This window comes from Canis aureus, chromosome 2, assembly GCF_053574225.1.
Source record: "Canis aureus isolate CA01 chromosome 2, VMU_Caureus_v.1.0, whole genome shotgun sequence".
NCBI lineage: Eukaryota > Metazoa > Chordata > Mammalia > Carnivora > Canidae > Canis > Canis aureus.
Window position 1 is genome coordinate 52,679,358 of NC_135612.1, and position 287,688 is coordinate 52,967,045.

At 47.6% G+C, this 287,688-nt stretch overlaps 3 protein-coding genes, 2 long non-coding RNA genes and 1 other non-coding gene across 15 annotated transcripts; 1 reads left to right on the plus strand and 5 right to left on the minus strand.

The window, feature by feature from the left end:
* Nucleotides 1-2,643: 2,643 nt before the first annotated feature.
* LOC144297644 (uncharacterized) lies at nt 2,644-127,345 on the minus strand. Its single transcript, XR_013364599.1, has 7 exons — nt 127,139-127,345; nt 27,681-27,786; nt 23,790-24,001; nt 23,386-23,494; nt 10,431-10,647; nt 9,030-9,158; nt 2,644-8,098 (listed from the first exon to the last, which is right to left on the minus strand). It is a non-coding gene; the product is annotated as an uncharacterized LOC144297644 (long non-coding RNA).
* On the plus strand, nt 127,131-189,377 carry ACAN (aggrecan). 2 transcript variants are annotated; one of them, XM_077871858.1, is made up of 18 exons: nt 127,131-127,475; nt 152,267-152,343; nt 154,791-155,174; nt 156,071-156,245; nt 157,877-158,004; nt 159,563-159,856; nt 161,147-161,578; nt 164,320-164,494; nt 165,027-165,154; nt 166,171-166,464; nt 168,253-168,465; nt 171,129-175,073; nt 182,247-182,360; nt 185,434-185,592; nt 185,963-186,045; nt 186,714-186,858; nt 187,683-187,865; nt 188,481-189,377. In XM_077871858.1, exons 2-18 carry the CDS (start codon nt 152,274-152,276, stop codon nt 188,555-188,557), a joined length of 6,999 nt encoding a protein of 2,332 aa, XP_077727984.1. In that variant the 5' UTR covers nt 127,131-127,475; nt 152,267-152,273; the 3' UTR covers nt 188,558-189,377. The 2 variants fall into 2 exon arrangements, with proteins under 2 accessions (XP_077727984.1, XP_077727985.1); XM_077871859.1 differs by lacking the exon at nt 182,247-182,360.
* A 1,682-nt stretch (nt 189,378-191,059) lies between these two features.
* On the minus strand, nt 191,060-208,342 carry HAPLN3 (hyaluronan and proteoglycan link protein 3). 6 transcript variants are annotated; one of them, XM_077871881.1, is made up of 7 exons: nt 202,441-202,546; nt 202,120-202,177; nt 201,873-201,994; nt 198,986-199,168; nt 195,168-195,536; nt 193,002-193,304; nt 191,060-192,162 (listed from the first exon to the last, which is right to left on the minus strand). In XM_077871881.1, the coding sequence occupies exons 4-7, from the start codon at nt 199,107-199,109 to the stop codon at nt 191,870-191,872; spliced, it is 1,089 nt and encodes a 362-aa protein (XP_077728007.1). In that variant the 5' UTR covers nt 199,110-199,168; nt 201,873-201,994; nt 202,120-202,177; nt 202,441-202,546; the 3' UTR covers nt 191,060-191,869. The 6 variants fall into 6 exon arrangements, with proteins under 6 accessions (XP_077728007.1, XP_077727990.1, XP_077728013.1 ...); XM_077871864.1 differs by lacking the exons at nt 201,873-201,994; nt 202,120-202,177; nt 202,441-202,546 and adding exons at nt 202,575-202,689; nt 208,169-208,342; XM_077871887.1 differs by lacking the exons at nt 202,120-202,177; nt 202,441-202,546 and adding an exon at nt 208,169-208,272.
* Nucleotides 208,343-211,342: 3,000 nt separating this feature from the next.
* MFGE8 (milk fat globule EGF and factor V/VIII domain containing) lies at nt 211,343-224,189 on the minus strand. 2 transcript variants are annotated; one of them, XM_077871893.1, is made up of 9 exons: nt 224,066-224,189; nt 221,411-221,536; nt 220,932-221,063; nt 218,741-218,922; nt 218,167-218,322; nt 217,332-217,476; nt 213,409-213,593; nt 212,253-212,408; nt 211,343-212,121 (listed from the first exon to the last, which is right to left on the minus strand). In XM_077871893.1, the coding sequence occupies exons 1-9, from the start codon at nt 224,136-224,138 to the stop codon at nt 211,984-211,986; spliced, it is 1,293 nt and encodes a 430-aa protein (XP_077728019.1). In that variant the 5' UTR covers nt 224,139-224,189; the 3' UTR covers nt 211,343-211,983. The 2 variants fall into 2 exon arrangements, with proteins under 2 accessions (XP_077728019.1, XP_077728021.1); XM_077871895.1 differs by lacking the exon at nt 220,932-221,063.
* A 17,007-nt stretch (nt 224,190-241,196) lies between these two features.
* On the minus strand, nt 241,197-278,805 carry LOC144297708 (uncharacterized). 3 transcript variants are annotated; one of them, XR_013364625.1, is made up of 6 exons: nt 278,510-278,805; nt 271,645-271,715; nt 263,992-264,098; nt 261,516-261,620; nt 251,376-251,537; nt 241,197-241,968 (listed from the first exon to the last, which is right to left on the minus strand). It is a non-coding gene; the product is annotated as an uncharacterized LOC144297708 (long non-coding RNA). The 3 variants fall into 3 exon arrangements; XR_013364624.1 differs by lacking the exon at nt 251,376-251,537 and having other exon boundaries at nt 241,199-241,968; XR_013364626.1 differs by lacking the exons at nt 241,197-241,968; nt 251,376-251,537 and adding an exon at nt 252,269-252,411.
* On the minus strand, nt 270,993-271,065 carry TRNAK-CUU (transfer RNA lysine (anticodon CUU)). The gene has a single exon. It is a non-coding gene; the product is annotated as a tRNA-Lys (tRNA).
* Nucleotides 278,806-287,688: the final 8,883 nt, after the last annotated feature.

Below are 287,688 nucleotides of genomic sequence, written 5' to 3' on the forward strand. Positions count from 1 at the left end.
CACAGTTCATTCCTACAGTGATAGAAATATTCTATATCTGCACTATTCAATGCAGTTGCCATTAGCAACATGTGGCTTTTGAGCACTTGAAATGTGGCTAGTGTGCCTGAGTGATTGAGTTTTTAAACTCTATTTAGGTTTGGGGCACTTGGGTGGCTCAGTTGGTTAAATGTCTGCCTTTGGCTCAAGTCATGATCTCTGAGTCCTGGGATGGAGCCCCATGACCATCTCCCTGCTCAATGGGGAGTCTACTGTTCCCTCTCCCTCTGCCCTTCCCCCTACTCATTCTGTCTCTCTCCTTCTCTTTCAAATAAATAAATAAATAAATAAATCTTTAAAATAAAATTCTATTTAGGTTTAATTTGTTTAAAATGAAAAAACCACATGTAGTTACTGGCTACTGGCCACTCTAGTAAACAACACAGATTAAAAAAAAAATACTGAAAGAATTAGGAGGAGAAACTAATCAAACAATGATACTAGTTGGAAATAATGAATGTACTCCTCTCAGAAATGCGCTGATGAAGCAACAGGGAGCGACAGGCCATCAAAAGAACCTTCATCATTTTTGTCTTTATTTCCTGTTTTGAGCCCCCGCAGACATTGGACTGTTTACACTGTTTGATAACAAATAGACGTAGCCTACTATGTACATAACTGATGTCATCCACTGTCATCATGATTCATGTTTTATCATGTTTTTGGCATTAAAAGTTATTTGTCTCCTTTGGAATGCAGGGTCAATATTTGGATGATCCATTGGATTGAAGGCAAGATGTGGTAAAGGGCCCTCTTCACACTCATCATCTATGTTCCCTTGCCCCTGGGCTCCTCTCCGGCTACTGTCGCACCTCCCCTCTCGCCCTCCACGCCCCCCTCCCAGCCAGTACTTGCCCCAGGAAAGATGTATTTACAGTCTGCTCCTTCCCTCTCTCCAGTGCACTGGCTTCTGTCCCAAGGATTTTGCTGGAAGAACCCTAGCCAATGCACTCAATGACCTTCAAATTGTCCAACGCAATAGATTGATTATCCTCTGTGACTCCCGGCCACTCCCTCCAGGAATTGTGTTTTTGTTTTTTTGTTTTTTGTTTTTTGTTTTTTGACATGAACCCCTCCTGATTCTTTCCAGGCTGCTACATACTTCTCTTCAGGTTCTTTTTCTGCCCACCCTTTCAATGGCAGTGTTTCCTTCAGCTCTTCTTCCTCAGCCATGCCTACTTCTCACTTTGCCTAAACTCCCTGGGTGATTTTACTTACATCCATAACTTCAATCGTCCCTTTAGGTGATGACTCACTAGCCTCTTTCTTAAATTTTGAACCTGACCAACTGGATTCTCCACCTCCCATTCAAACCCAGCATGTCCCCAAATTCTGCAGAGCATCATCATTCCCTTTTACCTTTCTTGTTTATTTCTATCTTGCTTTCATGATTCCATCCATCCATCCATCCATCCATCCATGCAGTCATGTAAGCCAGAGATCAGGGCTTTCCTCAGCCCCTCCTTCTCTCTTCCACTTCTATGTCCAAACATTCTCCAAATCCTACAGATTCCATTCTCCAAATATCTCTTGCATTCAGTAGCATCTTCATTGCCTTACCTCATGAGCACACCATCACTCTCCTGGGCTACGTAAATTTTTTCCCATTGGGCCCTTATCAGTCTCACTTAGCTTTACTCTTTACTTCAATCTGTCTTCCTAAAAGTCAAAAAGGTGTCATCCTCCCATTCAAAGTATCTTTCATAGTCAAGTCTGGTGGGTATTCATTGGATAGTATTCTTTTCTCCTGCTTTTGGAAATGACACTTCAATATTTCCTTGAGATCTACTCTTCTCTAGAGTATGCAGACCTGGTGGGATTACAGATCAAGAGTTCCTAAGCCTACCCAAGCTAGACTAATTGGTCTTTGTATCCAAGAGCTTTTTTTTTTTTTTTTAATTTTTATTTCTTTTTGGAGGGGTGGAGGCAGAGGGAGAGGGGGAGAGAATCTTCAGCGGATTCCCCACTGAGTATGGAACCCAACGTGGGGCTTGATCTCAGGACTCTGAAATCATGACCTGAGCCAAAATCAAGAGTTGGACACAACCAACTGAGCCACTGAAGCAGCACATCCAAAAGCTTTGAATCTCGTATGGCTTGATTCAAGTCTGCAGGAATATTTCTCACTGATTTCAGAAGCAGCAACAGCAGTAGCACCCTGACAAACCAGGAGCTCTCACTATCTAAACTCTTGGCATTTCCTAGTTCCTTGTTCTTTTCCAGACCTAATTCACGAAACTTTTTCATTTCTCTTTTCTTTTTTCTTTTCTTTTTTTTTTTAACTTACAGGTCTGGGAGTTACTAGAATATTCTTCAAAAAAGTCCCTTTTCTGATAAAATTAGCCCAAATCTATTTCTGTTGCTTGTAACTGGGGAAGACTGCTCCAAAGTCCAGACTCATTAATAAGGCAGTGAGGGGCCTCCACCTTCCCTTGTGTCCTCTTCTGTCATGGTTCCCCTGAACCATTCACTCCAGCCTGCAGAGTAACACGCTGTACCCCAAACACACCACACCTAGAAAATCCCTTCCCTTCCTCTCTCTTTGAGTCTCAACTTGTGCCACTTCCTCTGTGAAGCCCCCCTGCTGCCCCCAAGCCCTCACCTTCCATGGCCCCTGGTCCCCCCCCCTCACATTTTAATGAAACTGCCCCTTACATCTCTAACCCTCAAAGTGGGACCAAGCACAGCCTTGCACATGGTAGTACTGTGCTCAGTCAATGCTGCCCCTCAGCCTGGCTACTCACCCCCAAAATGGGGATCATGATGTCAAAGATCTTGATTACAATCTACACAAAACATCCCTCAAGCATGGGTGCTAGAAAGATGCTGGGTACCTTGGAGAATCACCAGGAAGGGACCAGATCCAGCTTGGGCTCCAACTGCCTGTCAGGGATGGGAAGCCAGGGCACAGCCAGGGGAAGGCTGGTCCAGGCACCGTGACACTGGCAGGGCACACTGGATGCTATGCTACTGTAGGTCCCAGCAGGGTGAATTCCAATCAAATCTTGTATCTTTGTGCCACCTGCTCCTTAGGTGTGTGTCCAGTCCCACCAGTGGGGGCTTTTCCAGCTTCTTATTGAGAGTGATGCCCTGTCTTTCACCAAGACTCACGAAATGGGGACATCCTCAAATATGGGGGGCAGTCCAGGTGCTCAGTGCTTTCCCTCAGTGAAGATGCACAATGCCATAGGGCTGTAAAGAAGATTAAATGAGATAATGCATGACCCAGTGATTCTCAAATATTTCCCCTAAAGGTAGAAGCAATGGAAGGTATCCCGGCCAGGCAGTCCAGCCTGGAGCCTCGGGTTGCACGCTTGGGTTATATTCTATTCAACAAGCACTTGCAGTGGGCTAGGCTCTCTTCTTAACATTGGAAAACATCAATAAACAGAAGAGACCAAACCTGTGCTTGGTGGATCTATATTTTACTATTTGTCTTTGAAGCCTCACTTGTTATTGGAAGTGAGTGCAGACTTTTGCATCATGTTTTGTAGTAGGACTCATAATGCACCTGTAACACAGAGGGCTTATTTCAATACAGAAGTCATGGCTTCCTACTAATGGGTTGGTGGCTGCCCTGCTATTGACTTGAAGATACAGAAAACTGTGTCATTAGGTGCCTGTGCTTGGGCAAGTTCTGGTTGACACCAAGGACAAAGCTTAAACCAAGTTTCTGGGAGGAGGGAAGGAAAGCTTGGGGTCCCAGGACCCGTGGGAGTAGGGCAGAGGGTGAGAGAGATGATAGAGGGATCCAGGGGCCTTGCCAGCCTCTGCCAGGGTCCAGAAACAATCCAGAAGCCCCTCTGTCTGCACAGGGCATCAGAAAAAAAGTTCACTATTTCTTTTAAGGGGTTCACATAAAAAGCAGTCCCAGGCTGACAATGACAGTGCTCTCGTGGACCAGTGGTTTGGGGCGGTTGGGCGGCTGGCCCTTGGATCAGCATGCACTTGGACCACCATGGTCATCAGGCAGCCCAGGGGATGGTGTGTGGCTGGCAGCAGTGGGCACCCAGGAGCCCAAGGGGCGGGCAGGCTACAGCCAGGACCAGGGGAGTGACCTCCCTTGGCAGTGATGCCAAGAGGGTAGCGGTGGCCCTAAGGTTTGTCAGGGCCAGATGTAGGGTGGGAAGGAGGCCCAAAGGGACCCGCCCACCCCATGAGCAGCCTGGTTGCCCTGATGGGTGGTTTTGGAGGGCTTTGTGGCCTAAGGAAACTCACTGTCCTTCCCAGGAAAACCACTGGAGGGATTTATGAAAAACAGATGGTGGTTGGAATGAGGTGAGGGGATGGGGATGAACTGAGCTCTCCCTCCCCTCCCACCCCTGGCCAGGAGCAGACCCAGGAAAGACCAACTGGGGTGAACCCTCACCAGCCCAGCCTGGCTCCAGAGGAGACCCTCAGATTAGAACTCACATATTTGGTCAGCTAAAACAGGGTCCATGTGGACTTGACCAGAGGGTAACATGTACAGTGCTCACTGCATGCCAGGCACTACTCGGGATTCCCTGGTCCTCCCTGCAGTCCTATGGACTGTGGATGCATTGTCCCCATGTTCACAGGCACAGAGAGATTAAGTAACTGGCCCGAGATCACAGAGCTAGTAAGTGGGCAGAGCTGGGATTTGAACCCATGCTGTTGAGTTCAGGATCTTAAACCCCGCCTGGCACTGACTTTGCACTTTATACTCCAGAGAGAGAGGGCGCCGAGTATTTTTTTCAGCACCAACAACTGACTGGGTGATTGAGTATCCCATTCATTTGACCTTCAGGGATATAACTATTGTCATCCCCATTTTATAGATGACGAAGCTGAGGCTTAGAACATCATGGGACTTCCTCGAGGCCATACCGGTACTCCATGACAAATTATGGATCTGAATACAAGTCTGTCTCATTGCAAAGCTCAGCGCATAATAACCCCTCAATAAACCCCGAGCCCGTCCCCCTCTTCCCTGAGTCTGGGAGTCTGTGTTGGACTATGTCTGTCCCCGGCTGGCTGCCATATGCCTTACCCCGGGGTGCTGCACAGCGTCCCCACCTCAGCCAGACCACTTCCTGTTGGTCAGCCAGCCAGAAAAAGCCAGAATGAACGCAGCCCTGAGACGGGGGCTGAAGGGAGCCTCCGCCGCCCCTCGGCCCACCCGCCCCTACCAGGGACCTTCGGACAGGAGCCAGCAGCGCAGACAAGGGCCGCATGCATCAGCCCGGCGGCCCCGGGGCGGGCAGCCAGGTGCCCACAGCCGCAGGAGAGAAGGGCCCCTCTCTCTCCACTCAAAGGTGGATTGAGGAAGGCTGGCTCCGTGATTTTTCCAAGAAGCTTGTCCAGAGCCAGAGAATGGGAACATCTGTGCCCTGAGCTCTGTTCTGGATGCGGCTCAGGCCACAGTCTGGGGCTGGCGTCAGCGGAGACAGCGCTGCGTGGAGGAGGCTCTGGCTTGCTGGCGGCGGGTGGGGCCGGCCTGGCTGGCCAGCTGATGAGGGCGGCGCTGGCCTCCACCCCAGGAGACAGGGAGCCCGGGCCAGGCTGGGGAGCAGGGATGGGGTGGGAGCCTCGGCGGCAAGGGCCTTCTCCATGGGCTGTTGGTGCAAAAGGGCTGGGGAGGCTGCGGCATTCCAGCAGGTGGACCCGGGGCCACGGCTCCTCCTCCCCGGGGCCTCTAGACCCAAGGTGCCTCCCTTCCCCTTTGGCCTTTCGAGACAGACATTTATGGGCACCTCTTAGCTCTTCCCTCTGCCCGCTCAGCAAGGCTGCAAGGGAGTGTAGAGATTATCTCGAAAACATAATGTATTTACAGGGTTCAAAGTCAAGCTGCTATAAAGAGCTATCCAGAGCTTCCCGACTTCCAGTGAAGTTACATCCTGCTAAACCCATCGTAAATTGAAAATATCATACAATGAAAATGCATTTAATACAGCTAACCTACTGAACATCATAGCTTAGCCTTGCCTATCTCACACATGCTCAGAACACTTACGTGATTAGCCTACAGGCAGGCAAAGCCCGTTTTATAACAGTGTTGAATATCTCCTGCAATTTATTGCAGAGTGTCCTGAGAGGGAAAACCAGCATGCCTGCGTGATGGACACAGAATGGCTCTCAGTGTATCAGGCTGCTGGTCAGCCGTGTGGTTGTGTGGCTGGCTGGGAGCTGCAGCTCGCTGTTGCTGCCCGCCATCAGGAGAGAGGATTGTATCCATACTTATGAACAGTACTTCCACAGGGCACCTGGGTGGCTTGGTTGGTAAATTGGCTCAGGTCATGATCCCAGGGTCCGGGACCGAGCCCCATGTCAGGCTCCCTGCTCAGCGGCAAGCCTGCTTCTCCCTCTCCCTCTGCCTCCCACTCGTACTTGCTCTGTCTCTCTAGTGCTCTATATCTCTCAAATAATTAAATAAATAACATCTTTAAAAAAAAACATACTACACATCATCTGTATCTTCCTGTTTTTATCTAATGTATCCCGGAGATCTTGCCTCATCATTATTTTTTACAGTATCCTCATTTTTTCCAGCTGCATGCTAGTCCATCTTGCAGCTATTCTATCAACCAGCATCCTAAAGATCAGCACAGGGGTTTTTCCCAGTCTTTCCAACCTCATTTTCAAATGAGATCTTGGGTGGAAGCTTGATTCATGCCAGGCTGCTCTGGTTAGAGAAGTGGTAGGTGAGGGTAACACCCTCATAGCAACTTCCACCACCCCTGCCAGGCCTTAGGAGAACCTCGCCAGGACCTCAGCCCTCCAGGGAACACTGTAGGAACCACTGCTCCAGAATCCCAACCTGCTTATTTTCTAAATGGGAAACAGGCTCCCCGCAAGGACCAGACTGATCCATGGTCACAAGTTGCCCTATGGCAGACCTAGAAGAAGAAACCAGGTCTCTTGGGTACTAACCTCCACACTAGTCCTGTTTCATCCCCAGCAGTACCCAACCAGGGCTCTGGGGCCACATGACTGGAGTGAGAGGCAGATGTTTCTGTGGTCTGGCTGTGGACCCCAGGCCTACCTCTCTTCTACTCTGGGTTTCCATCGTCTTTCCTATTGCCCGGGGTCAGCCCCTCGCACCCCCAGCAGAAGGGTTCTCTAAGCATAAAGGAAAGATGAGCTACCCAAACAGGATGAGGGCATTGGGCTGCTGAGCCAGACCCATAAGTGGAAAGTCAGGAGTGAGCAGGAGCAAGGAAGTCTGGGAGGCCTCTGACTTCCGAGGCACCTGTAAGCAATTTGTGTTTTTGAAAATGATCACTCAAGAGTGTGACTACTGGTAAGTGACTGAGAAAAACATATTTGGTGAAAGGGAAATATGTTTACCACGAAGCAAAGGTGAAGGGGAGGGAGGGTTTGTCGAACCAGGAAGGATTTAACTAATAAATAGGATCATAGCAGGCCAGGAGGAAAATAGGCAGGGAGGGTGAGCAGAAGGGGAGGGAGGCCAGATCACATCTGCAAGGCTGAATCTCCAAGATGGGCACAGCCTAGGGACATGGGGCAGAGGAAGGGTTAGGAGGGGACCAGGGACCTCTGGCATCACCTACCCTCATCCTGGAGCCGAGGAAATGGACTCACCCAGCAGCAAGGTGACCTCCTCTGGGTCACGTGGCAGGTCTGTGGCAGAACCGGAGAGGATGTGGCCTAGGACTAGCCCCGAGGATGTTGTTGCCACACATGTCACAAGCAGGGTGTGGTAGTGAAAACAGAGGTGGCCTGGGAACCAGGAAGCCTGGGTCCAATCTTTGACTCTGCTGCGCAGTGGGTGACCCTGCCACCTCCCCAGTTGTATCTTCTCTAGGACCAGAAGGTTGGACTGAAGGGTGGTGGCTTCTAAACTTTCTTTTGAGCTCCAAAGTGAAGGGGCTGGACCTTGCCTTGGAGTTGTGACAAATGGCCCATGTGAATCCCCATCAGCCAGGGAGGGAGCGAGAGCCATGTTCACGAAGCATGAGCACTTGGACAGGGAGCACCTCACATGAGCCCGTTCCTCTCCAGTTCGCTTGGTAAACCCAGGGGATGGCCTGAGATGGAATTTCTCATCGTCCTGGGAAGCCAGATCCAAGGTTGCATTCTGTTTGATTTAGGAAAATGTAAAAATGTGAGATTCCTTGCACCCAGAATTGTGGAACGCAGGGTGTCACAAAAAAACAGTCAAATCTTGCTTAAGATTCACCCATCATGGGGCACCTCCCGTAAGCCCTCCCAGTCCGCCCAGCCTGCTCCCATGGGAAGAATGCATGCCTCGTCCCAGTACAGAGATGAGTGGCAGCCAGATGGGTCTGTCCCTGGCCCCTCCCCATGGCTCTCCCTCTGCCTCTAGTGACACGAAGGATGCTGTGCTCTGAGGCTTTGTGGCTGAGCGTTAGAGAGGAAGAGGCTTGTGGTTCTTTCCTGGCTACCAATTACTGTATAAGGCTTTTGGTCTTATTGCATATGTGCGTGCACACACACACACACATTGCATGCATGCAGGCACACACCTTTATTTAATTTATTTAGTTTTTTAGAGAGGGAGAGGTGGGAAGGGACAGAGGGAGAGAGAGGATCTCAAGCAGATTCCACACTGAGCAGAGAGCCCCACACAGGGCTCGATCTTACAACCCTGAGATCATGACTTGAGCTGAGCCGAAATCGAGAGGTGAATGACCAACTGACTGAGCTACCCAGGCACCCCGAGGCATATACCTTTGAGGAGAGGCTGCAGGTGCTGGCAGGGCCCTTTCAGAGCCAAGGGACAGGATGTTGGGTGTGGGTGGGTGGGGCAGGTGTGATTGGCAAAGCAGAGGGAGGGGCTCAGAGAGATGCTGGTGTCGGTGAGGACAGAAATGCCAGACATCTGCTTGGCAGCTTCTGAGCTCAAGGCAAATTTGGGGCAATCAGGATCCGTTGATTTTTGAATCAATGGCTCAGACACTTGGCTAATGGCACAGCCGTTCCAGAATTATTCTCCCCACTCATTGCCCTTGGCCTTGTCAAGAGATTTGTTTTATCCCAAGCCTTACAGCTGGGTTCGGTGCGGCCTCAAAGCTGTGAACGTGTTTTATCTCTTTATGCCGTGTGCCACTGTCCACGGAGACACAGGGTGGTATGGTCCTTATCCACAACCCCAAACCTCTGAAAGGCTCTGAAAACTGAAAAAGAATTTTTATTATTTTTTAAAAGATTTTATTTATTTACTCATGAAACACAGAGAAAGAGAGGAAGAGACACAGGCAGAGGGAGAAGCAGGCTCCCTGAGGGAAGTTCACTGTGGGACTTGATCCCAGGACCCTGGGATCACACCCTGAGCCAAAGGCAGACGCTCAACCACTGAGCCACCCAGGCACCCCTGAAAAAGAACTTTTAAAACATTTATTTGGTAACAAAATTTGACCTGAACAGACATGGGGCAAGGTATAGTCTTTATTTACTGCACTTAGTGTGATTGTTCAAGAGTTCAGCTAAAGAAATATTAATGTGTTTGATTACAAGATGCTTTCAGACCCCATCAGGGTGTTAACATAATATGGAGTACATGTTCCATATTACCCGTGTGAAGCTGAAAAACTCTGATTTCTGAAACACATCAAGGGTTTCAGAAAAGGGATTGTGGATTGTACTGCTAACCCCATTTTACAGATGAGAAACCTAAGGCTCAAGAAATTTAAGTGCCTTTCCGGAGAGCACATGGCTAGGAAATGGCAACACCAGATAAAAATATCAAGGCTGTGGTCCTCAACCCAGCACTCTAGCATTTTAGCAGGGCCCTGAGGGTGGGAGCTGGAGGCTGTGGGGACCCAGGACACCTGCAGAGCCCACTGCCTTCAGCCCATGGCCTCCTTTCATAGGAATCTGAAGAGACCTGTGTCTGGGTTTTCATCCCTACTGCTGAACACCAGAAAAAGCTGCCATGTGAGGTGATACAGCCCCACCTGGAGGAGGGCAGGCTCAAAAGTGAGCCGGGACCTGCCTTGAGCTAAAAGCAACACGGTGGTGACAAGATGCCATGTGAAGTAGTAACTGTTTGGAATTTCCCACCGCCCCAATTTTGCCTTCACATTTGGCTTTTCTCCTCTGGGAAGGGAGACACAAACCCAGCATCACCCCAGAGTGGAGTGTCATGGAGGAAGCACAGAATAAAAGACCATAATGCTTGATGTTAAGTTTCAGGGCTGTCCTCCAGGTGCTAGTCTGGAAAGGTCTAGGAGTGGTGCTTACTGGGTGAGGATTTTTCTGGCCCAGGAGACTGATTAGTAGCTTCCAATCCAGGGAGCAGGAGGGGGTTGGAAGTGAACAATGGAGTGGTGCCCAGATGCAGATGTGGGAGGCCTTCAGGCATCCCAGGGGAGGGGGAATGCAGGGAGGGACCGTAGTCCCCCCCCCCCCCACCCACACACTTTAAGGGCAGGATCTGAGGAGGATACCTGTAGCTGGGCCTCTTGGAAGTGGCAGCCCCGAGGATGCAGCCAGGACTGGTCAGGGAGGGGGCAGTGAGGTGAAGATGGCTGGAATCCTGGGGTCCGAGTGGCCTGAGGCAGCCCAGCAGATGTCTTATAATGCAGGAGAGATGGTGCAGGAAGGGATGCATATCATCCTTAAGATGCAAGGACATAGCCAGCTTCCCTGGTGCTGTGAGTGGGCCTGGAACACAACCAAGAGAGGGAGAACCACAGGCCTACTGGGTTTCCAAGTCATGCCAGGGAACACCGTGGCAAGAGTGGCAGGGACCAACCCTTTTGAGAGCATGGCATTGCTCAGGCCTCTTGCCCAAGAGAGTTACCTGCCTGGGGGAGCAGTTATGCCTCGCACAGGGACCTCCCCCAAGGGGTGGGGTGGGGGACATGGGTACCTCCCCCAGCCCTGCTCCCTCCTCAGGAAGAGCTGCCCTGTTCCAAAGGAACTATTTGCTGAGAGGCGCCAGCAGGGCTTAAGAGCCAGCAGCCAGCCTCTAGCCATGAGGGGCTTTGTCATTTTTGCTAATAATAAACCCTGGGGAAAAGCTGTGGCTGGAAAGAGAAACAGAGCAAACCCTGAGAATCTGCCTGGGCTCCCCAGTATTCCTTCAGCCCCCAGGTGCTAGGGGAGCCCTGGACCCACCTGGCCTTCCAGGGGGCTCTGGCAGGGGCTGGGGTGCAGGGCATATCTGGGAAGGAGGTGTTGGGGGGTCACCCTGGGTGGCTCCCAGGCTGTTCCCTACCGACCTCCCTGAACTCACCCTGTGACTTTCCGCTGAGGCTTAAAGACAACTCTGGATCCATTAAATAATGCCTGAGAGGGAGGGCTTGGGGAAGGGGGTTAACAGCTGTGTGAGCCTGGGCAAGGCGTGGCCCCTTCTGGGCTTTAAGTCTCCCAACCATAAAGTGAGAGGTTCGCCTGACTTTCCAGAGCAGCCCCTTGTCCATGCTTGTTAGGAGTCGGTGAATGGTGCCCCCATCAGAACACATGCTGGATTTGGCTAAGCCCTGCCTGCCCAGCTGCCATGCATGCCTGTTGGACCTGGAAGAAGTAAGCCTGGGACACAGTGGTGGGGGCAGGAAGCAGAGGGAAGATGTGCAAGGAGAGCAGAGAGGGACAGGTGAGGTGGGACACTCAGAGACACTTACTAGCTGGATGATCAGGGCAAGTTACTCAACAGAGCCTCAGTCTCCCCATCTGTGCAATGGGCTTAATACCTGCTTGGGGTCAATTCCATCAATAAAAGCATGTGAAGGGCTCAACATGGCATGCTCAGTACATGTCCCTCCCTCTCTCCCTCATTTCTCAAAGATGAATCAGAAGGCGCTGGCCCCACTCTGGTCATAGGTGTGCAGGCTCCATCGCTCCAGGTCGGGAGTTGCAAACCTGTGTGTGCTGGAGGTCACCCCAGATGCGTCTGGTTTTCCTTCAGTGTTTTCCAGAAGAGATGATGTAGAACTGGCATTATTTCTTCCTTAAGCATTTGGTAGCTGCTCAGTGTTTCAATGTCCCACGCAAATCCAGATTTCCAGCTTTCTTTGCAGCATGGGGAGATCAGAACAAACGGGGTGGGGGTGGGGGGCTGCATTCCCTTAGGACGGTGGCTGGCTGCAGCTGAGCAGCTACTCTGCGCCTTTACCTTCTGTTGCTTGTAATTCTTCAACTTGGTTTGTTCTTATATATTTTCCTTCTTTACATATATAATCTGACATAAAACAGGAATATGATCGTATCACATATGCTCGGTTTCCCCTCCGGCTGGCTCGGCTTCCTGCCTGCTCTCAGGAGCACCCGCCCCCCTCCACGTAGGTAACACCCACGCCCCCCACCTACTACACAGCCTTTGGCCTACTCCTCCAGCTCTGAAGTCATATTTTGACATAGGTGTCCGCATAAACACACACGTCTGTCGGGGGTACATGTGGATTCCCCCCTGTTTCATAAATATGAGGTTATATTACGGAGGTGTTTCTGCATCTAGCTTTCCAATGCCCCCCCACGGGTACAGCTTGACCCCCCCAAAATTGGCCTCCACCCCTCAGACTCCTTTACTAGTTTCATTCTCTCTGTGGCTCCTGTAGGCATCTCCACCAGCTACCCTACCTGCATGAGTGGGACTCACGGACCGGGGACCACGGGTTATGGTGAGGGGCTGGTGGATTCAGGTGATCACTGTACGCTACAGCAGGGGTCTGCAAACTTTTCTATAAACTAAAAAATGTGGGGCACCTGGGTGGTTCAGTGGTTGAACATCTGCCTTTGGCTCAGGTCATGATCCCGGGGTCCTAGGATCGAATCCCGCATCAGGCTCCCCACCGGGAGCTTGCTTCTCCCTCTGCCTATGTCTCTGTCCCTCTCTCTGTGTGTCTCTCATGAATAAATAAATATATAATCTTAAAAAAAAAAAACAACTTTAAAAATGTGATAAAGACTAGACTTTTCATTTCTGGGTATTCATCTCGGCTTCTTAAGAGCAATTGCCACAAATTACCATAACCTTGGTGGCTTAAAGCAACCAGAAGGTATTCTCTTGCCATTCTGGAGGCTGCATGTCTGAATCAAGGAGGCAGCAGGGCTGGGCTATCTGCAGGCTGTAGGGGTGGGGGTGCGTGGTCCTTCCTTGCCTCTTTCAGCTCCTGGCAGCCCTTGGCTTGTGGCTGCTTCGCCCCAATCTCTGCCTCTAGCTGTGCGTCCAGATTTCTCCTTCCTGCCCCTGTTGGACTTAGAGCTCACCTTCAATCGAGAGTGAATTCCATCTGGAGATCCTTCTTTCCAAATCAGGTCACTTTCTGAGGTTGAGAGTAGGTATGAGTTTGCGAGGGGGATGCTCTTCAACCCACAATGGTTCTCTTTCAAATCTTACTTTTTTTTTCTTTTCTTACAGTGTCTTTATCCAGTGTGTTCATCTACTAAGTCTCTTTGTTTACTGTCTCTTGCAGGTCGGTGTCTGTTCATTGGCATTCTTGTGATCCCAGGCCCCTGATCTTTACTCACAGTGAACAGGTGAATCATATCTTATCAACTCTTAACATTCTTTAAACATCGTCTTGGCAGGACGGCCTCTTCCTAGTGAGGATCCCTTGCTGCCTTGGGAGCATTCACCCAGAATAACTATCCACTCGCCAGGGCCAGGCCCTCTAGCCAATCAGCTGAGAGGCATAATTATGATAATTTCTTAGGCTGGGAGCTGCTGCACCTCAAGATCACATATCTTTGGACCTAAATCCACGAGAAGGGCAGACTCGACATTTTATTTTTTTATTTATTTTTTATTTTTTTTTATTTATGATAGTCACACACACACAGAGAGAGAGAGAGAGAGAGAGAGGCAGAGACACAGGCAGAGGGAGAAGCAGGCTCCATGCACCAGGAGCCCGACGTGGGATTCGATCCCAGGTCTCCAGGATCGTGCCCTGGGCCAAAGACAGGCACTAAACCGCTGCGCCACCCAGGGATCCCCAGACTCGACATTTTAATTTCTCCTGTGGAGACTTTAAAAAATTCAAAATTCAGGCACCTGGGTGGCTCAGTGGTTGAGCATCTGTCTTTGGCTCAGATCATGATCCCAGGGTCCTGGGATCGAGTCCTGCATCGAGCTCCCTGTGGTGAGCCTGCTTCTCCCTCTGCCTGTGTCTCTGCTTCTCTCTCTGTGTCTCTCCTGAATGAATAAATTAAAAAATCTTAAAAAATCCGAAACCCGGGGATCCCTGGGTGGCGCAGCGGTTTAGCGCCTGCCTTTGGCCCAGGGCGCGATCCTGGAGACCAGGGATCGAATCCCATGTCAGGCTCCCGGTGCATGGAGCCTGCTTCTCCCTCTGCCTGTGTCTCTGCTTCTCTTTCTCTCTCTCTCTGTGTGCGACTATCATAAATAAAATTTAAAAAAAAAATCCAAAACCCCTGTGGAGGCAGATATGCGGCTTTGTGCTTTCCTCTTGCTGGTGCATGATTTTCCTTTGTCAGCCCCTGCTCTGAGGCTGCAGACCATGCAGTCCTGGCTTTATGGAAGTGTCTTGGCTCCAACTCCTTCCCCTTTGCCATCCCAAAGCCTCATTTCCCTGACCCTACTGGACGTAAAGACTGGCTTCCAGAGTGCCGTGCTCTATTCTCCCTTCTACTTCCCCATACCAGCACCCAACCTCACCCAAGCAGCAGAAGTATTAACTCTGCCACATAAGATCCAGGAGATCCTGGAGCAAAGAATTTAATCCTGAAACTCCTCTCCCTCTTCTTTGCCTTGTTCACTCTTTCCCTTTAAGACTTATCTCCCTGTCGCCTCCTCCAGGAAGCCTTCCTGGAGTCTACCAACTCCATCTGCCCTTGCTCCCAGACTGACAGTTTTGAGCTTTTGCCCTACTATGAAGCGACACAGTGTGGGCAGGACACTGTAAGCTCCTGGGTCCTACCTGAACCCAGGTGGGTGGCAGGGGAGGCATAGCCAGAGCAGCGGATGGGTGTGATGCAGCAGCATCAGGTGTGGATGGGCCTGAGTCCCAGGGAAGAAGTTGGATTTTAGCTGTCCGTGATGATGGCTCGGTGATGTTTTGTAAGGAGGGGCTGCTCAATCAGATGCCGACTTTGGAACTGTCCCTCTGGCTGCTAGGAATAAAACAGAGTGGAGGCCAGCCAAGAAGCTGTGTGGCCAGTTTGGAGGCACCCAAATTCCACAGTCCAGGTGAGTGATGATGGCCCTGGAGCAAAGGCTGATCAGGGGCGGAGGGTGGGGACAGATTTATGAAATATTTAGGGAGCAAACATTCAACAAGTCTTGATGATGTGGAGAGCCCAGGAGCACCAGACATCTGATGCTCCCAAGGGCAGCCATGGCTTCACTCCTCTATCCTGTTGCCTTAACCACCTCGGAGCCCCTCCTGGGTGCTCCCGCCCACCCCATCCTCTGAGCACTGATACATTGGGAGCTTTGGGTAGGGAAGTCTGGAAGGGTTTCAGGGGGGCAGCAGGGGGTGGGGTTCCTGCCTTCTGCAGTTTCCCTAAGGAGCCTCCCAAATAAATGTATTCATCCTTCCCCTACCTGCTCTTGGACACTTGGCTTGTGTGCTTCAAGGATGGTTTGAATTTTTTCAAAAACTTAAAATTCTCGGCCAGGAGAGCCAATTCCAGTGAATGACCACACAGTAAAACGTGACAAGGGCCCCTTTCACAGGCCCCGACTGCGCAGAGCTGGCCAGGCGGCCAGAGGCAGCTCTTGATGAATCAGCTTATGTTAGAAGGTCAGTGACTCAAAGCCCCTGAGAGTCAGTCTGAACAGTGACCTGCTCATTTATGACGGTACGTTGAAGGAGAGTCTGTGTTGTACTGGATGACAAGATCCCCATGATTATTGATTGATCAATTGATTTTTTTTTTTAGTATTATAATCTTGTGCTTTGTTGTAATTTGGGCCCCCATAAAATCTTATTTTTACATTATTATAATTGTAATATGTGATTTTGTCTTTTTAAAGGTTTATAATCACTTTGCCATGTTACCACGGTAGGGTTCATAATTACCTTCTTATTTTATGTTTTTAAAATCACATTAGTGAGGATGCCTGGCTGGCTCAGTGGTTGAGTGTCTGCCTTTGGCTCAGGTCCTGATTCCAGGGGTCCTGGGATCGAGTCCCCCATCGGGCTCCCTGCAGGAAGCCTGCTTCTCCCTCTGCCTATGTCTCTGCCTCTTTCTCTCCTGTGTCTCTCATGAAAAAATAAATAAAACCTTTTAAAAAAATAAAATGAAATGAAATAACATTACTGACATGTAATTGACATGTAAAAAGCTGTAAATGTTGAATGTATACAACTCAAACTGGGAATAAATAAACACCATGAAACCATCACCACCAAGGCCATATACATTTATACTACCTCAAAATTTTCCTTCCACCCTTTTATTATTATTATTATTACTTTTAATGTTTTATTCATTTATTCCTGAGAGAGAGAGAGAGAGACAGGCAGAGGGAGAAGCAGCCTCTATGCAGGGAGCCTGATGTGGGACTCAAACCTGGATCTCCAGGATCAGGCTCTGGGCTGAAGACAGCACTAAACCGCTGAGCCACCCGGGCTGCCCTATAATTATTTCTATTGTGCCTGTGTGTGTGTGTATGGGTGTGGCAAGAATACTCTCCCCAACTCCATGACTACTGGTTTCAAGTTGTTCATTCAACCAAAATTTATGGTGTCCACACTATGCCAGGGACTGTTGGAAGCCCAGAAACCCAGCATTGAATGCAGAGGCCAGACCCTTGGTCTCACAGAGCTCCCTTCGAGTCAGAGAGTCAGACAACAAACCCATAAACTTGTTAAATACTTTAAAGAGAACTTTTAGCAGTGATGTGCAAGATGAAGAAGACAAAATAGGGTCATAGAATGGAGCATGATGGGCAGACGCTACTATTAGAACATCCTTCTATGCAAGTGACATGTCATTTGAGAACTGGAGGGCAAGAAAGAGGTGGCCCTGTCCCAGATAGAGCGAAGAGCTGTGCAAAGACTATCAAGAGATTGTGTGCATCAGAGTTGTAAGATCTAGGGGGTTAAGAGTGCCCGTGGAACAGCGAGCCCTTGAGATGGAAAGTTACAGGAAATGCGCAAGCTGACATGTGCTGGATGCCTCACCAGCGAAGGTAGTGAACGTTCGATCACCCTATGAGCCAGCAGCAACTCCTGTCTTTGCTATTCTCTCAACACAAGTGAAAGCATACTCTACAAGATGTGTGCAAGAATGTTCATAGCAGCTTTTTCATAATGATCAGAAGTTGGAAATCAACAGGAAAAACAGCAAAACCTGTGGTGACATAGTCAGACATAGCATGTGACTCAGCAGTACAAGGGAATGAAGCACACACACACACACACAACATGAATGCATCTCAAAAACTATGCTGAGTGAAAGAAGCCCGGCACAGAAGAGTATATACTGTAGGATTTTGGCATAGGCTAATCTACGGCGGGAAGAAAAATCAGAACAGTGGTCCCCTCTTGGGTGGGGTCATGGACTAAGAAAAGGCATGAGGAAACTTTCTGGGGTGATGAAATCGCTCTAAATTTTCAGATGTTTGCAACACACAGGTTTTCACATTTCCCAAAACTCACTGACTGGCACTCTCAAGGCGTGTGCATAGCACTACATAAAAATTTTAGCTTGAGGGGCACCTGGGTGGCTCAGTGGTTAAGCGTCTGCCTTTGGCTAGGTCATGATCCTAGGGTCCTGGGTTTGGGTCCTGCATTGGGCTCCCCTCAAGGAGCCTGCTTCTCCCTCTGCCTATGTTTCTGCCTCTCTCTCTGTGTCTCTCATGAATAAATAAAATCTTTAAAACAATTTAGCTCAAAGAATAAAAAATAACCATGAATAAATATCAAACCCTGGAATGCTGAAATATTTAGGAATGCTGAAGTGTTTAGGGCTGAAGTGGTGTATACTGATGTTTCAAGTAGATTTAAAAAAAGACACATGATGGAGGGATTATGTATGTTAATTGAAGAATCTAGGCAGTGGGCAGATGGGTATTCACTGTATCACTCTTTTGTATCACACTGTATCACACATTTTGAACAAAAATCTTATATATTTAGGTTGAATTGATGACAATGCTAGTCACAGGAGACGACGTGCCTCTAAACTGTTTCACAGTTTAGATTTCTGTACAAGAAATCAGTCTCATAGGAGTGTAGGGATGGACAGAGATTTTTAAAAAGTTTTGCCAAGCTCAGGATATTTATTTTTTTAACCTTTACCCAAGGCAAGCTAAATGATGAGGCTTTAAAACATTCATCTCCAGTACTTCTTCAGTAGCCAGTTTCGAAAACTACCCTGAAAAATTATACTTAAATTTAAATAATCTTTCAGTGGAAAATGGATTCTGGAACCATGAATTTATTATGCATGGATTTTTTTGATGGAAAATAAAATCCAGTCAAATTCAAAATTCCATTCCATTCCAATTTATTCAAAATTCAAAGAGTTTCATCATTCTGTAAACTGACAACTTTTTACAAATATGCAGCATAAAGTTACACATATGCTACCTTGTTGATAAGTGTTTTAAATTATGTAAGGCATTTTCTTAAGATTTTATTTTCAAGTCATTTCTATATCCAAGGTGAAGCGCACACGTAGAACCCTGAGATCAAGCGTTGCGTACTCCACTGACAGAGCCAGCCAGGCACCCCAAATTATGGACCACATTACAACAATCTGTAGAAATTCTATTTTTTTTCCCAAATTTCTAATTCTTTGTTTTTGTCCTTTGATCTTATCTGATATTGGAAAGCATGGTGATACGGAAACAACCTTAGTGTCCATTGATAGATGAATGGACAAAGAAATGTATACATACACATATACATACAGACACGCACAGGGATACCATTCAGCCCCCCAAAAGAAGGAGACCCTGCCATTTGCAACCACATGGATGAACTTAGCAGACATAATGCTAAATGAAATAAGCCAGACACAGAAATTTAAAGAAAACCCTGCATGATCTCGCTTATATGTGAAATTAAAAAAAATTAAATTCATAGAAGCAGAAAGTAGAACAAAGAGTGGTTACCAGGGGCAGGCTATGGGAGTAGTCAGGAGATGTTGGTCAAAGGGTTCAACATTGTAGTTACATAGGATGAGTAAGTCCAGAGGTTAATGTTTAGAATGGTGACCATAGTTAAGACTGAATTGCATCCTGGAAATTTGTTAAGAGAGAAGATTACAGATATTCTCATCACACACGCTAACTGGGAGGGGATGATATGATAAATAACTTGATCCTAGTAATCACGTCACTGTGTATCTATATAGCAAACAATCATATTTACCCCTTAAATATATACCATTTTTATTTTTTATTTTTTATTTTATTTTATTTTTTTTCATTTTTATTTTTTAAAAAGGCAGCCAGTACTAAGGCTGGAAACATGAGTCAGTGCCCAGTTACAGGGGATCTTAACTGTCACGTAGAGAAGCTTGGATTTTTCGCCTTTTTTGAAAATGTTTGAGATTTTTGAGAAGGGTGATGACATGATTTAAAAAATGAAGTTTCTGGAAGATTCATCTGACATATGTGCATAGAATGGCTAATTTAGTAAGAATGATATAACACGAAAAAAATTTTAATAAAAAGCATGGCACAGTCCTTTCCTGGCGGGGAAGTATTCAGGTCATCAAAAATAACTGAGGATATTGGATAAATACACAAATCTGGTTGTCCAATCGACATATTTAAAAAGTTTGCTGCAGAAATTCCAAGAGTTTATTCCGTAGAATGAATTTTTCCACAGGACCTTCCCTTTAATAACCATTTTACTTTGTATGGGACAATAGTTGTTTACAGCCAGCTCCCGTACTAACACACATGATAAAGACAATCATTTTCAGCTTAACATCTTAGCTTTCTGTAACTCACACTTTTTCTTTCCTCACTAAGCCTGTTAATTTCGCTATTTTCTTCTTTTTCTTTCTTTCTTTTTTTTTTTTTGGCAAGACATTCTCGATGAAGGGAAGCAGTGCATTGATTCACATTCTGGCCCAATCTCCTTAATCTGGGTAATTACTTTTCCTATCACAGCTGTGCCACCGAACACGCTCCTGCACAAAACTAAACTCCAAGCCACATTTGCTGACTCTGATCATTCTCTTGGGTCTTTCAACAATGTCAAGTTACTATAAAAGTTTCCAAATGCCTACTCTCACTCTCTGTACTAACCTCCCTGTGGACCAGTAACAGTCTGCCACCAACACAAACCCACCAACTCCACTTTGACCAACACTGTACGGGGCCCTCTCTGAGAAATGATGGGTGACCCAGGATAGGGTGTAAAGTAGAGAAAGCTGCAAGGTCCCTCAACCCGGGGATGCTCTGATTCTGTAGTCCAGGAAGGAGACAATCTGGACAAAATAAATGCTCCGACAGGCTACCAAATGTTTCTGAACACATTTCTCTAGATGCTAAGGGAGGTCATTGCTTCAGATAGCCAAACCCAGAGGGAATCTTAAATCCATGCTCCCTGATTTCCTCTGTTTGGTTCAGCAATAATGGGAAACCCTGCTCCTTTGGGAGTTATGAGAAGGCCCCTTGGAAGCTCCTAATCTTTTGTTCTCAAAATCTCTTTGAGAATATGACTTTGGACCCTCATTCCAGAAATATACATGTACATATGCCCAAAATATTGCATGGAGTTGCAGGGCCTTTAAAGACAACCTATAGTCCATCCCAGGACCTTCAAAGGAACCTAGGAAGCTTGCCTTGGAGGAATAAGTCAGCTGGTCCCTGGACTACTTTCTTCTCAGGTGGGAGTAAAGCCAGTCTTGGGTTTATGCTCAGGGCTCCCCCTTGTGGTGCTCTCCAAGTGCCAAAGGTCTTCAAGTGAGCAAGGAGAGTCCTCGGAGGCATGGCAAGGAGTCTAGATCCTACCAGCGATGTCTCACATTTATCACCGTGGTCCTGCCTTCCTTATGTGACTCAGGGATTTTTGAGAACCCCATTATATGACCCTACAGAAGGTAACTATTGAAATCTTTGAGGAAGGTGGATTGCTGTCTTATTTTTTATTATTTGGATTAAAACACTTTCCACAGAGTTGACTGTTGTCTGTCATGCAGATCCTGAGGAAATGAGGAGCTCTCTTCTGAACTAGGGCTCCCCCCTCCCCGGGGCCACTTGCCACAATAGGTAGGAGAAGCAAAGGGCAGGGAGAACAGAGCAGTGTTGGGGGAGGTGGGGAAAGAGAGAAAGAGAGAGAGCTATCAAGATGCAGAATCTGGCAGGGACAGGCCATTTGCAGCCTGGGTACTACATTAAGTATTTGGGACTTGGTGGGAAGCCATGGTTGAATTGTCATCAGGACAGCAACATTCACTTAACGGAGTAGCCTCTGGGATTGTCCTTCAGTATAAGAAAATGGTAGATACCCAATGAGGGCTGTTCCAAGAAGTGAGAGAGGGACCCTGAACTCAAACACTAAAACCACTTCTACTGCAACCAGGTCTTGAATCTATCTGTTGTGAGTGGGTACACCCTGAGAAACAAGAGTTACACACTTCAACTTTACAATGACATCTCTTAAGGGAGATGACAGTGTTCTGAAACAGATTTAGCCTCTGTGTGAGTGTGTGTGTGTGTGTGTGTGTGTGTGTGTTTCTGTTCTAGCAAAAGAGGAAGTTACATTGGCCACCCTTGGAAGATCACCTAGGAAGCAATGTGTAGAGGGGGCATGTAGGGTTCCCTGAAAACACTCAGGTTACTCAGGGGGTATGACAGTGGTTCAAGAGCCCTACTCTCCTGGAAAGGTGGTGTTTCAAAAGTCAGAAAGGAAAGATTGCTGAGCTTGGTGTGGGAGTCCCCAGGGAAGGGAAGAGTCAATTCCCAGAGCTCACAGGCAGCCCACCTCGAGTAGGGCTGCTTGTATTTACTCTGCCCAAATGGATGTCATGAACCCTGGCTGATGGGTCACAACCTTCAGTATTTGAGGATATGGGCTGAGTCCTGCCCCCATCATTTTTTTGGCAAGATTAAATGACTTGCTCAAAAGGACACAGTCACTTAATGGCAGAGTTGAGACCCGATCTTGGGCCTCCAGGATCCAGCCCTACTGCTCCTCTGAGAGCTCCAGAAAAGACTCCCTTCTCTCCTAGGGAGCTGATGTCCTTACCTATGTGGGGAAGAGGCACCTGAACAAATCATGACCGATAAAGCAATCACATCCCAACCATACACACAAAGACACAAGGGACAAAGCGGATGCTCAGGGATCCCGCAAGCACCGAGCCTCCAGCTCAACCCAGGGCAGCATGATGCAAGATGAGGGTGCCCCCAAGTGATAAGGACATCTGTAGCCTCCTTCTATGCACTGAGATCTCACTGGGTAATAATATAGGTTAGGCATCTGCAGGGTAGGGAACTCACACCTCAGAGAAGGCCCGCATATCTGACTGGCTACAAGCCTGTGGACATGCGCTCCCACAGTGAAATGCCATCTTTACCACCTCACCTTGTAGCCCAAGGTTTCATCACTTCGCCTGGCCACCAAGGACCCCCGAATATCACATGCCCTTAGGATATCCCCCACAGGCATGACAGAGCCAGCCTGGCCTCCAGGACAAAGTGTGGTGTCAAAGACTCCTGCCAGGCCATTACTCAAACAAACCACCAATCTGAGGGCCGGAATAACAGCAATTATTTAAGTATTCTTGGAAACCCTGAAATTTTCTTTCTTTAGTCTGTACTAATTTTTTCCTCTGGCTTCAGAACAGACTTGCAATTGTCAGCATTAACGGCTCAACCTCCCTCCTCTACCCTCCCTTCCCCCAAAACACCACACACACACACACACACACACACACGGATGAGAAACCCATGCAGGCAGGGTCTCCTGTGGGTTTATAGACAGAGTATGATTCCAGGCAATTTGAACCCTTCCTCTGTGACACCTCGTCAGGGTAATAGAACCTAGTTTCCTTGAAAGACCTAGCAGGTGGATGAGCCCTGGTTGGTGAAGGGGATGATAGTGTTGAGGATGTGGCTGGTAAAAAGGCTCCTCTTCAAACATCACAAACCCCTGGAGAAGAGGCCCAGCAAATTAAGCTACATACAGTTCCTTTGCCCACAAAGGATCCAAACAGGGAGCCCCATGATCTCTGCAACCAAGAGGCGGCGCCTTTGTGTCTGTTACCCACCTCGCTGACCTGTCTCTCCCAGTAGTGGCCCCTGGTGACCAGCAGCTACCACCTAGAACCAGCTCCAGAAGCAGTACCCCGTGTCTCCCTCCATCACTAACCAAACAAGTGAGGGCTCTGTTGGTGGCTGTCATCCCGTCATCACCCGGATTTTACCTGGGGTCTCCAGTGACATCACTTCCTCAACCCTCAACTCACCCATTTTCCAGTAATTGTGCCCAGAGCACCAGAGCTAATTGAAACAAGACGTGGACTTACATGTTAAAGTAGCCTTCAGTTGGGAGGCTAGGGCTGCTTCTGGAAAATGTTAACGCTTTCCTGTTGGACGCCAAGCCCTCTTGGAACTAAGCTTCAAACGAAACCTCATCTGTAAAATGAGGGGGTTGGATGAGCCCAGAGAGCCATTCTGACTCTGAGAGTTTGTGCTACTATGAAAAGAAAACCCAACAGAGCCCTGGGTGGGGGAGCCAAGGGAGACTTCTGGTTGGCGTGGTATTGTCACAAATAAAGTGGTTGTGAATCAGTTTTTATTTTCAGCCTTGCAGCTGATAGATTCATTTCTTTTTTATGGGCCACATTCTGCATAATTCCAAGAAAATCACTCCATCACAGGCTCCACTGACATCACCAACCACCAGATAGGAGGCCCCTGGTGTACAAACCTTGGGCTGAGTGGCTGAGTTCGAAGGCTTGGCTCCAGGTGAAAAGAGGCTGTCCTGGTTGCCCCAGGGAGTTGCCATGGAGACCACGTTTCTCCCTCTCCAACCACCATCAGGAGGTCTGAGCTTCAGAGGGTTTCCCATCTACCTATCCCCAGATGTGAATTTAATGAGTCCAATCTCGGGTCAGGCAAATCCATCATCCTTGAAGAGATCTAGAAGACAGACAAAAGCTCTGTTTTCTGGACAGCTGGGCCAATTGAATTTGGTCATCTAATTTTGGCTTGGAGGTTTACTGCTTATTTGTTTAATTATTTAATGATTTTTTTAAATGGAATTCCTCCATTTGGGTACAGGCTTCCCAAGACCTCCTAGCTCTTTATTCGGAAAAGAAAAAGATCTTTTTATCTTTTTTTCTTTTTTTTTTTTTTTAAGATGAAGAGGAGAGAGGTTTATAGTCATTTCAGCTGGAAGGCCAAAACCGCCGAATAGAGAAATGTGTTTAGAGGACACCAGCCAGGAATGAGATGAACCACGGCTAAGACCAGAGGACTGTTTCTAAATTGACAAAGCAAGGAGCTTTCTTTTTCCTCTAGTGCAAAATTCTCTAGAATCCTGGAATCTTTACATTGAAAGGGACCTCAGAAGTCACCTAGTGCAACCACCCAGCCTATGACAATCTCCTGTCCTTCATCCTTGGCAATTGTCACCCATTCTCTACTTCACTGGGTGGTCAAATCTATGTTCTTATACGTCGGATCAGAAAAATCTTCTGGAGTTCTTAAGTGGAACTGAAATTGGCCTCCCTGTTACTTTACATTTGCCAGGGGCAGGTCTGTTCTCAGGAGGCCCTTGGAGGGATAAAAACTACCCTAGTTCAAGTTGGCTTGGACAACACACTTTGTAACAACCCTTCAGATATTCTCAGTAGTTGCCATGTCTCCATCTTCTCTGGCTTATTCCTCTGGTTCTGTTAATCACTCCTCACTTCATGGTCATTTCCAGACCCTTCACCATCCTGGCCACTTGCCTCTGGACATTTTCCAAGTCATCAGGATCCCTTTTATACTGTGCCTGGGGCCTGGACATGATGCTTCCTGATTTTGGGTTGATGAGCTGATGGATGGAGGGACAAGCCCAAACTTGAAGTTAAAAAGCCACATGCAGATGTCACACCAGAAATTGGCCATCGGACACATCCTGTCCTGTCATCAGGATAATCCTTGATCAGCTGGCAACATGATGGCATTAGAACCACATGCTACATATCTTTGAATGTGTTCCTAGAGGATCAAAGTATAGTTGGAAGTGATTTACTTTTTCAGTCAATGAAGGCTTCATGTTTATCTGCTAAGATCTTATTACTGGTCATAGAAGTTAGGCTTTGGAGCTGTGATGATACATGGCACAGTCTCTACCCTCAAGGAGATTAAATTAAATAATCTACAAAAGCCAAATTGCCTCAGATGAGCCAGGTCGAAGAAACTTTGGAAGAACACTGCTTATGACAAAATATATATATTTAGTCATAAATGACTGGAGATGGAAGGGACCTCAGGAAGCTTGAATTCATACCCCCTGGTTTATAGATATGCAAACTAAGCTCCAGAACTTGTTCATCCACCTAGCCATCCAATCAACAAATGTATTTACTGAGCAGTCACCATAGGCAAGGTAATACATTTATGGGGGGGGGGGTCCAATATGAACAGCAACAGCAGATAAGGAGTGGTAAGTAACTTCATTGGTGCATGGATAAAGGAATCCAGCTGAATGATCTGGCCAAGGAAATCCACTTGGTTGGTATCAGAGGCTGGATCAGAAACCAGATCTTCTGACATCTGGCACTGGGCTTTTCCCAATGCACTATAGTATCACTCATAAATGACTAGATGGGAGACAATAGAGCATATGGTCTATTTTGGGGAACTCTGTCCTGATGGAGTCCTATTCGGACATTGCAGGCAGTATGTCTGTACTTTGTGAATGTGCTGGCTGTACTGAAATAAGGTTTCACCTCTGCAAAGCACGATGCAAAAGCCAGAGGCATTCCTGTCTGTCTTCCAGGAGCAGAGACAACCCCTCCTTAGCCCTTGCCAACAGTCTACTAAAATTGTCTCCCAGGATCCAGCAAAGAGAAAATCCAACTTGCTTTCCCTCTCTTTGAGCTCCATGAGATTGGACATTATTTGTTTTCCTAATATGTCCTCCTCCCTTGGTTCCCACAGTGTATCTCTCTCCACTGCCCCTTTGCTGACTATTTCCATAACCCCAACCAGAATCCATTCTCTTAGTCCATCTGGCTCAAAACATTGAGATAAAATTTCACTTTCCTCTCTTGTTATAGAAATTAGTCATCTACAAAAGATTAGGGATTCCTCCCTTAGACTGCTTTGATTTTATCCATCCATCTACCCATGAATCCATCCTTTATCCTTCAAGAACACTCCAGCTTACTCTGGGATGACTAGGTCATGTTCCAGGGAAGCCAGAGCCTTATTCCCCAAACCCAGGGTAATTGTCATATCTGAGCTAAGGCTGCTCACATATGCATCCACCAGGCATTTAGCCATGCCCAGCCCAGGTGATCCTGGCCTCTCACAGAACCCACAGCCCCTCACCTTCCTTTCACCCTTGAGTACAAGATCAAGGCCAAGAGTGTGTGCCCAGTTACTCCACACATGGAGATGCCTCCCCACCAGGAGGCCTTACTGGACAGCAAATGGCCCTCTTCCTTCTTTTGGGGGGGGGCCTCTGTCTCTCCTGAGACTGGGCCATAATCCCAAAACAGACCCTATTTTAGGATAGGCAGCTGGGTGCTCAGGGCTCCCCAGGGCTGAGCAGAGCCTTTCCTTACAGCCAGCTTCCAATGCCTTCCCTCCTTAGCCTCCTCTCTACACTACCCATCTCTCTTTCAAATGCCGGCATCACGCCCTCCTCTATGGCAATTTCTTTTTTTTTTTCAATAATAAATTTAGTTTTTATTGGTGTTCAATTTGCCAACATACAGAATAACACCCAGTGCTCATCCCGTCAACTGCCCCCCTCAGTGCCCGTCACCCTATGGCTCTTTTCAAAGAGGAAAAAGGATGAGAGGGGTTGTATATTAGTCAAACATCTTTAACCTTCCCAGGAGCATGGATGCAAATGGCCAGGAGAAAATTCCTTTCAGGCTGCATTGGGGCACACGGAGTTGCCAGCATCCCAGTGTGACCTTCCAGATGCCCATGTAAAGATTTCCCATCGGATCCCATTTATACCTGCATCCGGTTTCCAAGGCTTACAGAAAATCGGAGCTGAGAGGGCCCCCTGAGACCAACCAATGGAATCCTGTGCAGATGGGAGAACCAAAGCTTGGTGAATTCCTTTGGTCACTCAGTGAGGCAGAGACAGCTGAAACTAGAGGCAGGAGGCCAGCCCATTGAGCAGGAAGGAGACAATGAGCTACCTTCTCACTGACGTAAGACCCCATGGCAGCCTGATTTTGGGTTGATGAGCTGATGGATGGAGGGACAAGCCCAAGGGGTTCTGGGTTCTGCCCCTCATACAGGGGTCACATACAGGTCACACCTGTTCTGTTAGTGGAGCCAGGCAGACCATGTGAGGACAGAACAGTAGAGACCTGAGTGGGGTTTCCTGAGCAGAGGTGGGGATCATGTCCCGTGAGAGGCAGCCCATGCTTGACCTGGGAGACTGGCATAAGGGGAGAGACTAGGAACAGCCCAGCAAAGACTTGAACTTCACGTTCCCTACCAATGGCCTGATCCCCTGGGGAACCAGCCAACTTTGAGGAAGGACCCTCTTCCTGGCCTCTCTGGCTATTGGCAGGATACCTGGCCCCACCACCCACTGTTCCCATGGTTGCCCAGAGACTTAGGCACCCTGCCCACTCACCTCACCGCTCGTGTCCAGACATGCTCAAGACGCAGGGTCCCTTTGCCAAGGGCCCTCAGCCCAAGAGACTCCAGGTCCATTTCCAGGTACTGAGGCTCCCATTGTACTAAAAAACAGAAAAATGCCAGAACAGGGTTGCAAAAATTAAGATGTGTTTAAAACATTTCCTGTGAACAAATTAACACTACACACACACACACACACACTCAACATTCACACCCACACCCACACCAAGCATAACATAACACAGTTGTGCTATTCACAAAATAATCATAGAAATGATATGCACATAAATTCAGAGCGTGGATTTGGAGTTGTATAGCGAAGGTTGCCTTTAGCAAATCTCTGTGACCTGGTGTGAAACTTCCCTTCAAAGTAACATCTCAAGCAGAAATGAGAGGTCCTTCCAGGAAGTGAGTCAGGGATCAAGCAGCAGTCTTGCATCCCTGCTCCACCTCGGAGGAGGACAGCTCCTGAATTTGAAGAGGTTGGAGACTCAGGGACTGGGCCTCAGACGGCTGCCTGAGCGCCCCCACCCCGCCCCCTCCCGCCCCACACCTAGCCCCAAGCCCCTCCTTCAGAGAGAAAGAGGGAAACCAAGCTGCCCCCCAGGGACAGCTCAGGAGTCTGGGGCTGCTGGTGGGCTGCCAGCCCCCACTGAATGGGGCCTTTTGACATCACACCACCCAGGAGGGGGACGTAATCCCTCCCCAGCCACACAGAGCCCTCTCAATCCTGGTGGCACAGTGCACTGTTCACACAGCTCAGGAAACAAAATAAATATATCCTCCCTCAAAGACCCCACAATGGGGCTTTTTCATGGCAGGGAATCAAGAACAGCCGCCGCCCTCCACATGGCTGAGGGGCTGCTCATCCCTGCAGCCTTTGCCGGACACTTCCTGGGACTCGGGATCCACCTGCCCTGGTCATGGCCTGATGCGGACAGTGGCCCTGTGGGTAGGTCTTGAGCAGAGCCTGTAAGTGTGTGGGGAAAGGAAGAAAGCAAGGGAGGAACCCAACACTGATGGATTTCCTATTGTGCTTGGAGCAGACAGAGGCCTAGTGAGGACACTCTTGATGGATTAAAGCATCTGCAGATTAGATTGCTCAGGATGTCAGGTTACTGCTGAGACTCTGGGTCACCCACTCAAAGCTCCAGGCCAGGTGAATACTTGGGGGGAGTCTTCGTTACACCTGAGCCTCCATGTCTTTTGGGACGCTTACTTTCCAGGGGATGGCAACCAGCCCTGAAAAGACTTCCCCTGTAATTTGAACTATTCCCTGGTCACAGCCAAATCCAATCAACATGCCCACCTCCACCTCTCCCACACACTCACCCATCAGGGCCTGCACATGCCCACCTCCACCTCTCCCACACACTCACCCATCAGGGCCTGCTTCCTGGAACTCCCTCTTCCTCTCCGTTTTCCTCTCTCTAAGATCATGGGGAGCCATAATAATACAGATAATAGCAAGTGTTTACTCTGACCCACACACCTCTGAACTCAAGCATCACCTCTTACAGGAAGCCCTCCCTGACTTCACCTAGCTTTGTGACTCTCTGTCCAAGTGGGTGGGAGGGCCTAGAGACCTTATCCCCCATCTCTGAGTGCCCAGAGCCTTTTTTAGAGATGACCGTAGGGCTTGGATGAATGCCTTCACCAAACACAAGTGCTTACAGAGAACCTTGAACTAGCTCAAGCCCTGAGCCACAGAGGTCATCCTGGTAGTGTAGGAATCAGCATCCCAGTTGCAGGGCCTGAGCATGCCATTTAACCAGCTAAGCTTTATTATGTGCTGTCTTCGTTTTTGGTTTTTGTTAGCTTTAATTTCAAGGGCAACAAGGTGGGTTAATCACCACATCCTTTGGTTCCAGGTATATTATCAGTATCAGTTAATGCAAAACCCTCTTCTTATTTTCTTTTATTTTTGTAGCATTAAACAATTGACATTAAACAAACTGAACATATTTAAAGTGTGCAATCTGATGAGTTTCAGCATATGTATACACCTGAGAAATCAGCACCATGATCAAGATAAGGCACAAATCTTCCACCCCCAAAAGTTTCCTCAAACCCTTTGGTAATCCCTCTGCCCACTTCTCCTCTCTCCCTACCCCCCACTCTGGAGGCAACCACTCATCTGCTTTCTCTCACTCTAGACTAGTTCACATTTTCTAGGAGTTTATGTGAGTGGCATGATACAGTCTGGATTCTGTCATTGAGTATAATTATTTTTGGAGTCATTCATATTGTTGTGCGTATCAGTGGTTTTTTTTTTTTTTTTTTTCCTCTTTAATTGTAGCATTCCATTGTATGGTTGAGGTAAAATCTGTTCATCCATTTATCTGTTGATGGACACCTGGGTTGTTTCTAGTTTGGAGCTATCACAAATAAAGCTTCTATGATCATGCATATAGAAATCTCAGTGTAGGGACACCTGGGTGGCTCAGTGGTTGAGCATCTGCCTTTGGCTCAGGTGGTGATCCCAGGGTCCTGGGATCAAGTCCCATATCAGGTTCCCCGCAGGCAGCCTGCTTCTCCCTCTGCCTCTGTCTCTGACTCTCTGTGTCTCTCATGAATAAATAAATAAAATCTTAAAAAAAAAAGAAGTCTCAGTGTAGACATATGCTTTCATTTCTCTCTTGAAGTAGAATGACCGGGTTCTATTTTATTTTCTATTTCTCTTTCTTCCCCAATATTTATTTTCAATCTCCCTTAAGCATCTACTCTGATGTTTACCATATGCCCTTAAATATGCACATATTTTCATAAAATGTGCAGGGCGATTGTGTGTGTGTGTGCGTGGGGGGAGGGTGTTATTTTATATATGTGGTACCATGCTGGAAATCTAGTTCTGTTTCAATCTAGAATTGTTTCAATTCATTCTATTTTTTTGAGATCCATGTATGCACATTCAGCAATTACAAATTTGTTGCTTCTAACTACTGTTTAACATTCCATAGTGTGTCCCACCACCTGACTTATCCCTTCCTTTGAGGAATACCAAGGTTGAGTACAACGCAGCATTCCCATTTAAAATGTCCCAGTGAACATGTTATCCTTCTGGCCCCCTTGCCAACCTGTTCAAGCACTGAGAGTTGGATCTCTGGGTTCCAAGGTGTGCGCTTACTTGATATCACCAAGGGCTGCTGGCTTGCTTGCTTTCGCACTGCCTAAGCCAACTAATCATATCCCCTCCAGCAGCGCAGCTCCCCACATCTTGGCCAACACTTGGTACTGTCCACTTTGCTAATATTTGTCATTCTCACGGTTGTGGAGTGATCAGATGTTTCAATCTATATTTATCTAACTACTAGTGAGATTGGGCATCTTTTCAAATACTTGTTAGCTCTTAGGACTTCTCTTTCTGTGAATTACCAATGTATAGTCTTTGCTGATAAAATGTTTGTATTTCCTAGCTTTTCCTGTTGATTGGCAGGAGCTCTTTGTTTTATTTAAATTGAGACATAACTTACATGATGTGAAGTACATAGATCTGCAGTGTGGAGCGTGGTTAGTTTTTATGCATGCTTATGCTAGTGCAACCACTGCTTAGATGGAGATTTAGAGCATTTCCAGCTCCCACAAAGGCTCTGTGTGTCCCCATAGTCCATAACCTCTTAAAGTAACCACTACCCTGATCTTTGTCATTTTAGGTCAGTTTTCCTGTCCTAAAACCTCATATGGATGGAGTCATACAGTATGTTCCCCTTTGTGTCTGGCTTTTTTTTCATTCAATATTATCTGTGAGATCCATTTATGTTGTGTCTGCTGCACTAATGCATGCTTTTTCATTGCTGCATAATATTCCACCACATGCCTATACCATGATTGATTTCCTTGTTGATGGACATTTGGTTGTTTCCAATTTGGGGCTAGTATACATGAATAAAGCTTCTATGACTATGAACATTACTGAAAAATGTTTTTTGGTGAATAGAAGCACTCAGTCCAGTTGGGAGTGGAGCTGTTGCATCACCAGGATTTTGCAGGCTTAGCTTTAGTGGGAACTGCCAAACATTTTTCTAAAGTGTTTGCACCGTGTTGTACCAGGAGTGTATGAAAATTCCAGTTGCTCCTTGTCCTGCCAATACTTGACATTTTCAGTTTTTTAAATTATATCCACGCTGGTCGGTTTTGAAAGCAATCTCTATAACCTAAGAGATTGACCTTTTGGGGGTTTTATATATTGTAAATGGAAATTTCACTCATCTATTATCTTTGTCCACCTTCTATGGTACCTGTCTCCTCATATGTAAATGAGGATAATATTATCTACTTTCAAAGACCTGGCAAACAATAAGTACTGAATTCATGCTTCTATATCTGTCTCCACCACTATGCTATTATACCTTTCTGTCTTCCATGTCAGAGGGACTGAATTTTAATTTGTGTTAGGGCCTTACTTGGAGCCAGTAAGGAGCAGTTTTTCAATAAAGTTTTCTGTGTGTGGTGTTTTTAGGTGTGGTAAACTTGTGCACTGTTTTATTTTTTATTTAAGTTCAATTTGCCAATATATAGATAACACCCAATGCCGTACCCTTGTCACTCAGTTACCCCATCCCCCAACCCACCTCCCCTTCTGCAACCCTTTGTTTCACAGAGTTAGGAGGTTCTCATGGCTTATCTTCCTCTCTAATTTTTTTTTAAACTTTTATTTATTTATGATAGTCACAGAGAGAGAGAGAGAGAGAGAGAGGCAGAGACACAGGCAGAGGGAGAAGCAGGCTCCATGCACCGGAAGCCCGACGTGGGATTCGATCCCGGGTCTCCAGGATCGTGCCCTGGGCCAAAGGCAGGCGCCAAACCGCTGCGCCACCCAGGGATCCCTCTTCCTCTCTAATTTTTCCCCACTCAGTGTCCCCCCCCCTTCCGTTATGGACCTCTGCACAATTTCTTATATTCCACAAATGAGTGAAACCATATGATAATTGTCTTTCTCTGACTTATTTCACTCTGCATAATACCCTTAAGTTCGATCCACATCGATGTAAGTGATGGGTATTTATACTTTCTGATAGCTGAGTAATATTTCATTGTATATATAGACCACATCTTCTTTATCCATTCATCTGTCGATGGACACCCACAGTTTGGCTATTGTGGACATTGCTGCTATGAACATTGGGGTGCAGGCGTCCATCGTTTCACTACATCAGTATCTTTCCGGTAAATACCCAATAGTGCAATTGCTGGGTTGTAGGGTAGCTCTATTTTTAACTTCTTGAGGAACTCCACACTGTTTTTCAGAGGGGCTGCACCAGCTGGCATTCCCACCAACCGTGCAAGAGGGTTCCCCTTTTTCCACATCCTCTCCAACATTTGTTGTTTCCTGTCTTGTTCATTTTAGCCATTCTCACCACTTAGAGTGGTATCTCATTGTGGTTTTGATCAATAAAGCTTTTTGATTGAATAAATGATGGAGCCTCCCCGAAACAATCTCCAGATTGCAATTGAAGGATCCGAGTGAGGGAATGGGGGGCTGTGGCAATGAACCTGGGAATGTGGGGAACCCATTCTCTACACAGGAAGCCAACAGCTGTCCGGTGGACAGGTGGGGGAGGCCTCTCCTCCAGGCCTCTAGCCCTGGACTCCAAGACCAAGGACCCAGGTGGGTGGGAGCAGCAGCACTGAGAGGTGGTCTTGAGCACTGGTCTGCCCTGGCGTCAGCCCCAGTGCTGTACCCTTTTTTCCAACCACTCTGCAGGGAGGAGGACCGGAAGGAAGAAAGGGTGGGGGGAGGACGAAGAGGTGGGGGAGGAGGAAGGGAAAGGAGGGGGGCGGGGGAGAGGAGGGGCAGAAGAGGGGAGAGGGGAAGGAAGAGGGGGAGAAGGTGAGACGAGGATGGAGGAGGCGAGATGGGGGGAGGAGCGGGAGGAAAGAGGAGGAGGTGGGGCGAGGAGGAGGAAGGAGAGGGAAGGGGGAAGGAGAAGGAGCAAGGGAAAGAAGGGGGCGGAGGGGAGGGGGCGGAGGGGTGCCCGAGGCTAGCCCCGCCCCCGCCCCGCCGGGTTCCCACTGTCCCGGGCGGGCGCCGCGGGCAGCAGAGTGGAGGCGCCCCCCGGCCCGGCCCCCTCCGCCCGCAGCCCGGCTGGGCAGCCTCGGGGCGCCCGCCGCCTGGGGCCTCCGCCTCCCCCCGCAAACAGCCCTTCTCAGCCGGCGGGGCCGCCCGTGCCGCCCCGGGGGGGAAGCCGCTGGCCCCCGGTCACACGGTGCCTGGGACCCGCGCGAGCCCTGGGCTCCGACTCGGGGGCGCGTCCCCTCCTCGCCGCGCGTCCTGCGCCCCGGCCGGTCCCCGCGCGCTGCCCCCGAATCCCGAGGGAGCCGCAGGCTCTCCGCGCTCCGGGCGTTGGCGCTCACAGCCCGAGACTCGCGCCCTGTCCCAGCCCCAGGCCGGCAGGAGGCCCGAGGGGCCTGTGCCCTCGGCGCCCCTCTGGTTCTGCCAACACCGCCTTCTCCGTCGGGCGGCCAGCGCGATCTGTAGGAGGGAGATGGGAGGGAGTCCAGCAGCTGGGACTAGGCGCGAAAGCCAGCCACCTGGCGACCCCCCGCTTTCACCCGCCTGCCCATAGCCAGTCTCATCCCCCAACCTGCCAAAGTCCCTTCTACCCCAGGGACTTTGCACGGATTATTCCAAACACTCCTTCCGGGGAAGGGGGGATTTTTAAACGAGGGGGGGCGGGCTGTGGCTTGAGCTGGATTTCAATTTCATCATTTTCCTGTGCAACCCGATGTGTATTATGTTATGGATTTGAAAACATGGCTTTGGGAAGGGTTCCGTAGGCTTTGCTAAACTGCCCAGTGCCCATGGAGAGTTTAGAAACTCCTAGACCAGGATCCCTGGGTGGCGCAGCGGTTTAGCGCCTGCCTTTGGCCCAGGGCGCGATCCTGGAGACCCGGGATCGAATCCCACGTCAGGCTCCTGGTGCATGGAGCCTGCTTCTCTCTCTCTCTCTCTCTCTCTCTGTGTGTGTGTGTGACTATCATAAATAAATAAAAATTTTTTAAAAATCTTAAAAAAAAAAAAAAGACCTAGACCTTTGCATGACTAGCTCTTCCTTGTCATTCAGGTCCTAGCGTAATGTCACCTCTGGGGGTGGGGGGCTTTCTTGGCTAGGTCAGCTAACTGCTTCGTCCCCTTCTCATGCAGTCATTGCCTAGCACGGTGGCTCTCAAAGTGTGGTCCCTGGACCAGCAGCATTACCATCACCTGGGAACTTGTTCAAAATGCATGTTCTTAGGATCCACTCCAGACCTACTGAATCAGAAACTCTGGAGGTAGGGCCCAACACTCCGGTTTAACAATCCCTCCAGGTGATGCTGGTGTTAGATTCTTAAGTAGGAAGAAACACTGGGTCAGCCTCTTATCCCGGTGCTATCATAGCTATCACCTGTCAGCTGAGGAAAGCTGGAACCCCAGGGGGCCTAGAGAGGGGAAGGGCTGTGGGGGGCAAAGGTGGAAGGGGGGCAAGCTGAGTCATAAGGTGGAGGGAGCTACATTACACCTACAGCCCACAGAGGACTGGGTCTCGAGGAAGGGTCCGGTTTGATGCCAGAGCGGGAGTGGGGCTGGAGGAGCCCAGTTCCCTGGCCCTGAGTCAGCACTGAGCTGCCGAGGAGAAGTGGTCCACCTCTCTGCATTTCCCATGTGACAGGAGAGGCGTTTGCATTCCCCTGGGCACTCATACCTCTGGCCTGGTCTGAGCATTAACCAGTGTCCCTGAGGTCCCATTTGGCACCGGCCACAGTCGCTCTCAACTCATACCAGCCTGGTCTCCTGGCCTCTGCCTCATTGCCCACAGGAAGTTTCAGGGCAATCCCAGGGCCCTCCCGTCCTGAGCTGTTTCCTGTGCATTTTCCAGGAGCACCAGATGTTCCTGCAACCTGAGCCTGAGCCCATTCTCCAGACTAGAGCTCAGTTCTTGTCGCCAGTCCCTGGGAGCTGCCTGACACAGCCCATAGAATGGTGAGGTGCAGCCTGCAGCCTCTGACTTTGGTGCAGTTGTAAAGGGGAACTTATGGCCTGGTTCCTGTGGGTCACTGGTCTCTGGCTTCTGTGCAGTTCCCAGGTCCCCAGGGGGGAAAAACGAGACACTTTTAATTGACTTCCCCAATCTGATGATAGAGTATTGAGTATCAATGGACCGCAGGCAAGCTATTTTCATCCATGATTTCAGACGGGAGCAGAAGCCCAGCTGCCACTACAGTCCTGCCACGCCACCTCAGGGGATGAGCTCACCCCGTGTCTGCTAGCACAGCAGCATTTGCTGCGGCCAGGCAGTCTGATTCAGGATCTCCCAGGGAAAGTTCTAGGAAGGGGGGCGGGGTGGCATAAGCAGTTACAGCAGTGTGCCTGAACCAGAGCCGGCCAGAGACAACCTGGAGTCAGCAGACCTGGCCCCCTTCTAGCTTAGCCTCTTCCTAGCTGGGTAACGCTGAGCAGGTGACTGGACCAGTCCATGCCTCAGTTCTCTTGCCTTCAAGAGAAGGCAGGAGCACATGACAACACTGGCTCTCGAATTCTACAATGAGGCACTTTTCTCCCCCTGTCTTCTCTTAGAGTCCCAAGCCTGAACTTTGTGTACTGTGGTCAAGATAAGAATCGCCAGACTGATGACCTTCATGGGTCCTGGGTTTGGTTCCCAGGACTTCCCCACGTGCATGCCCTTCCTGACCTTGGCCAACCGTCCTGGGCACAGGAGCAGAGACATCATCTCCAGACTGTTGAGGGCACCTCGTAGGCATGTGTACACTCTGGGTCTAGTGTGATGCTTGCTGGATGTATCTCTGTGATGCTGCGGGCACTTCTGTCCTTAGGACCATTCCCCTAGCCCTTTCACTCAGCATCGTTCTATCTGACCTACATGCTATCCCTTCCCTAGTAATCGGTGAGTTCAACGGCAAGGAGGGGATCCCATCACCTTTGTGTCTACAGGACTCAGTGGGAGCTCAATGAACTGTCATGGAACAAATGAATGAGTAAGTGAATGAATGGACGGGTGGATGGATGTATGGATGAATGAAAGCAAGCCACGTGAGGCATGCTTGCTTGCTACCCTATGTGTATGTGTGCATCGTTGCTAGGTGGGGAAGAGAACAAGATTAGTCACAGCCAACCAGGAGGGGGGGCTTGATGGCTCTGCCTGGAAACCTTCCCACTCAGTCACGGTCTGCAGACTCAGGAACAGGGAGAAGCTTTTCTCCATGAGAAAAACCATAGAATCATGGAATGTTGGCTCCGAGCACAAACCACAGGTCACTTAATCCTCACCCCTCCAATGGGGAGACGAAGGCCCAGACAGGTTCGGTTCCTGCCACTACACTGAGCTCATCATGGAAACTGTTGTTTTTCCATGAAAAAGGAGCCTGGGGGTAGGAGAGAAGGGGCAGAGGGAGGAGTCAGTTATTAAACAGACCAATTGTTAACCACAGAGAAAGGCTGTGCCTTCCCAGGGGCCTGCCCAGCCCAGGGCAGGGGGCTCACAGAGTAAAGGGGGCTTGCCAAGCTCCAGGGGTGCCAGCTCGCCTGGGCTGGGCCAGCAGGCATTATGTAATCAAGCCAGAACCTCTGAGAAACACCTAAGCTGGCCTGGTGTTCATCCTGGACCGTGGTTTACAGCTATTTCCTATAGAGGGAGATTTTGCTGAGCACAGGGTTTTCTGCATTTTCCATCCGTTTGCTATTAAAGAGAAGCAAGAGACAAAAAATATGAAATCTTTCCCTGAGGTTGCCAGCAATCTCCCAGTTCCTGAAGAAGGAAGAGCTTCAGCTCTGTCCTGAGGTCCTTGGATGCCTGGTGCATCCGAGACAGCAGGAGCTGATCCCAAGGTGAAATGTGCTCAAACCCGCAGCTCCCCTGGGGCCTGGCAGGGAGTGGGTGCTGAGCCCACATACTGAGGCTGGCTGCCATCTGAGCTCATACTGCTCCAGGAGGAGAGGTACGGAGATGACCCCAGGCAGACCAGCTCAGAACCATCAAGAGCCCTGGATGGAGGAGCTCTAGTTAGAAGGCTCAAAGTCAGCTTAGCGGCCCTACCAAAATTTCATTCACACCAAAAAATTCATCATTAAAATTCTCATCGCAGTCTTAATGCCATGTCTCCCCAAAGCCCCACTTGGGGAAGAAGGACAGATGCCTTTAATACATTCTTGGGGGGAGAGCACCTTGGGAAGCCCAAGAAGCCATGGTAGGGGTGGAAGATGTGTCAAGAGAAGTCTGGAGCACACCACCTTCGTAGGAGGGCAAGCCTAGGAGATATCAGCTTTCAGGTTCCACAAGATTGGTGTAAGGGGCATGCCTGGACCCCCACCCAGGATGGGAGTGGAAAGACCTCATGGGAATGTTCTTGCATTCCAGCTGCAGGGTGAACCTAAGTTGAGGCGGTGGAGCTATGTCTAGGATGTCCCCATATCTGCCCTTCCCAAGTCCACCTCCAGGCCCGAGGGCCACTCCCCTGCACAGGAGGGAGGCAATAGAGAAAGCCTGATGACCCAGAGTCAACCACCTGCCATCAGGGTCAGCGAAGCCCCTGCAGTCTGTGTGACGCGGGAAGTAGCTGACTTCTCTCTCCGCCTCTGTTACTTCATCTGTGAAATGGAAATAACAGCAGCATTTCCCTGCAAGGTGGGGGTGGGGGTGGGGTGGGAAGGGTGGGCATTGGATGTGAGGGTTGAGATAAAGCAGCAGAGCTTTGGGAGCATGTTCGGTGCTTGATAAATGTTAGCTGTCAGGAAACTAACCAATGCTGGAGGAGCTGCATGAGGACAGCTCTGGGGCATCTCCAGGAAGTGTGTGGGGCCCAGCAGTGGGGCAAGACAGAGCACTACAGGACTGGGAGAGAGACGAGCCCTGCCCCCAGGGGTTCACAGTAAAGCAGGGGTTTAATGGGAGGACAGCTGCTCTGAGGGTGGAGCAGGAGGTGGAGCACAGGGGATGCTCCCTGGAATGGACTCTGGTTACCCCCGTGGGGATCAGGCTCTGCGCTCACAGGAGCTGCGTCATGACAGGTGGCATCATCCTATCATCCCAGGCCAAGCACTCCCATGGGACCCTCATGGAGGTGACCCAAATGGATGAACCTCAAACCTTGGGGAACCTGGGTGATGGAAGAAGCTGGCCCAAATGTCCCCTCCTTCTTCTGGGTGGATTCTCTGAAGCTTTGTGGGAGTTCCCCAATACCTGGCCCACAACGTACCTCATCCTTGGCTTCTATGCACCATGCCTCACAGTCTGCTGGGTGCTGTGTTCTGGTATCCCCACTGGACTGAGCTCCCTGAGGGCAGCGACAGCGTCATCCCCATGCTGGCTCAGCCTCTTAGAGCACCAGTATGGCAGGGGCACACAGACACACAGACACACAGACACACACACACACACACACACACACAAGATTTTTTTGAGAAAAAGTTGGAGTTTTGATATTTCTAAGAGAAGCATCAAAGTCCCCAACACCAGAAAAATCAGAATTTTGCTGGACTCCCTTACACTTCCATTGTTTCAGTGGGACTTTCATTTTGATTTACATAGGGGGGCATATTCTTTTGGGTCCACTACAACTTTCAAAGTCTTTTTCACCCAGCAGCTCTGCTTACGAACTGTTTGCTTCTCTGTTTTGGTTTCTCGATGCAGCACCTGGAAAGTTTGGCATTAGCTGTTTGCTAAGCGAACAATGAGCCCCATTGCAGACTTCTTTCAGAGTTTTGTCCTTTAAAAATACATACCTATATACATATGTATGTATATTTATATACAGTAACATAATGGCTAAATGCATCCTTTCTTTTTTTTCTTTTTCTTTTTCTAAAGATTTTATTTATTTATTCATGAGAGACACATAGAGAGAGGCAGTGACATAGGCCGAGGGAGAGGCAGGTTCCCTGCAGGGAGCCTGATGTGGACTCAATCCCAGAACCCTGGGATCATAAACTGAGCCAAAGGCAGATAGATACTCAACCACTGAGCCATCCAGGCGCCCCTAAATGCATCATTTCTTAAGAGAAAAGCCATGATTAAGAAGAGCCTTTTGGAGATGTGGATTTGAGTCCTGGCTCACCACTCAACCAAATGAGTGCTTAAACAAATCACAGTATTTAGTATACTTAATACAGTGCAACTCCTAGGAGCCCTTTGCTTCTTCATCCAGTGATTCATTCATTCATTCATTCATTCATTCATTCATTCATTCATTTATGAGCTCAGTATTTATTGAGTGCTTACTGTGTGCAAGCACCTGGCGGTGCTTCCATTCACTAAAGATGGAGCAGAGACAATAAACAATAGATACAATCAATAAGCAAAGTATATGGTAAGTTATAGAAGGAGAAGTGCCATAGAGACAAAAAGTGACAAAGGATATAGGGAATGGAGTGCTGAGGGCAGGGGCAGGGGCAAGGGTAAGTTGCCGTATTAGGTGTTTTTGCGTGTAAAACGTTTGACATGATGGTTAAGAGCATGGATTCTGGAGCCAGACCTGGGTTTAAATCCTAGCATGTGGTAGCTGTGTGATAGGGAGTCAGTCACTTAACCTCTATGGGCCTCAGTTTCCTCATCTATAAAATGGGGATGATAATAATAGTAGCTATCTCCTAGGGGATTATTACAAGAACTGAGTTAATATATGTAAAGTGTTTGTAAAAACTGTATATGCATCGGATATAAGCCACAGGAAGCATTGGCTACATTTCAGTGTGACAAAAACCCAGAATCCTAGGACTCACCTGATTTCCCTGGTCCCCCCTTGGTTGTGGGCATGGAAGAGGGTAGGCAGGGTGCTCACCAGCTCCTTCAGCTCAGGAGCCAGCTGGAATCCTCTTCCTCTCTTTGGCCATATAAAGTGGGACAAGCTGATCTGGGCTTGAATCCTGTCTCCACTGATGACTGGCTGGGTGACCCTGGGCAAGTCGCATGACCTCTGAAGCCTGGGTTCTTCCTCTCTAATGTAGAAATAGTAATCATCGATCGTTTGCCAAGACCCAGGCTCTGTTCTAAGTTTTTGGCAAACATGACCTCATTTTGACTTTGCCACAACCCTCTGAAGTGGTTCTTTTGTTATCCTCTCATACAGGCAAAGAAACTGAGGCACAGACACATAAGCAGCTTGTCTGGTGCAGCCAGGACTCCAATGCCTATCTGCAGAGCTCCCCTCATCTCTCATTATACTGCCACCCAGGATGGGTGCACAACACACACATGCCGGGCTCAGAGCCTGACACCTGGCACTGGCTCTGTCATCACCAGTGAGTTCCCCTTGAGTGGCCAGATGGAAGGCAGGCCTTTGGGGCCCAGGGGTCATTTTGCTCTCATCTGTGCTTTCAGAAGTCCTTTCTGCCAGGCAGAGAGCAATCATCATGTGCTCTAAATTTGAAGGTGGCCTGGATTTCACAACCTGCACCTGCCCCACAACCTACCTCCCTACCAAAAAATCCTGGTCTCAAAAAAAAAAAAAAAAGAAAAAAGAAAAAAAATTCTGGTCTCTGCTACTTGGTGACATCAAAACAATTAAATTTTAAACATTCCCATTTGGCCCAGACTCTGACCTCTCAGAGAGACTGGGCTGAACCATGTTTCGGAAAGAAACAACAACAGCAAAAGAGCTAATAGACTAGGTTGGTTGTTTGTTTTAATGAAAAGACCCAGAGAGACTAAAATGTCTGGGGATGGGTGTGTGTGTGTGAGGGGGTTATTTTGGGGCAACAGGGAAGTGGAGTCATTCTTCAGAGAGAATCCCAGAGGGCCATGTGGACAATCAGAAATAAACCTACCTGTGCTTATTCCAGTGTGTGGAACTTTAAATAGAGCCCCCTGGGGGCATTTCTGTCAATGTGGGAGGAGGTGTCCCTGCTGCAGGCTGTTTATGGGACTAGGGGGGTTCCAGCCCTCAATGGGCTGCTTTGTCGTGTGTCAGACCCAGCCAGACAATGAGTGGTTGCAATACTCCTGCTCCTTCTGCCACTTCCCTTAAACAAACTCCAGACGCAAAGGTCAGCCTGGGAGTGAGGCTTGTGTCAGAGTAGATGAGCCCGGTCTGTGGCACCAGGGACCTTGGTGCCCCAGCAAGGCTCCCCAGCAAGGACTGTCCTCTAGGGCCTCTGAAGGATTCCAGGCAGCTGTTGAGGGGTGGGTGGGGGAGGAAAAGTCTGGACTCCTTGGTGCCCAAGTTCCCTGCCCTTGAGAGGCTCATCTTGTTCGTTGCCTCCTAACACACGGCCCTTTCTGCTGCGGGGAGATGGTACATGGTGCCCACGCAGAAGGAGATGTCTGTCTCCATCTATTCAGTACTCATAGTGTGTTGGCCATTGCCTCCATAACCGCGGTCACAGCGCTCCATCTATGGGACGTGCACAGTGCACCTGGCCCTGTGCTACGCACTCCACATGTGTTCTTGCTTTAATCCCCACAACAACTGCGAGTGGGACAGCCTCTCTTTATTACCCCCATTTCACAGATGAGCAAACTGAGACTTTGGGAGGCCAAGTTTCTGCCCTTAGCCAAGAACAGGCAGGGACTGGGACCCAGGTGAGCTCGATTCCAAAGCACATGTTCTTCCCCACTAAACTCTCCCACCTCAATGATGCAGAAAGCACCACCCCTGTCCTCCGGGAGCCCAGCCAGGGCTGGGAAAGAGCAGCCAGAAAACAGATCATTACAGAAAAGCCTTAGGGAACACCAGCTTAGGCGGGAAGGGGCAGCTGGTCTAGCTCTCACAGGGCAAGGAGGTTAAACTTAGAAGAGATTATCTTTGAGATCAGTCTTTTAAGAAAAGATAAAAGCCAGATAGGAGAGGACGGTTGATAGAAGGAACAGTGAGGCAAGGCTTGACTCTAGAGCTTGTGGACCTTCTTGGGGTCTTGCCATTGGTTTCATCAACTACTGACCTTGGTAATTTCACAGCCATACATATCTACTGAGACCCCATGTTCGGGATACGTTCTGTGTCAGTACACCCTCAAGGGTGTCAAAGCTCATTTGGTCCCCACCATGATGAGGCCTAGACAAGTTCAGGTTTGCAGATGGAGAACCTGAGGCTCGGTGATATGAAGACCCTTGCCAGGGTGCATGTCACAGACATGGTTTCTAGGATTCAAAGACTTTTAAGGATGGGCCCTTCAAGAGTATTTGTTTTGGCGAGCTATCCAGTTGGCGACTCCCCTCCAGAAGTCCCTTCAAAGTCTCCTATTGCCCTAGCTTTTGCCTGAGCACATTTAATTGGAGATAACTCATGATCTTCTAGAACACATCACTTGTCCTCAGAGAGATTTCACAGTTACTAACAAGTTCTTCCTTATTTTGAGTGTCACTCTTTCTCTATCACCCCTGTGCCCTCTGGGGGCCGTATAGAGCAGCATGACTCTCTTCAGAGGCCAGCCCTCCAAAAATTTGGAAAAGACCCTAGGGTCTTAGCCAGGTGGCCTCAGACATACAGGGAGGCTGCCTATGGTGGCTCCTGTCCCACTGCCCTGTGGTTCTGCCCTGGCATGAGGCCAGTGCCATTTGCAGACCCCAGAGCCTCTGCCTAGTGACCAGCCCCAGGGGCTTTTGTCCCACCAGGTCCTCAAACTTGCTTCAGCCCCATGAGATCCCCCCACCTTGTGCCAACTTTTTGTCCACAGTAGGTTCTGTTCTCCTCTCTTTCCCAGTGTGTAGAGAGCATGATTAGTGAGAAGGCAGCAAAATGCCCTACTGTTCATGGCCTGCGATGCGCTGGCCTGAATCTCTCCCAGGACGTGTGGCCCCCTGACTCACCCGGGGTCCGCCCTGGGTAAATGTCCCGTGCTGGGCTGTCCTTTCAGAGCGTACATTTCCATGAGGCCCAGATTCAGTTCCCAGAACAGCCATAAAGGAAGGACCCACACATTCCCTCAGCCTTCCACCCCCCCACCCCCGCCACCCTCCCCTGGGGCTCAGCCAGTGTTGACAGAAGGGCCACATGACATGAGAGTGAGGAAGGCAGGGATCTGGAAGGAACAGGACAGGGAGAAGGAGGAGGAGGGCAGGAGCTCGTGGCCGCATGTCACCTGCAACAAAGCCTGGCATTGTCCACGTGCCCCTTCCCCGGCTGCCCCTCATGGGACTGTGGGTTTCAAAGCCAGGCCCGAGATGTTGGGTTGAACCCTCCTCACCTCCCCTGTGGTCCTCAGTAAGGGTCTGTCCCCAGGGAAGCTGCTCCCACTTGGGTTCAGGGGGCAGCACGTAAAGGATGCCTGGCCCTGACACTTACCTTCCTCCTTCCCTTACCTAGCCCCTCAGACAGAGCGTGGCGGTGGAGGGAGGCCTCTGCATCTGGAATCTTCCAGCACTCCTGTTCCTTTGGCTGGGTATATTTGTCTTGGCTGCCTTCACCTGAGCTTTTTACAACAGATTTTCTTTCCTTTGCTCCCCACCACCCCCCTGTCCGCCTCCCTCAACTCCCCCGGCAGCTGGCCTCAGCAGCATAGCACACAGAGCAAGGCTTGTTTTTGAGGAGCCACAGAACCCTGCTCTGCGCAGCAGCCCACCCGTGTCTGAGCCCCCAGCTGCCAGTTCCCTCGAGGGCTGCGGAGAGCAGCCCTGGACAGAGTGGCGGAGGCAGGGCCAGGACTGAGCGCCAAGAAGGGGGGGCGCAGAGAGGCCCGAGTCAGCAGGCGCAGGAGCTCACGGACCAATGCACAGCTGGCACAAAGCCCCCTTACACAGAGACTTGATGGAGAAAATCAGGGGCCGGATGGAGATAAGTCAAGTCCCAAAACCAGGTGGAGAGAAGAAGGTAGCACCGAGCCAGGCTAGAGGGGACCCTAGGAAGAGGGGTCCCTTAGTATCTGTCAGCGTCGGGCCCCGGCACCCTGCTCCTCATCTGTAACGTGGAAATGATAATATTTTACTTGCTCCAAGGTAAGGAACTGGACTTCTTGAGGTACTTTCCAGTTTGAAAACCTATGACTTAATAGTTTTGTGTTTTTTCTTTTAATGCCAATAAAAGGTTATTTGTGTGCAAACAGAACATTGACATAACAAGATGTGCCTGGGGTGGAGGAGGGAAGTAGCTTTCTGCCTGGTGACTTCCAGATCAGTGGTAAGGATTAAATCCCATTCTAAATCACAGCCAGTCTTCCTTGGGGGATGGTTTCTGAATAGAAAGGCCTTTATGGTTTCCTCTACACCACCCCTCCTGGGGCCGACGTTCCCCTGAAGCCCCCAGCCTTGGCTGGGCATCCTCTGCTAAGGCCCCTCGGCCCCTGACCTTGCCCACGGCCAGCTGGCCCATGGCGCAGGCCTGGTGCCCAGGGCAGTGCTCCTCTGCTCCAAGGGCAATTGGGGGCACACACTAGAGGCATATGCCTCCATGAGTGCCCGTGCCTGGTTCAGGAAGTCTGGTGCCGCTGAAAGGTCCTGCCCACTCTGTGTCCCACACCATGGAGGGATGGATGGAAGGCTTCCATCCTCAAGGCCCATCTCCCCACTGCACCATGGGGTGCTCTCCTGGGCAAGGAGAGCCTTCCCTTCCAAGTGTGCTTGTCCCATCCTGCCTCCCAGCTGGGCCACCGTTTATCTCTCATTGCATTTCTGTGGGTTCAGATCCTTTTCTGTGTGGGTCCCTGGTGCTTGCTGTGGCCTCTGGCTGAAAGTGCTGACATCACAGTGGTTGTCCTCATGGTCCCACAGCTGCTGGCCCTGACGTATCCCAAAGAGTCCCGGCTCCTTGCCTCTCCAATCTCCATTTTGCATTTCCTTCCTTCCTTCCTTCCTTCCTTCCTTCCTTCCTTCCTTCCTCCCTCCCTCCCTCCCTCCCTCCCTCCCACTCTTTTCTTTCTTTCTTTCTTTCTTTCTTTCTTTCTTTCTTTCTTTCTCTCTTTCTTTCTTTCTTCTTTCTTTTTAAAGATTTTATTTATTTATTCATGGAGACACAGATACATAGGCAGAGGGAGAAGCAGACTTCCTACAGGGAGCCCAATGCAGGACTTGATCCCTGGATCCCGGGATCACAATCTGAGCCAAAGGCAGACGCTCAACCACTGAGCCACTCAGGCACCCCTCCATCTTGCATTTTCATCCCACACTACACCTCTCTTGTCTTGGTCAATTCTAATAGACTTTGTCTATTCCTTGAGATCACTTACTTGATCCATAGAGAATTCTTGTCATTCACAATAGTTATGTCCTATAAATTTGCCATGAACATCGAATTAGCCAACAGCCTACTGTCATTCTTCGGAGTGAACAAGGTTGGTTCCTGTGAGCCTCTGGTCACATTTTCATCAACCCATCAATCCACAACTTTCCCTTACACGTGTTTCCATTTAAAGATGTCTTTGTGGGTCCATTAACATTAAACTATGACTCCTGCCTGAACAAAGCTTATCTAACCCGTATTTCCTTCATAAGGCATGTCACACCAGCCAGCACTGCAGAACTTCACCTGAGGGCCACTTTAAACAGAAGAATCACCCATGAAAAGCATAAACATGTAAACAAACGTGGCACTGAATAGACAACAAGAAGGACACTTGCAAACTGTGTGAGAGCAGAAATAAGCAGGCAGAGTGTCGCCTTGTTCAACCTCAGTGGGAACACGCACAGGTGGCAATACAAAGTTGTCACTGATCTGTGGGTGTCCATAAGTGACTATGCCCACAGTGTTGGTTTTGGATTGCAGATAAATGTTAGCAAGTAGGCAAATTCACAAAAATGTAATCTACGAATAACGAGGATTGTGTGTGTGCCTCTTGCTCTCCCCACCCTTCCTCCTTTCCTTCACCAAATACTTCTGGATCCTCTCTGCCATGTCCCACCTTTGTCCACTCTGTCCCCACATAGGCACTTCCTTACCTGTTCACACAGCAAACATTTATTGAACAACAAGTATGTACCAGGCACTGTGCTAAGGACTTTGTTTGGGGCTCCAGAAAATGGATCGGAGTCTAGGTCAAGGGTGACACACTTTTTCTGTACAGGGCCAAAAAGTAAGTATTTCAGGTTTTGCAGGGCATATGGTCTCTGTCACAACTACCCAACTCTGCCACTGTAATTCTGAGAGCTGCCACAGACGACACATAGATGAACGAGCACCTACAAACAGGTGCTAGGCTGTGGTCTGTCCACGGACTCCTGGTCTACCAGCATCCTGTCTCCTTATCACATTTCTCTCTCTCCCTGGGCTCATCGCTCTCTGCCTCCTGAGCAACATCCATTTTTACCTAGCTATGGTGGAAATCCCCCCTAAAACTGCATGGGACCCAAGGGCAGGAATCACAACTATCTTGCTCTCTGACATGTCAGGTCTAGTACAACAGGGATGTGCTGTAATGACAAATAAATACATAAATCAATGAATGTCCCATCTTTATGACTGCACAGGACCCAACTTTTGACTCCAAAACTCTTTAAACATATGTCAAACCAACTCCATGATCATATTTAAAAACAAAGACCCCTGAGACTCTGTCTGAAAGCAGCTTCGAAAATTACAGACACTTCTCCAGGGATGAGGTATCTGCTGGCCTCCTATCCCCACATTTTCCTTAGGGAAAGGTCCAGAGGGGCATACAGTTTAGATTATGATAGTGAGCTCCTCCTCCTTCTTTCTTCCTCCTTCCTCCTCCTTATTCCTTTCCTTTCTCTACCTTTTTCTCCTTCTCTTTCTCTCCCCAGGGAAAGCAGGGTAGCCAGTGGCTGCTGAGGATTGCCTTTGTTCCAGGGTTTCTGGGACCTGAGTAACAGAAGTCTTTGATTCTGAGTTGTTAAGTCAGCTCTTCCTCGCCCATGCAGATGGTCCAGGGGGCATAACAGTCCCCTGCACTTGGCTGGAGACCCCCTGGAACTGCATCTCTTGGGGTCTTCACAAACCTGCAGGCAGCTGTGTTCAGATCCAGGGTAAGGCAAGCACTCCCAACAGAGTCCCACCAAACACAAAGAAATGACTTCCCAGGGAAGGGGATATTAGACAGTGGGCCAAGTGAATGGAGAAGAAAATAAATTCCCAGCCTCCTTGAAACCCATGGCACAGATTTGCCTCTGGTTAAAGGCAGCCCCAGTCCTGAAACCCCATGGCTCTGACCCCATGAATGCACATGTACACATACACACACATACAAACACAGCCTCGTGGTCCACAGGATGGGAAAGGAATCTCAGATTGGTTTAGCATGTCTTTTCAATGTGTCACTTCTATCTATAAAGTCTCCACCCCATAGAGAAAATTGAGAAAATCCAGGACGTGAATCCTGGGCCTTGAGGGTTGACAGGAACTGTGGGTTGGTGTGAAAGTGAGTCATCTTTCACACTTGCTCACAAGCCTTCTACAGGTCTGTACAAAATGCAGCCTCATACCACTCTTCTGGGCTCCATAAGAGGAACCTAGAGGGGATTGGCCCCATACCACACAGAAGACAGAAGCCCTAAAAGATAGAGAAGATGGGAAAGGAGCATAGCTCTGGGTGACGACCCTCCACATCTGCACTCATGGAAGGGAGCTCCCATATGAATGTGGCCTCAGGGACCAGAGAAGACAGGGATCCAAACTCTTCATCTGTACCACGGGCTAATGCTAGCACCTCCCACCCCAGGCTTGTTGGGAGGGTTAATTAGAGAAAGTTCAGGACAATGTTTGACATGTAATAAGTCTGCAAAACCTTAGCAACCATGATGACAAAGATGATGAGGATGATGACTGAATTCTTTCAGCTCATGGCAGTGAAGGCATACATTAATCCAAGCTTCCATTTCCACAGCCCCTCCTCCAAGATTGCTGCTAGAGACAAAGACTTAGGACTCTGGGACTTGACACATTCTGGAACTCCCCAGCAAAGAGTTAATGCCCTGATATGGTCCTGCTCAGAGTAGGAATAGGAAAAGCCCAGCTATGATACAAACAGGTAACATGACTCTGATGCCACACATCCTCTCTTGACCTCTGCAGCCAGTGTGACTGTGCAGAGCATATAAAGAGTGCCTCCCACCCAGCCCACCCAGTCAACACCTTCCCATTCTTCTGGGAATGTGGTAACCCACTTTTCTGACTTTATCACCATACATTAATTATGCCTCATAAATGGAACCAAACTGTATGTATTCTTTTATTTCTGTCTTCCTTTCCTCAGTGTGTTTTTGAGATTCATTCATGTTGTTGTGCATATCCACAGTTCATTCTTCTGATTGGCTGAGAAGTATTCCATTGTATAAATGTATCATAAATTGCTTATGTCTTCATGGACATTTGGGTTGTTTTCCATTTGGGGCTGTTATGAATGAAGCTGCTCTGATTTACAACAAAACTCCATTTGATATTCTATGGGAGAAACCATCTTGAAATGGTACTGGAGCAACTGGATATCTGTTTGGGAGAAAACTAACATTTACCTCTAATTTACACGTCACACAAAAATGGATGCAAGGTGGATCACAGACCTGAAGTAGGAAAATAAAACATTCTTCTACAAGAAAACAAGAGAATATCTTCATGACTTTGGGAAGGGCAAGCATGTTTTAAATGGGACATAAAAGACATTAACCATTAAAGAAAAAAATAAAAAGAAAGTGAACTTCATTAAAACTAATAACCTTTACATCAAAGACATCATTAAGAATCTGAATAGGCAAGCCAAAGACTGGGAGATATTTGCAATACACATGTCTGACAAAGTAGTCCTATTCAGAATGTGTGTTTTTAAAACTCTGCAAGTCAGATATAAGGAAAGAAATAACTTGGTTATAAAATAGGTAAAATATTTTAACAGAGACATTAAAAAACATATCCAAAGTTGCAGGTAAGCCTAGGAAAAAATACCCAACATCATGATTCACCAGAGAAATGGAATTTAAAACCATAAGGCCTCAACCTAATGGCATACCTGTCAGAACGACTGAAATTAAAGAGACTGACACCACCAAGTGTTGGGGAGGAGGTGGAGCAGGTGCGAGGGCAAGTTGGTTCGGCCAGGTTGGGAAAGCATTTGGTAGAATCTACTAAAGGTAAATAGCACCCTCTGACCCAGTGATTCCACCTGTAGGCCGGTAACCAACAGAAAGTATGAATAGTCAGCAAAAAGACACAAACAAGAATGTCTACAGCGGCTTTACTCATAATGCCAAGTCTACTTCAATACAGATAAAATAGAAATGTTATTTTCTAGGATGACTTTAGTCTTATGTTTGAGAGGACACAGGACCAGAAAGAACTAGACTTTCTGGTGGCACAGCTCAGGAAGGAGACTGATAACCAAAGGAGAAGGGAAGCAGGTGGTCCTTGGAAAGCCATGATGAATCTGGGATTGGCGGGGGGTGGTGGTCATGATCTCAGCTAGCTAAGTGAGCCCTGTCAAGCTATATTTGAGCCTGTGAGCAGCCATCCACCATGCTCTGAAGTTGCCCCTCATGTGCTTAAACAGAGTGTATGTTCCCTGTTGGAAAGGATGGGGAGAGAGAAGCCAGGGAAAGTGAAATCTCTGAGGGGGAACTTCTCTGTTTTCATGTCATGAGTAGGCACCCACTGCCAGTGAAACTTGTGAACACTGGGATCCAGGTCACCCACACCAAGCCACAGCAGAGCTAGTTCCAGAGTGCTGGCCCTTCAGCCACACTGCTGCCCATCCATGCCTCACAGCTCTTCTCCTCCCACAGACATTGCCAGGCAAGGGTTGTGCCGATAGAGATCCAGGAAGCCCCTGGATCAGGGGCCCTATATCCACCCACAGTGGCTTGCATGCCCCACATGACATCTTCCCTAAGAGCTGAAATCACCTCTTCCAAACCCAGAACGGAAGAGATGTTTGACAAGGCGATATGCAAGCATTTCCTGGAGCAAGCACTATGGCTTCAGAACCCACAGGGAAAGGACACATATGGGGCTCAGTCCTAAGTAGGGACCTGGATCTTACACAGGAAATATTTGAGTAAACCTCCCACCTCAACACACACACTTGATTAAACTTTACCTCCTGTTGATAGGGGAGAACCAGAGAAATGTGCCATTTTTAGTAAGAGGAACAGTTGGAAAATATTGTTAGGAAAAAATAGAAATAAATAGAAATTTCTCCTGCTTTAAAAGCAAATAGTCCACAGGAAGCCACAAGACTATTTTAAAATCTCATATTGAAAGTCCAGGAAAGATGTGAGCTGGGCTCCAAAGAAGTAGCTGCTAAAAAGTGAACCTGTTTCTCTGGGCTGGTGAAGCTTCAGATCATTTGCAGAGGAAAGGTGTCATTTCCAAAGTGGGAAGCAAGTCTTAGGAAACACAGGAACCCAGAAGCCCCTGCAGAGAGGCAGCTGGTGCTGTCTAGCCCAGACGCTAAGCTGGCCCCTGCCCCTGCACACCTGCACCGCTCCCTGATTCATTCAAGGCTCTCCTCTGTCCTCTGTGCATTCAAAATTCCTCTCATAAGAAGATGTGGTATATATATTCCATGGGATATTACTCAGCCATCAGAAAGGACAAATATTCACCATTTACACTGACATGGATAGAACTGGAGGGTTTTATGCTGAGTGAAGTTAAGTCAGTTGGAGAAAGACAATCATATAGTTTCACTCATATGTGGAATATAAGAAATAGTGAAAGGGACCACAGGGAAGGGGTGGGGGATACTGAGTGGGGAAAAATTAGAGAGAAAGATAAACTATGAGAGACTCTTGACTCTGGGAAACAAAGGGTTTCGAAAGGAGAAGTAGTGGAGGGATGGGGCTAATTGGGTCATGGGCATTAAGGAGGGCATGCAATGGGATGAGCACTGGATGTTATACTATATGTTGGCAAATTGAATTTAAATAAAAAAATAAAATTTAATTTAAAAATATTTTTAAAAATAAAATAAAACACAAAAAATAAAATAAATTCCTCTAATAGAAGTACTGAATTCTCTCATCCATAAGCCCTTCTTTTATGGGCTTTTTTTTTATCTAAAAAGATTTTATTTATTTATTTGAGAGAGAGGGAGAGAGAGCATGAGCAGGGAGAAGGGGCAGATGGAGAGGGAGAAGCAGACTCCCCACTGAGCAGGGAGCCTGATGCAGGACTCCATCCCAGGACCCCGGGATCATGACCTGAGCTGAAGGCAGACACTTAACCAACAGAGTCAGCCAGGTACCCAATGGGCTGCCTTGATAAGGTTTATAGATGGTTCAAGGAACTTCTTACTTGAGACATCTCAAACCAATAATACAAATTCAAGTTAGAGGTGAAGCCAGGATCTCCCCATCCCCAACCCATGGAGAGAGAACAAAGCTGATGCAGGACCTAAACTCACAGTTACAGTGGAGTGTGTTAAATGCTCTGAGTGGGGGAGAGCAGGGGACTTTGGGTGCCTGGAGGAGGACAGCTAGCCCCTCCTAGGGTAGCAGGGAAGCCTTCCAGTGACTCAGTATCTGAGCTGGGTTTTGAGCCAGAAGAGAAGGGAAGGACATTCCAGGAGGAGAAGCCACAGGTGCAAAAGCAGAGCTGTGAGTGCTTAGCAGGTGGCAGGAAACCTGAGGGAGGGAAGCGGGATGGGGAGAGAGAAGATCTAGTTTGGAAGGAGACTTAGGCCATGCTTCTCTTTTTGATTTACCCGGAAGGCACAAACATGAGAATCAGATGAGTAACCGGCAACATGGGTTTCATGCTGCGGAGCTGCCTCTGACTCACCGCCCGTGTCCCAGGGATAAAGGCATTACTACACAAAAGGAGGTCCAGAAAACAGTGATTACACCTATCAGAGCACACAGAAGACCTAGACCAGAAATAGATGTAAATATTTGTCTTGTTCAATCTCTAGAGAATTGAGAAGAGACAAAGTGTTCACATCATGAAGCACACGGAGAAGGCTTAGCACTTCCAAATGGAGGTAGTGGGGAGTACCCCCAACAAGCTCAGAAAGAGGTGTTTGTGAGGGAATGACAGGAAGCAGTACTTTATCCAGGAAGCTGTATACATCTGGAATTAATCTTGGGACGCCAGAGTGGCTCAGCGGTTGAGAGTCTGCCTTGGGTTCAGGGTGTGATCCTGGGATCTGGGATCAAGTCCCACATCAGGCTCCTTACAGGGAGCCTGCTTCGCCCTCTGCCTGTGTCTCTGCCTCTGTCTCTGTGTCTCTCATAAATAAATAAATAAAATCTTTAAGAAAAAACATCTGGAATTAATACACCCTAGAGATGGTAGGGAGGCAAAGAGAAATGAGTTCAAGGGGGGTTTTGATAATTTCAGGGGTGGGAGGGCACAGTGATTATTAAGGGAAGCCAGGGATGTTTGGGACTTAGGCCTAACCACTTGAGGCTGGAGTCTTGGAGCACCAGCATATTTTCCCAGCAAGCTTTGCAGACAGGGGAGACCAAGGGCTGGGCCAGACTGACCACTCATCCAACCCAGCTGGCACTGCTGCTGCTTCCTGCACCACTGGCTGCAAGCCCGGGTGACCCTGGTTCTGATAATGATGGGGAAGCAGGACTCAGAGCAGGAGTTGCTGAGCCTGGGAACCCACCCTAGAGAACAGTCCCTGCTCTCTCTTCCAGCCGCACACACATGTGCCAACCTCTAGTTCCTGAGAAGGACTATGGATGCCCCTTCCATGGGCTTTGAGCAGTATCTGAGCTTACAGGTCTCTTTAGCTCAACAGGAAAATGCTCATTTTTACACTGATATCACTAATGGGCAAGAGTCAGATATGAGGTTTCTATGTTCAGTGTCAGGGGTAGGGGCATGGAGGGAATTAAGATAAAATCTGACAATTATGGAGGAGGAGGAATGAAGAGTAGAGGACAGAAAAGTGGTGACAGGTAGTAGTGGTCATAATGGTGAAGCTGGCAGCTGAGACTGAACCGTGGAAGGTAAGGTGGATCCCACAGTGGTGGGTGATGGAGGAGAAGTCAGTGGAGATAGAACTGGAGGTGAGGATAATTATGGCAGAAGAGATACTGGAAGTAACAGAGCATTGGTGGTGGAGGTGATGGCAAAAGTAGCAGTGGAAGTAGCAGACCAGGGATGGCAGAGGTGATGCGGGAGATGAAGCCAGTGAACATAAAGGTGGAGACAGAGGTGAAGTGCGCAATCACTCCAGCAAGGTGGCAAATAAAGAAGTTGGAGCTGGAGCAGTCAGGGAGGGAATCCTGGAGTGGTTGGGTCTTGAACCAGCATTTACAGACACCTAGAATTTAGATAAAGAAGATAGAGCAGGACATCTCAAGCCAGGGGAAGGTGAGTGAGAATAAGTGGGGACAGAATAAGTAGGCTGTATCTGTGGGGCAGGGAAGAGAGCACCCTGGTAGAGGGGATGATGAATGCCATGGGGGAATGGAGTGCCACAAGGAGAATAAACCCAGACTGAGGGGTTCAGATTCTGGGTGGCGAATGGAGAACCCTGGAAGCCCGGGCTATTAGGAAAAAAGGTGTGCTGTGGGTGGTCTGGAAATGGTAAGCCGTCTGCTGGGAGGTGTGGCATCAGGCATGGAGATGCCGAACCCGAACCCTTGGGAACTCAGTGATGAGAGCCAGGTTCCCAGCAGGGAAGGGGCTGGCTCTGGCTGGAGGATCATTTAACCTTAAGTCTTGGCTTATTTGCTCCTTCTTTCCCAAAGGAGGTCCAGATTCCAACCACCCCCATACCTTAACTCTAATTCAGTGACACCCAAAAAATCAGGATGCATTTTGTCAGATCTGACCCTTTGCCGGGCTTGATTGCAGTGGCGTGCTGTAGTCAACTCAAAAGGGCCTGTGAGCGCTGATTGTGGGAATGTCTTCTCAACTTCAAATTCAGTGACACACTGGTAGTTTGGTATCAGCTGTGGTGAGAGTTTTTATACCATAGAGACTGGCAAATGCTGTAAGTTGAAGCCAACTTACAGCCAACTTCCTGTTCTTGGAGATCCAATTGTTAAACATTTAACACCACACCACCGACTGCTCTCCGAGAACCCCAATAGGAGTCTTGCAGTAATTTCGAACCCCCAATAGGCAGGGAAACTCATCAGGTAGGTTTGTTTATTTCCCCAGAACTTTTTATTATGAGAAAATTCAAATGTACAGAAAAGCTGAAGGAACATACAGTAACCATGTATATAGTTTACAAATACATATTCACATTTTCTTCAATTGTACCAAGAATGTCTTTTTCTGTCTTCTCTCCCAAACAAAGATCAAAGTAAAGCTCCCCATTGCATTTTGTTGTTTTGCTCCTTGCTCTGTTTCTTTTCTTTAGTCTCCTTTAATCTAGAGCAAGAGTCTGGATCTTTCTGCAAAGCGCCAGATAATAAAAATGTTATGTTTTGCAAACCAAGAAAAAAAAAAAGGCAATGAGCTAGATTTATTACATGAGCTGTAGGTTGCCACCTTCCGAGTTAGAGCCCTCTGTCCTCATTTTCTATCTGGTGACCATGGATGTGTGACCTGTGCATTGTCTGAAGACTTGGGTGCTCACAAGGACCCAGTGCTTGGTTTGATGTCCAGTTATAGCTCTCCTGAAATTTTATCTTCAACTTGGAAGTGGAGTCTGATGAACAGACAGTGGATTATGTGCATGAGGGGAGGAGAAACACACAATGTGGGTGTGTGCTGCCAATCCCTGCCACCCATCTATGTATAGTGTCCCTGGTGTCCCACGAGCACACAGTTCCACTGGACTCATGATGTATGTTACATCTACAACAGAGTAAGCGGGACACCTTTGTTCAAACCAGAGTCTTTCTACTCAAACCAGAACTGGATTCAAATGCAGACAGGAGGCAGGAGGGTTCTAAGAAACACACGTGACCACAAGATTCTGTCACACCCTTCCCTATGCACCTTACTTCCCTGTGACCAGCTTCCCTGTAACTTACTCTGCAAAAGAGGACATTCAAGGAAAGGGAAAGACAGAGCAATCTTTTCCCTCCAGTACTTCCTTATCTATAAATACATGAAATGAAGAGAGGGTTGGCAGAGTGTATTGAGAAATGACATAAAAACAGCTGTGTTAGTTTTGTGCAACATTTCCACTGTTCTGGTAAGAACCAAATACATATGCCTGTACAAAGTATGAAACGCGAAATATGTAATTTTCTTGATTCCACATGTAAGCCTAATGCTTTTACATTTGTGTTTTAAAAGTGGCATTGTGCAATATAGAGATTACATATATTACATGCTAATAACACAAAATTCTAATTTCCTTTACCTAAAATGGCATTAAGGGCGCCTGGGTGGCTCAGTAGGTTAACGTCTGCCTTTGGCTCAGGTCATGATCCCAGGGTCCTTGGATCAAGCCTCATGTTGGGCTCCCTGCTCAGTGGGGGGTCTGCTTTTCTTTCCCCTCTGCCGCTCCCCCTGCTTGTGCTCTCTCTTTCACGTTCACTCTCTCTTTCTCACATAAATAAATAGTCATTTAAAAAATGGCATTAAATAACACATTAAAAATATCATGTCCAATCAAGAGAGAGAGAAACCACGGGAAAAAAGGAATACCTTTAATAGCACTATTTTCTTGCTTTTTGAACATAGGACTACACATTTGCCCTTTGCACTGGGCTCTGCAAATTATGTAGCCAGACCTATGACACTGGCTTTTTGAAGAGTCTCTGTAGAAGGTCCCACATTACCTAATTGCATCCATATGGTATTATTTCATTTGTTCCTCAAACTTTGTATTTCCTTTTTAAAAAATTTTAAAAGAATATTTATCCATTTGAGCGACAGCCAGAGGAAGAGCACGGGCAGGGGGAGGGGCAGAGGAAGAGGGAGAAGCAGGCTTCCTGGTGAGCGCAGAGCCCGGTGAGGGTCTTGATCCCAGGACCCTAGGATCATGACCTGAGCTGAAGGCAGCAGCTTCACCAACTGTGCCACCCCTCAAGCTTCATATTTCTTATAAACTAGACGTTAAGTTTGGATGCTTGGGTAGATTTGGGTCAAACAAATTTTGGTAAGAATATTTCATAAGTGACTTAGCGTACTTAACACTTAGCGTACTCATCCCAGAAGGCATATACTATCATGTTGCCTCTCTCTGAGTGATGCTTGTATTTTTTTTTTTAAGATTTTACTTATTTATGAGAGACAGAGAGAGAGAGAAGCAGAGACATAGGCAGAGGGAGAAGCAGGCTCCCTACAAGAAGCAAAATGTAGTCCTCGATCCCGGATCCTGGAATCACGCTCTAAGCCGAAGGCAAACGCTCAACCGCTGAGCCACCCAGGTGTCCTTGAGTGATGCTATTAAATCTTCTGGTGATGATGATCTCCAGGAATTTCTATTGTAAAAGCACATTTTTCTCTTTGAAGTAAGTAATTCTGTGGAGTGTTACTAGACACTGGGGAGTTCTGCAGTGACCTTTCATCTAATGATGTTGGTATCCATTGATGATCTTTGCCTTAATTAATTCTTATGCTGAGCTTGTAAAACTTATCTTTCTACTTCTATCACTCTTTACGTGTGCCAATAGACCTTAATCATTTAAAAAGAGAGAGTTTTCCCTAACCCTAACCCTCTGTATTTAATTTGGGGGGACATCCCTAAGGATTCTTTTTTATATTCATATTATTAATTAATTATCATCATTGTTCTTTGTGATTTGGCTCAAATTGAGCCACATTTGTTCAGAGGATGCCCCTTTTATTTGGCGGCTCTGTTCTTTTGACATGACTCCCATTCATCTTTGAGCACCTCCTTGCTTTCTGCAGACAATGTTCCAAGCTCCTCTTATGCTTTGCCTGCATAGTGTTTAGAAACCAAGATCTGGGCACTAGGTGTGCTCATTGTCACTGGAGTGTCCCTGCTTTATGTGCTTTTCTTTCTTTTTTAAGTAAACTCTGTCCCCAACATGGAGCTCAAATTCATGATCCAAGATCATGCTTGGGGTGCCTGGTGGCTTAGTTGGTCAAGCATCGACTATTGATCTCAGCTCAGGTCTTGATCTCAACATTGTGAATTCAAGCCCCAGAATTATTTTTTTATTTGTATTTCTTTTGCAGATCTTGGTTCCTAACAAAATTAATCTATTTTCTTATTTGTTTTATTCTACAAAAATAAAATAGTTTCAAAATTACAGTACTGATATTACTTATAACAATAAACTTACTAAGTGAAATTTAAATTTTCTTCTAAAATTTCTTTTTTGCCTTAGAATAAATTCCACTCTGGTCAGGAGTGGTTATCTGAACAAATCACGAGAGATTCCTGACTATGGGAAACAAAGGATTGTGAAAGGGGAGGTGGGTGAGAGGATGGGGTAAGTGGGTGACAGGCACTAAGGAGGGCACTTGATGGGATGAGCACTGGGTGTTATACTATATGTTGGCAAATTGAATTTAAATAAAATATTATAAATAAATAAATAAATAAATAAATAAATAAATAAATAAATAAATAAAAGTTGTCTGAAGTAGTTATTCCCTCCTGAAGGTAATATTATCAATTTAACATGGAGTTAGGTTCATTTGCTTCTATTTCTATTCGGTTTTAGTGTTTGCTTTTTTTCTTTCTATTTAATTTTACTTTCAAATATATAAAACGTTTACATAGTTCAAAAGTTAAAATGATATAAAGGACTTACTCAGAAAAGTCTACCTATCGTCTTTGCCTCCTCCAGCTCATGCTATAGCCTAAGTCAACACCTAATTACTATTTTCATTTCTTTCTTACACAAAAGGTAACACTATGTACTCTTAGGCATCTTGCGTTTTTACATTTAACAGTATATCCTAGAAATCACTATACATGTGTTCACAGGGACTTTCATTCTGTTTTAGGCCTGCCTGGTACTCATGATTGGGACCTACCAGGGTTTATTTAACCAAACAGTCCCCTACTGGTGGGCATTGGGGTTCGCCCAATCTTTTGATTTTATAAATAATGCCACAGTGAATAGCCATGTTTTGGTTTGTCAAGTTGTACCTTCAGGGTAGATCCCTGGAATAAAATGGTTGGGTCAGAGGGTACTCGCCTACGCCACTGGCTTGGATGTCAAGTTCCCCACCATTTTGCACTCACACAGCATAGCCTCAGCCTGGATTGTCACACTTTGGGATTTTTGGCAATGTGATAAGTGAGAAACGAAGGTTCCATGAAGTGTTCATATGCATTTCTCTAATTGTAAGACTGAACACAGTTTTCTACACTGGAGCCATTTGCCTTTCTTTTTGCTGTGAACTGTCTGCCCACGTCATTCACCCATTTTTCTATTACATTTTTGCTCCTTCCTTCTCAATTTCAAAGACTGATTTATATATCAATGCTTTACCTGTGATATAGATTGCAAATACCCACTGCCCTCCCCCTTGAAGCATGTCATTTGTCTTTTGACTTTGGGGTGGCTTTTTTAAAAGATTTTATTTATTCATGAGAGACACAGAGAGAGGCAGAGACACAGGCAGAGGGAGAAGCAGGCTCCCTGCGGGGAGTCCCATGCAGGACTCAACCCCAGGACCCCGGGATCACACCCTGAGCCAAAGGCAGACACTCAACCACTGAGCCACCCAGGTGCCCCTGACTTTGTTTATCGTGTGTTCAGAGAGGTTTTGTTCCTTGAGGAAGGAGGAAAACAAGAAGCAAAATCTACCAGTGCTTCCTCAGCTATGTCCTCGGGATCTCAGGCCACTTTTGCCCCTTCCAGGCCAAGAAAACTGCCCGGAATCAGATGTGTAAATATCCAGGACCTGGTGAGACAGGGAGCCATGGAGCCCAGTGTGAGCATGGTGATGACTACCACACCTCTTCCCCTCCAAAGGCTCAGGGGAGTCAGCAAGCAGGGGGAGAAGCAGCCCACAGGGAGAGGCCAAGGGTCAGATCCTTCCACAGGCTGGGTTTGTACAGAGAATGTGAAATTCCTCCTGAACTCGGCAGGACGTGGCATTTGGACTCCGGTGAGCAAAGCATTCCACACTCCACCCATAATGAGGCATGAAGGAGGCCAGTCATGAGAGGGGAGGGGCAGGACCCTGAGTCAGTCCTTCTGAGTGGGACCCTTGCTGACTCACCCAGGCTGTGAGCCCTTCCCGCACCTGGAAGGAGAGACAAACACCAGCGATCCCAATTCTAGGACTGGGGGATGTTAGCGTTCCCAACTGCCTCCCTTTGGCTGTGTGGAATATGAGGACTAAGATCATATGTGATAATAGTAAGTATTAATATCCCTTGGCACTCAACACAGTTCAGTTTGAGCTTGATGAAATTTCCACTTCAATGGGCAGACTGGTTGAGTCTTGGCAGTTCCGTGCAGCCAGATCTGAAATGGACCAGGGAGGTTCTAAGTGCTTTCTATGCATCGTCTCATTTGAACTTCACAAGCTCTACAAGGTAGGTTCTCATTGAGGCATCGGGGCCCAGGAAAGTAAAATCCACCCTCATCACGTATTCCTTCTCTCTTCCTGTCTGGCTTCAAGATTTCTCCCAGACCAGGGCTTGCTCTCTGCCAAGGGCAACCCTCAGCCAGCAGGGATAGGAACCGGTGGATTCGTGCTCCAACCTCCTGCCCTGGGCACAAGTCAGAGGCACAATCCACATAGTTTCTCAGACGGCCCCCCCATGAGATGGAGCTTCATTTGCCCTTTCTGTCATCTGCATTAATGTGCTCTGTATGGGCTTTCCCCTTCCCCCTGTCTCACTTTGTTCACTCTTTCAATAGGATGACCTATCAAATAAACAATCTGCTCCCAAGGACTTGTCTCGTGGTGTGTGTGTGGGGGGGGGGAGGGTAGGGGGAGATACTTGGTTTCCAGTTCTGACTCTACTCATTAGTTACATGGCATTCATTCTGGGCCTCAGTTTCCCTGCTGGAAAATAAGGCTACCATCTCTGCACAACATATGGTGAAGAACTGCTGGTCTGAGGCCATGATTTCACTGAGGCAATGCCTGTGAACATGTCCTGCCCAGAAAAGGGGTCAACATGAGGGATGTGTCATATCACCATCAATTATGCAATTATGTAGAGTGAAGACAGCAAGGTGATTCTATGGAAGCCAGGGAGTCAATGTATCCCAGAACAGCAGCAAAGAATAAAATAATGGTCCTCTCTCCTTCCCCTTTGGTCCTTTCTCTAGGACAAAACGTGGTCAGTTCCTCTGGTTCTTTTGCCAGCTTCTAATCTGGCCACTGTCTTCTGCATTTTCTAACAGGCCCATGATGGCTATGAGAGTTTTAATCCCATCAGCCTACATGTTGAGTATTCTCTTTCTTGTCTTTAGCAAGAGAAAGGATGATTGGCATTCATGGAGTGGCTAATCTGCTAAATGCTTTCTATAAATGATCCTTTTGAGTCCTCATAAGAACACTGCCAAACTGGTATCAGTAGCTCCACTTTATATATGAGGAAGCCAATGCCCAGGGGTTGATGTCTAACGTGGAGGAACTAGAGTGCGAACCCAAGGATGTCTGCCTCCCAGAGCCTCTGTGTCTCCAAGATTCTATACTTTCCCTGTCAGGAGGCCAAGCTCTGCATCCATTGTTACGGCTCATGTATCTTCCTTAAGAGCTGTCTTCAGTGCCAAAAAAACCAGTCTCATTGAAATTTGGTTGTATATTATTGGTTAGCCATATGCCTTCTCCCCTTCTCTCTGAAAACAGCACAGTGTGGAAGTTAAACAGGTAGACTCAGGTATCAGACCAAATGGGTTTGAAACTTCTTTCCTGCTGGGTGATGTTGGATAAGTTACTTATACTCTCTATACCTCCGTTTTCTCATATGTAAACTGTGGACAAGGGAATCCTATTCTAGCTCCTGGAAGGGGCTGTGAGGACACAATAAGGTAATCTATGCACGTAAAGTGCTTAACACCATGCCTAGTGCATAAAGGGTGTTCAGTGAACACTGGCAATTACTATCCTTCCCAGGAAAGCCCTGGACTGCTCCCCATCCCTTCCACATATGGTTAAGGCTCCCTCCTCTTTGCTCCCTCAGCACCCCAGGATGCCTATCATTATCATTTAGGATTCTGGGCATTGGCATTGTCTGCCACTTTACGCCAGACAATGTGTCTAAGTGTGCTCTCTGAGGGCTGGGGTCTCTGAGGGCAAAGTGTCTAAGTTATGCTCTCTGAGGGCTGGGGTCATTCCCAGACTGGGTGGGATTGGGGGGGGGGGGTGGCTCTTAGCAGGATAACCAGCCAACCTGCTAATCACGCCTCTTGCAAACCATAAACACTTCGAGGATATTCTCCTCCCCAAGCAACAAGAACAATGCCTGGCTCATAGCAGGCAACGGATGAAAGAGCTCCAAACGACTATGAGCTATTTTTAATTTTAAAACATCAGCCATCTCCCCTGAGAAAATTGAAGACAGTTTGGAGAAGGGGCTGGGATCAGTTCCTCAAATAGTCCAGCTTCCCTGGACATGTGAGTATCCTACCTTCCCCAAGGAGCAAACTCATTTGCATGGATAAATTCTGATCTGTGGTTTTTCCAATCAGTGCTTGTCTGTTTCCCTCCCAGGGCTATGCACACAGTAGGAGCTCAATAAATAGGTGTTTATTTATTGAAGTACTCCAGAGCCCCTGAATTTGCAAACAGAAACCAGAATTGGCGTCTCCTCCCTTCCAGACCAGGCCTTGGTCCATCTGAGCATACAGATGACCATTCACCGGCCTGCTCCCTCTGGGAATACTGTCCTGGCTCCAAGCGGAGCTGCTAAAAGGGGGCCTTTCTCTCATCTCAGAAAGGCCTCAGATACTTCACGGTGAGGATTTTTTCTCAACTGCCTCACTTGACCTTTGGGGCCTAACGGGCAGTGGGCAAAGCCCAGGGAAGGCCTGTAACAAATGGCCTTCCACCAGCCCACGGCTTACTCTCTTACTCTTGGACTTCCCATTCGGCACTCTCTGGGTTTTCTGTGACCTTGGAAAGCACAGAAGACCACAACATTCCCCCCCACCTTTCCCTCTGGGTCAGGTGCCAGTTGGCACCAAAAGTTAGGAGGCTCCTTTCTGTGGTCACAGAACCTGGACCACTGTGTTCCCCCTTTCCTTGTCTTCCTTTGCCATGGTAGGGGACCATGGTGTTCAGTGATCTTAAATTGTAACAAAAGTACTGACTAACCAGTGTGAGGATTCCAGGTGGCCTAGGCAATTACAGCCACTTCCCCTTGCACATTGGCATGCTTGAGAAGGGCAGGTGCTCCTGGGCACTGGCCCAGAAACTTGTGCCCCAGTTGAGTTGGCTTCAGAGTGGCTAGTGGAGAAGGTGGCGCACAACGGAACCAGGTGGGAGGATGTGGGGTGTGAGAATGTATTGAAGGAAGAAAGAAAGTTCTAACAGGAGACACTCTAAGGTTTTCTGAGAGATATAAGTCATTGGTATCATCTCTTGCTTTTGGTAACTTACCCCAAACTTCTAGCATTTTTGTAAGGTCATTTACTAGAGATCATACATGACACAGCATCATGATTCCCAACACAGGTCTGTGTACAAAAGGTTTAGGTTCTTGGGACTGGGAGGCCTGGGTTCCAATTCCCATTTACTGGGTGACTTTGGGCAAGACAGAAACTATTCTAAGCATCAGTTTCCTCATCTGTCAAAAGATAGCTTGCTACCTTGTAGGATCGGAATATGGGAAGCATGGAACCTAACACATCAAGAGTGCTGAGCATGTATCAGGTACCATGATTATCAAGTGCAAAGACAGAGGGGTACACAGGCAGCAAGAGGTTGTCCTACTTGGCTGGAGCTAGGGGCAGGTGTGAAATGGCACAAAAGACAGATTGGAGGTCATGCCACAGCTATGGCCTGTGGGAAGTTTATACTTAAATCAGTGGTCATAGGGAGCCATTGAAGGTTTGTGAGCAGGAGAAAGAGGAGAACAGCGCTGGTGCCAGGGAATAAGGTGAGAATGGAGAGTTTAGAGACAGAGGAGGACTCAGCCTGTGGTCTTGTCACCAATGCCCTATGTTCAGATCAGGCCAACACCACTCTCCACCCTCAGCCTACACAGTGAGAAGGGACAGTCTTGCCACTGAGGATCATGGCTTTCTTCTCCTGTCCCTGAATGTGAACGTGAAATCTTGCTCGAATTTGCTGAGTGAAAATAACAGAACTCAGTGAGAAATAGCAGCTCTGCACTCCTTTTTAACCAGGCCCTCATTTATTTAATGCTCGTCCAGGGCTAGTTTTCACACATGTTTCTTCTCACTTCCCTGGGATTTCTTTTTTTTTTTTTTTTCCTTTTTCTTTCCCCTCTGCAGTTCTCTCTGCCAGTCTCCAATAAGGGGATTCTTAGCAAAGAATGGCCCAGGCCTGGCAGTCTGTCTCACACACCCATCATGTTGAATCTGTAGGTAGGGAGAGCTGGGGCCAGCTGAGCGTGATCTGCCAAAGTCAGTGTAATCACAGTAAAGGAGCTCAGGCTTTGGAATCAGGCCATGGGACCCCTGAAGGTAGACACTGGGTCTGCCTTGTTCTCTGATGCATTCCCAGCACTTGGAACAGTGCCTGGCACACAGCAGGTGCTCAATAAATGGATGCTAAGTTAGAGCAGTGAGTGGAGGGACGAATGCCCATCATCATGACCTGTGCAAGTGTAAGGAACGTTATGCAGGGTCCGGGGAGCTCCAGCTCAGAGGTGCCTTGGGGCCATCTGCCAGAGGTTGGAAGAGGGCAGCCACTCCTCACCGTGCACGGTGGGAGGTGGGTAAAGGGCATGTATTGAAGGGCAGGTGGGGGCAGCCCCAGTGGCTCGGGGGTTTAGCGCCATCTTTGGCCCAGGGCCTGGTCCTGGAGACCTGGGATCGAGTTCCAGGTCGGGCTCCCTGCATGGAGCCTGCTTCTCCCTCTGCCTGCTTCTCCCTCTGCCTGTGTCTCTCTCATGAATAAATAAATAAAATCTTTAAAAATAAATAAATAAATAAATAAATAAATAAATAAATAAATAAATAAATAAATTTAAAAATGAAGGGCAGGTGGGCAGGGGTGTGCTAGCAGGTCCACCTCCAAAGGAGGAGTTCGGCGAGGAATGCTCCCAGTGAACTACTATGTCAAAACAGCTGGGCGCAGGGTACCTGGGTGGCTCGGTGGTTGAGCGCCTGCCTTGGACTCAGGTCATGATCCCGGGGTCGTGGGACTGAGTCCCACGTGGGGTTCCCTGCAGGGAGCCTGCTTCTCCCTCTGTGTCTCTCAAGAATAAATAAATAAAATCTAAAAAAAAAGAAAAGAAAAGAAAAAACCAGCTCAGCGCCCACGTCCTCCTCTGCCCCACCCCCACCCAGCACCTCCATCCAGCCGCCACCCCGGGGGCGCGGGGAGGGTGACCGCGCACCTTCACCCCCTCGGCCTCCCTAGGAGGGATGCCCATGACCCGCAGGTTGAGAAGCCCACCGGCTGGGGGCCAAGCACCCGGGGGGGGGGGGATCCTAGGCCCAGCAGGCGGTCAGGGCGGCGCAGAGCCCCGGGCAGGGCCCCAGGAGCCCTGGCAGAGCGCCCCGCCCCCCCTTTCCGGGCCGGCGTCCGCGGCAGGCGGCACGTCCCCGGCCCGGGCTCAGTCGGGACGCCTGGCCGCGCGCGGGCCGGGGGACCCCGGGAGGTCTGGGCCCAGGGCGCGCATCCGAGGCCGCCGAACAAGGGCGCGCTTTGTGCCGCGGCGGCGGGCAGGACGGCGAGTCCCCGCGCCCCTCCCGCCCCTGCCCGGCCGCTGCCCGCGGATTCCTGCGGCCGCTGGGACCTGGCAGAGCGGCTGGCTTAGCCCCGGGCCCTGGCGCTCCCCTCGTCTCCGCGAGAGGAGCCCCGCAGCGGGCAGAGGCGCCCCGGCCCCCGAGGGAGGCAGAAGGTCCACCAAGTCAAGGCGGCGACCTCCGCACAGGCTTGCTCCCCGCGCGAGCCGGCGCCAGGGCCAACCGGGCCCACCTGGCGCCTCCTCCCCACCTGAAGGGGCCCATCCGACTGCCCCCGCGGGGTTTCAGGGTGCCAGGGGGTCGGTCCTCCCTCTCCCGGCCCCAGCGCCCAGCCTCCCGTGGTCCCCAGGAGTAAGGGGGCTTGCACACCTGAGACACCTGAGTATCTTGCCTGGTCCTGCTGCCGTGGGGACTCTATGCTGAGCCCACCAATTGCCCGGCCAAAGCAGGTGGCAGCCTGAGGAAGGTCCCTCAGGTTCCCACCCAAGCCACACCCACCAGCACCCGATCCCCTGCCTCTTCCCCCCCTCCCCACTCCGCCTGGGGTCAGTGTGACCTTGAGAAGGACACTGTTGGAATGTTCTCTAGGCGTTCTTACACTGCTGAAAAATGTCCACACAAAGGAGTGTGGCATTTCAAGAGGCAACTTGGCAATACGTGGCAAGGCCTTTAAAATGGTTCTTCCTTCTGATCAGTAGCTTCAAGCAATCTATCCTAAGAGAGGAATTATAAATATGCACAGAGATGTTCACTGTGGCATTACCTATAATGACACAGCAACTAGGAGTTAATTTATGGCCAACAATAAACTATAACACAGATATTACAAAGCATGGACATGAGAAAATTTGTCATGATACATATATTTGGTGGGGGGGAAATGTAAGTCATAGAGTCTTACGTTTTCAGTTGTAATTGCTCTGGTAGGTCCAAGGAAGCCAGTGTTGTGAGTATGCAGAAACAGAATACTAAAATAAAAAGAAGTCAGGATTTCCAAATATACATCCATGCCTAGCAATATATAGCACAGAGTTTTCTGGATGACCAAATGAAATAGTACTAGCTAGCATTCACTAAGTGTTGATGATGTAGAGAGAAATTTTAAAGAACTAGATGATGACAACGGAAAAGCAGAAAAGTGGTTAAAGATGCATAGGAAATGCAGGATAAATAGAAAACATACAGTAGGATGACAAAAATAAGAACTGTCAGTAATTATTACAGACAGCAAAAGTCTAAACTCCACATTTAAAAAATTGCCGATTTGGTTAAAAAATATGCACAAATCAAAAGTTACAAGAAGACATTTATAAATCCACAATCTTATATATAATATTTATGAGAGAAACAATCAAAACATGAAAGAGAAAGGCTAAAACTAAGGCTGAAAATGATACACCAAGAAATACAACCCTCCCCCGGCCCCACACCAAGCTGCCATGGTTACATTTAACTTTAAAGGGAAAACAATTACTGAAAATATCAATAGCTACATGATTACAAAAGGAGTGATTCACCAGGAAGCTATAACAACTGCAATAACATAGTAGGCTTAGTATCCAAATTTTATAAAACAAAAAGTGACAGAATTTTTTTTTACAAAAAAAATGTACAAACCCTCAATCATAGTGATAGACTTTTATTGTACTTCTCTTGATAACTGATATGTTAAGCAGATAAAAATTTAGGAAGGACAGAATATTTGAGTAATCCAATTAAGTTTAATCTATGAAGATGTATAGAACCATACATTTCTACATGTACTCAACACTTAGAAATACTTTTCAAGAACACATAACACATTTGGGAAAATTATTTACCAGGCACAAAGCAAATCATAATAAAAACTAGAATCAGTGTCATATAAATCATATGCTCTGATGCAGTGCAATTAATAAGACAAATCAAGAACTAAAAGAAAACAAATATAATAGCGTACATTTTTGGAAAATTTAAAACACGCTTCTCGATAACTCATGGGTTACAGGAAAAACAAAATTGGAAATTAGTAGATAGAAACTGAATGACATTGAAAATATTACATATCAAAACTTATGGGATGCCTTTCTCCTTCTCTCCCTTCTTGAGCCATGGAGTCCTAAACCAGTAGGTGGATGGACAGAGCTGGGTAAAAGAGAGGTGCCCACTGAGAGGTGACCTGGAATGGGTATCACAGCCAAGGAGTGAGGAGCACATCCATGTGGTGGGGAGGCTTACATGGGGAGTCAGAGCCTCAGCTGGGAAAGGATGGCATCTGTGTAAGGAAGCAGCCTGGTGTGGGGGGGCTGAAGCCCCAACCTGGTGAGAACAGCATCCATCAGCCTAGGAGGGGTACCTTGTGGGAGGTGCCAGAGTCCAAGCTGCATGAGGACACCCACAGACCGCATGCTAATGCCTCCAATTCCAATTTAACATCAAGAGTTCATGCACTATTCTCCTCTCCATAGGTACAACTTCCTTCACTAACAGTGAGAAATCTGGCTCCCATGATCTCTAATATAGCAACCATTTAGTCCATTTCCCTTGAAAACAGTCTCTACCACTGCTGCCTCCTCCCCTCTAAGTAGACAGACCTTCTAACCTGGCTTGGTCTCCAACATTTTTTTGTACTTTATTTTTTTAATGCCATTTTTGTACTTTACCCAAAAGAACCATTTTTTTTGTACTTTACTTGAAACTTTTCTATAAGTTGGAGATTATGTTTTAAAAATTCATTTAAAAACCTTACAGCGTGTACCTAGAGCAATAAAGCAACATCTTATAGCCTAAAGGCTTATAGAGAAAAGAAGATTGCAACTCAACCAACAAAGTACCAAGACATTTGAGAAAGAAAAACAGATTAAATCTAAAGGAAGTAGAAGGAAGGAAATAAGAGATAAATGTTGGCAATGTCATAAGGTCAGGGCAATGTTTCCACACTTACGGAGAGAGTGTAACTTTATACAACCAATTAAAAAAACAATTTTCCTTTGGTAAAGTTTAATATGTGCATAACCTATGACCCAGCAATTTCACCCTCAAAAACTTCTTCATATGCCCCAAAAGACAGTACAAGAATGCTCTTTGCAGTGTTGTTTGTAATAGTCAAAAAAGGAAAACAAATTAAGTGTTCATAGAGTAGACCAAAAAAATCATGATCTATTCATACAAGGTAACACCACAGATCCAAAAATATCAATGAACCATAGCTGCACTCATCACCACAGATGAAAAATTCATAATGATGTGCAACAATAACTGATGACAGAAGGATTCACGTTTTTTAAAATATTTCAAGAAAATATAGGCTAGCGTATTTATGGCCTCAGGGCTGGGAAGAATGTCTTAAATAAGACATAAAAAGACATGCAGAAAGAATGTAAAAAGCCAATAAAATTAACAATCTTCGAACTAAAACTTCCTTCATGACAAGACATTACAGACAAAAGAGAAATACAAACCATAGGCTGGAAGAAGATATTTATAATAGATCAACCTGACACTGGATTAGTCTCCAGAATTTATAAAAGAATTCTTAAGTATCAACAAAAAAATCAAGCTCAAAAGTAAAAGGATATGAAGATCCAATTTTTAAAAAGGAAGGTAGAATGACTACCAAACTTGGGATTCTGTACTGCTCTGGGAATGGGAGGATGCAAATTAAAACTAACTGCTTACACCTTAGTTACCGGCCACAGGAGCTCAACACCATGCTTACCATCCTATGCTGTCACACCCCACTCCTTTCTACTATCTTCCGTCCAATGGGCTGCTGACCACAGCCCAGTGCTCTCCACCGCCTCTCTCAGGTGCCAAAGCTCACCTGTCTCCTGCCCAGTGATATACTCTATTAGAACTGTCCAGGTCCTCAGGAATTAGACACACATAACCTCTTCTTCTTCAAGTGGCATATATACTTCTGGGGGGCTGGGCTTCAGCAGGTCCAACTCACAACCAAACACTGTGACTAATGAAACACTGGTCCCCTTCAATACTCAAGCCCATTGCTGAGTCAGTTTCACCATGGCTTGTCCTCCTTTCTCTGTGGTAGATTTTCTTCCAGGTTCTCAAATATTAATCCCCCTTGCAATTAAGTGTCTATTGGCTTCTCTACCCCATTCCTGTGTATTTGAACTCCCAAGTGTGGATACAATTTAGAATCAATCCCAGAAGGCCACCAGCCTCCATCAGTATCAAAGAATGCCAAACATAATTCATGGTTCTGTTTGTTTGTTTGTTTTTTCTGAGATAGGTAAAAATTGCTAATGTTTTCATCAAGGTAGAAGGTAAAAACAAATAGTAATCAAGATATGGTGATATCACAGGTATACAATCCTGCTGAGAGACCTAATGCTTTATATTGGCCATGGTACACCTGTAGCATGCCTGACATTCCTGCATTATGCCTCTAGGGAGAACTTTAGGGATAGGAATAAAACTAGTAAAGAAATACATGCTTCTTTTTCAACTGGCTGTAAACAAAGCTATGCTGTAGAATTGGTGAGGACACCTGCCATGTCACAGGAACACAGAAGTTTGATGGTCATCCAATTAAAGACAGCACTCACCCATGTCAAGAATGCCCTCTACAACTTACTTTCCTGAGCTGGTGACAATGCTCCCTGCCTAATCTCTCCTGAGGACAGAGAGGTGAAGTCACAAAATCAGAGTGGGCTTCCCTAGACATGCTGCACTCAATCACTATCTGCTGAGCAAAGCAGTGAATTTTTCACTTACTGAAATATCTATTAAAAGCTTCATTTGAATGTGGTCTTTGACCTATTGGCTTTATTTTGTGACTTGGAATGACATTTCTATATTTTTACATAAGAGTTACATTTAGAATATAACCGCCCTCAGAAAATAGCTCTTTGTGAATCTAAAACTTCTCAAGCTTGCTGTTTCAATGAGTGGAAACAACATTTCTGTAAATGGTTTCTTTAAAAGCAGACATAAATCAGCACCACTTTACTGGCTACAAAAATACTGATGCAACTAACGGATTAAAAGTTATTTGCAAAAAAAAAAAAAAGTTATTTGCAGATGGTAGCATGCTAAATTTGTCCTGCAAATCTACTCATGTCACCAAATATGGGTTTCTCTATACTACTGAAAAATAAAGTTATTTTTAAATGTAATATAATCCAAATGTCAATGGTCCCCTCATCCCTCCTCATTCTTTCCTCTTCTATGTCCACTTTAGCAGTGGCTGAGAATAAAATTTCTTCACATGGTTATATAAATGTTGCATAAAATTCAGAAAATAAAAGAAAGCATTCCCAAATGAAAACATTTTTGAGAGTTTCTTTCTTCCTTTCTTTCCTTTTTAAAAAATCTTTTTGCTGTTGCTGTTGTTGGTTCACAAAAATATTTATTATATTTGCTTACATACATTCTTGTGCCCCATTCTTTATTTTCTGAAAAATGCCCCCCACCCCACCTTTCAGTGTCAAGTCCAGTTCCTTTCCTTTTTTCTCTCTGTCATCCCGTCCAGGGTACAGATTGTATCTTTGCCTCTCTGTGAGCCTCTTGAGGGCACAGCACGAGGCACATGCTGTGTGCTCTCAGTAATATTCACTAAAATTCCCAATAATATTTACTGAAATCACCAAAGAGCAAAGAGCACTCTAAGTCTTCAGAATTATAGTTCACATGCTGTACATAAATCTCATGGCATTATTATGAGGAAGATACTGTTGAATTCCACATTTGATATATGAGTGAGTTCAGATTCAGAGAGCTTAAATAACCTGCCCTGGGCCATACAGCTGACAAGTGGCCCAGCTAGGATTCACTCACAGGCCTGATATTTCTCAATGCCAGATGCCTAACCAGCTTGTATGATGAGTGTCTAGTGAATACAGAAGCTTCTCACTTTACAAATGCCTTTATTCCAAAGTTGGAGGGCCTTTATCATTAGAGAAAAGCCAAGTGTACCTCTTGGAGATGACTGGCTTTGCAGTCTATGTTCAAGTCCACCCTGGTCTTCTCTATTCTTTCGTTTTCTTTCTTTCTCTTTCTTTCTTTCTTTCTTTCTTTCTTTCTTTCTTTCTTTCTTTCTTTCTTTCTTTCTTTCTTTCTTCTTTCTTTCTTTCTTTCTTTCTCTTTCTTTCTTTCTTTCTTTCTCTCTCTCTCTTTCTTTCCTCTTTCTCTCTTTCTTTTTTTAAGATGTATTTATTTATTTGAGAGAGAGAGAGAGCGAGCAAGGGGGGAGCAGAGAGAGAACCCAAATAGACTCCCCATCTGAGCACAAAGCCCAACATGGGGCTTAATTCCATTAATCATGAGATCATGACTTGAGCCAAAACCAAGAACTGGATGCTTAACTGACTGGGCCACCCAGGCACCCTTCCACCATGTTTCTTAAACTTTCCTTCATAGTGTAGGGTTCCTAGTTTTCCCATAACTATCAGTCTCTTCTAGAAGTATTTGAATCTGTGTATATATTGTTTCAAATGTGGTGCCAGAAACAATAAACAATCCATAAAGTATTTAAGAAAACAATCTTATTTACAATAGCATCCAAAATAATGATACTTAGGAATAAACTTAGCCTAAAAGGCCAAAAACTTGTATGCTAAAACCACAAAACAGTGCTGAGAGAAATTTTAAAAGATGCAAATAAATGGAAAAACATCTCATGTTCATGGGTTGGAAGATTTAACATTGTTAATGTGTCTATGCTATCCAAAGTGATCTTACAGATTCAGTGCAATCCCGACCAACACCCCAATGGCATTTTTAAAAACAGAAATAGAAAAAATAATCCTAAAATTCATATGGGATCACAAAAGAGCCTGAATAGCCAAAACAATCTTGAGAAAGAACAAAGTGGAAGGCTTCACACTTCCTGATTTCAAAACATACTACAAAGCTATAGAAATCAAAACAGTATGGTACTAGCATAGACAAATAAAACAACAGCACAGAATAGAAAGTCCAGATATAAACTCACATATACACTTTCAACTGATCTTCAACATAGATGCCAAGAATACACAATGGGGAAGAGATGGTTTCTTCAACAAATGGTTTTGGGGAAACTGGATATCTACATGTGAAAGAATGTAACTGGATGCTTAACTTACACAATATATAAAAATCAACTCAAAGTGAATGAAGGACTTAAAAGTAAGACCTGAAATTATAAAACTCCTATGAGAAAAAATAGAAGATAAGCTGTAAGACATTGATCTTGACAATGGTTTTCTGTACGTGACACCAAAAGAACAGGCCACCAAAGCAAAAATAGACAAGTGAGACTGTATAAAACTAAAGAGCTTCTGCATGCCAAGGAAGCCATCAACAGAGTGTGAGGCAACCTACTGAATGGGAGAAAATATTTATATGCCATATATCTGGTAGTGGATTAATATCAGGAATTTATAGGAACTCCTACAACTCAACAACAAAAAACCAAGTAACCCAATTAAAAATTGGGCAAAGGACTTGTATAGATATTTCTCCAAAGAAAACATACAAATGGCCATCAAGCATATGAAAAGATGCTTGACATCACAAATCATCAGGAAATGCAATCAAGACCACAATGAGAGGAGCACCTGGGTGATTCAGTCAGTTAAGCATCCGACTCTTGATTGCAGCTCAGGTCATGATCTCAGGATCTTGGGACCAAGCCCCATGTCAGGCTTCCCACTCACCGAGAAGTCTGCTTGAGGATTGTCTCTCCCTTTGCCCCCCATTTCTCTCTATCTCTCTCTAAAAATAAAAAAATAAATCTTAAAAAAAAAAAACCACAATGAGCTATTACTTCACACCTGTTAGAATTGCGGAGCTATATACATGAAAACACACACACACACACACACACACACAAAACCCCAGAAAATAATAAACATTAGGATGTAGAGAAATTGGAGCGTTTGTGCACTACTGGAATGTGAAATGGTGCAGCTGCTATGGAATATACTATAGAGCCCCACTTCTGGGTATTGATCCAAAAGCATTGAAATCAAGATCTTGAAAAGATATTTGCACTCTCATGTTCATCGCAGCATTATTCACAATAGCCAAGAGATATAAACAACCTAAATGTCCACTAGCAGAGGAATGGATAAACAAAATGTGGTATATACACATACTCTTAAATATTATTCAGCCATGCAAAAGAAAAAATTGTCATGAACTACAATATGAATGAACCTTAGAGATATTATGATACCAGAAATAAGCTGGTCACTGAAGGACAAATACTACATGATTCCACATATAGGAGGTATCTAAAGTAGTCAAACTAAAAAAATAAAATAAAATAAAATAAAATGAGTAGTCAAACTCATAGAAGCAGAAAGTAGAAGTGTGCATGCCAGAAGCTAGAACAGGGAAATGAAGAGTTGTTGTTCAATGGATATGAAGTTTCAGTCATACAAGATACAAACAAAACAAAACACAAAACTTCTGGAGATTTGCTGGACAACATTGTGCTTCTAGTTAACGATACTATATTGTGCACTTGGAAGTTTGTGAAAAAGGTAGATCTCCTGTTAGAAGTTTGTTCCTTAGTTTTTTGTTTTGTTTTGTTTTGTTTTTATCACGATAAGAATACATATGGTCAACAGTTTGGTCCTTTGACTTGAGAATAAAAAGTTCCTCTTAACTCTTAGAATAAGACTAATTGCTCCTCACCCATAGTAACAAGTACCACAAAGAATTTAAACCCTAGAATCCAAGCTTCTGAGAGTCAGCCAATCAATGGCTCATGCTTCTGAAGGCCAGCCAATCAGAGAGAGTCCTATGCCTCTGCCAGCCAATCAGCAATAATTGCCCTCCAAGAGCTGCATCTCCGCTAATGGTCAACCAATCCTGCACACCCTCACTCCTCAAATTCCCTTACTCCTTGAACTCCTTTGCTTTGTTCTGTAAGACTGTGTCCCAAGGCACAAACAATAGATTCCCCTGCCTCACAAACAATAGATTCCACTTCTTGTTTCAGGTTTTTAGGTGCCCTCTACCTTTGACACACCTAATAATTCCATTTTCTTGGGAACATTTTATCCTAAGAAAATCACCAGAAATATATGCAAAGATTTAGCATTAAAGATGACATTTTTTATATATATATAATGGAGAAGGAGTATGCATTCAGCAATAGACTCTTAGCTCTGAATTTTGATACCTACGTCGACTGGAATAAATTCTAAATAGCCATTAAAAATAATGCTGTAGCAGACCATTTTACTGATGTGAGAAAATATTCAAGATATGTTATGGAAAAAAACACCTATTGCAATGTAGTGTTCATACTATGATTCCTATTCGGTAATATATTTAGGTCTACACTTATGGGGAAAAAAAAGGCTTGAAGAATATATATTGTTAGTATAGGTGGCAGGATTTGGGGCAATTTTCCTTTTCCCAATTTCAGTAGTTTCCCAGTTTTCTGCAACGAGAACATTACTTTTGTAATTTAAGAGAAAAAGAGTGTTTGTTTTTTTTAGGTGATACCCAGAACAGAGTACAATCTTCTGATAAACGTAGAGCAGGACAAAGTACAGACAAATGCCTCCTTGATGATGCCAGACACTAACTCTGATCATATAACACTGCAGTTGTGTAATGCTGTAGGTACATGAATTCAAGGTTAATTACATCCTCCTTGTCCTTTCCTCTTGGATATGCCCAGTAATGACCTCAAGTATAACCTGTTAAAACAGGACTCATTTTCCTCTGGCTCCCCTTCTGCACATCTCCCCCACCCACCCACCCCGCCCCCGACTCACTGAGAGAAACACACACACACACACACACACACGCACACACACAATCCTTGCACCAAATCAAGCTCTCCCTAGTCCACATCCTGAGTCCTCTCGGGCAGTCAGACCCTTCGTCCCCTTGCACCGTGCCCATCACCAAACCCTCCAGGTTTTCCTCCAGAACATCCTGTGCATTTGCTCCCTTCTGCCAATGATGCACTTCAGATTTTCCTATCTGATAACATATCTCAAACTGTCAACCTGAAAACCAAACCTTGCCCACAAATCAGTTTTGCTTGGCCCACATGCTAATGAATTGTAGACCAACATTTAATAATTGGGAAATTTAACACAAAACTACAGATTTCTGGCTTCTCACACACTCAAAAAATGACACTGAGCTAAGGGACTTCCCCTTGAGACACAGGATTCTTTACAGTTTTTTATAGCGTCCAGCCCTCCCTCTTTTACCTCTAACAGTTCCAGGGGTCATTTAATGTCAAGATTACTAAGTTGTTTTTATTACACAGTCCCTGTGGGGATTTGATTATGTGACTCCAGCCTAGATTCACAGAATTTTCGTTGCAAGCAATCTTCAAAATCCTTTTAGAGAAGGAGCATCTTCTATGTATTTTAAAAATAATATTTTTTCTTTGCTCTAGTAAATCCCAAAGTAATAAATTGACTGAGAATAAGGTATAAAAATGCATCCTAACTTTTTTCTTATCGGAGCAAACAAGAAGAGGAAGTCTGAGGTGACCACATAATGCAACATTCTAAGTCCCAGCTGAAGTGACCTACCTTTACTTTTTAAAAACCATACATTTCAGCTTTCCTCTATATGTTATTATTATAAAGGAATCATGTCTTTTATGGAAGAATATAAGCAAATACACTTGTTGCTTTCATTGAAGTTCTCATGTCTTATTTTTGGTGGTGGTTGCTGTCCTAAATGGGCAATCATGACACAAAAAAGAAACAAACAACAACAAAAAAAACCCTCACAAACTACTATTTCTCTCCTCTCAACAACTGCTTCAGCAGGCATTTATGGAGAAAGAAGGAATTATTCAATTTTCTGATGTAGATGCCAAACGAAGCTGAAAAATCGTCAAAATAAATCACTGCTTAAAATTCCCAGGTACTCCTTCAGAACAGGAGGTCTATCTACCTCTTATACTACAAAGAAAATGTAACAAGGAGCAAGTATGCCATTTTACTAGGGACAAAAGATTAAAACCAGCTTTCTCGAGAGATTTTGGTTGTGGTTTGAATGATCTTGGTTGGCTTTGAATCAATACACCCTTGAAAACTGTGGCATATTCTGATCAAATAAAGAGAGACTGAGTGTCTCGTAAATCTAATAATAAAATAATAGAATGGTTACAACTCTGTAACCTTTAGAATGTGTTGGGCAGGAAGGGAGAAGAGTGACCTAGCAGAGCCAACTCATGAACTTGTGCCCCAGAGAGTGAGGTGGCAAGTCAGAATATGACACTATCCTTTGCAGCCCTGCCAACTCTCCCTCCCACTGGGAATTAGAGTAATTGGGGACCTCTTTGGCCCCCTCTACTCTCACCTAGTCCCCACCTTGAGAGAAATCTAAATATTACTCCCCTTTCCAAAAATCCCAACTACTTTGGGGCACCGGGGTGGCCCAGGTGGTTAAGTGTCTGCCTTCGGCTCAGGTCATGATCAAGGTCCTGGAATGGAGCCTTGTGTCCAGCTCCCTGCTTAGCAGGGCATCTGCTTCTCCCTCTCCCTCTGCCTGTTGCTCCCTCTGCTTGTGCTCTTAGCTGAGGCTATTATTGTTTGAAGCTACTCAGGTGCCCCTACTGTGCTGTCAGAACCCCTGCTCTTCATATTTGCTTATATTGTAGATCCTCTTAATTTACAAATTCATCCCATTAGACCTAAAAAATTGCTTAGAAATTCTTTCCCTTTAGCATGAGAATAAGAAGACCAGTATGGGACATAATCAAGAATGTGTGCTCAAGTTTAATTACAAGGACATTTACAGTTTATAACAATAAAAATATAAATAAATAAAATAAAATATATGATCTAGCAGCCGATTTGGTTAAGTACATTGTACTATATTTCTATAGCAAAATAGTATGCATCATCAAAATAACAGTATTTAGTGGAGGAGACTACCATAATGTAACAATTTCCTCTTTTTATTTCAAAAACATCAAACTGGGGGTACCTGGGAGGTTCAGTCTGTTAAGCATCTGCCTTCGGCTCAGGTCTTGGCCCCAGCGTCCTGGGATTGAGCTCTGTGTCATGCTCCCTGTTCAGCAGGGAGCCTGCTTCTCCCTCTCCCTCTGCCTGCTGCTCCCCCAGTTTATACTTTCTCTCTGTCTGTCAAACCAATAAATAAAATATTTTAAAAAATTAAAACATCAAACTGGCAGAAATTTGAACTGTACAATGACTACCAATATAACCTTTACCTAGATTCACATTCTCTCCTTCTCCTACTATATTCATATTTGGGTGTATGTTCTGTTGTGTGAGTTTTTTGGTTGTCTTGTGTTTTTTCAGATTCCTTGGAAAATCAGCTGCAGACATTCTCACTCCACCCCCAAGCACTGTAGCATGTGTCTCATTTCCTGAGAACTATCATTGTGACCTATATGAGCCCAGTATCATTATCACACCCAAGATATCAGTACTGATAGAATATATGATCTAATATAGAACCCATATTCAACTTTCTCCACTTGTCCTTAAAATGTTCCTTATAGCTATTTTCTTAAATCCAGCTCCAATCAAGGATCATCATGGTTGTCACGGCTCTTTGGTCTCCTTTTAACCTACAGTGGTCCCAAGCCCGTTAATTTCTTCTTTCATGACATTAACTTTTTATTTATTTATTTATTTTAAGAGTTCAGGCTTGTTTGGCCAAAACCACCACAATCTGAGTACATGATTGTGGGTAGGTTAGACCCTTTCAAAAAAAAAAAAAAAAATACCACCTGGGCAATGTTGTGTTTTCCCCTTCTATCACACCAAAGGCTCAGTCTTTGTTCGGTTACTGCCATCAGTTGCTCCTCATAGAGGGACAGGAACTGTGGACTTAGTGATTTGGGTATCCCAAGTACAAATTCTCAAGCCTTCTGTAATAGGCTATGGCTGTCCCAGTGTATACTGATTGTTAATGTCTCAAAGGCAAGGTAAAGTCAATACATCCAAAGGAGAAGTCACCCCAGCACACCATTTTTAAAATTTTAAAATTTTTAAAGATTTTTATTTATTTATTCATGAGAGACACACAGAGAGAGGCAGAGACACAAGCAGAGGAAGAAGCAGGCTCCCTGTGGGGAGTCCCATGCCAGACTTGATCCCAGACAATAGGATCATGCACTGAGCCACTTAGGTGCCCCGAATTTTTTCATTTGAGTATAGTTAGCATACTATATCACATTAGTTTCTGGTATACAACACAATGATTGGACAAGTTTATACATTATGCTGTGCTCACCTCAAGTGGAGCCACCATCCCACACCACACAATGCCACTATGATACTATTATCCATATTCCCTATTCTGTGCCTTTTATTTCTGTGACTTATTCATCCCATAACTAGAAGCCCATACCTCCCACTCCCCTTCATCCATTTTGCCCGACCCCTTCATCTGCCCCTCTGGCAACCGTTAATTTATTCTCTGTATTTATGGGTCTGATTCTGCTTTTCATTTGCTTGTTGATTCATTTATTTTTATAGATTCCACATATGAGTGAAATCATGTTATTTGTCTTTCTCTGTTTGACCTATCTCACTTAGCATAATGTCCTCTAGGTCCATCCATGTTGTTGCAAACAGCATGATCTTGTCCTTTTTGGCTGCATAATATTTCTGTATGTGTGTACGTGCGCACGCATGTGTGTGTATACCACATATTCCTTATCCATTCATTTGTCTATTAATGGACACTTTAGCTGCTTCCATATCTTGGCTATTGCAAATGTGCTGCCATAAACATAGGGGCCCATGTACCTTTTTGAATTAATGTCTTTATTTTCTTCAGGTAAATACCTAGTGGTCTGCTGCTTATATATGTTCATTCAAACTCTAAGCAATTTGGCATACATTATCACATCCCGATCCTCACTACAGTTTGTAGTCAACAGGCCACTCTGAATTATGCATTTTCAAAAGGGAAATCATTTAATGCTTGGAGAAATGAAATGAGTTGCCCAAGGCTCACAATTGCTGATATGCTAAGATCAGCCCAAGGCAAACCTCAGAGTTTTCTTTGCACTTGGTTTGTCAAGAGAAGGAAATACAAAGGGACTCTGAGGACAAGGCCTGCCCGAGGAGTGTCCTGGAAAATCAACATGGCTGGATGAAGTCAGAGCCATAACTAGGAAATCGGATTGCCTGGTTCTAGGTCCAGCTTTGCAACTGACCAGCATGACCCTGGCAAATCCCTCCCCATCTCCCAGCCCAGGCTTTCCATCCTTTACTATGGGAAGAATGGAGCAGATGACATCTAAGGTAGAGGCTGGCTCTAGGATGTAAATTCTTTTTGTTCATCTTCACTCTATTTGGTATACTATGATTTGTGCTTTTGGAAAGCAAATTGACATGATTTCTTATTATAAATACTTCACTTTCCTTCATATAAATGCTGGTGAATATGAAGTTATATGTCCCCAGAGGGATCTTCTTTTCCATGCCAAACCACAGTGTCTGTTACATGACCAAAAAAAAGTTGCAGCTTTAATCTCCTGATGACAGCTATGAGAGATAAATGCAGAAGGTGGGAAGGCACAAAGCCAGCAGCATCAGGACATCATCCTAAACCTCAACTATGTTTGAATCATCTTCTTAAGCAGGCTTCCAAGCCCCTAGCTGAACCCAAAGACCTGACACCGCACAACAACAGTTAATGTTTGCTGAGTGCTTAGCATGTGCCATGCACTGTTCTCCAGGCTTTCCATACATGTGTTTATTTCCTCCTCATAACACCTCTTCAAAGCAGCCTGGCGTGGAAAGGAGGTGAGGACTGTAAGGTGCTTCAGGGAGACTGGCCAGGTGTGTGTTGTGGGCAGGGGTCATGGGCTTAGGAAGGCAGCTGCCAGTCACTGCAGCTCTGAACCAAGACCAGATGAACTGCCGATGCAGGGGGCGGGCAGGAATGGGACTCCAGAGGGAAGCTGAGTGCAGAACTGGGAGTGGCACGCGGCAGCCACCCTCACATTTAGACCCACCTGCCCTCCTCTGCCTTCCTCTGCAGACCCAGCCCAGTGGGAATTAAGAGTCTCTGGCACACTCCTCAGGCATGGAACCCAATTAAATGCAATGTTGATCCTGCTTTGAGTTGCACCCCCAATCTAGGGGCCACCCTGGTGATCCAATCCTTCTACGAAGATTCAGTTTAAACACTGGCTTCCCCAGGCCTGGACCCCAGGGGTTCCCTTCCAATAGCCCCACAGGCCTGGGGTCTCGTGCCTGTGTGAGCCTTGTTGTTTGCTGCCACCAGATATCTCTGATGCACGGCCCACCTGCATCTCTGGACAGTGCCTCCTGCAGCCCTCCCAGCACTGAGTTACACACACCTGGTGAGATGTCCACCTGCCACTCCATGCTGAGCCTCCTGCCCTCAAATCTCATCCCCCACAGAGCCCTTTCAGCAGACATCACACTGCCCAGAAGCCATGGGCAGCTGCCAGGGTAGCCTTTTCCTTAAGCTACCCACCCCAGCCACTCAGGTGGGTGCAGCTAATCCCTAGACTCCTGCTCGCTTGCTCTCTCACTCATTCAGCAAGTATTTATGGAGCCCCAGCTATGGCCCAGGCACTATGGACACAGCTAAAAACAAAATCAACAAAACTCCTTTTTCTTGGGGCACTTGGGTGGCTCAGTCAGCTGGGCATCTGCCTTTGGCTCGGGTCATGATCTTGGGTTTCTGAGATGGAGCCCTAAGTTGGGCTCCCTGCTCAGTGGGGAGCCTGCTTCTCCCTCTCCCTCTGCCACTCCCCCTGCTTATGCAAGCTCTCTCTCTCAAGTAATGAAATCTTAAAAACAAATACAAAAAAATCCCTTTTCTCAGAGGCTCAGAGACATTTTGCATTTTATTATTAAAGCCCTCAGCAGGATTTCCTCCTCTGTCTACCACTTTTTTTTTAATGTTAACTGTTTAATTTATTTGGTCTGCTCAATGGCCCACAGTGGGCCCTACCACTTTATTTTTTTTTTAAATAATTCTTTAGCTTATTTCAGCAATTCAAATGAGTGTTGTTGTTGTTGTTGTTGTTGTTGTTGTTTTTTAGAGTAAGCTCTACGTCCAACATGGGGCTTGAATTCACCACCCTGAAATCAAGAGTTTTGTGCTCCACCAATTGAGCCAGCCAGGCACCACCCGCCCCCCTCTCTCTCTGCCACTTTATAACTTGATTTTTAATTTCTTTCTTTGGGAATGATAGTGTCCTAGTGGAAAGAGCATGGGTTTCACACCAGAGAACTCTGCGTTGGAACTGGGATGGGCTCTGACATTCTCTGGGTGGAGTGAGTTGGTTATCCTGTTTAATGGGTTATCCTCCCATTTTCTTTTCTGTGAAATAAGGAGAAATGTGTACTTTAAAGAGTTTTTTTTTTCTTTTCTGAGAATTAAATAAGACAATGTATATAAAGCTCTTGTTAAAAAAGTAGGACTTCGATAAATATTAACTCCTTTCTCTTTAAAAATATCCCTTTACCCATCTTAGCAGACACTCTACACACTCTACCTCCTGTCCCTTTGTCCATTCTGTGAGCCCATCCCCAGCTTCTGTATGCTTTGCTTTAAAGGCTCACATCTGTCATCTTCAGAGGGCTGCTCTGGGCTGTAGAGCCATTCCCTCTAAGCAGGAAATGCCTGGGAATTGATATCAGGGCCCCCCCCCACCAACACACACATGGAGGGGCGAGGGCAGTCAGCAGCCAGTGACTGATCCGCATAGAAGGAAAATTCTGAGATGTAATATATACTCCAGACTTCCCCAGGGAACCAGGCTGAGGCTGGAACCTCACTTCAAATTGCCATTGCTTAGCCTCTTCCTCTTCCCTGTTTTACATTCCTTCACTCCACCCCCCACCCTACCTCAGGAGAATTTTCTTAATAAATCACTTACACACCAATCCTCACCTCACAGTTTGCTTCTCGGGAACCAGATGAAGATACCTAGTGCTACAAATTGAATGTTTGTGTCTCCTTCCCCCCCAAATTCTATTTTTTAAGATTTTTATTTATTTATTCATGAGAGACACAGAGAGAGGCAGAGACGTAGGCAGAGGGAGAAGCAGGCTCCCTGCGGGGAGCCTGATGTGGGACTTGATCCCTGGACCTTGGGATCATGCCCTGAGCGAAAGGCGGGTGCTCAATCGCTGAGCCACCCAGGCGTCCCTTCTCCCCAAATTCCTATGTTGAAATTCTAACCCCCCAAAATGATGATGTTAGGAGGTGAGGCTTCGGGGAGCTGACTGGGTCATGACTGTGAACCCTGAGGAAGGGGATCAGCGCCCTTAACCTCAGAGAGCTCCGTCTCCACTCCCACCCTGTGAGGACACCGTGAAAAAAGGCAGTCTGTGACCCAGGAAGCGGGTCACCACACAGAATCTGCCAGCACCTTGACCTTGGACTTCCTAACCTCCAGAAGTGTGAGGAGTAAATGTTTGTTGCTATAGCCACTGGATTATGTTAGCCTCTTCTAGCAGCCTGAGTGAACAAAGACACTCAGAGAATTTTTGTACTCATAATGGAGATGGACAGCCAACAAGAGGAAAAAGCAAAATATGCAGTATGTTTGTGATAAATGCAGAGGAGAAAATCAAGCAGGGAACAGGGAATGCAGTCCAGAGGGGGACTGAATTTTTGATAGAGTGTCATGAGTATGTGACCTTTGAATGCAAATGGAGAGACAGAGCACCCATCAGCACGCGAGCATAGGAAACAGAACTCAAAGGAATGACACCTACAAAGGCCTTGTGGCAGGAATGTGCCTGGCATGTTCCGGGAACAACATGGAGGCCAGAGCAGATGCAGTAGATTAAAGGAGAGAGTAATAGGAGATGAGGACAGTGAAGGAAGGGAGAGCCGGTGAAGTGGAGGAGATGATAAATGTGTCTGAGTTGAAAAGCATCATGATCTGACTTGGTTTTTAATGCTGGCTTCTGTGTTGAGGCTAACAGGGGACAAAATAGAAGCAAATATACCCGCTAGAAGGCTAATGTTGTAACTCACAGGATCCATGACAATGGCAAGGACCACGGTGCTAACAGCGGAAGTGAAAAGTGGTTGGATTCTGAATACATTTTGAAGGTAGAGTCAAAAAGATTTCCCTATATAATGAAGATGAGGTGTGAGAGAAAGAGGTGCCAAGAATGACTCCAAGATTTTGTGCCTCAGATACTGGAAGGCTGGGGTTGTTGCTAATGGAGATGGAGAAGATTCTAGAAGGAGCAAATCTGTGAGACAGGATCAGGAGCTCATATTTGAGATGCCAGTTAGACACTTAAGTAGAGATGTTAGATGGGCAGTGGGTCATATAACAGAGCTGAAGAAAGGACCCTGTCCTGCCTCATCTCACCATCCCATTGCCTGCAGAGCTCCTGGGCTGACCAATGAAGTCAGGAAGTCTAAAAGGAAGTGAAACTCATGATACCTGGTGCCATTAGACCTGGGCTTTTGGGTGATGCAGCAGGGGGCTTTGGGAATCTCACATCTTTGAGCTCTACTGTCAGAACATCAGGGAAGTCAGTTGAATTCTTCAGGGGGTGGCAAAGCTGAGTTTCACATCCCAACTGTTGCATGGCATGGAGAAAGTTGCAGTTGAAGGTCCAATCAGGGCAGCCTGGGTGGCTCAGTGGTTTAGTGCTGCCTTCGGCCCAGGGCTGATCCTGGAGACTCGGGACTGAGTCCCACGTGGGGCTCCCTGCAATGGAGCCTGCTTCTCCCTCTGCCTGTGTCTCTGCCTCTCTCTCTCTCTCAATCTCTCTCTCTCTCTCTCTCTCTCTCTCTCTCTCTCTGTGTGTGTGTGTGTGTGTGTGTGTGTCTCATGAATAAATAAATAAAATCTTTAAAAAAAGGTACCAATCACTGGGCAAGACAGAGTGGTGGACAGAGAAGCCACGATGCTGGATAAGCTTTGCCAAGACAGAGAAGCCACGATATTGGATAAGCTTTGCCAAAAGAACTCTTTGCCTGCCTCCTCATTTCGCTTAACACCCCAGATTTTAAACGTCTGGATAGAAGCAATGGGGGATCCAATCCTGGCTTTTGCAGAGGAAAGTGATGTAACTTAACTTTTGTTTCAGCAAAAAGGAGACTTGCCGGAAGAATATTGTAGTAATACTGAAGACAGATAATGGATGGAAGTGGCTGTAGGGATAAAAAATATTGAACTGTTGTAAGATAAATGAAAAGGGTAGAATAAACAGAACTTAGAGACTCATCACATGGTTGGGGACCAGGGATAAGGAGATTGGACCACGGCTGTGTTACTGGGAAGAACAGCAAGAGGAGAGGAGGAGCAGATTTGGGAGAGAAGATAATTCACTTTGGATGAGTTGTGTTGACACAAGAGTGAGCTGTGTCAACTGCTGTGTCAGTCAGCCATTGCCATGATAATGCTGTATAACAAACCACCTCAAAGCTCAGCATCTTAAATCAATAGTCATTTCTTCTCATCCACATGTTTATGGGTCAACTGTATGTTGGCTGTTCTAGGCCGAGTTGTTCTATGGCTCTCTTATCATACTTCAGCCAATGTACTATTCAAAGTGTGATCTTCTCCTGGGAATGACAGAAGCTTCAGAAGGCAAGCCCAACCACACAAACACATTTCAAGTCTCTGTTTGTATCACATATGCTGACATGCATTGGCCGAAGAAAGTCACATGACTGAGCCCAAAGTCCAGGGACAGGGAGAAAAGAGAAAGGAGCAAATAACTACCAAACAATACTTAAATTCAGGGCTCAGCACACTATAAACTGTAAGCCACACCTTTATTTTTTGTAAATAAAGTTTTATTGGTACACTTGTTTGCCTGTTGCTGCTTTTGTAGTACAATGGCAGAGTATCAGGGCCCGGAAGCTGAAAATATTTACAAACTGGTCACTTACAGTAAAAGTTTCCAGATCCCTGATCTAATCTACCACACTGGCCAATGTACAATAATTAAACAGTCTTGACAGTCTGCCCCTGAATCATAATGGGCCCCATTGATAGCATTTTATGTCACTTAGCCTGCCTCTTAGTCTTCCACTTCTAAGATGTTTTATTATATCTTAAGCAAAGAAAATAGTTGGATCCAAAGAGAAATGAAGGATGCTCTACTTAAGGTACTCTATGAAGTCTGCATTTGTTCTGTTGGAAGCTATGCTTCACCCAAGACTAGCACAGATGATGAACTTTTTAAGATGCATTTCTTATCAGCACTGTCAATCAGTACTTAGAAACTTAGATCTCATACATGGACTCAACAGTCTAGAATAAAAATTGACTGTATAGCTGTGACTAAAGTCTATAATCTGTGCCCAAATTTGAGGATGCAAAGTATATATTCTGCAGGAGACAGAGCCCCCTGGAGGGAATGGGCTGTGACAAGAAGCACAGGGCCAGCTAAAGTTCCCTACCACCCAGCATGAGCCAGGGAAGATGGGGGATGCCTCAGAACCCAGTTATATTTGCAAACAGCCCTCATAAGTGGCCATGAGTTCAAGATGGAAATTTACTGAGTGCTGGGCATCAACCACCAGGAAAGAGACTTTCTACTGTGTTTTCTCCTAAGGCCCTATGCCAAGGATGCTGAGGCTACTACACACATCCCCCAGATCACATTGTTACTCAGCTACTGCTGCTGAATGCAATGCTCAGACGGACCAGCCTAGGCTCTTTTGCTCCAATAGGTTCTATGTCTTTTTTTTTTAAGATTTTATTTATTTATTCATGATAGACACAGAGAGAGAGAGAGAGAGAGGCAGAGACACAGGCAGAGGGAGAAGCAGGCTCCATGCAGGGAGCCCCATGTGGGACTCAGTCCCGAGTCTCCAGGATCAGCCCTGGGCCAAAGGCAGGCGCTAAACCACTGAGCCACCCAGGGATCCCCCAGGTTCTATATCTATTAACAAATATTTATTGAGGGCCTACAATGAGCCAAATACTAACATAGGCACTGGGGATAAAGCAATGGACAAAACAGACAAATATGTCTGCCCTCGTGGAGCTTACATTCTGGTATGTGTGATGGAAGAAGGAAGGAAGAGACAGATAAAATAGGTAAGCTAAATATGTGGCATGTCAAGTGTCAATAAGTAGAACTGAGGAAAAATGGAGGAAGGAGAGGAAATGTCAGCATGGCAGTGTGCAGTTTCACGCCAGGGGGTCAGTGAAGCTTCATGGAGAAGCTAACAGATGAACAAAGACCTGAAGTGAATGAAGGAGGGAGGCATGTATGTATTCAGTGACAGGGTGATCCAGGAAGAAGAACCAGCAAATGCAAAGTCCCTGAGGTAGAAGCATGTTTGAGAAGAAAGGCTCATGTTCCCAGAATCTGGTCCCAGATTACTCAAACTAAAGACATCATTTTAAAATTAGAGCAGCTCCCTCCTCAGTGTGATTAATTATTCTTTTTCCTGAGTGAGCTGAGTATATATTCAGTGGAGAAATGTCCTTCCTGGCCTGCTTCTACTTCAATCCCATCCTCATCAGGAACTCATCAAAAGAGGAGTTCAGTGGCCACTGCTCTCCTGGGACTCCTGAGTTTGACCTTGACTCCTCCCTGAGGTTACTGTTTGGGGCAGTAGACACACCCAGAGTGTAGGCCCTATCCCAGGTGCCAGCAAGTACCCACAACAGAGAATTCTGGTTCCCACCCCCATCTGGCTGCTCTGTCCCACATATTCTCTGCTTAATGCCAGCCTTCACACCCTCAGCTGAAGCCAGCAGGGGAGCCTCTGGAGAGGTAGTCAGGTCTGTGGATGTGAGGCTTGCTTCCCTAGGCTCACTTCAAGCCTACTTCTCCATTCTTCCTCTTCTCCTTTCATCTTCTTCCTCATTTCCAGAATCCCACTGGCATGCCACCCCATCCAGGAAGTCTCCTCCTGTTGAAAGAACTTCTTTCTTCTTTGGATTGACATAGCAATTCTCTCTTCTAAAATCAGAAGCCACAGCCTATTATATTCCGGTTGATTGAGCCCATTTTCCCACAAAATGTGGGCTCCTTGAGGCTAAAATTGAATGTACTCTTCCTTCTCTGCTGCTTGCACAGGACTGTAACCCAATAGTCTTCATGGATTAACTTGAAGATGCTCCTTGTAACAGGCTGTTTAAATACCTTCCTCCCAAGCCCCAAGTCCTTATTCCTCCAGACCCAATATCTGACCTTGTCTAATAGGGTAAGTCCTGAGGGGCATCCTGGGTGAAGTTCACCCCCTTCCCAAAAGATTTGCAGTTCAGAGGCCTCAGATGCTACAGGTCAGAGGGTGAGGTCACAACTTTAAAAATGGAATAGGCTATAATAATAAAAAGATTAAACATGAATTTTTTTCTCAAAACACAGGGCTTTAGCCATGTTCAGCATCACAGCCAGTCTGAGCTTCTCTCTGGCACTGATTGGACCAAGCTCAGGAGGGACAGCCTGTTTTAACACTGTTTACAGGAGAAAGGAGAAGCTCAAAGAAGCCAAAAAAGACCTATTGTTAGAGACCCAGGTGGACTGAGATGCCCAACTGCAAGAAGGTTAGCATCACTAGTTAACTCTAGGTCAGGGCCACAAGGTCACAGAGAGGACCTTGTTCTTTGGGTAAACAATATTGGGCATTTGCAATATAAGAGGTACTTTGTGACCAGTACTATGCAAATGTAATCAGAAGGTGGCTGGAATCAGAGGAACCCAGAAGTGCAGCATAGATGAGTCATTAGGATTTGACTTCAAACTCCATAAAGTGTTTTGAACACAGGCTTTAACAATTCTCCCCACTGAGGCTTTTTTTATGGTTGCAGACACCAACTAGCAGCATAGAGAGAAGAGGACGATCATGCCTTGGCTCCAATGTCCCAGGGTAGGGCCATGAAGCACAATGAAATAATATGGTTTTATAAACCCCATTATTCTCTTGAAAATAGAGCAATTCTACTATATTGCATTTTTATAAAAGCATTAAGTTTTGTCAACACTTAAAATATTTAAAATATTCCATGCCTCCCAGAAGCAAAGCAGTAATGAGCACCCCTAGTGCTCAGATCTTGGTCTCTAATATCATCCTCCACTAAAAGGAACCAGGGCTGCTCAAGAAAAGGCTTGTTCTAGCTGGTATAAGATGAGCCTGAAAAAAAAAAATGGCCTGGAATATCTTGTTATGCCAGAAAGTAGGTGCTCAAAAACGAGAGGCAGATGCCATAAGGTCATGGGACCCAGCTTGGAAAGACAGCCACTGACTACATCCACAACAATCTGAGCAAGGTAATTAAGTGCCATGTAATTCAATAGTAATGAATTACAAATTGCTAAAAAAGACTGGAATTCATGAGTCCAATCTGATAATACATAGGTACAAAAATAGAGAACAGGAAGAACTTTTGGTTGAAACAGGACTCTTGAGGATCGACTATTAAATGTGATGAAATTGGTGAAGCTGGAAAATCTTCACTTTGCAAGCCTGATAGTAAAGACTAAATCAGGCAAGAAGCATCATGGATGCTAAATCTAGGGGGCAACTGAGACAAGAAAAAGGATATTTATGTAGTCTTAAACTGTTCTTCCACAGATTATGTGTTGGTTACAAGGGAGAAAATAATTATTTTACAATAGAAAAAAATCAGATAACACCTAGACTGGGTGATAAAAAATTAGCATCATTGGGGTGCCTGGTGGCTCAGTCATTTAAGTGTCTGACTCAATTTCAGCTTAGGCCATGACCTCAGGGTTGTGAGATTGAGCCCCAAGGCAGCCTCCATGCTGGGCACAGAGCCAGCTCAAGATTCTCTCTCTCCCTCTGACCCTCTCTGCTCCCTCTCTTAAAAAAAAATTAGCATAATCAATGAGAGACAAATGGGTGTCATGTGCCTTTCATATGTGATGCCCTAGGAAGGACACACTATCACCTATGCAGTGTTCCAGCCAAAAATATAAACCTCAATCTAACCATCAGGAAACCATCAGGCAAACATAGAATGAGCCACATTCTATTAAGGGAGGGATGCTGTATTCCTTCAAAAAATGTCAGTATCATATAAAGAATTTATCAAACTCAACACAGAAAAAATTAACAATCCAGTCAAGAAATGGGCATGAACAGGACATTACTCCAAAGAAGACCTACACATGGCCAACAAGCACATGAAAAAAAATGCTCCACATCACTTGTCACCAGGGAAATACAAATCAAAACACAATGAAATACCACTTTGCACCAGTGAGAATGGCTAAAATGAACAAGACAGGAAACAGCAAATGTTGGTGAGGATGTAGAGAACGGAGAATCCTCTTGCACTGGTGGGAACACTGATGTTGGTGGGAACACAAACTGGTACAACCACTCTGGAAAATAGTGTGGAGGTTCCTAGGTTTAATTTAAGAAATTAAAAATAAAGCTACCGCATGATCCAGCAATTGCTTTATTGGGTATTTACCCCAAAGATACAGATGTATTAAAATGATGAGACACCTGCACCCCAATGTTCATAGCATCAATGTCCACAATAGCCGAACTGTGGAAGGAGCTGAGATGTCCTTCCACAGATGAATGGGTAAAGAAAATGTGGTATATACATACAATGGAATATCACTCAGCCATCAGAAGGGATGAATATCTACCATTTACACTGATGTGGATGGAACTGGAGGGTATTATGTTGAGTGAAATAAGTCAATCAGTGAAAGACAATTGTCATCTGGTTTCACTCATATGTGGAATGTAAGAAATAGTGAAAGAGACCATAAGGGAAGGGGGAGAAACTGAGTGGGGAAAAATTAGAGAGGAAGACAAACAATGAAAGACTCCTAACTCTGGGAAACAAACAAAAGGTTCCAGAAGGGGGTATGGGTGGGGAGATAGGGTAAATGGGTGACAGACATTAAGGAGGGAATGTGATGTGACAAGCACTGGGTATTATACTGTATGTTGACATATTGGATTTAAATTTTAAAATGTCAGTATCATGCAAAACAAAGAGAGCTGTGGAATATTCTTAATTAAAGAGAGCTAAAGAGACATGACATTTAAACCTGACCCTAGGCTGGATCCTACATGGAAGGTGGGGGGGAAATGCTATTACGAACATTATTGGGTCAACTGATAAAACTGGAATACAAATAATAGATTTTATAAAAGTACTATATCAATGTTAAATTTGCTGAAGCTGATAAGTGTACTATCATTATGTACAAGAAGATCCCTATTTTTAGAAAATACACACTGAAATATTTAGGGACAGAGGGCCATGATACATTTAACTTACCTGCAAATGACTCAGAAATTAGACTGGTGATAAATGGATATATGATAGTTAGGTAAATGGATGGGTGGATGGATGGATGGATGGATGGATGCCTTGGTGGATGGGTAAGTGGATGAATGGGGTGGATGGGTGGGTAGATGGATGGGTAGATGGGTGATGGATAGATGGATGGATAGATGGATGGATGGACAGATGAAAGAGGAAGAGTGGGAAGCAAACAATAAGGCAGATGGGTAAAGTGTTAACAGAATCTGGATAAAGGGTTACAGGTGTGATTGTACTAGTTTTATTTGTATGTGTTGTCTGTAAGATTGAAATTATTTCCGGGGATCCCTGGGTGGCGCAGCGGTTTGGCGCCTGCCTTTGGCCCAGGGCACGATCCTGGAGGCCCGGGATCGAATCCCACGTCAGGCTCCTGGTGCATGGAGCCTGCATGGAGCCTGCTTCTCCTTCTGCCTGTGTCTCTGCCTCTCTCTCTCTCTCTGTGACTATCATAAATAAATAAAAATAAAAAAAAAAAAGAAATTATTTCCAAATAAAACAAATCTTTAAAATTTTCCCACAATTTTAGGGGCATCTGGGTGGTTCAGTCAGTTAAGTGTAGGCCTTTGGCTCAGGCTTGCACTGGGCTCCTTGCTAAGCAGGGTATCTGTTTCTCCCTCTCCTCACACCCTGCTCATGTTCTCTCTCTCTCTCTCTCTCTCTCTCTCTCTCCCCCTCTGTCTCTCTCTCTCTCTCGTTCTCTTGTGCATGCTCTCTCTTTCTCAAATAAGTAAATAAAATCTTTTAAAAAATGTTCCCACAATTTCTATAGCCATGTTTTAGAATTTATTCATTTCTAATATAGCAAAAGTCTCCAAAAACACAAAAAAGCCCAGATCTGTTGTGATTTTTCAGCCACAAGAGGATCTCACCTTACCCTTCATCCTCTCTCTATATATAGAAAGAGGAGGGGCAAGGACCCCTCAGAGAGGCTGGTCCATGCTCAGGTGCCAGCTGAACGACCAGAGACTCAGCTGGTTCCATCCAGATTTTGATAAGTTGAAGACACTCAGGGTTTTGTTCAGGTTCTTAAGCCAAGACCATGTTAATTTGGAATGCTTATACATGGTGAGGCACCTCCTCACTGCTGGGTCCCTTTCTCCTCTCTCTCTACCCTTTCCCTGGGCATGGTCATCCACACCATAGCTTTTGCTCACTGGATACAAAGTGCTAACTCTCATATTATGTATTAGCCTCTTCTTTAACTTCAGCCCTTCATGTTCAACTACCTCCTTGACAACTATGTCCCAGAGGTAGCTCAAACTCATTCTTCTCCCAGGTTCCCTCTGACAGAAAAAGTAGCGTGCAGTTGCCCAAGCCAGGCCTGCCTCTTAAATATCAGTCCAAGCCATCCACTTCTTTCCAGCTCTAAAATGACCTCCCAGCTGTCCATACTCACCCTCAAGCCCGTTCTTTGGCAACAACCAGAAGGTTCTTCTCAAAATGAAAATCATCATCAAGCCCATCTCTCTTTAAAACCCTCTTTCTTCCAAAGAGGGTAAGAGTTGTAAGCGACTCTTACAATAAAATCCAAAAGCTTCAACAAGACCTTGAAGACCTCAAACGGTATATTCCAAGAGCTTGATCTCACACTCTCCACATATAGCTCTGCACACCCCAACCACAGGCTGTCCAAGTGCCTGGTGTTCACTCTGCTCCTTGTCACCTCAGTGTCTTTGCAGGGGCTACTCCCTGTAGCTGGAAGGTACTCGTTCTCACCCTGCCCCTCTACCTTGCTCACCTACATCCATCCTTCAGTTCTATAGCCTGCGATGCTCTCCAGGGCCATGTGGGGGCTGTATAGCAGGGAAAGAGCAAGATCACAGGCAACAGGGAGGTACCTGGCACTGGCTGTTTGGGCCTGAATGTGAGCAAGAGAATAGGGGTATGGGACCCAGAGAATAGAGTCCTGGTAGAATTTCAGATTTCAAGCAGTCCTTAGATGTCCTCAGACCTTTAGCCCTCTATTTCTGGGAGTATGGCAGATTGCATTTTCCCAATATGGACACCTCAATCTCTCCCATCCCATGTCCCCTTCTTAATGTGACCTTGACACCCAAAACTAAGGAGTAAGAGGTGTAAGCCTCTGTCTGGGTCTCTTGGGACACTTGCCTTGGAGCCATGAGTCACCATGTGACTGAGGCTGCTAAGCTCTAGGCACATGGACAGGCCACATGGAGGTGTCCCAGCTCATAGCCCCAGCTGAGGTCCCAACCACAGCCAGCATCAACCACCAGGAACTGAGTGAAGACAACCTCCGGCCATAGTCACCCCAGCCTTCAAGTTTTTTTCAGATGAGGCCCTGAGTGGAATGGAGACAAGCCATCTCTGCTGTGTCCTGTTCGAATTTCTGACCCACAAAATCTATGGGCATAATAAAATGGTTGTTCAGGCCATTGAGTTTTGGGATGGTTGCTTATGCAGCAATAGTTACTGGGACACACATGATGTTAATAGATATTACACAAAAAGGAGGGGGGAGGGTTCCTGTAATTAAATGTTTGGAAAGTACTTTGTTACACAAATTCCAAATAAAACAGGGTTTTATTTTATAACAGGGCTCTTCATAGTCTTTAATACATAATGTGCCCTGTGAATCTCCAAGAGGGAGATATGGTATTGGGTATTCCCCAAACGTTTTGGGCTATCGTTCTGCAAAGGGCTAAGGGTCCAGCCTTAGCTTCATGGGGAAGCACTGGAGGCCCAGAAATGTTCAGGGACCTGTCCAGATATACCCAGAGTCAGGACTAGTACCCTGGTCACATGGTGCTGGGCTTAGGGGAAGCTCGGTTGTCAGGCACATGGATAGTGCAGATTCAGAAGAGCATGGTAGCTCTTTCTTGCCACATCTCCTTCTCCATCCCTTCAGCCTCTCCTGTGGCCTGCACCTCTCACCCCATCTCTTTCTTCACCCCCACCCCCTTCACCCTCTTTCTGTTCCCCACCTCTTCTTTCTACGAGGACTGCCTGTCTTCCTCCACAGGCAGCTGGAGGGATGGAGAAGGGAAGGAGAGGCAGGAGTAGGTAGCAGCCCCCATTCCTTAACCCCCCGCTTCCCATCCCCAACACACCACACGCTCTGCCCACCTCCACAGCCAACCTCAGCCCCTCACAGCTGGGCCTGCCTCCATGAAAGCTGCTTCTCTGCCCTGAACACTGCCTGTTGTCTCCTCCATGTAGCTGCTGGGCTCCTCCTCCTCCTTCCAAGCCCTGGCTGGAAGAGGAACACAGCCCTCCCTTGTCCCTCCTCTTGATATTTCCAGTAAAAGCACCTCAGACACAATCTCACTGCCACAGCCCTAATTATGTGTGAAATCATTTTTTTTTAGCTCGAAACCAAAGCAAACAAGCGCACACAGAGAAGCCCATTCTCTCTGGCCCAGGAGGAGCAGCCTCGCTCCTGTTGGGTCACCTCAGGGCTGCACAGAGACCCTGCTGTGTTTCCGCAAGCTGCCTGCCCCGGCCAAGGTGCCTCCCAGGCCTGACCAGGGAAGCGATCCGCCCCCTCAGGAGAAAGAGTGGGTTTCAGTTTGTTCTTCACCTTCTACACAGGCTTACAGGAGCCTCACACAGGCCTGGCACACTGTGAGGCCCCAGGAAAACATCTCTGAGAAAAGTAAGGTGTTCAGGGAGGGATGCAAGGCAGGGAGCCTTCCCCGGAGGACAGGAACTGTTTTCCAGATCCAGTCAAATAATTTTTCACCTCTGGGGAAATATTTGTCATTTTATGTTATTCTTTTATTTTAGGGTTTCAGGTACAAAATAGAGAAGATGATCCATATCATCATTCCTAAGTGGCCACCATCTCTTGTTTCCAGTACTTCCTTCTCCCCCAGATATTCACTCTCAGGCCGTCTCCATTATACATTTGAATTTGTTGAATACACATTCTTTTATATACATGTGTTCCTTTGAAGATATTGCTGTGGTGAGTGTATGTGATTTTAATTGATATCAGTGGTACTGGTAGAGATGCACTCTTTTTCATCTTGGTCCTATGTTTGGAAGGTGTATCCTTGATGCTCTATAGCCCTTCTATACAGGACCACTGTGTAACAGTCCACCCATGCATACACTTGCCTGGTGATGGATACCTGTGTTGTCTCCACCTCCCTGCTACCACAAATAAGGTAATGATGAACATCCATGTGCATGTCCCTCTATGGATCTTGGCAAGAAACTTGTGAGCCTTTATACCCAGGATTTGGATTGCTGACTTTCAAGATACACACTAACTTGTTTTCACTAAGTACTGTTGGATTGGTTTCCAGACACCTATAACCAGTTTACAGTCTAACCAATAGGTTTCCTCACCATCTTACCAGCACTTGATATTATCCAACTTTTTAACTATTACCAATACTTAAGTACAAAATGGTATTGCTTTTTTGTTTAAGTATTTTTCTTATTGCTACTGAGGTAAAGTATCTCTTCAAAGGGTTCTTACCATGCAGATTTCATCTTCTGTAAACTGCCTACTTATATCCTTTCTTTGAGATTTTTCCATGCTCCCCACCATGACCACCAAAACAAAAAGCAAATAAACAAACAAAAACTGTCTGCTGGAATTATGATTGAAATTGGATTGAATAAAGAGTTTACATCATCATATACAATACATATATACAATACTTTGCATCATTACATTGTGAAGCCATTCCATACAGAATTATGGTCTACCATTGTCTACTAGAAATATAACATGAGCTACATATGTAATTCAAAAAATTTTAGTAGTAACTTTCACTTAAAAAAGTAAAAAGATGCAGGTGAAATCAATAGCACGTTTTGTTTAACTGAGTCTTTGAAATGGAATGTTTGTTATACACTTATATCACATTTCAATTGGAACTAGTTACATTTTAAGTGCTCAGTAGCCACGTGTGGCTAGTTGCTATGGATTGGGTGGCATAGGTCTAATGCTTAACTTATTCATATATTAATTTTAAGTCCTTAATTTTATTTTTAAAATTTTATTTATAAATATCTCAAGAACTTTTTTCATTAAAATTTTTGTTACCGGGAGGCCTGGGTGCTCAGTGGTTGAGTGTCTGCCTTTGGCTCAGGGTGTGATCAGGGCCTGAGATTGAGTCCTTCATTAGGCTGCTTGCAGGAAGCCTGCTTCTCCCTCTGTCTCTGTCTCTGTCTCTGTCTCTTCCTCTGTGTGTGTGTGTGTGTGTGCCTTATGAATAAATAAAGTCTTAAAAAAATTTTTTTTTGTTACAATTGCAAATGTTATCTTATTTTCTGGTTGGTCTTTCCTCGAGTATGGAAATGTTAGTGATTTTTTCTCATTGATCTTGAATCTAAAAAATGTGTGAGGGAATCCCTGGGTGACTCAGCAGTTTAGTGCCTGCCTTTGGCCCAGGGCGTGATCCTGGAGTCCCAGGATTGAGTCCCACATCGGGCTCCCTGCATGGACCCTGCTTCTTCCTCTGCCTGTGTCTCTGCCTCTGTGTGTGTGTGTGTCTCTCATGAATAAATAAATAAAAATCTTTTCAAAAATGTGTGAAACTCTCTTATTAATACCAAAAATTCTTTAGATTCTCCTGAGTTTTTACATAATTGATAATCTTTATCTATAAACAATGACAATTTTTACTCTTCCTTTCTAAATGTTTATTATTTGTTTTTCTTGTCTTATTGCATTGACAACACTTCAATTGCTATGTTGAATACCAAGCATCTATGTCTTATTCCTACTATTAAAAGAAATGCTTCTCTTTAACTATGAGATTTTGGATAGATAAATTTTATCAAGGGAGTGTATGTCTATTCTCAATTTTCTAAGAATTTTAAAAATCATAAATAAGTGTGTACTCTATTAAAAACCATTTATGTATCTATTGAATAGAATAGATAGAATTATCTTCTTGTCTCTGGTGTGCTTTTTCTCCTTTAGTCCATTAAAATGGTGAATTACACTGACTTTGTTTTTCTGATGTTCAACAGTTTTGCTTTCCTAGGATAAATTCTAATTGATCATAATTTCTTATTTAAGAAATACATATTTGGATTAAATTGATGTCTTACTTAAGATTTTTGTAGTTGTGCTTATAAATGAAACAGGTGTACAATATTCTTTTCTTGTGATGTCCTTTATCAGTGTTAGAATCAAGAATATGCTAGCCACTCATATGTGGAATTTAGGAAGCAAAACAGATAAACATTCAAGAGGAGGAAAAAGAGAGAGGGAAACAAATCATGAGAAGCCCTTAACTACAGAAAACAAACCAAGGGTTGATGGAGGGAGATGGGTGGGTGATAGGTATCAAAGAGAGCACTTGTTATGATGAGCACTGGGTGTTACATGTAAATGATGAACCACTGAACTCTACTCCTCAACCAATATTGAACTGTATGTCAACTAACTAGAACTTAAAAAAAAAAATATGTTAGCCTCATAGAATCACTTTATTTATTTCAATTCTATTTTCTGGAAAATTTGTATAATGTATAATAATAATGTCATCTTAAGAAGACATTATATTGCTTAGACTTGTTCTGTTTTGTTTATAATCCAATCTGATCAGTGAGTTTAGCTCATTCACATTTATTTTGATTACTAGTATATTATGTCTTATTTCAGCCATTTTATTTTGTGTTTACTTTTACTTATATAGATTTTCTCTCTTCTCTACTTTTCATTGCATGAATCAGATTTTATTCTGCTGGACTGAAAGTTTTATATTTTATTTTTATTCTTCTAGTTGCTTTCCCTAACTTAAACATATTTATGCTTATTTTTTATTATTAATTTATTTTTCCCTGGCACTCACTCACCTCTTTCTGGTCTTCACATCCCCTACATCATCTCCACTTGCCATACTGATATCACCTAGAATTGGTTCTTGATAGTTATGAGTAATTCTTCTCTATTAAAAATTTCTTTTTTAGAGAATGACAAATCTTATTAAGTTATTTGTAAGTCTTTACTTCCCATGCATCATTTTTCCTCCTGTTGAGAAATCTTATGTCAATGTAATTTTTTAAAAAGACTTATTTATTTATTTTAGAGAGAGAGAGTGAGAAAGGGCAGAAGGAAAAAGCCTAAAGCAGACTCCCCACTGAGTGCAAAGCCTGACCGATCAGGGCAAGATCCCAGGACCCTGAGATCATGACCGAACTGAAATCAAGAGTCAGCCGCTTAACCAACCAAGGCACTCAGGCACTCATCAATGTAATTCTTATATTTGTACATGAACTGCTTTTTCTTTCTGTAAACTTTCAGAATTTTCTCTGAAATGTACCTAACTTGACAATGTAATATGTCAAAGAAGAAAATGCCACGGAGAAAAATAAAGCAGGATAAAGGGGCTCGGGGATTCCAGGTGGGGCTGGGGTGAGGAAGGTATGTTGGAGTAAAGGACTAAAAGAACTAAAGGAGCAAGACATGCAGACATCTAGGGAAAGAGAATTACAGGCAGAGAGAAACGCAAGGGCAAAGGCCTTGGGACAGGAGCCTACTTGGCTTGTCAGAGGAACAGAAGGAGCCAGGAAGCGAGAATGAGTAAGGAAGGGGCAGAGCAGCACAGAGACACAGCTAGGAGCCAGATCAGTTAGGTCCTGTGGCTATGATAAGAAGTTGGGCCTTCACCCTGAGAAAGGGAAAATTGCCACAAGATTTTGGACAGAAGAGTAATAGGATCTGAATTTGTTTTTGAAAGACTCACCCTGGCTGCCTTGTAGATAATAAGAGGAGCAAGGGAAACAGAAAAATTAGTTAGGAAAATATTGCAATAACCTAAGTGAGAAATGATAGTGGCTTGGACTGGGTGTGGAAGAAGGTCTGATGCTAGATATATTTTAACAGTGGAGCTAATGGGATCTGCCAACACACTGGATGTTGAATGTGAGAGGAAGGCAGCAATGAAGTATAATTTACAGGCATAAGATGGCTGCCACATTCAGGGCATTACAACCAATTCCAAAAATGGCCAATGGAAGAAAAGGTTATCCCTTCTATTTCTCTCTTAATGGCTAGGAAACCTTCCCAGAAACCACTGAGCAGAATTCTCCTCATGTCTCTCGGCCAGAACAATGTCACATACCTGTGGCTAAACTAATCGCTGGTAAGGAGATTAATAGGATCTTAGACCAGTGGTTCTCATAGTGTGATTCTGGAACCCCTTTAAATGACATCAAAACTATTTCCATTATAGTAACAAGACTCCATTTGCCTTATTCGTGCTCATTCTCCCATGAGCATAGAGCAGAGGTTTCCAGAAACTACATCTCAGGTGAGGATGTCATTGCTCTAACAGTTCATGGAAAATATACTGTGTATTCTTGTGTTTTCTAGAATATCTTAAGGAAAGTAAGCATAAGGCATAAATATATGCATTTTTCTGATATTAACTTTATTTGTTTTCAGTATTTCCAATGTGTTCTTATTAGCTATCTTTTTTTTATCTTTAATTATACTTGCTGTAATTTATAACCTCATTATCACCCACAAATGGATATTCTGAAATCCCAAAGTTTCCCTTGCACTTATACAGAAACACAAGAAGTACAACTTGTTGTTTTGTTTTGAAATACTATGTGTTAAATGTTCAAAAATTGGAGGGAATTAAAATTTTTTCTCTATAGCTATTATTTTAGAACAGTTGTGTTTTATTCTGAAATAAAAGATATTTTACTTATATATTTTCTTACTTTCAATAATGAGTCATTAGCTCTATTTTTAAAAAATATTTTATTTGTTTATTTGACAGCAAGAGAGAGCATGAAAGAGAGAGAGAACACAAGGAGCAGCAGAGGGAGAGGGAGAAGCAGGATCCTCACTGAGCAGGGAGCCCAATGTGGCACTCAATCCCAGGACCCTGGGATCACGACCTGAGCCAAAGGTAGATGCTTAACTGACTGAGCCACCCAGGCATCCCAAAACCATTAGCTTTAAAAGAGGGGATACTTAGAAGACTTGCTTTCTTAACACACTACAGCACCACTGAAAGCTAGAGATCCTGAAAAAGAGGAAAGTGATATGTCAGAGCATTTTCAGACTCATGGATAGGAGAAAGTTACTCCAAAGAAACTGGGAGAAAAAAAAAAAAAAAACAAAGAAACTGGGAGAAACTGTAAATAAGAAGCAAAACTATGATGAAAGCAATCTCCCCCTCAACTTCACAGAAATTAACTGCTTTCCTTATTGCATCTTATACAACAGAACATTTCTGATTATCATTATGGTGCCCAGGGCCAGGACCAGGGAGAGGCAAGTGAGGCACCCAGGGTGCAAATTCTCAGGAGGCACACACTCTCAGGGCCCTGAAAGTGCAGGGTGGCACTGTGACCACCTCCATAAATCCTGTGCCCTAGGTACTTGCTTGTCTCACTCTTGCCTCAGTCTTGATGGGCCATTTAAGTTGTAGCACCATTTTAAGGCCAAAGTTCAAAGAAAAAGAATTGAAGTAGTTTAAATGTAGACATTATGAGCTCTTAAAAAGCCAAAAATTATTTATTATAGCTCTTCAAACTAGAAATGAAAAAAGCCACAGGAGCATCTTACAGAGTAAGTCATACAATTGGAAGATTAAAAAAGTCTTGTAGAGTTGATGCTGCGGAATCCTCCCACTGAATGAAAAGTCAGTAAAAGAAATAACATCACCACTTCCCAATGGCACAGCAACTTGCCAAATGCAAGACTTAACTACAACATGAAGACTGAGTTGATCCCTTGTCAGCAGAGTTGTGTTTTGCATTATAAATGCATGAATGTATAGATGTGTGTGGCTGGAGGGCTATTTAGGCTTATAGTTGTCCAGGATCAGCACTAACAAACATTGAAGATCTTTTAAGGTAATTTTATGGTAATGTTTGGCCACAAACACAAGTGGTGTAGAAGTATTCAAAGCATTGAAGAATTTTTTTGAACCTTACATTTTATCCTGAAACAATTGTGTTGACATTTGTGTTGATGAGACAAATGCAGTGGTGGATAAAACCACCAAGGTCTTAGCACCCAGACAGGGGCAAACTGCACTCACAGCCATTGTGCACTTCACTGTCAGCCACTGCCAATTAAAAGGGAAATTTTATTTATTTAGTTAAAGATTGTATGTATGTATGTATGTATGTATGTATTTATTTATTTATTTATTTAAGATTTTGTTTATTTATTCATGGGAGACACAGAGAGAGGCAAAGACATAGGCAGAGGGAGAAGCAGGCTCCCTATAGGAAGCCCAATGCGGGATTCATCCCAGGACCTCAGGATCACAACCTGAGGCAAAGGCAGATGCTTAACCCCTGAGCCACCCAGGTGCTCCTAAAAGGAAAAATTTTAAAGCCAGTTTCACTTGAGAATGTCCTTGATGAAGCAGTAAGAGTATTAGTTAGGTAAATCTTAACACCTACTGCATGTCTTATTTTAGCATGGCTTTTTAATATCCTATGCAATGAAATGAAAAGCATGCATAAAGCATCAAAGCCTGAAGCTATCTGATACACTGAAGAAAATGGTTATCTAGAGAAAAAGCACTTACAACAATCATTTGAGTTGCAGACTAAACTAGCCACTTTTTTTCAGAGAACATTATTTGCATGTGAAAGAATAATTGGCAAACTAGAGTCACTCAAACCTGGGTGTGTAGCAAAAGTTTCTCAAAAATGAACAAAAGCCTGCATTATTTCAAGGAAAACAACTGACAGTTTGTGGTCAATAATAAAATCCAACCTTTCAAGCAAAAACTAGGAATTTGGGGAAACATGAACTTGGCAGCTTCCCAATAAAGACTTTTTGGTGGTGATATTGATAAATGTGATTTTTTTTATGTTGTATAACAAAATGTGTCAACATTTGGAAGATGTGCATACTCAGTGAGCTACATTTTCCAAATGATTGTGGGTGGGTAGAAGATCCAACCAAAGAGCAAGATATTCCAATAGATTTTAATGTAACAGGGTATGAAAAGTTCATTGATCCCATTTCAGATATCACATTATACCTAACCTTTAAAAAAATGATCTCTTGCTGAGTTTTGGTGTAGTATCAAAGAAAAATATCCATAACTACCTGAAAAAGCTATTAAAATATTCATTTAAAAAAAATTTCACCAAGCTGCATTGAGATATAATTTCCAAATAAAAACTATATACATTAGGTTGTATAACTTAATATTTTGCTATAGATATACATTGTGAAATGATTACCACAATCAAGCTAATTAATATATCCATCAACTTACATAGCTATTCTGTGTGTGTATGTGTGGTAAAAATGCTTGAGATGTACTCTCTTAGTAAATTTTAACTATATGGTACATAAACACTCTTTTATAACTAGATATTCCCACAGAATATTTTTGTGTTAAAAAATATTAATTTTGGGGCAGCCCGGGTGGCTCAACAGTTTAGAGCCGCATTCAGCCCAGGGCATGATCCTGGAGTCCTAGGATTGAGTCCCACATCAGGCTCCCTGCATGGAACCTGCTTCTCCTTCTGCCTGTGTCTCTGCTTCTGTGTGTGTGTGTGTGTGTGTGTGTGTGTGTCTCATGAATAAATAAATAAAAATATATTAATTTCTCATAAAAATATGTTATTTGTGTTACCATGCATTGTGTCTATGGTGGTTACTTTTTAATGAATTTTAAAATGTTTAATTGTCAGATTTAATTTCTGATATAGGAAAATTGAACAATATGACACATAAACAAAAGCTCTTTAGGGGGCCTCATTTTTAAATGTCCTGAAACCAAAAGTTTGAGAATGGATGGCTTAAATTCAATCAAGATTCACCCTTTGGTATTTAAGGTGGGGTGCAGCCTCCCCCAAAGTCCATAGCTGTCTAAAGGGCCTGAAAACCTTCACGGTTCTATGAGGAAGGAGGAATGAGGAACAAATTTGGGTAAGTGACCAAGTGGTCTGCTACAGTGGCTGCTAAGTGAATCCTGACCTGCACTAGGGGCTCCTGGGACAAATTTGGCCAGCAGCGGTTGCGTCAAGCCCAGTACATGCTGTGGCAGACCGTTGGAATAAGAGACAGGGAACCTTTCTCCTGCAGGACAAGGAGGCTTTGTGAGGCATGTGGCTTCTGCTCTGCAGTGCTTCACGACCTCTTCTGCGAATGCACAACCCACTGGATGCTGAGGCCCTTCTCTGTGAAGAGCAACTATTTTGGCTCTCCTCACAATACCCTGTCACCCCATTTTTCACCGTATTTGCAAAGTGAAAAGCCACAGCCAACAATTTCATTATCCTGCCTAAACATACAACCATATCACTTATCTATTCAAAACTCTGAAAAATCCAGGGTGTGCAGAATAAAGCCCAAATTTTTAACATGCACTTAAAGATTTCCACATTGCAGCCCCAGCCTGTCTTTCCAGACTTTTGGAATAAGTTTGACTTGGTGGTTAAAGAGCATGGCACTCAGGAGCCAGACTGTCAGTGTACAAGATCCATCCTACCAACCACTTACCAACCAAGTGACCTGACAGTGGTATGCTAGTGAGTATTTAATAACTGGCCTGTGGGGTGGACTTGATACCCTGATTTGTAGCATTTGCCAATTTCCATGGCATTAACACTTCCACTAGGGCCAACTTCAAGCTACTAATATGACATCACTAAACCTAAAGCCGGCAAGAGGTGCTCATAATTTGTTCTTAAGTATGTCTAGCTCCATCATTGTTGTAAGGATCAAATTGTATAGTATAATAATTCTAAAATATTAGCATGCCTCAGAGTCATCTGGAGAGCTCATTGAAACAGATATTGTTGGATTCCACTCCCAGAGTTTTTGATTCAATGAGTCTGGATAGGGCTCCAAGATTTGCATTTCTAGGAATTTCCCAGGTGATGGCATTTGGGGAACCACTAGTATAGTAACCATAATAGACTGAGTTCAGTGGGTATCACAGATGCCCAATACAGATGTCAGTTCTCGTTTATATGATATTGACCCATGCATCCCACACCATGGCCACACAGCCTTTCCCCTTCCCCTGACCCCATGCTGTACCTTCCTGTCGCAGTACCTTTGATTCCCCCTTCTTCCTGCACCTAAATGTCCTTCTCTCCACACTATCAATTCTTCCTATTGGAATCTTAATTCATCTCAAACACCAGCTCTAAGCTCAAGCCCCCCTTGAATCTTCTACTGAGAAACAACTGTTCCTAGAGTATTCTCTTTTATTCTGCTCTTCAATGTTTGCCTCCTATGGGAATGACTGCCTCAGTGAGCCTATCTCCCACTCAATTGTGTGCAGAATACTGTCATATCCATCCCTGTCACCCTAGCCTCACACCTTATATGCAAAAGAAATTCCATCACGGACAATTACTTTTGAACTTGATTCCTGGCGAATAAGGCTCTCCCCAGCAAAGGAAGGTGCTCTGTCCAGGGATATGTGACCCATCCCCAAGCTGTAGACTTCTTCGTGTTTAGCAGATTTGTACCAAGGGTGTTCCCATGTATCTTTTGCTGTTGAATTGATGATACATATGCAGAAAACATTGTAATCAAATAGAAATATTATTAAGCCTGGGGAAAACAGAATGTTCTGTAAGAAAATATGACTGTACACCACATGCCTCAGCTGTGAAGCAAATTCCATAGTCATAATAATGCTGCATACTGACTTGTCCAAAATTTTGATTTAACTCTATTGGGAAGATAAGGGGACCAAAACATGTGCACAAACTGGAAGGGGATGGTGAAAGGAAATGAAAGCCTCATTTCCAGAACAATAAGAAGTCAGAAGATAATGCCTAAAATTTAAAAGCCAAGAAGATTATGCATATTATTTAAGTATATGAAGATGAATTCCACATGAAAAATATAAGACTTGAAGTGGTTGCCTCCAGGGAGCAAAAACAAACTAACAAAAAAAACAGAGAGGGGCAGCATCTGATTTGGGCAAAAGAAGAATAAGCCTCATAGAATAATTGCCTCCTTAAATTGCATTCACAGACAGATATATGCACACATCTATGAACAGAAACAAAAACTAAACATTTTTTAAAAGAAAAAGGAGGAACTAATTGCAATGATACAGTGATCAGAGCAGCATGGTGCTGTCATAAAGATAGACATATATATAGACCAATGGAATAGAATAAAGAGCCCAGATATAAACCCTTAAAGAAATGGTCAAATGATTAACACATCTAGGGTGTTAAGACTGTCCAATGGAGAAAGGATAGTCTCTTTAAAAAATGGTGTGTGTGTCGGGGGAGCGCCTGGGTGGCTCAGTCAGTTAAGTGTCTGTCTGCCTTCAGCTCAGGTCATGATCCGGTCCTGGGATAGAGATCATGATCTCTGGGATAGAGATCATGATCTCCTGGGATAGAGGTCATGATCAGGTCCTGGGATAGAGACCCACATTGGGTTCCCTGCTCAGCAGGGAGTCTGTTTCTCCTTCTCCCTCTGTTGCTCTCCCTGCTTGTACACTCTCTCTCTCTCTCTCTCAAATAAAAAAAAAAAAACTTTAAAAAATGGGGTTGGGAAAACTGGACATCCACATGCAAAAGAATGAAGATGGACACTATGCCATATCAAACTGCATCAAAGACCTAAAACTATATAACCTGTAGAAGAAAACATAGGGGGGAAAATTGTCATGATGCTGGGTTTGGCAAAGATTTCCTGAACATGATGCTAAAAGCACAGGTGACAGAAGTGAAAATAAACAAATTAGACTATGTCAAAATTTAGAATTTGTGGGACATCTGGGTGGCTCAGCAGTTGGACGGCTGCCTTCGGCTCAGGTTGTGATCCCAGGATCTGGGATCAAGTCCTGCATCGGGCTCTTGCAAAGAGTCTGCTTCTCCCTCTGCCTATGTCTCTGCCTCTCTCTCTGTCTCTATGTGTCTCTCATGAATAAATAAATCTTTTTAAAAAATTAGAATTTGGGACGCCTAAGTGGCTCAGCAGTTAAGCAAGTCTGCCTTTGGCTCAGAGCATGATCCTGGAGTCCCAGGCTCCCTGCATGGAGCCTGCTTCTCCCTCTGTCTGTGTGTCTCTCTCTCTCTCTCTCTCTCTCTCTCTGTGTGTGTGTGTGTGTCTCATGAATAAATAAAATCTTTAAAAAAATTTTAGAATTTGTGTGCATCTGAGGACACAAGAAACAGAGCAAAAGGAGACCTAGGTAATAGGAGAAAATATTTGTCAATTATGTACTGATAAGGGGCTAATAACCCAGAATATATAAAGAACTCTTACAATTCAACTACAAAAAACAAATAACCAATAGTTAAAAATGGGCGAAGATAAAATAGACATTCTTCAAAGAAGATATACAAATGAGAGACAAGCATATGAAAACAACATCACTGATCACTAAGAAAATGCAAATCATAACCACAATGAAATATCACCTCACACCCATTAGAACAAGCACCATAAACAAAACAAAACCCAGAAAATAACAAGTGTTTGTAAGGATGTGAAGAAATAGAGACACTTATTCATTAGCAGTGGGGTTGTTAAATGGTGCAACTGCTTTGGAAAATGGTACACAACTTCCTCAAAAAATTGAAACTAGAACCACTATATGATTCAGCAATTCTACTTCTGGGTCTACATCCACAAGAATTGAAAGCAAGATCTCAAAGAAATATTTGCACACCCATGTTCATAGCAGCATCATTCATAATAGTCAAGAGGTGGAAGCAACCCAAATGTCCTCCAGTGGATGAGTGGATAAACAAAATGTGGGATCCCTGGGTGGCTCAGCGGTTTAGCGCCTGCCTTCGGCTCAGGGCGTGGTCCTGGAGTCCCGGGATCGAGTCCCACATCAGGCACCCGGCATGGAGCCTGTTTCTCCCTCTGCCTGTGTCTCTGCCTCTCTCTCTCTCTCTCTCTCTCTCTCTGTCTTTCATGAATAAATAAAATCTTTTTTAAAAATGTGATATGTATATACAATGGAATATTATTCAGCTTTAAAAAGGAAGGAAATCCTATCACATGCTACAACATAGATGAATCCTGAGGACATTATGTTCAGTAAAATAGGTCAGTTACCAAAAGACAAATACTGTAATATTTCACTTCTGTGAGGAATCTAAAGCATCAAATTCATGGAAACAAAAAGCAGAATAGTGGTTACTAGGGGACATGGGAGAGGGAAATGGGGAATGCTTGTTTAATGAGTATAGAGTTTCAATTTTGCAACATGAAAAATCTCTGGAAACTGGTTGCACAACAATGTAAATATAATTAACACTACTGAACTATGTTCTTGGAAAATTTCAACCATTTAAGGCCAATTTTATTTTATGCATTTTTTACCCCAGTTTTTTTTTTTTTTTTTTTTAAAGGGCAAGGAGGCAATTGGATGTATCTGCTTTGAGCTCAAAATAAAAATCTAGGCTGGAGATGAAATATGTGGAATATCTAGGACTTGGTAGTCATGAGGGCTCAGGATGTGACTGGCTTTGAATGGAAAGATAAAGGCACGTAGGCCCCAGCTTGGGGAATGTCTACAGGTAATGGCTTGTAGGAAAATAATGAGTCTACAGGACATGGATGAGCAGGTAGAGAGGTAGAAAGAACACTAGCAAGAGCCAAGGGGAGGGAGCATCTGAGGAAGGGAGTGGTCAACTGTCCCTTCAGACAAAGAGTGAGAAATCCATCAGGTTTGGTTATATGGGGGTTAGAGGTAACAGCAGCCGGAGGAGCTTCTTCAGCAGGATGATGGAAGTTCGGAAAAACCCAGCAGTTGAATGTGCACAAGAGAGAAGAGCCCATCAGCATGGGATCCTGAGAAGATATGATGGAGATAGGGGCGCCCCAGGTGAATGGAGGATTGGCCTCAGAGGGGAGGGAAGCCCCACCAGATGAGAGGAAGATCCCACAGTTGACTGCTGTGGGTTTGAGGTGTAGGGTCTTTATATGGGGCTTCTGTTTTTTCTGAAGTAGGGGTGTGGGAGTGGGGCCATGGTGGGTGGAAAGAGAGGGATGTGGTTAGGGCTGCCTGCAGCTTTGCAGGGATGACAGGCTCACAGTGAGAAGCAGGGTGCGAGTGGGTGAGGTAAGCATAGGAGAAGCCAGGGAGTGGCAGCACCGAATGCACAGGCTCTTCTGAGCCACTGTCAGCACCCCTGCCTTCCCCTGCCAGTCCTCCCCAACCAGAGAAATCACAGCAGCATGCAGTCAGACGAAAACATGGAGCCAAACAAATCCTGTACCCTCCACACCCTGTTCCCCCACCCAAGGGAGTATATTTTGCGTTCATAAGGTGGTGATCTTAGAACCTAACACTGAAACCGTATTAGTCTAGGCTCTCTTTAAAGAAAGAGAGGTGATATCTCTACAATTTTAATCGCAAATGCAACAGAGTGTGGCATGTTTTGTCCAGGGAGGTAAATCTACCAAGGGAAACTGTGCCACAAGGGTTTCTGGACCATTCTAGAGAACCACAAACAGCCTCCCCTCTGCTTATAGAATTGTGAGGCTCTAGCCCAGGTCAGAAAGAGAATCAGGCAAAACTAATCTTGGTTAATGCCTCTGGGGCCTGAGTACCCTGCCTATTCACTGGCTTTGCACATTGTAAGCAATCAGGCTCGATGCTCTCTCAGGTGGAGGAAGGCAGGGAAGGAAGCCCAAATGGCTTCAGGTGTGGTGTGAAACTGGGCATGAGGGACAGTCCATTCTACTAGGAGAACAACCCAGACGGCAAAACAAACAGGGCAGGGTGAGGTGAGACCAAGTTATGTGGACAGCTCAGTGGTCACAGAACTCCAACAGAGCCAACAGAGCTGCCTCCTCTCTGTACCTCCAGAGACCAAAACTTTCCACTTAGGGACAGCTTTTGGAGACAGCATGAGGTGGCTGTCCTAAGACAAAGCCAGAAAGTCCACATAAGGAACATGACATGTGGTCTTAACCCCAGGAAGGAGCCTCATGTTTGGACGCCAACCAGCATGGAGGTGTAGCCCGGCCTTAGGGTGTCTTTGTAGGACAAAGAGAGGCCCCTCTGGGACTCCAAATGGTAGCATTCCCAGTGGCATCCAGGACCACCAGATTCATCCACTCTTCCCACAAGGTTCAGTTGCCTTCCATCTGTACCCCACACATGAAGCTGCATTGGCCTGTGCTTATCTCTCCCTTTACCAAACCTTGTTCACTGTGACACCTTAGAGCCTAGTAGAAGGGTCAATCGTGATGTGTCTAATGAATGGATGAATGAAGAAGACAGGATGTATCCACTGTTCTTGGCAAAGAATCAACAGCTTTTAGCTCTTGGTCAAGTTTTATTCTGAGGGCTTTACTCCATACCTGCTAAATCAGGCCCTTTAAAGATGGGGCTGTGTCCTTCATATTCCTAGTTAGGAACCACTGCCCTTACAAAAAAAAGGGTCTCCCACTTTAGCGGGCATAAGAATCACCAGAGCTGCTCAATAAAAATGCAGATTTGAGCCACAAACCAATGGGAAAAAGGAAATCTAAAGAGTAATATCGCCCAGTAGCATCTAAAAACATGATCCGGGGCACCTGGTAGCTCCGTGGTTGAGTGCCTGCCTTCAGCTCAGGTTGTGATCCCAGGGTCCCGGGATCAAGTCCTGCATCGGGCTCCCCATAGGGAGCCTGCTTCTCCCTCAGCCTATGTTTCTGCCTCTCTCTGTGTGTCTTTCATGAATAAATAAATAAAATCTTAAAAAAAAATGATCCAACCATGGATGAATGGATAAACAACCTACATGTTGATTTCCAACATAGATGCCAAGGTAATTCATTGGGAAAAACTAATCTTTTCAACAACTGGTGCTAGAAAGCTGAATATCTGTAAGAAAAAAAAAAAAATAACCTGGACTCTTATCTCATACCACACCACACACACACATACACACAAATGATTCAGGATGTATTACTCCAGACCTAACTATAAAACATTAAAACTATAGAGCTTCTAGAAGAAAACAGAAGAAACATTTTTGTGACCTTGATAGGCAAAGATTTCTTAGGTGGGACACAAAAGACAGTAAATATAAAGAGGGAACAATTGGAAAACTGGGCTTTCTCAAAATTAAAGACTTCTGCTCTTTGAAAGTCACTGTTAAAGAAATGAAAGGGAAAGGCACAGACTGGAAGAAAAATATTTGCAATCCTTACATAAAATAGAGGACTCATATCCAGAATATATCAAGAATTCTGTAAACTCAGTAAGAAGCTGAAAAATACCCCCTACACACAGAGTGGGCAAAAGATTTGAACAGACTTTTCAAAAAGAAGATACACAGATGGCCAATAAACACACCAAAAAAAAAAAAAATGCTCAATGTGGTAATCATTAGTGCAAGTTAAAGCCACAGTGAGGTACCTCTATATATTCACTTAAATAACTCATGTTTGGAAGACTGACAATGCACACATTCTAAATCAGAATGACAGATGGGGCACCTGGATGGTGTAATCAGTTGGGTGGCCAACTCTTGGTTTTGGCTCAGGTCATGATTCAGGGGCATGAGATGGAGCCCCATGTAGGGCTCTGGACTTGCACAGGGTCTACCAGAGATTCTCTCTGTCTCTCCTCTAGCCCTCGTGCTCTTTCTTTCTCTCTCTAAAATAAACAAATACATCTTTAAAATAAATCAGAATGATAGAGGGGGCGCCTGGGTGGTGCAGTCAGTTGGGTCACGGACTCTTGGTTTGGGCTCAGGTCGTGATTCAGGGCCATGAGATGGAGCCTCATGTAGGGTTCTATGCTCACACAGGGTCTACTAGAGATGCTCTCTGTCTCTCCCCCCCCCATGCTCTCTCTTTCTCTCTCTCTCTCAAATAAATAAATCTTTAAAATAAAATATCAGAATGACAGGGACCAGCAAGCCAAGCCCTCTGTACAAAGATGGTGCACAAATTTGTGAGGCAGTCCACATTTTTAAATGACAAGACAGGCTTGATACGAATTATGAAAGAACATTCAAAGGCTTACTTTGATTTTTAACACTTAAAAGTCAAGAAAATTAAGAAGGAAAATTTCAGTAAGTCAACAACTTCACATTTGACTAAATATGCACACTGGACACTATTATGTGGTTCATATTGAGGTGTTTCTAGAAATTAACCTACTTGTTGTATCTTCTTATTTTCCACTAATATTATAGGATCATCTTTGTATCATGAATTTTTAAACTTTTCCTTTGGGGAAATAAAGGAACTCTTCTTTTTATTTTAAAGAATCTTTCTTGGGTGCCTGGGTGGCTCAGTCGGTCAAGCATCCGCCTTTGGCTTCAGGTCATGATTCCAGGGTCTTGGGATCAAGTCCTGCATCAGGCTCCCTGCTCTGTGGACAGCCTGCTTCTCCCTCTACCTCCCTCACTCTCTGTCTTCATGAATAAATAAATACTTTTTTAAAAGAACATTTCTTTACAAGTAAATGTTTTTCAATTTAAGTCGAGAATACACACACACACATACACACACACACACACATACTCTTGAACCAAACAGATCTGAACTGTGAGTCCACTTAAACATGGACTTTTTAAAGTAAATACAGTCCAGTATTATAAATGTATTTTCTCTTTCATAATGATTTTCTTAATAACATTTTCTTTCTCTAGCTTATGTTAGTGTAAGAATACAGTATATAATACTTCTACAAAAAAAGTGTTAATCCACCTTTATGTTATAGATAAGGCTTTCAAGTCAACAGTGGACTACTGATAAAGTTTCTGGAGAGTCAAAAGTTATATGCAAATATTTAACCACACGGAGTGGCAGTTGGTCAGCACCCTAATGTCAGCATTATTCAAGGGTCCATTGTCTATATAAATCTATTACATATCATATATTCCAATTAAAATGGAATTACATATTTCCATTTATTATATATACACATAATACATATACATATATAATAAATAAAAAACTAACAAAATCGGGTGTTGGTGAAGATGGGAAGTAACTGTAACTCTGATACATTGCTCTTGATTGGGAAAATCAAAATGGGACAACCACTTCAGGAAAGTATTTGAGAATTCCTTATTAAATTGAACATACATGTATTATATAACTCAACAATTCTGCCCCTTGATATTTATCCAAGAGAAATAATATGTATTGTATACACATATGAAGTTGTTCATAGCAGCTTTACTCATAACAGCCTGAATCTAGGAACAATTAAATTTTAATCAGTAGGTCAGATAAAGAAATAAATGTCATCTGTACAATGAATGACTCCTTGGTAATATAAAAACATGAACTATGGCTACAAACAACATGAAGGAATATTAAACTTAGGCTGAGCAAAAGCAATCAGGCGAAGACAATTACATACTACATGCATTCATTTCCTAGGGCTGCTGTAACAAATGATCACAACTTTGGTGGCTTAAAACAACTGAAATTTACTCTCTCAGAATTCCTGACACCAGAAGCCCAAAATTAAGGTGTCCCCCACATTCCAATCTCTGACTCCATTTTACACCCTCTTCTTCTGTGTGTGTGGTGTTAGGTTTCCTCTATTACTCTCATATAAGGACACTTGTGATGGTATTTAGGGCTCACTTAGATAATCCAGAACTATCTTCTCATCTCAGAATCTTCAACTTAGTTCCATCTGCAAAGGCACTTTTTTCCAAATAAGGAAACAGTTACAAGTTTCAGGGATTAGGACATCATATCTTTGGGGCCATCGCTCAACCCACCACATGTAATGATTCCATTTATATGAAATTCTAGAGGAAATAAAACTAATCTATAGTAATAAAAAGAAGTGGTTGTCTGGAGTCTATAGGAGTCGTAAATTAACTGCAGAGGGGCCTGAGGAAACATTCTAGTGTGAAGGAAATACTATATATGATGATCGAGATGGTGATTACATGACTGTAAATTTATCAAAACTCATCATACTTGACCCTTACAATGGTTACATTTCATTATATATAAATTTGCCTCAGCAAAATTAATTTTATTTTTATTTTTTATTTTTTTTGCAAAATTAATTTTAAAAGAAAGCTGAAAAGTGTACACTTGGGGGACCAATCTTAGCCAGTCAGATTTGGCAAGTCCGGGGTGCTTCTTTTTTTTTTTTTAATTTTTATTTATTTATGATAGTCACAGAGAGAGAGAGAGAGGCAGAGACACAGGCAGAGGGAGAAGCAGGCTCCATGCACCGGGAGCCCGATGTGGGATTCGATCCCGGGTCTCCAGGATCGCGCCCTGGGCCAAAAGCAGGCGCTAAACCGCTGCGCCACCCAGGGATCCCTCCGGGGTGCTTCCGAAACAAACAGCCCAGGGGCCTGGAAGGCAAGTGGCCCTGGAACCCCACTGAAACAGTCTGGAAGTTGGGGAAAGGGCCTACCTCACCCTGCTGCCTTCCCTTTGGCTCCTCAGATACCTGATAGCCAGTTGCTGAGCTGGAGGTGCCCTGCAGTGAAGTCCTGTATTCAGTGAGATCAGGGTATTAGGACACCCATAACTAACTCCAGCACAGGTGGGTATGACAAAAGTCAATAGTTACAGAATCACAAAAGAAGATGAACTTTGATTCCAGATTAAGATAAAACTCTGCTAACAGGGTAGCCTATGAGCTGGGTCCTGACAATGGGGCAGGATTTTGACATGTAGAAACATCAATGCCAGTTCCTTCCTGCTCATGATGTCCCCTTAGTACCCTCTGGGTCCTCTGTACCACCCTGGTTTCTCATGAAGCCTTTACCCGATTTCCAAGTGGTCTCTGCCCTGCACAGCAGAGGGATTCCATTCACAGTGAGCTCTTCTCCTATGACCTGGCATCTGATCCTTACCTCCATGCCGCATCCCTGACCCTTCTTAGGCTTCCATCACTCAACTCCGAGACTCTAGGGAATGGACTTGGACCAAGGCCTTAGGGCCTCTCTGAACACAAAATGAAGCAATTTGAAGTGTCTCAGATCCTAGCTCCAGCACAATCCCTGGATTTGATCCTGTGTGCTTGTCTAAAGAAAGCAGCTTGGGATCTCTCAGCCTGTATTGTCTCCATCTCCCAATTAGCTAGGAAGCTTCTCCCCCAGCCCTCCCTGCTTTGCTAAGTGAGGAAGGGCAGGCTTCCCAGAGCCAGGTCCAAGCTACAAGTCAAAATCTGAACACAGTGGGCTCCAGGTATGCCTCCCTATGTCCTTGCTCTCACCACACAAGATGCTCCATTCTCTGATTATACCATCTTTATGGAGTGAGCAGGGGTCCCAAGATGAGATGTGTGTAGCCTGCAGGGTTCAGATGATGGTCTGAGGTCCAGGTCCAGTGATGCCTCCATCTTTTGGAGAGCTCTGTGGCCTCTAAGACCAGGTCCCAGGAGATGAGGAGTGAAGCCATGAGGCCTTCTGAGGATCTCAGAGGAGGCCTCATCTGTCAAGGTGACCCACCACCTTGGGTCAAAGACTTTGACCCAGAACATATCTTAAGGTGAATGCCTTGGTGAGGAACAGCTATAGGGAGGAGGCTGTCCTCTCTTTACTCTTTAGTAGAGTAGGTCTAGACCTTGGGCATACCAGCCACCAAATGGGGCTCCAACAGATGTCCAAAACCTGCCTCAAGGTTTGATGGGGTTGTTCTGGAAACAGGTACCCAGTATTGGGGCTATCAGGACCTCCCGTGCACCATTACCATCCCCACCTACTCTGGGAAGCATTCCGTCCCCTAAGGAAAGGATCTCAGTGACAATATGGATAGGTGAAACCCAAACCTTACTTTATCACTAAGAGATTGACTAGAGATAGTAATATTGAGTGTTCACAATATTTCAGTCCTTCATCTTCCTAGCACATAGGATTATACTTCTCCTCCCACTTTAGCTGGATGGGGGTCACATGGCCAGTTCTAGCCAGCAATTTGTAACCAGAAGTGACATGTGTCAACTCTGGGTTGGAGCACTCAGTTGCTAATACATCATGCTCCAGAACTTTCTCTCCTCTCTGCCATGGCAACCAGCAATGCTTCAGATAGTGGCTGCTCCACCAGGCTGACCTAGAGTGATGCCAATGATAACCTGGTGCAAAGCTCCCAGTCTAACTTTGGTAGACACAAGCATGCATGAGAATTAGATCTTTGTTATTTTAAGTCACTAAGATTTGGGGGGCTGTTGTTACTGCAGCATAACCCTACCTATGCTGACTGAAACAGGGGTCAAAGGTCAACTGGCGCTTTAGGTGATCAATATCACCTATTCCCAGTGCCCATACAACCTTGATTCCCAATCACCCACTTTGAACTTTGGGTCCAAGCCACCAGCTCAGTCCTAACACAAGAGTAAGGATGCTGGAGTCTTGTCCAGCTTGAAGATTCTGAGGTGATGATCTTTTTCCCAGAGACCAAGATGGCAGTACTTCAGAATTTGGTGGATTCCAGTGCAGTTAGGGTGGGGTTTAGGTGGCTGCAAATAGCAACATTCGGGGCACCAACCAAATGCCAGGAGTTGAACCGTGGCATGTGAACTGACGTCTGATATCACTCCAGAACTCCAACACTTGTTTTCTGGTTTGACTAAACAAACAGACTTTTCCCTTCCCTGACTTCTTTTTGGCCAAAGAGAATCCCCACCTGTCGGTCCCACCCTGACGACTGCACTGGGCACCACTTTCAGCCTTACATCCTAGCAAATCTTCGTGGTACTTCTGTTTTCTCATCAGTTTCATCATCTGATGGCTCTGACTATCTCTCACGGGAGATGCACCTTCTTGTCTCATGTCTTTGCTTCCAAACCTTGCCTGCTCAAGCCTCAAGCCTTGGCTTGGCCCATCACACCTTTCTCTCTCATCATTTAAACAGCTCCAACCCCTCTACCCCCGGGAGGGGTTCCTGACAGAGAGGCTGCCTGGTCGGTACTGAGGCCTCACCCTACCCCACTGATTCTTATTCCTGATTATACACTTGACTGCATCTTCACTGTCTTATAAAGATCCAATCTGACCCTTTCAATCAAGTGTGTGGGGTGGTGATAAATTAATGTTTATGAACCTCTGCAATGAGCTAGTTGTTCACGCCTTCATTCAAGCAGGATGAGGAGGGTAAAGGCACAGGCTCTGAAACTTCACTGTCTGGCATCAAATCTGCTCTACCACTCACTTGCTGTGTGATTTGAGGCATGGTGCTTGACCTCTCTGGGCCTGTTTCTTCTCTTTTTCTTTTCCTTTCCCTTTTCTTTCCTTGCCTTTCCTTTCCATTCTTCCCTTTTCTTCCTTTCCGTTATAAAACAATAAATAATTATGGCTACTAAATCAGCTGCTAGACGGAGAATGCTTAGAACAATGTCTAACACAGAGTGCTCCATGCACGTGAGTTGTTGTGACTCACTTATAGAGTATCTAAATGTGTCAGACACAGAAGATACAGAGGAGGACAAAATAGACCTATTCGTTCATCCAACAAATATTGACTGAGAAGCTGCATGTGCCACACACTGCGGTGGGGGCCAGGGAATATGTGTCTCCACCCTCACAAAGTTTGCAGTCCATTAAGAGAGGCTAGCAGACACTGCACAAGTAAACAGATCAAAATATACACCAGCGAGCTGTGGTCCAGGCTAATAAGGGAGGGACCAGGTGCCATAAGAGAGAAGCGAAGGAGGTAGAAAAGCCAGGGTGGTCAGCAAAGGCCTCCCTGATGTTGAAAGCACGATCCAAAGAGGAGATGGAGCCAGAACATTAAGGGCAAGAGTAAGGGAGCCCCGTGGGGGTGAGGAGATAGGTGGGAGAGGCAGGGCCAGATCATTCCAGCTCTGCTGGCCACAGTGCCCTGAGTGCGACCAGAAGCCACTGGATGGCTGTGGGCAGAGAAGCAGCAGGATCCCATCCTCCATCTTTCTCTGGGGGATATTTCATGTCACTGGTAAAGGGTGCATCTGGAACTAGAACAGGTCCCCTAAGCCCCAGCTCAGGGAATTGGTCAATTCACCCTGCCCTCCTAGCTCACCCCCGTCCCATAGGACAGGAGCCAACTGTGCCAGGAACACCTCGTGACCTCCCAAAGCCCTTCACTTATTCATGGGGTCATGGTGCCTGTCTTGGTTTAAACTCACACCACACCCAGGCCTCCACCATGTGCAATTGGGTGTCTCGTGATAGTTTTCATACCAATGGCTTCTGGAAATGAACTGCTTCCCCGCACTTCTTTCCCACCACTTTTTCCATCCCCCACAACCACGCCAATGACCACAAGTAAACGTGTTTCTCCCTGGGACACACAGTTAAACACACAACTACAGAGATGTGTCTCGGGCCCAGAATGGAAGGGGCCAAGGTGCCAGGGATGACAAATCCCCCGAGAATTCAGTTTGAAGCTCCCCTGAGAGACACCCCTCCCCAAAATAGGCAGAGAGGGTCAGGAACACCCATGCAAACAGCTGATCCACAAAACCCCCACTGTGCCCACGACTTTCCCCACCTTGGCCCTTTCTATTTTTATCAGGAGAGTGAGAGGGGGTTGCCAGGCGGGGCCATGCTGCTGTTTATGTCTGAAATTTGAAAAGATGCACAGTGTACTCGGGAGAAGGTGTTTGCAGTTAAAGGAATTTCGGAGGAGAATTTCAAACCCAGCAGGGTGAATAGGTGCCTTGTGTTCTGGCTTTTGACTCTGGAAAAGCCACGTTTCCAACCACGGCATGCAGAGGGGCCAGGGGTGGGGAGAGCGCGCACCGGTGTGCGATTTGGGCAGGCAGCAGGACCCAGCTCACCTGGATGTGGGGAACAACTGATTTTCAAGCTGGGGGGCTGGGAGGAAGCCCTTCTTCTCCCTCCTGTGCAATTTCTGTTTATTTGCCCCCCCTTCAATTAATTCATAGGTTTTCCTGGCACTCTTACCCTTCCCTGGTTAACTCCACTCAGTATCTGTCATCTACCTCCTCTTGATCAGTGAGTTTTACTCAGTATTGATTTTCTCATATATTCATATTTGTTTGTCAAGGCTCTAAATTGCTCTAATTTGTCAATTTCCTGTTCCCTTATTAAAATGTAAGTGTCCCTTTGGTAGCCTTATGGCTGCTATTTTTTTTGACACACGCAACTTAGGACCTGGTCAAATGCTTTACTCTGTAGGCACAACAGTGGGACTCAGTGGTCCTCATCCATCAACTGTGGGAAATGGGAGGCCAGAAATAACAACAAAATGATAAGCACCCACCCCCCACACACAAAATAAATGACGTTCACCCTTTTTTCTCCTCTTCATCCTTCAAAGGTTAAACTGGCTCCAACACAGCTCTGGAGAGAACCTCTAGCTCAAATTAGACAGAGCTCCTATAAAGCCAGGAAACCTCAGGAAGGCTGGGGTGACTTTTGAGGGACTGGACTTCTGACTTGATCTGAAACCAAAGGTGGGCCCAGTAGGTGGGACCCGGCCGGGGTGTATCTGCATCACTTTTCCTTGAGTGTGTCAGGGTCTCTGGCATTCCCTCTCTACATTTCTGGGGCTGTCTCTCAGCATCCTTGCATTTCTATCCAACAATCTCTCATCCTCCATCTTTACTGTGCTTCTCTCCCTTAATTGGTTACAGTATGCAATTAAAGTCTATTTTAACATTTATTGGGTAGAATTCCACATTCCCTGCTTTCCTGTGAGTGGACTCTCCTCAGGCTGAGCATCTCCCCAAGTCCTGGACTCCACATTTCTCTCAGCCTGCTGGCCACCTCCCCCAATGGTCCCTCCAACTCTGTCCGAAAACACAACTGACTACCATGGCACCTGCTGCCTTTTTCCCCAAGTCGGCTACTCTTCCTGACATCTCTGCTGCTGTCGTAGGGACTCCCCGTCCCTGAGGCAGGCAGGTTCAAAAATCGGAGGCCTTTCATGCTTCTCCCTTAAGATCCAGTGTCTTTGATTTTTCCTTTCAATTATCCCTTGTCCGTTAATCAACTGCCATCACCAGAGCATGATCCCACCACTCACAGATGTGTCCTGCCAATCCTTTAATGTTTTGATGCACACCATATTTTAATGTTTAAGGTAGTTATTGCCTGACTTTATGTAAAAATCCAGAAATTTCGCTTTCAAGGAAAACAAGTACCACCACTGCCACACTACTACTACCACCACCACCACTACTACTACCACCACCACTACCACTGCCACCAGTACTACCACCACCACCACTAGTACTACCACCGCCACCACTACCACCACCACCATTACTACCAACACCATTATCACTGCCACCACTATTACTACCACCATCACCGCCACTATTACTACCAAGACCACTATCACTGCCACCAATATTACTACCACTACCACCACTATTACTACCAACACCACTATCACTGCCACCACTATTACTACCATCACCATCACCACCACTCCCACCACTTCTAGTACTACCACCACCACCACTACCACTACTACTAACACTGCCACCACTATTACTACCACTACCACTACCACTACCACCACTACTACCACCACCACTGCTAGTACTACCACCACCATCCCTATCATCTTCACCACCACTACCAATACTAATATTAATACTATATGATCCAACAACAATGAGTCTGAATTCCTGACTGGTGATATTTAGCTGGAGCAAAGTAGTGGCTGTTTCCTTGGATGGGCCTACACTCTCCAGTTTGCCTTCAGCTTGAGCAAATGAAGCCAGGCACAACAAATTATTCATAGGATAATAATATTTCTATCAAGTTTAAGAATAGACAAAACTGGTTGGTCTGTCAGTAAGGGCAAAATAGTGGTCTCCCTGAGTGGGATGTACCGACTAGGAGTGACACAAAGGAACCTTCCAGGGAACCAGGTCCTCACTTCATTGTGATTATAATGGTGTTTGTATATGCTAAAAATGCATTGAGTTGTGAGGAAACCAGTCAATAAAGAACATAAATACTGTATGATTCCACTTATATGAAGTACTTAGAGTAACTAAATTCATAGAGACAGAACATCCAATGGTGGTGGCCCGAGACTTGGATGGGGATGGGGAGTTAGTGTCTAATAGACACAGGTCTAGAGTTTCAGTCTGGGAAGATGAAAAAGCTCTGAACACAGAGGGTGGAGATGGTTGTAGAACATTGTGAATGTGCTTAACGCCACTGAACTGTACACTTAAAGTGGTTAAAATGATAAACTTTGGGTTATGCATATTTTACAAAGATAACAAAGAAAGAGAAAGAAAAAGAAGGAAGGAAGGCAGGAAAGAAAACAGATGAGCTGTGCTAGCCCATGAAGGAACTGACATTTCATATCTTTGAACTTAAGGTTTTCAGGGTAGACAATGCACCCTCCAGCATTTTGATAATGCTTGTTTTTTCATGATTATTTCAAGATTAAATGCTAATAAGTAAATGCCCTAAGGATAAAAGATTACCTAGTTAAATACTGCTTTTTCCTCCCTTACACATTCTGTGTGTTCTCCCCTTAAAGGAATACACATTAAGAAACCAAACAGATCAATAGCAACAGCTAAAATGTCAAGATAACTATTCCCCAAGGCTTTAGTGTCAAATAAATGCCAAGTTTTGTGGGGGAAAGCCATGTCTGTGTATTAACAGATGATTTTTGAGCCATGGAAATGCTTTCTGTACCTCTTACATTTGGTCTTTAGCAAGCAAGCATGGGATACCATATCTGCATTTAGAAAGCATATATTTTTAAAAGATTTTATTTATTTATTATTTATTCATGAGAGACACAGAGAGAGAGGTAGAGACCATAGGCAGAGGGAGAAGCAAACTCCCCGTAGGAAGCCTGATGCAACACTCGATCCTAGGACCCCGAGATCACGTGCTAAGCCACCCAGGCATCCCTAGAAAGCATGCATTTTGTATCTCTACTGGAATGTGTGAAATATTTAGGACAAAAAATTTTCAGAATGATCCCATGTTTATCAATGAAAGAAAATAAAATCAGCAAGCACAATGGGACAAGGGCTGAGCAATCAGTTCCCAGAACTCTCCGATAGCAGGGATAAGGGAAAGAACAAGAAAGAGCCAGTTCAGGCAGGTAGGGGTTGTGGGAGGCAGCCCCTTAGGATTCAGGGTTGGGGACAGAGAAAGTGAGCAAGCTCCCACGAGTTTCAGGGGCTGAGGCTGCCAAGAGAAGACTCCTTCTACCTCTCCTCTTACCCTAGACCTGTTTGGAAAATATTGTTTTAGCTGATGATGGTGGTGGTGATGATGATGGTGACGATGCTGTACACCAACATGGTAACATCCCACTCAGTGTCATTCCCTGCGTATTCTCAATGATAAAAACACTAGTGAGTCATGAGTAAAATGCTTGCCATAATTTCCTCTGTTATAAATGGCAGGGTTCTACTGAAAATAGAATCTGCTATAAATTCAGGGGGAAAATAAATCAAACTGAATCTTCAAGAAATGTGAGTTTCCTTAAATGTGCCCTTCAATTTCTATGTCTTATGTGACACAGCAATTTCCAGTGTCTGAACGTCATTACGCCACATAGACCTGTGGGGAATTGTAAGTGTTTCATTAGCTTACCCCATGGTCTTTATTATTAGAACATTTCTCTCTGAATTTGTCACTTGCACAGTGTTATAGTAATAAAACGGCACATTTCAAATGTTCCACTAATTCTCAGAAGACCACTCCCCCACCCCGTTCTGCAATAAGTAGACTTTTCTATATCATACTTCCATGGCCCTTTGCTTCCAGAAAAGATCACAACCTCTCTACATGCATTACATACAGTATTTATCATTGCTGCCCTCTGAGGAGGTATTTTAGCTTCTTTTACAGACCTAGAAAGCAGCACACACTTACTGAGGGACATTGAATTGTAGTGGAGAGGAAAGGGAAGAAAATTCACCATCTTGCTCCTGGAGCCAGATCACTGACTAGGTGTTGACTGACATCCCTCATTCCAATTCTACAATTCCATACGGTTCCATTTCACAGATGAGAAAACTGATATCCAGAGAAGTTAAGAAACTCCCCTAAGTCCTCTGTGCCAGACCGGGGGTTCACTTCCAATACTACTGAACACACAGGGAACCTCTCCCTCCTTAACTCTGTTTTGTTGCTTGAGATAGACAGGAATCCCTTTTTACGGGGGTCAGCATGAAAACGGTCTGATGGTTTTAATTGTCCACAAGTTTTAATATCAACCAAAAGTGTGACGTAGCAGAGCAACACAACAATCTTTGGCTGTATCAGGAGGAGTGGGATGCTGAAGGCTGTCCTGCAGAAATTGGGACATCATATCACATGCCCTCCTTATGAGCACCGGGTGGTATACACAACTGATAAATTATTGATTTGTGTGGAATCAGAAAAGACCCCGAATAGCCAGGGGAATTTTAAAAAAGAAAACCATATCTGGGGGCATCACAATGCCAGATTTCAGGTTGTACTACAAAGCTGTGGTCATCAAGACAGTGTGGTACTGGCACAAAAACAGACACATAGATCAGTGGAACAGAATAGAGAATCCAGAAGTGGACCCTGAACTTTATGGGCAACTAATATTCGATAAAGGAGGAAAGACTATCCATTGGAAGAAAGACAGTCTCTTCAATAAATGGTGCTGGGAAAATTGGACATCCACATGCAGAAGAATGAAACTAGACCACTCTCTTTCACCATACACAACGATAAACTCAAAATGGATGAAAGATCTAAATGTGAGACAAGATTCCATCAAAATCCTAGAGAAGAACACAGGCAACACCCTTTTTGAACTCGGCCATAGTAACTTCTTGCAAGATACATCCACGAAGGCAAAAGAAACAAAAGCAAAAATGAACTATTGGGACTTCATCAAGATAAGAAGCTTTTGCACAGCAAAGGATACAGTCAACAAAACTAAAAGACAACCTACAGAATGGGAGAAGATATTTGCAAATGACATATCAGATAAAGGGCTAGTTTCCAAGATCTATAAAGAACTTATTAAACTCAACACCAAAGAAACAAACAATCCAATCATGAAATGGGCAAAAGACATGAACAGAAATCTCACAGAGGAAGACATAGACATGGCCAACATGCATATGAGAAAATGCTCTGCATCACTTGCCATCAGGGAAATACAAATCAAAACTACAATGAGATACCACCTCACACCAGTGAGAATGGGGAAAATTAACAAGGCAGGAAACAACAAATGTTGGAGAGGATGCGGAGAAAAGGGAACCCTCTTACACTGTTGGTGGGAATGTGAACTGGTGCAGCCACTCTGGAAAACTGTGTGGAGGTTCCTCAAACAGTTAAAAATAGACCTGCCCTACGACCCAGCAATTGCACTGTTGGGGATTTACCCCAAAGATACAAATGCAATGAAACGCCGGGACACCTGCACCCCGATGTTTCTAGCAGCAATGGCCACGATAGCCAAACTGTGGAAGGAGCCTCGGTGTCCAACGAAAGATGAATGGATAAAGAAGATGTGGTTTATGTATACAATGGAATATTACTCAGCTATTAGAAATGACAAATACCCACCATTTGCTTCAACGTGGATGGAACTGGAGGGTATTATGCTGAGTGAAGTAAGTCAGTCGGAGAAGGACAAACATTATATGTTCTCATTCATTTGGGGAATATAAATAATAGTGAAAGGGAAAATAAGGGAAGGGAGAAGAAATGTGTGGGAAATATCAGAAAGGGAGACAGAACGTAAAGACTGCTAACTCTGGGAAACGAACTAGGGGTGGTAGAAGGGGAGGAGGGCGGGGGGTGGGAGTGAATGGGTGACGGGCACTGGGTGTTATTCTGTATGTTAGTAAATTGAACACCAATAAAAAAAAAAAAAAAAAAAAAATGAACACTACATCTGAAACTAATGATGTACTCTATATTGGCTAACTGAATTTAAAAAATAAAAAAAATTAGAAATTGGGACGGATATGTTGTCCCAGAGCACAAGCTAGACTGCTTGCTCATACAAGAGTATTCGAAGGATGCTTCAAAGGAATTCTGCAAAGAGCTTGCACTGGGACTTAGCAAGATATGTACATGGTGTCCCCATGTAATGGACAGAAACAAGTGCTAGTGGTGCTACACTTAAGTGAACTGAAAGGAGACTGGCCATCCTCTAAGAGTCAATTTAATGGATTGTGGAAGCCAATCTCCAAGATGCTTCCCAGGAATCCCTACCCCTGGTACTCACACATTAATTCAGGGTGGGCTGTGTGCTAAAAGAATATGGTAGACATGACAGTGTGTGACTGACTTCCAAAGCTAGGACATCTGAGTACTGCAGCTTCCACTCAGCCTCCTGTATCACTTGCTCTGGCAGAAGCCAGCTGCCATGTCATGAGGCAGTTCCACTGGCAGGCTGGATGGAGAAGAGCTGAGGCCACTGGCCAACAGCCAACACCGACTTGCCGGCCACACTAGACCTGGAACTTCAAGCCCCAGTCAAGCCTTCAGCTGACATCTAACTGCAACCCCACGAGATAACCCAAGGCAGAACTGCCTGGCCATGCTTCTCCCAGATTCCTGACTCAGAGAAACCCGGAACGACATTAAACGACTCATTGCTTTAAGCCACTAAGGTTTGGGATGATGCATTATGCAGCCATTATAATTGGGATAGGGAGCCATGGCATCCTGCCCTGCTCTAGAACTCAGCCCCAGGATAAGTGAAGACAGAAAAGTGGGACACCAGTCAGCTTTGTAGAAAGTCCACTGATGAGAACAACAGCAAACACAGAGAATGACAGAAACAGGAACCGAGAGGGTTAGGAGTGTTGAGCTTATCTTATCAGGGAAATTTTTAAGATAGGTAAAGGTGAAGTCCCACACTTGGATTAGAATAACCCACCATACCAGAACAAACCAGGGAAGACACTGGGCCATGGCAGTACATGTAGAAAGGAGATCTGAGTTGACTACAGGCTCAGAATGAGCTGTGATGAGGTTGCCAGAAAAGCACATAAATGTAGGCTACATTAACAGAAGCATAGTACCCCATCAAAGGAGGTGAGCTCCCTGGGCTAAGCACACTTAGCAGGACTTTGTTTAGGTCTGAATCACTCACTACACGAGACAGGGCAGTCCAACCTGCTGGAAGAAGACTGGTGGCAGTGGGTAGCATCCATGGCTAGAGAGAGATGAGGAAGGAGAGAATGAAGTGGTGATGCCCAGTCCTAAAGGGGAAGAGGGAAAGTGCACGAGCAGTGGAATCATTGATTTCAAACATAAAATGATCTGCCATGTGGAAGGAGGTCTGGCAGACAAGGCCAGGAGGTGGAAATGGGCCTGTTTTGTTCACTGTTGAACCCACAGTGATGGGAACCAGCAGGTGCTTCTACAAAATCTGAGAACCATGTGAAAATGGGACATGGACTCAGAAGGGAGTCAAATCCATGAGCATGTTCAAGGATCCTATGTTCCAGACAATGAGGATGTGGTCCTCAATCTTCTCCTAGAGCCCTTCTCAGCTCTGAGATCCTCTTATTCTGCAGTTTTGTGGTTGACTGAGTAAAACCTGCTGAATGATGCCAGCACAGTGGTTCTTAAAACTTCAGAAGGCATATAAAACTCCCCTGGGGGGATCTCATTAAAATGCAGATTCTGAGGCAGAAGGTCTGGAGTAGGCCTGAGATTTTTGCATTTTGAACAAGTGCCCAGCTGACACCACTAGTCTGTGGACCACACTTGGAGCAGCCAGAGGTTAAAAGGTCGCCCATAGCAGCAGATAGGATCAGGCAGCCTGGAAAGGGCATTAAGTATTTGAGCAGAGGAGAGATGACCAGCATCAGAAATACTACACAAGGAAGAGCACTCTGCATTAAACAGGGGAACATCCACATGCCACCAATGGCTTTCTGACACCACATCCTTTAATTTTTGGAACGTGGTCTTTAAATTGTCCCAGCACTTTCCAATCATCCTGTGTTTGCCATAGCCCGAAGGGGCAGCAGTGTGGAGTCACTAATGACCTAATGCTAACCTGCACTCATTCACTACCTGGGTGGCCTGTGAGTCTCAGTTTCTTAGTGTGCAAAATGGAAATAATATCCACCTGCAAGGCTGCTGTATCAAACAGCGTCTGGCATATAATAGGAGCCCATTGTATGTCTCTCAGCCTCATTACAAAATTAGATAATCAATAAGAATTTGTTCACTTCATTACAAAGATAAATTATCTAATCAATATTTGTCTTTGAATTGAATTGTCCTTCACTAACCCTACACATTCTGGGATGTAAGTCAGATATGACCCCGTTTTACAGATGAGGGTGTGGTTTGTTCTCACCTAGAGCATCAGGCAAATATTGGCATGAGAACCCATGACTCCTCCTGTTGGAATTTTAAGGATTATACATTTTTTTTTCCTAGAAGAATCATTTCTCCTGATCGAGGCAGTCTTGGGTCAGTAACTAATAAGATTTCATCCCACTTTTTTGTTTGAAAGACAAGATGCTGTTCTCCCCCCTGAGAGGTTCTAGTCACCCTCCTGTCAGCACTGCCCAAGATGCTCTGTAACTTGGAGACCTGACGGGAAGAAACCAACAGATTCAGGTAGAAAAGGGGTACAGCCAAGAACTGCCCATCAGTGGAACACCTCACCATGGCTCCTGGGGACCAGTGGGTGGAGTGGGAACCACGCCCTCCCCAGGCTTCACTGGCCTGTGTAGAGAACAGACAAGGGAATGTGCTGGGCCAGGGCCAGTCCTGCCCCCTAGCAGAGATGGCCAGCAAAAAACCCACACATTCCAGAGTTGTCACCCCTGGGAAACGGAGCCACTTTCATGCCTTTTAATCAAGAAAAAGCTTAGTCTACTATCTCTGTCATGGGCAGCCCACAAACACCCCACTTCTTGCTCTTCTTCATTCAATCCATGCCCAGTGAGGGAGTCAAGCGGCTTCCACCACACTGACCGAGGCCACTAAATCTTAGGGTCAAGCATCACCAGCATCCTTCATAAGGACCCCGAGGGCCACCAACCAGCCTGGGTGGCTCCAAAACTCCCGTGGCTTAGTCAGCAGCTCGTGTAGCAGAGAGAGCACGACTTTGGGTTTGAATTCAGACCCCGCCTTGAGTAGGTAACTCCATCACTGTCTGAGCCTCCGTTTTCACATCCTTTGGGAATGGAGGAATCCTAATATTTACCTCACTGGGCTTTGGGGAAATTTAAGTGAGATATTAATGCATGTTAAGCAACCAGCTCACCGAAGGTGTTAAGCGCTGTTGGTTCTCTTATTCTTTTGACTGGAAACGAAATTATTAAGGAGGGTGGTGTCTGGAGCTACAGAAGTGCCGGAGAAGCCTGCTTGGTTTGAGGCGTCCTTGGTCTCTCCGGGACTTTGAAGAACCTCAGCCTTTTGCCCTGAGGGTCGAGTGCCCAGCGCGCCTCCCCGCTGCGCCCTAACCTCCGTGCGCCCTGCCATCCCGGCGCACCCCATCCCCAGAAACTTTGAGCCAGCTCCTCCTGAGGGTCCTTCCAAACCGTGGCCCGGGAGCAGCGGGCGCGCCCCGCCGGGTGGCTTCCGCGGGGCGTCCGCTGCACTCCCCGCGCCGGGCGCCCGGGAGCCGCGGCCGGTCACCGCGGGCGCGGGTGCGGGTGCGGGTGCGGGCGCGGGCGCGGGTGCGGGTGCGGGCGCCGGCGCCGGGGCGACGCAGCCCTCCAGGGCCCCTCGGACTGCGGAGCCGCCGACCGCATTGCAGCCCTTCCCGCGCCGCTGCCTCCCGCGGGCCCGGGCCGCGCGCTCCTCTCGCGCCCCTGCGCCCCGGCGGCTTCCCCGCGGCGCGCGGGTCCGGAGCCGGGGTCCAGCGCTCTCCAGACGCCTCCGCCCTCCCCGCCCCTCCCCCCCCCGGCCGCCCCTCGGGTCTCCCGGGGGTGGGGTTTCCCTCGGCGCCGGCCTCCCCTCCCCCGCCCGCCCCTATGTATGTGTCACCGCGCGCCATGCCCGCCCGCCCGCCCGCCCACCTACCTCCCCGCCGCTCCAGAGGGGGCTCGCAGAGCTGAGGACGCGCGCCGCGCCGCTCAAGGTCCCTCTCTCTCGGCCTCCCTCCGCGCGTCTGACGCGGGTGCCAGGGGCTCCGGGCACCCTGCAGCGGCCCTTCGCTCGGCCCGCCGGGACTCGGCCACCCAGCCGCCGCCGGGGACCTGCGGACAGCACGCCGGCAGCCGCCAGAGGGGTGCGCGGCGCGCGCAGGAGCGCCTCCCCGCAGCGCCGCGACACCCGCGCCCCCGGCCCCAGGAGCCCCCGCCGCCTGGCCAGGTGTGTGGCCCTGAAGTTCTTGCGGAAGGGAGTCCAACTCTTCAAGGTAACTGTCTCCTTCCCTCCGGGAGAGGCTCTCCCGGCGGCGGGTGGGGGGCCTGGACCAGCCCGCGGCGCGCCCGGCTGCCCCGCTCCGTGTCCCCTGTGGGGGGAGGCGTGTGCCGGGGCCCCCCGCCGGCCCGTGGAGTTGAGCAAACTTTCTGGCTGTTGCAGACGCAGCGCGAATGGGGCAAAGGGACACGTGAGGAGGGGCTCCGGTCTGCCGATCCCCCGAAATTAAGGGAGCTTTTACACCAAACGCCCGCGCGTGCTTTCAAGTCCTAGGGTCAGGAACGAGCCGGGGTGGGCAGGCTAGCAGCTTTAGAGTGGGTTTGCGGGGTCCGATCCCCGCTGCTACTTCTGAGCTGGAAGAGGCGCCTCCTGATTCTGAGCCGTGGCCTGTGCTGGCAGCGGGAAGGAGGAGGCTCTGAGGGATACACGAAGTGGGAGGAACAGTGTGCCATGGGCACCGCAGGTGCCCAAGCAGAGGCTGTAAGAACCCATTGGTCCCACCGCCTTGGCCACTTGGCCTACTCCAGGAGCCACAGGGCGCCCCAGAGGGCTGGCAAAAAGCTGGGGGGAATTGACAGAACCTGGGACAGGGCCACTGAGCTGTCCGCAAGGGAGACAAACTCTGACTGTGTCACCAAGCAGGGGCATCTCTCAAGAAAGAGGAGACTAAATGAGGACACATGACCAGAGACAGTTTTTCCATCTCTGGGTTCCTCTGCAGTTGAAGCCAATGGAGGTGGAGCCTTTCTAACCCTGGGGTTGGGTGGACGGTTGTCAGTGTTAACCTGCATTCTAGGCCAGACCCAACTGTGGGGTGCCGGCTTGTCTCCTGTTGAAAGACAGTATCCAACCCAAACTTTTCCATCATTCTACTCCTTGCAATTGTGAGAATGGTTCTGATAGGATTCCTCTAGGGTTTCACCACGAAGGAGCCCAGGACCCAGCCAGCATTTTGTTTGGTGCATAAATTCCAATTCTGTCAGGGTGACTGCCAGGAGGAAAGGAAGGAAGCTGGATGGATTAGTGTGGTGTTTCAGGTCCGGGATACTGTGGTGGGTGGGTATCTGACCATTTGGGGGAACCCTGGATCTTGGGAAACACATTTGAAAGAAAGTGAACCCAGAAAGGTGTGATGATGACTTTCTAAAGGTCATATGTGACTTAGGGGAAGGGCAGAACTAGAATCTGGGTTTTCTGAGGCTCTAGTCAGTTGCTCATCTTGATTAAAGAACCCAGATGTCTAGGCTCTAATCCTTGTTCCTCCCTTGCCTCTGGGTTGCCAAGGAGAAGGGACGATCAGATCGCCTGTGGCCCTGGGCAGGGCGGCTTAGGAGGTGCTTTGAAGATCAGTGTAGGAGTGTTGGCCTGTCAGGCACTGAGCCTGGAAGAGACTGCCCAGGAATGGAAAGGCCATTGGGGAGAAAACCGCATGGCCATGGCGGAGAAAACCCAAAGGAGGTGGTGCCTCTAACCCAGAAGGAGAGATCGCTCCTCCAATTTAAAAAGTTTCAGATGAAGGAATAATCAAAAGGAAGAAAAACTCTCTCAGAGAAATACTGGAACTTTTCAGGTTATATCAAGTTGGGTTTAAATGAGATGTATGTAGGTCCACTTTCTAGCGCATCACCTGGTACCTTCATTCATTCTCCAGTAACTTCTGAGCGCCACCTAGGTGCCAGGTCTGTGCTCAGTGCAGGCCCGTAGCTGGCCCTCTCGATAAACAGTAGCTGCAACGATACAAGCAAAGCCCTTAGCATGGTGCCTGCCACTGGGCAGTTATTGAACTCAATAACCGTTCAATATCATTTATTAGTAGTAGTACTAATTTCAATATTAAGTAAATATTTTTCTTTTCCTAGAATTTTCCATAAAAATTATACTTAAGTTGGGATTCTCTCTTTATTATTTGAAAGCCCTCTGGTCAATATAGGAGTAAAGAATCCAAGAGGGTAAAATGATAGATGTAGTATTACTTATTTGCAGGGAGTCTGTGTGCTGTCTGAGCCACACCTGACTCCAGGCCCCTTCTTACAGCTATGCACATACTTTGCCCCTGCTCCCCATCTCACATGCACCCACATCCCAGGCAGCCTGCACCCCTGCATGCCCATGGGGGCGCCTTCTATCCCCACATGTTGAGAACAAACTGTCGAACTCCCCAGTCAGAGCAGGAGCTCCAAGGGACCTCACTCCCTGGATGGTGGGGTGGAGCTGCTAAGGTGGGAACCTGCCAGGTAGGGCAGACCTGAGTGCAAATCCCAACTCAGCCAGTTAATTGGCTACATGATATTGAAGAGGTCCTTGTCAGGCTCTCAGTAGGCACCATAAACCTTAATTCCTCTCCTCTAATGGCTTCTAGGTCCCCTTGGGGTCACAATCTGTAGGTTCAGGAGTACTCATTTAGAATGTTCTGTAATAGTAAAAGGCCATGTCCCAACTTTTCACGTGGATTTTTTTCATGATGCCTTGTAGAACCTGGTCCCTCGCAAGCCCCTTCTTGGGCTGAGAAGGGCCTCGGCTGAGCAACGGGAGGCCCACGGGCCCCTGCTTGGAGTCTCACTTTTAGTCTGTGTCTGCTCCTGCAGGGACATCTAGCACAGAACATGTCCATCTGCAGCTGGTAAAATCAATTTAGGGCAGTGTAATGACATAGGAAAGAGAAATCTCATAGTGCCTTCCATGTAATAAAGGTAAGTATTATTTCTGAAAACTTCTATTACTGTTAAATATTTTGCAGTCCTAGATAAGTGTATATGTGATTATAATACATAGGTATTTGTATGTACACAATACATACAAACTTGGTGTTTAACTGATGATTTCTTACTGCGGGCTATGGTCAAAAAAGCTTGAAAGCCCCTGATCCTGGTAATGTTTCTGTCTCTGAGAAATCCCTGCCCCGGGGCTCCAGCTGGCAGGTCCTGGGGCATCCTTGCTGCCTCTGTGCTAACACCTGGACTGGACCCTTGAACATCTTGGGAGTGGGGGCAGCAAGAAGTAGAAGCTGGGGGTGGGAGTGAAAGGCAAGTTCAAGGAAGACAACCCAGACTCAGACAGGAAGCAATGCGTGGAGAACAGGCCTGCTTGCAAGTGGAGTGTGAGGAGTGACAGGGCCAATGAACCTTTTTTAAAAATATTTTATTCATTTATTTATTTATCTATTTATTTATTTATTTATTTATTTATTTATTTTTAAAGAGAGAGAGAGAGAGAATATGAATGAGGGAGGCACAGAGGGAGAGGGACAAGCAGATGGTGTGCTGAGCACAGAGCTAAGATCATGACCTGAGCTGAAATCAAGAGTCAGATGCCTAACCCACTGAACCACCCAGGTGCCCCTGTGGGTGGGAACATCTCCAAACAGGAGCCATCCTCTCCTGCTATCACCAGGCTGGCCTTTTGACCATGCTGTGGGCCTTGATGGGAGCTTCACTGCTACCCTCTTTCCTTAAGAAAGCTCTCTGTTCAATGGAGGGAAAGGAGATTGTGGCGTCTCCCCTAGCTGCTCTCCTTCCCCCAGACCGGATAGGATACCCCCATCCCCGAGAGGAGGTCTGGGCCCCTGGGCGTGGCTGGAAACGGAGTCCTTGTTGCAGGGGAGGAGTGGCTGAGAGGGGCAGTGGTGCTGGGCGGGTTCAGGGTTAGAGAGGGAGAGCCCGAGAGAGGCCGGAGGACCAGAATGGAGGGAGGGGGGCGTGTGGGCCTTTGTAGGGAAAACGGGAAAACAGTTCCTTTTTTCAAAAGTTGAATCCAGGGCAAGAACGGAAACCATAGAGTTTACTTTTAAAAACTCAGAGCCTCCTTGTAAGCAGCCGAATGTGTATGTGTGTGTGTGTGTGTGCGCGCGCAGCGCGTGCGTGTGTGCACACACTAGGTGGGCGGGCCTGCGGGCTGGCCTGAGCTTGTGAGAGGCGACTTTTCTCCCTCTCAATGGCCTTACAGTGTATCCTAAAGAAGCTTTTTGTTAAACTCATGAATAGGTGGATTTGGGGTGTGCGCTGCTGGCCATCATGATTTGGATATTTGGTTACCTTTGAGGTTATGTGTTTTCCCTTTTAAGACACACACCCAAAAAAGAAGCCACCTCTCCTGCATTGGGTCTCTTTCGGGTGTGGGAGGGCTTGCTCTTCTCTCTGTGATTGATTTGGCTTGAGGGGCAAGGGTCCAATGAAGGAACTGAGTACCGGGCAGTTGTGTAGCATCCAACCTGGCGAACAGCCCCTCCTCAGCCCCTGGACTCTGGGCCTCTGAGGTGGAGCATGGCAGTTCCATAGGTGTCCAGGGCATTTGGGGCTGTGATAATCTTCTAAGAGATCACAAAGGGGACAAAGGCCCAGGAGGGGGTAGGTGTGTGCCCCCGGCTGGCCCAGAGCAGACTAGTGAGGATCTGGATGGGAACGCAGGCCTTCAGGCCCTCATCCTGAAACATACCATATCCATGGAAAGCATTCATTCATTCTCCCTGCAGCACCACTTGCTACATGCTACAGGCACTGCACTAGATGTGGGTAAACCATTCACTCTTCTGGCCCTCCAGCTGCTCATTGTCTATTGAAGAAGACAGGCTATAATCAACTTGACCCCAACCCCGTATTCCTATAAAGCAATGGCTCTCAACTGGGGGTTATTTTGCTCCCCAGGGAACATTTGACCTTATGTAGAGAGACTTTTTTTGTTGTCACCATAGGGGAGGGGTGATAGTACTAGCATCCAGTGGGTGGAGACCAGGGATGCTACTAAACATCTGAAAATGCAGAGGATAGCACTTTCCTTCTACCAGCAGAGAATTATCCAGCCCAAAATGTCAGTAGTGCCAATATTGAGAAGTCCTGCTCCAGACCTTCATTTAGTTATGGGGCCAGAGCATGCCCAGCTGTGTGCAACAGAAGTCCAACGCTGGGGGAAGGGGGAGGAGGGCGGCAAGAAGGGAGAGTTAGGCAGGCGATGAAGGGCAGACAACAAAAGAAAACAAGGAGCCAGGCCCCAGTGGTAAAGCAGAAAGAACGGGGACTTTGGCAGCCCCGGATGTGGGTTGAAATCCCAGCTGTGTGCCCTTGGGCAAGCCACTTAAGCTCTCTGAGCCTCACTTTTCACATCCATGAAATGAGGCTCATCTGATGACTGAGAGAGTTCAAGATAAAGCGAAGACAGGACCTGGCACAAAGTAGACCTGCAACAAAATATCAAACTGCTATTATAATTTTTGAGGTTTTCCGAAATCCCACTCTGAAAAATCATAGCATCAGCAAGTATGGATGTGTGATCATGAGGCCAAAGAAGGTTGCCATTGGGGACACAATTGCCACAGTAATGCATTCTGTTGCGGGGGGGGGGGGGGGCATGTGGGTCAGCACCTCCCCACACACACAACTCCCAGCAAGGGGTGAGAATCAAGGGGTGGGGTTTGCTCCAGTGGGAAGGCCAATGTGTGTATCCTATAGCATGGGCAGTGGGAGAACGCTGAGCTTGAAGCCACTTGAACTGTGCACTGCCTGGCTGCATAATGTGGGCAAATTGCTTTGCCTCTCTGAGCCTTGGTTTTCTTCTCTGTAAAATGGACATCCTAAGGCCTGCCTTCATGGTGTGTGCTACACCTAATCCAGTGCCTGGCACACACAGTCAGGCTGGTTGAATGAATGAATGAATGAATGAGCGGACCTTTGCACTATAAATTACCTCCAATGCTTGAGGAGAAGAATACCAGCAATGTTCAAATGGGCGGTCCTCCACTTTGCCATGCCTCCATCCCCAGCCCTCCGGAAGCCTGGACCTCTAGTTCCTGTAGGGCACCAGGCACGAGTTACAGCGCTGACAGCAGCACCCTCTAGAGGGTACTGCAGTTATTAGCAGTTGAGTTGTGCCAGCCAGGAGGAGGGAACCTCCGTGGTAGCAGGAGGTGTGGGTGAGCCCCATCTGTACAAGGCCTTTGCTCCACTCCATGGAGTTGAACTTAACAGTATATTAAGGCCTAACTGAAAGTCACTAGCCAAAGGGGTGGATTTGGGAATTGCCAGGCTTCCCTGAGCCTCTATTTTTTCAGTCATGAAGCATTGGGGCACTTGGGTAGCTCAGTGGGTTGAGTTTGCCTTGGTCCTGGGATCAAGCTCCACATCCTGCTCCCTGCTCAGTGGGGAGCCGCTTCTCCCTCTCCCTCTGCTGTTCCCTCCTCTTTGTGCTCACGTGCTCTCTCATCAAATAAATAAAATCTTTAAAAAAAAAAAAAGCATTAAGCAGAAATCAGACACAGGGGACACCTAAATCACCCGCCTCCTTAGTTATGCAAATGAGGAGCCTGAGTCTCAGAGAGTCCAGGGGCTCTCAGCAGAGCCATATGCTCCTGTCAGGGCTGCTGAAGCTCCTCCCTCCACATCACATGTCACATTCAAACCAGTAAAAGGAGGTGCCTTATCACAGAAACACTGTGCCATCCCATAAGAGCCCAAATGCAGACAGACTTCATCTTGAGACTACCCATTGTCTACCCTTGGGCCACCTTCTCACTGTGTGCCTCCAGAGTCCTTGATGGTTGCCCAGATGCTTGGGGGAAGAAAGTCTTGTTAGGGGAAATGTCCAGGGCAAAGGGGAGCCCAGCCTTCCAAGTCCCTCAGAACCCCTGGGCTTTCTTATCTCAGCCTCCACCCTTGATCATATTGGAGGGATTTTCTCCAACCAAACCTGGACCTTGGCCTGACCTTCCTCCCATCACTTCCTTCACCCATTAGGTGCCCCCCCAAAAAAACCACTCTCACTTTGACCTCATATCCAGATGGCTTAGGGAAACACCTGGATTTTATGATGACTCAGGAATGTAGTGGATGTTTTTCAGCTTGACAAGATGCTCTAAAAGAGACTCGGATGCTGTCATCAGAAGTAGCCTCTGTCCCTAGAATCAAAAGCATTGGAGTAGCTTTGGGGGAAAAAAAGTATGCCTAAATCATAATGTACCCCAGAGATTCTGCATGGGGTTGGGGGACAGGGTAGGAATCTGTGCTTTTCAGAATCACCCCAGGTGATTGCAATGCAGTCTGGTTTCTGAACTCTTAGTATAAAGCCCAAAACAGTTCCTCTGGGTGCATTTGGTTCTAAACTACTTTCTTGTAGCCCTTCCTCTGAGGGTCACCTGCCCCAACTCTCCCTGCAGGCAGAATGACAGCCTCTGCCCCAAGTTTGCCCTTTAGGGGAATGGGAAGGTCACAGTCTGCCTCTCTGACTCCTCTCTCCTGCCTGACACATAGGCCCTGCTTCCTTAACATAGTTGTCATTGACCCTGGATTCATGTATATTTGTCCCTGGAGAATGAAGCTAGGCCAAGATTCCCAAAAATAGGTTCCCTAGAACATCTGTTTCAGAGATGGTCAATGGACATTATATGTAAAAGGGGGTCTCATCCCCACGGCTCAAACAGCACCCCTGCTCTGCAGGAATTCTCAATATGCTGATGGATATTGGAAATCTCCCTGAGTTTCTTAAGTCAAATTTGGCCAGGGAGCTCTTCTCTCCTAGAGTGAACTGAGGGTCCATACAGTCAGCCAGCTCTGATCCTGCAGCAGGAATGAGGCAGCTGCACGGGACCCAAGGTGGGGGCCAAGGGACGAGGAGTGCTTAGAACCCTAATCTCAAACACGGTCACTGACCCAGCAAGCTTTCTTCACCCTCAGAGCAAGGCTGGACACCTTCTTCTTGTTCACCTGATACCTGCCACCTTCTCTTTAAAGGTAGGCCATGCAGGATGATCGTTTTAGTTTCATTGTTTCCCAGGATTGAAAAACAGGTGAGTGAGGTAGAGCCCTCCCACCTGGACCAGAGGCCTAGCCCTGTGTGCTCAATTTGCCATGTGACTCCAGGGAGTGCCAGTCTCATGGACATGTCTATGTATAGCCCTTGCCCCTGAAGTGAACCCCTGCCCCTGGAGCTGAGCAAGAAAGAGCTGTGTCTGCATGCTTACCTCTGTCCCCTGTCCCCAACACTACATCCATGAGTACCGACCCCACCTCAGCCCCACACCATTCAACCAGAGAGCTTCTTCACCCTCCTGTGGGCCATTTATTCCCCCTTAAAGCAGCCTCATTTTGTGATTCTTCTTTCCTAAGCCCAACCTGCAATGGCTTCCACTGATCTTTTGTTACTGTTATAGCAGAGTGGATCCCCCTGGTATGTGGGACCTGATTGCATAGATTGTCTCCACACCCAGCCCTGAGAGAGAAGAGTGCTGTAAGGCTGGGTTGGAGGTAGAAGCAGCTTTATTAGCTGAGGGAAGACCTAGCAGGGGCTTAGAGCCTCACCTCCCACTGCTTCCTCTGCTCACCTGGGCCCTCTCATCCACTCTTCTCTCGAGGAGCTCCAGCTGCCATCTCAATGCCTTCGGGACTCCAGGGGCCTACCCTCAGGGGTCAGCAAGACTCACACGTGCCAAATAAGGCTCCTGTAATGTTCAATGGCTGGAAAACTGTAACTACTCCAGCTCCCTCTGTAGTTACTGCAAGTATGGTGTCGATGACTGGCCCATAGATGCTTATGCTTGCAGCAATCAGGTCAGGTTATTTGCACATCCCTTCTCAAGCCTCTGGGAATTACAGAGGCTCTCAGAAGACCTTTTATACTTGGAATACAGCCCAGTTCTCTTCCTTGGCCCACAGGCCCTCAGGAGCCTGTTTCCTCTTCCCCTTGAGCTTCCCCATCACCTTCCCCTCACCCACCACCTTCAGCATCTCCCAATTAATTCCTGCCTCAGGACCTTTGCCTTCCTGGTCTCTCCTGCCTGAGGCTCTTCTCATTTGGCTTTGCAAGATTGGCTCATTCTGGTCACTCAGTTCAAATGACACCTCTTCCAGGAGGCCTTTCATTATCACCCAGTTTAAAGATAAACATGCCCACCCCCATGTTCCAGCAGCCCTGGGTTGAACTTTCTTTGTAGTGTGCCACTGTCTAAAAAGTGCTGGTTGGTTGTTTTCCTTGCTGGTTTTCTGCCCCCTGCCCCGGTCACACCAAATCAAAAGTTGCATGGGACAGGAGCCCATCACACAGATGCCCTGTCTTGATCTTCTTCAATCTCCAACACCTAGAAAATGCTTAGTAAAAATATGCTGACCAGACAAATGACTTTAGCCCAGTACTTTTCAAACTGCGCTCGAGAGTCTTCAGGGGTTGTCTATGACACCCTACAGGGGCCATAGAGGTAAGGAGAGAGGGGCAGTGATTTTAGGGGTCCCCATGTCAGATTTGATCAGAACATCTCCACTTTTATGTCTTTTGAAAGCCACTGATCTGGTGCTTTTCTACTCTTGTCAGAGATCAGAAAACTGAGACCTAAAAAGGAATATGTCTGATGAAATGGCTAAGTGAAATAAATCTGTCAGAGAAAGATGAATGCCATATGATCTCACTCCTATGTAGAATTTAAGAAATAAAACAAATGAGCAAAAAGGAGAGTGGAAAAAAGAGAGAGAGGCAAACCAAGAAATAGACTCTTTTTTTGTCTTTAAGGATTTTATTTCTTTATTAATGACACACAGAGTGAGGCAGAGAGACATAGGCAGAAGGAGAAGTGGGCTCCCTACAGGGAGCCAGATGTGGGACTCGATCCCCGGATCCGAGATCATGCCCTGAGCCAAAGGCAGACGCTCAAACGCTGAGCCACCCAGGCATCCGAAGAAATAGACTCTTAACAATTACAAATTGCAGGTTAGCAGTGGGGAGGTGGGAGCTGGGATAGGGGAACAGATGATGGGCATGAAAGAGGGCACTTTTTTATTTTATTTTATTTATTTATTCATGAGAGACACACAGAGAGAGGCAGAGACACAGGGAGAGGGGGGAGCAGGCTCCATGCAGGGAGCCTGATGTGGGACTCGATCCTGGGACTCCTGGATCATGCCCTGGGCCAAAGGCAGGCACTAAACCGCTGAGCCACCTGGGCAACTTGAAGGAGGGCACTTGGGATGAGCACCAATGGTCGCCTATGATTTATTCCCAGCCCCCTTCCTGATGACATTGTAGCACTTCGATTCACAAAAGGATCCATCAGGCCATTGTCTTATAGGAGTGGAAGTCAGGTGGATGGGCTCCAGACTCAATCTGGCTAATTCACTAGCAGTGTGACCTTGCCAGAGTTGGTTAGTCTTGCATGCCTCAGTTTCTACATCTGTAAATCAGGTATAATGTCTCTTAACTCATGAGTTTGTGAGGATAATATAACATAGCTAAAGCAAGGTACCGGGCACAGAGCAAATGCCCTCAAAGCAGTAATAGCTGTTCATCATGAATATCCCTGGGGTCGTTCCTGGTATCTGAGAACCTGACATTTTGTAGCAATGGGTAAGGTAGTCACGTGACTACCTCTTCTTGCCCAACCTGAAGCTCCTCGGCTGATTTCCTGACCACTTATGCTCTTAAGGCAGCCATGCAAGCTTGGAGCACGGAGGCACGTGGGAAATGCAAGAAGAGCCTTGTGCCTTCTGTCACCTTGAAGCTAGCTGGGGAACAGGGCCGGTCCCCTGCAGCAAGCCCTGTTGTACCAAGGGGCCCCCACTGCACAATTCCAGGGGATCCCATTCCATTGTGTTCCGTGGGTAGACAGCCCCTTGGGGTGGTACAGGGCACAGCTGATTAGAGCTTTACACCCCAGCCCTGATCCTACTCGAATCCTTCAACTACCTCTTGGGACTGCACCATACTGGCAAAAGGTGGACCAGCAAGAAATTCTTTCAGGTGTTCTACCTGCCACCAGCTCTGTGGCTGTGCTTTCAGGAGGCAGGCTGGGGAGGGAGGAGCTGGTGCAGAACTGGGCTTCTCTGGCCCTGCCAATCTCCTGCTTAGTGCCCTGTCCTCCCCTCGTGGGACTGGGGAACCAGGAAGTCTAATTATCCCAGGAGAACCGTTGATGGTTCTGAAAAAGTTAAGGCAGCTGAACAGCCTGAGATGTGCCTCTGTTGAAATGTCAGCCTTTCTTGGTCCTATGCAGACCCTAGGAGAAAAGATGCTCTGAGTCCAGACGGGCCAGAAACCTCAAAGAAACGTTCACTTCTGGGTTTTTGTTAATAAAAGACAGAATCCAGACCAGGATCGAGGATATGTTTCTCCTTTCTCCTGGCTCCCTAGAAAGACAGAGAGCCACTGTCATCAATCAGTGAGAGCAGAAGGGGATATGGATGAGCCCAATGATGGCATGAGGGTCAAAGAGCCAAACCAAGAGAATCACAAGATTCTCAAATCACAATATCATAATCACGAAGATCAGGTTCAAAGGGCAACCAAGAAGGTTCTAGAAAAATCCATCAAGAACAAGCCCGGGGCTCCTGGCTGGCTCAATAGGTAGAGCCTGCGACTCTTATTCTCAGGGTTGTGAATTTGAGCCCTGGGTTCAAAGTGGTTATAGAGATGACTTAAAAATAAAATCTTAAAAAATCAAATCAAATCCCAAGGCGTGATACGTCCCCACTGAGAAAAGGAGGGCAGGAGAGATTTAGATTAGACATGAAAAATAATTTTCTAGAGAAATCTAAATCATCCTGACTTGACCCCCAAGTAAGATGGGGCAATCTCCTTTTGTAGTAGTGTCTTTAGTCGTGGTGGTAGTAAAATAAAGAGTTACCCATTGTATTAGTTTCAAGGACTGCCATCACAAAGCGCCGCAAAATGCAGGCTTAAAATGACAGAAGTAGGGGCAGCCCCGGTGGCACAGCGGTTTAGCGCCGCCTGAAGCCTGGGGTGTGATCCTGGAGACCCAGGATTGAGTCCCACATCAGGCTCCCTGCATGGAGCCTGCTTCTCCCTCTCCCTCTGCCTGTGTCTCTGCCTCTCTCTCTGTGTGTGACTCTCATGAATAAATAAATAAAATTCTTTAAAAAAAAATGACAGAAGTGTATTGTCTCTCAGTTCTGGAGGCTAGAAGTCCAAAATCAGGGTCTCTTCAGGGCCATGTTCCCTCTGAATCCTGAAGGAAAGAATCCTTCCTAGACTCTTCTCAGCTTCTGGTTTCAGTTTTTGGCATTCCTGGGCCAGCACCTGTCTCACTCCGATCTCTGTCTCCCTGATCTCTGCATGGATGCCAGGATCTCCACATGCTGCTTACATTTCTTTCGAGGACACCAGTCATACTGGATTAAGGGTCCATCCTAATGACCTCACCTTAACTTGATTATATCTGAAAGGACTTATTTCCAGATAAGGTCACATTCCCAGGTCCTGGGGGTTAGGGCTTCCACATATCCTTTTTTTGCAGGGCGGGGGTTGGGGGGGGCTCAATTCAACTCGTGACACCCTTTATTGACTTGCTACCATATTTTGGATCCATGCTTCATCTGAGATGTCCAGGAAGTTCTATCAAGTCAAATAAATGACATATTCTCTGATTGGTCAGTGCTTCTGTGCTAACCAGAGACTGGATGTATTGAGTAGAAAGGATATAAATGTTGCATGACCCAAAGCCACAAGAAGCTTGAAGTAGGTCTAATTATCCCCATTTTGTAGATGGTGAAACTAAGGCATGGCCAAGGCTGGAACTCATGGCTGTCTGATTCCAAATGTTCCTGGTTTCCTGGCTATTTCATGCCCAGAGAGAAGGCCAATTTCTCAGATTGGACCCAGACATCCAGCATAAGAAAGAGAAGCAAAGGGACTTGTTGCTCATTCTGGGGCCCATCCATCAGGGTATGTGCATAAAGCTCTGCTCATTCTGGCATTCCATGCCTATGAACTTCATGGGGATTCCTTGGCTCACAGTTAGGATCATCTTTGGAAGAGAGTCATGAGCTTGAAAGATCTTCGACCCAGAGTCTGTTGAACACTTAACTGTGATGCAAGAAAATTCTGTCTCTCAGCACATTCCCAAGAGTTTTATAGTACATGGAGAACATTCTCCTCTCCTCCACCCTGCCCTCCCTCCCTTCCCCGCCCCCACCCCATCCCTTCTTCACTGGCTGGCACCTTGGTCACTGGGGAGTTTATTGTCCTGAATGTAGATTTTTTTTTAAGGATATAAAATTTCATTTTATTTTTGGAAACACTTTTCCTTTGAAAAATGGTAGAGAACATCACAGAAAGTTGAGGAAATGTAAACACTAGAAATGGAAAAATAAAAGTCTACCATAAACCTAACACCCAAAGACAACCAGAGTTAAATTTATGTATATCTTTCAGGTCTTTTCCCCCATGAATAGCTACACACAAAAATGGAATGGAGTTGCATTGCATATAATATTTTGCAGTTTGCTTTTTATGTGAACATGTTTCTAAGTCAGTAAGCAGTTATCCACAATTAGAATATTCCATGTGCCAAGCTCTCTATGGGACACAGCGGGGAATACACAAGGAGTGGGAAGTCTGCCCTGTCCTCTAGGAGAGCCCTCAGTCTAGGTGGGAGAAACCATGACTGCCATGAAAACTAAATAGGAAGCAGAGAGCCCCAGGCCCTGATCCCAGCATGACCACTGTCTGTGCAGCTGTGGGTGAATTTTTCCATCCGAGAAGATGGCCACCGCTGCTCCCACCAAGCTCAGATGGGCGTTAGGCTCAGCTACAGTGCCAGCGTAGTTAACAAGAGAGAACACACTTCAGTGAGAAAGTCTGCAGGTGCTCCTCTACCTGATGTATCTGTGTCCCCAGCAAGCCAGAGATGAGAAACTCAATTTCCTGCTCCCAGAGTAAACATCGGGTCCCTTGTTCCTCTCACAGTATGAGCATCTTGAAAAGCCAAGCATCTTTCTAGTTTTAATGAGAAGTGTTGCTTGTAAAACATGGCCCTTCTAATAAGCCAACTAATTCATCTGCTGCTCAGATAAAGAAATAAACCAGAAATGGAAAAAAGACAATTGTGTTTGACTCATTTGGGGGTAGTATGTGGGACCCCAACATGGTGCCTTCCTAAGAAATTTTCAAGGGAAATGTTGATCATACCTGGTCTCTGCCTTGTGTGCCTTTAGAGCCCAACCCCATGAAGCTGCAGGTGTCCCAGGATGCTGAAGGCAGTATGGTACCCGGAAGAGCCCTGAGTGCACAAAAGTCTCCTTGAATATAGAAAGCACTCCAGAAGAAGAAAAAGAAAAAAAAAAGAACCTGTCCAATTGGCCAATTGGAATAGCACATAAAGATCTCTAGATACTGGGTCAGATAGGGTTACTGATTTTCCTCCTCAAAAGGAAAGCCAGTAGTCAAATTCATAGAAACAGAAAGTAGAATGGTGGTTGCCAAGAGCTGGGGGAGGGGGAGATGGGAGTTATCCTCTAATGGGTACAAAGTTTCAGTTTGGCAGATGGTAGTGATGGTGGCACAGTAACATGACAATGTGGATGTGCCTCATGTCACTGAACTATAAAAAATACGGACTTAAAAACAGTTACGGTGGTACTTTGTGAGACGCCTGGATGGCTCAGTGCGTTAAGTATCTGACTCTTGATCTCAGCTCAGGTCTTGATCTTAGGGTCATGAGTTCAAGCAACATGGGATCCACCAAAAAAAGATGGTAAATTTTGTGTTATGTGTATTTTGCCACGATTCTTTTTAAAAGAATTTAAAACAGCACAAACGGAAAGGCAGCCTTCTTGTGAGGACTATGTCATTGAAGAAACACTGGCGGGGAGGAGCCGGGAGGCAGCAGACAGCATGAGTCCCTAGAAGGCGCTTTCTGGAAGGCTACTATGCTGGCTTCCTATTGGGAGGCTATTAGGCACCGTAATCCTGACAGCCGTGCAGGGCAGAGCTACACAGCCAGAGAAGGCTGGCTGAGAACTGGGGACATGCTGGAGACAGCTGGAAGGGGAGGAAACAGAGTGGAGTGCAGCATAATATCATGTCAGTGCTCACAGCTCTTTGCCAACTCTTCTGGAGCAAGTGGAGAGTCAGAGGGTGTCTGTGAGGAGCTCAGAGAGCAAGCTCTTTGGGGTGTTCAGCCTTATTCTAAAGCCTCAAGGTGATCTTGGTGCTCTGAATCCATCTTTGACGCTTAACCCGATCTGTTGGAAGACTCCTTCTGTAGCAGGCACGCAGCAGATGTTTGTGAACAGAATCCATGCTTTAGGGCTGTGTCCATAGATTGCCAAAAGCCTTTGAATAATGAGAACAAACCCCTGACAGCCTCCATCCTCTGCGCCTGCCCCCATCACTAGCATATATGTGGGAAGCAGAGAATAGGCTAGGAGTCAGGCAGACCTGGGTTTGAATCCTGGCCCTTCCACTCCCTGGCTGCAGGATTTGAGGTAAGTTACTGACCTGTTCTGAGCCTCTGTATCCTCCATTATAAAATGGAAGTAGCAATCGTGCCCCCCTCCAGGGATAATTGTGAGCATTGAATGAGAGGATGCATTTGTTCCGATTGCTGTTGGGCACCATGCTGGCTAGGGGTCAGCTTTCAATACGTGGTAATTTTTAGAGGAAGTAGTGGGGGTAGGTGCTCAGGCATGCAGGAGACCCAAGGAAGAATGAGCTTAGTGCACACCCCAGTGGGCGGCATCTCCTTGCAGAGGCAGACAAAGCTGCAGGCAGTGTATGATCCTGCTCTCATGGAGGAGGGTGAACTTGGTCACGATGAGGTAACAGGGAGACTTCACAGAGGTAGGGCCGGAAATAGCTGGAGCAGACGTTTTGGTTTCCTTCTGAAACACACCTGAGATCTGAACTCCACTCCCTCATGCCAGCGAGTCTCCTACAGAAGCCAAACTCACTAGCCTAATTACAGAGATTCTTCAGAATCTGTCCCAGCCTTGTTCCTAACTTTTTTGATCCTATATGGGTTGGATGTACTCCTTTCTCCGTGCCTCTGTTCATGAGATCCCTCCCTCCTAAATGCCCTTTCCCTCTACCATAGGGTACCTGTCTGTCAAGGCTCAACTCAAATGTCACTTCTTCTTCAAAACTCTCCCAGGCCCCCCCAGACAGGAGCGGTTTCTGCATCTTCTCAGCTCCCAGAATTCTTTCATTGAAAGAGGCTCTTCCTCTCGTACTGTAGGATTTATTCACACATCTTATTTACACGGGTCGATTCTTGGATCCTCGTCAGTACCTACCACAGAGTTTTCCATGTGGTGGGAATTTGACAGAGGAAAAGAAGGAGGGAGGAAAGACAAGAAATGGTTGGAACTTTTTCAGATGAGAGGCAATTGCTCCTTCCACACGAGAGCTAAAAAAGAATACTCTGCTTTTCAGAGCACATGCCCCAAGAAGGGAAAGCCATGTGGGTGAAGGATGGCCACGGGGTGAAGGTGTCTTGTCCACTGCCGCATCAGCCAGCCCTGAACTATGCTGGGCAAGACAAGCTCACCCAAAGAAGCTGGTAAAGTGCAGTGTCAGGAGGTCTCCAAGAGCACCATTCTGTAGAGAAAGTTCCTTAGAAGGATGCACAGAACTCAGTAAATCTGTTATATTCACAGTTATGGTGTTATACGGTGTTTTATAGCAAAATGATACAGATCAAAATCAGCAAAGAGGCACATGGAAAGTGTCCCAAGGTGACCAGGTACAGAGTTCCAGCTGCCCTGGTGCAGTGGAGTTGTGTCGACAGCAGTGCACAGTGCGTTACAATACAGAGCACTGCCAACCAGAGAAGTTCACTAGAGCCTCAGTGTCTAGGGTTTTTACTGAGGGGTGGGTCACGTGGCTGACTGTCCACATAGTTGACCTTAGTCTCTAGCCCCTCCAAAGGTCAAATTTATGCCACACGACCCCAGATGCCCACCATAGATCACACTGTTAGCATAGACTCTCAAATGTGCCCTAAGGCCCCCAAGTAAACTGAACAGGAACTTAAAGATCACCTCCTGGAAGCTGGGGCCCCAGCTCCCACTGGCTGTCAAAGAGTAACATGACCCAAAAGGAGTTAGAAGGATGTTCACCATGAAGTCTTGCCCAGTCCTGGAACCGAGGCATGCAAACTAGGGTCAAAAGAATGAGGTTTGGGGTGCCTGGCTGACTCAGAGCGTGCAACTCTTGATCTCAGAGTTGTGAGTTGGAGCCCCATGTTGGGTGCAGAGATTACTTAAAAATAAAAAATCTTTTCTTTTTAAAGATTTTATTTACTTATTTGAGAGAGCATGAGTGGAGGGGAGGGGCAGAGGCAGAGAGAGAGAGAGAAGCAGACACCCCACTGAGCAGGGAGCCCAACGCAGGGCTCAGTCCCAAGATCCCAACATCATGACCCAAGCTGAAGGCATATGCTTAACCGACTGAGCCATCCAGGCACCTCCCAAAATAAAAAGTCTTAAAAAAAGTGAGGTTTTTTTTTTCTCCAATAATCCATTTTCTTACTTAGACTTGACTGGAACCCAGGACTAAACCCACAGAACCGGAGCGTCTGCCCCAGAGAGACAGTGGCCCGCTGTTTCCCATCAGCCACAAGCCAGGCATCTGGCCCTCTGCCTGCCCAGGGACTCGACTATAACCCCAAACACCTGATGGCCCTTTCTGACAAGCAGGCATTTCCACCAAGACTCTCAGCTTCCAGAAACCTCTACCGAGGATAATTTTTTAAACTGGGCCTCCCTTCTCAGCCAGGGAGGCCACTGCGGAGTCACACTGGGTCCCCAGCCCTTTCCCAAAGCCCTGCAGGAAGGAGCTCTCTGTCCTGCCAGGTTGGCGGTCAGCACCAAGTGGAGGGAACTCAGCTCTTGGCCCAGGATCCCTGCCCCAAAAAGGGTGCTTGTGCCTGATGGAAAGTTTGGGCTGCAGGACACTCCCTTCCAAAATCCCAGGTTCGATATTTACACAAAGTCTGAAATTAATGCAGAGAAAACCTCCAAATGCCCAGATGGAAGGGAAGGCTGAGAACAGGAAGGGGCGGGTCCCAAGTCCTAGGGTTTTTTTCCACAGAGAGAACAGGGCAAAGCTAAATGTCCCTGGATGAGTGAATAGGAGTCATTAATCATGCCTGTACCCCTCCACTTTAAACTGATTTTACTGGGAATTTGCAACTGAGAATGGGGAGAGGTGAGCATAACAGGGATGATGTAGAGCTGAATTCTTCCCTCAAGCACTGACCCCTACCTACCCTAGCCCAGGGATATGCTTCCGGGCCAGGATGGCTGCAGGCACCCAACCCTTGGAAACACCACCCATGGCCAGCGTCCCTCCCAGCCCTTGGGAAATGCAGCCTTTGTCAGGGACCAGCATGGCTCCAAGCTCTGCTTTGTCCCTGGATCTTTGAAGTCACCACTCCCTGCATGGCCATCCTGCCCTACTCCTGGTCCTCTCCAAGCAGGAGAGGAACATGATTAGGTGTTTCCATGGGCCATGTATGGATGCTTCCATGGGTTACAGGAATGCTCCAGGCTCCCCTGACAGTCCCTGCTCCCCATTACCCCTTCTCTGAAGGTTTCTAAAGGGTCTCCAAGGCTGAGGAGGCAGGAATGCTTTGAAATCAGGTGCATTCAACAGTTATGATCAGTCTTAAACTCACCACTCCTTCCATTCCAAACTTAACCCAGAAGGGACATTGCCCATTCATTAAGAGCCATCCATTCATTTATTCAATGAATATTTCTTGTTTACCTACTATGTGCCAGGCATTGTTCTAGGCGCTGGAAATATAGTAGTGAGCAAAACAGACCAAAGTCCCTGCCTTCATGGAGTGTATACTCTAATAGGGGAAACAGATAACCAACAAACAGGAAAGGACAATAATTTCGTATCAGCATCATCATCTAACTAAAATTGGGTGGGGGTGAAGGAACAGGGTGGTCAGGGAAGGGACATTTGGGCTGAGCCTGGAATGCCGAAAAGTGGCCAGCTAGGGAAAGATCCACAGGTGTGTGCCAGAGAGAAGGAAGAGCAGGTACAAAAAGCCCTTAGAAGGAAACAAGATTTTGTGATCAAGGAACAGCTAGAATATAGCTGGAAATAGAAGTACAAGACATGATATGAGCAGGGACAGGAGAAGATCATGTAGGGCCTCGCAGGCCATGGGAGAGGAGGACTGGCTTTCACTCCAAGAACATTCATCCTGCCACGAAGTACATAGGCCAAGCTTCCCTTTGCCTTAGCCATCCCTTCTGACTTCAGCCTTCAATGTGATACAAGCTCCCTTTCTCCTCACCCCTCCTGCCGCCTCACCCCACAGGGTCAGACTACCTGGGGGACATAGACACTTCTGTTGTGATTTGGAAGGAACAAGAGGAAGTTTAGGATATGGTTCCCTCCCTCTTCTCCTAACTGGAAATAAGCCATTTCGAGAGACTTCATCCATGGATTTTTTTTGGCCAGAGATGCCAAGAAACTTGCTCATCTTCACCCAAAAAGCAAGTTGTAGGCCAAAGGTATGAATTCAAGTTGCATTTTCAAGGTATTCATCTTCTCCCATACCTTATGTTTCCCGGAAAACTTGAGAAGAGGCCACTTCAGGAAACTGCACAAAGACTGTATTCACAGTAGACCCCAGAGAGCAGATGGAGAACAACATATCTCTTGTCACAAGAGATTCAAATCAAACAGTTATCAGCTAAATGTTCCCAGTAAGGACATTTATCAGTGGGTCAAGGAAATCAAGGCTGAAACGCCAGAGAGGAAAGAAATGGATGTCTTCTAAGGTATTGTATGGGCTTCATTCCTTGACCAGGGCCTGCTCCTTCCACTTAGTTCCCTATTATGCTCACCACCTACTTCCACAGGCAAGGGTTTTGTTTTTTGTTTTTTGTTTTTTGTTTTTTGTTTTTTTACTGTGGAACCAGCACCCTCCTAGCCCCTGGTGGGGGCGGTGAGGTTGGCCACAGATTAGCATTGGCAGAAACAGCTCCTTGGGCTAATTTCTGAAGCTGAAGTTCAGAAAGGACTTCCTTCCCTTAGCTGCCCCTTCCCTGTGATCAGAGGCACAGGAAGCAGCAAGGAGCTGGCCAGCTCTTCCAGCTGCCAAAGGTGAGGGTCCTCACATGGCATGGTGGGACATTAGAAAGATCCAGAAGACCCAACTCAACGGAGGGATCTGCTGGCGTTTCTTCTAAGTTGGCTGATGGGCATTCAGACACTGCTGAGCAAGTGATATTCATGTTTTTGCAGGTCCTGGCTAAGACATGACCCATTTAATCAGGAATGGCTTGGTTCGAGCTTTTTAGAAATGCATCCTGAAAATCCCTGGAAGGAAGTTAGCAAGAACTGCCTGCAGTTCTACAGAGCAGAAGTGGATTCCTGTAGCAGCCATCTTTTTCCCTCGGGCACCTGCTCTGACAGACTTTGGGGAGGAGTGCCATGCTGGGCTGCAGGAACCAGTCCTCTTTGGGCTTCTGGGGGTACCAGGAGAGCCAGGAGCTGGGACACCTGCAGGGTTCCTCCCTACTGATGGAAGGTCCAGGAGTGGGTTGGGACTCTTGCTTGGGAACTCACACCAACCCCCAGCTGGACCCTGCATTAATGATTGTCAAGAATTGAAGATGCTTCAGTGACAACAGAGCAGATAACAAAATAGGAATAAGGGAATTAATGATATGGAAAAAGACAAAGAGAGAAAACAAGGAATAGGAGGAAGAGGGAGAGAAGAGAAAATACAAAAAGAATATTTGCATTCACACACAAAAAAAATACCTTCACAATTCCCACAGGGAATTCTAGCTTACAGACGGGAAAAATGAGGGCTTCCATGAGTTCCCCAGTGACTTAGGACAGAGCTAGGACTGCAATCAGCTGCCTGGTTCCCCCTTTCCACACCATCCTAACATGTCTGTTTAGAGTATGTGGAAAATTAGCAGCAGCAGTTGGGATCACTCTGGCTAGATGCGTCCCTGGTGTGGGATCCCTGCCCCTTTCTCTATGCTAGGTTTGAAATCCCAATCTCAAGTGCATCCACCATCATTACATGCAGATTTAGGATGGGTCTTGTCCATGAACAACCAGAAAAGAGGTGCTGCTGTGAGATTAGCCCGCAAATAAGTGATTTGCTGGAGGTTAATGGCTGGGGGAATGGGTAGCTTTGGTCATTTTAAATCCGTCCCCCAGGATTGTCTTGGATACAGAGCCACTCAGTTACTGACAAATCCTACTGGTCAACCAGTCTACCAAATTCCAATGTCCCCTGGTTCATCAATAAGTAGGTATTGAATACCATTTTTTTTGTATTTTTCCTGGCACTGCATGAGTTAACATGGAGGGAATTTTTTTTTTTTAACTTAGGCTTTGACTTTCAGCCCTAAAGAGGTCACAATCTGCATGGTGAGGCAGAGCTAGCATACATAGCAGAAAAAGTAAGTGCTAACATGGCTATAGAAGCAGTCCCAGTCAGGAGAGGCAAACTAGCCTTAGTCTTTATTAAGTATTGTTACTTCCAGTAGTGTGGTGGTAAGCCCACTCCCAAAAAGGCAGAGAAAGATGAAAGCCCTCATTTGTAGTCTTTCCTCATTTCTGTGCTGGAAATAGTCCCATCGTGACCAATTTCAAGATACCAATGTGACATCACTGAACACAGAGTTGGGAAGAGATATCTAAAGTTATCTCTGACCAGCCAGTGTAGGCTGGCTCTGGTACCCTACGGGTTCTCCCTGGGGCCCTGGGAAGGGAAGGCCCTACTTGTTACACCCATGGGCTGCACATGGGCTGTGACCTTCCCAAAGTCACTGGCATGCCGGCTATGTACATCACACGCATGCAGTATGTATCTCTCTGAGATTTATTGAATGCAGAATGGGAGTGGTCAACAAATGTGAGCCTCTAGCACCCCTTCTCCTTCCTCAGAGGCCTGGGGTGCTTGAGCCTCCATTTGTTCATTTATTCACTCAGCACGTATTTCCTGATTGACCTCTCTCTGTGCTGGGCGTTCTGCTGGGGGGCTGTGGAGATGGAGAGGCATCAGACAGACGTGTTGAGCTGGAAACACAGGACAATGATGACTGGGGCTCTAGAACTGAGTACTGGTCCTGGCTTCATCTCCAACTTACTGTGTGGCCTCGAGCAAATCACTTAACTTCTTTGGGCCTTAGTTTCTTGATCTGTAAAATGAAGGAGTTGAACTTGACATTCACTAATGTCTATTCAAGCTCTGGCCTTCTGTGGCTCCAGGAAAGGAGGTGAGATCTGGAAGGTACATGAGGAATAGTTGAAGGAACAGAACAGCTCTGTGGAAGAAAGCAGACAGTCGAGCAGGCGGGACCCCTGAAGATCTGGCATGAGTCCCTTGAAAGAGGAATGGACCTCGTTAGTGTGGTTCTTGAAGGAGGAGCTCAGAGGTGGAAATTATAATGGGTTGGGTCATCCAACTCCAGCTTGAAGGATGTCGAACACCATCCCAGCCACCTAGCCACGGCATGAGCCACCTTGTGAAGGAATGGGCACCTCCTATTCAGTTAGAGACTACAGACCCCTGTCTCAGCCACGTGGACAGGATCTCTGGCAGGGAGGTCATGGCTGTAAAACCCCAGCCACAGGACCCTCTTCCAGTCCACACATCTTGAGAGGCTCCTCCAGTCTTGCCCCCAGGGACGTGAGGGGGAGTGGCTGGCTGGATGCCTACTGAGTGCCAGACCCTGTGCCAGCTTCCAAACCAGAAACACAGTTCCCACTCTGGAGAGGGGAACCTGACTGGCCCATGATCTCACTTACTCAGGCTTGAAACAGCCATGGGGTTGGGTTCTGGGGTTGTTAAAGTAGTAGATGGCTGAGCCAGGACTGGAAGTAGGGGTCTCCCATTTGAGGGGTGGGGGCTCTCAGGTCTAGGGGTCTCCACTGTATGCTGCTGGAAGAGGAATTCAAAGCAAGTGGGTGAGCTTCCCATCCAGTCTCTTAATTTGGTGGAGTAAAGGAGGCCAAAGCCCTGCCAGGTCGGCAACCCTGAGACAGAGCCTAGCTAATGAAGAGGTAGAGGGTTTCCCTATCTCCAACTATGGGGCGTGCACATTTGCCCACGCACACATATGCATACACATACACACACTCACACACACACCCAGCTTAGTTCAAGAGCACTACTAAGCATACTCTCCCCTGGTCAGGTCTCCTAGTACTTCTCTCCTGAGAAAGCCATTTCCTTGGTGACCAACCCAAGCACACTCAGAACCCCTCAACCCCAGTCTTCATCCAGCACCCGATTCCTGCTCCCCTAAACTCCTGTTTTCACTTCATTTCAGACACCCCTGTCCCTTTCCTCTGCCACCATCCCCTTGCCACCACCTCGCCATGCTTCCCATGGAGAAAGGCCTCCCTGTCAACAGGCTGGCAAAGTCCATCCCCTCCCATGAAAGACTCAGTGAGTCCTGGAGACACTTGGAAGCTGGACAGAATGGGATTTCTCCCTATTTTCTTTACAGCTGAGAAAATACAAACACAAGAGCATATTTATTGCAATGTTTCTATCCCAAAGTTTGTCTTAAAAAAAGAAGAAGAAATAAAATTAGCTTCTCTGCCCAGTACCCCCCTACCTACCCCAAACCCCTGCCCTTTCCATTCCTGGTGGAGGCCAGGGAGAAAAACAGAGCAGGCCCAAGCCCCACAGAGAGGCACTGCATCCCAGACAATGTGGGGCTTGTTCACAGAGTTTGGGAAGAAACACAACTCCAAAAACATACCCAAAACTTCCCAGTGGAGCATGTTCCGAGGGAAGAAACAGGCGGGTCCTGTGTCTGGACATGGTATCGCTGAGGCTCTGGGAAGAGAGGAGCCCACCAGTCTAGCCCCCTCCCCAGACTGGAGGGAATGCCTCACCCTTTTAGCCTCTGGAGGACTCTTTCCTGTGACTGGTCCCACTGGGTCTGAACAAGAGTGCCACAACTCAGTGGCCCCTCCATGCCAGGCCCTGGAACCCCAGAGATCGCTGTTTGAAGGCAGCATCAGGCAGCATCGAAGGAGAAGACTTGAGGAGAAGCAAAGGGACTGCTTGTTAGGTCTTTGGTATTTTTCAGACTTCCTATGATGTGAGGGAAACATGCCTCATGCATTCGTCTCTGTCCCCCGAGCAGGGCCCACACAGCCAGCCCTACTTCTCTCAGGTGACCAATGTATGTGGCATGAATGGCAGCGATGGAAAGAAAGGTCACTTAAAACAACAGGCCAGGTCACCCAAATGAGTTCCCCAAAGTCCCAGGCCCCGCCCACCCCTCCACTGAGCATTCCTGGGACTGGAGCCCCCCAGCTGTTGGTGACTAAGCCAACAGCGACACCTGCTGGGCCGTCAGACTGACACAGCTGGGAACCCCCAGGAGCACCACTCCCAAAGCCCCATGCTTGTCTTTAGTTCCAAATATTCAATCCCCTCTGCCTCCCTCCTCTCCAAGGAGCAGTGTAGTTCCAACCTGAGTCTGAAGACTCAAGACCTAGGAAGAGCCCATGTTTCAGTTCAAATCAGAAGGCAGTTTTAAGGTCATCAGGCAGGAGGAATTTTCTCTCTCGGGGGAGGTTTAGTCTTTTTGTTTTATTTATGCCTTCAACTGATAGGATGAGGCCCACCCACATCATCAGGGCAATCTGCTCTAGTTAGTCTACCAAGTTAAATATTCACCTCATCCAAAAACACTCTCACAGACGCACCCAGAATAGTGTTTGAACAAATATCTGAGCACCCCAGGGCCCAGTCAAGTCAACACAAAACCAACCATCACAGGATGGATCCTTCAGAATGAGCCTTTTCAGGTTAGAAGATGGGAAGCACCCTAAAAGAGACAGGAGGAGGTTTCTGGCCTAACACGTTTAATTAAACTAAGAAATCTGTGAAAGCTTTGTGAAGAGAGGATTCTTGGAGAAGACAACCCCAGAACTACACACAGCCTCTTTATCTTGATGCAATTTTAGCAACTTGCACATAGAATTGATCACCTTGTGTCACATGCCATGTGACCCTCAGCCTCACTGTATCTGAACCTCCAACTAACACCTCTGCCTCCCTTCTTCCAGGTGAACTATGACCACTTTACTTTTGGTGTTTGTGACTCTGAGGGTCATCACAGCAGCCAGCTCACTAGAAGCTTCAGGTAAGGACACTCCCATGCATGTCTCATGTAGCCAGCGGACACAAAAAACTGGATTCTGGGTAAATGGGTCCTGCCTGAACTTAGTGCTGCTACTTCCGAGGTTATAATCTCCCCTCTCCTGGCCTTTTCGTGGCCCTGCTTGCCCCTTCTCTATCTCTATCTATCTATCTACCTTGCAGATCTGATCACAAGAGGAGAGTGCCCGTGCATGTGAACACACACACACACACACACACACACACGTGTGTCTGGGAGCCCTTGCTCAGGTAATACTGCTCCCGACGGCCCTCTAGGATGGACAGCTGAGGGGGAGAGCTCCTGGCAGGTGCCCATCTTCCCAATCCTCCCTCTGTGCATCTTACCCAAAACTGCCACACACCAAGCTTGGGGCTGGGGCAGGATTATAGACAAGCCCAAAGAGGAAAAGCTGCCAAGAGAGGATCAGCTGGAACACCAAAGATGAGGAAATTCCTTGAGAAATGAAAAGAAGTCCCCAACAAATCACACAGGGCTTTGTTTTTCTTGGCAAGCCATCCTTGGGAAGACCCTGCATGGTGTCTTGCATATGGTAGGCATGAAGTAGGTTTCTGAATATCAAGCCCTAAACCAAATGAACAAACTATCCAGTGAGTGCAGGATGGGTTTGCCCCAAGGTGAGCTGTATCTCCCTTAGAGTGAGGCAAGAGAGGCCCCTGCTCTTCACTTTTAGAGACTTCCCTCTGGCCTTCCTCCTGCCCCAGTACTCTTTAAACAATGAGGAGTCTGTAGGGCCAATGAGACATGTCCACTCAGATCTATGCTCACCCTTTAGACCCCACCAGATAGCCAGGATGCCCAAAATTCCCTGCCCAAGTGGACTCAAGCCACTTTCAAGGCCACATAGGTCTCTCCTCTGGGCCCATCCTCCTAGAGCAGGGGGACCATGCCCTTGATGAGAGCCATCTCAGGCCTGAGAGAAAAGTCCAGGGGTGGCTGTTTGTATGTGGTGTGGACAGAGCTGAGGTGTGAGGCCTGGGATAAGCCCAGACCCCTCCCAGTCCAGAAAACTGGCAGAGAGAAAGACAGCCTCCTGCTTGACCACCATAGCCCAATGCAAAACTCTAAGGAATCCAAGACTTCTAAATTTGAATCTGGCTTTTCATTTTGAAAGGTATCATTGTCGAATAGGAAGATAGAACATATTTTATTTAACATTTTGTGGACTTGATTTATAACTTTTAAATATTTATACATAGGATATATGGGTCTCCATCTGTACCCTTGCTCTGGGACCCACAAATATCCAGCCCCTGGCTGTAACCTGGGTGGTTTGCCCACACAGGCAACCCAGTTCATAGGGTTGGTGAAGAGCTTTAAAAACTGCAGGGTTAGGCACTACAGTCACTTTTAGCTCTCCCCATAGAACCGGAGAACTGCCAGCTCTAAAACCATGCTGTATTGTGGGGCTAGGGCTGAGCATCCAGAGGGAGATTTTTGTGGAAGGACCTGGTAGTGATCAAAAGGTTAGGGCTGGACCCCCAAACATTCCTGGCTCCCTGTTCCTTGCCCTGTCATGGTATCTACCACCCACAAATATCTGAAACATTTTTATTTTCAACCTGTAAGCCCTCCTGGAACAAGAGTCCCCATAAGTGTGTGACTTACCATGAAAGGAACTATTTTTGCAAAAGCTGTCTCTTTCCCATTCCAGGAAGATCTTTTCCTTCTAACTGGATTTAGTAAAGACGTTGCATCTTCCCTACCAATACTCTCCATGATTTTTTGTGAAGCTAATCATACACCACACTTCAACCCCCACCCCCCTCTTTACCTCTAACTTTTTGGGGACCTTTTACATAAATATCTGCTCTTCTCTGATGCTTCTCCAACCAGCTCCCCTGCCCTCAATTCCCCAACAGCAGAAGAGAATGCCTTGTCCCTCAGCAAAGCCAGGATGGAGTCCAAAGCAGACCTCAAGTGGGACACGTCTGTGTAGTTTTGCATCTGAGCTTTAAACATTGTGTGGATGTGTTTATTCTTCCTCATAACAATTTTTCCTGCCGTAAAATGATTTTTTTCCCAAAATCTTTGAGTCAAGCCGTCACTTCAGGAAGATGGGTCCTGTTTCTCTTATGGTTTGGTATCTCCTGGGGTACCTGAGTTTGAGAAACAGAGAGTGGGGCAGGGTGGAGGGGCTCAGCTCTAAAGTTGTCCTCGACCTCCTCTGCAATTCTTTTCTGGTTCCATAGTTCCAGTCTTGGGGTACAGAGACCAGAGATCTTGAGAAATGTTGCTCTGGAAAAGGTGTGGCAAAGCTTCCTGGGAATTCTGGATAGAACAGGAGTATCCCCCTACAACCCTCTGCCATAATACAAACAGGGTCATGGGATCTGGTCATTTCCAGAAGGACTGACAGGGAGGCTGGGTGGTCTTCTCCAGGCACTAACAGTTCTGTCCCTGCCCCACAGACCCAGACAACTCACTGAGTGTCAGCATCCCCGAACCGTCCCCAATGCGGGTCCTCCTGGGGAGCTCCCTCACCATCCCCTGCTACTTCATCGACCCCATGCACCCTGTGACCACCGCCCCCTCCACCGCCCCCCTCGCCCCAAGAATCAAGTGGAGCCGCATTACCAAGGAGAAGGAGGTGGTGCTGCTGGTAGCCACTGAAGGGCAGGTGAGGATCAACAGTGCTTACCAAGACAAAGTCTCGCTACCCAACTACCCGGCCATCCCCAGCGATGCCACCTTGGAAATCCAGAACCTGCGCTCCAACGACTCTGGGATCTATCGCTGTGAGGTTATGCACGGCATTGAGGACAGTGAGGCTACCCTGGAGGTCGTGGTGAAAGGTGAGAACGTCCCACAGGGACACTGCTTTACCTGGGAAAAGAACCAGAATGGTAGCCTCACGAGAGTGGGCTGAGGCAGTCTGGTTTTCAAAGCCCAGTTCCTCCCCCTCCAGCTTGCACACATCTGAGTCAAGTCACTTAGCTTCAGTTGTGTTTCTGTAACTTGGAGCTGGTGTTTCCATTCTCTCTGGACTTTGAGGGAATTAAACACATCCTGGCCACAGTCACATGTAAATGAAAGTTTGTGTTTGTGCTTTGCAGCAATCCCATGATTTGGTAGGTCTTGCGATCATCCCCACTTTACAGACAAGCAAACTGAGGTTAAGTGATCTGTCTGAAGTTTTCCTGGAAGTGAGCCAGAGCAGTCTCCTGACTCTTCGTCCAGATAAATGTCTTTACCTCCCTCACCTCCCACCCCAGCCCCATTCTCAGTTCCAGAAGCCAAAGGGATGAAGCCTCCCTGGTTCATTTCTCTCAATGGTGCAAGGAGAGTGGTTGTGTCCATGGGTGACTTAAGGATGGGTTTCCCATTAGGATGCCCCAGGCTGAGGATACATGGGGCTCTAAGTGTCTCTTTCCCCCAAAAAAACATGGGGCCCGGAAGTGCCAAGAAAAAATTAACAGGAGGCAGATTTTAGTTCAATTCAAAGAACTTTATGATTATCAGAATTATCATAGATGTTGAAAAAAGATACTCTATGAGGTAGTGAGGTCCCCGTCACTGGAGGTGTTTCAGTAAAGGCAGAAGGAACACATGCAATTATGGGGAGATCTGTGTATCAGAGAGAGCCCAGACCGATGTCCCTAAGGCCCCTTTGACCATAGCCATAATTCTTCGAGGACTGATGACAGGAGGCTGTGCCTGACCTGCTCTCCCACCCACACGTGTCTTGCAGGCATTGTGTTCCATTACAGAGCCATCTCCACGCGCTACACGCTGGACTTTGACAGGGCACAGCGTGCCTGCCTGCAGAACAGTGCCATCATTGCTACACCCGAACAGCTGCAGGCCGCCTATGAGGACGGCTTTCACCAGTGTGACGCCGGCTGGCTGGCCGACCAGACTGTCAGGTGAGCCCCTGGGTGGGCGCTGGGCTATAACCCCGGCCAGCATGGAGTTGATGCCAGCGTGGGTTGGGGCTGGAGTAATGCCTGGGCCAACTCTAACAATCCTCATATCATTGCTCAGAAACAGACATTCATTTTGGGATTGTTCGGTTGTGCTACGAGGAAAGATATAATAATGTCTCATGTTTCGGGAATTCTGCAAGCAAAAAATTGATCATGTGCTTTTCTAGATAGCTCTAGTGCTACAGTGAGAATAATCTTATTAGCTGATAGGAATTTTAAAATAATATAGAACTTGCACAGTAGGCCTTTATGTGCCTTACTTATTTTTTTTTAAAGGGGGCTTATGGTATTCATTTGAAGATGCAGCCTGAGCAATAAAGCAAATGTGCCCCTTGTCTCAGACCATCTCAGACATGCTCAGGCGGGAGCTCCCCTGGGGCTAGGACACATTCTGGAGTGTCTGGTGTCTCTGCTTATAGAAATGACGTGGCACCCCATGACCTGTCCAAATCCTTGTTACTCTGCCCTGCAGCAGAGTGAGAGCTCCTAGCAACTTTGCCCTCTGTGTTCTCTGTGCAAATTACACATCATTACTCTTCCTGCCCATGTTCTCCTTTGCCACGGTTTCTTCACTGTTTCCTGAAAGTTTGGTGCTTTGTGTATTTTTATGTAAACCGCTTGCGGGTTTTTTTGTTGTTTTGTTTTTTAATAGGCAAAGCAAGATATACATAAGTTTAGCTTTTTGGCGTCTTTTTCCCTGAGTGCAGCTGCTGAGGGATGGGTAACCCAAAAGGACAGATAGCGCTCTGCCCTCAAGGGATCTCAGCCCATGAGAGAGAGAGCCTGGTAAGGCAAGATGAGACATTGCTTCAGGGTGGAGAGAACTCTGAACGGAAAAGCCAGAAGTGCAAAACCTCTGGAAGAAAACAAAGGAAAATATCTTTACAATCCTGGGATAGATCTTTGAGATCTTAGGACACAAAAGCTACCAAGAGGAAAACAAAATGAGACAGCAGCCTAGAGGAATGCAAGACCCACATCAAACCCACACAGAAAGAGCTGTGTGACCTTGGACAAATTGCTTAACGTCTCTGGTCCCACCCCCACCCACCCCCGTTTCTTCCAGGTTAAAATGGAGTGTTTATAGCACTTGCCTCATTAGGTTGACATGAGATTCAAATGATAGTCAGCAAATGACGGCCCACGGGCCAAATCCAACCCACCCTTGTTTCCTTACGTAAAGTTGTGTGGGAACTCTGTGGCTGCTTCACACTACAGTGGCAAAGTTGAGGGGTCAAGATGAGACCCTAGGAGCTGCAAGACCTAGAATATTTACTATCTGGCTTTTCTGCAGAAAAGGTTTGCAGGCCCGGGATAGAACATGTTCAGTATTGATAAGTATTCGGTAAAGGGAGCTGCCTGTAAATCACCTATAACTGTGGTAACATTTATCTCAATGAAGTGCAGGAAAAGGTGTAAAAATAAATAGTGTGCGTATCTAGGGCAGATACTGGCAAATGTGTCCATGAGTCACTGTTTCCTCCCACATGGGAGGAGGATACAAGGCCACAGACCACAGGCCCCTTTCTGTTCTCTTCTGTCCCCTGATGCCCACTCTGGGTTCCTGACAGGTACCCCATCCACACCCCGAGGGAAGGCTGCTATGGAGACAAGGATGAGTTCCCAGGCGTGAGGACCTATGGCATCCGAGACACCAATGAGACTTATGATGTGTACTGCTTCGCTGAGGAGATGGAGGGTGAGGTCCTGCCCTCCCCCCCATTCCCAGGACCCTTGCCTGTCCCCTTCCCCCCACAGATACCAGGGATCACATGGGCCTTCTCCGGGGCAGAGCACTAACCCAGGGCAGCACACACCAGACCTACCCTCTTTGCCATGCCCAGAGAGGGTGGGGGAGGGAGGGGGGGAAGGAAGGGGCCCACAGATCCCTCACTCTCCACTTTGGGAAGGGCCTCAGTAGCCATGGGCACCTGCCAACTGTCTGGCATGACTGCTTGGCCCAAGACTATCTCTGTTTCTGGACTGGGACTGCCCCTCCCAGCCAGGATCCCTGCTGCTCTGACCAGTCCATCACTCTCCCGAGGTTCACTGTACCAGTAAAGCCCAGCCCAGTCTTGTCACCCTCACAGAGGACATCCCAGGACACTCCAGGGTGGGCCCATCAGAAATGGAGTTCTAGGGCACCTGGGTGTCTCAGTTGGTTAAGTGTCTGCCTTTGGCTGAGGTCATGATCCCAGGGTCCTGGTATTGGACCCCACAAAGAGCTCCCTGCTCAGCGGGGAGCCTGCTTCTCCCTTTCCTTCTGCCTGCTGCTCCCCTGCTTGTGCTCTCTTGCTCTCTCTCTCTTTCTCTGTCAGATAAATAATAAAATCTTTTAAAAGAAAAGAAAAGAAATGTAGTTCCCAGGAGAGCTGGCTGCCCTAGCACCCTCTCTGGCTTCCCTTCTTCCAGCCCCCAGCACCATCCAGTCTGGCCCAATGGGCTCTTCTGGAGAGCCCTGGCAGTAGCAAGAAGGAAACGAGTCTTTCTCTGCTTTGTAAAGGGTGCTATTTTGGTCCAAGCAGAGCTTCTCCAGTTACCCAGGCATGTGGGTGACGCCCCTTCTCCCATTGGCACCCATCACCCCTTTTGACATTCCAGGCTCTGCTGCCTCAGCCCCCGCCCCCACCTAAGTTCACAGCTCTCCCCCACCCCACCCCCCCAGCTGGGGATAAGACCTGACAACCTGGCTCATTCTGAGGCAGGTACATTCCCCTGCTTTCTCACCCCCAGACTCCCTTTCCTGATTCTCACCCCTGGGCCCAGAGCCTTTTAAGCAGCAAGTATTTGTGTTCCCACTCTTGACTAACCAAAGACACTACCAATCAGAGTTGCCACTAAGCAAGGACAGCCAGTGCCTTCCCCAGGAACAGATGCCCACCACCCACCCCTACCCCGCATACAACCTTCTTAGGTTTTGGAAATAGTACAAAGAGTTCGCAAGCCCCCACTATGCCCTTATGGACGCTTCGGGGCCTAGAGACCCTGTTTTGGGAACCACTGCTCTGAATGTCAAAGTCTAATGCCTGCTCTTCCCATCACAATTTGAATCTTTTTAAAGGATTGCTTGCGTGGGCAATGCTTAACACATAGGAAAGATGGAAAGATGCCCTGGGAGAGGGCATGTTTCACAGCAGGGCATGACCCAGGATGCTTTGGAGCAGGAGTATGGAACCTAGGAACCCTGTGGATTCGCTGGGGATGCACAGCAGGAGTGGGGATGGAGGTCCTCACCCTGGTGGCCATGTCCTTCGCAGGTGAGGTCTTCTATGCGACATCTCCGGAGAAGTTCACCTTCCAAGAGGCAGCCAACGAGTGCCGGCGGCTGGGCGCCCGGCTGGCCACCACGGGCCAGCTCTACCTGGCCTGGCAGGGCGGCATGGACATGTGCAGTGCCGGCTGGCTGGCTGACCGCAGTGTGCGCTACCCCATCTCCAAGGCCCGGCCCAACTGCGGAGGCAACCTCCTAGGCGTGCGGACCGTCTACCTGCACGCCAACCAGACAGGCTACCCGGACCCCTCATCCCGCTATGACGCCATCTGCTACACAGGTGGGGGCAGGAGCCAGGGGGCAGGCGTAGCACCACGGAAATTGGGGCCCAGAGGAGGGGAGCTTAGAATGGGGGTTGGTTTCTACCCCCTCAAGGGGCCACAGGGTAGCTGAACCCCATGTCTCAGCAGCCCTTGTTTTCACTAGCTCCTAGAAGAGCTAAGGTAACAGCGCTGTAGGGGCAGGATCCAGCCCATCTCGTCTGCTCAGAATAGGGTTAAAAGCATGAGCTTTAGAGTCTGTATTTGCTCAGGTTTGAATCACAGCTCTGCCACATGCGACTGTGCAACCAGGGAAAGCCTCCATGTCCCCCTCCATCTGAGGGGCAGGTGGCAGGGCCCCGATGCGAAACCATGCCCCACCCAGGTGGGCGCTGTTACCCATCCTCTTGAATCCAGTGTGCTTAAAAGAAGGGCCATGTTGTTATTGAAAAGAGTCAGTGTGGTGGGGAGAGTGGGGGGGGGGCAGTTTTGACCAGCAACTTATTTTGAAAATTTAGATTACAACTTTTAAAAATAGAAGATTTTTATCTTCTATTTTACACAGTCGAGGTTATAATTACAATTACATGCTGATTTTTAGAGGAAAATTTGGGTCATAGGGAGCTGCATCACATTTGTGACAAAATTGGTGACAGCCCAATGGCCTAGCTGACTTCATGTTTGGCTCTCGCAGTGTGACTTTACATGAAGAGGGGTGCTTTTGCAAAAGTAAGGAGGATTTTCCCCAAAGCCTCTCTTAACCTTTCAATATCCTAACCAGGCTTTTTGAAGTGGTAGCACGCTTGTGGGTTTCCTCTTTCTTAAATTATTGACTGGCTTGTGCCTGCCAGACCCTCATTTACTCACGACCGAGGCAGGCAATGCCCTTATGTCACTTTCATCCATGTCATGGGCTCCCACATCTTTGGCAGGATTTTTCAATTCTACTTTGTAACTGATTTACACTGTCCTGCTGGCTAGTTACAACTTCAGAGCCCAGAAGATAGGGAGGGAGGTGGTGGACATTGATCAAGAGGGGATGTTGGAGCCAGGCTGGCTGGTTATATAAGCTGTGAGCCGCTTGGTCAGTATGTCATGCTATGATGACTTTGCACTATTTTGCAACATGGGAACTGAGGCCTTCTAGAATGAGTACTCTACGGCATAGTTGAGGCCACCTGCAATGGGCCCAGCCAGGCACACAGTAGGTGCTTTCCATCCCCGGCAGGGAAGGAGGTGGATCTGATGCCCATCTGCCTCAAGCCAGCCCCAGGTTGAGCCACTAAAGTTCATCTTTTCCCCTACCCCAGGTGAAGACTTTGTGGACATCCCAGAAAACTTCTTTGGGGTGGGTGGTGAGGAGGACATCACCATCCAGACAGTGACCTGGCCTGATGTGGAGCTGCCCCTGCCCCGAAACATTACTGAGGGTGAAGCCCGAGGCAACGTGATCCTCACTGTGAAACCCATCTTTGACCTCTCTCCCACTGCCCCGGAGCCTGAGGAGCCTTTCACATTTGTCCCGGAGCCCGAGAAGCCCTTCACTTTCGCCACCGATGTAGGGGTCACTGCTTTCCCTGAGGCCGAGAACAGGACTGGAGAGGCCACCAGGCCCTGGGGTGTTCCCGAGGAGTCCACACCTGGCCCAGCCTTCACCGCCTTCACCAGTGAGGACCATGTCGTGCAGGTGACTGCAGTCCCAGGTGCGGCCGAGGTGCCCGGGCAGCCACGATTGCCAGGGGGTAAGTGCCCGCCCCTCGGGGGGCTGCATGGGGGTTGGGGGCCACATAGAAAGAAGTAAGGATCTATACCTTTAACTTGGCCTGAGACCTGGGCCAAATATTTCTTCTCTCATACTCAGTTCTCCTTGCTTATAAAACAAGGGGGTGGGCCAGACAGTGATTTCCATGCTCCTTTGCCACAAAGCATTTTCTTCAAATGAAGTCCTAGGTGGAAACCAGAGTAGACACCAAACCAGTAAAGATGCCACATGGGTCTAGGTGAAGTGGAGAAAAGAACTGGGGCTCTTGGGTCCAGGCACCATCCCCCATCCCATCAGTCACTGCCACAGGACAGAGGCCACTTGAGAACTGCTATGTGAGGTGACCCTGGGGCTTCTTACTGAGCTGACCTTCCAGGACAGGGATCAGCAAACCAAGCTCTGACAGCCATATCGGCTTGCCACTTGTTTTGTTTTCTTTTAATTTAATTTATTTATTTATTCATAAGAGACACACAGAGAGAGAGGCAGAGACATAGGCAGAGGCAGAAGCAGACTCCCTGCAGGGAACTCGATGCAGAACTCAATTCCAGGACCCCTGGATCACAAACTGAGCCAAAGGCAGATGCTCAACCACTGAGCCACCCAAGTGCCCCATTGCCACCTGTTTTTATATGGCCCACGAACTAAGGATAGTTTTACAGTTTTTTTTTTAAGATTTTATTTATTTATTAGAGAAACAAAGAGAGAGAGAGAGACAGGCAGAGGGAGAAGCAGGCTCCATGTAGGGAGCTCGACGTGGGACTGGAGCCCGGGTCTCCAGGATCACACCCTGGGCTGAAGGTGGCGCTAAACTGCTAAGCCACCAGGGCTGCCCAGTTTTACAATTTTATTTTTTTTTTTAATAAATTTATTTTTTATTGTTGTTCAATTTGCCAACATATAGAATAACACCCAGTGCTCATCCCGTCAAGTGCCCACCTCAGTGCCCGTCACCCAGTCACCCCCACCCCCCGCCCACCTCCCCTTCCCTGACCCCTAGTTCGTTTCCCAGAGTTAGGAGTCCCTCATGTTCCGTCTCCCTTTCTGATATTCCCCACTCATTTTTTCTCCTTTCCCCTTTATTCCCTTTCACTATTTTTTATATTCCCCAAATGAATGAGACCATATAATGTTTGTCCTTCTCTGATTGACTTATTTCACTCAGCAATTTTAAATAATTGGCAGACAGGGGCTTCTGGGTGGCTCAGTGGTTGAGCATCTGCCTTCGGCTCAGGGCATTATCCCAGAGTCCTGGGATTGAGTCCCACATCGGGCTCCCCGCAGGGAGCCTGCTTCTCCCTCTGCCTATGCCTCTGCCTCTCTCTCTGTGTGTCTCTCATGAATAAATAAATAGAATCTTTAAAAAAATAAAAATAAATGAATAGTCAGCAAAGTCAAAGTAAGAATAATATTTTGTGACATATAATGAAAATTACGTAAAATTCAAGAGTCGGTATCCACAAATAAAGTTTGATTGGAACAAAGCCACACTGGCTTGTCAATGCGCTGTCTGTGGCTCATTTAGGGCTGTCACGGCAGAGTTGAATAGCTGTGACAGAAACCATTGAGCCCACCAAGGCTAAAATCTGTCCTGGCTGGCTCTTTCCAGAAAATGCTTGCCAGCCCCTGTTCTAAGATAGGGGCGTTCCAGGGATTTACTCAAGGTCTGGGGCTCAGGATGTCATGTCCCAGAGAGCCCAGCTGTTCCCCAGACTCCAATCCAAGAAAAGGAAGGACATTCTGGGGTGGCTCTCATAAGGGCCTTGGTGGTGCCCTCTTCTGGGGGAAGAGCAAGTGGACGCTGCCATCCACCATCACATCCACGATGCCACCAAGTGGAATTTCAGCCTGAATTGCCAAATACAATGTGTTGGGGAAGTTTTGGGGTAACACCTGTGATGGCTGGGTCCCAGGATTAGCCCAGGACTGGAAAGAGTGCCACTGGCACCATGTGGGAAGGTGCCAATGGACAGATGAGCATCTGCTACAGGACAGGATAAGGGATTTGGGACAGTATCAGACCAGGGATATGAAGCTGTGACATAACCTGGCCAATCACCCAGGGAAGTGTCAGAAATAGAAACAAATGTGTATGTAGCCAAATACAAGAGAGGCAGAGTAAGTGGGCAGCTCAAGGAAGGGCTCTAACCCTTTGAGAACTTGGTAAATGCTACAAGGCCACATCCCAGAATGTGTCCAGGGCACACCCATAAAAACTCTGGCAGACACTCTTAGGGCAACCCCCACCCCCACCCCCAGGGCCCTGGGCCAGATGGAAGAAATTCCATTCATTGTTTGATGTATTCCTTAGCCTTTTCTGTATTTTCCTAATGTTCTGTAATGAATGTGCATTCTTTTTATCATGAGAAAAAATGCATTTGTTTTAAAGAGTAAAGGAACAAATGAGCAGCCTAGAAGTGAGGAGCCCAGAGAGGAGAGTTGGGGACACCCAGGGCAGAAGAGTCCTCAAAGGCTCTTTCAGGGAGATGGATTTCAGAAACAGCTTGAATAAGCAGAGGGAACCAGGTTGGTTGAGAATAGGAATGGAAGTAGGAAAGGAAGGAGGGGACGAAGGGAAGTCATTCCCTGAAGTCATTCCCAAGTCTCTCTCACTGCCCTCAAAGCCAAAGAACCATGCCCCACGGGCACCTGCATTGTGCTATCCAGTCCATGCCCTGAGCCTACCTTGTCTTTCCTTCTCTTCCTCTCCTCCCCACCCAGGGGTTGTGTTCCACTACCGCCCAGGCTCCGCCCGCTACTCACTGACCTTTGAGGAGGCTCAGCAGGCCTGCCTACGCACTGGGGCTGTCATCGCCTCTCCTGAGCAGCTCCAGGCTGCCTATGAAGCTGGCTACGAACAATGTGATGCTGGTTGGCTGCAGGACCAGACTGTCAGGTGAAGGATGAGCCGCCCCCCACCCCGACCCCTGCCAGCCCAAAGCCAACCATGAGAGGTTGGGCTTGGGGAGCCAGAACCCGTCACGCACCCAGCAGAGCGGGCACCTGCTACACTGCAGTAATTAATGACTCCATGGCTACTCCCCTAATTACCCCCCCAGAACCAAGCATATTCTGAGCTAGTAGGGAAGGGCTCCAGGTGACATTAAGTCCTTGGTCATTTACCCCCAAGAGACAGAGAGGTAGAATCTCAGAGGCCCCTGCCCTTGTCCCCTCCAGCTTGACCCAGTGCCCTTCCATATAACGAGCTCTCTTCTGAAGCCAAGAATCCCCTATGGGCTTCCAGACCCTTCCCCCAGCCACATAGGTCGCTTATTGCATGAGAACCTCCCTTCCGGTGTGAATCCCACCAGACAACTGAAGATACACCTTGCTTGAGCCTCCGAGAGACCTGCCAGCCTCTGCCTGGGCCCTGTGTCCCCCAACCCCTGAAATAGGCCTTCATGTGTCCCTCCTGCCCTCCATTACAGATACCCCATTGTGAGCCCACGGACCCCGTGTGTGGGTGACAAGGACAGCAGCCCGGGGGTCAGGACCTATGGTGTGCGGCCACCATCAGAAACCTACGATGTCTACTGCTATGTGGACAAGCTTGAGGGTATGGACCACATTCTCGAATTTTGGGGAGACACAAAAAGGAGGGGGAATTACCATCTACCCAGTTCTGTTCCTGTTTGAGAAAGGCCGGCCTAGGCCCTGTCTCAGATCAAGCTCCTTTTCTTCTTCCTGCATGGTTCCTGTGGGTTCCCCCAGCACTGCAGGCAAGCATCGGTTCCTTAAAAAAGCAATGAGTTCTGCTGATAAATGAGTCTTTACTTATTACAAATAAATGCTACATATGCCATCTGCCTCATGGAGAGTCCTGATGGCCAGGAACAAATCAAAGGCTCTGAGAAGTCCTGCAGTAGAAAGCCTCTTTAACGCTGTTTAACCTTAACCACAGGCCTTTAATTTTGTTTCATCTCATTTCTTTTAATTTCAATTATAGTCACCAAATTACTATCCTAGTGAACCAAATTTTGGAAATGCTGGTGTTATGGAAAGATTTCATCATACCCACTCACTTGTTTTGGGACCTGGAGCAAGTTACCTAACCATTCTGGGCCTTAGTATCCTCATCTATAAAATATGAGCTGATTGTGTGCATATCAGAGACTCTTGTGAACATTAAATGAGATACATATGAGAAGTTTCTGGTACAAGCAGGTATTTAGTAAATATGAACTTCCTTCCCCCAAATCAGTCAGGCACCTGGGAACCATTCTGGATGTGGGGATCCAAACCACAAGAGTGGCTACAGGACCCACTCTCCCCTCGATAAGCTCCCAGGGGTGGGGATGGGGGACTGCAGGCCCACAGCATATAGATGCTCCGTGCTTCAGTGCTGTGGTATAGGGGAGCACGGGGGGTCAGAGGGAGGGTTAGAGGGAGGGTGCCGACAATCTGCCGACCAGACAATCTAGAGAAGAGGGAAGGAGGGAAGGTTGCTTCCACGTAGAGTGACCAACTGGTCTCAATTCAGTTGTCCTGCACCCCACCCCCTGCCCCTGGTGAGCAGAGGCTGCTTTGGCTGTAGGCAAGAGGGTCACACCTGCCACCTCCTTCTGCCCCCAGGGGAGGTGTTCTTCATCACACGCCTGGAGCAGTTCACCTTCCAGGAAGCCCTGGCATTCTGCGAATCTCATAACGCCACCCTGGCCTCCACTGGCCAGCTCTATGCTGCCTGGAGCCAAGGCCTGGACAAGTGCTATGCCGGCTGGCTATCAGATGGCAGCCTCCGTTACCCCATTGTGACCCCGAGGCCCTCCTGCGGTGGAGACAAGCCAGGCGTGAGAACTGTCTACCTCTACCCCAACCAGACAGGCCTCCCAGACCCACTGTCCCGGCACCATGCCTTCTGCTTCCGAGGTATGTGTTCTCCCCTCTCCTCCAGCCTCCCTTCAGGCCGGGGCATGACTCCTCTGGGTTCACCCTTTCTGGCTCCTGTCCACTATCCCCATCTATCAGAGCAAGGAGGAAAAAGTCAGCCCCTCTGGAGCAGGGGCAGCTTTGGAGCTAGCATGACCTTAGCCATTGACCCCAAAGCAAGTGCATCCTTCTAAAGGTCCCCAGAGACAAGCAGAGAGAAATGAGTGAGAACTGGGGCTCTCAAATCAGGCACACCTGAATTTTAATTATAGTTCTGCTGCTTAGTAGCTGTATAACCCAGGACAAGTTACTTAACCTCTCTGTTCCTCTGTTTCGTCTATAAAATAGTGATATAATAGTTTCTACCTCAAAGGGTTGCTCTGCAGATCAACTGGGGTAACGTACAAAACACTTGGCAATATGCCTGGGACATAGTAAATTCTCGGTAATGTTAGCCTTAATATTAAAAATAACACACACACAAAAAAAATAAAAATAAAAATAACACACACACACACATACATATATACTGTTTTCATGTGTACACCCTTGCCAAATTTTCTCCTGCTTGTAAATATGTTTGTGGTGAGTTGAGTCAAAGTATTCTATGACTCTTTGCTAAGCGCCAGAAATTCAGGTTTTTAATTGACCCACGCTGAGGACCTTGTCACATCAGTCAATCCTCATTACCTGTCAGAGTTCTGAGAGTGATGTCATCAAACAGACCAGGGGGTGTGGCCGGGGCATGGCCAAGGCCGTGCTGGGCTCTGACCAGATGAGATCCTCAGGTCTTCATCTACTGGAATATAGATTGTAGTCACAGCTTGTGCCATGTTTTATATATTATACATCAAAACTGAGTGTCTTTCTAACTTCCTGCGAATGTATAGTTATTTCAAAACAAAGTTAACAAAAAATAAAACCTGAGCTGTCCCCAGCTTCTCAGACTTCCAGGGTCACCTTTTAAAACCCAATTCAAAGGAAGTTCAGCCCCACTCCGCCAGCCTCAAGAAAGCCAAACCCCTCCCAGAGGATGTGTTGAGGCTCCTGGCCAGTATCACTCTCCCTGCTCTGGACAGCAGAAGCTGAACCAGTTAGCCTCCCAGTACATTCTTAGCCATGCACTCTCACTATCCCCCAACCCTCAGAGCCCACCTGCTGGTTTTCCCCTAAATCCAGTTACCCACCTTCAATAAATCCTGCCTTCACCCTCCAGTGCCAGGATGGCTTCATGGATTTTAAATAGCAGCCTCCTATATTTGACCTAGACACGCTTGGTACATAATTTCTGTCCCCAAGAAAAGCAGCATCATGCCATAGTTGAGAGCAGAGTCTGGCAAGGATGCTTGCGTTTGGAGACTAGATCTGCCACTATAAGCCACTGACCCTGGGCAAGTCATTTAACTCTGTGCCTTAGTTTTCCTATCTGCAAATGAAACCATAGTATCTGTGTCATAAGGTTGTTATGGGATAAAATGATTTAATTTACATAACACCTTTAAACAATGCCTGACATATGTAATACATTCTGCAGAAGGGAGATCCGGGACCACCCTGAAATAATGTGTATGTGCTGATGGTGTGTGCATATCAGTAGTGTGCAAGTGAGGCAATCAACCCTCATTGAGGAAGATGAGAGCCATCTCACTAAGCTTGGGGAAGGGGCATTGAGGTCCAGCAAGGTTTTTGCACCAGTCTGATACCCCTCAAAATCCCCTAGTCCCCCTGCAGAAGGGCCTGGGATGGGTCACTGGCAGGAAGGAATGCTCACAGCCTACCTCTTTTTAGGTGTCTCAGCAGTACCCTCTCCAGGAGAAGAGGAAGGTGGCACACCCACCCCCTCTGTAGTGGAGGACTGGATCGCTACCCAGGTGGGGCCTGGTGTGGCTGCTGTCCCCATGGGGGAGGAGACGACTGCAATCCTGGACTTCACCATTGAGCCTGAAAACCAGACGGAATGGGAACCAGCCTACAGCCCAGCAGGCACTTCCCCACTGCCAGGTCTGTGCAGCTAGGTCTCTGGGGCATGTCCTGAAGTCTGTCCTATCTGCCTAGGGTATGCCACAGGGGAGCTCTGTCTCGCCAGCCCTGACACTAGCTGGATGTGCTGCCGTGGACAGTGTCAGCCACCTTAACTGGCCTCTAGGACAACCGCCAAGTGAATGGACACCCTTGTTCACAAAACACATCTCTCTCTCTCTCCCTCTCTCTCTGCACTCCCCAACTCACTGTACCCATCTTTTTCTTTCTCTCACTTCACACTGCAGTGCCCATCACTGAGCCAATCAGAGGGCTCTCATTCTATCTTCCTACATTTACACCGTTACCTTCTAACCTTTTAAAATCTCTCTTTAGGAAGGTCTTCAATAGAGGGGAAAGGGGAAAGGGGTAGTTGGAAGTATGACCTGTCTCCTTGCTTCACTCCTCCTTCTATGTCCTCTTTAAGGGCCAGGCATCCCCAACCAGCTCTTCCAGCCTCATCTATCCTGTGCAATGGGACATGATGGGATGAAAGCTTCAGTCCCCTAGCCTTGTCAGAAAAAGTGTTTAGTGGTTATACGGTTTGGGACATGCTGGCTTACAGAAAGATTAACAGGTTTCTTCACTAAAGACCTTCTCAGTGCCTTTGATATGCTAATATGTGCTGTAATGCAGAGGGGCTGATGTATTCAAAGTGTTCCAAATGAATCTGACCAAAGGCTTTTTTCTTCCCCATGGAACATTCATATATGGCCCAGTTTGGGTAAGGCTGAATTAAAGCAATGCACAATAATGTGTGTGTGCTTACTAGAAAGCTCCCCCAGGGGCATGTTCATTTGAAGAAATGGTATACCAGAGCCTTCCACTACTTTATCTAGTTGCTCATTCAGTGCACTGTTCCCAAGCAATTCAGCCACCCTGGGCACTCCTCTGGGTGCCGGAAATGCAAAGCCCACCGTCTCTCCATGCCAGAAGGTGAGGTGGGATTTGACCCAGAGACCTAGCCCAGCAGCCACACCTGCCTGTGACCTTCCTCACCCTCAGCAAGACAAGCACAACCGAGTCCTGTTTGCTTGAGTTTGTGGCTTGGCACAGGATCCTGGCAACAACTAGTAGGAGTTTCCATGGGAAGGGGCTCTAACGGGCCCATAGAAATATTTTCCATGCTTCAGTTCCCTACCACCCTTGGCCATATCAGGAACCATCTGTACTGTTGTTAATTCTATGTCTCTTTCTTTAAATTGACTTGCTTTTAAAAAGAAACCTAAATGTATTTAAAAGAGAAATGTTAGATCATGATTGTAAGTGGCCATCCCAGAGTGTTTCTGGTATATATATATATATATCTCCACCTAAAATCCTCTTGTCTGCCACCACTGCTATCCTGAACCCCCCACCCACTTCCAGTATTTACCTTTAAGCCAGAATAGCCAGGAATAGTCCTGCCCAGTGGACTAGCACCTGCTTGTCTCAGGTCTCTACCTAAGAAATAAGCCCCAAAAAACATGCAAGGTCCAATCCCAGCTAGGTGGGGTTATTTTTTTTAAGATCTATTCATTTACTTGAGAGAGAGAATGTGTGGGAAGTGGGGGGAGGGGCAAAGGGAGAGAGAATTTTAAACAGACTCTGTACTGAGCATGGAGCCCAACGTGGGGCTCAATCTTATGACCCTGAGATCATGGCCTGAGCTGAAACCAAGAGTCAGACTGAGCCACCCAGGCACCCCAGCCAGCAAGGTTATTTTTAAATGCCAAAGGAACAAGATGGAAAGAAAATAGTGCAACTGTGATTATTTAGAATGATGAGACTTTTTCCCTCTGTTTTCCAAATCCTCTGTAACAACACTCTCAGAATTGAAAAAGTTCATATATTTTTCCAAACAGCACTACCTGGCCTCCCCTGCCTCAGAGGGATGGTTTTGGATGAATGATTCTCAAAGTCAGGAGGGGCCTCAGCATTGTCAGGGTTCCAGGATGGGAGAAGTAGGAAAGGGACTTCGTAAAATACAACATGCTGGGGGTACCTGAGTGGTTTAGTTGGTTGAGCATCTGACTCTTGATTTTAGCTCAGGTCATGACCTCGGGGTCCTATAATCAAGCCCTGCATCCAGCTCCCCACTCAAAAGGGGGGGGTCTGCTTGTCTCCCTCTCTCTGCCCCTCTCCCTCCTTGTGCATGTGCATTTCTCTCTCTCTCTCTCTCATAAATAAACCTTTAAAAAAATTTAAAAAACAAAAGACAACATGCTGCCCCTACCCTAGAGTTCCTGATTCAGTGGAACTAGGATGGGGTCTGAGAATTTGCTTTATCTGTCAAGCTCCCAGGTAATGCTGGTGTTGCTGGTAATTCTGATGTTGCCAGTCCAGGGACCACACTTTGAAAATCATGGGTTTAGACAAATGAGATGATCATGTGGAGGTACTTGAGAGGTGATCCTGAATACTTTACATGGGAACCAGACTGCTACTTGCTACTTGCATGGGTTGTATGGATGGTGCCCCCTGGAGTCTCAAAGAGCACAGTTTCCTGGTCCCCTCCCTCCTTCCTTCCCCAGACACTGTGTAGGGTTCCAGCAGAAAATATCCGAGCATACCTCTGAAGAAAAGTTTTACCGTAGAAGGAATGAGTGAGCTTAAAAGAGAGCAGAGTTACTAAAGACACACCTCATCTTTTTCCTTTCTTCCAGGGATCCCTCCAACATGGCCTCCCACCAGCACAGCAACAGAGGAGAGCACAGAAGGCCCTTCTGGAACGGAAGTGCCCTCAGTCTCAGAGGAGCCATCCCCCTCAGAGGAGCCATTCCCCTGGGAGGAGTTGTCCACACTTTCACCCCCAGGGCCCAGTGGGACTGAGCTGCCAGGCTCTGGGGACGCATCTGGGGTACCTGAAGTCAGTGGTGACTTCACAGGCAGTGGAGAAGTTTCGGGACATCCAGACTCCAGTGGGCAACTCTCAGGGGAAAGTGCAAGTGGACTGCCCTCTGAAGATCTTGACTCCAGTGGGCTCACCTCTGCTGTGGGAAGTGGACTGGCCTCAGGGGATGAAGATAGAATTACATTGTCCAGCATTCCTAAAGTAGAAGGTGAGGGCCTAGAGACCTCTGCCTCTGGAGTCGAGGACCTCAGCGGGCTGCCTTCTGGAAGAGAAGGTCTAGAGACTTCTACCTCTGGAGTCGGGGATCTCAGTGGGTTGCCTTCTGGAGAAGGTCTAGAAGTCTCTGCCTCTGGAGTTGAGGACCTCAGTGGATTGCCTTCTGGAGAGGGTCCAGAAACATCTGCCTCTGGAGTTGGGGACCTCAGCAGGCTGCCTTCTGGAGAAGGTCCAGAAGTCTCTGCCTCTGGAGTAGGAGACCTCAGTGGACTTCCTTCTGGAAGAGAAGGTCTAGAGACCTCTACCTCTGGTGTAGAGGACCTCAGTGGGTTGCCTTCTGGAGAAGGTCCAGAAGCCTCCACCTCTGGAGTTGGGGATCTCAACAGGCTGCCTTCTGGAGAAGGTCCAGAAGTCTCTGCCTCTGGAGTAGAGGACCTCAGTGGATTACCTTCTGGAGAGGGTCTAGAAGCTTCTGCCTCTGGAGTTGGGGACCTCAGTGGGTTGCCTTCTGGAGAAGGTCCAGAAGCCTCTGCCTCTGGAGTCGGGGATCTCAGCAGGCTGCCTTCTGGAGAAGGTCCAGAAGTCTTTGCCTCTGGAGTAGAGGACCTCAGTGGATTATCTTCTGGAGAGAGTCCAGAAGCTTCTGCCTCTGGAGTTGGGGACCTTAGTGGGTTGCCTTCTGGAAGAGAAGGTCTAGAGACCTCTGCCTCTGGTGTAGGGGACCTCAGTGGGTTGCCTTCCGGAGAAGGTCAGGAAGCCTCTGCCTCTGGAGTAGAAGACCTCAGCAGATTGCCTTCTGGAGAAGGTCCAGAAGCCTCTGCCTCTGGAGTAGGGGAGCTCAGCGGGTTGCCTTCTGGAAGAGAAGGTCTAGAGACCTCTGCCTCTGGTGTAGGGGACCTCAGTGGGTTGCCTTCTGGAGAAGGTCCAGAAGCCTTTGCCTCTGGAGTAGAGGACCTCAGCATATTACCTTCTGGAGAAGGTCCAGAAGCCTCTGCCTCTGGAGTAGGGGACCTCAGCGGGTTGCCTTCTGGGAGAGAAGGTCTAGAGACCTCTACCTCTGGAGTAGGGGACCTCAGCGGGTTGCCTTCTGGGAGAGAAGGTCTAGAGACCTCTACCTCTGGTGTAGGGGACCTCAGCGGGTTGCCTTCTGGAGAAGGTCCGGAAGCCTCTGCCTCTGGTATAGGGGACATCAGTGGGCTGCCTTCTGGAAGAGAAGGTCTAGAGACCTCTTCCTCTGGAGTAGAGGATCATCCAGAGACTTCTGCCTCTGGAGTAGAGGACCTCAGTGGATTGCCTTCTGGAGTAGAGGGTCATCCAGAGACTTCTGCTTCTGGAGTGGAGGATCTCAGTGAACTTTCTTCTGGAGGAGAGGGTCTAGAGACCTCTGCTTCTGGAGCTGAGGATCTCAGTGGGTTGCCCTCTGGAAAAGAAGACTTGATTGGGTCAGCTTCTGGAGCCTTGGACTTTGGCAGAATACCTTCTGGAACTCTGGGAAGTGGGCAAGCTCCAGAAGCAAGTAGCCTCCCCTCTGGATTTAGTGGTGAGTATTCAGGGGTGGACTTTGGGAGTGGCCCATCCTCTGGCCTACCTGACTTTAGTGGACTTCCCTCTGGATTCCCAACTATCTCCCTCGTGGATACCACATTGGTGGAAGTGATCACAACCACCTCTGCAAGTGAACTGGAAGGGAGGGGAACTATTGGCATCAGTGGTGCTGGAGAAACATCTGGGCTGCCCGTCAGCGAGCTGGACATTAGTGGGGCAGTTAGTGGACTCCCTTCAGGAGCTGAACTCAGCGGCCAAGCATCTGGGTCTCCTGATATGAGTGGGGAAACATCTGGGTTCTTTGGTGTCAGTGGACAGCCATCAGGGTTTCCTGACATCAGTGGGGGTACATCTGGGCTTTTTGAGATCAGTGGGCAGCCATCAGGGTTTTCTGGGGAAACATCTGGAGTGACTGAGCTTAGTGGACTGTACTCTGGACAACCAGATGTCAGTGGAGAAGCCTCTGGAGTTCCTTCTGGCAGTGGTCAACCATTTGGCATGACTGACCTGAGTGGAGAAACATCTGGGGTCCCTGATATCAGCGGGCAGCCATCGGGGTTGCCAGAGTTCAGTGGGACAACCTCTGGAATCCCTGACCTGGTTTCTAGTACCATGAGTGGCAGTGGTGAATCTTCTGGCATTACGTTTGTGGACACCAGTTTGGTCGAAGTGACCCCAACTACATTTAAAGAAGAAGAAGGTTTAGGGTCTGTGGAACTCAGTGGACTCCCTTCAGGGGAGGTGGATCTCTCGGGCGCATCTGGGACAATGGATATCAGTGGACAATCTTCTGGAGCAACTGACTCCAGTGGGTTGACATCCCAGCTTCCAGAATTCAGTGGCCTGCCAAGTGGAGCTGCTGAGGTCAGTGGAGAATCCTCTGGAGCAGAGATTGGGAGCAGCCTGCCCTCAGGAACCTATGAGGGTAGTGGACTTCCATCCAGCTTCCCCACTGTATCTCTTGTAGACAGAACTTTGGTGGAATCTGTAACCCAGGCTCCGACAGCCCAAGAAGCAGGAGAAGGGCCTTCAGGCATTTTGGAACTCAGTGGTGCCCATTCTGGAGCACCAGACGTGTCTGGAGACCATTCAGGATCTTTGGACCTAAGTGGGATGCAGTCCCGGCTGGTGGAGCCCAGTGGAGAGCCATCAAGTACTCCATATTTTAGTGGGGACTTTTCTGGCACCATGGATGTCACTGGAGAACCCTCTACAGCCATGAGCGCCAGTGGGGAAGCCTCAGGACTTTTAGAAGTGACTTTAATCACTTCCGAGTTTGTGGAGGGTGTCACTGAACCAACTGTTTCCCAGGAACTTGCCCAAAGACCCCCTGTGACACACACCCCTCAGCTTTTTGAGTCCAGTGGAGAAGCCTCTGCATCCGGGGAAATTAGTGGAGCTACACCAGCGTTCCCCGGGTCTGGGCTGGAAGCGTCATCAGTCCCAGAATCTAGCAGCGAGACATCTGACTTTCCTGAGCGTGCGGTGGGGGTGTCTGCTGCCCCTGAGGCCAGTGGAGGAGCTTCTGGTGCCCCTGATGTAAGCGAAGCCACCTCCACCTTCCCTGAAGCCGATGTGGAGGGAGCCTCAGGCTTGGGAGTGAGTGGTGGCACCTCAGCCTTTCCTGAAGGCCCCAGGGAGGGCTCAGCCACCCCAGAAGTCCAGGAGGAGCCAACCACATCCTATGATGTGGGCCGAGAGGCGTTGGGCTGGCCTTCAGCCACTCCAACAGCATCTGGAGACAGGATTGAAGTCAGTGGAGACCTGTCTGGTCACACGTCGGGGCTGGATGTTGTCATCAGCACTAGCGTCCCAGAGTCTGAGTGGATCCAGCAGACCCAGCGCCCTGCAGAGGCGCATTTAGAAATCGAGGCCTCAAGCCCCTTGCACTCAGGAGAGGAGACCCAAACAGCCGAGACAGCCACCTCCCCTACAGATGATGCTTCCATCCCAACTTCTCCATCAGGGACAGATGAGTCAGCACCAGCCATTCCAGGTACTGTCAGGATTTCTTTCCTTTAAATGTGTTCGGGGCGTTCAGGCTATAGTGCAGTGGGAGGAGTGTAAATTCAAGCTCCACCGCAGAACAGCTGTGCAGCCTCAGGGCAAGTGTCTTAACCTCTCTGAGCCTCATCGGTAAGATGGGAATAGTAGCAGGGACCTGTTTATATTAAACAGGATATAAATATATGTGGAACAAGCACTTAGTATCACACCTTACACACAGCACACACTTAGAGATAAGTGATTACTATTGTTACAGTGGAATAACATCACAAGAGCATTTATATGTGAATCCAAGTATCTGTACTTGGTGCAGGGAGAGAGAAGGATGATTATTTAGATAGTGTTAGAAATTCTACTCACACTCCTTTCCCGTGGAGTGAGTGTGAGATGAGAGAATGAACCCAGTGACCTCTATGCCAAACATTGACTTCATGTAGAGTTAAGACCCTGCACAATTTAAGGAACTCTGAAGGATTATTTGGGGGTCCTGACTTTAGCCTTCACCCCCACCTTGGCATAGGTGACTGCTCTGCACCATAGAGCCTGTCTCACCAGGCACAGGAAGCTGATGATTGTCCTCCATTTTTTACCTTGGGATCCCTTGTACCTCCCTCTAGGCCAAGAAACCTTTCCCAGTCAGAGAGCCTCCCCCGACACCAGTGAGATGCTAGGACCAGGTGTTCAAGAGGCATAGAGTCCCTAGAAACATGCTCACCCAGAGCCAGCCTCGTAGGCTTCATGGGCCTTATACCCCAAGCTCGAGGTCTGAGTTCTTGATGCTCATAGTCCCCCTGGGAGCTGCAGCCCCCACTAGGTCCTTTGCCAAGGAGCCATGCGGGACCTGCCAGCAGATGAAGGGACACATCATAGGTCTGTGCCCCCCTGGCCACACTGGCCAGCACTGCAATGTAGGTAAGCCCCTCACTGGCCATGGGGGGACAGGCAGGGGAAGGAGGGGCACAGGACTTTTATCCTCAGAATGGGCCACAAGCAGGAGGAGGTGACCAAAGGCAGCTGAGGCCCAGGCTTCTCAGACCGAGAAGGAGGGGTACACAGTGATGCATCAGTGTAGAAGCCACAGGATAATCGTGGTGCATCTCTCTAGAGAGTCTATTCTACATGGCACTTTAGAAGAACAAAGTTCAAGTAATTAAACTGAGAAATAGTTCATTTTGTGTTAAGTCAATGGTCATTCTATGAGTCAAATGCCAAATATGCTTGAATTTCCTTTGAAATTCAAAACTTGTGAATTTCAAGAAGTGGGGGAGCTAGGATGTAAATGAGGTAGAGCCGGTTGTACCTCACAGGCCCTGGGAGGGTAACTCCGAGGGGGGCTGGTCTTGCATCATGCAGAGCTTCTCCAGGAAAGCCCCTCCATGCTTGGACCTGGGTGAGATTTGGGTCCCCTTCTTGCCCTGGAGGAAATGACAGGCAGTGTCTGCCACCCGCAGCTCCAGGATTCACGGCTGCGGGTCAGCTGTGACTTTGAAGTGCCCTGCACCTTGGCACCCACCACTCTGGGGTCTCTGTCCTTAGCCATGGGTCAAACAGCTTGTGGGGTAGGTGAGGAGTCTGGGAAGTCCTCTAATTGGAGGTGGCCCCCAGAACGAGAGATGATGAGGATCTTCCTGTGTTCCCTGAACACTTTGAGGCCTGTGGCCATGAGGACGTTTCATCTCATCAGATGACCACCCTTAAGAGAACTGATGCCCTGTTACCTCCAAGCTCATATGCTTGGGGGCAGCTCTCTGCACTGCCCCCACACCCTCACCCCAGCCTCTGTCCCAGAATCGTTCATAAAAGGGCTTCATTCCTATGACACAGGCAGAATCAGAGCCACAAATCCTGGGGGAAGGCAGATGCCACCAGACAAATAGGGCCAGGCAGCTATCTTCCAATAGCCATTGCATCATACACAAAGAAAGATTTTGTGTTTGTGTATATTAACATATACGCAAATTAATATATATGTAAATAATATATGTGCAAATATATGTGAGCAAAATAATACATGCTTACATCATATAAATATGCTGTACACTTGGCACTTACACAGGAAATGCTCCATGTAAACAGGCAGTGGGGGTGACTGTGATTCACTCTTTTCCTCCACTGGGGTCAGCGTCTGACCTTATGTATGCTTTCCAGCAAGTGAGGCTCCGAGTCCTCAGTCAGCAGGGGGAATGGCTCTGCTGTTTCTTCCCAAACAGCTCTGTGGGTAGCTTGGCAGTTATCCCCATCTGAAACTGCGGCACAGAAAAGTTGAGGGATTTGCCTAGCTCCTGACTCCTCTGGAGTCAAATCCAGAACTGGGGTCTTCATTCACTTGTTCAAGGCACTCAACTAAATCAGAAGCTCCCTCTTGAACATATTCTCAGGTGCTGGTCTTAACTCAGGAGGTGAACTTCAGGGCAACCAGAACAGAGAGAGGTTCTAGAAGTGGGGCTTAGCCAAGCCCTCAGGACCTCATTTGTAATAGGGTCAAAGGTGCTGGTTCTCAGCTTTAAGAATATCCTGATGCCTGGGGTCTCACTCCAAAGATTCTGATTGAAATGGTCCTGTGGCCATGGCACGGGGGTTTTTAAGGCTGCCCAGGTGAGTCTAGTGTGCAACCAGGGCTTAGGAACTGCTGTATGGGTTAAGAACAATTTATGTACAGCACCTGGCCCCAAGACGCATTAATAAAGATTACTTCCCCTTCCCGATCTCTCACTCCAATGTTTAGGAAAAGCAGATCTTTTTAGTGGTTGAAAAAGCAGGGCTATCCTATTCTGATCCACTTAAAAAGCACCAGCATACTCCCCACCTCTGTTGCTGACATTTGCAGAGACATTTCCTGGCTCTTAGGTTTTAATCCTCATTGCTCCTTAGAATCAGCTGGGTGCTTGTAACTAGCACCACACCTGGGCCCCACCTGGACCTACCCCAATGCAATTGGTCTGAAGAGGGACTCTGACGCTGGTATATTTTTTAAAACCTTTAAAAATTTTTTTGTTAACTACCGCAGTGACTCTGATGCACCGCTAAGGTTGAGACATTCTCTTCTAATCACATCTCACATCCAATTTTCCAGCAATCAAGGTGCTGGGTAGATTTCTTCTCTAAACTCCTGGGTTAGAAAGTCATGAACTTAAAATTCAGCCTCTTTTCTATCTTACTGCCATTCTTCACTTTGTAGGCTTGAGGCTCTGACCTATGATCTGACACTGTCTCTTCCCCTAGAGTGGAGAGGTTTACGTTTCAGTGAAATCTTACCCCCAGGGCAGGTGGGGGTGGGGGGTGGGGACACTTTCAAAGGGAGTGAAAATACAGGGTTATAAGTACAAATACCAATCACACCTTCATGACTTGACAGAACCGAAAATTCTATGGGCAGATTTGAACATGGAACTATAGTCGACCCTTGAACAGCCCTGGGGGGTTAAGGGTGTCAGCTTCCGCAAAGTCAAAAACCTGCATATAAATTCTGACTACCCAAATACTTAACTAGTAATAGCCACCTGTTGACCAGAAGCCTGAGTGATAACAGAAAGTCAATTAATACTTATTTTGTAAGTTGTATGTATCATATACTGTATTCTTATAATAAAGTAAGCTAGAGACAAGAAAACATTATTCAGAAAATCATAAGGACGGGCATCTGACTGGCTCAGTCAGTAGAACATGAGACTCTTGATCTCAGGTCATGAGTTCAAGCCTCACAATGGAGATAGAGCTTACTTAATTAAAAAAAAGAAAGAAAATCATAAGGAAGAGGAAATACATTTATGATACTAAACTGTAAAACATCTGCATAAAAAATCTGCGTATAAGCAGACCCACACACAAACCCATGTTGTTCGAAGGCCAACTGTCATTGATTTAAGAAGCATGATATTAAAGTTACATTCAAGATCAAACTTTAAAAATATAAAAGACTTAATAGTATAATTATAACATACTATTTAATTTGATGATGTTTATTTTAAAAGCAAATTGGAACTGATAAATATGTTCTTATAACCCTTCTGTCCATTGTGATACACCAGAAAGCAAATGTATTTACTCAGGTCTGTCCATCTGATTGATCCTAGGTCTTTGCAGGGTTTAGGACATCCACTGAGCTAAGAAATTGTCTCTGTGCTTCTTGAGGGGATTTTCTCTCATCTTTGTCTAGGAAAGTTATGTCCAGGGTCACCACATACAACTGCACAGGTTGTGCACTGAACTTGAGTACCCTTCATATCATGCTCTTTATGATTGGCAACCTTTTTAGTTGGGTGTCATTTGAGTCAAAGTACCTGCTGTCACTCTTCCTTCAGCCTTTTCTATGAGCCCAATAAATTCTCACTCCAATGTCCTAGGCTCTGACATAAGCAAAAGCCCAGCAAGACCTAGTCAGGGGAAGGCCTGAGCTCTCCAATTCAGATGCCAAAGTGATCATTTGGAAGTATCTTATTCCCCTTGCTTTCACCAGGAGGCTCTCAGTTATTTTCTCCCTTAAGTTAGATCTGGTTCGGGAACAAATCATCCCTTTTGGTTATAGTAATAGGAAGATTACTCACAGTGCCGACACTCGCCAGGGTCCCTGCTCAGAGATGAAAGGGGAGCCCTTAGCCCTGGTTCAATGGTAATGAGACACCCGAGATTCAAGACTTCAGTGTCCCTCTCCCTCCATGGGGGACAGAGGCCCAACTTTTAGGCCATGTCTGATTCTTTCCTCCTGATTCTTCCGGTCTGTCTCCCTGGCTTACCAGCATGGGCAGGCCACTTGTTTCCTTACCTGTCTCACGGCCCATGGCATCTGTGCCCTGGGGCTGTTGGGCTGGTGAAGTGTGTGGGAGTCATAGCATCTGTCTCACGGAAGATTCGTGAGAGAGTGGGTTTTTGTCTTTCCTTTCTTCCTTCCTGCAGTCTGCCCATTGCCCAAAGCCCTTCCCATCCCCCACCTGCTGGCACCTGTCTGGGGTCCCCCGTACTCTATGGTAAGCCCAGCTCAACTCCTCTCATGGTTCCAGGAGACCAGCAATGTCCCAGGTGCCCTTCACAGAAAGAGGTGGGCACTGCAAGGGTGCAGTGGCTCTTTCAGTCGGAGGGAGAGGACATGAGGCCTGGCAGGCCTGAGCAGCTCTGGAGACAGCCCCATGCAGAATGCTCAGCCCCCTTCCTACAGTTGAAGGCCTCCCCAAAGTGCCCTACTGGCACCCACAGGCTCTCTGGTCTTCAGCATGTTGACCCTTCCTCCCCTTCTCATCTGTGAATCCAGGCCCTGCACAAAACAGCTTCTGAACCTGGGAACGGATTCCCTGAGTTTCAGTCCAGAGGTGCCAGGGTTACCATCTGGCTCTTGTGCCCACAGGCCACTCCTGTCCCCTGCTCTATACAACCGCTTTAGCGCCTACATTTGCTTAATGCCCCCTCACCCGGTGCTTCCCATGTCCCATGAGGACGCTAGTGGACACGAGAGAACAGTGTCTCTCCTGGAGCAGGAGAGCAGCCCCCAGCTTCTGCCCAGCCGACCAGCCTGACCTATTGCTGCTACTGCTGCTGCTGGGAATCCTGGTGCATGCTGGGACCAAGTGCATGCTGGGACTCGCATCAGTTCCTCCATGCATTTTGGTTTTGCTTGGAACAGTTCCAGCCTTGGAACTGTTGGTCTCTAATCCATGGTGCGCGCTCCCTGAGCTGAAATGAAGAACTCCATGGGAACAGAGAGACACCTGAGGACTTGAGATTTTCAGGCCACCCACTGCCCCAAACCCAACTCTGGTCCAGAAGACATCTATCTACTATGCACCAGCTGGCAAAAAGGAGCCACAAGAAAGTGCTTTTGCCTTCTTAAAGAGGGGATTGACTTTAAGGTCTAGTCTGCTGTTCTGAGAGGCAAGAAGTAATCCTGCAACATATTTAGGATGCTGCTCACGTGGACACCCATAGACAATGTCAGGTCCTGAAGGTTGTATGAACGCAGCTGCATACACTGAGGCTTAACCATATATCATGATGCCCCATGAGCCAGTGGCACCCATTCATTGAAGAATCTTATTGATCTCCTGGGAAAAAGAGCTTCACAATACCTTTCATCATGTTCCCAGGGAAAGTAACCCAGAGAAAACCAGCAGGAGCCTTTGTAGTACAAACATGAAGAGAGTAAAAGATCCCCAGGTCTCTGGCTTCTCAGAAAGAGGCAGAAAGACAGGATTAGGAAATTCACTTCTCACTTTGGCTGATGAATAAAAATTGGGGCAGAAGCCAATGGCTTACCAATTGCAGTCCCACAAAGAAGTTGGATTAGAAAGAACATCTTGGGCCAGAAGAACAGAAGGGAGGAAGAGTCTGCCTGGGAAGAAGAGGTTGATGGAGAGCTGCCTGTACCCCAGTGTGGTGGCTGGCCACTTACTAAGTGGCTCACCAGCTCCAAATATTGGTCTCCCACTGGCCAGAATGGAGCTCTCTGGAAATTGTGACTCACTGGAGATGTCTACGATCTAAGACCCCAAGCTGGAAGGAGCATGGGGAAATGTTGGGCTGGTTTCTCTTCCTCCTGCCAAGAGAATGATGCCGCCTTCATCTTTAAGATACTCGAGGATTTACTGAAGACAAAGATGTCTGCGACCCCCAAGAATTGAATGAGTCTCATGCAGACATCCCGTGCTGCCATTTTCTCATGGTTTTATACTCTCCAGACCACTTCAGGCTTATTCATTCTAGTGCTTCATGGACTTGCCCTCTTGCCTTGGTTCATAACTACAGAGGAAGATAAGAAAAGAAAATTTGATTTCCAGTATCCCTTGCTCACATTCGGAGCCAGTGGAAACCCTAAGGCCTCTTGAAATATTCATAAGAGAAGGCATCTTGGAGGAGCTACATGCTCACTCTTACAGTGGGCATTTGCCTTCAGAAGCACCAGACCTCTTCACTTCACCTGCTGGGAAACCTGGCCCCAGTGCGCCAAGCTTGCCAGTCAAGAATCAGACACATCCAAGAAAAGCCTTGTTGAATCTTTGGCTCAGTGCTCCAATATGGCGGCAGCAGCAGCAGCAGCAACAGCTCTTAGGAAGTCCAGCCACCCCTCCCAGGGCTCTGGAGAGCAGCAGGGCTGGCCACCCATAAAGCACCTGCAATGCTTGCAAAGCAGGAGCTACTGGCAAGAGTCCTAACAGTGGCCCTTGGTTTCTTGCAGACATTGACGAGTGCCTCTCAAGTCCTTGTTTGAATGGAGCCACCTGCGTGGACGCCATCGACTCTTTCACATGCTTATGCCTTCCCAGCTACCGAGGGGACCTGTGTGAGATCGGTACGGCCGTCTCGGCTTCAGCTAATGTTACTAACTGCTGCACCCTCTCCTCCTCCATCACCCTTCCTTCTAACCACAGGCTCTAGGCCCTGGCTGGGGCCCCCGCGGTCCATCCAGACAGCCATTCCAGGGCCTCAACTGAGAAGTCTGCCTCACTCACTCCCACTCTTCTTGCTGGTCCTTGTGGAGACCCTCCTGGGGCATTGGCTGATCTGACCGCAGGAGAGACATTGCGGGCTGGACATGCAGGCCTGGCCAAGCCTACACTTTGGAAGGTGGGGCTCTGGGGGATCTTTAAAACACTAACCTTCTTCAGGGCTTCCAGACCTGCTGATACCACCTTGAGGTCGGTGCATGCATCAGAATAAGAGGACAAGGCTGATCTCGTGCATTTGTCTTGAAGGAAGCTATGGGTGGGAGTAACTGGTTCTCTCTCCGGATGACACCGCAGATCTTCCAGCAGGGTCGTGAGCATGTGTCTGCCTGCCGTATTGCCCATGGGACCTTTGTGGTGCCTCCATGGCCTTGGGAGCCACCAGGCCATGCTGGCCATGCTACCTCTTTGTTCTCTGGCAGGAGCTCTGTTTTGTTTGCCTGACAGCTCCCGTGTCACCAGCATGCTCAACTCATGCATGAGTGGGGACTGCTGCATGTCAACCTCTGCTCATCACCAATGACAGGTGATGTCAGTGCCATTCCATCCATTCCCATGCTTCCTTTTCCCCACTCTTGTGCCAAAAGGCTGGCCAGGGAGAACAGAGCCTCACAGGGGGGACAAGGGGCTGAGTTTCCCCTCTTGGGCCTTGCCAACCTTTGCTTCTGTACCCAGACCAGGCTCTGTCAAGGGAGCTGTGTGCCAGGAATGTCCCAGGGCCAGCTGGAGCCCCCCAACTCTCTCACCTCTGGTGCTTCTATTCTCCCCCTGCCATCCTCCTGGGTCTCAGGGTCATCCCAACTCAGAAGGGGGAGATGAGGGTTGACATTACTAGTAGCAATAAGCCATGCAGAATGAGAAATCATTTCCTATGATCTGTCAAGTTGGATATCCCAGAAACTTCCAGAAAGCAGATTAAACTCCTGGGAAATCTCCCTTTGGCCCTAAGCAGGGTGGGGAGGCCATTTTGGGTATTGCATGTTCCTTGGAGGCACTGCCAAGATTACAGACTGGTGGAGGACCATAAGTCTTCTGGAAGAAAAGGCCTAGACGCTCTTCCTTCCTTGCAGCCTCCCACCCTCCACCTCCATCCCAAGGCACCAAGGAATTGGGCGTGGTCTTGGCTGGGGAGAGAGTGGAGAGTCATAAGGATCTCTGCCCAGGATGCCAAAATATTTGCCCCAGGAGGAGTGTCTAGCATGTCCGCACGACAACAGCTCTTGGATGCCAGACTGGAAAGGAGGCGCTCTGCGGGCATGGAGGCAGGGCCCTCACTGGGCTCTGTGCTCTGGTAGCGCACAGAGATGGTGCTCGTGCCACCTAGCTGGGTGCTGGGTCATGTGCCCAGCTAACCAAAGCAAAGCTCCACCTCTTCTCCCATTTTGGTCGGGCGGGTGTTTCAAGCTTGGTTCTGGGCCTGCTGTGCCTTCCCCCCTGGCTGGAATGCTGTCCCTGTTTCCCCAGAGCCTCCATCCTGCATGCCCTGGCCCCTCCCAGAGCAGTTAAACCCTCCAGGTTGGCCTCCTCAGCCCAACCCTCAGTATGGTCAGCCCTGAAATGATGTCTCTGGCCTCCTCAGGTGCTGAGCTACCTCTGAGGCCTTGCTACCTTCTCTCCAGACCTCTGCCTTGCTCCCTGGAGGAGGTGTTGGCCACAGGGGATAGTGGCCTCTTCCTCAGCCCTCCTGCTGCTTGGCCTCTTCTCCTCGGGCTGCTGGCCTCTGCATGTCCTCCGTCTCTGCCTTCCCTAAGTGTCTCTCTTCCAACCCCGCCAGGCATCCACCCCTTCAACTGAGCCTCCTTCCTATCAGGTACTGGTCCTCCCTCCCTGGGTCTGCCAGCCTATCAGTGGCACCCAGTAAGGGACGCTCCACGCAGCCTGAGGGGTTCAGGCCCTGCACTCGGGTCCCCAGGCAGGAGGAGCAGCCCCTCACCTGGGAGGCCCCAGGGCAAGGAGGAAAAGAGGGTCTCACAGCCCCCTCCATCCAGTGGTGTGCTGGCTGATGTTTAACAACCAGCTCCTGAAGAGGAAGGGGGAGCCCTGATGTGTGGCATCTGCCAGTTTCTGAGCTCTAACACTCCCACCAGGACCATTTTACAGCTGCCAGCGTGATGTCACTGAAGGCAGAGATGAGAAGACACAGTCCTAACGGCTCCCCCAAGCCTGAAGGATCCAGGTCCTGCCCTGCCTCTGTCCCTCCAGGCTGCCCAAGAGCTCCAAACCAGTCCCTTCTCCCAAATTCAGAACCCGTAAACCCAGATAGGTTTGTGAGGAGAGAAGCTCCTCCCTCTGCTCATCTGCCACCAACAAGTTAAATCAGAAGCTGAGGCCCCTGGGTCGTGGACACCTGGTTGGCTACCTCATCCTCCAAAAGGGAGGCATCATGTGTCCTGCCAGAGCCAGCCCGGATGGACAGACTTAGAGCTCTGACTCTTCTTTAGACCCAAAGCAGACTTATTTCTGCTCTTCTACACCTACCCGAAGTGCTATTTCATGCCCCCAGGGCTGCCTGCTGCTGCCACCTTTACACACACACCAAAACTACCCCCCACACACACACACACACAGCTCCCTTCCCAGGTCCTCTGGGAGCCCTGAACCATGTTGGCCTTAATCTCAGCACCTCCCCTCTTCCCACTTATTTTTCCTGGCCTCCTGAACCCTGCCAGCTCCACAGAGCAGGTGTCAACAAGGAGGAAAGCTCTGGGGCACTGACATCAGGGAATGTGCCCAGAGGCTCTGGGGCTCCAGGGCCAGGCCTTCCTGGCTTCTGATTTGAGTCGCATCCAGATGGGCCTCTCCCTTCGAGGACAGACGTTGAAGGCGGGTGGATGTTGGAAACGGCATAAGACTGGCCGCACCAGACATCCCCAGTTGGCCTCAGGACCTCTCTCTTCAAGACTCTGACCTGTGTTGCAGACCAGGAGCTGTGTGAGGAGGGCTGGACCAAGTTCCAGGGCCACTGTTACCGCTACTTCCCCGACCGTGAGAGCTGGGTGGATGCGGAGAGCCGGTGTCGGGCACAACAGTCACACCTGAGCAGCATTGTCACCCCTGAGGAACAGGAGTTTGTCAACAGTGAGTGTGGGAGGCAAGGGGTCTGTGGGCAGAGGGCCTCACTCACCAGGATCCAGAGATGCTGCAGGGGTGGGGGTGGTGGCAGGTGCAAAAAGGGGAGGAAGGGGGTTTTCACAGCCAGGACTACACCCCAAAGCCCCAGGCTAACACTGTGCCTATCGCTAGGCCATGCCAGCTTGGATGGTGGGCCGAAGTACACTCCAGACATGCGTGTGCTGAAACCCTTGTCAGGCCATAGAAGCAGGTGGCATGCTCCTAGGAGCCTACCCACCTCCTGACACCGCCCCCATCCCCTCTGCCTTATCGAGCTTGTTTCTCAGACCCCCTCAGGGGGTCCAGAACCATGCCCAACACCCATGCCTCTCTCTAGACAATGCCCAAGACTACCAGTGGATTGGCCTGAATGACAGGACCATCGAAGGGGACTTCCGCTGGTCAGATGGACACTCCTTGGTGAGTTCCGCCAGGGGCACTAGGGGGAGTTGGCGGCCCAGAGATGGGGAATAGCGACGCCATAGAGAGGTGTATTCAGACCACATACACTCACTGAGCAGCTGCCGGTCTGGGAGCCCTGGGTGCAGAGACTGCGTCTCCGTCATCTCTGCCAGGACTGGGCCAGTCGAGGGCACCCTGGCATGAAGGAAGAGGGAGGTGAGGAAGACCATGAGAGAATGCAAACACACCACCAGAAGGGATACATGGGGGCTTTCGAAGGCTTCCTTGCCCACAGAGGACTCTGTCTACTAAAGGAGGCAGGCAGACAGAAAGCAACATAGACGCCAAGGGACAGTGCACATAGTAAATGCTGCAGATCAGCAGGGGACGTCAGGGAAGGCTTCCTGGAAGAGGTGAATGGGAACAGGGTCGTGGGTGGGGGAAGGGGACTCTGTCCCATGGCGCAGCAGGAGGGAGAAGCCTAGGGAGACAGTTTGGACTTGGGAGCCATGTCTCTGCCACGGGGGCCTATCCAAACGAGGGAACATATGAGACCAGCCCCTGCTGGCCTGACTGGAGGAGGAGGGGCACGGACTCTCACCATCAGGGACTGAGAGGGCGGGGCCAGGCCTAGCTCCTGCGGCATCCTCACCCCTGCCTCGCCCCCACCCCACCCCCCACCACAGCAATTTGAGAACTGGCGCCCCAACCAGCCCGACAACTTCTTTGTCAGCGGAGAGGACTGCGTGGTGATGATCTGGCACGAGAAGGGAGAGTGGAATGACGTGCCTTGCAATTACTACCTGCCCTTCACGTGTAAAAAGGGCACAGGTGAGCAGCTGCCCCAGAGGGGCCCCGCCCAGATAGAGTCACAGAGTCAAGACGTTAGGCTCCTGCTGTGAGACCTGGGGCTGGTGTCCTGGCTGAAGAAGTACCCTCACCCACCCAGCAGGCAGGGCTCTGGTCTGGGAGGGGGGGGGGGCGGGGGGGGCTCTCCCAGGGTCCCCTTGTCCCAGGGCCAATGGCAAAAGCCTCGCCCACTCCTAGGGAGGGTGAAGGTCATAGGCTAGGGGACAGACAGGCCCCTACACACACAGTTCCCCTGGGTGCCAGCACAGAAAGTCACCCACAGTGACTTTTCTGGGTGAGGAGCCCCCCTCTTTATGGGGTCCCCTAGAGTGTCAGTTGTCAGGTCCCAATCCTCAGCTTGGAGTCTGTGGACATGGAGGTGCTGGTAGAACAGGCCCCTCTTGTTCCCTCTCCTGGCCTTGCACCCTGCCCAGGCCTCCTTCTGTCCCAATGTTTTCATAAAGTCACAGCCAATCTGCCTGGCTCTTGCCCCCTTTCCCACCTTTCACCCTTCCTGTTGTCTTTCCCTCATCCCCTCAAGACCCTCCTTTTATTCCCACCCTGCTGCTCTAAATCACGGAGGAACCCAGACATCAGAACCGGTGGTTTCCAGACTTTTAGTTCAGCATGAAAATGCCTCTTTGCCAGCAGCCAGGGCTCGTGGCCGGGTGTCCAGGTGCGGTGCCCCTTCCTTGGGCTCTGGGCTGTCTCATCACAGCCAAAGGAGAGCACACGGGCTCATCACTTGCCTGGGTCATCTCGGGGGACCCTCCCAGAGCCCTTTCTCAAGAGCTTGTGCCCCTCAGTGGCCTGCGGAGACCCCCCTGTGGTGGAACACGCCAGGACCTTCGGCCAGAAGAAGGACCGCTACGAGATCAACTCGTTGGTACGGTACCAGTGCACTGAGGGTTTCGTCCAGCGGCATGTGCCGACCATCCGGTGCCAGCCTAGCGGCCACTGGGAAAAACCTCGCATCACCTGCACAGACCGTGAGCACTGCCACCCCCACCCCCCACCCCTCGCTGGGCACAGCATTCCATCCCATGACCCTCTGGGAGGGAGGGGTCCTGAACACCTGCTGTCTGCACTACCCCTGGGCTCATCACACTCACTCCCTCGGCCCTCAGGGCAGGCTCACTTTCACTGAGGACAAGGAAAAAGTGGCTGGTCTGCTTTCCTTTTCAACACTCAAAGCCCCTCTTAGCCCAAACTGGTGCCAAAAAAATCAAAACCAGGGATGTCCGGGTGGCTCAGTCGGTTAAGTGTCTGCTTCAGCTTGGGGCATGATCCCAGGGTCCTGAGATGGAGCCACCGCATCGGGTTCCCTGCTGAGCCTGCTTCTCCCTCTCCTGCTCCCCCTGCTTGTGCTCTGTCAAGTAAATAAATAAAATCCTCTTTTAAAAAAAGAAAGAAAAGAAAAATCAAAACCAGAAAGTGGGTAAAGCCTCAGGTTACTACTTGAACCCATGGTTTCTGCAGGGAGGGGAGCCAGCAGAGGAGGGGCAAGTGGGGAAAGGTTAGGCTGCTCTCCCCCAGCACTTCCATGCTTCCTTCCTTCCGAGCTTTCAAGTGTTTGAGATTTTGCGGTCTCCCTTCCCCCCCAGCCTCCACTTACAAGCGCAGACTACAGAAGCGGAGCTCACGGGCCCCACGGAGGAGCCGCCCCAGCACAGCCCACTGAGAGGAGCTTCCAGGACGCACCCAGGATGCTGAGCCCAGGAGCCCCGCCAGGCTGACATCCCACATGGATGGTGTCCTCTTCTTGCCGCTTTCTGTCATATAAGGAATTCCATTAAAGAAGGAAAAAAAAAACAAATCCCACATTGTGTATGCACCCACCTCTCCCCACCCCACCCCCAAATCGCCAAAACCGCATCTGATTTTTCCCTCCTCGATGCCAAAGCAAAGCAAACCTATTGTAAGCCATGGACTGAGTTTAGAGACATTTCTCCAATCTCTCGTTGTGCCTTTCCAGGGACCAGAGCAGGGACAGGGGGAGAAGGGGAGGGGTTAAGTTAAATAAAGAAGATTATTTTTTGTTTCCTGACTTTATCCAAGAGCAGTGCAATCGTTGGTTCTTTCACTCCAGGAAGAGTTAGGGAGGAGGGAGGAAGGGGCGTGAGGAGCTGGAACCTGACCGCAGCTGAATGTATTGGATGAGGAGCCAGGAGGGCGGCACCATCTGTGTCAAGAAGAGGCCTGAGGGCGAGGGGGCGGCTTCCACTCAGAGTGAGGGGGCAGGAGAGAGCCATCGAGGGATCTTCCGTTGTGTGGGGGTCGGGTTCCCTCCCAGGATCCCTCTTCCAGTGTCCACTCACCCAGGTCTGCCACCCTGAGCAGGTGTCCATCTCCGGCAGGGCTGGGTTGGGGGAGTGCCGCCCCGCCCCTCCCCCCTCCCCCACACCCCCGGGACCGTGCAGGCACCAGAGTTCCGTGCACCTATTTATATTTTTGAAAACTGAAGATTATGATAATTATAATAATAAAGACATTGGAAGAGATCTATTTCTTTTCTTTTCCCTTTTTTTAAAGAGAAGGCAAACAGGGTCTGAGGTCTACAGAAGGGGCTCTTAGGAATGGGGGGGTAGTTGGGACATGTTTCAACCCAATGACCCAAACTAGGTGAATCTTTTCTGTTCATGAAGCCTGGAACAGTCACACCAGTCACACCAGTACAAATATATTGTACTTCATATTTTTGTGAAGGTACCTGTGCATTTGATGGAGTGTGTGTGTGTGTGTGTGTGTGTGTGCGACAGCCAATGGGTTTTGTGTGTAATTTATGAGTTGGCACATTGTCAAAAGACAAATGAGACATCTGGTTACTTGGCATAGTTTGGTTCTTTGATAGCTCATGCTCATATAGGGAATGGTTGGTACAGTGAGTCAAGAGCAGAGGTAAGGGGCACCTGGGTGGCTCAGTGGTTGAGCCTTTGGTTCACGTCGGGATCCTGGGGTCCTGGGATCAAGTCCCATGTCAGGCTCCCTGGAAGGAGCCTGCCTCTCATAAATAAATAAATAAATATCTTAAAAAAAAAAAAAAAAGGAGAGGCAAAATCAGGATTTATAAGAGGGAACACAAAATAGTTGCAGACAGCCTAGGAACAGTGAATCTTGCTTATGCATATTTGTGGTTAGCTAGTTCACTGGCCACTAGCAAGAAGGTCTGGGCATCCTGCTCTCAAGAATGGTGAAGGCTATCGACGAAAACAATTCCGATTGCTCTCCAAGAGACCCTGAGAGGAGCCAGAATGTGCATTGGCCGGGCATTGGCTCCCCACTAGCCTGCTCCTTAGGAGGCCAGGTAGGTGCCACCCTGCTCATCACTTGCTCAGTGGGCCCTGGTGACTGTGTTTGTGAAGGCGTCTGGGTGCCAGCTGGTGCATGCTGGTGTGAGTTTGCTGGTATCTTTTTGGGTGTGCTTATGTATGCTGAGGATTCACTGGTGACTAGATACATGTGTCCAGATTCCCTACGAGTCTTGAGGCAATGAGTGGACAAAAGTAGGAGGTCCAGTGATGATCACATAGAAGGGGCTCAATAATTAGGTAATGAATGGATTCACTGGTGAGTTGGGACTGCAACTATGTGGTGTTCAAACTTAAGTCTCCATCAGAATCAAGAGGATTTGTGATAACACAGTTTCTCACTGAGAGAACTGAAGTTTGGCAGGTCTGGGGTGGGGCCCAGAGATTTGCATTTCCAATAATTTCCCAGGATTGCTGCCTGGCCACATTCTGAGAAGCAGGGACCCCACGTGAAAAACTGACTCTGTAACAGTGTGAACGGCAGAGGAGTGCCTGAGCAGAGGCAGGTCTGGTTTCCCAAAGATGGGGTGGGGACAGGGGGCGGAGGGGGAGACACAGAGAGGGCCTAACTCTGAGATCCCCTGGGGCTGGGGTAGGGGATAGTCATGGCCTCCTCTGTGTCCTCCAAGGCACCTCCTAGTGTTCTGGGCTGACACTGACACCCAGCCTGGGAAGGGAGACAGTGGGAACACAGGCCGGATCCTCCCACTGCTAGGCCAGCCACCAGAGGCAGGTCTCAGCCATCAGGCAAGCCAGAACCACAGCAGCTTGCAGGTGCAGCCCATGGAGCTCCCCAAAACAGAACTCCCCACCACTCTCCCTGGGGAGGGAGCTGGGCCCCAGGACTGAATGAAGCAGAAGGCCAGACACAGGGATGGGGGTGGGTGGTCACAGCACCATTTATTGTCCAGAGAAAGTACAGACACCTGAGGGCCACTCCCTGAGCAGGGAAAGATGAGAGAGAAAAAAATACACTCTTCGGAGAGAGAAGGAAAAAATGGAGAAATTTCTCCGTTTCCTGGGACTTCACATAGAAGTCTAGGGACCCGCTTCCAACCCTAGCTCCACAGCTGTGCTGATCTGGGCCAGCTGCTTCGCAGAGGAGGACAGGAGGAGGAGGAGCTGGTGGTGGAGGAAGAAGAGGAGGAGGAGGCAGCAGCAGAGGCAGCAGGAGACCATAATGTCCAGGGCCCAGCTCCAGGGCCCCCCTGAACACCCTCCCCTCCCCCAGCCTGAGAAGGAGGAGGCAGGAGACTATGATGCCCAGTGCCTAGCTCCAGGGGCCCCCTGGTTACCCTCTCCTCCCCCAGGTTGAGGGGGAGGGGCAGCTGCAGCCACCATGTGTCACTGTCCGCTCTGGGCACCAGCCTCCCTGGAGCAGGGAGCAGGGCTACATTCGGTGATGGCAGAAAGCACTTGTGGGCCCATGAACCTCCAATGTCCTAGAGGGAGGCAAGAGGGATTCCTGGGAGAGCCTTGGGGTGTCCACCTGAGCAAAGGGAAGATTTGGAATGTTGGATTTACAAAAAAAACAAACAAAAAGCAGTAATTAAAAAAAAATTAACGTGAGAATAAAAACAATACAAAAAACTTGCCCCAAGCTGCCAGGGAAAATGAACCACTCAATAAATAGAGCCCGAGAGGGGAAGGACCACAGGGCGGCGCAGAGCCGGCGTGGGGCTAGCTCAGGAGTGGCGTGGCCGGTAGCAGTAGACGCCATACTCCCGGCTCTGCGGGTCTGGGAAGCCAAAGCTTCGGACCCCAGGCTCCAGGGGCCCGCAGTTGGGACGCGGGTGAACAACAGGGTAGCGGGCGCTGCCATCTGCCAGCCAGCCAGCATCACAGCGGTCCAGGCCACGGAACTTCCAGGCAGCAAAGAGTTGGCCCACCTTGGCGATCTGGGCACCGTCTTCCTGGCAGGCCTCCTTTGCCTCTGCCAGGGTCAGCTTCTCAGGGTGTTCTAGGTAGTACACCTGCCCTGTGGGAAGGTGGGGCATGAGGGTTAGGCACTGGGTGGGGGGAGGCAGCCAGAGAGGACAGTGGGGCCTGCAGGAACGGCAGCCCATTAGACCTCACCAAACAGCCCTGGCGATCAGGAGCCCAGGGAGACATCAGGCTGTGGGCATTTGCCACGGATGCTTCTGGGAGGTACCTTCCCCATTCTGCCCCCTCTCTGAGAGCTTCATCACCCCTGCTATGGGGCTGGGTCCTTCCTGTCATGTCTGTACTCTACCTCACTCACCCTGGGTGGGCACCCCACCTAGCCTGGACCAATCAGGGTCTCTTGTCCACTCAATCATTTACTGAGTACTGGGGCACTCGGTTGGCTCAGCTGGTGGAGCGTGTGACTTTTGATCTTAGGGTTGTGGGTTTGAGCCCCACGCTGGGTGCAGAGATGACTTAAAAATAAAAGTTTAAAAAAAATCATTTACTGAGTACCTACTATGTGCCAGGACACTTTTCTGAATGCTTGTGATGTGACAATGAACCGATTTCTATTTTTATTTATCTTCCCCCAAAATGATCCTCTTCACAAGGATGGGCTGTACTTTATTTGTCTATGATGCCCAGCACCTAGTCTTGGCCCCAGCACGAGTAGGCTCTCAAAAAATATCTGATGAACAAGTAAACCAGTGATTGGTGTGAAGCGCAGCAGAGCACTCAAAACTCTGCCAGACGTGGCTCCAATGCCTTCAATGCCTACTCCAAGCCTCCAAGAGAAGGTGCCAGCAGGGTGGACAGAGACCTCTCTGGATCCTAACACTTCCCAGATGCCACCCTCGGACCCCCAGGCCTGTGCTTGGCCAGTGCACTCACCCCTGAGGGCAGGAGCAAAGCAGAATACATCATAGCGGTGCAGGCGGTGGTGACGCGGGCCGTAGCTGCGCACACCAGGCGCCAGGCCCAGGCCACCGCAGGGCTGCCGGGCCAGCGTGATGGGGTACTGCACCGAGGCGTCCTGCAGCCAGCCTGCATTACACCAGTCCAGGCCCTCCTCCCAGGCCCGGAACAACTGCTCGAAGGATGCCACCACCGCATCCTGCTCCTCACACGCCCGCTGGGCCTCATGGAAGTTGAGCTGATAGCGCCCCTGAGGGTGCTGGTAGGGAAAGACCACACCTGGGGAGGGAGGAGAGAGAGGGGCTTGAAGGGGGTGGGCAGGGAAGGATGCCCACTGGGAAGGAGGCTCCCCTACGCACACAGAGAAGCAAACCTGTCATCTCCCGTCCATTCTCCAGGTCCAAAGCAGAGTCTATGTCTGCCTTACAGCTCCCTCCTAGAACCAGGCTGGCACACAGCAGTACTCAGAAAACACTGATTAGCTTGGTAAGGTCATGAATGAATCAGCCAATTAACGTCCCCAACTCTAGAATGGGAATGCCACCTAATTCACAGGGCTGTTGCAAGAACCCCAGTGCTAGGGTCTCAATGTGTCCCCCTAGCTCATGTGCTGAAATCCCAAGGCCTAAGGTGATGGTATGAGGAGGTGGGGCCTTCAGGAGACACTTAGGTCACTTAGGTCATGAATGAGATTAGTGTCCCTCCATAAGAGATCCCACACAGAGATCTCTCCCCGCTTCCACCATGTGAGGACACAGAGAGCAGTCTGTGACCTGGCAGAGGGCTCTCACCTGACCATGCTAGCTAGCACCCTTACGCCCCAATCATATCCAGCATCAGGGATGAGGAACGGGGCCCCTCTGGTCACCATCTGGACTAGATAGGTGGATGCTGATGCTAAAAGTAAGTCCCTGACTTGCACTTTATCCTCATCTCCTCACAAGCAGGTAAAGGAGGCACTCATTTCATACTGTAGGGGATGGGGTGTCTACCCATCCCACCCACAGCTAAGTCAGGGTGGGCCTGGAGCCAGAACACCGTTCTCTATCCATCCCACCTCCTCCCTAACAGGTAGGAGAGGTATGAGGACACATAGCCCCATCCTAGAAAGAGAGAAGGTCAAAGTCACTAGAGATCACCCACAGGAGCCCACACACAAGGTCTGGCTGGTTTGGAGACCATTGAGCTGTGATTGTTTTTTCATGAGAATATTTTTACATAAAAATCCAGAGATTAAAAAAGAAATCCAGAGATTTTGGGGTGCCTGGGTGGCTCAGTGGTTGAGTATCTGCCTTCAGCTCAGTGTGTGATCCCTGGGGGTCCTGGGATCAAGTTCTGCATCAGATTCCCCCACTCTGTGCCTCTGCCTCTCTCTGTGTGTCTCTCATGAATAAATAAAATCTTTAAAAAGAGAAATCCAGAGATTTCACAGAAAAATATATGCTTCTCTTATCAAATCAGAAAACCTGGCTGTGTGAGTCTGCTCCTGGCCCCAAGTAAGGCACTCCTCTGGGACATGATGAGGGCTCAGCCGTGTGTCCAGGTGCCCACCACTCCTGCCACCCACACTGGGCGGCCCCCTTGGTTTGTGCTGCCTGCAACCCTGCTGGAGTCAAGGCAGGGTTGCAGTCCTCCTGTTTTCCTCTATCTAAATAAAGTGTGAGCCAGAGCGAGTATTGTGTTCTGGAGACCGACTGCCTGAGGTCAAACTCCTACTCTGCCATTTATGGGCAGTATGGCCTTAGGGAAGTTCGTTTGACCTCCCTGTGCCTCTGTTTCCTCATCTGTAAACCGGGGGTGATGGGATGCCTGGGTGGCTCAGTGGTTGAGCATCTGCCTTCAGCTCAGGGTGTGATCCTGGGGTCCTGGGATCGAGTCCCACATCGGGCTCCCCACAGGGAGCCTGCTTCTCCCTCTGCCTGTGTCTCTGCCTCTCTGTGTCTCATGAATAAATAAAACCTGTAAAAATATACATATTAAAAAAATAAGTAATTAAATGGGGGTGACAATAGCAGTAGCGTCCCCATGGGGTGGTTTCAAGGACCACGTGCTGGTCTGAAGCACAGAGCTCTAGACGGTTTCTCGGGGCCCTCTCTCTCCATGGCTCAGGCCCCCCATATCCCCCTGCGCGGGGGGCCTCACCCCGTAGCTCCAGCTCCACCAGGCCACTCTGGTCCTCCAGCCCATCAATGACCTCACAGCGGTAACGCCCAGAGTCCTCCAGCCGCAAGTCCCTGATCTGCAGCGACACTTCGTGCTCCCCGTTCTGCCACAGACGCACTCGGCCTCGGTAGTCTCCGAAGGAGCGGTGCCTCTGCCCGATGGCCACCAGCACATCCTGCTCTGGGGCCCCATTCTCCGACAGCTTCCACCACTTGATGCGTACAGTCCTCGGGGCCAGCAGGGTGGGCTCGTAGTGGTAGCGGCAGGGCAGGGTCACTTGGGCCCCCTGGTGGGAGAACAGGGTCTCCTCGGGCGTCTCTACCACCAGCTTCACCCCATTGAAGACGCCTGCGAGAGAGGAGGTGCCAATGGGGATCTGCAGCAGCACACCCGTACCCCTGCAAGGGCCACCCTGAGCCTCATCCCCGGCTTCTGCCAGGCTCAGCAGTTGCCCATTGCAAGAATGGCCGTAATGCTGCACCCACATGCCCTGCATTGTGACTTTGTGGCCCCTATCAAGAGGGGACTCTATTTCTCCTCCCCCTTGGCTGGCCTTGCCACTTGCTTTGACCAAATGAATGTGACTATTCCACTGTGCCTGCTCTGAGTCTGGGTTCCATGAGGCTCTGCTGCTTCCACTCCACGACAACAAGCCTGGGCTCACCTGCTAGAGGAGAGCCCACGTGGAGCAGAGACAAGCCCTCACTGACCTGTCCTACTGACTGCAGGCACAATTAAGTCAGTGAGCACAGCTGGGACCATGGACATAGAAGCCAGTCCAAAATGCTGACCCATGAAATCACAAGCCAACCCCCCCCCCCAAAAAAAAAAAAAACAGCTGTTGTCTTAAGCCATTAAGTGTGTTGTGTGTAAGCAGCTAATTGACATAGCAGGCAATATGAGCATCCCCGTATCAGGCAGCTGGCTAGGACTCAGATCTCCCTGGGGTCCTTCCCTGCCATGCTGGCCACAGGAGAGCACAGCTTGCCCTTCACTTTTTGTCTCACCATTCTGATGCTCCCGAGATACCTAGAAACACAGGTGAGATGCGGCAGGACTTCTATAGGAGACCATACAGTAACACCGTACAAATAAACCCAGAGCCTACCATGGCGGCACAAGCACCAGGTTTATGGCTGAAGCTGGCTCATCTTTAACTTGAGACCCCGTATAGAGGTCTCACTATCTCATGCTCTTGGGCCTGGACTTAGACCCCTGGAGGTACAGGGTGGGGGAGAAGTGTAGTCTCCAGGGTAAGGAGATAGGAGGCTCCCTGCAGAGGCTTTCATGCTGAAAAGGCCAGGAGCTCTGGTGCAGTGGTTGTCAAAGTGGGGTCCCCAAGGCAGCAGCAGCAGCAGCAGCATCACTGGGAACTTGCTAGAAATGCAAACTCCTAGACCCCACCCCAGACCTCCTGAATCAAAACCTCTGGGGGTAAGGCCCAGTGATCAGTGTTCTAACAGCTCTACAGGTGGGTGATTTTGCCAGTCACTCAAGTTGGAGAAGCCTGCTCTGGACAGGCTGTAAACACAGAGGCTTGGGGACCACAGGCCTGGAGTCAGAGAAGCCCGGTTTGAATCTTGGCTCCAACTCTCCACAAGCTAGTCTAGTCTAGAGAAATCAGCTGATTCTACAAACCACTCTCCTTATTTGTAGCATGGGGTAACATCGGTACCTATAGCTGGCTGTGGTGAGTCTCAACACAGATAAGTGTGACACCTGGCACATGGGAAAAGCTCAACGGACATGAGCCAGGACTCTCATGTAGTGGCTTTGTCCTTTGTTTTCACCTAGTACTCTTTATGTTTTTTTTTTTTAAGATTTGATTTATTTGAGAGAGAGAAAGCACACAGAGCAAGAGAGAAAGCATGAACAGGGGTGGAGGGGCAGAGAGAGAGGGAAAAGCAGGCTCCCAATGGAGCCGGGAGCCCGACGTGGGACTTGATCCCAGGACCCCGGGATCATGACCTGAGCCAAAGGCAGACGCTCAACCACGGAGCCACCCAGGTGCCCCTTCTTCATGCTCTTTAGTAAAGCTGTGTTTGAAGCTTTAACCCGAAGACGACGAGAATGTTTAGCTAAATCATAATGTCTCCATATGACAAAACACTATACAGCCAGGTAAGATAACCTGGCAGCTGGATATCCACTCATCCTTGGGAGAAAAATTGTATTCTATGAAGTGACACGGAGATTCCCAAACCACATGTAGAGCAAGAGGTTAAAGACAATTTTCTCAATCCTATATCAAAGGCTGGAGGGAAATGTTAGTAAGGTTTCCCCCAGGTAGGGGGGATTATTTGTGATTTTACACATATTCATGGATAGAAGTGGTAAAATTATGGGTAGAAAGTTTAAGTTTTTAAGTTTTCTTGAATCTCATTAAAGTCGTGATTATTGGGACACCTGGGTGGCTTAGTGGTTGAGCGTCACCCTCTGGCTCAGAGTGTGACCCCAGGATCCTAGGATAGAGCCCTGCATTGGGCTCCCCACAGAGAGCCTATTCTCCCTCTGCCTGTGTCTCTGCCTCTCTCAGTGTCTCTCATGAACAAATAAATAAAATATTTTTAAAAAATAGAATAAAATTGTGATTATCTAACAAAATAAACTCGGTGGGGGAGGGGGGAAGGTTGGAAGCCAAATAATGATGCCCCGAGATACCTAGGTCCTAATTCCTGGAACCTGTGAGAGTTACCTTCTATGGCAAAGAGACTAAATTAAGGATTGCAGTCACAAGTATCTTCTTAGAAGGGGGCCAAGCGAGATGTGACCCCGGGGTCAGAGACTACAGTGACACAGCCACAAGCCCAGGCCCATCAGCAGTCAAAGGACACCAGGAGAGGTAAGGAACACATTCCCCCCACCCCTACCCCCAAGAGCCTGAGGGAGGCCGGGTCGTGTTCATCAAAGCAACCCTTCCACAAGCAGATCTCAGCACGGGTTCTGCAGATCTGTGTGCCCCGGGAGGCTGGCTCAAGTCTGAGCTTCGCTGTCCTCATGTATGAAATGAAATAATCCACATTATGTGCTTTCGGGGCTGCAAGGACAGCCAGCACTAGCTTGGCCTGGTGGAGTCCTCACCGTGCCGGCTGTTAACCTTGCCCATATATCAGGCTTTTTGTGAGGATTGTCTGAGGCAATGCTGGGAAGGCAGCTAGAAGTGTGCCTGACACAAAGTAGGTGCACAACTGCTAACTAAAAAGTCACCTGCCCAAAGGCGCTGAGGTGGCTCAGCCAGTTAAGCATCTGACTCTTGATTTCAGGTCATGACCTCAGGGTTTTGGAATCGAGCCCCATGCCCTGCACGGAGCCTGCTTGGGATTCTCTCTCTCTTTCCCTCTCCCTCTGCCCCTCTTCCCCAAAAAAGTCACCTGCCCAAAGCCATGTAGCTACTAAGTGGCAAAATTAAGATTCAAACTCACATCTGTCTAACCTCAAACATCCTTTCCACTTGGGACACCAGGCAGGGGCGATCACATGTAAGTTGGATCTTGGAAAATGGGCAGGAGGGTCCCATTTTGGGAGCGTCCTTAAGTACAGAAGTGATTGTCTTTAAGCACATTTGGCTCCGATGCACTCCAAGCCCGAGGGACTAGCAAACACAGAGTAACTGAACCATCCCTTGCACTCGTCTTAGAAAGGAGCCTGGCCTGCTACAAGGGCCCAGACAGGGAAGGGGCTACCGGCTCCACGCCCCATCCCCTGTCCCGGCCTGGAACCTGCATATCACAGCAGGATCCAGGAGAGGTCTCGGTCACCCCAGTGGAACATGGAGCCAGAGCCAGGAGGCTGCCCACCTTCGCTGTGGCCATTGCCCAGGTTCCAGCCATTGGGATTGTTGGAGTAGTAGAAGCCATTGTAGAAGGGCAGCCCGGAGATGCAGGGCAGCAGGAACAGCAGGACGAGGAGCAGCAGGCCCATGACGCCAGGCACGGCCACAGGGCCAGGGTGTCTGGGGCAAGGCTGGAGTCTGGGGCAGGCTGGAAAGAGGAGAAAATAAGCCAATTAGAGAAGCCTGCTGCAGGGGGCCCGGGGACCCCTGGGTTCCAGCACTTGTTCACTAGCTCAGTGGGTGATTACGGAGCATCTTCTGCCTGGCAGGCCCAGGGGACTGCAGGCCACAGGCAAGATGGGCAGTAAGCAAGCCAACAAAGCCGAGGGAGGGGTTAGGAGGAGGCACCTAGTCCTCGGAGAAAATTATATAGGGCAATAGGACAGGATCAACAGTTTCAGATGGCACGTTTGAATTTGCAAGGTTGTGAGCAGCATTTTTTTTTTTTTAGTTTATGATAGTCACACACAGAGAGAGAAAGAGGCAGAGACACAGGCAGAGGGAGAAGCAGGCTCCATGCACCAGGAGCCCGACGTGGGATTCGATCCCGGGTCTCCAGGATCGTGCCCTGGGCCAAAGGCAGGCGCCAAACCGCTGCACCACCCAGGGATCCCGTGAGCAGCATTTTTTAATGACATCGAGAAAACCAGACGACACAATCTCAGGATATATTTGTTTAGCGAGAGGAGTTCTGCATTGTCGAGCTTCTGTTTCCATCCAGAGAGATCTGCAGGGGTGATGGGGAAGCCACAATGCAAAATTTGTTTCTTACCCTGAGTCAAGGTCAAAAAAATTTTTAAGCACCATGCTTAGGGTACTTCTAGGGGTCATTCCGGTTTCAGAGGACATGCAAATAAAACAGGCAGCTAGCCCATGGGCTATAGTTGGTTTATTTGATTTTTAAAAAATATATTGCATTTCAATATTATATGGTGATTACCAAGTTTTCTTGGCGCGCACACCCTCTCCTCCCTTGATGTATTTTGCAGCCAAGGCTAATGCCTCAATCACCTCCTCCTCACCTCCCCCCGCCCTGCTCATTGCCATTTGCTGAGTGCTTAATGATTAAAAGACCAGCAGCCTTGGAGGAACTCTAATGCAGAAAAGGGACAGAGTCCTGGGCAAGGAGTCACGAGCTATATGGGGAGTGCAGACATGGGGTACAGAAAAGACACAAAGGCCCAGAGACCAAAGAGAACACGTGGTGGGGCAGGTGGCGGCGGGGGGGTGGGGGGTCCTGGGAATGTGCTGGAAGTACTTCCTTTGTGTGTTTCTTTGCCCTGATCCTGGGATGGCTTCTTCCAGCACCCTGGCCTCTGGCTTTCAGTGGGATTCAGCCCCGGGGGTTTGGGGGAGGCACCCACAAGAGATGGGCAGGAGGGAGAAGCTTCATCTCTGGAATACTGTGTCTCCTTGTGACCACAATCCTGTTGGCATCTTCTCATCCTCACCCCAGGTGAGGTTCTTGTGAGGTGTGTAACACTGTTCCCTCCCCTCCTCCCTCTGCACCCCCAGGCTTCGAAGGGTGACTGCCATTGCTTGTCTCTATGTCTTCCACCCCCTCGTTCAATGCCCCATCCCTGAACTCTAGAAGCCAGCCATTCCTTCCTTATTAGAGTCTCTTTATTGGAACCACCCAGGGTGAATTCTGCTTCCTGCCAAAACCCTGGCTGATAAAGGGGAGAGGTGGTGAGAGGGGTCAGCAGGCCGAGGTGAGCAGCTAGATGCCCTTGGGTATCTGGCCCAGGCTTTTCCCTCTCTCCTTGGTCCCAAAGGCCCCGGGGTGTGAGTGGTGGCAGTAAGCAGAAGAGCCACAGGATCAGAAGAACATCTCAGAAGCACCCCTCCAGGGGCGGTGTTGACGGTGAACCTGGTGGGGCAGGAAGGCCAGGGTGGCAGCGGGCATCTGGAAGTACAGCTATGATTACCATGTAGCAATGTGGAAAAATGCTTAGGGTATAATTTAAGATGGACAAAGCAGAACACCAGAATTGCCCCTCTGCTATGATTGCAAGCCTGTGGCCCCATGAATGCCTGTTGTATGAAAACCAGAATGGAGGGAAGAGCAAAGAGACAAGGGAAGGAGGAGGGTGGGAAGGGAAAAGAAAAAAAAAAAAAAGAAAAGAAATGAGGCGCCTGGATGGCTCAGTTGGTTAAGTGTCTGACTTTGGCTCAGGTTGCAATCTTGGGGTCCTAGAGTTGAGCCTCACATCAGGCTCAGGGTAGGCAGGGAGTCTGCTTGCCCCTCTCCTCTCCCACCTGAACCTGGCTCGTGCTCTCCCTGTCTCTCTCGATAGATCTTTTAAACAAAAAAGAAAGGTGAGGAAAGCATGGAATCTGTAAGGAAGGGTGGTGAGATTGGTGAGATTCGAACAGAGAACCTTCTTGTTTCCGAAACAGTTAGGAGCCCTTGCTGGAAAGGAAGGAGCAGATGTAGAATAAGCTGGCAGGTAGAACCCATTGCTCCCATAGGCCCCTTGTGGAGATCCTGAGGCCCAGACCCACCCTCTGTGCCGTGTACTACAGTAGGACACTGCCGGCCTGAGGTCTCACTTCTCATCCAAGAGGAGTCCTCAGGCGACACCCATAATGCCTCATGGGGACTTGGATCTGGGCAGCCCAATCAGGCAACCTAATAAAGAAGTTCGGAGGTAGGAAGATCTGGGTTCAAATCCCATCTCCACTACTTACAAGCCTTGTGATTCTAGGCAGGTTTCCTCATTTGCGAAATGAAGTTCATAAAACTCACCACCACATATTTTTCACCCATACGTCTACGTCTTTCCTATGGTAGCCTGGTTCTAGATAGCGCACGATCAGTCAGCTGAAAGCTGTATTTGCAGTCTCCTCACCTACAGCGAGGAGAGGCCGTGGGACTTGTGCTGGACCATGGCAGGGAGCAGAAATAACATGTGCCTTCTGCAGGTCTTGTGTTAAGACAGGGATAGGTCTTCCAGGTATTCTTCTCCTCCACCTGCTGGCCGCCAGAGTAGCCACCTTAGTCTCAGAAATGTAAACCATGGGTTGAATGGCAGAGCTGCCCCATCAGCCCTGGAACTCCCCCATCTGCACTGTGTCATGAGAGAAACAAAGTCTTACCGTATTTAAGTCACCACGTTTTGAGTCTCTTTGTGAACACAGCTTAGCCACACTTGGACTGCGATCATGGGCATAAAAATAGTAACAGCTGAGTTTAATGAGCACGTACTACCTCATTTACTCCTTATCACAATGCCTGGAGGTGGAACCTCTTAGTATCCTCATTTCACAGCTGGGAAAACCAAGGCACGGACATATTAAATCATCTGGCCAAGGTCATACAGCAAGGACATGGTGGAGTTGGGATCTGAACCCACTCCAGCTCCAGAGCCTGGAATGACCATGTCAAATTCAGGGAGGTGACATGTGCAGAACACACACCTCAGAGCCTGGTACACAGCAGGACCTCATTGGAGATCATTTCTTTTCTCTTCCTGAGGTCTCTCATCTGGAACCAGGAAGGAGAATGAGGACCAAGAGGCTGTTGATATTGAGCTGGATGTCACAAGGCCCACCTTGTCCCTGGGCACCCGCAGCCTCCTCACAGCAGTTCATCAGGCCCAGATGCCCTCCTATGAGAAAGGGCTTCCCTGGGATGAGCAAATGGAGGTGTTTCTGCCACTTATGTGCCTGAAACAAAATGCATATTTTTGCATTAAATGCATTAAAAAATAAGATGAAGGGGAGAATAAGGTTGGGGCCATTCAAAACCTATGTGAGGCACCTCAATGGCTGCGCATCCGCCTTTGGCTCAGGGTGTGATCCACAGAGTCCTGGGATCAAGTCCCGCATTGGGCTCCCTACAGGGAGCCTGCTTCTCCCTCTGCCTATGTCTCTGTCTCTCTGTGTCTCTCATGAATAAATAAATAAAATCTTAAAAAAAAACATGCAGCTTTGTAACCAGAGTGTTAATAAAACCAGGAACAGTCCTAATAAACACCACCAGTACTGTTCACTCTCCACTGACCTTGGTACCCAATGCCCTTTGCAGCCCTCAGCACAGGGACAAGTGGTTCCTCCTTTGAGATGTAGGTTTCTGGGAGCATTGGATTCCAAGAGAAACCAGAATTAAGAATTAAGACTCTGATCCATCCAAGGTGGAGCCATCTTCTTCAATCATTTTTGTTTTTTAACTCAAGGGAAATGTCTTTACAACTTCATCATGCGATTTCTACATTTATCAGAAAACTTTGTGGGATCCCTGGGTGGCGCAGCGGTTTGGCGCCTGCCTTTGGCCTGGGGCGCGATCCTGGAGACCCGGGATCAAATCCCACGTCGGGCTCCCGGTGCATGGAGCCTGCTTCTCCCTCTGCCTATGTCTCTGCCTCTCTCTCTCACTGTGTGACTATCATAAATAAATAAATAAAAAGTAAAAAAAAGAAAAAAAAGAAAAAAAAGAAAACTTTGTGAGAAGCTGCCAAACAGGCACCTCTCTCTCCCCAAACCTATTGCATCCTTGAGTTGAGATGGTGCAAGTTTGGATCTTGAGAGCTGGGACAATTTGGTAAGAAGGGATGCTGCATTATCCAAATCTATTTGGTTCCTGAGTTTTCAACACTGAACAGCAAGAGCCTGGATAGGGAGATACATTTGTATGTGTACTTTCTGCAGGACTGTCAGCACTTATCTTAAGGAATCCAGCACTTGCAAAAAGCTTCCTCTTTGATTGTGAGAAAGCCTGTTATGGCCGCTCCAATACGTCAGCATGTTGAGAAAAATCACTGCCGGACCAATGCGGTGTTATGCTGACATCAGTCCCCCATTGTGTTTATCAATCGTGATGAAGTCATTCATTCAGAAACGTGCACTGAGGCAGGGAAAACCATGGCATCTTCTGTGTCTTCCAGCAAGCTCCTAGGTACCCTTTCCCAGCCTCAGAGACTGCACCCAGCACATGCTCCCAACCTTGAGCCTGGGCATCACTCACTCCCTCAGTTTTAAAGGGCTTCCATGTCCAACAGCTCCCTTGACCCTTCTAAGAAACCCTCCTCCCCCCAACTGTCAGTCAGCAAGAATTTTATTCTCCCCAATTAATCCACAGGTAAACAGAGGCACCAAGACATGAATTGTCCAAAGGTCACATGGCCGAGAGGGTAGAGGCAGGGCCCTGTTGTAAACTCTTCAGCCAGCCCCCTTGAGGATCTGTCCTATATAAGGACTGCCTTCCACGTGACAATGCATTTGCATGGATGATGTCACTATCAGTTTCACAATGTCAAAATTTTTATCTCCATTGTACAGACAAGGAAACAGGTTCAGAAATGCTAAGATGCAGGGTGCCAAGGTGGCTCAGTTTGTTGGGCATCTGACTCTTGGTTTTGGCTCAGGTCCTGATCTTGGAGTCACGGGACGGAGTCGGGTCCCCGGGCTCCACGCTCAGCAGGGAGTCTGCTTGAGATTCTCTCCCTCTATCCCTCCCCTCCCCGCAAAAAATAAATAGGAACACCTGGGTGGCTCAGTGGTTGAGCATCTGCCTGTGGTTCAGGTTGTGATTCCAGGGTCCTGAGATCAAGTCCTGCACTGGGGTCCCCACAGGGAGCCTGCTTCTCTCTCTGCCTGTGTTTCTGCCTCTTTCTCTGTGTCTCTCATGTCTCTCATAAATAAATAAATAAATATCTTTTAAAAATAAATTAATTAATAATTTTTTTAATTAATAAAATTTTTAAGAAGAAAAGAAATGCTAAGTTGCATGGTTAAGGTTACCCAGGTAATAGACGGGCTGGAACATGGCCTCACTCACTCAGCAAGTATTTATCAAACATCTGCCATGTGCCAGGCACAGTTCTCAGCATGCGGGAAACAGATCACAAGTCCTGCCAGAGCTTACATTCCAGGGAGGGAAACAGACACCAAATAGGATATGGGACATCCGTGTTGTCAAGGTGCTACATATGATAGAGGAGGCTGAAGCAGGGGAGGGAGGTGCTTGTGGAGACAGGATGGATTGGGAAGGATTCTCTGAGAAGGAGACTAACTGAAAGTGTGAGCTTTGAGAATCCTAGGGAAAAGCATTCCAGGGGAGGGAACATCCAGTGCAAAGGCCTTTGGCAGGAACAGTTTGAAATCCAGTGAGGAGCAAGAGGGAGAGAGGTGGGACAATTTGGTTGTCCACCATGATGCAGCACTGAATGAAAGGCACTGACACGAATCTGATTTACATTCTAAAAGAGCCATGCTGGCTATCTTCCTACCCCAGCTCCAGATAGTGTCCTCATCCTTGGCTCCTCCTTTCCAGCTAAAAACAGCCTTAGTTTTTGGTGTGTGTGTGTGTGTGTGTGTGTGTATGAAAATAAGATTTTATTTATTTGAGAGAGACAGCACATAAGCAGGGCAAAGGAGAGGGAGAAGCAGAGTCCACGCTGAGCAGAAAGCCTGATGCAGGCTCTATCCCAGGACCCTGAGATCATGACCTGAGCTGAAGGCAGATGCCTCACTGACTGAGCCAGCCAGGTGCCCCCAAACAGCCCTAGTTCTCTTCATTACATCTGGCCCTTCTCTGGTCTGGACACCCACGTTGGTCTGCTCTCTGGTTTGTTAACACTACTGCGGGGACGCCTGGTTGGCTCAGTCAGTGAAGCATGTAACTCTTGACCTCAAGGTCATGAGTTCGAGCCTCAAGCTGGGTAAGGAGCCTACTTAAAAAACAAACCACCACCACAAATGGAGAGGTGTGATTTGGTCAACACCCCTCTTTGCTGGATGCTAACCCAGCAACTTTAGAATGAGCAGAGGGGTGCCAAGAAAAACAGTGAGTTCTGAAGGGAAGATTGACCTTGTATCCAGGAGCTATGACCCAGGTGGAAGCTGGCCATCTGCTCTTAGGCCTCTCTAGAGAGCAGGGGTGCAGCACACAAAGCCTGAGGTATCCAGTTAGACTTGTCAACTGCTGGCTGGATGTTTTGATTTCTATGAACAGAAGTTTCCCTGCCTCCAGAGCAGACTAATAAGGAAGCTCAGGGGTTGAAGATAAATGACCACTCTGAACTTTAGGTGACAGTATAAAGCTGAGACCCAGGTGTGAGCCAGCAGTGGCAATTGCTACTTACTGCCACCCTGCCCCAGGCCCATTTCTGACCACTAACACTCAGGGAAGCCATAGTCAACCTCAGCTCCCTGACCCTGGCTACCCTGGCCTCCAGCCCCTCAGAGCCACCACAGAGGTGCCATCAGCTGGAAGGCCCAAGATCCAGTCCAACGCAGTCATCTCGGCTGTGGGAGACTCCCCATATCAGCTGGAGCCTTGCCTGGGCAAAGATACACCCGTACCCTGCTGTGTGACCTTGGGCAAGTTACTCAACCTCTCTGTGCCTCCATGTCCTCATCTGGAAAAAAAGGCTAGATACTCACTGTAGGGCTGTGATGAGGATTATATAAGATGAATCATGTCCAGCCCCAACATATGGCAGGTGCTCAAAAAACAGTTGCTAATACGTACTGGCAGAAGAACATAGTGGCAAATTTCAGGTTCTAGAATGAGACTGGTCACCAGGATTCAGCTCTGGTTCCCCCAGTTACTAACAGTCTATCAGTGGACAAGTCACTGAGCTTCACTTTCCTCATCTTGTAAGATGGGAGTCACAACAATTACAACCAGAAAACATTTCTGTAAAAATTAAGGGAGAGAATGTCTGCAAAGCACTTAGAATGCTGCCTGGCAGGAGGGTAAGCACTCACAAAATATTAGTGGTTATTACTATTGCTTTTTCAAAAAGATTTTATTTATTTACTGGAGAGAGAGAGACAGAGAAAGTGAGGGAGAGCACAAGTGAGGAGGAGAGGGGGGAGCAGGCTCCCCACTGAGCAGGGAGGGAGCGTGATGTGGGCTCAATCCCAGGACTCTGGGATCATGACCCTCCGGGAAAGCAGACACGTAAAACTGACTGAGCCACCCAGGCACCTCCCGTTACTGCAGTTGTTAACAATTCACAACCTGCAGTCTCAGCTTGTTTCGGTGGATCTTTCTCCCCTCTCACTGCCTAGGGCAGCCACTACTGCCTTCTCTTTACAGTTGGTGAAACTGAGGCCAAGGGTGGGGAGGTGAGTGAGGTACCAAAGTATCTTTGGTAAACAGGCAGAGGCTGGAGAAAAGCCAAGTCCCCTGGCCGCCCAACCTTCGCTTTCCCAGACCCCTTGCCTCCGCCCCCCTCCCCACAGCAGAATGAGCGAACCCGAATTCGGAGGAACTGGGGGGGCGGGCCCAGGCGCTCCTCACTTGTGAGGCGGAGAGTAGGGTTCCCCCTCCACCAGCAGGGAGCAGCATTGCCCTCCCGGTCTCCACCAGCCCCAGCTCCCGGTGAGGAACTGGACTTCGGTGCCCGCAGTGTAGACGAGGCTCATCGGCGGCCCCCGCAAGTAGGAGCGGAGGCGTTTCCCACCAGCACCCGCCCCCGCAGCCCGCTGGCCCACGCAGGGCCTCGGGGGGAGGCCAGGGCGCCTCTCCATCACCTGCCGCACGGAGCAGAGCCACGGCCCGGGGCGGCGGGGGCGGCGGGGGCGGCGGGGGCGGCGCGGTCCAGGCCGGGTCCCGGGCTGCGGGGACACCCGGGGAGTCGGTGACGCCGCCGGCGGGGCCCGGCGCCCGCGACGGTCCCTTGCTGGCCGCCCACCTGCCCCAGATGTCTCCCCGCAGGGCGCCGTCGCCGCCCTGGCTCTGCGCGTCCGCTCGCCGCCGAGGGAGACCGCGGGGAACCTGGGCCTGAAGGCGCCGGGCGTCCTCTGCCTCTCCCTGGGGCGGCGGAGGGGGCGGCAGAGGCCAGGAGGCGCCCGCGGACCCCGCGCCCCGACTCGTGCTCCGCACCGTGCGCGGGGGCTGCTCGACCCCGACCCGACCCGACCCGACCCGACGGGCCGAGGCCACGCGGCTGCGCCCGGCGGCGGCCTCAGGGGCCTCGGGTTTCGCTGGGGCTGTGCCCCCTCGCGGCGCGCCCGCGCTGCTCCCCAAGCCGCCCCCGCCCCCGCCCCCGCCCCGGCCCCGCGGGGCCCAGCGCCCTCCCCGGCCCCGACGCCGCCCCAGGAGGCGGGGGGGGGGCGGGGGGGGGCGCAGGAGACCCAGAGGGGGTGGCCGGGCCCGCAGGGCGCCCCAGGAGCCCGGCCACCCGCAGCCACGTACCGTCCCCAGGCGGCCCTTGACGGCTGCAGCGCTCCCAGCCTCGCCGTCAGGGTCCCGGTCGGAGGAGGCGCGGATTTGGGGGATCTTGAAAGCCCTGAAAGGAAGCGGCGGCGGACAAACCCCCGCGATCCCGCCGGGCCAGCCCCTTAAAGGAACACACGCCCCTTTCCCTCCCAAGGGCTGAGCCCAAAGGAAGGCGTTGCTGCCTCCTTGGGCCGGCTCCAGGCGCCGCTGGGGACCACCTCCAAACCTCAGAGATGCTGGCGGCGCTGTAAAGGGAAAGACCAGGAGTTTCATGCCACATCTGGAAGAGGGTAAGTGGGAGATGGAAGAGACGCGTTATTGAGGCGGGACGGTCCCATTAGATCACTCCGGCTTACCAGAAACAGTGGGACTGAACAAGGGGAGCCGTCTCCAGCACTCTGCAAGGGGGCTATGGCCGGCCCCCACTTTCAGGAGCAGGAAGGGCAAGCGTTCTGTATGCTTACCCTCCATATAAGGCAAGGGGGCACTGTCCTCCCTCCTGCCCATGATTTTAGTCATCATGAAATCTCCAGGCAGACTGTTAGGTCAGTGTTGGGCATAAGGACACAAGGACGCTGACCCTAGGAGGTGGGGCTTGAAACAGCGGTCTTGGGGGAAGGGAAGGCAAAGTTAGGGGTGCCCAGCAGCCAGCAGGGGCAACCAGGCTTCTGACTAGTGCTCCTACAGGGGTAGGAAGACAATCCTGACATCCAGCAGGCACCACCTCCCAGGACTCCTATTTGGACAGGGTGTTTTGTTTCTGGCCTGGCCAACAGGGGTCCTGGGCTGGACAGTTTCCCTCAGCAGAAAAGCCAAGAGGTCCTTCAACCCTGGCAGGGAGAAAGGCCACAGGTCACGGGGTCAAGTCCAGAGCCTATTCCTAGACACACTTCAAAAGCCTGAGTGCATGCATGTGCATATACATGCGTGTGTGTGTGTGTGTGTGTGTGTGACATCCAGGATGTCAGAGCACAAGGAGCTGCAGTGAACTAGAAGGTACATTGTGTCCAAAGTGAATGCCAGGCTTCAGAGACCTGTCTGACCTTTGCATGGAGATGGATTGGAGGAGAAATAGACTCAAATACCAATTAGGAAACTCTTGCAAGCTTCTCTGACAATGATGTGGACCATGTTTGAGGCCTCTAATGAGCCAGGCTTTGCATCCAGGTATCCTCTCCATTAGTCTCCACAAGGCCATGGAGCTGGTCCTATTATTTCCATTTTACAGATGAAGAAATTGAGGCCCAGAGAGATTTAGGTAGATTGCCTAAGGCCACTTAGAGCCAAGATGTGATCTGGTTTCCCAGCTTGGGACCCTAAGTTTCTAATGACCCCACTCTATATAAACCAGAATTGGAAAGGAGACCAGACTCCTGGGAGACATGAGTCACCAGGTCTCAGTGCTGACACCCACACATGAAGGGGGAGGGACCACAGCAGGAAGAAAGTCAGTTTTGCCGCAGCAACACAAGTTTCATGCTCTGGCCAGCATGAAACTCCACTCACCCCACCCCCCCACCCCACCCCTGCCATTCCGCTGGCAGGTGGAATATCAGTACTGGCTCCCCAGACAGTGGTTAGGAACAAAAAAAGCAAATTTGGGGAGGAGATGGTGAATGCGTGTGGAAGTAGGGGAGGCTGCCCAGGAGAATGAGGAGGGTCAGGAGTGAAGGCCCCAGGCTCTCCAGAGGGGCACTTTCAGAAGGCTGTGGCCAACTCATCCAAGGCTACAGAGATGAGCAGAAGGGCATGGGTGGCTTAGGCCATTCCAGAGTAGCCTCAGGGCTCCTGGGCCTGGTGGGGACCTCATGACTACAGCCGATGAGACTGGCCCAGAGCAAACATTCAATGCCATGAACAGGGATTGGTGGACAGTACAAGTGAGGCTCCCAGCTTCCCCTGATACAAGTAGGGGATTCCTTGGGTTCTAGCAAGGCTCAGAGACGCAGCTTGTTACTGGGGAGGCACATCCTGAGGCACAGGTATAGAGGAAAGAAGCTTCTCCACTGTCCGCTAGCTCCCAGAAGAGACCAGAACAGGGCTGTGGATGGAAAATGCTACCAAAAGTGAGTGCAGAGGTCAGCAACCACCTGGAAAAACTGACTCCAGACACGTAATCCATGCAGCTCCAGGGAAGAGATCTCTGATATAGGAAGGAGTGGGCTGAAAGATCCCCAGGGGTAGGGAGCCCCAATCCCCTGTTCACTCAGAGACCACAGCCCGGGCCTTTTATTCTGTCCTTGCCCAGCTAAGAATCCCTGGCAAAGGCAGCTCTCAGGAAGGAGTCACTTCCAGACTAATTTTCCTCATGAAGTTCCAGCAAAGCCACACCCTTACTTTGGCAGCCACGTGGCCCAGATCTGCTGCCCAGAGTCGCCTATGTTTATCACAGCATGGCTCCCAAAGTTTGTTCCAGAAAATTCACCTTGTACCCCACAGTCTGGGATACTAGGGTGGCTTCCTACACCCCCTTCCCAGCTAGTCAGTCCCTCCTCTACTTGCCAGCAACCCTTCCCAGATCACCAGGATGCTGGCCTGTACTGCCCCCCCTCTCCCCCGCTGGCTACTTCCTGATGGTCCCTGCATGGGGGGTAAGGTGGTGAGGGCAGAGGGGTACAGCCCCCTGCAGCCCTGCCAGTAGCCTCCCAGGAACCAGTGTGCTCAGCCAGGAGGCCTCGTGATGACTTCCTTCCCACCCTGGAGCCTCCCACAGGTCTGTAAGCAGCCCAGGTTCTCAGAGTTTCTAGCAGTTTCTCCAAGGCCACCACTCCAGATGCAGAGAAATTGCCAAAGGGGAAAACCAACAGCCTCGGCACTAGTTGTCCAACTGGTGCCGGAAGACAGCAAAGGCATTCGCGGAGACAGCCTCTGTGTCACGTCCCCCCGGGGCCCCTCACCTGGTAGAGCTACGGGCCCCAGGGCAGTGTGGGTCTGGCAGGTGGCAGTGGAGAACTGAGGGCAATAGATCGGGCCTCGGAAGTGGGACTCCTCAGAGTCTCCTCCCTTCTCCTGCTGTTAAGCTCTCCACAGCTGGCAGGTAAACAAGAATGCTGGCCTCTGGGAGGACCGAGGGCCCAGGGTGGGGGCGCCAGCCCGGGCCAAAGCCCATCTGGACGGAGCAAGTGATGAACCAATAAACCACAGCAAGAGTTCCAGGGGGTGATATAAATATATTTTGGAAGCTGCCTGTGTACTCTGGGGTAAAAAAACCAGCACAGAGGGTGCCCCCCATGCCCACCCACCTCTACCCCTCTCTCTCCATAGCCTGCCCCCCCCTCCCGCCTCCTGTCTCGTTTTAGGCCAAGGGTCAAGAGAGGTCCTCCAGGGAGATAAGGGGGAAGTGCTGGAGGCTAGGTGGCAGCGGCAGGAGTGGCAGCATCCTGCCGAGGGACAGGACACTGTTATCTCCAGCCTGGCGCCTCAGGGCCTTCTTCCGGGCCGTGGGAACGTAGGGTGTGGCAGAGAGTGTAGGGAAAACACAGGAGACTAGGACCAGGGATCTGGAGAGGTGCAGGTAACCCTCGCTCCCTATTTCGCCCTGTTCTGTCCATCCCGGACCACCTCAACTCCCACAGTGCCTAAGAAAATGGGATGGCAGGAGGGGTGGGTGCCAGGGCCACGTGGGGGGGAGGGGAAAGAGGAGGGAAGGAGAGGTGGCTGAAACCCCTACCCCCGGTCGCCTACAATCAGGAGGTGGGGTGGAGGAGACAGCAGGCCAACAGAAGGCTAGGAGGACCAGATAAGGGGCAGGTGCCCCACGGCCCTTCCGGGCACTCCGGCCAGGCCTACCACTAACAGCCCAGCAGTTCCACACGCATGGTGATACGGTTGTGCCAGGCTACGGGCAGGATGCGCACAAAACGAGCCAGGAAGGGCATCTCAAACATGTTCTTCTTGTGCGAATTATTGTCCAAGTTGCCAGGGAAGATCTGGAGGCAGAGGGGGTGTCAGGAGGGCCCCAGAGCCAGCCCCCCACCCCACCCCTGCCCTCAGAGCCTCGGGCCAGACTCAAAGGGCACCCCTGGAGGGGTGACAGGAGGTCAGCCAGCCAGACGCTCACCTTGCCTTCGATCGCCCCCTGGTCCTTGTACTCGGTCCAGTTCTTGCTGTCATTACTGTAGGCTACCTTGTAGGCTGCCACATACTGGATGTGGCCAAAGTCTCGGGCCCCCTGGGTAATGATGCCAGTCACTTGCCTCTGGAAGCCCAGGTCCACCTACAGGAAAAAAGCAACCTCACTTTCTTTGTTGAGACCGTCCTCCAGTAAATGGGAAATGGCAGACATGCTGGGGCACAACTTCTAGTACTGGGAAAGCTACTTCATCTGGCACAACCTCCTCATCCGTAAGATGGACATAAATCACAACACCTGCTTTGTCAGACTCTGTTAGACACTTCACTGCAGTGACGCTAGACATCAGAGCCTGGGCCTTGGCCAACCCACAGCCAGCCCCCACCCCACCCCCGGTACAATGGGAACAAGCAAAGGAAAGCCCGTGGATGGGTTCCTGAGGTGTCCTGCAGGGCTCTGCACAGCCTGGCATTAATCCTGCAGGAGTCCAGCTCCTCACAGAACCCGGCTCCACAGGTGAATGGCTCCCCTGGAGCCCAGAGAAAATCCTCCTGCCCCCAGTCCTGAGCATCCGGGGAACCTGCCAGCTGCTCCTAGACAGGCAGTCCCCAGACACCAGGCCTGCACACCTGACGTGCTGCCAACCAGGAGGTGAGGCCCAAGCAAATCCTCACGCTGCCAGGGCTGTTTCCTCACCTATGAAATCAGCAGACATTCTGGTTTTGTGTGACTGTCATGTTGCCCCAATTTCATGAAATCCAAGAACTGTCCCTTGTGTCTCAGACACCAAGGCCAGCAGAGAAGTCCTGGGGTGTGCGGCCCTACTGGCCATGGGCCAAGCCTTGTCACCCCGGGCAGCTGGTGGAGATGGCTGTACCGTTACACGCACGCACCTTCACCTGGGGCTCAGGGCCCTGTCTTGGTGGAAGCAGCCCTGCGTCCCCCCACCCTGCCCCTCTGGAGTTGCAGAGGGTGGGGAATCAGAAGAAGGTGGGGCATGTAGGAGGAAAAAAGAAACCAGGCTCTTGAGACACTCCCTCCTGGGGAACAGAAGCCCAGGCTGGGCGGAGACCAAAGATCAGCAGCCCCGTGCATCCCACTGACCCCGGCCGAGTGGGCCCCGCAGCCCCGCATCCAGACCCACCTGCAGCCACTCCGAGGCATCATTGGTCTGGGCAGTCCAGGCATTGAACTTGCCCTGCTTGTCCAGCCGTGCGTAGAAGGGATACCAGCTGAAGGCATTCAGGCCCCAGGTCCTGTAGATGCTGGATGCTGTGATCTGCTTGTCAGGGATGGTATTGTCCTTCATGCCCAGGGGTTCGGCACATCCTGCCAGCAAGGAGGTCTGTCATGGAGATCAGGACCCACAGCCTCCCCAGAAGCGTGTGCATGAGGTGACCACGGGGAGGGGCTGTGGACCCTGACCAGCCCCAAGCATCCTCGACAGAGAAAAGCCGCTTCCACCTTTTATTGCCCACCGTTCTGCTGTCCCTCCACCCACCTCACCGTCTAGTCTCGCACAGGCACGGCACCATGCCTTGCCGGGGCCAGCTGCCCTCAGTTCCCACCCCCACCCTGACTTGTCCTTCCCAGGTCACCCATCACTTTTCCCCTCTGCACGAGGCCAGACCCTGCCACCACCTCCTCCAAGCCCCTTCAAGGCCTGACTCATGAGAGACCTCCTCCAAGAAGCCTGCCCTGACTACCTCACTCAGGCAGGACTTGTGCCTCCACTGGACTCAGCGCTTCTCTCTCACTCCTACGGGACAGCTACTGAGGCCCGTGATCATAGTTGGGAACATTTGCTAATGCAAGCATCCCACATCCAGTGCTCACTTCTCTCATCTAATCTACCACAAGAAACCTCAAAGCCCATATCAGTAACCCCATTCTACAGGTGAGAAAACAGGCTGAGACCTTAAGCCTTGTGCCCAAGTCACACACACACACACACACACACACACAAACTCCCAATCACCACACCAGGCTGTGACATCACCACCATCCATGCCCCCTCCCAGAACCATGGAGGCCTGCCTGGCAGTGGTGACCAGGTGATGACCGGGACAACAGTGCTGCCCTCCAGCAGGTAGAAGTCAAACAAGTCAGAACCCCCAGGGCTTAGTATGGATCCTGTCTCCTTGCCCAGCAGCCCCTCCCTCGGAGCCCTTCCCCCAGGGGGCCTTCACACTCAACACCGAACACGAACACGTAGGGTGCTGTCACACACAGCTGGGAAGCTGGCCCAGCTGTTCTGCCCTAGTCATCCCCACCTGCAGATGGCCGCAACAGTTAGGGACCGGCAGGAGAAGAGGAGACTGCCAAGAGAACGATGGGTGTGTTTCACACCTCACAGAATCCTCACTGTGCTTGGTCCGTCCTTTTGGGGAGCTTGAGAGTCGGGGAAGCAGGCCCTGGAAGCCATGCCTCCACCTGGGAGCAGGCTGTAGTACACAGTGCTTTACATCACCAGCTCCCCAGACGCTTGCACTCCTGCTACCAAAAGACATCTGCCTCCAGGTGTGATGTCTGCTAATCATACCACCTCCTGGTGCTGGTGATGCACCAGGTAATCCCCAGGCTCCTCCCACAAAGCAAGGCCACTGGGCTGGGAGGCCCGGGGCAGCTTTGCAGAGGATGCCCTGTTGGCGTCATATGCTCAAGGTAGACCCTCCTGCAGATCCATTGCTTCCCCACAGCTTGTGCCTCCTCACTTCTGGGCCTCCTGGGGAAGTCAGACAGCCTTCCAGGGGAAATGCAGTTGGGAGGGGCCCTGAGCCAAGGGCCAGGACTCTGCTCTACTGCTTGCTGTGTGACCCTGGGAAGCACCCCATGGAGTAGTGCTTCTCATAGAGCAACCAAGGATTTTGTTAAAAGGTAGGTTCTGTTTCCAAAGTCTGGTGGGGGCTGGAGCCCACACTGCTACAAGCTCCTAGGTGGTGCTCATATTACTGGGTCCACAGAGCTCACTTGGAGTTGAGGGCTGTAATCCACCCAACCCAGTGAGTCTAACACCCTGATCCAAGCCACCTTACCTTCCCATAGACTCCCTTCACCCACGATGGTCTTTTGCCCTCATTCTCCCACACAGCCCAAGGGATCCCTTCTAGACACACTCCAATCATGTCCTACTAGCACTCCCCCTACCCCTGAATGGCTGCCCCCTCTTCTGAGGATAAACACCTGAATCCTTAAACTGAATCACATAGCCCAACTCCTCCACCCAGCTCCATCCACCTCTCCAGCCTTACCACCCAGCAAGCTGCTCCTCACTCTCTAGGCTCCAGCCCCAACGGCCTGCCTTCTATCCTTCAATGTGCCCCAGGGCCTTTGCACTTGCCAGCTCCACACTTGCCTAGAATGCTCTTTCCAAGTTCTTCATGTGGTTCATTCTGTCATTCAAGCCTCCACTGAAAGCCATCATCCCAATGGGAGAGTCCTCACTCATACCTAGACCTCAGCGCCACACATGTACACACATGTACACACACATGCCCATACATGCACACACCAATACTCTCATCAGCCCACTGGGATGCTGACTAGGGAAAGGAAGAGATCCAGACCTCAAGGAAAGCAGACAGGACAGCTTCCACAGCTTGCCAGGCTCGGCCTCTCTTGGCCTAGGAAGGAGCCGGCTAGGATAGGACCATGCAGACAACTTTAATAGCCAAACGCTGCCCAGCCCCTAGACCTGCCCTGTACCAAGAGCCTAAATTTCCTTTTAGCAGAAAGCAGTCTTTAACTCTCCATTTAATCAATAAGGCTCAAAAAGCAATGACCCTGGGAGAGGGAATGCGAGGACTTAAATTCATACTTTGAAAGGACAGGTCTAGGGTAAGACAAGAAAGGTTGCAAGAGCCACCTCTCTGCTCTGCAGCGCTGCCTAGCGAGCCCTGCAGTTCCAACAGTGGCCAGCAGGTGGCGCCATGGCCGCAAAAAGGGAAAAACCAGCCCTGTGAGAGCTTAGGCGGAGACAAGCTACTCAAGCCAACACTCCTCCCACCCTCCCCAGTCCCGGCTCCCGCTGCACCCCTCCTCCCCCCCCCCCCCCCCCCCCCAGCAGCCTGACCTGACACGCAGCCTGACCGGCAGCCTGACCTGTCTAGTGATGACTTCTTCCTGGCTCATCAGAAACCTGTCCCCTACTGGCAACCCCCTGCCCCATCCCTCCATTGGGGCTCTCTCTGGAAAAGGCAGCAGAAAAGCACCACCTCTGGTGCACCTGGGTGGCCCAGTCAGTTGGGCATCTGCCTTCCCTTCAGGTCGTGATCCCCAGGGCCTGGGATGGAACCCTGCCTCCCGCTCCCTGCTCAGTGGGGAGCCTGCTTCTCCCTCTGCCTCTCCCCCTGCTTGTGCTCTCTCAAATAAATGGATAAGATCTGGAAAGGAAAGGAAAGGAAAGGAAAAAGGAAAGGAAAAAGGAAAGGAAAAAGGAAAAGAGAAGAGCACCAGCCCAGCCCTAGGACTCTAGGAAGTCCCCACATTTCTCTTGAATGATGAGTTACAGGAGGTACAGGAGGGTGGAGGGGAAGTAGTAGGTGGGTGGGTGTCAAAAACCCAGGGATCAAGTTTTAATACCTACCAGCCTGTGTGCCCTTGATAAATTTTTTATCAGGGCCTCACTTTCTGTATTCGTTCACTCGTTCATTAAATGTTTATTGAACATCTACAGTCCAGGCACTGTTCTAGGTACTGGGGGACTATAGCCGTGAACAAAACAAACTCCCTGCCCTCAGGGAGCTGACATCTGCAAACCAGAATGCTACAAGTTCTAGAAGCTCAAGGAACCAATCAGAATAATAGAAAATTCTTTGGAAGCTGAAGGGATGTGTTTTTCTTTTTTTTTTCCTCCTCTCACCACCTCGAATACCAACAGTTGGCAGACAGCAAACACAGAGGGGAGCATGCTGAGAGCCAGGTGATCCCTCCACTGTGCATCTCCAGGATGAGCCCAGCCCCCCTCCCCCTCCCTTCCGCCTTGCTCCTGTCCTACCCAGCTCAGACAAACGAGGGCAGGGAAGCCCATTATGTAGCATTGACCACAGCCCTCAGCCCCGTACTCACCATTCAACTCACAGCCAAGGAGCTCAAAGCGGAGGGTACAGCCCCGGTGGCAGATGATGGGCACCAGTCTCACATACTGCACTTCCAGAGGGAAGTCAAACAGGTTGACCTTCAGACCATTGTTGTCCATGTTACCAACAAATATCTAGGAGGAAAGCAGATTGGAGGAATGGGTTGGTGTGGACAGTCCACCTTCCTGGGGTGGCCTGACCTCCCTCTTCAGGCCTGAGAAGCAGAGGCAGGGCTCAGCCAGGCCAGCAGGGGGTCAGTTCTTCCTCTGGCCACTCACACCCCTCAACACAGATTCCCCTTCTCACACCTTTCTTGGTCATCATGGGGCCTAGACATAATAAACCCCTGTCTTCCACACAGGACCACCTATCATCTATAGGGTGCCCTCTGCAAATTAGGAAAATTTTCACTCCTTTCTCAAGACATTTTATTATAATAATTTCCCAAATGACAGAAGTACACAAACCCATGATGCCTGCCATTGTGAACGACACTTGCTTAGTAGTGACATCTATGAGCAGTATATAACCTGCACAACTGTACATGGTAGCCCTGAAGGCTCAGAATGGATCCCACCTCCAGCACTACAGCCACCCTCAACAGGTCACTGAACCTTCTGAGTCTCACTATTCTCCTCTATAAAGTAGGAGATATCACTCATAACCACAGAACATGGGCATAATGTGGGATTCCCTATTTGTGGGATCCAAGAGGCAACTGACAACCTACCACATGGCTCATCATTCAGCATACCCTCACTCCATCGGGAGCCCTTACTGGGGCCCCAGAGGGTGTAGCCCCAGTGCCTCTTTAGAGTCCTCACCTTGTCTCCTGTCCCCTCTGCATCCTGGATAAACTGGAACTTGCGTCCATTGACGCTATAGGCCACCTTGAAAGTCTTCAGGTACTCAGCACTGCCTGCACGGCTGGCACCCTGTGTCACCACACCTGTCACACGCATCTTCCGCATCAGGTTTACCTAAACCACAGACAGGGAGGGCAGTACCCTTATTCCCTGGGTTCTTACACTCCCTCCACCCTACCCCTCACCCAGAAAGGGAATGACCCAAGTAGGACAGAGAAAGGGGTATTTCTCATCAGGGTGTCTCAGAGGTTTGGGCCTAGTGCTCAGGCAGGCACAAAAAGTGGGACAAGGACCCCAGAGGCTTCGTCCAGTGCAAACAACCCCTCCACAGCCTGGGATCCACTCCCCCTCCCCCACCCACCCCAAGGCCTTCCTCCTGCAAGCCTGCCCTCCACTTACAGGTCCCTCACCTGTGGGAACCCACCCACCCTGCTACCTGGACCTCAGTGATGAACCCCCACGGGCAGGCAGAGTGGCCTTACCTTGCCCCCCTCCCATCACTCTGCCCATCCCAGAGCCATTCCTTCCATACCTGGATCCAGGGGTTCTTATCATAGTTGCTGGCTGTCCAAGCATTGACAATGCCCGTGCGGTGCAGACGAGCCAGCTCTGGGGCCCAGCGCTGTAAACCCATGAAGCCCAAGTGCACAGAAGAGGCAGAGATCTGCGAGTCGGCAATGGAGCCCGTCTCCATGCCCAGCGGCATGGCACAGGCTGCAGAGGGGAGGGGAAAAGGGAGAAGGGGCCGTCAGGTGGCCCCCAGAGGACCATAAAATAACAGTGTGGCCTCTGCCGAAGACCCAGAGCAGAGACCACAAAAGGACTCTCAGGGCCCAAGATAAGGTGCATGGTGAGGAAGAGAGGGGTGGACAGTCATGGGGTGCCTAGAAGGCTCAGTCAGTGAAGCGTCTGCCTTCGGCTCAGGTCATGATCCTGGAGTCCTAGGACCAAGCCCCAGGGCAGGCTCCCTGCTCAGTGGAAAGTCTGCTTCTGTTTATCCCTCTCCCTCTGCTCCTCCCCCCTACTTTAGCTGGAGCTCTCTTGCTCTCTTGCTCTCTCTTTCTCTCAGATAAATAAAATCTTAAAGAAAAAAAAAAAAGCAAATTTGCCTAGTCTTTTCTACAATCCCACTGGCAGGACTTTTCTGGGTGTGGTATGAATGCCATTCTGTTTTCTCTCGGACTGTTTGCCCCTTCCAACTGTTGGTCCTAACCCAGCCATCTGCAGGGCTGCCCCTGGCCAAGGGGGCTGTCCCCTTCACCATTATCCCAGGGATGTGGCCCTAGGGGGCTGGGCCCCTCTCATGCCCCAGAGACCCCCCGCAGCAGAGAAGCCAGAGGCAGATCTACTCCTGCTGTAACAGCCCAGGTTCATGCTGAGCTCCAGGATAGGACACTCACAGGGAGAGTGTAGCCACACAGCCAAGATCAGAACTGGCAGGGGCTCAGCCGGGATTTGCAATCAGGTCCTCACACCTCACAGGTCCACACCCTTTGGGTCTGTGGGGTCCTTGTGGGCTCCAAGGAAACACACCGCCTAACAAGGAGGGGCTGCAGAGGTCCCTCTGGGGGCTCCCCGCCTTTGTGGCTGCCTCCTGCCTCCTGTCCCAGGAGCTGCCATATCCAACCCGGGACAAACCCCAGGCCGCCAAGCAGGAGGCAAGGTGGCAAATCCCAACTCAGGCATACCCATGGTTACCTTGGCTCCCAGCATGGTAATTAGTGGGCACACCTGGCCCCACCCAGGGCTGTCTGCCTTAGAGACCCCCCAACTGCAGACACACACACACATTCCTCCACCCAGGATCGCAAACGACATTGGCCTCAGCCCAGAGCCCAGGGGACAGGCCCTCGGGGCCACCTCCTCTGAGGTGAAGGCCATCAGAGGCCCCCTGCCTGCCCTCCCCTGGACTCCAGCACCCACCCAGCACCCTCCCTTCTGCAGATCAGCAGACCTCAGACAGCATCCTCACAGCTGCCTAAAGGGGAACCCACCTGCGCCCACCAACAAGATGCTCAGTGTCAGACCCACTAGACGCAAGAAACTGGACACCCTTCAAAATGTGGACTCGCCCTCCTGCAGCAGGCGGGGAGGAGTCCTGGTTTGGTGGGAGAGGCTCCAGCTAGGCCCAAAGGGAGGACAGTGTGGACAGCCACCGCCAGCACCCGAGGCTGGGCACCCACCCAGGGCCATTCTGTGGCTGAGTGGATCACCAAGCAGGGCAGGCGGGTCAGCCCCTCTGCACACGCTGGGCCTCTGACCGCCTGACCGTGAGAGGACGGCCCAGCCTGCCCAGGCCTCTCCCTCCTCCCTGAGCTCTGCGATGAGGCCATAGCCTGGGCCAGGAACTGTAGACTCCAAGTCCCAGGCCTAACCTATGGACCTCCTGAGCCCTAAGATTAAGAATGTGTTTGTTTTTCCCTCTTGGTAGAAAACTCTTGAGACTTAACCCTGATGCTGTGTGTCTGGTTCATGGTGACCCAGGCGGCAATACTCCCATGACCTCTGGGGTCACTACCACCCTTCGCCTCCCTGCTGCGACATCAGGCCTGGCCCACTGTCTGAGGACAGAGGCCAAGCAGGAATTAATCCAGGACAGCAGCACTAACTGAGGCTCTGTCTTAGCCTCAATTGACTAGCCCCTGCTGCAGAGAAAGAGGCCAGCCCGTTGCCTGGGCTGCTCAGGACCTCCCTGAGAAGAGCAGGCACCCCCGGATACTCACTGATCTCACAGTGAGTGCCTGTGTAGCCATGAGGACACTGGCAGACATACTGGGTGAAGACGTCCCCTCTGTGCAGGTCATCGATCACCTGGCATTCGGCATCATTGTGGCAGGGATTGGGAAAACAAGGGCCTAGGGATGGAGAGGCAGGTGAGGGGGGCCAGGGATCAGGGAGGAGCTGGGGCCAGAGCCAGGCGGCAGCAGATGCCCAAGGGGACCCTCTGCACAAACTCAGCCCAGGGCCTACCTCCCCCCACCATCTCCTCCCTCTCTCCTCTGCCTGTGGGGAGCCTGGGCCAGCCTGGCACCAAGGAGGGTCATGTGGAGGTGAAATCAGTCCCCAGGAGGAAAGCACCCGGCTTCCCAAGCAGCACAGGAGTTTCCAGGGAAATGCTGGCTGACCGTGGGAGAAGTGCCGGGAACTAGGGCTGCAAGTGTGAGCCGGTCGTGGGGCAGGAGGCAGGGCCCAGGACACATACCTTTCTCAGTCTCATTGCAGATCAGGCCTGTGAAGCCTTGGGGGCAGAGGCAGTAGAAGGGAGTGTTGTCCTGGCCCAACAAGCAGGTCCCACCATTCAGGCACTGGCTAGAGTCACAGAAGTCACCTGCAATGTCACCAGCTCCGACTCAAGAATAGCAAATCATTCATTCAGTAAAGACTGGGGGCCGGGAGAGATGCTACCATGTGCATGCTGGGTTACTGAGCTGGGGAAACCAGGTATGGTCCAAGCCTAAAGAGCCATTGGAAAAAGCGGGACAGTCCCTGGATGATGAAGAGGTGTCCCGAGCTCTGCCAGAAGCCTACACACGAAGGCCCACTGGAGGTATGGTTCGCACCACAGTTGGAAGTTTCGAGGAAGGGACATGTGAGCTAGGTCTAAGAGATGGACTGTGCCAGAATGGGGAGCAGGGAAAGAATGTTCTACAGAAAAGCAAGAGCTCGGGGGCTTGGTAAGCTGACGAACAGGAAAACAGAGGAAAAGGTAGGTAGGGGCCAGACCCGCAGGGACCTTAGGAAGGAATGACGACGAGCTCAGACTTTCTGCCCTGTAAACCAGGAGCTCTTAACCTTCCTTCAGCTGCCCACCAATGTCCACCAGGGAGAAAAAAAAAATCAAAGATTGTCAATTGTGTGGTAGGAGTGGGGAAGGCATTTCCCGTTCCGGGATGGAGAATATGGAGAAAAGGCCATCTGCAGAGTTGTGGATGGGCTCCCCTGGGGCAGGGAGGTGTCCCGGGGCTACAGCTAAGATCCCTCCAGAGCCCAGGAGGGATGGGACAGGAGTGGGGCGGTGAGAAGCTGCCACGGGCCTCCTGGTGAGAGAGGAAAGTCAGGTGAAGCGGTGAGGAGGAAAGCAGACTTGTGAAGCACTGCAGAGGTCAGAGGAGGGCCGCAGAGGACCACACTGCTTCAAGCTGCAGCCCTGGGTGACAGCTGTGAGCCCTGAGTGTAGCACACCAAGTCCCCCAGGTGGGAGGGGCTTCTGCTAACTGACCTCAGCACCTCAGAAGGGCTTAGCCCATCATTTGGGGTAAGACACAAGAAACTGCTTTTCCTCCCCTGCACAGAGTCATGTCATCCCAGGCTGGAGGTGGGGATAGGGGGAGCAGTTCCTGAAATCCCAAAGCCCCAGAGTGCCGGGCCCAGCTCGGGAGGAGACAGAGGGAGCAGGGAACACACCGTTAATGAGCGCTGGAGCCCTCAGAGCTCCGCCTGGGCCACGCCTGGGAGCTTAAGGCGGCTCCCAATGAGCTATTAGTCATTGGCTTTAAATAGCAGGTTAATCCCCTCCCCTGACCTGGCAGACTGTGGGCACTGCCACAGACAGACTCTTGGGAATGGCCAGAGTCCTGGGATCCCATCCCAACAAAATCCAACTCCTCTTATCCCCAACCAACCGCAACCCTCTCTCCATTCTGCTCTAGGGCTAAGCAGTCCACTGGGGAAAAAGGAAAGTGAAAGGTAGCCCCCACCCCACAGGTCTCAGGCTTACTCACCTGCGCACCGCAGCCATGGTGCTTCCCCTTTCCTGAAAAAGCCAGATCTCCTTCTACAAAACCACCTTCAGGGCCTCAGTGTCCTGCCTTTTGGGAGATTTCCCCAGGAACAAGTTGTGGGGACAGAGAGGAGTGGAAAGGGACTTCGGAGACCCAGCTGCCTCTCTGGGTCGCTGGACAGTCACCTGCCGGGAGTCCCCAAGGGTGCGGGAGCTTGGAGGTCCTAAGGTCTGGCTCCAGGCCTAGGGGTGACACTGTCCCAGGAGGGCAGCACCAAGGCTCACCTTGGCCCCCCCCCACACACACACCGCTTTCTTTGAGAAAGCGATAAAGGGGGTGCCTGCAGTGCACCAACCACGGGCACCTCTTCCCAGCCCTGGAGGCAACCGCGTGGGCCCCACGGGGAAGAAATGGGGCATCCCTGGGACCGGCCTGCCGGAGGCCCAGCTGTGCGCGGGAGGCCTCCGAGGCGGGGGAGGAGGAGCGAGGAAGATACAGCAGCAGGCCAAGGCCGCGGGGGGCGGGGGGGGGGGCGGAAGCCAGCAGCCCAAGCAGGCAGCCCTCTCCAAGTCCCTCCACAGGCTCTGGGTCCCCCTCCTGGAGCCCATCTGGAGGCCGCCCTTCCTCGGCCACCCCGGCCCTGGCTTATCCCCGCAGGCACCTACACTCGGGGACGCAAAACTCAGAATGAGCACAGCAGCCGCCAGAGCTTGGGAGAGCTGCGGAGAAAGCTGGCCGGACGGGACTTCTCAGTACTAGAGTCCTTAGAAACTTCCAGGTGGAAGACGCGCGAGAGGCGGGCACAGCCTCATTTTACAGATGGGAAAAGAGAGGCCCGACACAGCAGATTCCTTTGTTAAGTGTAAGCCGCCTCCCGGGGGGCCGCGGGGCTGTCCCCCGCCGCCCGAGTCCCCGCCTCCCTCCAGCGCTGGCCGGGCCGCCCGGGCGCAGGGAGCGCGGGAGGGGCCGAGCGCATCCCCGCGCCCGACCGGGGGCGGCGGGAGAAGCGGCCCCTCGGCACCACCGGGCTCTCGGCTCGAGTTGGTCAACAGTGGAGGTGGAGGGAGGCGCGGCGGCGAGCTTCCAGCGGCGCGCGGAGGAGGGGCGAGGGCCGCGGGGCGGCGCGGTCGACTCACCCGAGGCGGCGCGGAGTCCCGAGGCGCAGAGCAGCGCGCCGCAGAGCGCGGCCAGCAGGCGGGGGCCGAGCATGCCGTGCGGAGCGGGCGCTCGGGCCGTGCGCGCGGGGCTCTCCCTCGGCTCCTGCACCGGGATAAATCAGGCAGCGCGGCACCGCCCCCGCCCCCGCCCCCGCCCCCGCCCGCGCGCTCCGCCCCGGCCCTCGGGAGGCGGCCCCGGGGCGGGGCTCCGCGGCCCGCGGGGGGAGAGGGGGCGCCCAGGGGTCCGCCGCCCGCCGCCCGCCCCGGGCCACGCCCCTCGGCCAGCGGGGTGCTGGGGCCCGGGCGCCCGGTCCTGAGCCCACCCGACAGGCTTGGGCTCGGGGGGCGGGGGGAGGGGGGAGCTGCTTGGTGTTTCGGGTTTGTTTTTTGTTGTTTGTGGGGTTTTTTTTCAGACTTCAGAAAAGATGCTTCGCCCTCAGCCGTCAGGGGAAAAATGCAAATTAAAAGTACAGCGAGGGCCGGGTTTCACCTATCAGATTGGCAACTGTCGAATTATTAGCACACTTGTTAATGGGAGGCTGCGGGAGCAGGCCAGAGCATGCCATTGTTGGGGGGAGTATAAATTGGTTCACTTTCTAGAGAGAGCTACTTGGTAATACCTATCCAAGTGACCAATGCCGAGGCCCTAAGACCTAGCAATCCCGCTCACAGGATTCCTGCCGTCCAAATTCACTGTGTAAAATGACATACATACAGAGATGTCCTAGCATATCATAGCATATCTTTGAAATGATAAACTAAAAAGGGAATTGGCAAACTTTTGCTATAAAGGGTCAGATAGAAAAATATCTTAGGATAAGCAGGCTATATACGGTCTCCAGGGCAAACTATTCACCTCTGCCCGTGTAGCGGGGAAAGCAGCTACACACAGTCTCCCAGGAAATGAGCATGGTGGTTGCCTAAGGGGAGGGAGACCAGGGGGCCTGGATAGGGAGAGGTTTGCTGGTCACATTGACCTTCATCTAAATGACTCTTTTGTATCATAAGGAAACATTACTCATTTACAAATGAATAATTTTAATAATAGTATTGCAGTCAGATTAGCCAAAAAAGAAAAAACAAAAACAAATGAGACACCTCCCCTCCCGTCTATTTTGAGTACTAGGTTAAGACTGGAGTCAGACTTAACTACTGGCAGGAGGCTCTTAAAACTGTTCAGAAAGAGGGGGAGGGGGGTCCCAGGATGGAGTCCTGCATCAGACTCCCCACAGGAAACCTGCTTCTCCTTCTGACTATGTCTCTGCCTCTCTCTGTATGTCTCTCATGAATAAATAAAATCTTAAAAAAAAAAAAAAAAGCCGTTCGAAAGGGAAAAAATTCCACAGATGATCAAGCCAATAGCCACAGAAAAACCGTTTGATAAAATCCATCACCCCTTCATCAACAAACTTGGAATAAGAGGGAGCTTCCTCACCTAATAGAGTATCTATGAAAAACCCACAACTAATATCATACTTAACGATGAAAGGCTAAATGTTTCCCCTAAGATCAGAAATAAGACAAGGATGTCTGCCCTCACCCCTTCTATTCAACACCGCTGTGGAGGTTCTAGCCAGGCTGGAAAGAAAGAAGTAACACTATCTTAATCTTTATTCACAAATGACATGATCTTATATATAGAAAACCCCAGAGAATACACACACACACACACACACACACACACACACACCTATTAAAGCTAATAAACAAGTTCAGTAAGGTCGCAAGATTAATATACAAAAAGCATTTGTATTTCTTACACTAGAATTTAATATACAAAAATGTAATTAAGGAAACAGTTTCTTTTTTAAGAAAATAATTTCTTAGTAATTGTAAGTTTTTAAAAATAATTTATAAGATCATAAAAAGAATAAAATACTTAGGCATAAATTTAACACGCAAGACTTATATACTGAACACTACAAAACATCACTGAAAGAAATTAAAGACCTAAATAAATGGAAAGTCATCCTTGTTCATCGGTTGGAAGACTTCTCTTGTTAAGATGACAATCTCTCCCCAAATTGATATACAAGTTCAACATGATCCCCATAAAATTTTTAGCTGTCCTTTTGCAGAAATTCACAAACTGATCCTAGAACTAACTAATAAGGAAATGGATGGAACCCAGAATAGCTAAAGCAATATTGTAGGAAAAAAAAAAAGTTGGAAGAATTAAACTTCCCAATTTCAAAACAGAGTACAGAGCTACAGTAATCAAGACTGTGTGGTACTGAGATAAAGATAGATATATAAATCAATGGAATAGAATTAAGAATACAAAAGTAAATCCATACATCTATGTCAATTGATTTTCAACAAAAGTGCCAAGACAAGTCATTTGGAAAAGAGCAATTTTTTTCAACAAATTGTGCAAGAAAGACTGAAGAACCACAAAAGAATAAAGTTGGATTCCCAAATCACACTTTATATAAAAATTAACTCCAAATAGGTCAACGACCTAAATATAAGAACTCAAACTATTAAACCTCTTGAAAGAGAGCAGATGTAAATCATCATGACTCTGTATTAGGCAAAAGTTTCTTAGACATGACGCCAAACACACTAACAACCAAAGGAAAGAATAGATTAATTGAACTGCAAAATTTAAAACTTTTACATGTCCAAGGACACTATCAAAAAGGCAAGAAGACAATCCACAAAATGAGAAGCAATATTTGCAAATCACATGTCCAATAAGGGTCTAACATCAAGAATATTAGAATATTAATAGCTCATAACAGCAAAGGACAACCCAATTTTAAAATGGGCAAAGAATTTGAATAGATATTTCTCCAAAGAAGATATACTAACAGCCAATAAGCCCACAAAAAGATGTTTAACATTAGTAGTCATCAGGAAAATGAAAATCAGAATCAAAACCATATGAGCTACCACTTCACACACCCACTAGGGTGACTATAATAAAAAAAAATCATAACAAGTGTTAGGATATAGAGAAATTGGAACCTTCACACATTACGATGGGATTTTAAAATGGTGCAGACACTGAAAACCAGTTTGGCAGTTCCTCAAAAGGTTAAGCAGAGAGTTATCATATGACCCAACAATTCTATTCCTAGATATATGCCCAAGAAAACTGAAAACATATGTTTATACAAAACCTGACACATGAATGCTCATAACAGCATGAATAGCTCCCAACTGGGAACCACCCAAATGTCCATTAGCTGATGGATGGATAAACCAAGCAGTATATCCATGTAGTGGACTATTATTCAGCCATAAAAATAAATGAAGTACTAATATTTGCTGCAACATTGCTGAACCTTGAAAACATGATGCTCAGTGAAAGAAGCCAGACACAAAAGGCCATGGTTCCACTTATATGAAATGTCCTAGGCAGGGACATCGGGGTGGCTCAGCAGTTGCATCTGCCTTTGGCTCAGGGCGTGATCCCAGGGTCCAGGGATCGAGTCCCGCATCAGGCTCCTTGCAGGGAGCCTGCTTCTCTGCCTGCCTATGTCTCTGCCCCTCTCTCTGTGTCTCTCATGAGTAAATAAATAAGATCTTAAAAAAAAATGTTCTAGGCAAATCTATAAAGACAGTAAGTTGATGAGTGGCTGCCAGGGGCTGGGGTGAGGGCAGAATGAGAAGTTATAGCTCATGGGAGCCAGACTTCTTCTAAGGGTGATGGGACCATCCTGAAATTTAATAGTGATAGTGATTGTATAACTTTGTATTACTAAAAACCACAGAACTTCGCATTCTAAAAGGACGGATTTTATGTTGTGTGAATTACATCTCAATAAAAAAGGAATACAACTCTCAGAAATCTGTCTCAGATGACGGAGAGGTGTAGGAGCATTGTGTCCCTGCTGGTTAATGCCACTTGCAGAATAAAAGGTCCTGTTCATCCTCACCAGTTGCCTGGCACAAAGGCACAGTTACTCAGTTAGGTCACATTCAATCATGAAGTCACTCAACAAGCATTTATTGAGCAGTAACTGCAGTGAGCATTAGCTGGAAACCCTCACTACACATCGGTGCCACTTGGGAATATTTTTATGGAAATACAGATGACCAGGATGCATTCCAAAGCAAATAAATCTCAATCCCTGTGGAGCCCAGGAATGAGTATTTTTTAAAAGCTCCCCAGATGAGGCTAATGTGAAACTTATAAGAGAATCGCTGACTAGAATCACTGTGGAAAAAGACAAAAGACCTAGGCCTTGGGACCAGGAGCTGACTGGGTGAAGGAACGATAGAGAAGGAGGGGATTTTCTTGTAGTCCACTTAAAAGCTTCAGATTTTTGTTCATATAAATGACAAGAAACCAGGTATACTTTTATTTTTTAATCATGCCTCTACACCATCAGAGAACATATTTTGTCTTCCAGAAACTTAACAATTAAGTCCATTAAATTGGCAAAAATCGAAGCTGATAGGGTTATGGGAAAATATACATTTACACCTACTTGGTGATACTACAAGTTGATTCAGCATCTAAATCACAGTCTGACTTTTTGTAGCAAGACCTACAAAACTACAAAACTTGTAGCAAGACCTAAAAGACCTACAAAACCTGGTATTCTGCTTTGGGCGAATTCACTGAAAGGAAATTACCCAAATAAAAAAGTAATGTACAAAGATGCACATGGTACTACTATTTATGGTTCCGAAAAATTGATAACAGTCCAAACTGCCCAGAGGTGAAGAGCTACACAAACATGCTAAGACACAGCACAGTATAGTTTTAACAAGTGAAAAGGATGTGTAAGTTTGCAGGTGAAAGAACGTGCCTTGGCAAAGCAGGAGGCCTGTCCATAGCCTCCGTACTCACCAAAAGCATACCTAGGTCAAAACTACCTCACACAGAGATATGTATCTAAGTACAAACAACAATCGAAAGACAACAGAGTCACAAATGAACAAAAAATGTTTGATCCCATGGTTCCCCTCATATGAGATATCTAAAGTAGTCAAATTCATAGAGGAGCGCCGGGCTGGCTATGTTGGAGGAGCACACAACTCTTCGTCTCAGGGTTGTAGGTCGAGGCCCACGTTGGATGTGCAGATACTTTAAAATATAATCTTTAAAAAAAAATAAAGTAGTCAAATTTATAGGAAGAAAAAGTGGAATCGTGGTTGCCAGGCGCTGGGGGAATAGGGGAAAAGGAGAGCTGCTCTTTAAGGCATGCAGAGTTTCAGTTCTGCAAGATGAAATAGTTCTGGAGATTCTACTTCACTACAGCACAAACATAATTAACCCCACCAAACTGTATACTTAAGGATGATTTATATGATAAATCATATATGTGCTTTTTTACAACAACAAAAAAATTAATTTAGAAGAGAAAGAGAGAATAGGGTGCCTGACTGGCTTAGTCGGTAGAGCATGTGACTCTTGATCTTTGTTGGGGGATAGAGTTTACTAAATAAATAAATAAAATTTATTTTTATTAAAGATTTTATTTATTTATTCATAGAGACACAGAGAGAGAGGGGCAGAGGCACAGGCAGAGGGAGAAGCAGGCTCCACGCAGGGAGCCCGATGAGGGACTCGATCCAGGGTCCCCAGGTCAAACCCCGGGCTGCAGGCGGCGCTAAACCACTGCACCACCGGGGCTGCCCAAATAAATAAAATTTAAAGAGAGTGAATTAGGGACACCTGGGTGGCTCAGTGGTTGAGCATTTGCCTTTGGCTCAGGGTGTGATCCTGGGGTCCTGGGATCCAGTTCTGCAACAGGCTCCCCACAGGGATCCTGCTTCTCCCTCTGCCTGTGTCTCTGCCTCTCTGTGTCTCTCATGAATAAATAAATAAAATCTTTAAAAAATAAAATAAAAAAAGAGAGAATTAAATTATTATTTTATCCTACTACTAACAGTGAGCCAAGCACCATTCCTGGCACGAAGGGAAGAGCTATCCACTTGGACCTTATATAGGTAAGATAAAAAGATCATTAATATAATGTTACATGTAAAGTACATTTCAGTTTATTTTTTTAAGTTTATTTATTTAAGTCATCTCTACACTCAAGGTGGGGCTTGAACTCACGACCCTGAGATCAAGAGTCACACACTCTCTGGGATGCCTGGGTGGCTCAGTGGTTGAGCATCTGCCTTTGGCTCAGGGTGTGATCCTGGGGTCCTGGAATCGAGTCCCACATTGGGCTCCCTGCAGGGAGCCTGCTCCTCCCTCTGCCTATGTCTCTGCCTCTCTCTATATATCTCTCATGAATAAATAAATAAAATCTTTAAAAAAAAAAAGTCACATGCTCTCCTGACTGAACCAACCAGGTTCCCCAATTATACCTCAATTTAAAAAAAGAAAAAGAGGGGTGCCTCAGTGGCTCAGTTGGTTAAGTGTCTGCCTTCAGCTCAGGTCATGATCCCAGGGTCCTGGGATGGAGTCCCACATGGGGTTCCCTGCTCAGCAAGGAGTCTACTTCTCTCTCTCCCTCTACCTGCCGCTCCCTCTGCTTGGGCTCTCTCTCCCTCTCTCTGTGTCAAATAAATAAATAAAATCTTTTTAAAGAAGGAAAGAAAGAGAAAGAGAGAAAGAAAGAAAAGAAAGAAAGAAAAAGAAGATATTACAGTGCTAACAAGTGATACAAAGACAACAGGAGAGGATCGCGTGACATAACACGGAGGAGAGAAGGGAGACCAGTTTAGGTAGGTGACTAGCAAAGTATTCTCTGCAAAGGTAATACTCACACTGAGACCAGAGCAGTAAGAAGCCAGCCTTACAAGGATCTGAGGAGGCAAAAGTTCTGAGAAAGAAAGAGAACCCGGACCTCAGAAACTGAGCAGCACCAACAAAGTCCACTAAGTTTCAACAAAGGGGCTGTGCAATATACGTGAAGAAAAGGGAGTCTTTGCAACAGATAATGCTAGAATAACTGGATGTTATTCTATGCCAAAATATTCTATGCCAAAAATAAAGTCAAAAATAAACTTCACACCTTGTACAAAATTTAACTCAAAATGGATCATAGGTCTAACTGTAAAACACAAAAACATAAAACTTCTAGAAGAAACAGAAGAAAATCTGCATGATCTTTGGTTTGGGATCAGTTTTACATACAATACCAAAAGCAGGATCCTCAAGAGAAAAATCAATATAAATTGGACTTTATCAAAAATAGAGGGTGTGCTCTGTGAAAGATATCACTAAGAGAATGAACAGACAAGTCACAAACAGATAGAAAATATTTACTAATCACATATCTAATAAAGAACATGTACACAGAATAAATAAATCTTAAAACTCAAAAATAAAAACACACGCAACCCACTTTTTTAAATGGACAAAAGATTCAAATGGGAAAAAAAAAGACCTATGCCTGGCAAATAAGCATATGAAGAGATGCTCAATATAATTTTCCATTAAGGAAATAAAAGTGCTAATAACTGGGCACCTGGGTGGCTCAGTGGTTGAGCATCTGCCTTTGGGTCAGGACATGATCCCAGGCTCTGGGATCAAGTCCCTATGAGGAGCCTGCTTCTCCCTCTGCCTATGTCTCTGCTTCTTTCTGTGTATCTCTCATGAATACATAAATAAATCTTTTTTACAAATTGCTAACAACTATTAAATATCACAACCTATCTATTGGGATGGCTAAAATCCAGAAAACTCGACTACACCAATGCTGACAGCAATGCAGAGCGACAGGAACGCTCATTCATTGCTCGTGAGGAATGCACAACGGTATAGCCACTTTGGAAGACAGTCTGGCAGTTTCTTATAAAGTTAAACGTAGACTTACCATATGACCCCGAAGTAATCACACTCCTAGGTAATTTACCAAGCAAATCGAAACTTAGGTTAACACAAAAATCTGTTTCCTTAAAACAAATGTGTACCACAGCTTTGTTCCTCATCATCAAAAACTGGAAGTCACCACGTCATCTTTTCATAGGTGAACCAATAAACTATGAAACCCTCATACAATGGGATACTGTTCTGTGATAAAAGAACTGAGCTATTGACACACAACAACATGGATAAACCTTAAATGCACCTTGCTAGGTGAGAGAACACAGATCAAAATGCCTACATGTTGTATGATTATATTCACGTGACATTCTGGGCCAGAAAACCAGATGAGTGGTTGACAACAAGGGCTTGGGGAACGGAAAGAGGTTGACTGCAGAGGGGAGACACGGGGTGATTTTAGGTGATGGGACCATCCTGTAGGATCCTGGGATGGTAAATACAGAATGCTAAGCAACTGCCAAATGCATGGAACTTAACAGCCCAAAGATTGAGCTTTAACATACACACATTCAAAAAAATCACCCAGAATGTTGGAAGACTCCAGACTGTGGTAGAAGAATCTAAATGTATTGCAAATGTATGACAAAAATTTACTGTAAGTAGTTGCAGGAGGTGGGGGCGGGGAGGGGTGTGCAGAGGAATTTACCTAAATAACTTTGGGAAATAGTGTTTTAACTAGAAACCATAGGGCTAAAGAGAAAAGGAACTGTACATAACCACTGACTCCCTGGGGCAGTCCAGTTGTTCCTCACAGGGATATGGGTTAACAATTCTGACATTGCTTGTGCCCATCTCCTGGGTTGAGACAAGGAAGTGGCCGGTGAATGGGAGTAGTCAGGATTCTCACTGCTGGATAGGGAAGTTCTAGGGCAGCAAAGGAGGGAGGCTGGAACAAAGCAGACTGTGCTGGGTTTATCACAGACATCACTGTGCATTCCTGCTTAACTTCATTTAGAAATGGATGACACGTACAGAAATAACTATAGATACGAGTATAGGCACCCATAGGTTAGAATGCATGCGCGTATTTCCTGGCTCCGTCTGCTGACAAGGACTAGAAGCAGCAACAGCGCAGGGCTCAGACCTTGGTCTGTATTACATGTTTCCAATGAAAGAAATCGGGGTTCCTTAGAGAAATGGCCAATTCTAGGGTTAGGGCAAAGAGAACACAAAATGAGCCTGGGGCATCCAGAAAATGTTTTAACGAACAAAAGGATGAAGGCATGTGAAACATAAAAAAACTAAGCTAAAAGAGTTCCCAGGGGCACCTGGGTGGCTCAGTGGTTGAGCATCTGCCTTTGGCTCAGGTCATCATCCCGGGGTCCTGGGATCGAGTCCAGCATAGGGCTCCCTGCAGGGAGCCTGCTTCTCCCTCTGCCTGTGTCTCTGCCTCTCTCTCTGTGTCTCGAATGAATGAATGAATGAATGAATGAATGATCTTTTTTAAAATTTAATAAATAAAATAAAAGAGTTCCCACTCACCAGAATGGGAAAGGTAAGCAATAAAATAATGTGTTATTGGAATAGAACCCAAAATGTAAAATAAATATCCATGAGTCCATAGCAGTACAGATGAATGAATGATTGAATCCAGAAGAAATGCTAATAATTTATGTAGCTACTCCCTCCCTCCAGCAAGAAGAGCTTACTGGCCCTCCCCACACTTTGAGCCTGGACTATGCTCAGTGAATAGTTTCCAAAAAGTAAAGCAAGGGATGGATGGAAAGAGAAGTAGCTTTTCAGTGGAATGATGTTTCAGAAAATGTATTTTCCCAGGTGGTCAAGATGAACAGAATCAGTGATAAGTCCCTCTGGATAGCATTGCCCAAAATGATATGATAAGAAGTGTACTTTGCCTCTCTAGTCTTTGTCCCAAGAGCCCATAAACCCAGTCCAACCATTAGAAAAACAGCAGACAAACCTAAGCTGCAAGGGCATTCTACAGAACCCTAGGGGTGTCTGGGTGGCTCAGTTGGTTAAGCGTCTGCCTTTGGCTCAGGTCATGATCCCAGGGTTCTGGGATGGAGCCCTGCATCAGGCTCCCTGTTCAGTGGGGAGCCTGTTTCTCCCTCTCCCTCTGCCACTCCCTCTGCTTGTGCTCTCTCACTCTCACTCTCTCAAACAATTAAAAAAAAAATCTTAAAAAAAAAACAAACAAACCTTAGGCCAATCCTCCACAAAACTATCAAGACAAGTGTGAGAAATTGTCCCAGGCCAAAGGAAACAAAAAGACATGATGATAAGTGTCTGTGGCATTCTGGATGCCATCCTGGAATAGAAGGACATTAATGGAAAAGTTAATGTGAAACCCAAATAAAATATAGAGGCTAGTTCTTGATAATGGGCCAATGTTGGTGGCTTAGTTATGACAAATGTGCCATGATAAGGTAAGGTATTGACGATGGGGAAACTAGGTAAAGAATTGATAGGGACTCCCCAACTGTCTTTGCAAATTTTTTTTATAAATATGAAAGTATTCTAAAATTTAAACATTTTTGAGAAAGGCACAAGCCTAGCTGATCAGCCAAGAGCACAAGGGCCAACATATCACCACCGACAAAGGGTGAAGGGAGTGGATGGAACCCAGAGTCAGACCAGAGCCCTGGCAGGGCCTTGTCAACCTGCATTTGAATCCTGGTTTGGCCTTATGCCAAGTGGGTGATCTTGGGCAAGTCCTCTGCTTTCAAATTTGTATGTTGAAACCTAATGCCCAGCATGATGCTGATAGGAGGTGGGGCTTTGGGAGGCGCCTCGGTCAGGAGAGTGGATCCTCATGAATGGGATTAGTTCTCTCATAAAAGAGGCCAGAGAGCTCTTTTGCCCCTTCCAGCACATTACAGGCTCATGGAGAAGGCATCATCCACGAATCTGAAAGCAGGCCTCTGCTAGACACCGAATCTGCTGGTGTCTCAATCTTGGACTTCCCAGCCTCAAGAACTGTGTGCAGTAAATATCCATTGTTTATAAACTATCCAGTCTCTGGTACTTTGTTATAGCAGCAAGAATGGGCTTAGACATTCTTCAATCTCTCTGAGCCTCTGTTTTTCTCATCTGTAAAATGGAGCAATAATAATGCTTTCCGGGCAGCCCGGGTGGCCCAGCGGTTTAGCGCTGCCTTCAGCCCAGGGCGTGATCCTGGAGACCCGGGATCGAGTCCCACGTCAGACTCCTTGCATGGAGCTTGCTTCTCCCTCTGCCTGTGTCTCCGCCTCTCTCTCTCTCTCTCTCTCTGTGTCTCTCATGAATAAATAAAAAAAATCTTTAATAATAATAATAATAATAATAATAATGCTTTCCTAATGGTTTCCAGTTTGAGGCTGATATGAACATCTTTGTACATGTCGTTAGGTGAACATGGGCACACATAACTGTTAGATATTTATCTAGGAATTGCTAAATCATAAGGCAAGGCACGCACATACTCAGCTGTAGTAGATCCTCCAAACTGTGTCCCAACATGGCTATACCCCTTCAACAGATTTCATGTATTTACTTTTGCACATAGACTAAAATCCACACTCTTCACCACTCAGAAAGTGGAATGTTGAGGAAAAGAAGCCAAACACAAAAGAGTACATGTTCTGTAATTATGTATATCCAAAGACAAAACTAACCAATGGCTTAGAAGTTGGAACAAGTGGTTACCCTTGCCAGAGGGCTAGGGACTGAGGGCCTCCTAGGGGCTGGAGATGTTCTGTTTCTCGCCCTGGTGGCTAGCTACATGGGTGTGTTCACTATGCGAAAATGCACCAAGGTGTGTGTTTTGAATATACATTGCATTTTAGGAAAAGCTTACATTAAAGAAAATTCTACTGAAGGACTTTAGGAAGAAGAGTGCCTTTATTTTTAAAGGTTGGGCTGCTTTGTGGAGAATGGGTTACAGAGAAGCAAGAGAGAGATGCAGAGACCAGCTAGGAGGCTAAGGCAGTGGTCCAGGGGAGGGACAGTGGGTGTTTGGAGCTGGGGGATGGTGAGTGACAGGGGGAGTTGGAAAGGATAAATCCTGGAAGTATTTCGGAAGTAGAGCTGACAGGACAGCTGGACAAGATGTGTGGGGTTAGGCAAGAGAGCAGTCAAGGATGATACCCAGGTTCTGGCCTGAGCAACCAAGTGGATGGAAGTCACTTTTATCAAAACAAATTGCCTGTCACTCATGTATCTCATCCATACTGGGGAGGCTTCTTATCTCCAGGCCTGGGCACAGTGCCCAGCAATAGGAAATGAAGCACCCCTAAAATATTTATGGAATGAATGACAAGACTATCCCCTTTGGAAAGAACCAGATCCAGGGCATGGAGGTGACAGCAAAGCAGATCATATATGAGAGAGATGTGTAAGTCGCAAGAACAACAAGGACAGAATAGGGAATACGGTGAATGATATTGTAATGATGTTTTGTGGTGACACAGATGGGGACTGTCCTTGGGGCGAGCACAGCATAGTGTAGTGAAAAGCGGACTCACCGTGTTGTACACCTGAAACTAATGTAACATTGAGTGTCAACTATACTCAAATAAAAATATTTTTTTTTAAAGAGAGAGAGAGAGAGAAGGAAATGCTCCCCAGGGATGGCAGCTATGTATTCAATAGAAGATGGACTCCCCTTCTTGGTGGTGGGCTCCCTGTGCTGGAAGAGTAGGCAAAGAGCCTGTGTCAGAAAGACAGTGCAGAAGCAAGACAGTGAGGACAGGTGACCTCAAAGGTCTACATCACCTCCAGGCTGCTGGTTTGTGATTACCTGTCAGCAATGCCCAATGCCATCCGAGTGCACGGAGTCAAGGGGTGCCTCGGCTGGCTCCCTCCTCCTCTGCTTTCCAGCATTGGTGACATCACTTGGGCTTGAGCAGAGCCAAGCGGTGGGCCCACCCTCACACCCTCCAAGAGCACACCCTCTTTCCCAAACCAGATGCTCTGAACACACATCATGATCTGTGAGCAAACATCCCGGCCCAGGACCAAACAACCCCCTTTTGTTTCCAAGCCAGAGACCAAGGGCCAGGGGCCAGGGCTGGCGAATAAATATGCTTTCAGTTGAAAAAACGTTAAAGTGTTTTCTCACTGAAATTAAAGGCATTGGCCAGATTCTGAGGTTCCTTTATGTGATTTTCCATACTTTGGCTGCGGCTTCAATGGACCGCTGTCCTCATGGGTTTCTCTGGCGACTCCCTCCACCCTGGCAAATTTCTCTTCCTCTGAACACCTGAAGCCCCGACACTCAGAACCAGCCAAGATCTATTCATAGGGGAGCCTGAGATGTGTCCTCACCTGGATCGTCTGCTCCTGAGACGGGCAGCCAGGTGTCAGGCAAAAAGAATCAGACTGGGCACCTGGATTCAAGCTCCAACTTTGCATCTTACCTGGTGATCTTTACCAAGCAGCTACTCAGGCACATTTATTTTCTTCCTGTAAAGCTCATCTCCTTTCCTCCTTTCCAGGAGGTCAGTGACATGAGGGAGAATTGATTCCTGAGCCCAGAGAAGTCCTAGCGGTCTTCACCTGCGAGGGAACTTGTCTACATCTGGGTTGGGTTTTGGTCTGCAGAATCGAAAGGATGTGGAAGAAATGCCTTAGAAAGATCTATTTGTATGGAGCCCTGCTCAAAGCCTTTCTATGCAGGCCAGCTGGACATCTGGACAACCCATCTCATGAATGAGACCGGATTGAGGCCATTTCCGGAAGAACATCAAGTTCTTCCCTGGAAATTGTTAGAAAAACAAAATTAACCCCAGTAAACTTGAAGATCTAATGGGCTTTATTAAATAATTCGTGAATTGGGCAGCATCACCTCTAGCAAGCAGAAAGGAGCTCTGTCACGCTATAGAAAAGGTAAGATTTTTTTTAAAATCACAGAGGGAACAGGAAACAAGGAAATTATTAGCAAGGAATGCATTGTCTTAGGCAAGATTTTCCTCCTTGTAAAGGGTCTATTAGTAAATTTCCTAGAGCTGACTGGGAAATACCATGTTGGCTGGTTGATTAAAGGTTACATTCCTTGGAGGATTGAAAGTGCACTTAAGTTAGGTATTAAGTGTTGGTTTTCTGATGTGGGGCCTTAACCTAAGAGACTCCATTTTAGGCCTGTGGCTTTCTTTTGAACAATATCAAACCCAAGGAGGGCTGGAGGCAGAGCCCCAGGAGGGCAGGATTGAGGGGTGGCCAGCAAACTGCAGGTCCAGGAGGGTTTATCACTGGCTAACCACTCAACACTCTGACATTGCCCCAATACCCAGTCTCCCCTCATCTCATCCCCCAGCTGGAAGGGCCTCTCTTTAAAGCTCTGGTAGCCTTGGGGCATCCGGGGGGTGGCTCAATTAAGCTTCTACCTTCAGCTCAGGTCATGATCCCACAAATCCTGTATCAGGCTCCCCGCTTCTCCCTCTATCCCTACCCCCTGCTCGTGTGTGTGTGTGTGTGTGTGTGTGTGTGTGTGTGTGTCTCAAATAAATAAATAAAACTCTTAATAAAAGGATCTAGTAGACTTGTCTAAGCACAGATCACGGACCTGTTTGGGAACTGGTTGTCTTCTTTGTCTTACTACAAGAAAGTAGCAGTAAGCTCCCCACCATTTGAGCCAGCAGCTCTGCTTGGCAGACCCTCCTCTTTCTGCCATTTGTCCCAAGAAAAACTTAACCCTCTCCATGAGCTGAAATAGCAGACTTAAAATGTCTGACTTCTTTCCCCAAACCTACTGCTCTGTGGCTCTCGTCTCAAAGCCTTCTGAGTCCCAGGAGATGTGAGATGAACCTCCACATAACTACCAGGGGAGCAAGCTGATCGGCCCAGCCTTTGCCAAATTTCACATATGCCACCGAGCCTGGTAGGAGCCCAGTTTGGCTGTCTGGGGCAACCTCCTCACCAGAAAGGGGAATTTGGACTTTATTTCCTGTCCCAATTCCTGTGCCACACACTTGGCTATCAGGCAATAGCCTTCCTACCTAACCCTTCCTGTGTTCATTCATTCATTCAAAAATATTTATGGAGCAAATGCCAAGTTGTGTGGTGTGAGAAGCCACGCAGAACCCCAGAGTTGATGCAAAGAATTTTTTCTAATTTGAATTTTAATTTATTAAGTAAACTACACCCAACATGGTTTGAACTCATGACTCAGAGATTAAGAGTTGCAAGTTCAGGGCAGCCCGGGTGGCTCAGCGGTTTAGCGCCACCTTCAGCCCAGGGTGTGATCCTGGAGACCTGGGATCGCGTCAGGCTCTCTCTGCATGGAGCCTGCTTCTCCCTCTGCCTGTGTCTCTGCCTCTCTCTCTCTCTGTCTCTCATAAATAAATAAATAAAATCTTCTAAAAAAAAAAGTTGCACGTTTCACTGACGGAGCCAGCCAGGTGCCCCAAGAATATTTTTTAATTTTTTTTTAAGATTTTATTTATTTATTCATGAGAGACACACACAGAGAGAGAGGCAGAGACACAGGCAGAGGGAGAAGCAGGCTCCATGCAGGGAGCCCGAAGTGGGACTCGATCCCGGGACTCCAGGATCATGCCCTGGGCCAAAGAGGCAGGCGCTAAACCCCTGAGCCACCCAGGGATCCCCCCCCCCAAGAATATTTTAAACTGAAGACATTTGAGATTCAACAAATGGATATCTGACTAAAAGCAGAAACTTCTAAGAAATGAGGATTGCCATAAATTTCTTCTTTGGGGCAGGTCTACTCCCAGGAAGGAGTAAACTACCAGAAATCCCCTCTCTGGAGGAGTTTTAGGGCCCCAAAGACGACAGAAAGACCACTCATACATTTATAGACAAACATTATCACAAACATTCTTATGTCCACTTTGTTCTCCTAAAGAAACTTCTTGTTCCACCTTTCCTTTTCCCTACTAAGTTAGATATATGAGCCCCTAATTCTGACCCTCCATTTTGAGTTACTCATCATTAAACACTCCAGTGTGTACAAACTCTTTTCATTTGTTAACCAGTTTTTTGTCAGTTTAAGTCACAAGCCTCCAGGTTCAGATCTTCTATCCTTAAGAGGATAGAAGAAAGGGTTTTTTTTTTCCCTCTCCAGCAGTAGTTTGTACTGAATCTTCTTTTACCCTTTAGTTCTCAGCAGGGCCTGAAGCCCCTGAGCCCCTCACCTAGCACTGCCAACCTCTTGATCCTAAGACATCAAACCTTCCCATGGGCCCCTGAGGGTGTCCCTGCTCCTAGCCTTACATACCAAGTATCTACTAACCTCAGCAGAGTAACTCCCTGGTATGTGAGTCTTGGGCTCAGAATCCACTCCTTCCCCAGCACAACCATGGGCCTAGCCTATTTGTCTTTCTAGAAATTAGATTCTAGACTCTATTTGTCTTTCTACAATCTAGAATGTTGATTGATGCCCTGAGGGCTCTTACCAGACAATATGGTGACTTTTGGCCAAAGGAGCTTTGGCACAGTCTAGACCCCTCAAAGTCTCACCATCAAGGTGAATGACAGAAAAGCCTCTTTGTTTCCCCAATAATCCAGCCCATCATTGCTATCTCAGATACCCCCACATTCCTAAAGGGCAAACTTTCGTCCTCAGTGATAGTACCACCTACTCCTTATGGAGGACAGGACAGTGTTCCTAAGGACCCCGTAATCAGCTGGGCTGCCCCTCTGATAATGAGTGGAGTATTTTACGGCCACCCTGCCCCCACCCCTTGGTCCTGCCAGGAGCAAGAAAGGGTCCCAGTGAGCCCAGACTTCTTTCAGGCAGCTCTCAGCTACACACACAAAGACCAGCTGAGGCTTTGAAACGATCACTCAGTAAAGGCCCAGTTGCATTCTAAGGGAGGGTAGCCCTCCCTCTCTGCCATTGTCTGGGGGTGGATATGGGGGGCGGTGAGGGGAAGTCATTCTTCCGGTGATCTGTGTGTTTGGGAATGTAAAGTTGAAATGTCCCGGGAGGCATCCAGGCAGTTGGAAATAAAGCTCCTGGGAGCTAGTTAATCCAAACACACAGTTGTGAAAATGTCAGTTTTAAGGTGGCAAACCCACCAGTGAAAATGGGGGTGCCTCCCTGGAGGTGCATGCAGGAGCGAGGCAGAAACTGTGTGTCTTCACCTGCCAGGCTCTGTGAAGATGACCCCCCTCATCTGGCCAACTCCCCCAGGTGCTTGAAGCAGAAGAAGGGACAGGACCGAACTAAGAAGTTCTGGGTGCCTATGAGCCATAAGGCAACATTAGGACGCAAGCAGGCCACGGCGTTCGGAGTCCTCCAAATGGGGATCGAGCCTGGCTCTGCCATTTTTGTAATGGGACGACCAGAACCAGCAAATAATGTGTGGGGCTCAGTGCAAAATGAAAATACCAGGCAATGAAAATACTTTGTTCAAAAATTATAAAGAATTTCAAGATGACGGCAGCAGAGCTTTTTTTTTTTTTTTTTTTTAAGATTTTATTTATTTATCCATGAGAGACACAGAGAGAGAGAGGGGCAGAGACACAGGCAGAGGGAGAAGCAGGCTCCACGCAGGGAGCCTGATGTGGGACTAGATCCCGAGCCTCCAGGATCACGCCCTGGGCTGAAGGTGGTGCTAAACCGCCGAGCCACCCGGGCTGCCTGCAGAAAACCAAGCTTTAAGCCAAGGGCAGGTCCTTCTCAGTGAACAGCCCCATGAGACAGGTCTGCACACAGGAAGGAGGCCTGGAGCAATCTGGGGCATGTTCTTTTCCTTCCCTTTGATTCTCTTGCTTCTCCAAAGGTCGATGTTAAAAGGAAGTAGTTGTGACCTCCACCGGGCCAGGTACCAGATGGAGCTAAAGTTGGGTTGTTCCCATATCCTTTCTTTATCCACAAGACGATTATTTCCTTGAGGGAAATGGTGATCTTTTCCATCTTTTGTGATCACAGCGCTTGGCATATAGTAGGTGTTCAATAAATGTTACAGAAGCACGATGTTCTCAAGTTCTTGCTGATCCTTGAACCTGCCTCCCTTCCAAAGATGACTGGTCTACCAGCCACTTCTCTCCATGTCCTAGTTCCTTCCTTGGGTCACGGGGACCTCAGACCTTGACCCCCAAGTCCCCACACCTACGCCAGGAATTAGATTGTCCACTTCTCTAGTTTTCTTACACAATTGCACTCTCAAGCATCTGCTTGGGTGTAACTGTATCCTCCAGTTACAATGCTCAAGAAGGTTATACAGATACTGCCCCTTACCTGGAAAAAAAAATCTTATTGGTCAATCCTGAATTTCAGAGGATGGTACAAAACATTACTTTTCCTGTGAAGGCAAGGCTTGGCAAGAGACCAAGACACCTCCTTTTCTCTCTGGTAACCCTCCTGTCCCCTATGTGTCCTCTCCACACTTCCTGAAAGCCTGGCTTCATCCTGGCAGCTGCCCTGTGTGGTCCAGACACCTAGGATCTTGTTTCTGCTTCCATCCTAGGAGGGAGGTGGAATGGGGGCTCCAGGAGCCTCAGGCTCTCAGATTCATCAAGGTGAGGGTCAACAGGGCAGGCAGACCTTTCTGTCACCTCCCCTGACTTGACCTGGCTTCATTATCATGCTACAGAGGAGCCTGGGTAACTAAGTCAGAAGAGCTTGTGACTCTTGATCTCAGGTTCCTGAGTTTGACTCCCATGTTGGGTGTAGAGGTTACTTAAAAATAAAATCCTAAAAAATATATATATAGAAAGAACCGAATTATGCTACCGAAGCTCTTTTACCAGGTAGGAGGAAAGCAACTTAGGCAGGGAGGCACACAGAAAACCAGCCAGGCCCCTTGAACTACAAGCCACAGTTGATCCAGACACTTATTCACGCTTGTGAGTGGCCCTGGAAAGTTATAGATGCTTTGTGAAATTCCCTGTCTCCATACTGAGCATTTAGGATCTGCCAGGCCTGATGCTGAATGTCAGAGGTGACCAGAAGGAGCTCGAAGCCCAGTGAGGGAAGTAGGACAAAGTGCAGTAAGGGCCGCATGACAGGTTCTAGCAAAGACCGCAGCAGCTCTCAGAGACAGGACAGATGGCAGACCCCACACTCCCTGCCTCTCTCTATAAGGGCCTCCAGTGGCAGCTTCGATGCCTCTCAAAGCCAGAGGTACCAGCAGAGCTCTAAACTCATCTCCTCCCTGAAGTAGCAAATGGATGCCCCCTTGTTGCGGGACCTCCCTGGAATGGGCAGGAGGGGCTCTCCCAAGGCCCTCTCCTACAGAGTTTGCTCCTGGCACCTGACTTGTGAGTCCTTGGGGTGGCTTCCTCCACACCTCTCAGAGAACCGTCACACCCCTGCTGTCTTGGACTCCCTGGGGAGAACCATCAGCCCCTTTCTTGCTCACTCCAAGCCTCCCAACCATGTTCCTGAGGCTGCCATTGAATCTCCAAGCCTGTGCCACCTCCACAAGCCTGCCACCAATGGGCCCCCCTCAAGTGGGCTCTGACCCTACCACGCTGCTCAGTTCTTGGGGTGCAGGCCCTACACTCTGCATACTTCATGCCTCTCTCTAGGACACCGCTGGGGAGCAAGAATTTCCTGTCCCCTTCAAGGTCCTTCTACCTAGACTAAGAGTCAAATTGACATGGACAGGTTAACAAGGAGAAAGTCGAATTTAGTTCCATACATTCTCGGAGAATCCAAGCAGCCACAGACATTCCAAAGATGGTTGGGCAAAAGGAGGTATACACGTGGTCATTCTGAACTGAGAAGAGGGCGGGGGTCCAGGCTTCAAAGGGAACAGATGCAATTCATAGGAAGAGGAGAAAGAGTAAACGTGTTGTAAACAAATGTTTGCTGGCGGCAGCTGCTCAGAAACAGCGGGACACAAAGGACTTGGATCAAAGGGCCTCCCTGTCTGCCGTACCCAGCTCATATTATAACGTAGGTATCTGTGCTGATAGCACTCTTCCTGAAGCAGCTCCTCTATCTACATTCTTTTTAGGCAATGAGGGGGAGGGAAAGAGCTTTTCTGGAATCTACCAGATTTCAATTGCTTTTTAACTCAAAATAATCTTTATGCCAAAGTGGCCCATCTTGGGGCAGCCTGCCCTATGCCCCTACGCCATCCCCCAAATGGCTGACCCGTTGCTAAAGATACCCTGGGTCATGTCTCCACCATGCCAGGTTAGGGACCCATGTCCCCCCAGGAGGGAGGGTGGGCCCCAGCCAACACAACACCCTCTCCGCTCCCCAGCCCCCAGCAGGCCTTCTATTTCTGCTCTTCCAACCAAACTTCTCCCAGTATAGACTCCAGCTGTAGCCCCTCTTCCTGCATCATCAGAGCTCCTTCCTTCATCAAATCTTCTCACTGTGCCCATCTCACAGTAGGGAGGATGAGGCACAGAGAAATCTCTCACTGCTATTTGCTCAGGGGCACAGCTGCTGGGCCTTTTGCCTGGTAGCCTAGGCCCTGAGGGCAAAAAGAGTGGATCCTGGCTTGGGACACTGGCTCTCCTGGGAAGAGAAGTTGTCAGAGCCAGCTGCAGTGAGCAGCTCCCAGGCTCCCAGCACTGCCTCCAGTCAGGCCTCCCTCACTCCCTCCGCCAGCAAGCTTGGACAGGGAGCGGGCACCCAGGGGGCACCGGAAACTGCTCGCAGCCTCCCAGGGGACCTTTCAGACCGAGTTGTTTTTGAGGATCAGAGAGCCTGGAGGACACCAGGCAACAGGGAGGCTGCAAATGGAACTCTGCAGAGAAAAGCGTAAATACGCACTTAAGCACCGGTGACATTTCCTCATCAGCCCACGCTGGCCAGCTCTCCCTGTCCCCCTGCCCCCACGCGGTCCCAGAAGGCCGGCTGGCACGGAGCACGAGCACGGAGAGTTCCTTCCCAGCACGGCAATTAGCTCCAGACACGGGAGCAGATGCACATTCTCAGGGAGGCGGGGTCCCGCGGCCTTGGCAGGGCCCGCCGCAGCTGCCCACCGCCAGCAAGGGCATCCAAGGGAGTGAGGCGTGGGAGCCGGGCCCTTAGAGGGGCCACCACCAGACCCTCCGGGCGGCCATCAGGCCTTGGCAGGAGGAGAAAACATCCTCCTCTTAGAGAGAGGAAAGAGAAAGGCAGCGTGGCCTGGCAGGCCAACTTCTGCCAGTCTCGAAGGGGTGGAGAACAAAACGCTTTTTCTCCAGGGCCTCGAATCTTCTGCCAGGCTGGGCCATTGGCTGGTTCTTTCCCAGCTCTGGGGAGGTGTGGCGAGCAGAGCTGCCCAGGGCCCATTGAGGAGAGGCACCGAATAGACCTCTCCCGGAGGCCCGGCCAGCGGATGAGACCTGCCCCCGGAGTCAGCCTCGCAGGCTCTGCGTCCCGGGAGAGCCACATGCCCCGGCCAGGCCACGTAACATCTGCGAACGGCAGGGTCCTCCTGCTAAAAATGATAAAGATGGGGTACGTCATGCGGTGAAAAAGGCAAGGTGCAGAGTGCGTGGACAGTGTGCCACCATTCAAGGAGGCTGGAGAGGGGAGCCACAATGTTTAGGCGGTTTGTTTGTGTGCACCCAAAAGCATCTCCGGAAGGATAAACAGAAAATGGGCCGTTTGGGTTACCTCCAGGAAGGAAAATGGGTGACTGGCTGAGGAACAGAGGAGGGAGGGAGACTTTTCAGGGCATACATTTTAGAGCTTTCAAGTTTTGAATTGTTTCAGTTACTATATATTTAAAAATATTATTTGAATTAGATGCACAAAACACAAGCGTAACAGTATAGACCTCACTGGATGGCTGTGAGGGTGAGTTAATATCAATGAAATGGCAGGAGGAAGCCCAGTGTATGACAGGACCTCAGGAAGTGGTGTTAGAGCCCTAGAGCTTATGAAACATGTGCACAAGTCCATATAGCTTGGTAGGGAAGGGTGAGACCAGGCACAGTGGTTCTGGCCATGCAAGTAGGACCTGGAGGTTCAGAAGGGACATGCCCAAAGTCACACAGCTATAAGTGACAGATGTTGGATTTTGGACTGGATTCTTGTTCTCAGGAGGAGCCTGGGAACGTGTAGAAACTAGAAAAACTAAGATCTCTGGAGATACCATCACTAGGTGAAAATCAGACCCTTCCGAGAAGGCATGACTTGCAAGGTCAGCCTTCAGAAGAGCAAGGGGACCCAGCCTTGGGTGATCAGGGCAGAAATTTGAGCTGGGGCGTAAGGGTAGGGAGGCTCACCCAGAATCTAGCCTCTGGCCAGAGCGGATCCATTCGTAGAATGAACACACATTTCTTTTTTTTTTTTTTTTAATTTTTATTTATTTATGATAGTCACACAGAGAGAGAGAGAGAGAGAGAGAGAGAGAGAGAGAGAGAGAGGCAGAGACACAGGCAGAGGGAGAAGCAGGCTCCATGCACCGGGAGCCCGACGTGGGACTCGATCCCGGGTCTCCAGGATCGCGCCCTGGGCCAAAGGCAGGCGATAAACCGCTGCACCACCCAGGGATCCCTGAACACACATTTCTGTGCTTTCTCTAACCAGCCCCCTACTTGGCATCAGCTAGAGAGGAATCCCTTCTCAAAATGCCCCTGGCCCATCCCTCACCCAGCAGGCACCCCCTCTACCAAGAGGCACTCAGCCAGGCCATGGGAACAGCAAGAGGTCTAAGGAACCTCTTGAAGCTTCTAGTTTAATTTGAAGTTAAGAGCAGACAAGTATCTGTTCTTGGAGCCCTGGGTCTGTCACTCCCTAACTATGTGACCTTGAGTCAGACACTTCACATCTTGCAGCCTCTGCTTCCTCATCTGTAAAATGGGCATTAAAAAAGCAGCTGCCTAGCTTGTTTTGAGGATTGAATGATAGTCCATAGAAGGCTTGTAAACTATATATGGGAAATGCTCGACTATAGCTCTATCAGCTATACTGTCACGCAAGAGAGAAAGGGAAAAAGTGCATTTTAAGACAGACAGGACCAAAAGTTGGATGAGTGATGAAGCCTACACAGCATTAACATTATTGAGATTCCGGGAGGGGATGCGGGATAGTCTAGAAGGGCTCCATGATCAAGTAGAGCTTGAACTGGGCCTTGAAGCAGAGGAAAAAGAAGACAACATTCCAGGGACACCTGGCTGGTTCAGTTGGAAGAGCCTGTGATTCTTGATCTTGGGGTTGTGAGTTCAAGCCCCATATTCAATGTAGAGATTACTTAAAAATAAAGTCTTAAAAAAAAAAATAGAGGAGATGACATTCCAAGGAAGAGGCTCAGTCATGGCAAAGGTGGGAATAAAGGCATGAGATCCATACATGGGGCCGAAGGGAACCAAGACTGCAGACTTGTCTTTGGGGAATTAGCCCCTCATCCTGTAGATGAAACACCAGGATCCGAAGCCAGCTTCTGCAGCCCTCTCCTGGAAGCACCCAGGCTGGGCCAGAGGCCACCCAGAATTCCTGTACCTCCTCTCTCTGGGTCCTGCTGCCAAGACCAAGACTGCCTCAAAGGATTCGAAGTCAGGGATGCTCCATTCCCAATCCTGGGAAAGGCCAGTAGGTACAGGCAGCCTGACTCTGTGCCCACTGTCTTCACAATGACGGTCCCCATCACAGTCAGATTCTTCTATGCTTGGGCAGTCAGTAAAACTCAGTACCATCTGTTCATAACAATACATGCTCATTATTAGAGCTTCAGAAAATATAGGAATACTTTAAGAAGAAAAGAATCAATACCTTCATCCTCCAACCCAGAAAGAATTTCGGTAATCATTTGACCATGTATGTCCTTCAGATCCTGGTCCTACACACACTGTTTTGACAAAGTCAAAAATTGGGGCATGTGTGATCAACATCCTTCTAAAATGGCTTCACTGATCCTCACCTCCTTGAAGTCACACCCTTGTGTGATCCCCTCCCTTTGAGTATGGGCCGGACTTGGTGACTTGCTTATAAAGAGAATATGGTAAAAATGATATAATGTCATTTTTGAGATGAGGGTCCATCTTACTGGTCCATCTTTCTCTCTGGCTCTCCTCACAGGCTGCCCTGATAGGAAGGATCACTCAACAAGGAACTGATGGCACACTGATTCCTACACCCTTGAGGTCCTAAATCCTACCAACAACCATGTGAGTGAGCTCGCAAGCAGACCCTGCCCCCATAGTCCTCAGATAAGACTGCAGCCCCAGCTGACACTTTACAGCCTTGTGAGAAACTCAAGAAAAGAGGTCTCACCACTTGTGAGAAGAGGTGGACCAGCTCAGCTGTGTCTGTGTGACACACAGAGTGTGATATAATAAATGTGTATTGTTTTAAGCTATGTTTTGGAATAATGTGTTATGCAACAATGTATAATAATAATAAGCTATGTATATAATTTTTTAAACTAATTTTAAAGCCTAACATGACAACATAAGCATTCTCCTTCATTATTCTCTCTGCAAACATTGTGCTTGCATGTTGTGGAATGCTTCATCCATAATTTGTTTAACCATCCTGCCATGATAGGACATTTGAATTATTTTTAGGTTTGCACTGTGTGGTTAACATTGTTATGCACAAAACGTCATCTTTTTAAAACGATTGTATGTATGTATGTATGTATTGAGAGTGAGCATGAGCAGGGGAAGGAGCAGAGGGGGAGAGAGAGAGAGAGAGAAAGAGAGAGAGAGAGAGAGAGAGAATCCTAAGCTGATGCCCCACTGAGCACAGAGACAGACATGGTATTCAATCTCACAACCCTGAAATCATGACCTGAACCAAAACCAAGAGTTAGATGCTTACTGACTGAACCATCCAGGTGCCCCTAAAACATCATCTTTAAAAAGATTTTTTTAGAGTGTATTTCCATAAGAATTATTGTGTTGAAAAACATCCACACACCACTTAACAGTATGAGTTATGATAAACTCACCACCTACCTCTTTAAGGTACATCTTATCCTTTTAAATCCTGCCTCTCTAGACCAGACTTCTCAACAAAGTTTCATAAGTCAGGCTGAGAGCCAAGGATTTTGCTGGGGTCAGAGTAGCTCTTAGAGAAGTCATGAAGCAAGAAGCTCAGGTTCAATTTTCCTTTTAAGAGCATTTGGTACTGAAGGGGCCTGGGGGTATGCATTCTATTTAATGCAAGCTCAAACTGTATGTCTCAGCAAACCCATTCTCATCGTCTCTTAGGGTTCCCATTGACTGCTGTGTAACTTTGAGCAAGTTATTTAACCTCTGTGCCCCAATTTCCACAACATCATACATAGTGTTGTGTGAGAATGAAATGATGTTAAAATATGTGAAGTGCTTAGAACAGTGCTGTACATAGTGTGTGTATACACTATGTACACACTATGCGTGTGTGTTCTCATTCTCAGAGAAGGATAACATGATGATGAAGAGCTGAGCAGAACTGCCTTTAAATCCCACTGATTATGAGCTGTGTGACCTTAGACAATGACTTATCCTTTCGGACATTCAATTTGTGCATTTGCAGACCAGGCCATGAAAGTAGGAACCCTTATTTGCCAAGGTTCTGTATCTAACTCTGTACAGTGTTTATAATCATATAATTAAAATTTACATATAGTTTGCAATTGTATGATTACAGAAGAGGGCCTCCAATTTTATAAGTTTCTGAGCCTCAAAAACCCTGGTCCACCCCTAAAAAGGGTAATGCCATATGGAGTGCTTATAAAAATTAAATGAGATAATGTGTTTAATGACTTAAAAGAGTGTCCAGCACATAGTAAGCCCTGACTAGTATATAGTAGCTACTTCTTTGGAACATACAAGAACAGAACTTGCTTTCCTCCTTTTCTTCCTTTATATATGTAACCACTTTGGGAAACTTCATTTATAAAAACCGAAATTTTAGAAGAGACGATAAAACAGGATGATCATTCTAGTTATAAAATGACTCACTGACTTTACTTTTTTTTTTTTTTTTTAAGTAAGCTCTATGCCCAACATGGGCTTGAACTCACAACCCTGAGATCAAGAGTCACATGCTCTACCAACTAAGCCAGCCAGGTACCTCTCTGGTTTTACATTTTTAGTTGATGTCTGAAAAGCAGGGATCCATCCACCAGACAAACATGATTATTGAGACACCAGAAGTGCTTTGAAATCCTGAGAGGACAGTCCCTGCAGGGAACAAAGAAATAAACACACCGTGGGTACCCAGCACTGCTGTACCTGCAGAGCCAAAGCAAGAGGATGAGGTGTGGCTGGCCACACCTTTCCAAGCCTAGAGGACCGGACCCTGCCTTGTTTTTATTTTTTGTAAACATCCAAATGACCTTCTTTAAAAAAAAAAAAAAGAAAAGAAAAAAATTTTTAAAGAAAGTAATGAAGCAAAGAACCAGAGAAGGTAGGTGTCACTCACAGCAAAACCGCTAGTGATAACACAAGACGATAACACAAGGCAATAATGAGGAGGTTGAGACTGGGTAAAACCAGGAGTAAACACCAGCAAAAGGAGCAGCGGCTGATGGAATGTGGGAGGGAGAGGATCCAAGACAGGGGTGGCCAGGCAGTGAGTCAGCCTGGACACTTGGCGGTCCCTCCTTCCAATGGCCCCTTGGGGAGGCAGGGCACAGACCAAGGACATGCCAGATAAACCCGCTCAGGATCCAAAGGCCCTGGAAGCCCCTCCTGGATCCCTTGTTCTCTGTCCCTCTTGACTATGGCTCCCTCCTCCACATCCAAGCTATCCCTTGCTTATGATTCCAGCTTCTGTATCCTAAACCAGAGCTTGCATGAAGGACTCATCTCTTAACTGGGGGCATTTCATTCCCAGCATCCTGTAGCTTGTGTGGCTACCTCCTGACATGCCCACATGACCTTGGGCTGTACCCACATTTTCTAGACCAAATAGATCCTCCAAAAGCAATGATTCCAAGCTACGGCAACTCTGGGTAACAGAGTGGCAAAGGCAATGATGCCTTGGGCCTGCCCAGTGTTCTCCCTGGTATGACCTTGACAGTGTCAGTGCCATAATGAGGGGCATGATAGCCACAAGGCCTACCTTACTTGAGCATCGTGAAGTTGAAGTGAGCTGATATGTGGGAAAGTGCCTTGCAGGAGGAAAGGTATGTCACAAAGATAGATTATGGTGATAAACTTGAGAAATTTCAAGCCCCAGCCTGATGTGGCACATTCTCCTCTGTCTCCTGCAGTTACCTGGAAATACCACATGGGCTCTTTCCCTAACCCCTAGGGCCTGTCTGTACAGGCCAGGCCAATCAGTGCTCAGAGAGGTTTCCTCAGTGCTGGGTTGGACAGTGCTTAGGGCCTTGTGAGCACATCTCGCTGACTGTCCTCCCCCTGGGACCACGTCTCCAACTTCCTGTTGATACCTAGCCCAGGACAAGAGCCACCAGGAGGCAACTCTGATGGCTGAGCATCCTCCCAGAATGTGAGAATCCCCATCTCATAGGGGAGGGAGGAGGAAGAGGAGGAGAGAGAAAAGGAGAAGAAAGAGAAGTAGTTTTATGGTTGAAAAGTTCGGGAAATTCTGATGACCAGATCCAGCCCTCTCTCCATTCCCATTCTTGACCATCAAGAAAACGCATAGTAACCTGTGGGGTTGGGACAACACAGTGACTAAGGGTGTAGTTGGGGTTTTTGTTTTTGAAGTTGTTTTAAAGGCAATTTTCAAATACATAGAAGTAGTGTAGATAGTAAAATAAACCCTTTGGATCACCTTCAATAACTATCAATACTTACGAACATGAGGGAGGAGAGATTTAGGGACCAACTCAATGTCCCATTTCCAATCCTACCACCAATTAATGCTGAGACTCTAGGCAAGTTGTTCAATCATTCTGTTTCCTGATGCATTTAAGTGGGAATGATAATTGCGAATAATTACCTTGAGAACTCCTTATTCTGTAGTAAATGAAATAAGATAGTTCTAAGGCACTAGCTGAATGTCCCCAACAAAGTAAGTGCTCAATCATTAGTGATAATCTGTGCTAGAGGCAATGTCCTAGAAGTTAGGAGTGTGGGTTGTAGCGGCCCAAGGCAGACTGCCCCAAGATAGACCACTTTGGCATGCACATTTGTTTGAGTCAAAAGCAATCAAAACCCAGCAGATTCAGGAACAGCTCTTCACTTCCCCTACATGGCCTGCTTGTACCAGGAAAATAGCTATTAATAGAAATTCCTGTTTACCTAAGAAATGTATCTGCATAATAGGGTAACTTTTGTTTAACAAACATGTCCTCTCACCTTCCTGCTAATGGTCTTCCTCCCCTTTGTAGCCTCAGTTCCCTACCCCTCTCTGTAGCTCATATAAGCATCATGTTGCCTGACTGTCTTTGGAATTTTCATGTCTGTGTGGATTTCCCATATGTATGCCATGAAATCTGACTTTCTTCTATTAAACTGTCTCATGGCAATTTGATTTAGTCCAGCTAGAAGGACCTTGAAGGTTAGAGGAAATTCTTCTTCCCCAACAGGGTTCTGGAGCCTGACTGCCTAGGGTTCGAATCCCAACTCTCAGCTTCTAGCTATGTGACCTTGGACAAGTTGCTGACCCTCTCTGTGCCCCAGTGTTTTAACAGCATTGTCTAACACCTAGGTGTTTTGTTCAGCAAGTACATTTAGAGCACTGGGAATAGCACTTGGTGAGTAGTAAGGGTTCAATAAAGGTTGGCTTTGGTACTGTTAGTACAGCCTTTGAACTTATTTTGGCATTCCATTCACACTATACACATCCTCCTTCTGAGATGGAATCTCAGAGTATCAGCTTTAGGAAAGCCTGGAAGAAGGAAAGAAGGAAAGTCTCAGAAGTTTCACCTCCATTGGACCACGCCCCCAAGGCTCCTGCCATTTTCCTAGCAGGAATGTCAGCCCTTCGAGTCCGCGAGTTATGTTCTGATTTGCTTGCTCTGTGTGTGGGTCACAGATTGTTCCCAGAGTATTCGGAAATGCTTTTGGGTTAAGTTGGCACAACCTTGAGAAGCTGGAGTGACAAACCAGGAGGGCTTCACAAGTGACAACGTCCCTCCCCCCCACACTAGCTGAACAGGAGGAATCTTCTCCTTTCTGGAAGACCTTGAACTGCTGCCTGACCCTCCACTGGAGCCCTGTCACCTAGAAATCCTGGAGTGGTGTCCATGGACAAGTCCATTTCCTCAATCTCCCCTCATGGAGCAAATATTCACCAGCCACCCTGCAGATGCTGGGCCTGGGATGAGGGGATGCCACATGCCCAGTTTTCCCTGGGGGACCTTGGGCTCCTCACTTACCACATCTGGGCTCTCTTTTTTCCAGAGGGGGCACCCAGATGATATCTATAGTTCCTTCCAAATCTTGCCTTCTGTGATTATATGATTCTATTTTTGATCTGAAATGCTACTATTTGAACCATCTGATTCTTTTGACAAATCAGAGGGGAGAGAGAAATTGGGGGCCTGTGGCTTCTGGAGATGATGGTTCACCTCTCAGCCTGCATCTGCCTGCCCCACCTCCTACATGTTTACAGCAGGCAAAACCACAACTCTTCCGTAGGTTTCAGACAGTGGCCAGCTCATCCCAACTGACCCCTGACTTTGTTTATTAGGAGGGGAAAGAAAAACCACCAAAAAATCCGACTACCAAGATCCCAGACAGGCTGAACCCATGACCTAAGGGAACGTAGTGACCTGAGCCTGTGCCCAGAGGAAATCCCAGTGGCCTGGAGAGGGCTGGGCCTCCTTCTGATGCTGCGGATTGAATACCATGAACTGGCAAGAGACCTTCTTGTCAAGTTCTGACCTCTTCACCTCAGTGCCTGTTCTTATTATTGTGCTCCCATGGCCTCCTTGGCATAAAAAGACTCTTACTGTTAGCTGCATTAATTAAATAATGCTGTGAAGAAGGCCAGTTGTCAGGCACCTGGCTGGCTCTGTGGCTGAGCATCTGCCTTTGGCTCAGGACATGATCCCAAGGTCCTAGGATCGAGTCCCACATCAGGCTCCCCACAAGGAGCTTGCTTCTCCCTCTGCCTATGTCTCTGCCTCTCTCTATGTGTCTCTCATGAATAAGTAAATAAAATCTTTTAAAGAAGACGAAGAAGAAGAAGAAGAAGAAGAAGAAGAAGAAGAAGAAGAAGACGACGACTAGATGTCACTCTGAAAAGAAAGTTGACCAGGAGTGGTAGGTTGAAGCATGGTCCCCATTATCCATTGTGCCCCTTCCTGTAAAAGAACTGTTTGTCCCTGCCATGAGATTTGCAGGACTTCCCTCAGGACAGACCTTCCCCACCCCATCATCAGGCCTGGCCATGTGATTTAGTATGACCTGAGAGATGAGGGTAGAAATAACATATGCCAGCTCCAAACAGAAGCTTTAAGAGCCATTTTACATTTCCTCTGGGGGCCTTGCACTTTCCTTTGGCCTTGAGAACACCAAGTTCCAGAAAGCAGCTCCCTCAACTTGGGTCCTGGGCTGAGAATCATATGCGGCACAGCTACAGCCACCAACATATAATGTAAGTGAGAAGTAAGCCGTGCTTGTTATAAACCACTGAGATTTGGGAGTATTTCTTACTGCATCATCACCTAGCAGAAGCTGACTAATCCAGCAATATTACCCCAGGTTGGTGTCAGGACCTGCCTATTTTTCTAGTTTGCCTATTCATGTTAAAATTTGAACACTGCCTACACCAAAATTTAAAGCTTTTGCTCAGCAAAGGAAATCATCAATAAAATGAAAGGCACCCTATTGAATAGGAGAAGATACTTGCAAATGATACACCCTATAAAGGATTTTTTTTTAATTTTTATTTATTTATTTATGATAGTCACACAGAGAGAGACAGAGAGGCAGAGACACAGGCAGAGGGAGAAGCAGGCTCCATGCACCGGGAGCCCGACGTGGGATTCGATCCCGGCTCTCCAGGATCGTGCCCTGGGCCAAAGGCAGGCGCTAAACCGCTGCGCCACCCAGGGATCCCCCTATAAAGGATTAATATAAATGTTACATCATTAATATATTATTAGTAGTCTATATTTATATTAATATAACCAAAATATATAAAGAATGTATACAACTCAACATAAAAAAAGAAATAATCTAAAAAGAAAATGGGCAGAAGACTTGTATAGACATTTTCCCAAAGAAGACATAGAGATTACCAACAGACACATGAAAGATGTCCAGCATCACTCATCATCAGTGAAATGCAAAACAAAACCACAATGAGATATCACCTCATACCTGTTAGAATGGCTAAAATCAAAAGGGCAAGAAAAAATGTTGGCGAGGATGTGAAGGAAAAGAGATCTTTGTGCACTGTGGGTGGGAATGTAAATTGGTGCAGTCACTGTGGGAAACAGTATGGGGGTTCCTCAAAATAGTAAAAATAGAAATACCAAAAGATCCAGCAATCCCACTCCTGGATATCTACCCAAAGAATAGGAAAACACTAATTCAAAGGGAGACATGCACCTCTCTGTGAATTGGAAGATTATTTACAATAGCTGAGATATGGAAGAAACCCAAGGGTCCAACAATAAACAAATGGATACAGAAGATGTGGTGTATACACATGATGGAATATTACTTCATCATAAAAAAGAATGAGATCTTGCTATTTACAACAAAACAGATGGACCCAGAGGGTATTATGCTCAGTGAAATAACTCAGAGAAAGACAAATACCATGGGATTTCACTTCTATGTGGAACCTAAAAAAAAAAAAAAACAATGAACAAACAAGAAAAAAGAAAGAAAGAAACAGATTCCTAAATACAGAGGACAAACTGGAGGTTGCCAGAGGGGAGGAGGAAGGATGAAATAGGTGAAAGGGATTTTTTAAAAAAAATTTTTTATTGGAGTTCAATTTGCCAACATATAGCATAACACCCAGTGCTCATCCCGCCAAGTGCCCCCCTCAGCGCCCATCATGGTGAAAGGGATTTAAATATAAAAGACAGGACCCCTGTGTGGTTCAGTGGTTGAGCATCTGCCTTGGGCTCAGGGCGTGATCTCAGGGTCCTGGGATTGAGTCCCACATCTGGCTCCCCACAGGGCTCCCCTCTGCCTATGTCTCTGCCTCTCTCTGTGTCTCTCATGAATGAATGAATGAATGAATGAATGAATGAATGAATACATAAATAAATAAAATCTTAAATTAAATAAACATAAAAAACATGAATGCCAAAATTCATCTCTGAGTCCCTGTCCCATCATTATCCCACCCCTGGTGGGAAAGCATCAGGACTTCTGTGAAACCAGCTCTAACCAGTGTTCTAATCAACCGGAGCTAGACCTCAGGAAACAGCCGGACTTTGATTCAGAAAGGTGAGTCATGTGAAGGCAGTGCTGTTTCCACACGGCATGAATCTCTACATTTGTGGAACAGAAGCAACACCAAACCTGGTTGCTCTGGTTTCCATCTTACCTACCGCAGCAGCCCTGGGCAGGTGGCCCCCAAATCTGTCACAGTGGTATATTGATGTTTTTTAGTTCAAGTTATGGAAGAAATGGCCAGGGCAGGAAGAATGCTCTGACTCCCTTTCCCCTCCAGAAAGCAAGATTATCCATCTCTGATGTGAACAGTACGTCCCTGCAGCATGAAGCAGAGACTTCCAGACATCTGTACCATCAGAGGAGGACAATCCAGAGCTGGAGAAGTCTTGATACACACACCTTGTTATTTTTACTAATTTCCTGTCCTGAACCAAATTCTGTTTAGAATTCCTCACTAACTAAAGCTCCCAAACATACATGGTTTGGGATTGTTTGTTGGTTTGCTTTTGTCTCGTCAATTCCTCTCAGGTGGTTGTTTGTCTCAAAAGTAGAAAAGCTGCCCACCTTGGTCATTTCTTTGGGTCTCAGTCTTACTATTTTGATGGTAAGTTTTAAGCATCAATTTGGGTAGGCTCTAGTACCTGGTACTTAATCAAACACCACCCTAGGTGTTGCCGTGAAGATGCCTTGTAGATGTGGCTGCCTTTCAGGAAAGGATATGATCTTTGATTATGTGTGTGGGCCTCACCCAATGGGTTGAATGCCACATGGGTAAAAAACAGAGGTTTTCTGGAAGCAGGAATTCTGTTTCGCCAATTCCTGCCTGAGTTTCTAGCCCGCCCTATGGATTTCAGACTAACCAATCTGGTCCTTAAAATCAATCAATCTCTCTCTTGCTCTCTTTTGCTCTCTCTCACCCCATTCTTCCCCATCTAGACCAATCCAGATTTTGCTGTAATCCCAGATGTGACCCGTTCTCACTCTTTGTGGGGCTTCTGGGACTGAGGCCTTTGGTCTCAGCTGGCACTCTGAACACTGGGGGAGGTGAGGGAGCATCTGAGAAGGAGGTCTCCCCTCAGCTCATCCTCAAAAAGCTCAGCACGGAGTGAGCTGGGGAACCCCTCCCCATCTTCCCTGCCCCTTCAGAGTCCTCCCTTCACATTCACCCCACAGCATGACAGTCATCCTTTGTTGACTTCCTTTCCCCTTTAAAACTGTCCCAGAGTGTGACTTCACCCTAATTTCATCAGTATAAAAGCAATTCTCTCTCTTCTCTTCTCTCTCTCTCTCTCTCTCTCTCTCTCCATTTTTAAAGTAGTCTCCATGCCCAGCATGGTGCCCAATTCAGGGCTCTATCTCATTACCCTGAGGATCAAGACCAGAGCTGAGATCAAGAGTCCGATGCTTAACCAGCTGAGCTACCCAGGGGCCCCTTAAAAGCAAAGATCTACTGGCAGTCTTTATCCTTTCAGAAATGACCTATTCTTTGAGTCTCCATTCTTTTTTTTTTTTGTTTTTTGTTTTTTTTGTCTTTCCCTCCCGTACCACCCCCACTCCTGCACCTTGCCCCTTTCCCCTTCTCTTCCTCACTCCTTTCCCAAATTTTCTCTCATTTACACAAAAGTAAGGACAATCAATATGGTGAAAAAAGTGGAGTGCTCTGGAAGGTGATTGTGAAGAACAAAGGTGGGAACACAGCCAGACCCATGGCTCAGAGAGGCAGGGACAGGAACAGGTACAAGATATCCCCCAGAGACCCTGTGGGCTGAACCCAGGGGGCTGGCAGTGTCTGAAAGCCTGGTTGACTGGTGAAGCCACTCACTGACACAGGAGAGGGAGAGAGTTGGGGAAGTTACGTGACACAGCGATTTATAAGAAGAAGATATATTTTGTCTTCACTGGTTCTGGCACCTAGCTCCGAAAAATCCTAGGAGTTTCCTAAGTGATAAGAGCAAAAAAGTTGCTCTTTGTTATTCATAGCAATCTGCTTTCAATCACACAAGTTTACATCAATGAAGGACTTATGGAAAGCCCCTAAGGACAAGGGGGCTGGTAGCTGGAGGAACCAACCTTGAGGGTTAATTAGAGGGTTCAAACTTTCAACCCCACCTTCCCGCTCCCACCTCCCACAGTTGGGGAAGGGAGAGGGCATGGTGACTGAGTTTAATCACCGATGGCTAAAGATTTAATCAATTGTTCCTACTTAACGAAGCCTCCACAAAAACCCAGAAGGATGAGTTGGTGAACAAGAATGCATCCACACACCAGGAGGGTGGTACTGGGTGGGCTCCACAGGCTCCAAAGCTCTGGTGCTCAGAACCCTTCTGCACCTCACCTATGTATTTCTTCATCTAGCTGCTCCTTTATCCTTTCTAAGAAACCAGTGATCTAGTAAGTAGATCCCTGTTTCCCTGAGTTCTGTAACCCACACAAGCAAATAATCAAATTTGAGGAAGGGGTCGTGGGAACCCGATTTATAGCCAGTGGGTCAGAATCACAGGTAGCAACTGGACCCATGATTGGTGATTGGTATCTGAAGAGGGGGCGGTCTTTTGGGGACTGAGCCCCCTAACCTGTGGGATCTTATGCCACTTCCAGATAGACGATGTCAGAACTGAGTGAGCTGCGGGACATCCGGTTGGTGTGGCAAGATTGTTCAGTGTGGGGATCCCTCGTTCCCCTCTACCCCACCCCACACATATTTGGTGACCAGAAGTGTCAGCAGTGTACAGTGAAGGTAGAGGAGACACCAGGGGTGTTTTATCTTTACAGGTAGGAGAAATTGTGATTTAAGACTTTTATCCTTTCTGATTGATTGATTGATTGATTGATTGATTGATAGTAACCTCTACGCCCAAAGTGGGGCTCAAACTCACAACCCTGAGATCAAAAGTCTCATGCTTGGGGCACCTGGGTGGCTCAGTGGTTGAGTGTCTGCTTATGGCTCAGGTTGTAATCCTGGGTACTGCATCGGGCTCCCTGCATGGAGCCTGCTTCTCCCTCTGTCTATGTCTCTGCCTCTCTGTGTCTCTCATGAATAAATAAATAAAATCTTGAAAAAAAAAAAAAGTCTCACCCTCCACCAACTGAGCCAGTCAGGCACTCTGATTGCGGTTAAGATCCTAAGTCATTTGTGAGACATCTGTGTGGACTGAACAGGTAGAGGAAAATCTGGGTCTGAAGCTGAGAGTTGTGGAGAAGGTATGTTTGGACAGACCACAAAATACAGCTGTGGGAGGGGATGTGACCAGCCAGCGAGGACAGGTGAGTGCCTGGAGGCTTTGGGGCTGGCTGCTGGGGACATTCTAGCCCTGAAAGGACTAGCAGATTACACGGAGCCAGAAAAGAGAAAAACTAAAGCACAAGAACAGCAGCCCGGCTGGAAGTTCCAGAGGAAGAGAAGAAGGGAAGGAAGGAAACAGAGAGGCTGAAAATAACAGAAGAAAATATCTATATAAACTGAAGAAAGGCCTGAATCTTCAGATGGAAAAGGCTCAGGTATCAAGCAAGATGAACAAACAAAACAAAACCAAAGCCCAGCAAAACCCCTAGACAGAGCCTGATGATACAGTTCTCTAAGGATCATGAAGAACATCCTAAAATTTCTGGAGAGAGGAAATCAGGTCACCTGCAAAATAAATATCCAGTCAGCCTCAAACTTCTCATCAGCAATATTAGATTCTAGAATATAATTGAAACAATACCGTCTGACTTCTCAGGAAATGTTGTTTTGACCCTGCAAGCCACTGTATGCCCAGCCAAAAGATCAAATAAAAATGTTTTTCAAAAAAAAATTTTTTTTCAGATGTAGAGGGACCCATCATTGACTCCCCATAGCCTTTTCTGGGGCGGGTGGGACAAAAACAAAAACAAAACAAAACAAACATAAAACCACAAGGAAATACCTTAGTGAGATGAAATTGGAATTCAGGAGAAGGAAAGTGAAATCTACTAAGGAATACAATGGGTTCGTTGGGGGGGGGCGGGGGTGTGTGTGTGAAATCCCAGAATGGCAGCTATCCACAGACCTGTAAATTAGTGGCTCATTTGGCATAGGAAGTCAGGGAGTTACACTAAGAATGCTTTCAAGGAGAAAGTGGATTTAAACCGACAGGTAATATTAGGGGCACCTGGCTGGCTCAGTCAGAACAGCATGAGAGCCTCTTGATCTCATGGTTGTGGTTGAGCCCCACATGGGGTGTTGAGATTACTAAAAAAAAAAAAAAAAAAAAACTTAAAAAAAACCCTAATATTAATTGGTGGATGATCTTTTTCTCTACCTCAATTAAAAACAGAGGGACCTGGGGATCCCTGGGTGGCACAGCGGTTTGGCGCCTGCCTTTGGCCCAGGGCGCGATCCTGGAGACCCAGGATCGAATCCCACATCAGGCTCCCGGTGCATGGAGCCTGCTTCTCCCTCTGCCTGTGTCTCTGCCTCTCTCTGTGTGACTATCATAAATAAATAAAAATTTAAAAAAATATTAAAAAAAAAACAGAGGGACCAAAAAAAAAAAAGTCTGGGGAAAAACAGTCATGACCCACATATGTTTGCTTTTTTTAACATTTTATTTATTTGTTTGTTTGACAGAGAGAGATAGAGCGCAAGAAGGGAGGGCAGCAGGCAGAGGGAGAGGGAGAAGCAGACTCCCTGCTGAGCAAGGAGCCTGATGTGGGGCTCAGTCCCAGGACCTTGGGATCATGACGTGAGCTGGCAGCAGATGCTTAACCAATTGAGCCACCCAGATGCTCCAACCCACATTGTTTTAAAGATTTATTTATTTACTTGAGAGAGAGAGAAGAGAGTGAATAGGTGGGGGGAGAGAGGGAGAATCTCAAGCAGACTCCTTGATGACTGCAGAGCATAACATGACGAGCTTGATCTCACCACCCTGAGATCATGACCTGAGCCATAATAAAGACTCAGAAGTTCAACCAACTGAGCCACCCAGGTGCCCTGTCAAGCAAGCTACTTTTTTTTTTTTAAGAGTTTATTTATTTATTCATGACAGACACAGAGAGAGAGAGAGGCAGAGACACAGAGACACAGGCAGAGGGAGAAGCAGGCTCCATGCAGGGAGCCGGACGTGGGACTCGATCCTGGGTCTCCAGGATCACACCCTGGGCTGAAGGTGGCACTAAACTGCTGAGCCACCCGGGCTGCCCAAGCTACTTTTTTTTTTTTAAGATTTTATTTTTTTAATAAAGATTTTATTTATTTATTTATTTATCTATCTATTTATTTATTTATTTGAGAGAGAAAGAGAGCACATGTGCAAGCAGGGGGACAGAGAGGGAGAGAATCTTGGACTCCAGCGCTGGGCATAGAGCCCCATGCAAGACTTAATCTCATGACCCTGAGACCATGACCTGAGCCAAAATCAGGAGTTGGCCACAAACCAACTGAGCCACCCAGGTGCCCAAAAAAATTTCATTATTAAGTAATCTTTATACCTAGTGTGGCTCGAACTCACGACCCAGAGATTGAGAATCACATGCTTCACCAACTCAGCCACCCAGGTACCACATGCTTTCTTCTTTTTTAACTAAGGCATAAGTTATGTAAAGGAAAATGCTCAGATCTTAAGAGTACTACTCAGTGGGTTGTGACAAATATGAATGTTTACTTACCATCACTCATTGACACCACTATCAAGATGAGGAATATTTGTATCACCCAGGAGATTCTGTTGTGTCTCTTCCTCGTAGAGTCTCTCCACCAAAAGCAACCACTATCTGAAACAAGGCAATATTGGGAAGCAGATGGTGTGTAACAAACAAGAGTCCATTTGACCTTGATTGTTAGAAAATCTCTTTCAAGCAACACAAGCATAGTGTAAAAAAACTACATTTGCTTCTCTAGGGATCCAATAACAATTATTTGTCCTAATATTATAAGTGATATTTATTGGTATATTGGTTTCCTAGAGCTGCTACAACAAATTACCTTCAACTTGGTGGCTTAAGACAATAGAAATTTCTTTTCACAGTTCTGAGGGCCAGAAATCTGAAATCAAGGTGTCAACAAGGCCATGTTCTAAAAGCTCATCTTTTGGGCTCCTGGGTAGCTCAGCTGGTTAAGCATCTGCCTTCAACTCAGGTCATGATCTCAGGGTCCTGGGATGGAGTCCCATGTTGGGCTCCCTGCTTAGTGAGGAGCCTGCTTCTCCCCCTCCCCCTGCCCTTCCCCCTGCTTGTGCTCTCTGGCTTTATCTTTCTGTCAAATAAATACATAAAAATCTTAAAAAATTAAATTAAATTAAAAAAATTAAAATAAAACAGAGCTACCCTATGATCCTGCAATTCCACTTCTGAGTATTTATCCAAAGGAAATGAAATCACTATCTTAAAGAGATATCTGCACCCCCATGTTCACTGCAGCATTATTCACAATAGCCAAGACATGGAAACAATCTAAGTGTCCAACAATGGATGAATGGATAAGGAAAATGTGGTATATGTATACAGAAAGGAATATTATTCAGCCATAAAAAAGGACATCCTGACATTTACAACAACACAGATGGGCCTTGAGGGCATTATATGAAGTAAAATAAGTTAAGAGAACAGAACTGAGAGTCTAGAAATATATTCATGGGCAATTGATTTTCAACAAGGGTGGCAAGACCATTTAATGGGGGGAAAGAAAAGTCTTTTCAACAAATGGCACTGGGGCAGGTTGACATGAAAAACAATTAGTTTGGACCCTTACCTCATACCATTTACAAAAATTAACTCAAAATGGATCAACATCTAAATGTAAGAGCTAAAATTATGAAATTCCTAGAAGAAAACATAGTAGTAAATTTTTGTGAACTGGGGTTAAACAATGATTTATCACATACGACAGCTAAAGCATAAGCAACAAAAGAAAAAATAGATAAATTGGATTTTATCAAAACCAGAAATTTTTGTATTTCAAAAAACACTATCAAAAAAGTGAGGGGTGACTAGCTGGCTCAGTAGGTGGAGTATGTGACTCTTGACCTCAAGGCTGTGAGTTCCAGCCCCATGTTGAGGGTGGAAATAACTTAAAAATAAAATACTTTTTTAAAAAAGTGAAAAAAGTTACAAAATGGGAGAAAATACTTGGCAGATAACATGGCTGATAAGAGTCTAATATCCAGAATATAAAGAACTTTAAAAAAAATTTTAAGTAATCTGTATACCCAATGTGGGGCTCGAACTCACAACCTTAAGGTCAGAGTCACATGCTCTCCTGACTAAGCCAGCCAGGAGCCCCCAGAATACAAAGAACTCTTATAACTCAACAACAAAAAGACAAACCAGTTGACAAATGGGCAAAGGATCTGAATCGATATTTCTCAAAAGAAGACATCCAAATGGCCAATAAGCACATGAAAAGAGGCTTGACATCATCATCCATGGGAGAAATGCAAATCAAAATTGCAATGGGAGGGGGTACCTGGGTGGCTCAGCTGTTGAGCCACTGATGGCCTTAGCCTTAGGGTGCCATCTCCAGGTCCTGGGATTGAGTCCCACATTGGGCTCCCCGCAGGGAGCCTCCTTCTCCCTCTGCCTGTTTCTACCTCTGTGTGTGTGTGTCTCTCAAGAATAAATAAATAAAATCTTAAATAAATAAAAAATTCCAATAAATAAAGCAAGCAAGCAAGCTTCTTGACTCAGTAGAGGCTCTGAAGCTGCTCATTTATCCAGAAGGCAATAGGGTGGGGAGTGGCACCTGGCAGGCTCAGTTAGAGGAGCCTGGGACTCTTGACTTCCTAGTTGTGAGTTTGAGCCTCACCTTGGGGATAGAGATTATCTAAAGGTAAAATCTTTAAAAAAAAAAAAAAGCAATGGGTTCTGCTGATGTAGAAGAGGGTGGGATTGAGGATTTAAAAGGGATTCCATTTCTGTCGACCCTTTCAAGTGCAGGGGAGCACCCTTGGTGGGTGAACCGTTCCCAGCCATGTTCTGTTACCCAAAGGGCTCTTTAAGGGACAGGAAACCTTCTCTGGGCCGCTGCAGTGGGTCACCTTGGCCAGTGCCAAACAACACCAAAGCAGCATCGGAAAAGCCCCAGGCTTCCAGATCCTGGGCAAAATGTCTCTGTGGTTTCGGCAAATACATTCTTTTGCCATTTTACCAGTGAGTGACTCATTCTGCTGGAGGCGCCTCGGTGGGTACTTCCTGGACACCCACTCATCTGGAAAAACTGAGGTGGCTGCTGCCCAGAAGTGGGTGTCCCGTTGCCTGCAAGGGGAGACAACAAGATCATTGTCGGGAGAAATGCTTGTCTCCCCTGTCCTCTCCCCGTCTTACCCTGATGCCCTCAATGCCTGAAGGAGCGGGAAGGAGCACAGCTGGCTCAGGGGCTGGAGAAGTGGCCTGGACGTAGAAGCCCAATTTAGAAGTGTAATGAAGCTAAGAGACATCTCTGGGGCTGCTTACCCCCCTCTCACTCCGGGGGGGGTGCAGAACTTCCCTGGCTTTTCCTGGTAGCGGAAGCCGGGAAGAACCCATAGCACGAGACTGGGCGACGCAGGTCTGTCCCCACCCAGTCCCCACGGGCCACGTGCCTTCGGCTCGGTCTGGAAAAGCAGCCCCACCCCAGGCCTCTGAGAGCCGGCGAGGGAAACGCGTTGCCCAAATTTAAGGTGTCCTGCTTCCCCAGCACCCCCTAGCGGCTAACCAGACCCATTGCTTTCTAGCCCCCCTCCACCACCATCCAAGCAGTGGTTCTGGGATGTCAAGGACGCTCCTTCAAGTCAAAACACTTCCCTGGTGGTATCACACCGTCACACATCCACCCCCAGCTCCCCGCACGTTCATGACAGTAAATGTGCTTTTAATATCCATTGCTTGAGAACATGTCTTTGGAAGATTGCAGTTACGTAAGTAAATAAAGCATGCTATTTGTCTGCTAACAACGTCCCTAGTGTAGGGATGGGTGTGCTATGTGTGTACCCAGCTCCCTTGCTATATATAATTGCAGGAGCTTCCCAGGGCCTCAGGACAGGGACCCACTGGCCAGGCCAGGGGCTCCCAGGTTAAAAACAGACGGTGATTGTGGCCACTACTGTCAGTAATTAGGCTCTCACTGCTGGTGCTCTGTTTCACTGGGGAAGTTCCAGAAGCTGCTGTCCTCCTTAGCCATGGCTGACTGGGATTCCCAAGGGAAGTGGGATATTGTTGGGAGTCACGTGTGCTCTCCACTTCCAGGCTGGACCCTGGGACTCCTGGCAGGAGGGTCTCCTTTGCCTTGTGACCTTGTCATCATCCATGAGACTCAGGCTCTCAGTGCTGCCAGCATTCATGGCATGTTTAAGAGTGTCACAGTGCATGAGGTTAGTGGGCTCCTCTCATGATGCGTCCATCCTGTCCTCACAATTCCCAGCATTTTGTGAGTTCTACTATGTGCAAAGCACTTTTCAGAACTTTTTTCTTTTAAGATTTTATTTGTTTATTTGACAGAGAGAGACACACACAGAGCATGAGCAGGGTGGAGGGGCAGAGGGAGAGGGAGAAGCAGGCTCCCTGCTAAGCAGGAAGCCCGAACATGGGGCTCCATCCAGGACTCTGGGATCATGACCTGAGCCAAAGGCAGATGCTGAACCAATTGAGCCACCCAGGCACAGGTTCCTGTCCTCCAAAACATAGTCTTATGGGAAGGGAGGTGAAAACATGAAGTACATAGAAGATAATAACTAAAATTCTGTTTGATTTCAGCAAAACCAGTTGAGCCCTTGTGTACAGAGTTACATAACACATTTTAAAGGTGCGTTAAAAGAAGATAGACTTTGGGAAGACAACAAGGACAAGGAATGGGACAGTATTGAAGTATAAGGGTTGATGGTATAAAAGATGCTAATGTTTAACCTGTACTAACCAGGATTCATTTTGCTAAAAATGCCAGTTAGTCAACTCAAACTCACATAAACAAAACAAAACAAAGGAATTTATTAGTTCACTGAACCAAATGTTTAAAAAGGTAGAAATGGGTGTCAGGGACAGCTAGATACAGGACTGAAATACCAGGAGAAATCTCTCTCCTCTTCCCTCCCAATCCCTCAATCTCTGAGCCTCTTTCTTCCCTCAGGTCTACACAGAAAGGCTTTCTTTGCAAAGCAGGAAAATGGCCCCAGGCAGATCCGGATTCATACCTTTGACTTTCTACCAAAGAGGAAAAAGAATCTTCCTTTTTGGTTCCATTCAAAAGAAGAGAAACAAACAAAAACAGAAAAGGACTTGATATGCCCACTCTTCTGCACAGAGTTGGGGGGAGCACTTTTATTGGCAGCTCATCTAGAACCAAATTGTTGGAGTGGGGAGAACTGTCTTCTAAAAGAAAACATAATGCTGGTCTTGGCAAATGCAAGTGCAACAAGGTAAACTAGTATAAGCCATGTAATCTTTTTTTTTTTTTTCTGAAATAAGGATCCACAGATTTTTTTTTAAAGTTATCTCTATGCCCAATGTGGGGCTTAAACTCACGACCCTGAGATCAAGAGTTGCATGCTCCACCAGCTAAACCAGTTGGGCACCCCAAGTGTCCATAGTTTTTAACCAATTGTCAAAGATCCCTAACCCAAAAACCTCACTGTAGAAATAAACTTGAAGACCACCCAGTTGAATTCTCTCACTTTGTAGAAGGGAATATGGAGGTACAGAGAGTTTGGGTGACTTTCCTAACATCACACAACTATGATAGGACTCCATATTGATTTGATATGAATTGAGGAAGGGATATATGAGAAAAAGCGGTCAAAACCTGGTCTGAATTTAGAGTCAAGACAAACATTGTTTAAATGGTGATGGAATACTGTAACAAGAGAGTTTGGGAAAAACCTAAGTGTAGAATGAGGTGAGGCTTATTTTTAAAAAGTAGAATTTTTTAAAAACCAATAACTTCTAAAGTCAACAAGGGCCTCTCTGGTTAAGTTCCAAGGCCTCCTCAGTGTTTGTAATCTTTGAGGAATTTTTAAGAACGGGTGAGGCTCCACCTGACTGAAGATGGGCAAATGTTCTGACTTTCCAAAAGAGGAACAAGCATTTTCTAAGAAGTGCAGACTGGCGAGCTGGACAAGGCTCCAGTGTGGGCTTGCTAAGAACAGGTTATGCCAGACAGGCCTCGTTTCCATTTTTGAGGAAGTTCTCACCCTGGCAGGTCACTCAAGGGAATACTCTAGACTCCAAGACTCCTGGCTTGTTAAATCTGAAAAAAACCTTTTTGGCCCTAAAAAGCCAGGGATGGCAGACTTGCGACCCCCAGCTGAATTCAAACCTAAGACATTTTATTTTTTAAGATTTATTTATTTATTTGAGAGAGAGAGAGATAGAGCACGAGTGAGTGAGAGAGAGAAACTTCAGATAGACTCCCTGCTGAGCACAGAGCATGGCACAGGGCTCGATCTCATGATCTTGAAATCACAACCTGAGCCAAAATTGAGAGTCAGGTGCTCAACCAACCCAGTCATTCAGGTGCCCTGAATTCTCAGACATTTTAAGTAAATGGGGAACTTTCCTATTAAATCTACCGTTCTGGCTTCATGATAACACTGGTCTACATCACTGCCCGGCCATGAGCATCACCACCCTCAACAGATAAAGCAGGAATGTGCATACTCCACTTGACCCCAGACTCCCTCATTCCCTCTTGCCTCACCCTTACCCAGCTTCATTCATTATAGTAATCTGTTTACAATCAAACCAGAGGGCGTTTGAGTGTATGACCCTGACCTAATCTACCCACATTATTTTATAGATATAATATATCTATAGAGGAAAGAAGTTGAGATGGAAGAGTCTCTTCGGGGCAGCCCGGGAGGCTCAGCGGTTTAACGCCGCCTTCAGTCCAGGGTGTGATCCTGGAGACCCTGGATCGAGTCCTGTGTGGGGCTCCCTGCATGGAGCCTGCTTCTCCCTCTGCCTCTGTGTGTGTGTGTGTGTGTGTGTGTGTGTGTGTGTGTATGAATAAATAAATAAAATCTTAAAAAAAGAAGAAGAGTCTCTTCGAATTTCCCATGAACCAGCAATCTAGCATGGGCTCCTGTCCACCAAGTAAATGCTAGAGAAGCTATAGAAGCAGAGAGAAGCTTGGATGTGAGAAGCCTCTCTCTGTGACTCACAGGGAAATGCAATATCCCCAAAAGGCATGAGCATCCCCAACAACAAAAAGGCATGAACATTCCCAAAGACAAGGAAACAAAAGTTCATGGGCCAAAATACCAGATATTGGAGGGATACATATTCCATTTTAAAAAGAACACATACATACATACAGAAAACGGGACAAAGCATATCACGTGAAGCAAAATTAATAAATACAAAAAATGTATTATTTTTTCTCTTCAAGAAGCAGCAGCAGCAATATAGTAGTAGTAGTAGTAGTAGTAGTAGTAGTAGTAGTTGTAGTTGTAGTAGTAGTGTGGTCCTTAGACCAGCATCATCAACATCACTTGGGAACTTGTCAGAAATGCAAATTCTTGGTCTCTATCCTGACTTAATGAATCAACTCTGGATATGGGGCCCAGAAATTTGTTTTAATAAGCCCTCCAAGTGGCTCTGATGTTTGAGAACAGTGGGCCGAGAGTTTTAGACCAATGGGCTGCCCACCAACAGCATCCTATTTAACAAGGATAAATGTTAACCTCCTCCCTCACTCCACCCATCTGTCCACACCCAAAAAAGAATTAAAAAACCATTATTTACAAGGGACATAAGTCATTTCACAGCCCTTGCAAAAAAGGCTTAGAAGATTGAAAACAGAGGATTTGTTTTCTTCTATAACCTCGAAATGAACTATGGGTGTATGATGGAGACTTCCAAAAAGCCAATCTATTGAAGAGCATCTTAGTTACTTCCAAGTTTTGGCAATTATGAATAAAGCTGCTATAAACATCTTTGTGCAGGGTTTTGGGTGGACATAAATTTTCATTTCCCTTGGGTAACTACCAAGATGCACAATTGCTGGATTGTATGGTAAGGGTATGTTTAATTTTGTAAGAAACTGCTGAACTGTCTTCCAGAGTGACTGCATCATTTTGCATTCCCACCAGTAATGAATGAGAGTCTGTGTTGCTTCAAATCCTCATCAGCATGTGGTGTTGTCAGTATTCCGGATTTGGGTCATCCTAATAATATCTCGTTGTTACATTCTGTTTTGTTTTGTTTTTTAAGATTTTATTTTTAAGTCATCTCTATACCCAACATGGGGCTCGAACTCACAATCCTAAGATCAAGAGTCACATGCTCCACTGATTGAGCCAGTCAGGCACTCTGCCGTTGCTGTTTTAATATGTATTTCATTCATGAGGTATGATGTGAAGCACCTTTTCATATGCTTATTTGCCATCTGTATGTCTTCTCTAGGGAGATGTCTTTTCAAATCTTTTGCCCAATTTTAAGTCAGATCGTTTGTTTTTGCATTGATGGGTTTTAAGTGTTCTTTGTATATTTTGGATAATGGTCCTTTATCAGAACTGTCTTTTGTGAATGTTTTCTTCCAGTCTGTGCCTTGTCTTCTCATCCCCCTGGCAGTGTCTTTCACAGAGCAGAAGTGTTACCTTTCATGAAGTCTAGTCTATCAATGATTTCTTTAATGGATTGCATTTTTGGTGTTATATTTTAAAAATCATCACCATACCCAAGGTTCTCTAGATTTCCTCCTGCAGCATTTTCTAGGGTTTTATAGGTTTGCATTTTACATTTAGGTCTATGATCCATTTTGAGTTTATTTTTCTGAAGAGTTTAAGGTCTGTGTCTAGATTCAATTTTTTGCATCTGAGGTCCAGTTGTTCCAAACCCATTTGTTGAAAACATTATTTTTCCTTCATTATATTGCCTTTGCTCCTTTATCAAACATCAGTTGACTATATGTATAGGGATCTATTTCTGGGCTCTGTGTTCTGTTCCACTGATGAACTTGTCTATTCCTCCACACTACCATGGTGTCTTAATCACTGTAGCTTTATAATAAGTCTTGAAGAGGGTAATATCAATCCTCCAACTTTGTTCTTCTTCTTCAAATTGTATTGGCTATTCTGGATCTTTTGTCTCTCCATTTGGCAGGCTTTTTTATGTCTTTGTCAGATACAAAATAACAAAACATCTTGGGATTGATGACACTTTAGTTTTGATGAAATATAACAGTTTCTTGTGGATATTCCCAGAGATATCTTGCACATATAAAAGCAAATACATAAATGTATTATTTTTCCCCTCAAGTTTATTATTAATGTCTATATTGTGAGAGAGATTTTAAGTCTTTAAAAGGACCTGAGAGAATCTAAAAATAAATAGGGATGCCCGTCCCCTGATGGGTGCTGAGGGGAATTTTTCCACGTCAGATATGGCTTTTTTTTTTTTTAACATTTATTTCACACCTACCACAAGCAAGGCTCTGAAGATAGAATTCCTGACCCTCTTAAGCTTGCAATCTAATAGAAAAGACACAAACACATAATAGATTCTGGTTTGATATGTTCTCTTCTCCAGACTTATACTAAATACTGTTATAGCATAAGGAAAGGAGCAATTAATCCTTCCTAGGGATGAGAGCCAGAGTAGAACTCACAGAGTAAAGTGCCATTCCACTGGGGTCTTGAAGTATAAGTGGTATGTGGAAGCAGAGAACGCAGGAGAAGCACTGCACACGAAGGGAGTGTATTATCAAAACATCAAAGGGATGAATGCCAAAAGGAGTGCTAGGAGCTGATAAAGGTGAGGTTGAGTGTGGAGTTGGTGAGGGAGAAAAAAGAAAAAACAGTGATCAAGGTTGGAAAAGCAAGTTGGGGCCTGTGAGTCTGTAAATGGTCTTGAATGTTATTTTAAGTGTTTAGATTTTAACCTATAAGCACTGAGTTCTGGTGAAGAGTTTTTATTTAAATTTTTTTAAAAAAATATTTTTTTTATTTGAGAGAGAGAGAGAACACACATGAGCAGGGTGGAGGGGAGGTGCAGAGAGGGAAAAGTAGACTCCCCACTCAGCAGGGAGCCTAATGTGAGACTATATCCCAGGACCCCAAGATCATGACCTGAGCCAAATGCAGATGCTTAATCCACTGAGCCTCCCAGGTCCCCTATTTTTAAATTTTTTTGAAGGTTTATTTATTTATTTATTTATTTTTTTCTTATTTAATAGGTCCACACCTAACATGGGGCTTGAACTCATGACCCTGAGATCAAGAGTCACACGCTCTACCAACTGAGCCAGCCAAGCACCCCAAAGAGTCTTAAAATCGGGTACAGAAGAGCTCAGATCTGAGCATTAGAGAGATCCTATTGACTGTGCCATGAAGGGCAGACAGGGGAGAGAAAGACCAGGGAGACTAGTGAGGAAGCTACTGAAAAAGCCCAGCTCAGATGATAGGGAATGGCAGAGACTGGCAGTTGTCTCTAATGTCCATCCTTCCCTTGTATAAGAACAACAGTCTCCAAATGTTAGCTGGGCACATAGCTATCCAGGATAAAGACTACATTTCCCAGCCTCCCTTGCAGCACAATGTGGTCATATGACTAAGTTCTAGTAAATGGAATGAAAGCAGAAGTAATACACACAATTTCCTGGAGATCTCATTAAAGGACCACCTGTAAATTCTCCCCTGCCAGCTAGCTGTGATCTACCTGTGAGGGCAAGTCAAGCTAAGGAAGGGCCCATGCTAAGGAAGATGACTCAGTGGTGGCCGAACAACAGAATGTTAGGAGGAGGCTAGATTCCACCACCATAAAGCTCCCAGACCAGCCTGTATTGCTTATTCCCAGCGGGTTATGGTTATGTGACAGGGAAATAAATTCTTACCTTGTTTTAGTCCCTGTTACTTGGGGGTCTTTGTTACAGCAGCTGAACTTCAGCCTTTCAAAAATAAGAACCTAAAAAAGAGTTGGAAGGCATTAGGCACTGTGGGAAAATGAGGAGTAAATAGTGAGATAGTCAATTAATTTGGGAACACAGAAAAATAAGGAGGTTTAGGAGAAAATATAAACTTATATTGGGATATATTGGGCTTGAGTTGCCTATAAGGGTTCTAGGTAGTTTCTTTTTTAAAAGATTTATTTATTTATTTATTTATTTATTTATTTATTATTTATTTATTTATTTATTTGGCAGAGAGAGAAAGCACAATAGGCAGAGTGGCAGGCAGAGGGAAAGGGAGATGCAGGCTCACCGCAGAGCAGAGACCTTGATGCAGGGCTTGATCCCAGGACCCTGGGATCACAATCTAAGCCTAACGCAGATGATTAACTGACTGAATTATCCAGGCACCCTGGCTCTAGGTTGTGTCAATGTAAGCATTTTGCTGCAGAATTTTCACGACATAATTGGCCATAAGGCAATTCTGACCTAAAAGATAAATAACTGTTGATAGTTTGTTGGTTTCATCAACTGGTTAATAGTTTGCTCTCACTTCTCCATTGACTCAGTACTCCCATTCTTAAAAAGAAATCTCTACACCCAACATGATGCTTGACTCACAACCCTAAGATCAAGTGTGATCCTCTGCCAACTGAGCCAGCCAGGTATCCCTACAGGAGCTGGCTCCCGTTTTTATATTATATGAATATTAGTCCTCAAAATGGTCTATGCAATGATGCACAGTATGGAACCAACATTTCCCATATAACTTTGGAATGTCTATCAGTGGATATTTGACAATACACCAAGGACAAGCAACACTGTGGAAGGCTCTCACAACATAATATAAAGCTCAGTTACAAATATGCATCTAGTATTTGAAAACTGATACCTCTTTTAATAAAGGAAAAATTTTAGCAAATAAAGGAAAAGCAGGATGCCAAATGAGGAAGACAAATCAAGCAAAAGGGAGAAAAAGTGTAATACTCTAATACTATGAAGGAAAGATTTTGAAGACAAGTGCTTAGGTACAGTCCACAAAATAAAAACAGTTATTTGCACAGTACTGCCATGAATCTACACTATACATTTTGAATGTACTCAAATATTTTGTAGTTCTCAATAGTGTTTTTAATTTTGTCATTCATTTTTCATGTTTCATTATGTCCTTTTAATGAATGCCCCTCTTTATTTTTTGTGATTTTATCTTTTATGGCAAAACTGTCTTACAGCCAATTAGTTATGAAGCAAAAAGGCTTGCAGCAAAGATACTGACAGTAAAAATACCAGACATGGCCTGTGACACAAGCCTGAGGCGGTGTGGATACACATGAGTAGAGCTCAAGAGAAAGATAGGGATTTGGTCTAAATCTGCATGTCTAGACATAATAGGCTGTATGTAAAGTCATGGGAATGCCTTGTAAGAGTCTGTGGAAAAATAAAAAGGTCAAGGATAGAAACCTGAGTATATCAAATGTATTCAGCTGCAGGTAACAAAAAGAACCTGACTTTCACTGGCTCAAACAAATAGGAGTTCATTTTTCCTATATAATAAGAAGTTTGGAGGTGTTGGATGTTGGGGGTTAAAGTGGCCCAGTGATGTCATGACTAGCAAGGATCTCTGTAATCCTCTTGGCTTTCCCTCCTGCTGTTTCTTCATGGTCACAAGATAACTGCTGTAGCTCCAGGTATCACAACCATGTTCAAGATAAGAAAAAGGAAAGCAGGGACACTTGGCTAGCTCAGGTGGTAGAGCACACAACTCTTGATCTCGGGGGTTGTGCATTTGAGCCCCACTTTGGAGGGACAGATTACTTAAAAATGAAATCTTTGAAAAAATATTTTAAAAAGAAAGAAAGAAAAGAAAAAAGCAAAGCAGAAGCTTTCCCTGGGGCCTTCAATAGACATTTGTGTCCCTTTGGCCAGAAGTATGTCACATGGTCACCTTTACCCCTGTAGTGAAAACAGCATGCAAGTAATTGAAAGCATCTGTTGGCTTAGCCAGTGAACAGTGTCTGGGGAACACACCTAAGGGATATCGAAGGTAGAGATGCTAATGAAGACTGAAGAAGACTTTGGCCCCTGTGTTTGTCATGCTTCTTCCCATCTCAAGGCGTTTCTTCTCTGCTTGGAAGCTCCACTTGCTCCTCTTCACCTACTTAACTCCTACTTATCCATCAGCTCTAGCCTCCAACAGCAGCCCTTCTGAAGGAGAACAACCCCCAACTCTCACCTGGCAGATCAAACCCCATAATATAGACTGTCAGGGCACTAAGTGCCTCTACTTGGTAGCACTAGTCATACTTGCAGTTTGATTGTTTCTTTTAAACAATCATTTGAGTCACAATTGCCTCCCCTATTAGACTGTCAACTCCGTGAAGGCCTGGGCCAAGTCTGTGTTTGATTACATTTGTCCCAAATGTTGGGCACATAATGACATTCAGTAAATATCTGTAGGATAAATGAATGGATGAATGGATGGATAGATAGATGGATGGGTGGGTGGATGGATTAGAATTTTTCAATTGAGGGATTTGTACCAATTTTGGCAAATTCATTAAAAACTAATTTTGAAGAAAGTTTTCCCAACAAAACATGAGTGTGTGTGTGTGTGTGTGTGTGTGTATAAAGATTTTGTTCATTTATTCATGAGAGATACAGAGAGAGAGGCAGAGACACAAACAGAGAGAGAAACAGCCTTCCTTCAGGGAGCCTGATGCCAGACTCGATCCCAGGATCCCAGGATCATGCCCTGAGCCAGAGGCAGACGCCCAACCACGGAGCCACCCAGACATCCCATGAGTATATTTTTTTATGGAATATCAATTTACTGTAAGCCAAGGGTCATAGCATAGTTTAGGCCTCTTATGAATACATTTTTCTTTTACTTATATTCATGAAAAGTATATTATTGAATACATTCATTAATACATTAATAGAAAGTATATCTTCATATTCATTGAAGATATTAAAGATATTTTTTAAGTGAGCAAATCAGAATATTCAGTAAACTGACTTTAGATTATTTCTTCTGCTTCCAGCATCAACAGCTCTTTGAAGAATTTTGAAAGGGAAGGAATGGAGAGGGTCAAGGGGAAGCAAGGCTGAGGGAAGCTGTTTGGGGACAGCTGTGACTCAAGTGGTTTGTTGGCTGAAAAGGGGCAGTTCAGTGAAGAGAGAACAATGGCTGAGGGGAGAAAGAGGAAAGTGGTTGGGAGCAAGGATTTGGGGGCGGTACTGGCAGAGAGGAGGTCAAGAGTAGGAGGGGTGAACCTTAGGAAAAATAAGTGGAGGTGGACTGCCGCTTTGCTGACTCTCAATAAGCTGCACCGTCTAGTGCTCATGTCTTTGTGTAGTCCCCCTTACATGGACTCTGGGCTTGGCCAAGTGACAAGCTTTGGCCAGTGCAGCATTAGCAAGAAGATGCCAGCAGACGCATAAGAAATGCTTGCACACTGGGCTTGTCCTCTTGGGGTCCTCCCTCTTGGAACCCAGCTGTCATGCTACAGAAATTGGACTTAGCTTTGTGGAGAGGCCACAGGAGGAGGGTCCCTGGGCTGATAGCCCCAGCTGTGCCCTCAGCCAACAGCCAGCATCAGTTTCCAGCCAAGTGAGTGCATCCTCCTAGAACTACATCCTCAGTGGAGTGGCCCCAAAGAATGCCATGTGGAGCAGAGATGAGCTGTTCCTGCCAAGCTCTACCTATATTGTAGAATCACAAGCAAACATGAGTATTGTGAGTTTTGTTTCATTCTGTTTTGTTTTTAAAGATTTTATTTTTAAAGTCATCTCTATACTCAACATGGAACTCAAACTTAAAACTCCAAGACCAAGAGTCACATGCTCCACTGACCAAGCCAGCCAGGTGCCTGAGTTTTGTGGATTTAAGTCAACAAAGTTTTGGAGTTGTTTGCACTGGAATAGAAGGAATTGATTTTTCTGAGTTGGGGCCTGAATTTTTGCTTTTTTATAATTTATTTATTACATACTTATGGTAATTCCATTTAGGCTCATCAGCATTGACCTGGCAAGACCACTCAAAGTTTCAAGATTCAAGGAACTTCCTTGATACCTGGACCCACAGCAGTGGCTTTTAGTGCAGTGGTGAAAGATCAGACTCCCTGAGTTTGAATCCAGCCTTGGCCATTCATTAGCTGTGAGATCTGGGTCAAGTTTGTGCCTCTGTCAGGGTAGATGTCACTAAGTAGAAAGTTGAAGCAAGTAAAGGTGAAGTCAAGGGCAAGGGCCACTGCCCTGCTGGGGAAGCAGCTCTGCCTTCAACCTGCTCTGATGACCATGCATGACATACTGCCTCTATCAACAGGGCTCGCCTCTCCCAGACCCTACTCCTGAGGGACAGACAAGCAGAAATAGGAGATAGGGGTTGGCAACAGGGAGATGGTCACAGAATTAGGGACTTGAGACCTGGGAGGCACGAGCATCTTCTCCTGCCTGAAATCGGAGGCATAGCTGGGATCTAACATTGGGAGGTGGGGCTGGGAGTGGATTGGGGACAGAGGTACCCTAGAATGTTTGATTGGTAGGGGAGCCCATCATCACCTCCATCACCACCACCATCATTGTCACCAACATTGTTGACATCCACTGAGCCATTACTATGTACCAGGTACCAGTCTATGTCTTTTACGTGTGTTAACTCATTTGCATACCCACTTTATGAAGATTATTATTATCATTTTATTTATTTTTTGAGAGAGAGAGAGTGCATGAGAGGAGGTAGAGGGAGAGGGAGAGAATCTCAAGCAGACTCCATGCTGAATGCAAACTCAACTAGGCGCCTGATCTCACAACCCTGAGATCATGACCAGAGCTGAAATCTAGAGTTGGACCTAACCAACTGGCACCCCCATGAGGATTATTATTATCTCCACATTGCAGCTTGGGAATCCATAGGATAGAGGGCTTTTGAAATTGGTGAAGGGCATGCAGCTGGTCAGGAGCACAGCCAGGATTTGATCCCTGGCAGTCTGGCTCTCAAGCCTGCTCAGAACCACTCAGTGATACCGTCTCAGACTTTGAACACCCTCCCTATAATTCCATGGTCTTGCTTTTCCTCTGCTCCCTCACACATCTTTTCATAAGGTCAACATTTTAGCTTAAAAATTAGAAAGCTTCTGCTTTTGGAGCAAATTCTCAGGGTACAATACACCCCATCACCCCTGCTCCCCAGCCAGCCACTCTTACTGCCCCTGCCTCTTATTATATCTATTGGCTATCTACATGCCTTCTTTAGAAAAATGTCTACTTGTGTCTTCTGCCCATTTTTATTGGATTATTTGCTTTTGGAGTGTTGTTTTATAAGTTCTTTTTATATTTTGGTTACAAACCTTTTTAAGATATGTATCTTCTTCCATTCTGTAGGCAATCCTGTAGTTTTATTGATTATCTCCTTTGATGTATACATCTAAATTCTTACACTGGGGACATCTGGGTGGCTCAGTGGTTGAGCATCTGCCTTCGACTCAGGGTGTGGTCCTGGAATCCTGGGATCAAGTCCCACATCAGGCTTCCCTTGAGGAGCCTGCTTCTTCTTCTGCCTGTGTCTCTGCCTCTCTCTCTGTGTCTCTCATGAATAAATAAATAAATCTTTCAAAATAAATAAATCCTTACACTGAATGCCACCTCCTCCACGAAGACTTCCTGCTTGCTCTCCTCCTGGAAATGTATCCCTTCTTTCTTAACTTGCCTAAACTCATTGGTTTTCCCACTCTCATTCCAGCGCTTGCCATAATCTGCTTTTGTGCCTGTGCTGACAATTGGAATGTGAGCAAGGGCTCTTCCCAGCAGCATCAGGGTGTCCCAGAAAGAGTGAGTGACATGGCTGGGGACAGACAACAGTAAGACATGAAGTCCCTGAGAAGGTGGCAGTGCACCCTACCCAAGCTGTTCCTGGCACCTAAATCAAGGCATGACTGCTATTGGTGAAAGAGTTGATGTTAGGGGCAATCTATAAGGTTGGGATAAATATTTCAATATATTTATTGATTAATTTTTCCCCTGGTCCTTGTATTATTATTTTTGCAATCCCTCCAAATGTACAGCAAGTGCACATTGTCCAATCCTCCAAATGTATATTGTCTCTGGGCAGGGCTATTGCAGGGCAGAAAACAAAAGTCATTGAATATCAGTCCAGAGCCTGGACTGTCTCTGTAGGTCTAGCCAAAGTCCTTGAGGTTGAGAGGCCTTCCTGGAGCAGATAAAATGTCTTCAAGACAAGTGAAGGCAGCTGGGCATCCCCTCCCCTTGGACGCTAGCCCTGCAAGGACGGAGAGGTCCTGGGTCCCAGGAGCAGCACAGAGCTGACCTGGCTCCCTGACACACCCCTAAAGCTTCATGTGCAACCCCTGGGAAGGATGGCAAGAGAGCAAGTCTAGGTGCGGGAGGTAGTTTAGACAGAATTTGCAGAGTTTGAGGGCATAGGGACCAGGAGCCAGGGACTATGAACATCTCAGTAGTAACCATGTGGAATTTGTCCAGTGGGATGGCTTGGCACAGTCTAAGATTTGGGGGGCTGGAGCGCAACAATGGTGTGGGAGCAGGAGAGTAGGGAGCTCATTTCTAAAGGGAACTGCAATTAGGTGCCCCCCATCCCACCCACTTCAGCAGAATAGTCGATTCACGAAAAACAAAGTTAAAACCTCATGTGCACCTGTGTTTGCAGACTGAGCTTTCTACCCAGTGCACCTGTTCTTACATTCTGAGTCCTGGGGATCCAATCTGTTCCTGTTCCCAGCAAACTCACTGAGTCCCATCTGCTGGGGCAGGAGGTGGAGAGGAGGGGCCAACTTACCCTGAGACACCAGATGACAGTTCCCCAGGGAGCTAATCCTGCCATTTGCCTGGTTCCCTCAGCCTCATGCATCAGGGAGCTTGGGAGAGTGTGCTTCAGTGGCCAGAAGACCGAAGGAAAGGAGGCCGCATGGAAATCATCATAGCAGGGGATTTTCAGTCCATTTCAGGGTTATCTACTGAGCATGCGTTATATGTTAGGTCCAAAGCTAGGTGCTGGTGGGTAAGAAAAAGAAAGAATGCAGGAAAGCATTGTGTCAGAGCCTGGTATACAGTAGGTGCTTCATAAATGCTATATCCCCTGTGTTCTTCCTGGAAGGATACAAGATAAAGAAAATACCATTTCACCCTCAAGGATCTGAAGATCCTATAAGAGGTCAGGACCCTTGTGGACATTTTTCTACAACACAGGCCGAACACAGTAGCAATGTAGCCCAGGCCCAAGGATCCAGGGGTTCAAGGGAGGCTTCACAGTAGAGGAGCCATATGAGGGTCCAGCGTGTATACAGGAGTGGTGGGACATGTGGAGGGAGACAGGGGACACGACTCATGGGAAGCTGTCAGGAGACTGAGCCACAAGAGAATACATTTTGGCAGTTCCTAACCTCCAGAGTGAAAGTTCATGTACAAATCAGTTGTTTGGAATTTGGAATTCATTTTCCCATGGGAACAATACCGTAAATGGAGGCTAGGTTCTCAGGCCAGAGGATGGAAGCTGGTTTACCCCACAATGTTATTTGGCTAGATTAGTCATAGCTATTCCCCAGATCAGGGCTCAAAGAGATGGGAGACTTGTGGCATAACTCCTTTCTGGGGGGCGGGAGTGGCCTTAGACCAACGTGGTCTTCTGGTCTGTGCTTTGGTATGGTTTAGGAAAGGATTAAACTTAAAAAGGCATTAGGTTAATTTCTATTTAAGATTTATTTATTTATTCATTCATTCATTCATTCATACATAAGAGACACACAGAGAGAGACAGACAGAGACATAGGCAGAGGGAGAGGCAGGTTCCCTGCAGGGAGCCTGATGTGGGACTCGATCCCAGGACCCTGGGATTGTGACCTGAACCACACAGACGTCCTGGCATTAGGTTAGTTTTAATTATATTTAATAACAAAGCTCCCCACTGACATACATTTATAATTGCATATTAAAGAAATAGTTTGCAGGAAGTAGAGAAGAAATAAGTTCTAAATTGCTAACAAATCAGCAGCTGGGCTAGTCTTAGAATTTTACAGTCGCCAAAACAGTTCTGTTTGATGTAAAGGCTTCTAATTCCTAATCCAGCACGACTGATGTCCTTATAAAAAGAAGGAATGTGAACACAAACACTCACACAGGGAAAATGCCGTAAGAGAGGACGGTGTCCATTATGGTTATGCTTCTAGGAGCCAAGGAATTCTCAGGATTGCCAGCAAACCACTCAAAGAGACATGAGCCAGACTCTCCCGCATAGCCTTCAGAAAAAAAACAATCCTGCTGATTATCTTATACTCAGTCTTCTGGTCCCCAGAACTGTAACAAACTACACTTCTGTTAGGTGGCCATACTTTGTCACTGCAGTTCTAGAAACCACTACTGCCATTAGAGTGGCAACAGATAACATACAATGTAACCCCACCACCTTTGTAACAGCTGGGCCAAGGATCCCCAACCAAGGCTGTCATCTGTAGGACCAGTGCCCTATGACATGGCCTGCTCCTGGAGCTATGCCCAGCACATGCTTCCAGTACCAGGCACCCAAGCAGATTAGCTTTCTTGAAGGGTTTAAAGGAAGTGCAGGAGGGTGGTCCAGCTGGCTCAGTTGGTAGAGCATGCGACTCTTGATCTCAGGGTTGGGAGTTCAAGCCCCATGTGGGGTGTAGAGATTACCTAAAAATAAAATCTTTAAAAAAGGAGGGGCATCTGGGTGGTGCAGTTGGTTAAGTGTCCAATCTTGGTTTCGGCTCAGGTCGTGATCTCATGGTAGTGGGATCGAGCCCTAAGTCAGGCTCCACACCTGAACTCAGAATCTACTTGAAATTCTCTCTCTCCCTCTCTCTCTGCTGCTCCTGTTCTCTCTCTTTCTCTCCTTCTCTCTCTCTCTCTCAAATAAATCAATCTTATAAACCAATCTTTAAAAAGAAGGGAAGTACAAGACCCTCAGAGGAGGGGAACACGGGTGGCAGAGAGGAGATGAAACAAAGAGCTCCATGAACAGAAGCCATGGAGGAACTGTGCATGGTCCCCCGCACCCCTGAAGAATGAGAAGATGCTCACCGCCCCCCCCACATACCTAGAGGTTGGCAGAACCCCATTATCCTGGATAATGGGCCAGTCACCCAGATGCCTGGCATCCTCACCCACTCCCCGTAGAATAATCTCACCCCTGCCAAGTGAAACATCTGAGCTGGGCTCTGACCCCCTGCAACCCAAGGGAGCCTAACACATTATGACACACAGCAGGCGACCCCTGTAAAGAGTACAGGAAAAACAGACCAAGCACAACAAGAAAATAAAGGTCATCTATAACTCCACCACTCAGAAATAACCACTGTTAGTATTTCAGTGTTCCTCCTTCCTCGGTCATTTATTCAATGCACACATTTTTACAAAATCAGGTAGTACTCGTATGCTGTTTTAGAACATGGCACTTATCTAAATAGCTTCTAATAACTATTCTTCAAAATCAACAAAATTTTGTCATTATCTGTACGCTATGTTCTGTTGTGTGGGACGTGCATTGACCAATCTCCTGTTGTCGGAAATTTAGCTTGTTCCAGTTTTCACGTTCATGTCCTTTGAGCTAATAATTTTACCACTGGAAATATATCCCACAAGAGTGAAACACTGGTTTCTGAGAGCATAGTTACATAAATATTTATTGCAATATTATTTTTAAAGATTTTATTAATTTTTTTGAAAGAGAGAGAAAATGTGTGCAGGGTGGAGGGGAGCAGAGGGAGGGGGAGAAAATTGTCAGCAGACTCTGTGCTGAACACAGAGCCCAAAGCAGGGCTTCATCCAACAACCCTGAGATCAGGACCTGAGCCGAAACCAAGAGTCGGATGCTTATCTGACTGAGCCCCCAGGCACTCCACAATATTATTGATAAGAGAACAAATCACCAGGACAACCTAGATATCCACCAATAGGGGAGTGCCTTAATAACCTAAGGCACATTTGTACGAGGCAATTTTGGACTGCTATTAGGGATGAGATGGGTGAATATTATTTGTACAAATGATCATGATATATTGTTAAGTGAAAATGTAGGTCACAAACTAGTTGCATAATGTGATTTTTGCTTCTGATTTAAATTTTGCAGATGGAGGTGGGGAATCTCTACATGCATTTTTCCAAATTTGCATCTATGTGTATCTCCGTAGGGAAAATAACTCACAAAACTGTTAATACTGTTCACCCCAGGAGATGGTGTTGGAGATATTTGACTAGTTACAATAACTATGTATTGATTTTGCAACTTGAGTAATGTAGTAGGAGACATTTTAAGAAGTAACAGAAAAAAAGAATGCCATGCCCCAGTGCAGAGATGGCAGGAGGAATTTCAACGTTTAATCCTTTCAGAGATGCTTGCAGAACAGTGCAACAATGACAACACAAAAAACATAATCAGACAGAGCCGGCAAAGCCCCTTACTATTCCCTAGCCTTGAGATCATTAATCTCCCCATGCCTCAGTTTCCTTGTCTGTAAAATGGGGATGGTAACCATCTCTACCTGTCAAGGTTGATGTGAGAGCAATGCCAGGGATAGTGGCAAATAGGCATTAACATTTTTGCACACTCAATCCAGTTTAATCTATAATTGGTACAATTTAAAATAACGCTCAGTGAAGGGGGAAAGAGTTATTTAACCCCCTCTGCAAACATGTGAATTCTGCTTCAGTGGCTGCCCCCAGATTAGCTCTTCTAAGCTCCTCATACTTAATTCCCTTCTTTTATCTCTGAACTGTGACAGTGATTGGTGATTAGCATGGTAGGCCCCTATCTGGGGATAGGAGCAGAGAGGTCACACAGGGGCCACATTCCTTGGAAACTTCCAGGATTGATTTTCACCATAAGAAAACAGCTGAGAGTGCCCAGGGATGTTCTAGGAGGAAAATGGGATTGGGGGTAAGAAAACAAGAAGTAGAATCTCTAATAAAGCTGTATGGAATCCTAGAGGACACCTGTCTGATGCATCAGGCTCCTGGAGAGGCAAGCCTCCCTGGGGTCACTCCAAGATTCCTGCTGTCATTCCCAACCTGGCCTCAAGATGGCACTGCTTCCTCTGCAACAGTGGCCTCTCTCCGCCTCTCAGGGAGATGAAACCCCAGCTGGAACCTTCCAACAAGACCATCCTAAAAGCTGGGTAAAAGAAAATAGACTCAGAGGGCATCACGGGCTAAAACTCTAGCTTGCCAGGTCTCGCTTGTGTCCTGCAGCTCACAGTCCATTTCAACCAGAGGGACTAGGATTGCCTGGTCCCCACCTCCAGATTTTAAGCCAACTACATCTGCAAGAGCTCTGGGCAAGAGGACAAGTGAAAGCTGATGTACACTGTGTCCAAATACTTTTAAGTTATTCAATCAAGCTAATAAGCTCTTAAATAAATTATGTTCCATCCACCCACCTTGACATTTATGCCCTTTCATGACAACCGAGAAGGCTGGGTTCAGATTGTTCAGACTTAAGATTTTTCAGATTCTTTAGGGATTGATGTCAGAATACAGTGGCTTGGGAGAATTGGCTCCTCGCTTCCCATCTCTGGCCCTTGATCCACCCCTTGTCTTTTCAAATCACCCCTGATCTTGCTATATTGTGAGTAACCTTGCATGCATGGCTATGGACACTCCAGCCCATACATATAATCTTTAGCCACCCCATATAATAACCAATTATATATATATATTATATTATATATATATTATATATAGTAATATATATTATTGGTTATATATAGTAATATATATATATATATATATATATATATATATATATATATAGCAACCAACTAATAACCATGACCTGAAGAAATGCCACCCCTTTGCTATTCTGAGGACCTAGGGCATGAGCACTGGTAGTGAGGAACACCCAGAACAGACAGACCCAGAGCCCTGCAGGCTTTGGCAGAGGGCATGGTACCATCAGGTAGGAACTTGGGGTTCTGGTACCAAGAGTCTAGGCTGGGAGTGTATATTAGTTTCCTGGTGCTACCATGATAAGGTACCACAAACTGAGTGGCGTAAGACAACAGAAATATTTTTTCTCACAGATCTGGAGGCTGGAAGTCCAAAATCCAGGGGGAGCAAAGCGATGCTCCCTGTGAAGCCCACGGGGAGAACCCTTGCTTGCCTCTTCCTAGTTTCTGGTAGCTCATTGGCAATCTGTGGCTTGCCGTTCTGTGGCTTTCAGCTTGCGGCTGCAGCATCTCTATCTCTCTCTGTTCACGTGGCGCTCTCTCCTCATATGTCCATGATTCATGTGAACTAATTACATCTACAGCAATCTTATCTCCAATTAAGGTCATATTCTTTTTTAAAAAATATTTTTATTTATTTACTTATTTATTTGATACAGAGAGAGAGAACAAACAGGGGAGTGGCAGAGGGAGAAGCAGACCCCCCGCTGAGCAGGGAGCACCATCTGGGACTCGATCCCAGGACCTTGAGATCGTGACCTGAGCTAAAGACAGATGCTTAACCAACAGAGCCACCAGGTACCCCTAAGGTCACAATCTGAAGTACTGGGGGTTAGGATTTCAACATACCTTTTGGGGGATATTATTCAACCCATAACAGGGGGTGAAGGGATCAGACTGAAGAGGTACAGAGCAGGGCTTCTCTTGCTCTGGGGCAGGAAGAGATGACGTCTTTAACCCCGCCACCATTTGGGCATGCCCCTAGGCATCTAGACTCCTAGAAATCTAAATCGTGAGAGGTCAAGCCCCCCCCCCCCCACCTTGGTTCCTCAGTTTTAGCGTGGATGTTCAATGAGTGGCACCAGGAAAGAGCCTGCTGCAGGTGAGACCACAGCAGTTGCCCCCCAAAACCTTTTCTCTGAGCCCTCAATAGTATCTCAGTAAAAACAGCAACTTAACATTTACATGAACCATAGAAGCCTACAGTAACCGGGGTGGGGAAGGAAGGGGTAGGAGCTGTCCTTTCAAAAGCACAGAGTGCCCTTCGTTTCTCAAGGGACAGATAATTCGTGCCTTAATGCAACTCTTCATCTGCCCAGTCTCCAGCTGATGGGAAAGCAGGCTCCTGAAGCAGCTCCAGTGAGAGATAAGGCTCTTTGCCTGAAATAAAAAATTCATGAAGAAAGACTAGGGATCAGGCATTCGGATAGCTGCCAAGTTACTGTCCTCTGGGGACATGGCAAGGAGCTTGAAAAGCCAAATGGAAATTTTCTCTTCTCTGCCATCATGCTCTCCTTGTTCTGCAGGGCTCTCTTTTCTGCTATGCCTGGTCATACCCTTTCCATCTTATTTCAGCCCCCTGGAACTGCACCGCCAATATCCATGTGCTAGGACATTCAGGTAGAGGGTACCTCTCCTTACCCAGACCAGGCACCCACCAGCAATGTCAACAAAATGTGCATCCTAGAGCAAGCTCGTAGGCTGACTACCTGCCAGACCTGGAAGGGCCCCAAACTATATGGCTATTATTTGTCTCTTGGGGGGACCCTACAGATTACTTCCTGTTCTAATTCCCTAAACCACACTTCTGATCAAAATTCATATGGTTGGTCAGATGGTCATAATTCAACTTGTGAAGGAAGCCTTGGATCTCTTGTCACCACGCAGGGCATGTAATGGTTTGGATAAAGTTAAAGGGAAAAAAATTTTCTCAAACCATAAGAGTTGGGGAATTTGACTCTCATGTAGGGATGGGCTTGAGAAGTGTGAGTGGTTAGCCTATGATATGCAAGATGGCAGAAGAGTCCCGGATGCTGTCCCAGAGAAGATGAAGCACTGGGGTAGAAATGGGGTAGGACGGCAGGTTGTCATTGGACAGGAATCTGCCACAAAGGAAGTCCACCAAACTACTCTCAGTGAGAAGACCCAGGGGAACTTGGGTCTCTTACTGTAGAGCTGCCATGCCTCCTCCCACCCACAGGAGCCACTGTCCATGGCTGACGGAAAATCTCAGTCCACTGTCCCCTGCAGGCCAAGTGGGGCCCCCACCCCAAAGGAACACAGCTTGGGGACCTCTCTCAGGCTCCCAATGCCTTGGCTCTTGGTTACCAGTTTTTTTAGACATTCATGAAGCCCTTCCCATTCCAAGAGGGATGTGACTAGGGCAGCTGCCTCTCATCACAAAGCAATCCTGCCCCACCTTCCTGTCCCTGAGAACTACCTCTGGCTTTTCAACACCAATTCTCCCAAGCAAAGGATTTGTTCAGCCATTTCCTCTGAATTAGAGATCTGCAGGGGAGAGAGAGTGCAGGTAAAGGGCTCAGTCCTATAAGACCAACCTCCACTTCAGATGCCAATCACAAGTCCAGATCCTGTACTTCTGACCAACTGGCTCTCTATTATATAGAGATTCCCATGATCTCCTTAGGTTCCATTAACTTGCTAGAGCAGCTTAAAACACTCAGATATAAACCTGGTTACTCACTAGGTTACTAATTTATTACAAAGGATATTAAAAGATATGAGTCAGCAGCCAAGTGAAGAAATACTTAGAACAAGGTCCCAAACAAAGGAGCTTCTGTCCCTGTGGAGTTTGGAGTGCAGTATGGTTGCCCATGGAAGCATTTTGATTCCTCAACCTGGAAGTTCTCTGAATCCCCTCATTTGGGGTTTTTAGGACGGCCTCATTAGCTCCCGTGACAGGTTAAATCATTGGCCATTGGCGATTGAACTCAACCTCCAATCTTCTCCCCTCCTGAGAGATTGGAAAGTGAGACTCTAAGTTCTAGCTCTCTAATGACAGGGTTGGCTCCCCTGGAAAACAACCCCCACCCTCAAGTGCTTCCCAAAGTCACTCATTAACACACACAAAAGATACTTTAACCTCTTTCATTACTTAGGAAATTCCAATGATTTTAGGAGCTCTATGCCAGAACCATGGACAAAGACCAAATATATGTTTCATATTATAAATCACAATAGCACACTAAGACACCAAGTTCAAGTGTATTTTGATTATTTTTTCTTCTACATGCTAGAAGTCTGTGGGGCTTTTTTCCTTCAGATTATAAAAGTAAGAGGCACCTGGGTGCCTCAGTGGTTGGGTGTCTGCCTTTGGCTCAGGGCATGTTCCTGGGGTCCTGGGATCAAGTCCCGCATCAGGCTCCCTACCGGGAGCCTGCTTCTTCCTCTGCCTGTGTCCCTGCCTCTCCTTCCCTGTGTATCTCGTGAATAAATAAATAAAATCTTTTTTTAAAAAAAGTGATTTGTACTCACATAGAACACTCAAAAACTGTAAGTATAAAGACAAATGGCAGGGGGGAGATTCTATTATTTCACTACAGAGGCAAATCATCAATATCTTGATGTATTTCTTTCCTATTTTTGCTCTATGTCCTTTTTTTGCATTTGAAATCATACCAAATACATTGTTTTGATCAAGAGTATTTTTCCATGACATTAATAATACTTTGCAAGCATATTCATGCCTGCACAACTGTCCATAATTTATATATGCCATAATTTGCCTGATCAATTCTCTGCTCTTGGACATCTAAGTTGCTCCTCTTGTTTTTCTGATTTAAATGATCTGATTCATATTTCTGTATAAATCCTCATCCATCAGTTTCATTTCCAAAGGAAATATTCCTGGAAATTGAATTATAAAGTCAGAGTCTCAAAGGCTATGAACATTTTCAGGGCCTTCTCTCATATCGCCAAGTGGTTGCTCTGGAAGGTTTTACTCACCAGCTGAGCAGAGGGCTGTGTCTACAAGACTTTTAATTCTAAGCCCCCTACCCCGGATCATAGGGCAAAGCCACACCAGCAAGGGGTGACTGCTGCACTTGCTTGAGGAAGGAGAACAGGCAGGACTCTCTCGAGGGTGAGGCTCAGGTCTGCCAGAGCCTGCGCTTAAAAAAAAAAAAGAAAAGATTTTATTTATTTATTTATTTATTTATTTATTTATTTATTTGAGAAAGAGAGCACAAGCAGGGGGAGCAGCAGAGGGAGAGGGGCTCCCGCTGAGCCCGATGTGGGGCTCAATCCTCAGATCCAGGGA

Excerpts from the sequence above, each read along its gene's own strand:
- ACAN (XM_077871858.1), top strand. The coding sequence starts at position 152,274 with ATGACCACTTTACTTTTGGTGTTTGTGACTCTGAGGGTCATCACAGCA. Across the intron at positions 159,857-161,146 it reads TGACGCCATCTGCTACACAG|GTGAAGACTTTGTGGACATC; the intron begins GTGGGGGCAGGA and ends CCCCTACCCCAG. Across the intron at positions 164,495-165,026 it reads CTGCAGGACCAGACTGTCAG|ATACCCCATTGTGAGCCCAC; the intron begins GTGAAGGATGAG and ends CCTCCATTACAG.
- HAPLN3 (XM_077871864.1), bottom strand. The coding sequence starts at position 202,614 with ATGAACTGCTGTGAGGAGGCTGCGGGTGCCCAGGGACAAG. Across the intron at positions 195,537-198,985 it reads GGGCAATGGCCACAGCGAAG|GCGTCTTCAATGGGGTGAAG; the intron begins GTGGGCAGCCTC and ends CCTCTCTCGCAG. Across the intron at positions 192,163-193,001 it reads CTTTGCTCCTGCCCTCAGGG|GGCAGGTGTACTACCTAGAA; the intron begins GTGAGTGCACTG and ends ACCTTCCCACAG.
- MFGE8 (XM_077871893.1), bottom strand. The coding sequence starts at position 224,138 with ATGCTCGGCCCCCGCCTGCTGGCCGCGCTCTGCGGCGCGCTGCTCTGC. Across the intron at positions 221,537-224,065 it reads GGGACTCCGCGCCGCCTCGG|GTGACTTCTGTGACTCTAGC; the intron begins GTGAGTCGACCG and ends GTGACATTGCAG. Across the intron at positions 212,122-212,252 it reads AGGGGGCGATCGAAGGCAAG|ATCTTCCCTGGCAACTTGGA; the intron begins GTGAGCGTCTGG and ends CTCTGCCTCCAG.